The following is a 288,358-nucleotide window of genomic DNA, read 5'->3' on the forward strand; positions in this document are numbered from 1 at the left end:
CTTAAGTTTTTGCCAAACTGGGTTGCCTGGATCCTGTGCTTATGCCCTGCGTTCCCGCTTGTTCGGCTAGGGCATAAAGGGAGCACCTCTGCGATTGTTACAGCCAGGTCATCCGTACATGTACCTCATACGGGTGAAGCTGAAAGCTAGCGTTCTTAAGGGAATAATTGGTCGGCGGACAAACGACGAACTGCCTTCGTTGCAATATAAACTATCAAAATACAAAGACTCATGTGATTCTTTTGCATCACGACTCAGTCATGCATAAATAAATGCATGCTGACCCAGGGAGAGGAACCCTTAACGGAACTATTCTCTATGCAAGATGTTTCTTACATTAAAAAGTAATATAACATAACTCTCCAAATATAGTTTGTCTGTTCAAGCACTATGGCCGGATTGCCTGGTTTCCGAACATACTTGGTGTTTTCCAGAGGTATAGTATTTGTAAGCACTCCACCCTTGGGTTTCGGAGGTCGAAGCGGAAGGTCTGCCATGACAATCTTTTACAATTCGGCCGGAGATAAGTTTGATGATAAAATGTATTGTTACATGAAATCACACACCTACTCTTTATCTATGTCATCTATCAGGCTATCTAGTTTACAGTCCTGCTGTGAAAATTTGGCGGCTATCTTTACTTGGTCGTACACCAAGCTAACCAGAATTTCTTGTCCGTCTGGTCCCCAAGGTCTGACCCGGGCCATATGATTCGGATCAAGTCCGGTATACCGCGTTTTCACCATGACCCAGGCTTCTCGTGCACCTTCTCGGCATGCTGATGCCTTCCATAGCTCAAAACAAAGATGAGCTCCCATGAATAAATTCGCGAGCTCCCCCATCATTCCTGGAGGAGAATCAGATGGCCATAAAGCCTTAGCCATGTTCCTCATTGCTTTCCGAGCTCACTCGTGCACTTTGGATAGCTCTTGCAGCAAGTCGCCTTGAAATCCGGACACTTCTCCCTCAGGCCGCCCAGTTAACAAACCTACAGGAACAACTTTCCATCAGGGGATCTTATGAAATTTAGGTTCAAGGACATACTAAATATGTTGCCTTTCAGCTTTCTGTTCTCCTTCAAGGCATCCGACAGTTGGGCTCTTACGTCCTTTAGCTCTTCGGCTTGCTTGATGTTGGCATCTTGTAGTTTGTTCTTCTCGTTAATGGTTCGTGTTAATACACGTTAACCAGCGGCTTCTTGCCCTTCGGCATGCTATTTGTCCGCCTCAGCAGCCTTTAGCCTCTCCTCCAACTGATTTGCCGATCCTGCTGCTGAAAACAAAACAATGCATATTCAACAATCATTGTTAGCACAGAATCATATTTTCCGGACACTGTTGTGCTTACCATCCGGTGCCTTCTTGAATTTCTTCAAATTTTCCCGTTCGGCGGTGACAACAGTTAGCTTGGTCCGACATTCTTCAAGCTCCTTGGACAACGTGTTATTTTTCGCCATGAGTGCCTGATAATATAAACAACCCTTAAATCAGTTGGGCCAACTACTTCAAGTCTCGGGGGCTACTGGTACATGGTTATTGAATCCACACAAAGTTCTTACCTGCATATCCTTTGGAAGCTGGTGAGTGGCTCTGGCAAGTCCATCCCGAGCAGCTCGGATATATGCATCCGCAGAGTTGAGGGCATTGAACGCCTCTTTGGTAAAACTTGGGTCGTGCATGGCCTATTTCCACCGCCGATGATTCATTGCGCTCTCCACTTCGGAATTGGTGACGGACACATTATCTGAATCCTCTTGGAGATGACAATCCTACAATTTGCCCGTATCAACCCTAGTCCTTATGGCAGGGTCCGGGGCCGGATTGGTCGATGCATGGCCGGCAAGGTCCCCGGATATAGTTCGACGTATGCTCTTCCTAAAAAATGGCCTAGCAGAAAACATCACAATTCAGTCTATTCACCGAATACATGTTAAAAACTATACCTCTTTGGTGAAGGTGGGGGCTCGGTAGTATCACCGTTTGCCCTTCTTTTCAAAGACTCGCCCTGCGTGGGCACCGCCTTCTTAGAAGACACCTTTGATACAGCTCGGCGAGACGAGCGCCGCCCCTTCGGAGCATGAGACAGTGTAGTGGGTGAAGCGCAACAGGAAAACTCTTTTGGAGGAGATGTCTCCTGGGTACTTACATGAGAGGGGGGAGAAGGCCGGGGTAATCGGCTATAATGGCCACTTCTGTGTCATCGTAGCTCGCCTAATAGAAGACCCCCTCCTTAAGTTCTTTGAATATATCCGGATCTTCTTCATTCTGGGATCCAGGTCTCGAACATGGTCCTTTGGTTGTGGAGCGGGGCTGTAGACCCCCTCGACGACCTTTCTCCATTCCTATTAAAAGTAGCTGGATTAAATTTGACTAACATAAATCTGGAAAAAGGTTGAGTATGGCCAATAATTAAAAAACTCACCCAGTCGATGGGGTTATACATGGAAAAACCTTCCCGACATTTCAAGCGAGTGAAGTCTTCCTTCTCCCCTTTGTAAAGGTTAGCTAGGATGGTGGCCAGGGCGGCAAAATTGTCTGGACCCTTGCGTAGACAACGGGACGCGTCGTCCTCCCCGTTGTAATTCCACATAGGAAAGCCTCTAGATTGGAGCGGCTGAACGCATCGCGTTATTGAAATCACCATTACCTTGATTATAGACAGCCCGGAGTTGGCAAGTACTCTGATCTTGCTCGCCAGCCTCTCGACCTCCGCACTGTCTCCTTGCTCGAGGCTTCGGGGATGCTAGCTAGCGCGCTTCTTTAAAGGAGCGCTGGAGAATTCGGGAAGACCGCGCCGGATTGGGTCCGGAAGAACGACGTCTTCGATATAAAACCATTCCTAGGGCCACTCTTCGGATGCGTTCTTCGGAGTACCGGACAGGTATCCTGTCCCGGCTAGGCGCCATACTTCAGCGCCACCCACCTTGAATATAGATCCCTTTTGGGAGCGGGGGACGAGGCAGAAATATTTCCGCATAGCTCAAAATGAGCCTCACAACCTAGGAGCAGCTCACAAAGAGCAACGAATCCCGCGATGTGCAGGATGGAGCCTGGCGTCAGATTGTGCAGTTGGAGACCATAATACTCCAGGAGACCTCTGAGGAAAGGATGGATAGGAAATCCTACGCCTCTCAAAAGGAAGGAAACGAAGCACACCCGCTCCTCTTTAGAAGGATTGGGGAAATTCTCCGCCAGGGCTTCGTCATTGATGGAAGTTAATCCAGCCCGAACGGAGACTAGATCCGCGGGAGGAAGATATCCATGCGTCTGAAGTTTATTCAGATGGGCGCGGGATACCGAGCAGCTTTCCCAGTCGCCTTTTTGAGGGCCGAGGGGGCGTGAGGATGATCTAGGAGCGCCGACCATGTTTGGAAAATTTCCTATGGCGAGTTCTAAGGATTTCTGCATGGTGGGGAATGGCATCGAAGATCTAATCTCCATAAATAGACGCCTTCCCTGCGTGGTTGAGGGGTTATTTGTAAAAGAAGCACCTAGACCGTTCACATTCATCCGGCATGTGGAAGCCGAGGCGACGGTGGCAAAGAATCAATATTTAATGTGGACCCAAATTATCATCAAATCCGAAGTGTAATGGAGAACTCGCCTTGCAAAACCGAAGACATAAAGTCGGATACTACGTCGTCATTGAAGGCAACTTCGGGTGCTACTGAGGGAGTCCTGGATAAGGGGGTCCTCGGGCGTCCGGCTATGTGATGTGGGCCGGACTGATGGGCCGTGAAGATACAAGATAAAAGACTTTCCCCCGTGTCCGGATGAGACTCTCCGTTGCGTGGACGGCAAGCTTGGCGGCCAGACGTGTAGTTTCCTTTCCCTGTAAACCGACTCTGTACAATCCTAGCCTCCCTCCGGTGTCTATATAAACCAAAGGGTTTAGTCCGTAGAGACAATCACAAATCATAAAGACTAGACATCTAGGGTTTAGCCATTACGATCTCGAGGTAGATCAACTCTTGTAACCCCTATACTCATCAAAGTCAATCAAGCAGGAAGTAAGGTATTACCTCCATTAAGAGGGCCCGAACCTGGATAAATATCATGTCCCCCGTCTCTTGTTACCTTCGATCTGCAGACGCACAGTTCGGGACCCCCTACCCGAGATCAGCTGGTTTTGACACCGACAGCGGCCTCGGTGGATCCGGCAATGTCGTCCTCGTCGCCGGTCTCGCCGAAGACCGCCTCGCCCGCCTCGTCGCACTCCTTGTAGGCGGCCGCCGGTTTCGCCGCCTGCTGGCAGTGCCGCTAGTGGGCGAGGCGGAGCGGTAGGAGTCGAGCAGCGCCACCTGCTCCGCCAAGTCCGCGCTCGGCGCGATCGCCTTGCCGGCCAAGAGCTGCCCCTCTGCCTGTAGATGCTCATGCAGGAGTTGGTGGTTGTAGGCGGCGTTGGCCTGCACCTCTCGGAACTGCTCTTCCCGCACCATATCCTTGTAATGGGCATGTGCCTCGTCGATGGTCATGGTGCAATGCACTGGCAAGGATGGCGCGGAGGAGGAGGGTGCCGCCAGCTCATCGGCAGCCGCGTCCTCCGTTGGGACGTCGTCGTCCTCCGGCTGCCTGCCAGCAGTAATGACGGCCATCTCCTTCTTCTGTCGGCGTCTGCCCGTCCCAGAGAGTTTTGGCGGGGAAAGAATCCATGGTCAAAGTGGTGCGGAGAGGGACCGATGACGGATGACAGCGGCTATGGTCGAGGCAACAATTTATATAGCAATGGTGGGTAGCAGAGGGACGAACGTGTTCCGCCGGAGTAGCCGCTTCGACAACCGCGTGTAATGTGGGTGGCAGATGGACAGACGGGCGGCCGTCGTGTCGTTTAAATGCCGAGCGGTCACCTACACCGGAAAGCGGCGCGGACGGCAATCTCTCGGCTAGCGCACCGCTTCAATGCCAGTATCAGTGAACGGTCGCGTCTGTTCGGGCCGGACATGAATATGGGCAGTGACGCTCTGAAGCGGCGCTGGCAGTTTTGACCGGAAAACGCGTGCGGGCGAGGGAGATGGTCCGACGCCCGTAAAATCCCTCACGTTTATCTCCAATTTGTGAAAGAAAGTATGTTCGGACTACATCGGAAAACCACTTGAATGTATTCCGCAATCTGGACTGATGCATATGGTATGAGGTTGGAGATGCCCTTACCCCGGAACCAAGAAATAAATAAGCATTGTCACCTAAAAAGGACAAGAATTATTGACTCTGATTCATTTCAAGGGAAGCAAACGAAATGAAGTCATTTTGCTTCGAAACAAAGCCACGTTGCACAAAATGAAATCTCTTGTTTGTTTGATCCTTTTCCAAGATTAATGCAAGGCACGGTCACGCTCCTCTTGGAACTACCCTTGCATGCGCACCAGGAAACGTGGCCATGCAACATCCGACCGTTGACACCTGGGAACTCTTTGTCGTCGAGGCCTGCATGCAGCATGATTCATCTCCTACGTGTGCGCAATGCCGCTGGCCGCATGTCGACGCCCCATGGAGAGCGAGCATAAACAAGTGGTAGGAATATCAGGGAAAAGTTTGATTTGCCTCCTTTAAACAAAGTTTGCTGGTAGGAAAACGATACGTGCATGTCTGATCACCCAACTCTGTCTGATGCGTGCACCCAAAGACGCATCATTCGTACACCACACGAGATATGAAGCACGATTCGGATCCGGATGGGGCCGCGTCCTTCCGGTAAAGCTTTTCGTCCTTTCCCCCAGCCAAAGGTGAAAAGGTACTGTGACAAAGCGACGAGATGCGCAGCGAGGTTCGCGTTCATGTGTCCGGATTTTCTTTTGTCAAACTTCAAGCAGGAACTGTTATTCCGGTGTGCACATCTCGCACCCCGAACTGTGCCACGACCTTGCCGACGCCGGACGGTGGGGTAAAAGGGGAGTGTGTGTGGATAAGATCGCAGGATTCTCACCCCACGCGGCCACGCGGTTGTACTGTCTTCACGAGACGTGTTTTTGCAGTCCTGAACATTCGTACTGCCCCATGCTCAACTTTTCTCCTTTTTCTCTTTTCTTTTATGGTCTCCACACGTACTCGTCGTTATTAGGCACACCTGCTGCGATCTGCAAAGACAGCAGCGCAAACGCCATGATTGTGTCCCCGATCGACCTCCAGACGGAGATTAGAGCAACTCCAACCCGCCCATCTATTTCGTACGCATATGTCTGTTTAGATCAAAATGAACACAAAAGTTGGTTTAACGCGCTAATCCAAACAAACATGTGTTTGCTTTTCGTTTGCCGGGTGATTCATTCCTTTCTTAAATTTGGGTTTCATTTACGTCCGCGCGGATACGAAACGGACCCTCGCGACGCGCGCCTACACCTTTCCTGACCCGCCAGTCGGTGACACAGCGACCACCATTTCCCCAAAACACTCCCGTCCGCTTGTCATGGACGACGCGCCGACCCTCGATGCCGCCACCGACCTCGTCTCTCTCGCCTTGTCCAACCTCGCCTTCATCGCCTCTGCCAAAGGCAAGCCTCGCGCGCCCTGCAAGACCGCGGCGCCGCCCAAGAAGAAGCAGCTGACGCCCGAGGAATAGGCCGTGTAGTCGGCCGAGAGGAAGGGCCGGAGGCACGCGCAGGACGCAAAGATCGAATCAGCGGCCATCGCAGCCCTCTCCACCGCCGCACAACAGGAGGAAACCAATGCCCGAGTCGCCGCGACAACGAAGAAGGCCCTGTTCTACCTAGGGTTAAACCCTGGCCGGCACGGGCTCATTGGCATTTCCTCAGATGGTGATGCCAAAGTCGTCGTGCGCGCCTGCCACGCAACCGATTCTCGGTTTTCATGTCTATCCGCAAGCCTCCCGCTTCTCCGGGGAATGCTCGCTAGAGGCGAGTGTGGTGGCGCCGTCCACGCCCGCGCTCATGTCCATCGACCTCAATACCAACGCCACGCCGGTGGCCGATGCATTATCCTCCGATGGGGCGAGGAAACGCCCGCGGGAGATACCTGCCGACATGCTTTCCGGCGCTCGCAACCTGTTCGACAGAAATGCCAGCGGCCGGTGACGATGAAACGACCAATTGTTTCATTATCGAGAACATCATCTTCAAAGGCAGTGTGCGGGAGGGGGGGAGGGGGGACTCCGCTGGTGGTGCCGGCGCGCTGCCTTTGATCCCGAGGAGACCCAAAGCCAAGACGGCCGAATGCCATTCATGCCTGCCACCTATGATCTAGCTGGCATGGACGACACCTCCATGCAAGATCAGGTCGGCATGGGCAGCACCTTCCCGCTCGACCACAAATTTCTGGAGAGACTACGGCCTTGAGGAAGAAGATGAAGTGGACATTGACGAGGAGCTTTTGTTCGAGGACGTGCTCGCCAACAAAGTCGGCGCAAACAAGAAGCGCAAAAGCAAGCGAAGGAAGGCATACATGCCGTTCGAGGACAAACTCCTTTGTGAGTGTTGGACGGACATTGGGCATGACCCCAAGGTCGGCGCCGAATAAAAGGCGTCAACCTTTTGGCTTCGTGTTCATCGTGAGTACCATGAACACAAGAAGTTTGTGCCATATCAAATGGAGAGCAAGCGTGGTGGGTGTCTCTCTCGAAGCGATGGAGGGTGATACAACAAGAGTTCAACAAGTTTTGTGCCATCCTTGAGACAAACAAGGCACGTCCCATGAGCGGCATCGGCATGAAAGATATGGTGTAGATACGCCCCTCCTCATATCTGATTCTGTTATGCTTGCATGTTAGCCCATATGCTTGCATGTTGTTCATTTGTAGGCATTCCAAATTTTGAAGGTGTTCAAGGACCAACATGAGGGAAGGTCCTTCAACCTCTCCGATTGTTGGATGGTCATCAACAGGGAGGAGAAGTTCAAGACGCAATATGTGGCCGCCAAGGCGCGTGGGGGGAGGGGGAGCCGCTACAAGAAGGAGGACAAGCAAGATGCGGCGTCGATTGTCTTGCATGCCACTTTGGAGGGCATGATGACCAAGAAGAACACAAAGGACGAGAAGCGCCGGCAAAACAAGAAAGAGCAAATGAATGTCTTCATGGAGATCCAAAGGAGGAAACTTGAGCTCGAAGTCGAGAAGCAAGCCAAGATGCTTGACATGGAGGCGGAGAAGCAAGCCAAGATGCTCGAGATCGAGGCTGTCAATGCCAAGACCAAGGTAAAAGAAGTGGCGCTCGCTAGCATGATGACGACGGTGAAGATCATGAAGATGGACTTGGACACCGTGTCGCCGAAGAAGAGGCCATGGTTTGAGAAGATGTAGGTCGACATGTTCAAGTTCAACAACGAGTGATCTATGGTGAAGAGCGCCATCTTTTTTTTGTATACTGGCAAGTGTGTTGGCATGATCATGGTCGAGATGGCGTGATCGAACTCCCATTTTCTTTTTTGTGTGCTGGCATGTGCGCCGACCGTTGACAAGTGCACTATCATGAATTGTGTGGTAGTTTTTTTTAGGCTGGCATTGTATGGCGGCCGTTGACATGACGCTGACATGAACTATGGGATGATGACATGGCCACTCGCATGATTTGTGGCCGCGGACCTTTTAAAATTTATACGCGAACATGAAATGGATTGCAAGAATTGGATGCACAGCCCAATCAAACTAAAACGGAACGAATGTCGAACGAGCGACCGATCCAAACAGATAAAAGACAGATAAAGCATCTCTTGTTTGAGTTAACATGTTGGAATTGCTCTTGTTAACTTCAAATACATGTTCGGCGGCCATCACAGAGTCATCCAGGAAACGGGCAAAGTGGCCTTCGGTGGAGTGCCGGATTGCAGGAAAGTAAGCTACTTCTCTCACGACTAAACTATAGTCCCGATTTCTTTTAACACTGGTTTCTCCAAAATTAGTATATTTTGTGAAAAATACCGTCAATGGCAGACCAAGATCATGAAATTGATGTTTCTAGCGGTACCAGCATGTGGTGCCAAAGAATCTATCATAAATTTCCGTGTCCTTTTGTGTACAAAGTAAGAAATAATTGTGTTGTGTAATACTCCCTCCATTCCGTGTGCATAAGGACATTTTCAACGGAAATACCCTAAATCGAAATGTATACCCATTGTCCGAAATGTCAAATGTCAATCACTTGCGATCGTCAGCACCAGCCGATGAGTATCCGTCATGATGGCGCGGCAACTTTGGTTCTCCATCCAATAGTTGACGTTTTTCATCTAACAAGGGTCCTCATAGACGGTGGTAGACTGATAGTAGCTTCAACATTATATCTGCTGACACCGTCGACAAGATGCGCACCGACCCGTCCCAAATAAAGCCCAGTACTTGTGAGCATTTTTTAAACATGTCCAGATACTTCTCATGAATCCAAATTTGGATCATTCTCAACATAAAACAATTTTCTCAAAGCTCGGTGTTGGACATCCGCTAGAAAGGGCTGGATTGGTAAGGTTTCTTTTCTAAAGAAACAAAAAAAATGTCCTTGCCGACTGATTTTTTAGTTCAATCACACATTATCTTATCAATTTCCCCAAAACAGGTCCACATCCCTTGCCCAGTGCAAGGAAGAGGACCAACCAATTGGTTCCTTGTTGCAAATTTCATCGATATGAGCTTCGACTTTCTCAATCTTGAGAGAGATTTAGACCAAACGCCAATTTCAGTTGTAGTATACAATTTCAGCTGCATCATGATGGAGTTGTCCGGCGTCGTGGTGGCATCAACGGCAGGTCAGACAAGGTCGATGGATTAGTTACTCCTATAGAGATGGACCGGTGGAAAATGGTGGTGGCAGCCTCTGAGAGTGCGTCGGTCCGGTACGGGACCCAGCCCCGATGTGTGGTTGGGCTGGGGCATGCGACTTTAGATGTTAGGGTTTGATGCGGTGTCTGTTTGGTATTAGGCCCGGATATTCAGCACATCTCCATCAATGAGATAGGAGTAGCAACAGGTATTGCCTAAATGATGGATTCAGGCTGACTAACGTATTACTTTGTATGGTCTCTGTGAATAATTAATAAAATGGCCACATGCATATCAATTAAGATTTATATTAATCTTTGAGTTGTAGATTACTTTGTATGCTGCATACAAACAAGGAAGATTAACATGATACAATGAGATGTAAAACTCATTTCTTCCTTGTTTACCCATGTTAATCTTCAGCTAGATGTGCAAGCTTTACGAGAGAAATTTGTGTTCCAATGGCTGACAAACAAGTACAACAGAATAAAACTACCATTTGTCAAGGATTTCCTAGATAAACATGTAAGTGTGTTATGCATTCATTTTTCTTCCTAATTTATCTTCGGGAAACTCCCATTCTTCTAGCTTTGTCACTTATGCATTCACTCCTCTTTCTAAAATTTTGTAAATCATAATCAGTTATGCTCGAATAAGTTCTACTCATCTAGCTTTCACACTTATAGTGATCCATTTTTCTGTTTCCAGATGGTTGCAGGGTCTGGACGAGTTGGAGTAATTGGAAACTATAGTATGGGAGTTCATCATGGCAAGTCAAAGAAGAACTTAAAGAAATACATCACTACCCAGTAACACGGATACTGGACTAAGTATGCAAGTTGTAGAAAAAATTGAGAACTTAGAAGGCATCAGTTTGTCTATAACTTCTATTGATATTGGAGTTTTTGAGTGAATGCTTTCTATCCGGTAAAAACAATTTGAAGTGACTAGCCGGAAACTAGTACAATTTTTTTGTACTTGTTCATTACAATTTATGCACCGTGAATGCTGACTATCATGCAAAAATGCTTATTATCTAGTATATTTTTTCTGCCTCTTTCATTGAAATATTTAGATTCATTTTTATGGTGAGAACAATTTTTTTTCTTGAGTTGTACAACAAAATAAGAAAACTTATAATTTGATATGCACAATTTACCGAGGAGTGTGTACATTTTTCCCCCAAAACATTTTTCTTGAGGAATATGTACATTTTCAAGTGGGAAAGACAAAAATGTATCCAAAGAAAATGTAGTGCTAGTTGAATGTATCAACCAGAAGTAAACGCAAAGAATGAAGAAAAAAAATGTATCCAAAGAATTTGTACCAACCAGAAGGAAATGTATCCACAAAAATTTGTTCTGCTAGTTCAATGTGTCCAAAAGAAAGAAGAAAAATAAATTTCAGTAGAAGGAACGAACCAGTTTATACCAACCAGGAGAAACGAAAGGAGAAGCAAAGGAGAAACTAGAATAAGCACGCACCAGAATTTGAAAAGGGGCAACGACGCGGGCGCCAACTGAACCGGCCCAGTTGCACGATGTCTAAAGTAAGAGTACCTCTCTTTTTTTTTGAGGGGGGAGTAAGAGTACCTCTTGTATCGCATTCAACGAGGTATTGGTGCGTACGTAGCCAAATAGCGACCAAACACGTACCCCCAGCTTAGGGTGGGCGTTCGGTTCCCCCGAATCGTTCGGTTTGGTACTTCAGTGTTTTAGATTTTTCGATTCCCAGAAAGTATGCACCGATCGGTCCATAGGAATGAATGAAACCGAGATTCCAGTGCCTTGATATCAGTTCGGCATTCGGTTTTTGACCGAACAGATCGGACAGCCGGGTCCTGGCCGCCTAGGGTAGTGTCGCGCTGGGTTGTGTTAGGCTTGCCGGATGGGATACATGCATTAATTAAAGGAAAAGGTCCGTTTTAAACACTGAACTCGTAGAGGTTGGCCGAAACGAACCCTCAAATCAAAATCCTTGTGGATTGCATCCTGAACTATGCAATCTCGGTCTAAATTAAGAGACATCCTATCTGCCGCATTCTGCGGCAGATTAGAGGGGCTTCGCACAGGGGGTGCTTCGTTTGGGCCAGCCCACGAAGGAGCAGCAACTGACGTAAAATACAACGCAAAAAACTGAGGACAGTTGGAGAATCAAACTCAAGACCTCCCGTTCAGTACTCGTGTGCGCTAGCCATTGCACCACTAAACGTTCTTTGCAAAATGTTAAGCAGCAAACACTATAAGAACATAATCCACGACAGATCTAAACTTTTTTAGAAGTTCAAACACAGTTCATTCTTTTTTTTTGCAGGAAAAACGCAGTTCGTTTTCAAAACCTGTACCTTTTTTTGAACGCGGTCAATTCCAGAAATAGACAATAATTATTTTAAATGTTGAACATTTTTTGACCTGTGAACAATTTTTTGAAAAACAGCAAAGTTTTTTTGTAATGTTGAACAAATTTTGAAAAACAAGAACATTTCATAAAATTGTAAATGAAAAATAGAAAAGGCGATCATTTTTTGAAACTTGGAACAAAATTTGAAGAAAGCGCACATATTTTTGGATTTGTGAACAATTTTTGAGAAAGGGAACAATTTTTGTAACTCTGAACAAAATTTGGCAATGCGAACATTATTTCGAATTGTGAACATTTTTTGAAAATGCGAACAAGATTTGAAACTCGAACATTTTTTGAATTAATTTAAAAAACATTTCAAATGTGAACAAAATTTTGAAAATCTGAACAAACAAACAAAAAAATCATGAACATTTTTCGAAATTGTGAACAAATTTTGTAAATTTGAACACTATTTCAGAAATATGAACAATTTTTGACAAAAAGAACATTTTTTAAAATTGTGAACCATATTTGAACTTTTCGAAAAGCTCATAAAGAAAAAGTAAAAAAATATTAAAGAAGAAAAACAAAGAAAACGAGTTTTGCGGTTCATCTCGCGAGACAAAACCACTCAAATGGGAAGCGGCGACTACTTGCCGCAATAAGCGGTGAATAGGAAATGGCGGCTGCTACAAATCAGCCGATGATTTGTTACAGAATTAAGCCGCCTAGCCAACCGTCTGATGTGACGGATACTGACCATGCGATCACAACAAACGGAGTCAACGTCTTCCTCCTTTGTTCTTTCGTCCACCACACACAACATCTAGTATTTGCAGTTCTGCACCCGTTTGTGACCTCACAGCACGTTGGCGACCTCGCGGCACTGGAGCCGCCGGCGACCGTTCCATCGCAGCACCGGGGAGCCATTCGGGTGCTACTCAAATGGCAATGCCGAGCGCGACCAAAAAAGCTTCAGCGCCGCTTTGATGGCAGCACCATGCGGCACTCCATTGCAGCCCCAACGGCACTCCATTGCAATCTCAGGCATCGCTCCCTTGCAACCGCGACAACCTTCAACGACCCCCGACGTGATTCCTTGCAGCTCCGGCACGCTTCAATGCAGCTCCGACATGCTTCAATGAAGCTCCGGCATGCTTCATTGCAGCTCCAGCGTCGCTTCAATGACTCACGCGGTGCTCCATTGCAGCCTCCATCGGCGCTCCATTGCAGCCTCCATTGGCGCTCCATTGCAACCCGGTGCACTTCCCTGCAGCACCACCTGCAGCGCTCATCGTGTCGGCAGCACCACGAGCGCGTCGGGCCAGACATCGCTTTGCAGCACCATGAAGCGTCGCCGCCCCCATGCGAGATCCACGGCCAGCTGGTGCTGCAAGGCCGGTCGCGAACATGCCTGCTGCAAGGGGTCATCCATCTATGCGTCGGGGGCGCCGCCGAGTCCCGATCTCGCACGCTGGTGCGCTGGTTGGGCAGCAGCCAAGCACATCTCGCACACCGGTGCGCTGGTTAGGCAGCAGCCGAGCCCCAATCTCGCACGCCGGTGGCTTGGAGCGGTGGCCAGCGCCTTGCCTTGCAGCCTCAGAGCGGCTTGCAACGACGGTTTGGGTGAGGCTTGCAACAGTGTCCTCTTTCGTCCGTGGAGGTGGATGGCCTGGGAATGGGGAAGGAGAAATGAAAGGAAGAAGACGACTCGGCCGAGAAAGAGAGGAGGATAAGATGAATGGGGCGGTGGGTGGGTCCCGCCAAGGACGTGTGTCACGCGAGGGACGGCGTGCGCGAGTGATACGTCTCCAACGTATCTGAAAGGATCGATATGGTTGACTAGAGGGGGGTGAATAGGCAACTACCAATTTTTAACTTTTCTTTACCAAATTAAACTTTGCATCAAAGTAGGTTGTCTAGATGTGCAACTAGGTGAGCAACCTATATGATGCAATAACAACAAGCATACAAGGAAGCAAGAGAAGTAACACTAAAGAGCTTGCACAAGTAAAGGTAAGAGATAACCAACAGTGGATCCGGTGAAGACGAGGATGTGTTACCGAAGTTCCTTCCTTTTGAGGGGAAGTACGTCTCCGTTAGAGCGGTGTGGAGGCACAATGCTCCCCAAGAAGCCACTAGGGCCACCGTATTCTCCTCACGCCCTCACACAATGCAAGATGCCATGATTCCACTATTGGTGCCCTTGAAGGCGGCAACCGGACCTTTACAAACAAGGTTGGGGCAATCTCCACAACTTAATCGGAGACTCCCAACAATACCACGAAGCTTCACCACAATGGACTATGGCTCCGTGGTGACCTCAACCGTCTAGGGTGCTCAAACACCCAAGAGTAACAAGATCCGCTAGGGATGAGTGGGGGAATCGAAAATCCCTTGGTGGAAGTGTAGATCGGGGCCTTCTCAACCACTCCCGAGCAAATCAACAAGTTTGATTGGCTAGAGAGATAGATCGGGTGAAAATGGAGCTTGGAGCATTAATGGAGCTTGAGAATTAATGGGGCTTGAGGGGGAAGAGGTAAGTCAATGGAGAAGAAGGGGACCCCCTTTTATAGTGGGGGCAACAATCCAACCGTTGCCCCACCAACCAGCCCCGCACAGGGCGGTAGTACCGCTAAGAGGGGGCGGTACTACCGCTGAGCCAGCGGTACTGCCACTCCAGCTAGCGGTACTGCCGCGCAGAGGAGAGCAGTAGGGATCTGGACCCAGCGCGGTACTACCGCGGTGGTAAGGGCGGTACTACCGCTCTGAAACGGTACTACCGCCTCTACTGCCGCAACTAGTGCCGCAAAACCCGACACGAGAAAAAGAGCCCTCGAGTCGAGGCGGTAGGAGCCAGACAGCCCAGCGGTAGTACAGCTGCGGGGTCACCGGCGGTACTACCGCTGCGGAGCGGTACTGCCACTTGTGACCCTTCGGTGGTACTACCGCTGGTAGTGCGGTACTACCGCTGGGACACAGACAAGAGAGAGGGAAGATCTCTCCGTCGAGGCTGAGGACGAGGCGGTGGTGCCAGGCAGGCCAGCGGTAGTACTGCTGTGGAGTCACCGGCGGTACTACCGCTGCGGAGCGGTACTGCTGCTTGTGACTCCTCAACGGTACTACCGCTGGGTTGCGCGGTATTACCGCCGGAACCCAGACAGGACACAAAAGGAGAAGAGATCTCTCCAACGAAGTGGAAGAGCTTTGAGGGAGAGAAGTGTTGGGGAACGTAGTAATTTCAAAAAAATTCCTACGCACACGCAAGATCATGGTGATGCATAGCAACGAGAGGGAAGAGTGTTGTCCACGTACCCTCGTAGACCGAAAGCGGAAGCGTTATAACAACGCGGTTGATGTAGTCATACGTCTTCACGGCCCGACCGATCAAGCACCAAAACTACGGTACCTCCGAGTTTTAGCACACGTTCAGCTCGATGACGATCCCCGGACTCTGATCCAGCAAAGTGTCGGAGAAGAGTTTCGTCAGCACGACGGCGTGGTGACGATCTTGATGTTCTACCGTCGCAGGGCTTCGCCTAAGCACCACTACAATATTATCGAGGATTATGGTGGAGGGGGGCACCGCACACGGCTAAGAGATCTCAAGGATCAATTGTTGTGTCTAGAGGTGCCCCCTGCCCCCGTATATAAAGGAGCAAGGGGGAGGGGCGGCCGGCCATGATGAGGCGCGCCAGGTAGGAGTCCTACTCCTACCCGGAGTAGGACTCCCTCCTTTTCCTTGTCCAAGTAGGAGAGGGGGAAGGAAGGGAGAGAGGAGAGGAAGGAAAGGGGGGGTGCCACCCCTCCCTCCTTGTCCAATTCGGACTAGGGGGAGAGGGGGCGCGCGGCCTACCCTGGCCGCCCCTCCTCTTCTCCACTTTAGGCCCATGAGGCCCATTAACCCCCCGGTACTCCGGTTTTATCCGAAACTTCCCCAGAACACTTCCAGTGTCCGAATATAGCCGTCCAATATATCAATCTTTATGTCTCGACCATTTCTAGACTCCTCGTCATGTCCCCGATCTCATCCAGGACTCCGAACTCCTTCGGTACATCAAAACTCATAAACTCATAATATAACTGTCATCGAAACCTTAAGCGTGCGGACCCTACGGGTTCGAGAACAATGTAGACATGACCGAGACACGTCTCCGGTCAATAACCAATAGCGGAACCTGGATGCTCATATTGGCTCCCACATATTCTACGAAGATCTTTATCGGTCAGACCGCATAACAACATACGTTGTTCCCTTTGTCATCGATATGTTACTTGCCCGAGATTCGATCGTTGGTATCTCAATACCTAGTTCAATCTCGTTACCGGCAAGTCTCTTTACTCGTTTCGTAATACATCATGTCGCAACTAACTCATTAGTTGCAATGCTTGCAAGGCTTATGTGATGTGCATTACCGAGAGGGCCCAGAGATACCTCTCCGACAATCGGAGTGACAAATCCTAATCTCAAAATACGCCAACCCAACATGTACCTTTGGAGACACCTGTAGAGCTCCTTTATAATCACCCAGTTACTTTGTGACGTTTGGTAGCACACAAAGTGTTCCTCCGGCAAACGGGAGTTGCATAATCTCATAGTCATAGGAACATGTATAAGTCATGAAGAAAGCAATAGCAACATACTAAACGATCGGGTGCTAAGCTAATGGAATGGGTCATGTCAATCACATCATTCTCCTAATGATGTGATCCCGTTAATCAAATGACAACACATGTATATGGTTAAGAAACATAACCATCTTTGATTAATGAGCTAGTCAAGTAGAGGCATACTAATGACGTTAGTTTTTCTATGTATTCACACAAGTATTATGTTTCCGGATAATACAATTCTAGCATGAATAATAAACATTTATCATGATATAAGGACATAAAATAATAACATTATTATTGCCTCTAGGGCATATTTCCTTCAAGAAGTTGATGTGTACGTGTTGATTCCACCCAAGCAGTACCCCAGCGGACCCCCTCTTGATAGAGCGGTGCCCTCTACGCAACTAGTCCACCGAAAGAGAAACGAAAGAGCTACACCGTCTTGAATGACACTCCAAAGGGAAGAAAACGTCTCGTGCCAAGGATGAATCTGTGAACTACTCAAAGCACATGATCAGTCCGCAAACATGTTGTCATCAATCACCAAAACTACATCGAGATAGATATGCCTCAACAATCTCCCCCTTTTTGGTGGAATGATGACAACTAGGGATGTAACACCCCGGATGTGATTTTCCTAATATGTAATCCAACTCTTGCCGTTTCCGGAGTTAAGTTATTTTACTTTCTCGGGTTCGGGTTTTTGTCTCCATGTGTTGTTGTCGTTGTCATGCATCTCATATCATGTCATCATGTGCATTGCATTTGCATACGTGTTCGTCTCATGCATTCGAGCATTTTCCCCGTTGTCCGTTTTGCATTCCGGCGCTCCGTTCTCCTCCGGTGGTCATTTCTACCTTTCTTTCGTGTGTGGGGATTAAAAATTTCCGGTTTGGACAGAGACTTGCCAAGCGGCCTTGGTTTACTGCCGGTAGACCGCCTGTCAAGTTTCGTACCATTTGGACTTCGTTTGATGCTCCGACGGTTAACCGAGGGACCGAGAAGGCCTCGTGTGTGTTGCAGCCCAACACCCCTTCATTTTGGCCCAAAACCCACCAAAATCCTCTCCATCATCTAGAGCGTTCGATCACGATCGCGTGGCCAAAAACCCCACCTCATTTGGACTCTCCTAACTCCCTCTATGGCTATATATACCTCCCCCATTCGAAATCCCGGATCCTCTCCCCCTAACCCTAAATTTTCGCTCGCGCCGCCGCCGGACATGTCCGCCTCCGCGCCGGACACCGCCCCGAGCCAGTGAGCAGCCGCCACGTGGCAGCGCTGGCCACCTCCCACCGCGCGGCCCGGCGAGCCCGCCGTGGGCCCTCTCGGCCCGTTCCCTCCGCGCCGCCCGAGCCGCCTCTTCTTCCGCCCGGCGCCACCGCCCCTCCTCGCCGGCGGCCGCCGCCCCGCCGTGCCGCACCGCGGCGCCGGCCACCGCCCGACGCCGGCCGGACCTCGCCGTCGCGCGCCCGCGCCGCGGGAGCCGAGCCCCGCCGCCGTCTGCACCTCCTCCGCCCCAGCAAGTCCGACTCCGGCCACTCCAGCGGCCAACTTCGTCTCCGGCGAGCTCGAGGACGAACCTCGAGAAGCGTGCAAATCGGGCCAGATCTGGATCCAGTTCATCTCGCGGTTGACTTTTTGCCCCGAAACCCTAATTATTTTGCTATGTTCGTCGTGCCGTAACTCCGCATCCGTAGCTCCGTTTTGGGCATTTAGCATATCAAAATGTTCGTCTCAGAGAGCACATCATTTCATCTCATTGCATCATTTTCATTTGAGTTCATCTTGATGCCCGAAATGCTTTTAGAAGAATGCTATTTGAGTTAATTGTCAGATCTGCTGCTCCAATTAGATATTTGTCATTTTTGCCATGATTATTGTGTGCATGATATGCCCCTGAGCTCTACATGAGTTTTGTTATATGTTTTGCCATCTATCCAGAGGTGTAACCCATGTATTTTTTGTGATGTGTGTGGTGACTAGCACAAGTTTGCAAAGTGGTGCATTCGTTAATGCTGATTTCAGGGACTTAGCAATTCCACTAAGTCCTTGATCTGTTTATCTCAATATGCCATATGTTCATGTTGTTTCCTAGTGATCCGTGCCTCTTTTGAGGATGATCAGCAAGGATGTTTTGTTAATCTTGTAGTACTCTATCTATCCATGTCTTTGTTTTCAATTATGGAGCACCCTAGCTTGAGTCAATCAAGCTCTACTTTTGCTATTTCATGAATCTGGGCAGATTGTCTACTTGTTAGCGATTTTGCCGAGGATGTTGTAGTTGATCCGTGCATGCTATGCTATTGTTCTTGCCATGTCTAGCTTGTATAATGTGTATTCTTGATGGGTGTATGCTTAGATTGTCATGACTTGCTCTGTAGTGAGTGCATCGAGCTCGTAAACATGCCTACTTGATATCTGTTTTGCATGCTCCAGTTTTTCACTAAGTCTGAGAACTGATTATGTTTTTGCCATGTTCACATGCTTGCAATTGTATTTTCTGACCCCTTTCGGCTCAAGGTCACTAAGGGACTTTTGTTAAGCTCTTTTGAGTAGCTCCATGCCATGCTTTACTTTGCCATGTTCAGGTCTTGTAGCATATAGTTTTCATGCTCCAAAGTGTGCTACCTGATCTGAAATTCCAGACAAGTGTTAATTTCACTAAGTCTGAAATCTGTTTACCAAATGCATTTTTGCCATGCTTGTTTGAACCTGTTAATGGATGAATTGGCCGTAGCTCAGTGTTCATCTTTTGTTAAGAATCATGAATGGATCCCTGCCATGTATTTTGTTGTCATGTTTGAGTGCTGTAGCATGTTCATCTTGTTGCATTTAGATTGCTACTTGCTGTATATTGCAGACCGGTGCCATATTTGAATTGCTTACCATTTCCAAACCGTGAGTCCGATTCCGGCGTTCTTTATATCGTTTTCAAACGATTTCATCTCACATTTCCAGTGGCACACTTGGATTTCCAAGTTGAGGCCATGTTCATTCATTCCTTGTCAAATCTTGCATATGCATCACATATCGCATCCCGCATAACATACCATGTTTGCATCATGTTGTTTGAGCTTTGCACGTGGTTGATTGTGTCCTTGTTGCTTGTTTGTCTTGTTTGGGTAGAGCCGGGAGACGAGTTCGCTAACGAGGAGCCTGTTGAGTTTGCTTTCGAGGATCCAGTCAACTCTGACAACTTTGCAGGCAAGATGATCATACCCTCGAAATCACTACTATCTTTGCTTTGCTAGATGCTCGCTCTTTTGCTATGCCTATGCTACGATGCCTACCACTTGCTGTTCATGCCTCCTAAATTGCCATGCCAAACCTCTAACCCACCATGTCCTAGCAAACCGTTGATTGGCTATGTTACCGCTTTGCTCAGCCCCTCTTATAGCGTTGCTAGTTGCAGGTGAAGATTGAAGGTCGTTCCTTGTTGGAACATTATTCACTTGTTGGGATATCATTATATTGCCTTGTTATCTTAATGCATCTATATACTTGGTAAAGGGTGGAAGGCTCGGCCTCTCGCCTAGTGTTTTGTTCCACTCTTGCCGCCCTAGTTTCCGTCATATCGGTGTTATGTTCCCGGATTTTGCGTTCCTTACGCGGTTGGGTTATAATGGGAACCCCTTGATAGTTCGCCTTGATTAAAGCTTCTCCAGCAATGCCCAACCTTGGTTTTACCATTTGCCACCTAGCCTATTTTTCCCTTGGGTTTCCGGAGCCCGAGGGTCATCTTATTTTAAACCCCCCCGAGCCAGTGCTCCTCTGAGTGTTGGTCCGAACTAGAGTCCTGTGCAGCGCCCCCTCGGGGAAACCCGAGGTTTGGTTTTAGTTGTATGGAGCTCTCATCTGAGTGTGCCCTGAGAACGAGATATGTGCAGCTCCTATCGGGATTTGTCGGCACATTTGGGCGGTGTTGCTGGATTTGTTTTAACTTGTCGAAGTGTCTTGTAGAACCGGGATACCGAGTCTGATCGAAATGTCTCGGGAGGAGGTCTATTCCTTCGTTGACCGTGAGAGCTTGTCATGGGCTAAGTTGGGACTCCCCTGCAGGGATTTGAACTTTAGAAAGTCGTGCCCATGGTTATGGGCAGATGGGAATTTGTTAATGTCCGGTTGTAGATAACTTGAACCTTAACTTAATTAAAATGAATCAACTGTGTGAGTTACCGTGATGGTCTCTTCTCGGCAGAGTCCGGGAAGCGAACACGGTGTTGGAGTAATGCTTGTCGCGGGTTATTCTCTAGTTATTCGTTCGCGCTTTGCCTTCTCTTCTCGCTCTTTTTTGCGAACAGGTTAGCCACCATATATGCTAGTCGCTTGCTGCAGCTCCACATATTACCTTGCCTTACATATAAGCTTAAATAGTCTTGATCGCGAGGGTGCGAGATTGCTGAGTCCCTGTGGCTCACAGATTACTTCCAAACCAGATGCGGGGCCTGATGACTCCGTTCCATATGACGCGCTTGAGCTCAAGTGGGAGTTCGACGAGGACTCACGCCGTTACTATGTGTCTTTCCCTGATGATCAGTAGTGGTGCCCAGTTGGGGCGATCGGGACCGTGTCGCATGTTGGGTTGGTCTTTTATTTTGGCACCGTAGTCGGGCCATGATTGTTTGGATGATGTAATGTTATTTATGTACTTTGATTGACGTGGCGAGTGTAAGCCAACTATGTATCTCCCCTTTATTATCTATATTACATGGGATGTTGTGAAGATTGCCTAACTTGCGACATTGCTTTCAATGCGGTTATGCCTCTAAGTCGTGCCTCGACACGTAGGAGATATAGCCGCATCGAGGGTGTTACAAGGGATTTGCATAAGGAAAAGATATAAAAGTAAGAAAACTAAGAACTATAAAACATAGACGGGCTCCCCCTGAATGTGTGCACCTGGATAGAGGAGCATTTAGAAAGCAAGACACACACTCCGGATCAACACTCCCCCTATATTTTATAGTCCAACAATTCTAAGCACATGATATATGAGAGAAGAGTATAAAACAGGACAAGCATGCAACTCATAATATACTACAGTACTGAATAGACATAAGTAATAAGGTAGCGATAGAGAGCATATGTCTCACACCATATGTCTAGAACTTAGGACTCACAGGCACCAAACCAAACCAAACAAAGACAATGAGAGAACACACAAGAAAACACAAGACGACACAACGACACACTCGAAGCACGACAACAACACAAATCCCTACACTCTCTCCCCCTTTGACATCGAGACACCAAAAGGACAAAGAGCGACGCTACGACTCCAGGTGATGGCAAGCTGAGGATCTCGAACATCACATCTCAGCGTGATCGTCTGCATCTCCGTCGTTGGTTGGAAACTGCTCGGCGTTGGAGTCGGTCCAAGGGCAATGCTGATGAATCCATTCCTCCTCTTCAGTGATATGTCCCTCAGAACCACTGGCAACTGTCGCTCCCAGGTGACGCATGAACTCCTTGTGGCGCACCCTGGCATGCTTCTCCGCCACATGAGTCTTGTACTAACCATGAGACTCCATGCAGAAAAGCTTCTTCATCTTGCGTTTAAGCTTCTTCGCCCACGAAGGTTCTGCACTAGAGGGCCCAAAGTCCTCCTCGTGATCATTAGTGGCAGCCCCACACTCGGTCTCCATGGCAGCAGCAGCAGACGGACCCCCGGGTTTAGGCGCTAGGGTGCCCCAAGTGTCCTTCTTCCTGAGACGCTTGATCTCATGGGAAACCAAGTCTCCAGTTTCTAGCATCACTCTGGGATAGATCTGTGCCCAGGCCCTCTCAATGAGCCTTATGATAAATGGACCATATATCGGGCACTTGCGCTCATAAACGGCAGAGAGAAGTTCAGACCACATAACATGAGAAATATCCAGGCTCTCTCCAGTGTTTGCTTCCTTCTCATGCTGACAGAAAAGAAGCATGTCCACGAGATATGAGTGGACCATATCCAGATTCCCGATGCGAGGGAAGAGAGTCTCACAGAAGACACGATGAAGAATGTCCAGATACGTAGACAGCTCATAGGTTTCCTTCTTAGTCACCGGGTGAACCTTCACAGTGCAGTAGGGCCAAAGGGCTTGCTTGTGAGTGGATGTAGTATTGCGGTGAGGGCGGAAACCTACTGAAGTCTCAAGCCCACGATCTTCCACATCAAGTAACTCCATGAAGGCCTTCCACTTGACGGAAAGCAACTTGCCATTGGTCATCCAAGTCAGAGTCCTGTCGGCATCCGTTCCAAGATGAACGGTAGCAAAGAATTGAGCCACCAAATCTGCATCGAAATCCTTGTTGAACTGCATGATCCTGAGAATGTTCAGCTGAGTGCACATCTGAAGGGCTTCGCCAAAGTACTCAGGGTCCTTCTCCATGGCATCAGTGTCGATGGAGCGAACATCAACATATAGATTCTTCTCGGTCTTGATCACATCAAAATAGATGGCAAACTGAAATCGGTTCCAGAACGGGCGGTTGACCAAAGTGGGATCTTGGTCCACCTCATAGGGATTGCGGTGACACCTTTCCCAAAACTCCTTGGCAGTCATCTCAGTCACAGTCTTTCCTTTTGGCTTGTTGGCGGATCTCTTCGACTGCTGAGGAGGAGGAGGAGCACTTGCGGATGCACCTGCTGGTGGCGGTTGGGTGCTAGAGGAACCACCGGCTGGCTCAGAGGTGCGGTAGCGCTTTGACGTTGCACGCCCGGGGTTGATACGACGAGCTTGATGCTCAGGATGTTCATCACCTGGAGCCAAACACAAGAACACGCAAAACAACCAGAAAGAACGAGCATAAGCCAACAAACACAACAAAAGGATCAAGGTAAGGCAGGAACATGATGGAACTTGGCAGGCAGCGGTAGTACCGTGACATGCCCGCGGCAGTACCGCCCAAGCGGTAGTACCGCTCCAAAGAGAGCGGTAGTACGACTCGAGGTCAAGCGGTAGTACCACTCCAACGAGAGCGGTAGTACCGCTCGAGACGGGGAAACAGCGGTTTCCTACTGCCGTGGTCAGATCCGGCACTACCGGACTGCCAAATTCAAAAATATTCATACCAAACTCTAATCTAGATAGTCTAGTTGCCTTCTCCAACCTACTCATGCCTAGATTTAGCCAAAAATCTAGAGATGCAACCACCATTGCCCCTAAGAAGCAAGGTCTGAAAACGAGACAAAAGGAGAGAAGGAACGGGGGCAATACCGACATCCATGGCAAGAGAACGAGGTGGGGATCGACTCCACTGAAGGAAATGGAGAGGGACGCCCCGGAGACAAAGATCCGCCGGAGCCCTCCCGCGGCGTGGCAAGGCTGGAGAGAGGAAGAGGAACGAGGGGGCAAAGTGAATGGGTATGGGGGAGAAGAAACCTCCCCCTGCCCCGATATAACCCCCTGGTCCCGTCCCTCAGCGGTAGTACCGCGCTGGGGGGCGGTAGTACCACCTATAAGCGGTAGTACCGCGCACCACCAGCGGTAGTACCGCCCAGCATGCCACGACAACCAAACAACATGGCTTAGCTCAAAAAAAAGGCAAGAAAAGAGAGCACACCAGCAAACGGCCAAGACACACCTCTTCAAGAGAGGGCGGTGGCAGAGGCCACCTATGTTTGAGTCAAGAGGTACGGTGCCGCGAAGATTTTCACCTTGGGCCCATGACCAAAACTCGTCTTTGAAACACAAGTACCATCAACAATGGCTAAAGTGAAAGACTTGATCAATTTATGCATAATGGGGGAGAAAGAGTTCATTTAGAGAATAACACTCCCCCTATGTCCATGCCTACACCTAAACTAGACAACAAATTGAGCATGGTGGGGTGTGCAAGGGTTCAAGCCACAATGCTCGAATCAATGATATTTAGCTCATGCCTTAACTCGTGAAATCTTGCTTCATCCAAGGGCTTCGTGAAAATATCTGCAAGGTTATCATGAGTGTTGACATAGTTGAGCTCGATCTCTCCTCGCCTAATGTGATCCCGGATGAAGTGATACCGAATCTCAATATGCTTCGTCTTTAAGTGTTGCACCGGGTTGAGAGAGATCTTGATGGCACTTTCATTGTCACACCAAAGAGGCACTTTGTCACAAGTGACACCGTAATCCTTTAAAGTTTGCCTCATCCATAGGAGTTGTGCACAACAACTACCGGATGCTACATACTCCGCTTCGGTGGACGAGAGAGACACACAACTTTGCTTTTTCGAAGACCAACTTACCAAAGAGCAACCAAGGAATTGGCACCCTCCGGAAATGGACTTCCTATCCACTTTGTCTCCTGCCCAATCGGAATCCGAGTACCCTACAAGCTTGAAGTTTGATCCTCTTGGGTACCATAAGCCAAAGTTTGGGGTATGAGCCAAATATCAAAAGATTTGTTTGACCGCCACATAGTGACTTTCCTTAGGTGCGGCTTGAAACCGTGCACAAATTCCCACACTCAACATGATATCCGGTCTAGATGCACAAAGGTAAAGCAAGGATCCAATCATGGAGCGATATACCTTTTGATCCACCACTTTACCATTGGGATCTATGTCAAGTTGGCACTTGGTGGGCATTGGAGTGGAAGCCGGCTTGACGTCACTTAGCTTGAATCTCTTGAGCATGTCTTGAGTGTATTTGGCTTGATTGATGAAGGTTCCTTCTCTTCTTTGCTTCACTTCGAACCCTAGAAAGAACTTCAACTTTCCCATGGAAGACATCTCGAACTTTGAGGTCATGAGAGCGGAAAATTCCTCATTGAAAGCTTTGTTAGGTGAACCAAAGATAATATCATCAACATATAATTGGCACACAAACAACTCCCCTTTGACCTTCTTAGTAAAAAGAGTGGGGGTCGATTAGCCCAACTTCAAAACCACGGTCTTGTAACAACTCGGTAAGGTGGTCATACCACGCACGTGGGGCTTGTTTAAGGCCATAGAGTGCCTTATCGAGTTGATACACATGATCGGAAAAGTAGGGATCCTCGAACCCGGGGGGTTGCTTGACGTAAACCAATTCATTAATAGGACCATTAAGAAAAGCACTCTTCACATCCATTTGTTGTAACTTAAAGTTATGATGAGAAGCATATGCAATCAACATGCGAATGGATTCAAGACGAGCAACGGGAGCAAAGGTTTCACCGTAGTCGATACCCTCGACTTGGGAGTAGCCTTGTGCTACCAAACGAGCCTTGTTGCGAATGATAATCACATGGGCATCTTGCTTGTTCTTAAATATCCACTTGGTTCCAATGACATTGTGGTTCCCCGTCGGTCTTGGCACCAATCTCCACAGTTTGTTGCGCTCGAAGTTGTTGAGTTCTTCATGCATGGCATTGAGCCAATCCGGATCTTCTAGCGCCTCATAGACCTTGTGGGGTTCGACACAAGAGACAAACGCGTGATGCTCACAATAGTTTGCTAATTGTCTATGAGTGCTTACCCCCTTTCTTAAGCTTCCAAGCACATTCGTCATGAGATGATCCTTGGTGGAGAGCTTGGAAGCAACCTTGGTGGCACGACGCTCCAAATCCTCCTCGGGGGTGAGACGAGGAGTGGTCACTTGATCATCTTGAGCATCGTCTTGAGCTTGTTCTTGTTCTTGAACTTGCTCGGAGGAGAGAACTTGACCTTGGGAATCACTTGATGTGTCAACACTATCTTGAGCATGATCTTGCCCTTGGTCATGTTCTTGAGGACGAGGGCCTTCATGTTGTTCTTCGGAAGCGTCTGTGCCTTGGGTTGGTGATGGCTCCACTTGAGTGAAGCATTGTCCTTATCCTTCGGCCACAAGGGGTTCCTCAATGGGTAGGATAAAACCAACACCCATTCTTCTTATGGCTTGAGGAGGAATTTCATCACCTACATCACAAGTGCCATTTTGCTCCACTTGGGAGCCGTTATTCTCATCAAACTCTACGTTACATGTCTCCTCAATAAGTCCCGTGGATTTACTGAGGACACGGTAAGCATGAGAGTTTGTAGCATAACCAACAAATATGCCCTCATAAGCTCTATCCTCAAATTTAGACAACCGAACACCTTTCTTGAGAATGAAACACTTACACCCGAACACCCGAAAGTACTTGAGGTTGGGCTTGTTACCGATGAGTATCTCATATGGAGTCTTGTTCAAGCCCTTGCGGAGGTAGAGCCGATTGGATGCATGACACGCGGTGTTGATGGCTTCGGCCCAAAAGTTGTACGGAGACTTGAACTCCGCCATCATGGTCCTTACCGCATCCATCAACGTTCGGTTCTTCCTCTCCGCAACACCGTTTTGTTAAGGGGTGTAAGGTGTGGAATATTGATGCTTGATCCCTTCATCACTAAGAAACTCATCCAAGGTGTAGTTCTTGAACTCGGTGCCGTTGTCACTTCTTATTGTCAAGATCTTTGCATTGTGTTGACGTTGTGCTTCATTTGCAAAGTCAATGACGGTTTGTTGGGTCTCGCTCTTCCTCTCGAAGAAATACACCCACGTGTATCTTGAGTAGTCATCCACAATCACCAAGCAATACTTCCTACCTCCAAGACTATTGAAGGATGGAGGCCCAAAGAGATCCATGTGAAGGAGCTCCAAAGGCCTCTTTGAGTAAATGATAGTCGTGGGAGGGTGAGCCTTCTCATGTAGCTTTCCTTCGATACAAGCACTGCAAGCACGATCTTTAGCAAAACTAACATTCGTTAGTCCACGGACATGGTCCCCCTTGAGAAGACTTTGCAAAGATCTCATATTGACATGGGCTAGACGGCGATGCCAAAGCCATCCCACATCAACTTTAGCCATTAGGCATGTCGCGGTCTTAGTGGGTCGCTCTAAAAAGTTAATCACATATAGACCGTTCTTGACATGACCAACAAAGGCTACTTTAAGAGTCTTGCTCCACAAGAGGGCCACGGTATCGATATCAAATAAAGTGACAAAGCCCATGATTGCAAGTTGACGAACGGAAGGTAAATTGTATGCAAGGGACTCAACAAGCATGACCTTCTCGATCGTGAGATCATGAGAGATGACCACCATGCCAAGTCCCAATACCTTAGAGGATGAGGCGTCACCCCACTCGACATTGGTGGGCATAGATGGAATCTTGTGCACATCCACCACCAAGTCCTTGCTTCCGGTCATATGATTTGTAGCTCCGCTATCGAGCAACCATGATCCCCCCACCGGAAGCAAACACCTACAAGAGATTAATGCTTGGTTTTAGGTACCCATTTTGTAATGGGTCCTTTGATGTTAGTAACAAGGGTCTTTGGAACCCAAATAGACCATTCAATGTATTCATGAGGAGAACCAACGAATTTGGCATAGACATGCCCATCACTAGCACGGCATAACACATAAGAAGGATTAAAGTCGCCGGCTTTGATGCGAGGAGTGGCATTGCCCTTTTTGACAACGCCACCCTTCTCATTGTTCTTCTTCTTCTCCTCGGAGGCACTCTCTCCCTCCTTCACAAAGGTTTACATGAGAGGAGGAGGTCGTTTGGTCTTGTCATTCTTCTTCTTGTTCTTGGAGTCGGGCACGTACCCAACCCCTTCCTTGGCCACAACTCCCTTTTGGTTGATCAAGAGGTCGTTGAGGTTCTTCTTGACTTGTATGCAAGTCGCAAGACCTCTCTCAAGTTGCCCCTTTAGCTTAGCGTTCTCCTCAACGAGATGCACATGCTCACAACACGGGTTAGTAGCATTTGCATTATCAATTAACATCATACGAGGAAAAGTGGCCTTTTCCTTGGTTAGCTTTACTTGAAGTTGATCATGAGACTCTTTGAGGCTAGCATGAGCACCCTTCAAGACCTTGTGAGCCTTGTCAAGTAGATCAAACTCCTCTTTGAGTCTAGCAAGATCAACCTCAAGTTCGGCCTTCTCGGAGTTTAGCACATGAGAAACAATGAGGACATGATCATAATCTTTCTTTAACTTAGCATGATCAACGTTGTGTGACTCCTCAAGAGCCAAACGAAGACCACGCTCTTCCTCAAGAGCATTGGAAAGATCCGAAATCTCATCAGCATAGTCACGACTATGCCCTTCCATCTTAGCGATGGTGTCTTCGTGAGCCTCGATCATGTCATTGGTTCACCAAGTTTTTCCAAGAGAGCAACAAAGTGCTTCTTGGATTTCCCCTTAAGGTTGCCCATAAAGGCCTCAAACTCATTTGCCTCCACATTCGCTCCCTCAAATTCATTAATGTTATCCGTCGGAGAAGGATGATTAATGATGGTAGTTTTGATGTTGGGGGTTACCTTGTTGGTGGCTTTAGCCATGAGGCATTTGGCGGTGATGCTCTCATTGGGTGAGTTGAAGAGGGACACCCGTGGAGTCATCGCAATGGCAACGGAGGCCATGGCAACCGACTCATCGTCTTCATCATCGTTGTCATCCTCATTGTACTCTTCTTGTACCACCAATGCCTTGGGAGGAGTCTTCTTGGTGAAGTTGCTCTTGTTGGGGAACGATTTGGCCTTGTCCTTTCGGATGAGCTTGCCACCATTGTCTTCCCTCTTCTCATACGGGCACTCCGCAACAAGATGACTCACGTTGCCACAATTGTAGCAAGTCCTTACACGTTGCTTGCTCTTCATGCCACTTGAGTTGTTCTTGTTAAAGTTTGGCCTCGAGTTTTTCTTGCTCCAAAATTGCCTTGAAGCGAGTGCCATGTGTTCATGATATGCATACTTCGTATCCTCGGGGTTGCTCTCCTCTTCTTCCTCTTCTTCTTCTTCAATGGAGAGCTTGGCCTTCAATGCAAGGTTGGGCTTCTTTGCCCTTTGAGAACGAAGCACCGCATTGTCGGCGGTCTTGTCCAAAATGTTCATGGCCACAAACTCATCCAACACTTCGCTTGAGGTCAAATGTGGAAGTCCGGTCTTTGACGAATGACGGAGGACATGGCCTTGTGGTAGGGCATCATTGCCTTGAGGAATTTGCGCTTGATCCAATTGTCATCCGTGTTCTTGCTCCCGTGATCTCGGAGTGAGACCGCGAGTTTGGTTACCCTCCGATAAAGCTCACGAGGTTCTTCATCTTCTTTCATTGCAAACTCATCTGCCTCATCTTGCACCACTTCATAGTTGGAGCGTTGAATGCTTGCGCTTCCCCGGTAGAGGGAGACAACACAAATCCATGCGTCTTTGGCCAAGGCAAAGGGCCGAAGATGAGGTAGGTCTTCGGGTGGGATTGCATCTTGAATGATGAAGAGAGCATTCTCATTGAATTGATTATCTGTGGCTTCTCGAGGAGTGAAGTTGCTTGGATCATGCGGATAGAAACCTTCTTCAATGATTCTCCAAAGGTTAGTGTTCACATGATTTAAATGACGTTTAAAGCGGTAAACCCAAGAATCAAAGTCCTCATTTTTCACAATCTTAGGGGGAGGACCGGCATGATTCAAATGAGTGGAAGGAACCGGTCCACCATAAACAAGTGGTGGTTCCACATGAGCAAAGATGCCGGTGCCATTTTTACCACTAGAAGAAGGAGCCTTTTCACTACTAGCTTCCCCCTTGTCGGAGATAGCATCCGTCACCTTGTCGGTGGGGTCACCCACTTTCAACGGTGCGGTGGATAGTTTAAGCCCCTCAAGAAATTTAGTAAACATGCTTTCAACCTCGGTCATGTTGGAGGTTTTCAATGTCTCCAAGGCCACATTGAACTCCTCACGAGAGACCGAGGTTCCGCCATCGCCCGTAGACGAGGTCGGATTCACACCAGAGTGTTCCTCCACACCGTCTACGGTATCAACCATACTCTTTGGACGGTAAAGTCCTTAATAAAGAGACAAGGCTCTGATACCAATTGAAAGGATCGATATGGTTGACTAGAGGGGGGGTGAATAGGCAACTACCAATTTTTAACTTTTCTTTACCAAATTAAACTTTGCATCAAAGTAGGTTGTCTAGATGTGCAACTAGGTGAGCAACCTATATGATGCAATAACAACAAGCATACAAGCAAGCAAGAGAAGTAACACTAAAGAGTTTGCACAAGTAAAGATAAGAGATAACCAAGAGTGGATCCGGTGAAGATGAGGATGTCTTACCGAAGTTCCTTCCTTTTGAGGGGAAGTACGTCTCCGTTAGAGCGGTGTGGAGGCACAATGCTCCCCAAGAAGCCACTAGGGCCACCGTATTCTCCTCACGCCCTCACACAATGCGAGATGCCGTGATTCCACTATTGGTGCCCTTCAAGGCGGCAACCGAACCTTTACAAACAAGGTTGGGGCAATCTTCACAACTTAATCGGAGGCTCCCAACAATACCATGAAGCTTCACCACAATGAACTATGGCTCCGTGGTGACCTCAACCGTCTAGGGTGCTCAAACACCCAAGAGTAACAAGATCCGCTAGGGATGAGTGGGGGAATCGAAAATCCCTTGGTGGAAGTTAGATCGGGGCCTTCTCAACCACTCCCGAGCAACTCAACAAGTTTGATTGACTAGAGAGATAGATCGGGCGAAAATGGAGCTTGGAGCATTAATGGAGCTTGAGCATTAATGGGGCTTGAGGGGGAAGAGGTAAGTCAATGGGGAAGAAGGGGACCCCCTTTTATAGTGGGGGCAACAATCCAACCGTTGCCCCACCAACCAGCCCCGCACAGGGCGGTAGTACCGCTAAGGGGGGGGGCGGTACTACCGCTGAGCCAGCGGTACTGCCGCTCCAGCTAGCGGTACTGCCGCGCAGAGAAGAGCAGCAGGGATCTGGACCCAGCGCGGTACTACCGCGGTGGTAAGGGCGGTATTACCGCTCCGAAACGGTACTACCGCCTCTACTGCCGCAACTAGTGCCGCAAAAACCGACACGAGAAAAAGAACCCTCGAGTCGAGGCGGTAGGAGCCAGACAGCCCAGCGGTAGTACAGCTGCGGGGTCACCGGCGGTACTACCGCTGCGGAGCGGTATTGCCGCTTGTGACCCTTCGGCGGTACTACCGCTGGGACACAGACAAGAGAGAGAGAGAGAGAGAGATCTCCGTCGAGGCTGAGGACGAGGCGGTGGTGCCAGGCGGGCCAGCGGTAGTACTGTTGTGGAGTCACCGGCGGTACTACCGCTGCGGAGCGGTACTGCCGCTTGTGACTCCTCAACGGTACTACCGCTGGGTTGCGCGGTACTACCGCTGGAACCCAGACAGGACACAAAAGGAGAAGAGATCTCCCCAACAAAGTGGAAGAGCTCTGAGGGAGAGAAGCTGATGTGTACGTGTTGATTCCACCCAAGCAGTACCCCAGCGGACCCCCTCTTGATAGAACGGTGCCCTCTACGCAACTAGTCCACCGAAAAAGAAACGAAAGAGCTACACCGTCTTGAATGACACTCTGAAGGGAAGAAAACGTCTCTTGCCAAGGATGAATCTGTGAACTACTCAAAGCACATGATTAGTCCGCAAACATGTTGTCATCAATCACCAAAACTATATCGAGAGAGATATGCCTCAACAGTATCTATAATTTTTGATTGTTACATGCTATTATATTATCAACCTTGAATGTTTTATATGCATTTATATGCTATTTTATATAATTTTTGGGACTAATCTATTAACCTAGAGCCCAGTGCCAGTTTCTGTTTTTTCCTTATTTTAGAGTATCGCAGAAAAGGAAAATCAAACGGAGTCCAATTGACCTGAAACTTCACGGAACTTATTTTTGGATCGGAAGCAACCCAGAAGACTTGGAGTGTACGAAAGGGAAGCAACGAGGAAGCCACGAGGCAGGGGGCGCGCCCTCCACCCTCGTGGGCCCCTCGTGGCTCCCCTCACGTATTTCTTCCACCTATATATATATATATAATGATACTATTCATCACCCAAGGTGCAGAATAAGTTATTCTTCACCCAAGGTAATCTTATGATCACTTCATAATTAAATTACATTTGAAATTCAAATAGTTACATTCCTATTGATTCACTACGTAGAATTTGGTATAAGAAAATAAAAATATAGATCATAAGACAAAAAAATTTGCAGTTTAGGTACATTTTACACTATGTTTTTATGTTTATAATTTTACATAACATAAAAAATTACGGCAATTATATATTTTCTTACGGTCTCTTTTTATGTCAGAAATAAGACAAAACTGACGGAACATAAAATTACGATGCATTGATGAAATACAGGGGGTGAAGAATAACTATTCCTCACCCAGGGTGACGAATAGTCAATCCCTATATATATATATATATATATATATATATATATATATATATATATATATATATATCCTAAAACGACCAGGGAGCACAATAGATCGGGAGTTCCGCCGCCAGAAGGCTCCGTAGCCACCGAAAGCCAATTTGTACCCATTCCAGCACCCTGCCGGAGGGGGAATCCCCCTCCGGTGACCATCTTCATCATCCCGGTGCTCTCCATGACGAGGAGAGAGTTGACGCATCTAGTTAACGCACCTAGCTGCTCCTGTGCGAAGCCGCACCTAGTTGACGCAGAATGCGTCACATAGGAGTTCCCCGCCATATAGGCGCTCCGACAAATGTCAACCAGGATTTGTCTAGCTGGTGGGCCAAGGAGCACCTGTCCTCCGTGCTGGGCCAGCCCATTTATTTTTTTGTTTGCTCAAAAAAATTTGTATTTATTTTTCGGTCGCTCTTTGCGACAGAATTGCGGATGTACGCACAGGAGAGCTTCTATTGGAGGCTCACAGGAGTCCAAACATAATAACATTACGTGAGCGAGACACCAGGCAGCAACTATGTATCCTGCCTATGTGATGTACAACACCTATTGCTCAAAAAAACTTGTGATGTACAACACCGGGGGATAATAAAAAAAGGAAAAAGGAAGCAAACAGACATAGTTATAGTTATGATTTGTGGCCTGCGCCTGCAGTACAGGTTAAGTCGACAGCCAGGATCGTCACGTGAGTTGTGGACGCGAATCAATGGTAATTACATGGGCACGGGTGCTTTGGTCAATTCGGTGGTCCAAGCGTGCACACCGAAATCACCGAAGAAATTTTGGTTTCTCACAATCGCTAACTGAGCACAGTACCAAATCAATCGACTTCGGTCATTTCGGCTTCAATTCAGGTTAATTTGGTTCAGTGGTTCGGTTTTCGGGTTATATGCCCACCCTAACCCCCAGCTATCCGCTACATACACTTGGGTGGCCCAACTAACCCATTTAAAGTGAACCTCCCCAGACCGGTTTTCACTCTTTCACTTTTTATTTTCACTTTCATTTGTTGAATTTCATTTTTTACTTTATTTTTTTCAAGTTTGAGTTTTATCTTTCAATTCATGAATACTTTTTGAAATCACGGACATTATTTTGCTACGACCAATATGTTTTTTAAATACTAAACATTTTTAAATTTCGAGAAAACAATAGAAATTTTCGAACATATTTCATATCATGATAATTTTCCAAATCCGCAAATACTTTTTTAACTCATGAAGTTTATTTGAATTTGCATTTTTTTGAATCAAAAATCATTTTTGAAATTTTGGAACAATGTTTAAAATTTATGAACATTTTTTCAATAACACTTTTTTAATGCACGAATTTTTTATTCAGAGAAAAATTAAGCGATGATTTATTGAAATTTCTGAATTATTTATGAAATTCTCAAACATTTATTAATAATTTCTGACCATTATTTGAATTCACGCACATTTACTCAAATTCATGAATATGTTTTGAAATATGCAAACATTTTTGCAAAATTATCACCATTTTTTTATTTCCAGAACATTTCTTTAAAGTTGTTAACATTTCTTTAAAATTATCACCATTATCACAAGCATTTTTTAATCCCGGAACATTTTTTGAATTCACTTTATTTCAAAATTAATAAATTTTATGAAATCCCGAATCATTTTAAAGTAGAAAAAAAAACAAAGAAAACAGGGGCAAGGTCAAAGGGCGCGTGGGTGGGGGGGGGGATAGGATTTTTTTAGGGGAAAAAGAATAGGAGTTTTTTTTTTGAGAAACAAAGAATAGGACGTAAACTCTATTGAATGCGCATTGCGTCATGTAGTCCTTGTTTTCTACAAGAGCCGGTATGATGGGCTGGCCCATGTAAGATATTGTTCGTTCAATACATCCTGGTTATTTCGTCTCTTCGCTAAAAAATGGTTATTTTATCTGTTTTTTTTCATGTTCTTTGTTGGTATATTTTAGTTTTTCCTTTTCTTTTATTTAAAAACTTTTTTTGTTGGATTTTTATAAAAATGCTTGTGCTTTCATGGAAATTTTTCGTAAGTTTAAAAAATCTTTGCCTTCCGCAAAAATGTTCAAACATTTTCAAAAAATATTCATGTTTTCAAAAGGTTTTGGAAAATTGGAAAATGTTCGTATTTATAAAATTATACAATTTTAAAAACATTTGCACTTTAGAAAAATTCATGTTTATGAGGAATGGTTGCAAATTTGAAAACAAATTGACGATTTCTGAAAAATGTTTGTAAATTAGGAAAATGTTCATATTTTCATAAAATTTTCGAAATTTTGTATAAAAGTTATCATATTTTTTTGAAATGCTGGTGCTTTAATTTTTCCAGATTTGTAAAATGTGTTTGTGTTTAAAAAAATCATTTTTTTCTGAAAAACGTCTGTGCTTTCAGAAAATGTTCGCAAATAGATAAAAACTAATTCACAAAATCTTCACACCTTTTGAACATAATAATTCTTGATCTTTCAAAAACTAAATGAAATTCATAAGTTACTAAAACAACGAATGTGCGGGACGCCGACACTTCTACACTTAATGTGTCATATAGGATGTTCTAAAATAGGAAGCGCCCAAACCAATATTCATTGGCCCTCTTCCTTCCATGACCCAGTTTGACAAAACTATGAGATGGAAATCCGAAAAACAACCCATCTTTGTTGTAATTGCTCCCAGAAAATGCATGCTCCACTTGGATGACGTATATAATGAAACACTTGTTAACTAATCAGTTCATATATTTCTGAATAACATCTTCTTCTATGTGTAGCCAATACTATCACATGTCGCCGTTGTTAGAGTTTGTGAGTAAAAAATATACTGCAACATGGATGGACAAATTACGGGCGGTGCCCCTTATGCAATCGAGCTCCTGAGACGGTTGCAGACCTTATTTTGCAATGTCGCTACTCCATTCAACTTTGGCGCATGGTAAAAGATTGGCTTGGAATGCACCTTCTTGAGCTCTCCACATAGAGCAACTTCAGTGACGTTTAACCTTGATGGAATCATCTTCTCCATCATGCCCATGATAGCCACAAAAGCCGCGGGCTCTCTTACCATGTTAGTTTGGTGGGAGATCTGGAACGAGAGAAATTCACGTGTTTTCACCAACAACAAAGCATCAACTTGCGTCATTGTCCTATCAAGAATTTGAAACGCAGCCAACCGTTGGGTCTTCGCGGGGGCTAAGCATTTGGATATTTGTATGTCGGGAAAGTAGGCTTTTGTATGATAGGGTTACAATCTTGAGACAAGAGTGTCTCACAGAAAAGATGACCTGAATGCATCCATACTGTAGCACATGCTTCAGTACGGCTGTAGTTTGCCAATTTATGTGTTACTTATTTTGATACCTACTAACTTTCCGAGAAACAAACTCTTTAACTTTCATGAGAGATTTAATCTCAGAAGCTAGATGACCGCCAACCTGAAAAGAGTCTCGCCCAAGAGGATGGGCAACACAGTCGATGAATCTGCTTGAACAATGACGGACCCATCCGTATGCTTAATGGCCAGTCTTTTGCCAATTTTTTTAAAGCATACACAACGTTGTCACATGTGTTTTACTACCATTGCCTCAAAAAAAAGTGTTTTACTACCAAGTCCTAGTACTTGTTTATTTTCACCAACCACGTCTCTAATGTATTTTGCACTCCTAGTACCTAAGTTTGGAACAAAGCACCTATAAAAAAGGTATGAACTAGCCATCACCGCCACAAAAGCAGCCACTATATGGTATCCCTTGATTCTGGAGGCATGGGTTCGGTATAAGCGTGCTCAATCTCCCCACCATCATTTACATAAAATTACTTTATAACTGAAAGGCCAGCGATCAATCATGAATTAGCGGATAATAATCAAAGCTCTTGCTACTAGTACTCCCTCAATTCTAAAATATAGTGCGCCCACGCTTTCTGAGGTCTAACTTGACCATAAATTTAACCAACAAGACCAACTGTGGTGGGAGAAAAAATTATATAATTGAAAACTTCTTTCGAATACGAATTCACTGATATAATTTTCGCTCCCGCCGCAATCGGTCTTGGTATTTAAATTTACGGTCAAAGTTGAAGCACGTGGATAGAGGAAGCACTACATTATGGAATAGAGGGAGTACAAGATAACATAACATATTCACGCAACTTGCCCTAGGTAGCGTCAAAATAGCTGCACTCGGGTCCTTCCGACCTGCTTCTTTGTTTCCCTGCCGCCTGCATGGGCTCACGAACGGCAGTGCGCTGGACGAATTCTAGTCGTCGCCAGAACCCGCGCGGCCGCCACGGCAGCAATTCCCCGTCACTCCGATGGCTCCCCAATGGTTAAAAACGTACGTAGCGTATGGTCAGCATGAGCACCGGCTCCTAATCTAATCAATCAATGGAGCGCCGTGACAGGGAAGTGGGAACGGAGGCCTCCCTCAGGTGGCCCGTTTCCGATTAACAAGCGTTATCCGGCGAGAAAATTTGGCTCCGGCCAGTGGCGAGGGGATACGTGAGAGGCCGTCTCGCGCGAGCTGCCACAAGGGGAAAACGGCTGGGCGATGCGAGGTGGAAGACGGAATATACTTCTGAATCTTTCGTTAAACTACTATCCGAGGTCTTTTGGTTGCCTTGCCGTCTTACCGTGAGATTCAGAGAGTTTGAGGAATGTTGTGCCTTATCTGCATGCATGGGGAATAAAGCACGAGCCGGTATGATACCATTGTTTTCAACCTTTGTTTCAGGACATAGATGGGGTGGGTGGTCAATGCGCTCTACTTACTTCATTACTTGCGTGTGCGGCATGGAAAATTTTACCTGTGGATAAGCATCTCCGCCTTAGGAAAATATAAATAGCATGGCACTAGCAGATGACTAGATGTACATGGTGCTATGGAAAGTAACAACCAGGTAGTAAAAGCTAATAGTAATCTACACACACGAGACATGGCCAAGGGCTTCGTTTATTCCTTTCAATTATTAATATTTCTCTCAAGGAAGGACTCTGCCGGCTGGTAAAAGCAAAAGTTAAAACACTCGATGTACTACTGTACATTTCAAAGCAGAATAGTAGTACTCCGCCAATTAAGTCGGGAAAACTACAGAGCCGTAGAAAACCACCACACCCAGATCCACCAATCCAGCTAAAGCTCAACATGCGTGAGGTCCTGCCAGCGCCTTGACTTTTTGTTGAACCATCATCCATCCGTCCGTCTTATCGTGATTCTTGACGATGGATCTGCTACAGTGAATCAATAATTAGAGCTGTCCTCTGGCTGTGGCTCCAGGGGACCTGCACTGCACTGAAGTGCACCCATCCATCCATTAATTGATCCCACTCCGAGCCGCCAAATGGGCCATTTTTTGTTTGATCCGTGACATGGATGTTCCTGGACTTGTTGATGTGCATGGCAATATCAGGATGCCTTGGTGGCCGGACAAGATTCTACATGGACAAAAAGCCTCTTGGCCAATCTGAAGAAAACTTCAGCCGGATGAAAAGGCTGTCACCCACCCGCTACCTGAACTGAAAGCTAAACGCCATCCACAACTTGCCTGCTTTTGGCCAATTATTAAATGCCCGGGTTCCATATTCTTCTCTCGTCCGTCCTTTATGTGTTTTTCTGGCTATTTCCCCTTCTTCTGAATGGACTAATTATGTTCTTGGAGCAGGTGTTCCTACTTGTGATTTTCTCGTCCCTTTCTTTACTTCTTTTTTCTTGAATTCGACAATCTTCTCGTGTATGGCTGAACATTTCTGCATACAGACCCTTGAGTACAATAGTAAAACATGATAAGATGAATTAATGGTTCCATTAAAGAATCTATTTTCGCTGTTTTACATCTTTGTTCCAGACTTTCAGTCCGTCGATCTCAGTCTGATCAAGCCCTTCCTAGCACGGTCGTAAGCTTCAAGTACATGATTGTACTGCATGCCTAGGAGACAAAAATATTGTGTACACACTACAAACCATATCTACTAGTATGATCCATGGACCTAGCTACTCGTTCGATACACACACCTGACGCAAGTAAAAGTACAATCCCTTTTCCTATATATATTGACCAATAATTTGTCTAATTTAGACCTATCTTGTGCAATAGACCCCCATAATTGTTCTTCAAATCACCAGTTCGCCGGTCGTATATAATTCAAACTAATGGGGTTCAAGTAGTATAGTGTGTATCCACCGTCAGTTCATCCGATCCCCATGTTAGAAACGGAGCAGCGTCTGATGGCCCTGGCCTAGTGACGACCCCTGCAAGGTGTTGTTGCCTGTTTGGAACGTTGTTGCACCCAAGCAAGAAGTGTTGGGCTTCTTGCCCGTCACCGCCGCCGCTGGCTGGCTCGTCGACCCGTTACGGTCACCGTCCTCCGACGGCCTCTTGCGCTTCCCGGCGGCACCCTCGCCTCCCACCGACGTTGAGGCTGACGAATCCATCTGCCCCAGCTGCGGCATGCCGTTCACATGGAATTGGCTCATGATGGGGTGACCGAGAAGGGCGGCGTGCTGATCGTGCCGCGCCATCAGCGCGTGTCCGCTGTCCTCGAAGAGCTGCGCCAGCGAGTACTCGTTGAGCAACTCCGATATGGACGGGATCTTGGGCATCCTCTGTGTGCCGCCGGCCGCGGCCTGCAGCGGATAGCCGCCGGCGCCGCCTTGCATGATCATGCCGGCGCTCGACATGGGGTAGGCGGCAGCGCCAGAAGGCTCGTCAAGCTCGTGGTCGGACAGCGGTGGCACCGCCATCGGCGATGCTTGGCTGGTCTTCTTGTAGATCCGGCACAGCACCCAGTCATCCAGCTGCATACATATATGCCAAGACGGATCGCACGTAGTATTAATTTTAGTTAAAGAAAAAATCTAGAAATAAATGAATAAAGCTTTCAATCAAGCAGGCGAAAGGTGAATCAGTCATTAACACGCGTATGCATCAATCAGGCCTATCATTGTCGGATCTATTGACTTCGCGCAACCATGCCAAGTATGCCTAAAGAACATTTCTTTAAACGAGACACGCACATTAAAGCTAGCAGCTCTTGCGTCCACTGGCAAGCCACTGCACAACCCGATTCCATTTTGGCAAAATCTGACATGCCGACGACACGAACCCGTACGCCCTCCCAGAAAAATCGCTGTGCAAGTGCGCGGGCAGGTGCGTGCATATCGTTCGGTGCCACACATGCGACTACCATGACACGAATTGACAGACATATAAGATCTACTCCTATATGTGGTTTTATACTCCATACTAGGGTTTTGGGTGTTCAGTTCAGTTGATTTAATTTGTTTATATGTTTGATTGATTGCTGTACCGTACGTGCTGGCGACTTACCCTCATGGAGGCGTTGCGGAACTTCATGGGGCGGTAGGTGTTGGCGGCGTGCGCGTCGGCGGCGGCCAGGCGGTATTCGTGCATGATCCAGTTGGTCTTGATGCCCTTGGGCGGGCGGCCCTTGTAGAAGACGAGGGCCTTCTTGACGCCGACGCTCTCGCCGGTGGCGCTGCAGCGGATGGGCTTGTCGGTGCCGGTGGCCTTCCAGTAGCCGGAGCCCGCGGCGCGGTTCGGCCGGACACCGTTGGGGTACTTACGGTCCCTCGGCGTGAAGAAGTACCACTCCCTGTCCCCGTAGCTAGCCTTGGCTGGAATTAATTAACCCCCAAAATTAAAGAAACAAGAGAAATAACAGACGATTATTGAGATGAGAGTGAAGCTAGCGCAAGTGGGAATCAAATGAATGGATCATCAGCATGCATGAATCATGATCTGTTGGTGCAGAGGTACTAACATGGCAGGGCCCATGGGTCGAACTTGTAGATATCAACGTCGGCGATGATGGAGACGGGGCAGGGCGATTCGGCGGCGCGGTTGCGGAGGTAGTGGAGGATGAGCTCCTCGTCCGTCGGGTGGAACCGGAAGCCCGGCGGCAGCATGGCCGGGTCGGACATGATCATCGCCACGCCACGCGCGCTCGATGACAAAAACCCTAGCTAGCTAGCTAGCTAGATAACTTCGACTGCTAACCAGGCTTGGAAGAAGATCTGGTAGCTAGAGGGAGCTAGCGATAGATGAGCAGAGCTTGTAGGTATGAGAAATGAGGAGCTCGAACTTTTGGAGACGAGAGGGGAGGGGCCGCTTATATGGTTGCGGAATTTTGTCCTCTTGTGCGCGTGACGCTTGGCCATGGCCCGGCCAGGAGGGAGGGAGGGAGGGCTTCTCTGTGGTTTCGTCGGGAAGGGGCCGGGTGTGTGGTTATCGTTGATTCGTTATTCCTCACGTCCGGCGTGATGGCGCCGGGGATTGGGCATGGACATGGGCCGCCATGACGTCGGCCGGTGAAACTCGCTGGCGCACGCACGTGTTGCCTGCTGAGCGATGGATTTGGGCCGAATCTCCCGCCCGATCCACCCGACACAACGGAATCCCACACCGTTTTTTTTTTGAAGTTTTCGGATCCCACACCGTTGTTGCAGAGTAATAACACGGCTTATATAGTTTAAAAAATAATAATAACACGGCTTATATTCATTCAGCCAAAAAATGATAGGAAACTCTGTTATTCTTTTTTGACATAAATGAATCGTTCCTTGGGTTTTTTGCCAAGGATGCATGAGTCAGGGTGTAGAGACTACGGACTAACATATAGGCAACTTCAGCTAGATTAACAGGGATAGAACAAAAAGGAAGGTATGCAATATGTTGACAAATTTGTGGGTCTAGTAGCAAGGCCAGATTTAGTTCGACACTACAGTGAGATGGTGCCGAAACAGGTTATGAGGGTAGGATTTGTTTGTTTGGGCTTTTTCTGGCTAAGGAAGGCATATGCTACAGACAAGAAATTGGACCCGTAGTAGGGTTAGTCTGGCAAAAGAAAGAAATCGTAGCGGTACCATATGCAGCTTCAACCTGTATTAGCTTTGTCTTGTATATGAATTGTGCTTGCTACTATTCTTGTGCATATTACCTAGTATGATATCGATGTGGTGGACCCATTATGCTAAACAGGCTATTTGAACTATTCTTTTCTTGCCAGGGAAATAAGTTTGAACTATATGTTGGAAATATGGGCAATTTATTAAATGATTTTTTTACATCATTTAACAAATGATTTAATCCCACCCTTGCCTTGTGAGGGAGTCCTGAACTAAGGGGTCCTCGAGCGTCCGGCCTGTTAGCCATGGGCCGGACTGATGGGTTGTGAGGATACGAAGACCGAAGACTGCGCCCGTGTCCGGATGGGACTCTCCTTGGCGATCAAATAAATAGATTCCTTTCTTTGTAACCGACCTTATGTAACCCTAGATCCTCTCGATGTCTATATAAACCAGAGGACTTAGTCCGGAGGAGGGACAATCATTACCATAATCATAGCCAGGTTAGACTCTTAGGGTTTAGCCATTACGATCTCGCGGTAGATCAACTCTTGTAATACTCATATTCATCAAGATCAATCAAGCAGGACGTAGGGTATTACCTCCATAGAGAGGGCCCGAATCTGGGTAAAACATTGTGTCCCTCGTCTCCTGTTACCATCGATCCTAGACGCATAGTTCAGGACCCCCTACCCGAGATCCGCCGGTTTTGACACCGACATTGGTGCTTTCATTGAGAGTTCCACTGTGATGTTGACGACAGGATCGATGGCTCGCCTTGTTCTCAAGGACAATATCACCGCCGGAGGAGCACTGGCCCCGGGCCAAACCCTCCGGCTGGGTGGCTTTACCATGACCGTCTGTTCGGTTGTTGAGCCGACGATGACCTCCCGGGTCATCTAAAATCCCCTTCGTATCGACTCCGAACACTCCAAGCAGATGGATCCAGCAGAGCTTTCGTCTTTAAACGAGCTCCTAGATCGCATCGCCGCCCTGGGGCCGCCACATACTACGATCGAATTGGGCTTAAACCCGATCAGGGAGAAACCAAATCTCCACCGATCACCCACCAGATAGCGATAGTCGAGGAGCGAGGCGACAACTCTTCATCCATACTAAGGACGGACTATGTCCGGATCTCCGGCTTCGAAGAGCCGGATACCCACCTGCGAGGAGATGCATCCTGCCCTCCGAACATAGAATTGGACGACGGGCCTAAGAAATCAGTGGATATCCCAGAGCCTGATCTGTTAAGTCCGGAAGTCCTTCAGACTCCGGATCCAAAGTTGGGCCAGGGTTCAGATTTAAAACCACCCACCCACCCAAATATAAGCGCTCTCATGAGTATACAACAGCAGTCTCAGGAAACGGTCCACCACTTCCGGGCCAGATTCCTTCTTGTCAAAGACAAGATTAAAGATTGCCGCGACGAGGAAGCGATCTCAGCGTTCCGCAACAATTGCATGGACGAAGGAATCCTCAACGCCATCAACCGTGGTCGCATACTACAGTTCGCTGACTTGGCAACTATCGTACAGAAGTACAGCGTAATGGAAAGCGCTTGGAAAACTTAGGCAGCCCGTTGGGAACCATCGGTCCCCACTCAATCCCTCATTCAAGCAAAGAGGGCGCGCCGTTGTAACACGCCAGGTCCAATAGTAAAGAAATATAAGTCCAGTATGAGGCGCAGAACCGTTCTGGAAGGATGGCTCGATGGGCCATGCAAAATACACGCAACACCGGATAACATACCAACACATAGCCTTAGAGCATGTTGGATACTCCGGCAAGTGGCCAAGAGCAGCGAGGATATCCTCACCAAGAATACCCCAGAACAACACCCCCCAGAAGACGACGACCCCAAAGTACTGACGGTCTTCAAGACATTCGCCTCAAACAATAGGCGCAAAAGGGCACTTCGCGAACTCGCCGAAGTCTGTCAAATAGCAGCAATAAACCCTTGGAACGACACGGCTATAACTTTCAATGCCGGTGACGAACCAAAATACAGGACAGTCCGAGCACCAACCGTCTTGGTCCTCAGTCCAATTGTGGATGGCTTTCGGCTCACCAAGGTTCTCATGGACGGCGGCAGCGGACTAAACCTCATCTACGAAGATACACTCCACAAAATGGAAATAGACAGGAGCCACATCGAGCAAAGTAGCACGACCTTCCGAGGAATCATTCCTAGCCGGGAGGCACGATGTGCGGGGAAAATAACACTCGACGTGGTATTTGGCACGCCGGAGAATTATCGGTCAGAAGAAATAACCTTCCAAGTGGCCCCTTTCAACAGTGAATATCACGCCCTCACTACTAGGAAAAAGGTTTTTAACGACCATATATGTGGTCGTTAAAAGTCGCATTGTTGTCATTAAAGGTCAATAACGACCACAATATGCTGGTCGTAGCAGGCTCCATCGTTAAAACTAATTTTCCGGTCGTTATTCTTATAACGACGAGATAGTGTGTGGTCGTCATCCCTAAGGCAATAACAACCACAATTATAGTATTAGCGAGCACTTTTGTCATCGCTAATAATTTTATATCATTTCCATTCAACCACCTATAGAATCCTTAGTAGCATCCAACGCTTAAATGTTATCCGCATTAATTAGGAAGCAAAAGAATCTCAAGATTGAAAGGGTCATAGCCTCTTTTATTAGTAAAAGTAAGATCAACTAACAAAATTCGACATACAAATCTGGAATTAAAACGACATTTAAGACATTTGAGTCAAAAACACTCCTTACATGACCAATGTACTTCTCATATCTAATTTGGAAATGGAAAAACTAGAAAATATATTCTTTATTAATCTTCAATCGAGGGGCGCCATCATTGGTTGAATGGATATAATTCTTCATCGGCGACTAATACCTCCTCATGCTTCTTTATACCAAGGTGCTCCATCATTCCTACAAAATGTTGAGTAAGTTATAAAAGTCAGTTCACATAAATAAATCGGCACAATAGCGGCCGATAAAATCAGTATATGAGAGTAACTTACTTGAGCATGTTGGCTTTTATGAGGAGCCTGGTAGACCTCTAAGAATTGTCAGAAATTGGCACAAAATACAGGACATAAGACGAAATATCTGGCCACTTAGTTACAAATCGATATTTGTTGCAAGTAAAAACTAAAAGAAAGTACTTGCATATGCCCTGAGTGACAAAATAGAACATAACTAGAAGGCATTAATGGTTATAGGCCCAGAGAGCATCAATATATAATATGAATGATCATAATGGAATTCAAATGCAAACATCCGTGGCTCTTATTAAAATCAGACAGGAGCACCGACCACCGGGAGCAACTGCAAACACAAGATACAATAAAACAAGAAACCACTGTGGTGCCAAAAACATTTTTTGCCGAAGATAATTAAAGTGCACAAAGAGTATGTTGGAAATAATGATGGCGTGTGTTGTGTTGTATCCGGGTTGTACGCAGAACAAATACCTAGTATACTAGGATTAAAACTTGCAACCAAGTAGGTTAGCCTGTGGTTGTCCTAGCTGCTATATATACGCATGCATACCCTTTTGTAAACATTGAACAACAACGAGAAATAAAAGAAAAGAATCAGGCCCAATACAAGGCAATACGCCCAGTTTTTTGCATATACATGCGTATTAATACGTTTCCAGCCGTGAGGACCGATCAACGCAAAGATCAATTAGGTGCTGTGTACGTGTGTGTTGCTTCAGGCTTGAATGAATTATCTAGATACTAGCTTTGGTACTGCGTGTTGCTTCGGCCAGTTTGGGACAGGAATCAAACTGCTTGTTCTCTTTTACAAAATCCTCACATATGAACAATCAATTTCCATGTACAAATAAATATAATCTATTGACTAATTATTATACAGGCTAAATCATACCTCACGCATTGGCATGATTGCTGCAGAAGACAAATACCATCTTCTCTGAACTTAAAGTTCAGAATGAACTTAATACATTTTTCGAGACCAGCAAAAACTGTGATCTCAAATGGATTTTTCTGACCGTAGTATTCAAACCTGTAGAAATAAAAGAAACCAAATCAACACTATACTTATTGGAACTGATTCAAGAACAACTAGACCTATGCAAAATCATCTTCTCTGTACAAAACAACTTAAGCAATTAGTATCTTCCTAAAATACCTTAATTGGAGAAAGGTCATCTAAGAAAAACATGTCAGGAAGAGCTTGCTTGACCACTCTCACTAATTCTCTTCTTTCACAAATAAATCTGCATCAAGGAATAAGAGAATCTTCACGGTCAGGTGTTCCTTGGTGTTGTGGCGACGCATGCGTCTCCTCCTCCCCGCTCAGATCCTACTCCCACGGGAAAAACAATCGGTCCCTGCCGCCGCCGCCTCTCTATCCTCCTCACCCCAACAATGCGTGGAAGGCCGGTCTAGGGTTAGCCCGTACCTCTCCTGCTCGGCTTCCTCCCGATGGCCGTGGATGTGGAGGACATGGATGTGTTGTATCTTGGGAGATGGGTGGACGAGGGTCATAACCGAAGGCGGAGGCCATGCTCATGGTGGCGGATCGGGTGGAAGAGGAAACGAGAGAGAAGCGGCTGGCAATGTGGGAGATGAAACGAAGGAGAGGGAGTCAGATTAGGAAGGTAAGGATATTAAAGGAGGAGGAGATTGGGTCAATGACGACAACACCCATGGGCTTAAAAAAGAGTAATTCGGTGTTTGTTACATGTAGCTTTTCTCTGAGGGGGTTGTTACACGATAGTTGGTAGCCTTAGCCTGATCTCCACCATGCGAGGTTCGCTTAGTTTTCTTTTCTCTGAGGGGGTTGTTACACGATAGTTGGTAGCCTTAGCCTGATCTCCACCATGCGAGGTTCGCTTAGTTTTCTAACGACCAAGAGTTTCTTCCTCTCGTCGTTAATAATAGTTTTTCTAGTAGTGCCTCTTGGGGCAAGAGGCATTTACACGCTTCCAAGATGTACCTCATTACGGGTACATGAAGCTTAAGATGCCCGGGCCTAATGGCATAATCACTCTCGCCAGTGATCCGGACATAGCACTCCGCGCCAAAAATAAAACTGCATCCCTGGCCCTTGAGGCATTATCTGAAGCCCTCGCGGCCGAAGAATTAACCGCACTGCGCTCCACGGTGGACAGAGATGATGTATTCTTAGACAAACGCCCCAAATCCACCTCCTTCAAGTGAGCGAAAGAAATAGTCAAATTCCAGGTCCACCCAACGGACCCCAAGAAGACAACATCTATTAGGGCACAACTAGACCCAATGGTCGATGCCATGCTACGTGATTTTCTTCGCGAAAATTGGGATACATTCGCCGGCACCCCTCTGACATGCCAGGAATCCCTCAACATATTAAAGGGATACAAACCGGTCAAACAAACACTGTGGCGCTTTTCCGAACCCAAATGTCAAGACATGGGAGAGGAGCTAGCCAAGCTAATCGAGACCGGATTCATTAGAGAAATAACACCGTCGTCCCTATTCCGGATACCATCATATCAAAATGAAGGAATCCGACCAAGCTGCAATAGCATTCATCACCCCATATGGGACATTCTGCTTCAACACCATGCCCTTCGGGCTCAGGAACGCCGGCGCCACCTACCACGCATGATCCAAACATGCCTGGAGAAACAGATTGGAAAGACAGTTGAAGCCTATGTGGACGACATCGTGATCAAGACAAGGCACGTCGAAACACTAATAGACGACGTACGTCTCACATTTGACAACCTCCGCGCATATGACATTAAGCTCAATCCGGAAAAGTGTGTTTTTGGCGTCCCCGCAGGAAAGCTGCTGGGCTTCATAGTCTCCAACAGAGGAATTGAAGCAAATCCAACCAAAATCCGAGCTCTGTCACAATTGGCTACGCCAATAGACCTTAAAAAAGTCCAAAAACTTGCGGGTTGCATGGCAGCTCTAAGCCGCTTTATCTCCAGATTGGGAGAAAAGGCACTGCCACTCTATCACCTTCTACGGCGAACCGATCACTTTGAGTGGACGGACGCGGCAACAGCCGGACTGGAAGAAATAAAAACGCATCTAGCGAGCAACCCAATCCTGGCCGCGCCAAATGTCGGCGAACCCATGTTGCTATACATATCGGCAACACATCAAGTGGTGAGCGCCGTGCTAGTCATTGAACGAGAACAGGCCGGACACAAATTCCCGCTTCAGAAACCAGTATACTACGTATCCACTATCCTTACACCATGCAAATCCCGGTACCCCCATTATCAAAAGATAGCATACACGGTCTTCGTGGCATCCCGAAAGCTACGACACTACTTCCAGGAGTGTTCGATCACGGTGGCTTCCGAAGTACCACTCAACGACATAATAAACAACCGCGATGCCACGAGCCAGATTGCCAAATGGGCCATTGAGCTCCTTCCATTTGATATTACATACAAACCACGTCGAGCTATTAAATCCCAAGTACCGGCTGACTTCATCGCCGAATTGACAGAGGCCGAACTCCCTAAAGAGTATGACACATATTCGAATTGGGTTATGTATTTCGATGGCTCCAAAATGCTGGCAGGGCTAGGAGCGAGCGTCGGTTTAACGTCCCCCACTGGAGAAGTCGTTCAGTACGTACTCCAAATACTATGCACAGACTCCAACAACGCAGCCGAATACGAGGCCTTATTGCATGGTCTTCGGATGGCTGTCTCCATGGGCATACAGCGCCTGGAAGTGCGCGGGGACTCAAACCTTGCAATATCTAAAATAAATGGAGACTTCGATGCCAAAGATCCGAAGATGACAACTTATCATAATGCCGTCCTCAAAATGTCGGCTCGGTTCGAGGGGCTCGAGTTCCATCACGTGGCCCGAGAAAGTAATCAAGCGGCGGACGGTCTTGCTCGTATCGGTGCCAAGCGCGACCCCGTCCCACCCAATATCTTTCTGGAAAGGCTTTTTAAGCCATCTGTGGTGTGGCAGGGGGAGAGTAGTAACACTAGTCCGGATCCAAACACAACCCTAGATTCCGAACCCACCAATATCATCGGAGGCTCAGCCATCGAAATAACACCGTCGGCCCATCTCATTATGGCAGTTATTGCCCCATGGACCGAACCCTTCCTGGCCTACCTTAATAGGAAGGAACTTCCTGAGGATCAGAATGAGGCCTGCCGCATTGACCGGCGTTCGAAGGCCTACAAGGTTCACGATGGAGAGCTCTATAAGAAAAGCGCTACCGGAGTCCTTCAAAGATGTATCTCCGAGGACGAGGGGCGGCAGCTCTTGGCTGAGATTCATGCCGGTCTCGGCGGGCACCACACCGCAGCTCAGGCCTTGTTAGCAAGGCCTTCCGTACAGGGTTTTATTGGCCGACGGCCCGAGCAGATGCACAGGACCTTGTCCAACGTTGCGTCGGATGCCAACTCTTCGCTAACCAAAGTCATATGCCCCCACCGCCCTACAAACAATCCCCATCACTTGGCCTTTTGCGGTCTGGGGACTAGATATGGTTGGACCCCTTAAAGGAGGAAGCCATAAGAAAAAATATCTGCTAGTCATGGTGGATAAATTCACTAAGTGGATAGAGGCCAAACCAGTTAAAACGGCCGAGTCCGGGCCGGTGATAGAATTCATATCCGGCGTTGTACACCGTTATGGTGTTCCACACAACATCATCACTGATAACAGCTCCAACTTCACAGCTGACGGAGTGAAAGCCTGGTGCGCTAATCTGAGCATCAAGCTTGATTACGCCTCTGTCTATCATCCACATACAAACGGTCAAGTCGAACAAGCCAATGATCTTATTATGAGTGGCATCAAGCCTAGACTAGTGCGGTCTTTGAAAGGATCAGACAAGCACTGGGTTGAGGAGCTTGACTCCGTACTCTAGGGGCTGCGGACCACGCCCAATCGCACTACCGGATACACACCATTCTTCATGGTGTACGACGCAAAGGCAGTGTTACCCTGCGACATTATTCATGACTCACCTCGAGTGCGCATGTACGAAGAGAGAGAGGCCGAGCTTGATCGGCAGGACGGCTTGGATGCCCTGGAGGAGGAGCGCGACGTCACAAAAGCACGTTATGCATTTTATCAACAGCAGGCTCACAGGTATCAAAGCAGAGAAGTGCGGGCCAAGACTTATAATGTTGGCGAACTTGTTCTACGCCTGCCGGAGAAGAAAAAGGACAAGCTCAAGCCCAAGTGGGAGGGTCCCTTCATCATTGACGAAGTTCTCACCGGAGGAGCGTACCGCTTGCATGATGCGTCAGACAATCGCTTAGAGCCGAACCCCTGGAACGTGGCCAGACTCTGACGATTCTATGCCTAGCGCCGAATCATGTGTTCGTCTCCTTCTTCCCATCGTTTCCATTATTGTTTCTCTCTTTTCGTTTTTGCTCTTTAGCTTTAAAGCTTTCGTGCGGCTAGACCGTACACCCCTGACGCATATATCTTCAAATATGTACGTCCATTACACCTGGGTGCTTCTTGGACAAAAGCTTGCTATTATTATTTTCCGAGCATTAAGCTCATTACATATGCGTTTTCTCCCATATGTACCTTTTCTGCGCCATTATATGCATCGATATGACTTAAGTTTTGGCCAAGCTGGGTTGCCTGGCTCCTATGCGCATGCCCTACATTCCCGTTAGTTCGGCTAGGGCATAAAGGGAGCACCTCTGCGATTGTTACTGCCGGGTCATCCGAATGTGTACCTCAGACTAGGTGAAGCCGAAAGCTAGCGTTCTTAAGGGAATATTCGGTCAGTGGATTAAAGATGCTTTTTCATATTCACTCCATTGTGAACCCCCAGAAGTTACTTATACTGCGATTTTCTCAATCACAGTTCGGACATGCACACGAAACGCATGCACACCTAGGGAAAGGAACCCTTAACGGAACTATTCTCTCTGGAAGATGTTTCTTACATAATGTAATATAACATAACTAGCCGAATACAAATTGTCTGTTCAAGAAACTATGACCCCTACGCCTGTTTTCCACGCATACCCCGGTCTATTCGGCCGCACTGGTATTCGGAAACACTCCGCACCTTCGGGTCCCAAGGTTGAAGCGAAAAGGTCTGCCATGATAATCGTTTTACATTTCAGCTAGGATTTACATATATCACGGAAAGTACATAGTCACTTAGACTCATAAATTTCCTCCTCTATACCATCCAACATGATGTCTAACTTACAATCCTGTTGGGAATATTTTGCAGCTACTGCTACTTGGTCATATACCAAATTAACGGGCACTTCTTTCCCATCGGACCCTACAGGTCCGACCCGGGCCATGTGATACGGATCAAGCTTGGTATACCATGTTTTCACCATGGCCCAGGCCTCTCGTGCACCCTCCCGGCATGCCGATATTTTTCATAATCGGATACATCGCCGTGCTCCCTTGAATAGCTCTACAAGCTCCTCCATATTTCCTGGAGGGGAGGCGGATGGCCATAAGGCCTTAGCAACACTCCCCATTGCCTTCCGAGCTTGCTCATGCATTTGCGACAGCCTTTGCAGCAGATCATCCGATAATCCGGACATCTCCTCTTCGGGATGGCCTGTCAGCATACCTGCAAACATAACTTTGTCAGTACCTTTCTTCTCTGAACTATTATAAGGTAAGTTCGGCCACATACTGAATATGCCTCCGCGCAGCCTTTTATTCTCCTTCATGGATTCGGCCAGTTGGTCCCGTACATCTTTCAGTTCCTCGCCCAGCTGGATGTTGGAATCCTGGAGTTTTTTTCTCTCCTCTCTGACTCGGGTCAGAACGCGCTCGCCTGCGGCATGTAGTCTCTTCGCCTCTTTCTCGCTCGTTTGAGCGGCCTTCAGTTCCTCAATTTGGTCTGACGACCCTGTTATGAGACAAGCAACAGTATTAGCACAGCTGTTATATAATCATTGTTTCTTGATGGAGGGAAATATTACCAGGAGACGCCTTCTTGGATTTCTCCAGTTTGGCACGGGCAGCAGCTAGCTACGTCTGACACTTTTCTAGCTCTTGGGCTAGCAGATCGTTCTTCTCCGTAAGAACCTGGTTATACAACGATACTCAAATCAATTGTAACAACTGCTTCAAGTCTCGGGGCTACTGGCATATGGTTATCATATTCGTACAAAGTAAACTTACCCGCACATCTTTTAAATGCTGCTTTGTGGCTCTGTTAAGCCCATCTCGAGCAACTCGGATGTATGCATTAGCCGAGCTGAAGGCGTTAAATGCCTCTTTTGAAAAATCGGGGTCTTGTAAAACGGCCCCACGGCGCCGATGATTCATGGCGCTCTCCACTTCCGAGTTGGTGACGGATACATCATCCAAATCCTCGGCTGGAGGACAGTCCGGCGTCACACCCGCATCAGCCCCTGTCTTTACGTCAGGATCTGGATCCTGGCTGCGGGAAGTATGACCGGCCGGACCCCCGGATATAGTCCGGCACATCTTTTTCCTGATATAGGATAAAGGGAAAGGTCACAGTTGGACGTGACCGCCAAGGTGCATATTTGCAAATCCATACGTCTTTGATGAAGGCTCGGCCGTATCTTCGTTTGCCTTCCTCTTCGAAGGCTTGCCCGGTGTGGGGGGCGCTCTATTCGGAGATGCCCCCGGGGCAGCATGGCGCGCCGAACGCCTCCCCTTTTGAGCACAGGACAGTGTGGTGGGTGAGGAAGAATGAGAAAACTCTCTTGGACAAGGTATCTCCGAATTACTTACATGCGAGGCGGGAAGGAGACCGGGGTAATCGGCGATGATGGGTACATCCGTACCGTCATAGCTCGTCTGATAGAATATTCCATCCTCGAGCTCCATAAATATGTCTGGAGCTTCTTCATATCCGGGGTCAAGATCCCGGTTGCGATTCTATGACTGCTGATAACCCACAAGTATAGGGGATTGCAACCGTTTTCGAGGGTAGTGTATTCAACCCAAATTTATTGATTCGACACAAGGGGAGCCAAAGAATATTCTCAAGTATTAGCAGCTGAGTTGTCAATTCAACCACACCTGGAAACTTAATATCTGGAGCAAAGTGTTTAGTAGCAAAGTAATATGATAGTAGTGGTAGCGGTAGCAAAAGGTAACGATAGCAAAAGTAATGTTTTTGGTGTTTTGTAGTGATGATAGCAATAGCAACAGAAAAGTAAATAAGCGAAGAACAGTATATGGAAAGCTCGTAGGCAATGGGTTGGTGATGGAGAACTATGCCGGATGAGGTTCATCATGTAACAATCATAACATAGGGTGACACAGAAATAGCTCCAATTCATCAATGTAATGTAGGCATGTATTCCGAATATAGTCATACGTGCTTATGGAAAAGAACTTGCATGACATCTTTTGTCCTACCCTCCCGTGGCAGCGGGGTCCTAATGGAAACTAAGGGATATTAAGGCCTCCTTTTAATAGAGTACTGGAACAAAGCATTAGCACATAGTGAATACATGAACTCCTCAAAGTATGGTCATCACCGGTAAGTATCCCGATTATTGTCACTTCGGGGTTAACGGATCATAACACATAATAGGTGACTATAGACTTGCAAGATAGGATCAAGAACTCTCATATATTGATGAAAACATAATAGGTTCAGATCTGAAATCATGGCACTCGGGCCCTAGTGACAAGCATTAAGCATAGCAAAGTCATAGCAACATCAATCTCAGAACATAGTGGATACTAGGGATCAAACCCTAACAAAACTAACTCGATTACATGATAGATCTCATCCAACCCATCACCGTCCAGCAAGCCTATGATGGAATTACTCACACACGGCGGTGAGGATCATGAAATTGGTGACGGAGGATGATTGATGATGACGATGGCGATGGATTCCCCTCTCCGGAGCCCCGAATGGACTCCAGATCAGCCCTCCCGAGAGGTTTTAGGGATTGGCGGCGGCTCCGTATCGTAAAACATGATGATTTCTTCTCTCTGATTTTTTTCTTCCTGAAACCAAATATATAGAGTTGGAGTTGAGGTCGGAGGAGCTCCAGGGGGCCCACGAGGTAGGTGGGCACGCCCTATGGGGGCAGGCGCGCCCCCACCCTCGTGGACAGGTGGTGGGCCCCCTGGTCTTCATCTTTTGCAAGGATTTTTTATTATTTCCGAATAGATGTTCCGTGAAGTTTCAGGTCATTCCGAGAACTTTTGTTTCTGCACATAAATAACACCATGGCAATTCTGCTGAAAACAGCGTCAGTCCGGGTTAGTTCCATTCAAATCATGCAAGTTAGAGTCCAAAACAAGGGCAAAAGTGTTTGGAAAAGTAGATACGACGGAGACATATCAGCTGCCGGGCAGGGTCATGGATCCCCTCGACAACATTTCGCCATTCCTGTTATGGGCGGATAAGATACTACCTGCCAAGAATGATTCTGACACAGGAGTAGAATAGTGGAGTTAGAGCTTACCCAGCTAGGAGGATTGTACATGGGAAATCCGTCTTGATATTGGAGACGGGTGAACTCCTCCTTCTCCCCTTTATACAGTTCGGCCAATATTTTGGCCAGAGCAGCGGGGGTCTTTGGGCCCTTCCGACCGTAGCATGAGGCGTCATATTCCCTATTATAATGCCACATGGGCAGCCCTCTGTATTCGGGCGGCTGGACCCCCCGCGCTATAGAGATCGCCATTACCTCGACTATTGACAATCCAGACTGGGCAAGCATCTTAATCTTGCCCAGCAGCAGGCCGATCTCTGCACTATCCTCTTCCTCAAGGCTCCGAGGACGCCAGCTATGGCGTTTCTTCAACGGAGCACTTGAAAACTCGGGGAGGCCCATACGGACGGGGTCGGGAAGAGCAACGTCGTTGATATATAACCATTCGGAAGGCCACTCTTCGGAAGCTTTCTTCGGCGTGCCAGACAGGTATCCGGTCCCAGCGATGCGCCACACTTCGGCTCCTCCCACTTCAAAAATTGACCACCTTGATTACGAGGGACGAGGCAGAACAGTCTTCTCCGTAAATCGAAATAGGCCTCGCAGCCCAGGAATAGCTCGCATAGAGCAACATAACCCGCAATATGAAGGATAGAGGCGGGAGTGATACTGTGCAGCTGGAGGCCGTAATACTCCAGCAAACCTCGGAGGAAGGGATGGATCGAAATCTGACACCTCTTAACAAGAAGGGGACAAAGCATACTCGTTCTCCCTTGGATGGATTGGGGAAGTTCTCCGCTTGAGCCCCGCCATTGAAGGACGTCATCCCTGCTCGTACGGGGACCAAATCCGGGGGGGGGGGGAGAAAGCCCTGTGTTTGCAGCTTCACCAGCTGACTGTGAGAAATTGAACATCTCTCCCAATCCCCCTTTTCGGAGTTGTGGGGACGAGAGGAAGAGCTGGGAGCGCTAGCCATGTTGGGGTGGTTCTGCTCTGCAAGCTTTGAGGGTTTCTTCCATGAGATTTGGAGGGGATCTGAGATCTATTCTCTTTAAATAGGCACCTTCTGGTGCGGTCAAGGTGGTATATGCAAAAATACCCCGACCTCTCGCATTCGCTCGACACATGGAAACTGAAGTTGTTGACGCGCAAAAGCCGAGGGGTACAACATTAAATGGAAGGCCGAACACACTACTTGGAAGTCATCAGTGGAGGAACCCGCCTTGCAATGCCGAAGACAATCTATGCGCCGAACACCTTGTCATTGAAGACTGGTTCGGGGGCTACTGAGGGAATCCTGGACTAAGGGGTCCTCGGGCGTCCGACCTGTTAGTCATGGGTCGAACTGATGGGCTGTGAAGATACGAAGACTGAAGACTGCGCCCGTGTCCGGATGGGACTCTCCTTGGCGTGGAAGGCAAGCTTGGCGATCAAATAAGTAGATTCCTTTCTTTGTAACCGACCTTATGTAAACCTAGATCCTCTAGGTGTCTATATAAACCAGAGGACTTAGTCCGAAGGAGGGACAATCATTACCATAATCATAGCCAGGTTAGACTCTTAGGGTTTAGCCATTACGATCTCGTGGTAGATCAACTCTTGTAATACTCATATTCATCAAGATCAATCAAGCAGGACGTAGGGTATTACCTCCATAGAGAGGGCCCGAACCTGGGTAAAACATTGTGTCCCCCGGCTCATGTTACCATCAATCCTAGACGCACAGTTCGGGACCCCCTATCCGAGATCCGCCGGTTTTGACACCGACACCTTGCATGAATGAGCTAAATGGGACCTCTAGGATTTATTAGGAATTCTGAGAATGGTTATTGGGCTGGCCCAAAATAGACCAAATTCCAACACTATAGAGTGCAAACGTGCGACGTGCGAGGAATGAGCTCAAGTGATAAGCCATAAATCTTGAAGACGAATCTGGATATCTTTCCTTATTTTGATAGGAACTATGTCAATGATTAATGCACTGCAGATCTTACGATCTACTGGATGTCGTGAAGAGGGTAGAAGGAAGGAAGGTTCCCGTGGAAACCTCAATGGCGATGAAGGTGACACGATGCTTTTACGCAGGGCCAAGCCCCTAGATGGGTAAAACATATGTCCTGCCTACTAAGCTTTATTAATCAAAATGTGAATTACAATTGTGTATGTGAGATCTACGGGGAGCTAGGTTATGGGACTTGCCTCCGAAGATAGTCGCCCTATGATGGAAGTCCAGCCGCCCCTTGTAAAGGTAGACGAAAGCTGGTAATAAGGCAACTATCGTTGTCGGATACAATACGATCGGTGATCATATTGTTACAAGGAATGTATCTTCCCAAGCTTAATCCATGCTCGTCCTCGAGCATGAACATGACAAAAGAAATATTTTTATTTGTGAATGCTACCTTAACATGAATATGATTATCTAATTCAGTCTCATGAAAGTTTAACTCAAAAGAAATGTGATTCAAAGCAATTATCTTTAGTTGATAACAAGCAAATAACATTAAAACATATAGATAAACAAGCTCTTTCTTTTCATGAATCAATGCGTCAAATCAATGTTTCCATTACCAAAGTTTTAGAGAAAATGTCAGTACTATGTACGAACTTAGCATTATTCAATCTTCATCTTATAGTGACAATATTATCATAAATCGGCCTCAAGACCGATGTAGTACACAACTACGCAACCCTTCTGCATTATCCACTTGATACTCATGCAATACATGAGCGTGGGTCTAGACCTTAGCACTTAATGAAAAACAAGTGAATAGTGATGGGGTTAATGAGAAGTAAAAAAGGAAGATAGTCTTACATCAATGCAACTGATCATTAGGCAATGGAGAGTCCTTATAATCGATGTTAATGTAAGGAGTAGGGATTGCCATGCAACGGATGCACTAGAGCTAAGAATGTACAAAAGCTCTCCTATGGATTAGTGGAGTGTGCATCCAACTTGCTTGCTCGTGAAGACCTAGAGCATTTGAGGAAGCTCATCAATGGAATATACATGCCAAGTTCTATAACGTGAAGTCCCTATTAGTATATGAAACATGAAGCACATAAAGCACTCTATAAATGTATTAGTGATACTTGCTAAAACTAGGTGCTACTTCAAACTATAAGTGTATACTAGAAAAAATAGTAGCGTTGATCCCTCTATTATCTCTCACTCCCTTTCTCTCTCTAAGGATGATGCCATAACAAGACAAAGCTAGACTCCTCCTTACTCTCTTGTAAGAGTGGTAGGGTAAACCCCAAGTGTAAGGGTGAAGTAACCTAGCAATAAGTATTTTCCGTCGATTGAGAATCAAGGTTTATCGAACCAGTAGGAATTTCATCTGCAACTAAAGTCCTCGGTACCTGCACACCAAACACAAAACAGTCTTGCACCCAACGTTTGAAGAAGGTTGTCAATATTCTTGTCCTACTAGTTATAAGGATAAATTGTATGGTTTGGTAGGAATTTATATAGGACAAAATAATAAAACGGAACATCAACGAAAGTAAATAGTAACAATGCATATGAAATTAAAGAAGATAGACCTAGGGAGCCATAGTTTCACGAGAAACATCTCTCCAAGCAAGATAAATGTGTTGTGGTGAACAAATTATAGTTGGGAAGGAATTGAACTTCAATATTTATATCTATGACTTTGATCATTCATGTCATAGCCTTGCATAGGCATCACGCCTGTGATATGTAGACCGTTATGCAACTGAATGTACAACTAGTACTCCACCTAAATGTCGCTATTCAGAGTGCATCTTGAGGTCTTAAGTTCATACAAATAGAATACTGCAATAAGCATGATGACATAATATAGATAGTAAAACTATCACCCAAGTGTGATAAAGAAACCATCGTTTTATCCTTAGTAGCAACAATACAATATGTGCTTGTTCCCTTTCTGTCACTGGGATGGATCACCACAAGATTGAACGCATTACCGTACACAACTCCCTCTAAAGAACTACCTATTAAACTTGGCCAAAGTAGACAAATAGATCGGAGAGCATATATGACTACTTAATTATGCAGCAAAATAATTTCAAAAGATTCAATACGATTCAATGAACAATCTAATCATAAAGTGTTAATTCATCATATCCCAACAAACATAACATGGAATTACATCATATGTATCCTGATCATGTGAGGTAGCTCACAGAAACTTTGTATTGGATCACAGGGGAGAGAGGATGTCAAGTATCTACTGCTATGGACCAACACTGGTACATCAACGTGCTATACAAATGATTTTTAACCCCTTTCTGCAGCGGCGTTTGGAACCGTCGTCAAGTGAGAATGGGTGATAGGGGGGGTCCTTCCCACACGACCCAAGAACCGTCGGGGATAGGCCCTCCTGGCTCATTGGCTGGGGCAAAATGAGCTCAGGTGCGATCTGGTGGGGCATCGAAACCCAATTGTTTCCGTTCGGATGTACATCCCACACGGTGAATCCTAGAAAATCATTTCCGTTCGTATGCATATCACACACAGTTCTTTGTGTGGAAACGTTTGTGCAAGGTGGCCTAACGCAAACAGTTCGCTGTCGGAAGCTGTGTGTGATTGTTAGTGGATCGAGCACCCTACTTTCTAGAAACCGTGCGGGTTGTTTGAGTTCATCGCCCACGGTGTTGTCTGAGTAACTGTTTGCAATAGAAAACCCCAATAAGCAGGGTAATTAGCCTATTATTGATAATCCATGTACTAATCAAATTTACATTTCTTATAAAACACACCAGATATTTCATATCCGTATAACGGCAACCATGATTTCATAATCGAATTACATCAGAAAGCTTTGGCACTCAGTTACGCCATTACACAACAACACCAAGTTTCACATGCAACATCAAAAACCTTTGGAATGTAGCATCATACACGGTAAATAGACAGATAAATCTCATCTGGGAAACTACAGAAGCGAAAGGCAAATATTGAGCCTTCAGTGATGTTGAATGTCCTTACAAATTTAGGCCAGTGGCTATGGATAATTGCCCGCCCAATCTTCCTCCTCTTCAGCAAGACTTCAATATTGTACTGTGGGTGTTGAATGAATACCTTCCTCACCTCTTGACCATGCAGGTGGTTTGAGAGGTAATCATCAATGAACTGCTTTGAAAGGTACTGAAAACAAAGATATGCATAAATCGCTGTTATAAATTTTGAAATGGCGCAAGGGGTAAAACAATGTAAAAGAGTTAGTACCATCCTATAGTTGACTAATGTATTCTTCATTGTGCAAAAACGATCTTGCTGTTATTCGTCGCAAGTTTCTTCATCCTAACAATCTTTCTAAGTTTCTTGACTTGACTGATATTCATGGACATCTCATTTCCCCATATGCAAAATGGGTCGAACAGTGGGTCTAAGCCTCTGACAGCAGGACCTACATGTGCAAGACCAAATTGTAAGAAACCTAAATATTAGAACGATTCCTGCAACTGCACAATAATGTCCTTTTAGCCAAAGGACCATGCTTGAACAAATCTCGATGGTAAATCGCAGTGTCTCCCATTGTTTCCCTGCAACACACATAAGGAAGATCTTGATCAGGTTAACTAAGAGTTGCCATACTATCAGTAAAATATGTATTGAGTACAACCAAATTCGATTGGTGACACATGCATAACAATACAAAATTGTACCTATAGCAAATGAAAATCAAATTGCAGAATTGAACCAAACAGTTAAATGGACAACAGACCAAATGAACCAAAATAGTTAACTGAGCACGACATTGCAGAATAGAAACATGTACTAGAAGATAAGATAGTTAACAAACCAAAGAATGCTTGAGAACAGTACTACGAAATGTAGCAATTATTGGACCAAAGTGTTAACCGAACATTACATTTTAGAGGACCAAACTGTTAACTAAACATCAGATTGCATATTAACATTACAGAGGACAAATCACTAGAAGGCACTGGTGGTGGCCTCGAGAAAACAACACGAATTGTATTTTAAAGTAGACAACCGCGTGGCGGTGTCGACGGTGGCCTTGAAGACGAGGCGCTCCTCCAAGATCTGGCGGTCAGCACACATGGCAGCCATTGCGACCTCGTGCGCGTGTGCGGCCACATGCTACTGAGATTCATGTTATACTGCGTGTAAAATGGATGTGGGCGGTGCTTAATTGGAGGAGGGGGACAGTGATTTCGGCGGAAGGTGTAGCATCGTCGGTCCGGGCATGTTGGACGGGAAAGGAGGAGGATGGTGTGGGTGGGGTGTGGATTACCTGACCATATGGACGAGGCCGCGTAGGAAGAAGAGGGATCGGCAGCAAGGAAGCCGCGCAGCGAGAAGAAGGGTCGTCGGCGATGAGGCGTCGCTGAAAGAAGAAGGGTCGCCGGCGAGGAGGCGGCGCTGCAAGAAGAAGGGTAGCCGGCGAGGAGGCGGAGCTGCAAGAAAAAGGGTTGTCGGCGAGGAAGCTGAGCTGCCAGTAAGGAGCAGTGAAGGTTTGAACTTGGAAAGCAAGGAGAAATAGTGGAAATGTGGCTTTTGGTGGGAGGGAGCGGCCGGGAGATAGATATCTCCACGGTGGAAAAAAAGAATTCGGTCAGTGACGCGAGAAACTGGCGCGCAAGTGTGGTTCAAGCGGGGGCGGTGGACTGTAGACGACAAAGTTTCCCGCGTAAGCCAGCCAGGAGAGTGCGCCAAGATATTTTATATCGCATCCCACACGATTCTTTTTAGTAAACTGTTTGTGATATACCTGATTTTTTCATTATGTTTTGAAAGACAAAATGGTGTTACAGAGGGAAAGGATGGTGTTTGAATTGCTACAACATTTACGTACAGTGAAAATGCAACTAGTACATGAGTGTCGTGTTTAAATTTGGAATTATTTCGGGTTCGTTTGGCATTTTTATGCATTAATTGAGTTTCTGGACATTTAATGTGCATAATTCAAATTTCAACTATAAGCACATGCTCCAGTGCACCAAAGTTTGTTCAAAATCACATGTGTGTCTTTGGGTGAATTTATAGGTCCCATGCAAGAAATGGGAATGAAATTTAAACATCTAGGCGTCGTGGCTCAGCCGGAAAGAATGAGAAACTTGGTTTTTTAATTCTTGTAAATCCAAAACACGCCTGAAAATCATGAAACTTGGCATGGTGTCAATACATGGCACCAACATGCTGTGGTAATTTTTTTGACCGAATTGGAACAAGCTTCGGTGTTAGCTTCTTGCAAACCGGAGCTTCCCTCAAGAAGGCTCGTGGTTCCAAAAGGGAACATGCCACCTCCGTGTGCGAAATGACATACGTACACTACCTTCTCCCGCCTTAATTTTTTTTACACAAGCAGATTAGACCAAATAGAAGTATCATGCTAATTTTTGGAATTATTCCAGGTTTGTTTGGCCTTTTTTATACATTAATTGAGTTTCTAGGCACTTAATGTGCATAATTCAAATTTGAAATACAAGCACATGCTCCAGTGCACCAAAGTTGGTTGAAAAATCACATGTGTGTCCTTGGGGTGAATTTCTAGGTCCCATGCAAGAAATGAGAATGAAATTCAAACATCTGGGCGTCGTGCCTCAGCCGTAAAGATTGAGAAACTTGGTTTTTTAATTCCTGTAAATCCAAAACACGCCTGAAAATCATGAAACTTGGCCTGGTGTCATGACATGACACCAACATGCTGCGGTAATTTTTTTTTGGCCGAATTGGGACAAGCTTTGGCATAAGCTTCTTGCAAACCGGAGCTTCATTTAAGATGGCTCATGGTTCCGAGAGGGAACGTGCCACCTCCATGTGTGAAACAATATACGCACACTGCCTTCTCCCGCCTTAGTTTTTTTACACACGCGAATTAGATAAAATAGAAGTATCATGCTAAATTTTGGAATTATTCCAGGTTCGTTTGGCCTTTTTTATACATTAATTGAGTTTTTGGGCATTTAATGTGCATAATTAAAATTTAAACTATAAACACATGCTCCAGTGCACCAAACTTGGTTAAAAAATCACATGTGTGTCCTTGGGGTGAATTTCTAGGTCACATGCAAGAAATATGAATGAAATTCAAACATCTGGGCATCGTGCCTCGACCGTAAAGATTGAGAAACTTGGTTTTTTAATTCGTGTAAATCCAAAACACGGCTGAAAATCATGAAACTTGGCATGGTGTCATGACATGGCACCAACATGCTGCGGAATTTTTTTGGCCGAATTGGAGAAGCTTTGGTGGAAGCTTCTTGCAAACCGGAGCTTCCCTCAAGAAAGCTCGTGGTTCCGAGAGGGAACGTGTCACCTCCGTGTGCGAAATGACATACGTACACTGCCTTCTCCCGCCTTAATTTTCTTACACAGGCATATTAGACCAAATAGAAGTATCGTGCTAAATTTTGGAATTATTCCGGTTTCGTTTGGCCTTTTTTATACATTAATTGAGTTTCTGGGCATTTAATGTGCATAATTCAAATTTGAACTACAAGCATATGCTCCAGTGCACCAAAGTTGGTTGAAAAATCACATGTGTGTCCTTTGGTGAATTTCTAGGTCCCATGCAAGAAATGAGAATGAAATTCAAACATTTGGGCGTCGTGGCTCGGCCGAAAAGATTGAGAAACTTGGTTTTTAATTCCTGTAAATCCAAAACACGCCTAAAAATCATGAAACTTGGCATGGTGTCATGACATGGCACAAACATCTTGTTGTAATTTTTCTGTCCGATTTGCGAAGGCGCACACATTAACAATCAACAAAGTCATTTTGAAACAAGTGTTGTCACGTTACAAATCGGAAACACAAGTATTATTGAAACCGTGGGCATTCTACTTACTAATTACATGCCACCACGCGTCCCTTTTTTAATTGGCTAGGAGGTGCCGTGCGGGGTAGCTATTTGGGTATGGGAGGTGTGCGATCAGACCCCTATGCGTGCTCATCAGGAGGAGAGCCCTTTGACCTCTACCCGCCGTGCACCTCCCTCCCAACGTCTCCATTAATGGCGCCCGAGCCCCTGTTCTACGGCGTGGCTATATGTCTCACTGGACTGAGATTTAAGAGAGAAAAATGAAAATCTGAAAAGAAAGTTTTGCACGGATCTTGATGTAAGATCCAACGGACCTATATAACATCGACTGCGACTTATGGCAAGCATGGTGAATATAAGGACGATGATAGTGGATAATAATTTTCTTACATATTTAGGAACATAATTAAAAAAAGCCACTTGTGGCAACGCCCGAAATACACAAGGGCCAAAGAAGAAGGAAGACAACAATCTGGCTCGCTGATCTCTACTTTCTTGATGCATTGCTGCAGTCCACGAGAACTAGTCTCCGCGGCGAGCGGCGATGAGCTCTTTCTTGTCCTCAAGATGCTGCTTGAGAGCATCCACGAATTCCTCCACCAGCCTTCTGTGCTGGATGTGCAGCATGGCATTCTCGTCCATAAGTTTCTCGATGATGACGCCAGTCCTCTTCAACAAGGCAGTGGTCTCATCCTACTGCTCTCCACTTCTGACGATCTTTTCCCTCAGCAGGTCGCGCTCGGCCAGGAGCTTCACATTGCTCTCATTTAGTTGCCGGATGACGCCGGTAGCCTGTTCAAAAGAGGCTTTCATGTCGTCCTGCAACCTCGCCCAGCCGGAGATCTAATCCATCTAGCTATGGACGATTGCATGCATGCGCCTGTAAGAGTCCTCGCCTGCCCCGAGACATTTTCCCAGGCCGCCGCAGTGCGGGAGGACATCTCTGCTGCATTCGCGGCATGGTGGGACATCTCTTTTACTTCCGCGGCCCGGCCGGACTAGTCTGCTGCATCAACGGCGCGACGGGACCTCTGTGCTGCTTCGGCGGCATGGCGGGAGCTCTGTGCTACTACGGCCGCGCGGCGGGACATGCCGGCTGCGTTCATGGCGATGCGGGAGATCTCTCATGCTTCCGCTTCCATGCTCGCATCTCCCTGGTGGCAATCTCTCGACCCAGAACTCACGCTGACCATGGCAGACACAAGGGAACGATGATGAATGACTTGTTGATTTTTGTGGATGAGGAGTTGAGGAGCAATGTGCAGTCATCTTGGAGTAGTAGTATTTATAACTGAGTACTAATGCGCTCCTAAGTGGGAAACCGTTTAGGGTTTGATCGGTGTGAATAGGTTTGCAATTTGGAATGTGACAGGACGCAGACTCAAAATTTACTGACGGTTATAAGTGCAGCACTATTCTTGGAAGGCGTAACGTGGGCACGTATGCCTTCTCGGCCGCGTACGTGGCGTTTGCCCCATAGGGTGCACCGCAATAGGCAATGTCAGCACACATCTTGTTCCAACAACCGTGCGCGCTCGTTACTACCATCGTGCATGCTTCTTTTAAGTAGAATGTGTGGGCTTGTCTAGCGCACACACGGTGATCTATCTAACTATTTCAGTTTGTTGTGGCTAATCACAAACAGTCATCCGTGTGAAGTGTATGCCATCAATCGTAGACACTTTGATCTGGCTAACCCGTTGCTGTTCTGTTGCCTAATCGCAAACAGTTAATCCTTCTGAAGCGTACGCCCTCAATTGCCACACCTTTATCTAGCTGTCTGTTTTTATTGTTCCTCCTCATCACAAATAGTTCATTCGAGTGAACCATATGTTGTATATCGCACACACCTTCTCTGGCTGCCCGTTTCTTTTGTCCCACCTCATCGCAAACAGTTCATTGAACTGAACCGCATGCCATGCAACGCACGCGCAACTAAAATCTGAACCGTGTTTGATGGCTCTGCCATCGCAAACGTTTTGCACCTTTTTTGACGATTCTTTTACACCACCGTTTGCGATTACTGCATCGCACACAGTTTCGTCGAAGGGTCTCTGATCATAGTGTTGCGTTAGCAGCATCCTGTAGTAGTGCAAGGTCCTATGGGAACTACTCACACATGGTCATGCTGGCAACAAGGTTGATGAAAATGGCTCCGATGATGGAATCCCCGTCTGGTAGGGTGTCGAATTAGGCATCGAGAATGGATCTCCCAGAGATAGGAACTTGCAGCGGCAAAAAAAATCACGAAAAAAAGTTACTGAGGGTCGGTGTAACATCCCAAAATTCTAAATTTTGGAATGTTATAATAAATAGATAGATTGATTGTTTGTTTGATTGTTGTGTGATTGATTGAGTGAAATTCGAAACTTTTTGAAAGTTAAATGAGAGGGAATAAAAGGACTTTCCCAAACTTTCACCTTTTTGCATTTTGATCTCGGTGAATTCAAATTCTTTTCAAATACAAAACCATCGAGAGAAGAGGATATGACTTCTTCCATTTAATTAAATGAAAAGGGGTTTTTGAAAAGATTTGAACTTTATTTGGAAATATTTTCCAATTCAGAAACTTCAAGCAACTCAATGATTTTCATGAGAGAAGATAAAATGACTTCTTCAAAATATATGGAATACGAGTTGGAAGTTTAAAAGGATCAAATTTAAAGTCCGTTTGAAATTATTTTCAATTTGGAGTTATTTGGGTTCTATTCAAATTATTTTTTCTCCAAAAATAAAATAAATGGAAAATAGGGTAAAATGATTCCCTACATCAGAAAATTGGAGAGAAATAATTTTGAAATCATTTTGGTATTACTAAAATGATTTTATTGGGTTTTATTGTAGAAGTAGCACTGTTTGAATTATTTGAATTTTTGTGAATTTTATTTGGCACTAGAGAAATGTTCATCTTGTAGAAAATCTTTTTCTGAAATTTTTGATATATTATATGCCTATATAATATTTTTATTTATTTTGGTTTTGTTATTTTTTGTTGTCTGGAAAATAATGTTTTTTTTAAACTTTCTCCTCCGCCGCCGAACTGGGCCGGACCAACAGGCCGCGGCCCAGCCAGCCAGCAAAGCCGGCCCACCTCCTTGTCTCCGTCCCCGAGTGGGACTCCGCTTGGGAGTCCGTCACCGCCATGGCGCGCCGCCACGCCGACCTCAACGTCCGTGCCGAGGCCGGGCTCTCTGCCCCCTCCTGCAAGTCGCCTCCCTCCGCCCTTATATACTCCGCCCGGCCCCGTTTTCCCTCCTCGCATCGCTGCCGCAGCCACGCCTCGCTTGCCACCGCCGCCGCTCGCTGCAGCTTTGCGCCGCCGCAGCCGCGCCCCGCCGCAGCCGCGCCCCACCTAGCCCCGCGCCGCCCCGCGTAGCTGCCGCCGTCCGCTGCCTTGCCCCGACGCCGGAGCTCGCCGCACTCGCCGGAACCGCCGCGCCGCCATGCCTCGCTGCCGCCGGAGTTGACCGCCGACGCCAGTCCGATCCGCCCAATCCATGAACCGCTGTGAAACGGTAATAAAACCGCCCGGTTCGCCGTTTTTAGGGTTTCGGTTTCCATTCAAAAACCCGTTTTTTATTTAGTTAATTTACTTAGCGTACGTTCATCAGATTAGATTCGGTAGCGCACAATTTTCGTTCTATAATTTTCTGTAACGAACATTTGTTAGATAGATTTATTCTTTTTCTTTTTTATTTTCGGCTAGGGACCCGTTTGTGAATTTCTTCTTACAGTTTAGTCCATGATCTTTAATCGGACACTACTTTTTACCCGTTTGTCCAAATCCAACGAAACCAATGCACACTTCCTCGTTATGATCTCCTCTATCCAATAATCCAACTCAAAAATGTTTTTGAAAGTTTAAAATTTGAATTAGACCAGATTTGAATTCAAACTTCGTTTGATCATAACTTGAGTTTCGTAACTCCGATTTGGTTGATTCTTTTTGCAAATTGAAGCTCTTGACCTAAACTTTATGATAAGGCCAAATTCACATAATTTTGGTACTGTTAGAAATTGTGTTATGTTGCAAGAGTTATTTTCTGGGTTTTGATGTTTTCCGAATCGTCTTCTTCGTTCTTTCCGATCTTTTGAGTGATTGCTTATGTGTGGTTACTATTGCTTGCTCACGATAGATTGAACGGTGTGTGACGAGTAGAAATATCAAGAGTTGTGAGTGCGAATCATCTTCATCAACATTGTAGGCAAGTTCACGCTTTGATCATATCCCTTTCACACCCAGTTTTATGCATTAGTTTCAACCCTCAAACATTGCATGGTTAGGAATTGGTAACATGTGGGTATTGGGAAGTAGTTGATGAGGTAGGAACCTATTGCCCTGCATTCAAACCCTGGGAGTTACTTTTACATTATGCTCATATTGCTATGCTATGCTCGTAGACGTGGATTGGTTTGAGAGAATTCATGACAGATGTGAGAGTTATTATTTAATGGTTAACTTAAGGTGGCTACTTTAATACACATCTGGGTGGATTGGTTGGGGCGCCCTGGAGCACCCAGTGGTTTGCCCGGGCACCTGGAGAACCCAGTATTTGCCCAAGGGGATCCCGGAGGACCCGTGTGTTCACCCTATGCAATGCCACCCAGGCTCAAAGGGATCATAAGATTGTTCACGCTAGAAACTTTCGTGTGCAGCCACAAGATATTATGGGCTCTAGCATAGTGGAGTAAGTTGCGTGAAGCTCCCGAAGAGGTGGATCAGCAGGTAGTGGGATGTAGGTTTGGTATGGTCTGCCCGGAGTAAGGAGTTAATGCTTCTGAAAAATTGTGTCTCGTTCATCCGTTTCTCAAACATCCTGTAGTGCGAGAAATCCAACGGAGGAGATCGAGTCTTGTGGGGAAAAGTGTGCAAACCTCTACAGAGTGTACAAACTAATCATGGTTAGCCGTGTCACCGGTTATGGACATCTTGAGTATCTGGTTCTTGGATTATCATATTGATCTCATCACGTTACTTAAATAATTTGTTGGGTTATTGATGTTAATTTGGGATTGAGTTGGAGGAACCTTCTCGATATTTTCAACCAACTTTGTAGTTAAATAAACTATATTCCTTTACAGTAGGGAAAATTGGCTTTTCGCAAAAACATTATAACCATAGAGCTTTTCCACCAGCCAAATATGCATGTAGTGATAGCTATTATTCATCATTATCCTATGGTGTGAATTTGCCAGTACATTCCATGTACTGACCCTCTGTGGCTACAACGTCTCATGTTGCAAGACTTCTTACGACGAGTAAGTGATACGTTAGGGTTGCGATTTCTACACTCAACTTTGCCGTTGGTGTTGATGGGAATCCACAACCTTGCTGTTACTTCCGCTATTTGGATTGAAATAATAGTATTTACGTTATACATGTGATTTACCTCTGTTATAAATCCTCGAGTACTGTGTGTGTCAGCATACCGATCCAGGGATGACACTTAAGCACAGAGACTTGACCGTCTGAGGTCGGGTCGCTACAAGATGGTATCAGAGCACATGCTGACTGTAGGACGTGACCCCTAGAAATTGGCATGCCCATAGGAAAGATTTTCTCTACAACTTCATTTTCAAAAGATCTTTTACCTCTCCTCTCTTCTGAGCTTATTCAAATATTCCCTTTAGTGAGACCATACCCCTTTCCCCTTTTGACCACACGAAGATTCGACTGATGAGACCACTCCAAGAAGTACAAGATATCGGACAACTAAGACCACTTTGGAATGAAGAGGATTTTACCATACATTATGATAATGGAAACTACAACGGTTGAAGTTCCGAAGACTAGGGGAATTTGAAGGCCCTGTAGAATTTCTAGATTTGTATGACCTAGGAAGGCACCCCTTATGGAACTTGGCAGACTATGGAAGCTGTCAATACTCGAGATCAAGGTGTATCGAAGAAAGACCGGAACATGGAGCATGAGAACTCAAAGTTTTGTCAAGAAAACCCTAAGGTAGGAGATATCAACTATGGAAGATAGCTCATGGAAATGGCAAGAGCAGAAACACGGCTATCCATGATTTTAACGCCCACTTGTGCTATTGCCGCCGTGCAAAGTTAAGCATGCATTTCTTCGGAAGGATTGGATGGTAGAAGGCTGATGGAGCATCTATCAGCAAAAGATTAAGTTTTAACCTTAGCCGGTGTATCACCAGGATCTGGAGTAGTACATCAAGAATTTTAAGATGGAGCTCCAGGAAGCCGTATTAGACAAGGAAGCATTTCGTGAAGACCTCAGGAACCAGAAGCTGAAAGTAGCCAAGCTGGAGGAGCTACAACCTCGAGATACCAGAGATTTGTCAGGAACTGAAGGACAGTAGGACCATGGTTCATGCCAAGGATGTTGAAACCCAGAAGTTTGGAACACAACCCCAGAATATTGAAGGACGTCATGAGAGACTTCGCATCGACAGAGATGATCTGCAAAAGAACTTGAGAAGGACAAGCACAGTCGGAAGTAGCCATCAGAGACATGAACAAGACTTGAGGAGTTTAATGACTTTGAAGATTTATTAATCTTTAGAAGACCAAACCCCTGTTATATACCTACGTTAGACGCGACGATTGTGAGCTGTCATTTGTTTGATGTTTTTCCGACAGCCATAATAAAAATCTGTCTCTTCAAAACTATTGTTTGTATTGTGTGCATCCCCCTTTGTCTCTCTCATCTCACCCAAACCCATGGACCCAATAGAGGACGAATGGAGATGAACTCATGTTTCCCTGGACCGATGAGTCAATTGGAGATGGGCCGATGGATTCAGAACATGGAGAATCATATGAAGAATAACCCTATAGTTGGAAAGTATATGACCCAACATGCTCTTCAGTGCTTTGAAAGAGGTGCTGCTACTTGGTGGAGGGTGTACCAAACCATCAATGGATGGCAGGGAGTAACCACTTGGAAAGAATTTAAGTTGACTCTGCAAAGATCTCATCTTGTGTCCCAGAAGTTGAAGCCTTATGGAAAGGATATAAAGAAATCTGGTGCATGCAAGATTTCTGGAGAAATAGGACACACCCATAAAGAACACAAGGATGAATGCCCTAATTGTGAAGGAAGTCACCCAGTTGAAGAATGCCCAACTAGGTAGATTACTTGTTTCTTGTGTGAAGGGACTACCCACTATCCTGCACAATGTCACATTTACACCGTGGTTCAAAGAACCGTACAACAGAAGAAAGAAGTAAAGAAAGGAGCCCTTATGGAAATTTTAGAAGAACCCGTGATGAAGGAAGATGTCGGGGACACACCCAAAGAAGACCCAATTAAACCCTGCACCAAGTCATGCTATTCATGTGGAGAAGAAGGACACATCTCCTAGAATTGTCTGAATGGAGATCTAGTAGAATTCCCGACAGAGGAAGTAGAATATGACCCACAGGAAATAGAAGCCCTGATTGGAATGGAAAGGTCCAGGATGAGAAGTAGATTGGATTTCAGGAAGGACCTGAGTCATATCACTTATTACAGGTGCAAGGAGTCAGGGCACTACCTCAGCAGTTGCCCAAAAAGGAAGCCAATGACCCAAGGAGGCTATATAATCACAAGGAAACCTCGGGAGTTGTCAGAAGTAATATGTTTTCGTTGTAATGAAGCATGGCACTTTGCCAGGGATTGTCCCAAGGAGAAGGAGACTTGTGATAATTAGTTGTGTCTGTGAGAAGTAATGTAGCAGTAGTAGAAGTAGTGGGAACAACTCTTTTGTATCAAGGTGTTGAGTTGAGACATGTAATGGAAAAGGGAGAGATTGTAATAATTTGAGAATCAATAAAGTTAGTATCATGGATACTATTTGGATTTTATGAGTTGTTACTCTATGAAGAAGGATTTTGACCGTTTTCAAGGATATGAGAAATATGGTCTATGGATGAGTTTGTGTATTTTAAGGGTGGTAGTACCCTGCGAGGACAATTGACCCCTGAATAAGATAATGATGTTCCACGGAGTGGCCTTTGGACAAAGTAAGTACGAGTTTTATCTCGATATGCGGGATACCCCAAGAATATGAAGAGATGAAGTATTATTGGCTATAAAGGAGGTATGATGTTGGAAATATAGAGAAATTGTAACTCCATGATGAGTCTGAGTAATCACGTCTTGGTTTGGTGCCAATAGAAGGAAGAGAGACAGTACAATTGGAAGGATTTAAGAATGTCAGGAAGCTGGGTGTTTGGAAAATAATCAGTTGCCCCTAGGATGAGCTCAAGGATTACAAGTAATGAGATGGGCCATAACCCACAGGCCCCAGGACCTGCCAAGGAGCAAGCACACTCTTGCTGAAGGAAAAACCCTGGAAGAAGTTACGTTTATCGGCAGACGATCTTATAGAGTAACGCAAAACCTGAGAGTTGTGAAGAATGATAGATGTTTGTTTGGCTTGCAGAATCAATGGATTTATCCGAACTTAGTTCATTGACAAGAGAAATTCTGCAATGTTTGTGAGGATGACCGAGAGTTAGAACGCGAGATTCGCTAAACTATATACATGGTAATGATTCGGGTGCGGGATGGATTGATCACCATACCGACTTACTCTTATTATTCGCCTTGCTATATGGGATGGTAAATCTGAGTGACTTACCTATAGTAGAGAGACGACGATCAAAACCTTGTTTAAACCTTAGAATGGCATATCAATTTTTCCCTTGTACAAGGCAGCTTTTGCCAACCGTAGGTTATACGGTGAGGTTCAGCGCAGACCCATTTCCTGCAGGAGAAACCATAAATGGTTGACCACCATGAGATATCGATAGTTGTTTAGTATTGGCGTCAGACCCGTCAGCTAAGAAGACCCAGTCATAGAAGAACCTTACCTAGATGAAAGACAGCAGAATTGAGGAAAAGGTTATGCCACTAGCGAAAGAGCCCAGATAAGGAATTATCCTGAAGATCTGAGAAGACCGACACTGTTAACAATATGGATGAAGTATATTAGTTTTGATGGAACCGTAACCATGCTTCTAAGGGTGGAAGCACTCCAGACCCCCTCCTGCGACAATTGATGGATTTTGAGGAGACCCCCGAACCTAACCTATTTCTTTCTAGCCTCTCCGAATCTCGAGGACGAGATTCATTTTAAGGGTGGTAGGTTCGTAACATCTCAAAATTCTAAATTTTGGAATGTTATAATAAATAGATAGATTGATTATTTGTTTGATTGTTGTGTGATTGATTGAGTGAAATTCGAAACTTTTTGAAAGTTAAATGAGAGGGAATAAAAGGACTTTCCCAAACTTTCACCTTTTTGCATTTTGATGTCGGTGAATTCAAAATCTTTTCAAATACAAAACCCTCGAGAGAAGATGATATGACTTCTTCCATTTAATTAAATGAAAAGGTTTTTTTGAAAAGATTTGAATTTTATTTGGAAATATTTTCCAATTTAGAAACTTCAAGCAACTCAATGATTTTAATGAGAGAAGATAAAATGACTTCTTCAAAATATATGGAATATGAGTTGGAAGTTTAAAGGGATCAAATTTAAAGTCCGTTTGAAATTATTTTCAATTTGGAGTTATTTGGGTTTTATTCAAATTATTTTTCTCCAAAACTAAAATAAATGGAAAATAGGGTAAAATGATTCCCTACATCAGAAAATTGGAGAGAAATAATTTTGAAATCATTTTGGTATTACTAAAATGATTTTATTGGGCTTTATTGTAGAAGTAGCACTATTTGAATTTTTTGAATTTTTGTGAATTTTATTTGGCACTAGAGAAATGTTCATCTTATAGAAAATCTTTTTCTGAAATTTTTGATATATTATATGCCTATATAATATTTTTATTTATTTTGGTTTTGTTATTTTTTGTTGTCTGGAAAATAATGTTTTTTTTAACTTTCTCCTCCGCCGCCGAACTGGGCTGGCCCAACAGGCCGCGGCCCAGCCAGCCAGCCCAGCCGGCCCACCTCCCGTCTCCGTCCTTGAGCGGGACTCCGCTTGGGAGTCCGTCACCGCCACGGCGCGCCGCCACGCCGACCTCAGCGTCTGTGCTGAGGCCGGGCTCTCTGCCCCCTCCCGCAAGTCGCCTCCCTCCGCCCTTATATACTCCGCCCGGCCCCGTTTCCCCTCCTCGCATCGCTGCCACAGCCGCGCCTCGCCTGCCACCGCCGCCGCTCGCCGCTGCTTTGCACCGCCGTAGCCGCGCCCCACCTAGCCCCGCGCCGCCCCGCGTAGCTGCCGCCTTCGCCCATCGCCGCCGTCCGCTGCCTCGCCCCGACGCCGGAGCTCGCCGCACTCGCTGGAACCGCCGCGCCGCCACGCCTCGCTGCCGCCGGAGTTGACCGCCGACGCCGGTCCGATCCGCCCAATCCATGAACCGCTGTGAACCGGTAATAAAACCTCCCGGTTCGCCGTTTTTAGGGTTTCGGTTTCCATTTAAAACCCCGTTTTTTATTTAGTTAATTTACTTAGCATACGTTCGTCAGATTAGATTCGGTAGCGCACAATTTTCGTTCTGTAAGTTTCTGTAATGAACGTTTGTTAGATTTATTCTTTTTCTTTTTTATTTTCGGCTAGGGACCCGTTTGTGAATTTCTTCTTACAGTTTAGTCCATGATCTTCAATCGGACACTACTTTTTACCCGTTTGTCCAAATCCAACGAAACCAACGCACACTTCTTCGTTATGATCTCCTCTATTCAATAATCCAACTCAAAAATGTTTTTGGAAGTTTAAAATTTGAATTAGACCAGATTTGAATTCAAACTTCGTTTGATCATAACTTGAGTTTCGTAACTCCGATTTGGTTGATTCTTTTTGCAAATTGAAGCTCTTGACCTAAACTTTCTGATAAAGCCAAATTCACATAATTTTGGTACTGTTAGAAATTGTGTTATGTTGCAAGAGTTATTTTCTTGGTTTTGATGTTTTCCGAATCGTCTTCTTCGTTCTTTCCGATCTTTTGAGTGATTGCTTATGTGTGGTTACTATTGCTTGCTCACGATAGATTGAACGGAGTGTGACGAGTAGAAATATCAAGAGTTATGAGTGCAAATCATCTTCGTCAACATTGCAGGCAAGTTCACACTTTGATCATATCCCTTTCATACCCGGTTTTTATGCATTAGTTTCAACCCTCAAACATTGCATGGTTAGGAATTGATAACATGTGGGTATCGGGAAGTAGTTGATGAGGTAGGAACCTATTGCCCTGCATTCAAACCCTGGGAGTTACTTTTATGTTATGCTCATATTGCTATGCTATGCTCGTAGACGTGGATTGGTTTGAGAGAATTCATGGCAGATGTGAGAGTTATTATTTAATGGTTAACTTAAGGTGGCTACTTTAATACACATCTGGGTGGATTGGTTGGGGCACCCTGGAGCACCCAGTGGTTTGCGTGTGCACTTGGAGAACCCAGTGTTTGCCCAAGGGGATCCCGGAGGACCCGTGTGATCACCCTATGGAATGCCACCCAGGCTCAAAGGGATCATAAGATTGTTCATGCTAGAAACTTCCGTGTGCAGCCACAAGCTATTATGGGCTCTAGCATAGTGGAGTAAGTTGCGTGAAGCTCCCGAAGAGGTGGATCAGCAGGTAGTGGGATGTAGGTTTGGTATGGTCTGCCCGGAGTAAGGAGTTAATGCTTTTGAAAAACTGTGTCTCGTTCATCTGTTTCTGAAACACCCTGTAGTGCGAGAAATCCAACGGAGGAGATTGAGTCTTGTGGGGAAAAGTGCGCAAACCTCTGCAGAGTGTACAAACTAATCATGGTTAGCCGTGTCCCCGGTTATGGACATCTTGAGTATCTGGTTCTTGGATTATCATATTGATCTCATCACGTTACTTAAATAATTTGTTGGGTTATTGATGTTAATTTGGGATTGAGTTGGAGGAACCTTCTCAATATTTTCAACCAACTTTGTAGTTAAATAAATTATATTACTTTGCAGTAGGGAAAAATTGGCTTTTCGCAAAAGCATTATAACCATAGAGCTTTTCCACCAGCCAAATATGCATGTAGTGATAGCTATTATTCATCATTATCCTATGGTGTGAATTCGCCAGTACATTCAATGTACTGACCCTCTGTGGCTGCAACGTCTCATGTTGCAGGACTTCTTACGACGAGTAAGTGATACGTTAGGATTGCGATTTCTACACTCAACTTTGCCGTTGGTGTTGATGGGAATCCACAACCTTGTTGTTACTTCCGCTATTTGGATTGAGGTAATAGTATTTACGTTATTTTATACATGTGATTTACCTCTGTTATAAATCCTCGAGTATTGTGTGTGTCAGCATACCGATCCAGGGATGACACTTAAGCACAGAGACTTGACCGTCTGAGGTCGGGTCGCTATAGTCGGGAATAGCATGTTGCACTTTTTTAAATGGATATATGAAATTATGACATGACAACTGACATAGTAAACTTTATTTTGTAACCAATCGTTACAGTTCACATGATCAATGTGCTGTCATCAAGATACTTGCAGAACAAAATGTCTGCGCATTGTAAACCTATTGGGCTCACCTTACATGTGTGACCGATGAACATCCTCACACATGAACAACATGAACAATCACCTATGCTGGCACCTCCCCGCATGCAAAGCATGATCTCAAAGTATGAAGTGACATCCAAAACGTAAACTTGAATTTGTAACCACTCGTTACACTTCACATGATCAACCTGCTTTCTCCAAGATACTTGCATAAACAAAATGTTTGTGCATTGCAAACCTATTGGGCTCACCTTACATATGAGATGAACATCCTCGCACATGAGCAACATGAACAAAAACCTATGTCATCACATTCACACATGCAAGGTAGGATCTCAAAGTATGAAGTGACACCGACATCAAAACATGATCAACTTGCTTTCTCTAAGATACTTGCACAAATAAAGTGTTTGTGCATTGCAAACCTCAGCTTGCTTGCAGACTGACATCCCCTAGTGTGATGTACACAATGAATTCTTTTTTTGAAATCCTCCCTACTAAGTGGTATGCATCATGAATAAAAAGTATGGAGTGTGTTTGGATTCATACTTCCTCAAATCTTTCGGATGGTAGAACCTTGCCACATGCAAAGTAGGATATCAAAGTATGACGTGACAACCGGCACCTGGAATTTGAACTAGTAAACGTTGCGCCACTTCACATGATGAACGTGCTTTCTTCAAGTTATATACACTACAAAATGATTGTGCATTTCTAACTTGTTGGTCTCACCTTAAACAAGTGAGAAACTTGGTACTACTCTACGTCAACACATTATGTGAGGAACATGTTGTCACACGAACATACCTCGGATTTATTCTTTCTTCCCTACTAAGCGTTTCCTCAAACATTACCTTCTCTGCACTCATTTTTGAACGCCCCGCACGCCCACCTAACCCCAACCCTCCTCACATTAACACCGCCTCTTTTTTCCACACTAACCACACCCCTTCTAATAAAACGAGCCGCCTCCTCCTATACCTCCCTCTTCCTCTCTCTCTCTCTCTATCTCTCTCTCTCCCCCTCTCTCTCTCTATCTCTCTCTCTCCCTCTCTCTCTCTCTCTCTCTCTTCGCCTCTAGATTGTCCCTCCCAGCCGGTGGATATCGCTAGCTATGGCCAGAAAATCATGCGGTGAGGGAGGCACTCAAGAGGGATGATGTTTGGCTTGGCCCCATCGGCTATACTGGTGAAACTACCCCAAGATCTCACCCTAATTGATGAGTTCTATTTGCGGTGTTGTTTTTTATGAATAATAAAAAAGTTAGGGTTCTTATTCTCGTTAACACTAAATGTCATTCTAGATATGATCCTTAGAGTACTTCTTCCTCTGATTCATTCGGCATGCTCTCTCAAGATGCTTTTATTCTCAACTAATCCATGTTGACAATATACCGATTGCTAGTTCATTTCCTCAATCTTAGAACATTTACGTGCATGTTTCATAATTTTGGAACGCCCCATAAAACTAACCCCAAACCTCCCCAATCATGCCTCTTATTTCAACACCAGCCTCCTCCCCCTCCATGAAAGAAGACGTCGCCTCCTATCTCCCCCTCTTCGCCTATAGATCTCATCCACTCCCGGCCAGTAGTTCTTGCCTCGCCACCACAAATCATTCGATTACCACGGAGGTGCACCCGACCGACGCCATTCCGCTCGGGCCCATCCACTCACATGGTATATCTGCCCCATTATCTCAATCCTAACCGGCATGCGCATGTACTTACTTTTTATGTGAAAGCTGTTGTTGCTTTTATCTTTCCCCAATAATAAAGCACGGATTGACTCCGTGGGTTCACCGTCACAATACGCTTCTTCCCATGAATTTATGCTTTCAGTTTGAATTTAAAACATATACACGAGGTGGTACTAAAAAACTATTTCGTTCGCTGGTGACAATTGTTTCCGAGTGTAGTCGATGTTGGGCTGGAGCCAGGCGAGTCTGCTCGGTCAGATGGGCCAACTCTCACCGATAGCTCGTCCGCCCCACACAAGCCATTTGGACACGAACGATGAAACTTCATGTAGAGTCGCTACCAAATTACATAATCCCACCTCGCTTCTCTCAAAAAAACATAATCCCACCTCGCTTTTTATAGCAAATTCTACCGATTTTTATATGTCCACGAGTTGCCTCATGACAGTAGAGAGTGACACAGATATCAACGAGAGAGACGTGAGAGAGGGAGGTGACCATCATGCCGAGTGGCGAGCGAGGGAGCTCTCCGGAGCAGAGGTGGATGAGCTTCGACAAGTGGAGGGAAGGCAATGGAGGCGTCGGAGTTGGAGGCGCAACGGGCTTGGCAGAGAGAGCCGGTCGGACAAGGGAGCTCGGGGAGGAATGGTGGGACCACAATGGCGGGCCGCAGGCAGGCGAGCGGAAGACCAGAGGGATCACCGGAGAAGGACGCATGCGCCGACGCGGTCGTGTGTGAGGCGGCCGGCTACAGGAGGCGCTCGGGCAGTGGCAACGCGCATGGTGGTCCGGCGAGATGACAAGCAACATGACCAACCCAGGCTGGTGATACGTCTCCAACGTATCTATAATTTTTGATTGTTCCATGCTGTTATATTCTCAATCTTGGATGTTTTATAATCATTTTATAGTCATTTTATATCCTTTTTTGGTACTAACCTATTGACATAGTGCCAAGTGCCAGTTGCTGTTTTTGCATGTTTTTTACATTGCAGGAAATCAATACCAAATAGAGTCCAAATGCAACCAAACTTTACAGAGATTATTTATGGACCAGAAGATACCTAATGGGCCAAGGCAGCGCCTAGGGGGTGCTCCGAGGGGAGCACAACCCACCAGGGTGCGCCTGGAGGCCCAGGTGCGCCCTGGTGGGTTGTGCTCACCTCAGGTGCCCCCCGGACCACCTCTTTGCTCTATAAATACCCCAATATTCCAGAAATCCTAGGGGAGTCGACGAAAATCAATTCTAGCCATCGCAGAGTCCAGAACCACCAGATCCAATCTAGACACCATCACGGAGGGGTTCACCACTTCCATTGGTGCCTCTCCGATGATGCGTGAGTAGTTTTTTGTAGACCTTCAAGTTCGTAGTTAGTAGCTAGATGGCTTCCTCTCTCTCATTTGATTCTCAATACAATGGTCTCTTGGAGATCCATATGATGTAACTCTTTTTTGCGGTGTGTTTGTTGGGATCGGATGAACTTTGAGTTTATGAGCAGATCTATCTTTTTATATCTATGAAAGTTATTTGAGTTTCTTTGATCCCTTATATGCATGATTGCTTATAGCCTCGTATTTCTTCTCTGATATTTGGGTTTTATTTGGCCAACTTAATCTATTTATCTTGCAATGGGAAGAGGTGCTTTGTAGTGGGTTCGATCATATGGTGCTTGATCTCAGCGATAGAAGGGGAACCGACATGTATGTATCGTTGCTACTAAGGATAAAATGATGGGGTCTATCTCTACATAGATAGATCTTGTCTACATCATGTTATCGTTCTTATTGCATTACTCTGTTTCTCCATGAACTTAATACACTAGATGCATGCTGGATAGCGGTCGATTGTGGAGTAATAGTAGTAGATGCAGGCAGGAGTCGGTCTACTAATCTTGGATGTGATGCCTATATAATGATCATTGCCTGGATATTGTCATGATTATGTGAAGTTCTATCAATTACCCATCAGTAATTTGTTTACCCACCGTTTGCTATTTTTCTCGAGAGAAGCCACTAGTGAAACCTACGGCCCCCGGGTCACTTTCTCATTTTATCTGCCTTTGCAATTTACTTTTCCGTTGCTTTTATTTTTCAGATCTACTAAACCAAAAATACAAAAATACCTTGCTATGTTTTATTCTTATTTATTTTATTTGGCGTTCGATCTATCAATCTACTACAATTTTATCTCATATCCGTTTGCCTATCTTGAGGCGCTGCTACCCGAAAGGGATAGATAACCCCTTTTACACGTCGGGTTGCGAGTATTTGTTATTTGTGTGCAGGTGTTGTTTACGTTGTGTTTCTTGGTTCTCCTACTAGTTCGATAACCTTGGTTTCATATCTGAGGGAAATAGCTACCGCCGCTATGCTGCATCATCTCTTCCTCATTGGGGAAATACCGACGTAGCATCAAGCGACATCAAAAGGAATTTCTGGCGCCATTGCCAGGGAGGATCTTCAACATATACCAGGTTCCTAATCACAAATCTCATCTCCTCGCAATTTATATTATTTGCCATTTTCCTCTCGTTTTCCTCTCCCCCACTTCACAAAAATTCACCGTTTTTATTCGCCCCTCTTTTTTGTTCATCGTTTTCTTGCCGGATCCGTTTTTGTGTGCAATCTTGTTTGCCATTATTATCGTCATGTATAGTTCTTCCTCTATTGCGTGCACTCCCGAGAACGAGGTTCTCAACTTTAAACAAAGGGGAGGAGAAAATTTAAAAGATGTTTTGTATAGGATTTGCAATGCTCATAATAGATCTATCCGTAAGCAATCTACCGTTGTTCTTATTCGTTTTTTTATGTGGGCATCACCACTTGGTATAGATTCGTCCTTGATACGATTAGCGGTGGAAATTTCTTGACGTGTCCCTCTCTTGATGCTTTTAATGCTACAAGAAATTTAGTAGGCTCACCACCCCTTATGATTAATGAAACAACTTTGACTCTTGAGCATGTTATGGAAAGATTAGATGCTATTGAAAAGAAAATGCTTACTGAAGAACATATTGAAAACTTGGATAAAAAGATGCATAATTTTGCTACTAAGATTGGGTCAAAACTGGGAGAAGTTTTTAAGTTGTTAAAGGAAAAGGGGACCATAATTCATGAAAGAATTGAAGAAAGTCCGTCTCGGATTGATAAACTAGAAGAAATCTTTAGTAATTTGAGCACGGCTTTTGCTTTCGCTAAAACTATTGAAAAAACCCCCGTAAAGATTGGCAAGATTACTCAAGTTACTAAAAACAAGGGTGCAACTTCTAGTAATAGTAAAGAGGATCTTAAGATGATTGGCATTCACCCGGATTTTGTTGAAGTTATAAGAGATCCCTTTGGCAACAATGAATTCTTTAAAATTGTTCCTAGGAGTATTGTCATTGAAAATCTTTATGCTAAATCTTTGAAGAATTCTAAGTGTTCGATTGAATATTTGAACAAGGATGACAAAACTTAGATCCTTGCTTTATGCCTAGCTAAGGCTGTGAAACTATAGCACTTGTTGGGAGGCAACCCAGTGAATAAAATTTATTTTTGCTTTTTGCTTTCTGTTCTTGAGTGTTAGCACAATTATGCTACTATTATGATTGTGTTTTTATGTTTTAATTAGTGTTTGTGCCAAGTAAAGCCTTTAGGATCTTCTTGGGTGATAGTTGTTTGATTTTGTTGAAAAAAACAGAAACTTTTGCGCTCGCGGAAATAATTTTCATTTTTAACCAGGGAGCGATAAAATACCTATTCCTTTTGAAGTAGATTAATATACAAATTTCCCAGGTCGTCCTAATTTTTCAGAGTTTTTGGAGTTACAGAAGTATTTGAAACATCCAGATTGCTACAGACTGTTCTGTTTTTGACAGATTCTGTTTTCTTTGCATTGTGTGCTTGTTTTGATGGCTCTATGGTTTTCTTTGATGAGTTTTTGCCATAGAAAAGTTGGAATACAGTAGATATAATGCAAGAACAAAATATGAATTGGTTTACTACAACACTTATAGTAGTGATTTGTTTTCTTATACTAACGGATCTCATGAAGGCTTTTGTTGAGTTTTGCGTGATTGAAGTTTTCAAGTTTTGGGTTATCTTACGATGGATGAAGGAATAAGGAGTAAGAAGAGCCTAAGCTTGGGGATGCCCCGCCATCCCAAGCTATTATCCAAAAGAGAGCAAGAAACTAAGCTTTGGGATGCCCCCTAGTGGCATCCCCTCTTTCTTCTAACGACCATCGGTATTTTACTCGAAGCTATATTTTTATTCGTCACATGCTATGTGTTTTGCTTGGAGTGTCTTGTATGATATGAGTCTTTGCTTGTTTTATTCTGTGTTTTAAGTCTTGATTCCTTGCTGGACACATCTATTTGAGAGAGCCAAAATTATGTCATGACTTGTTAGAATTGCTCTCTATCACTACAAAAAAATACACTTCCATGATGATACGTGTTTGTCACAGTAGGTCGTGTTTTTTGTCATGCATGTACATCTATGACGATTTTATGACAGAATCAAGATAGTCATACCTGTGCTGTCGTAGAAGTGTTCCATGACATTATCAAAATTATCATCACGGAAGTGTCCACTTCCATGACGATAAATCGCGCGTCACAGAAGTGCTTTCGTCAAGGGTGACCGACACGTGGCATCCACCATAATGGAACGCCGTTAAGCTATCGGGTCGGATTTTGGATCCGATAACCCGTTAACAGCCCTGACCAATGGGAAATTTCCACATGTAAAATTCTGATTGGCCAAAGGAAACACGTGTTGCCTCACCGTTGGGACAGATGTCATCCACTCATTGGACAGGAGGCGCCTATGATAGGTCGACACGTGGCACGGCCCAACAGTGGCCCATTCCGGTGAAAAAGGCCGGCCCAGTAAAAATTAGTAGGCCGACCCATATAAGGCCTACTTGTGTCAGGTCCATTTAAGCCCACGGCCCATACGTGATGTGCCAATTCGGCCCGTCAATGGCCCGTTAAAGATTTGACACCATTGCAGCCCATCGTCACTTCGAGCCCGTTAACAGCCCGCTATATATTTGGGCTCAATATTGGCCCGATGAGATTTCGGCCTATTAACGGCCGATTTAATGGATGGGCCAATTTTCAGGATGTACATCTTTCGGCCTTTTAGCGACCCATTTAAATGTTGGGCTAATTTCCGGCCCGGTGTGTCTTTCAGCCTGTTGACGGCCCATAAATCTGATGGGCCATTTGTAGTCGGACCTGAGTTTTGGCCTTTTAGCGGCCCATTTAAGTGTTGGGCCAATTTCTGGCCCGGTGTCACTTTTAGCCTGTTGACGGCCCATAAATCAGTTGGGCCATTTATAGTCGGACCTGAGTTTTGGCCTTTTAGCGACCCATTTAAGTGTCGGGCCAATTCCCGGCCCTGTGTGCCTTTCAGCCTATTAATGGACCATAAATGAGTTGGGCCATTTGTAGTCGGACCTTAGTTTTGGCCTTTTAACGGCCCATGCCCTTCATGGTCCAATACCAGCCCAGTTTCTCTTTCGGCCTGCTAAAGGCCCACAACACAGTTGGGCCGTTTACAATACGACCTGACTTTCGGCCTCTTAGCGGCCCATGCTCTTCATGGTCCAGTACAAGCCCGCTGTCTCTTTCGGCCTGTAAAAGGCCTACAGTATAGTTGGGCCATATGTAGCCCAAACTTTGTAACGGCCTGTTAACGACCCAGGAGGTAAGAGGGCCGACCATTAACTTTCGGCCTAGTAACGGCCCATTAACTTAATGGTCCCACTAAAGTTCGTTCATGTCTTTAGGCCAAATTAGATAATTTGAGCCCATTACGATGAGCAATTATGCACAGGACCAAAACCGATCAAGCAAAGGTACGACATACAGGGAATAACATTGCACATCCAGCATATATGACAGGAAATTACATCCACTGGGCAATCAAAGATTGATGCCAGTGCAAATAAATGAGCAGAACCTAACCATCTTCAACATCACAATCTGCAACCTCAGCACCGATGACGCCCATAAGCATGTGGGCAAGTTCTTGCTGCTTTGCTACACTGTCTCTGAAAACATTGATCAGTTGTTGTGTCGCACGAATCTGCACCTCTGATTCATCCACCATTTCCATCATTGCTTCAGCCATTAATTGGTTCACAAACATACATTTATTCCGTTGCATTCGGGACAGAGGATACTGAACAGATTCAGATGGCGATTTTGGCAGGCTTGTATTATTGATAGTGGAGAGTGTCTCGACCACTGCATCATAACATAAATTAGGACGAGAACCAAACAGATTAATCATGAGTTATTGCCATATTACCTGGCCTAGATTTACTGGAAAGAAACAATGGGGTTGCCTTGCTGTTTTCAGAGTTTGTCTTCTTATCTTCAGCAGCCTGCACAAAATTAACACACTAGCATTGTTATCATTGGCCAAGTCAGATAATAGGAAAGCAACATTGACACAACAAACGTTTGGGCAACTAGCCTACACCAAATTAACACAATATGGCACAACTATCATCAGCCAGGTAAGGTAATACGAAAGCAACATTGACACAATGAATGAATGGGCAAGCAGAGAAGCACTACAATTCAGTAATGTGCGTGATATGAGATAGTACATTCATACAGCTTAGTATGCAAAACTACCAGGCATTTTCCCTTACAAAAATCAACATTGGCGCCTTTAACATTTTGCTACAACTAATTTTAGATCAGATAAAGGTTAGATTCACGCCATTAACAAAATACATGCCAATGTAAAAATATAGTGATATACAACAGGTACTTACATCAGCATTGGAGCACAGAGAATTCCCGCAAGATATTTTCCTCGAATACGATCCCAATGGAGGAAGTCTTGTATCATTTAACCTTATTTTCTAAAAGAGAGATGGGTAAGAAACATGTAGAAAATATGATCAGAATGCTATAAAATTTCATGATGCGAGGATACGCACACGCTTCTTAGAATGGAGTTGACATTCTCTTGCTGGACTAGAGCGGACTAGTTCTTTGGCCACTAGAATCTACTTATTATCAGTGGGAGTTGGGTTTCTCTGTGCTGGAGCAGTATCTATGAAAAATGGAGTTGGTTTATTATCTCCTGGCGTTTGGATCTTTTGCAAAGACCTGGTTTGTAACCCTTCAGATTCTAACATAGCCGTCTTCCCCTTGCATGCCTTATATAGAAGAATGATGCTTCAATTATAAAACATGCTACAACAGAGATGGAATAGGTACTGAAGAATAGAAAGGAATGACATATTGACATGTATTCCCTCCATCTGGAAATAAATGGATGGGTCTAGGCGTATTTCAGTTCTAGATACATCCAGTTTTATCCATTTCTGCGACATGTAATCCGGACGGAGGGAGTATGATGTAAGAGCTAGGGATACAACAGGACAACACAGTAAAAAAAACACTGAAAAACCCACTGCTGAACCAAAGTATTCAAACCCACTGATATGAGATAGTACACTCATGTAGCTCAGGATGCAAAACTACCAGGCAGTTTTCCTTGCAAAAATCAACATTGTGGCCTTTAATCATACATTTTGCTACAACTAAATTTAGATCAGATAAAGGTTGGATTCATGCCGACTAACAAAATACATGCTGATGTAAAAATATAGTGATATACAACAGGTACTTACATCTACATTGGAGCACAGAGAATTCTTGCAAGAATCTTTCCTCATAAATGATACCATTGCAGAAATGCTTCTATCTGTTAAGCTTATTTTCTAAAAGAGAGATGGGTAAGAAACATGTAGAAAATATGATCAACATGCTATAAAATTTCATGATGCAAGGATACACACACGCTTCTTAGAATTGAGTTGACATATTTTTGCTGGACTGGAGCGGACTAGTTCTTTGGCCACTGGAATCTGCTTATTATCAGTAGGAGTTGGGTTTCTCTGTGCTAGAGCAGTATCTATAAAACTGGAGTTGGTTTATTATCTCCTGACATTTGGATCTTTTACAAAGGCCTTGTTTGTAACCCTTCAGATTCTAACATAGTCGTCTTCCCCTTGCATGCCTTGTATAGAAGAATGGTGCTTTAATTATAAAACATGTGACAACAGAGAGATGGAATAGGTACTGAAGAATAGAAAGGCATGACATATTGACATGTATTCCCTCCATCCAAAAAAATGGATGGGTCTAGGCGTATTTCAGTTCTAGATACATCCTTTTTATCCATTTCGGCAACATGTAATCCGGACGGAGGGAGTATGGTGTAAGAGCTAGGGATACGACAGGACAACACAGCAAAAAAAACACTAGTTGAATGTAAAACTGTATGCTAGCGGAATACATACAGAAATAACTAAGGCAACATACACATGTATGATTGGGAAAATAAGATGGCATTGCAACAGAGCACTGGAACAACACTTCAATGTAAAAAGACATGGTATGGTAGACAGATCTAGTACATACTGATGAATAACAATGCATAAGATATTCAGAAGCATGATGTCCAAATTAAGCAGATGGCATTGCGATAGAGTAGAATGATAGTACTTGAATTTGAAAACATGTTATCATGAATGGAATAGGTACTGAAAAACAGGAAGGCATGACATATTTACATGCATGATCAGCATGCTAAGCACATGGCATTGCAACAGAGTAGATACACTCCAGGACATTATATGCATGTTGTACCCATATCATAGGCCAAGATAGAGCAAGGACCTTGTGGGGTGAAGAGGATTCATCATCTTTCTGCAAGTCTTCTGAAGAACTGCCTTTACATGTTCCATCATATTGGGTATCATTGACATCAAGTTTATTGGCCTTTACATTGCTTCATGAGGTTCTTGTGGATATATCAGTGTGTGCAATTATATCTGACATGCATGGAAGACAACTAGTAGTTAGATTTATGTAATGAGTGCCTGTAGGAGACGACATAAATAGTAGGACTGGGGTTAACTAGCAGCAACAGGTCTCATAAACTAAAGGGAGAACATAGATGAAAGCTACAGAATATGTATCGTTTGTACTCAAGATTAACTAGATGGCACACAAAAGTATTAAAGAATAACATAGGTAATACTAGAAGTGGTATAATACTATAATCACCAGCCTGTGGGATAGCATTGGCTGATGGATGATAACTATGGAACATCGTTACCTAAAGAACAAGTATCTTAGCTGAACTATGGAACAACGTTAACTCGTAAACAAGACCCGCAAGAGATCAGTATGAATATACAGTGAAATGTGATGATCTATTTTCCATGCTTAGATGAATAACAAAGCCATAAATGTTGCACACAAGTAAGATGAGGGTACAACCTATCTGGCTGCCATCCATAGGAGTGAGCATCATGTGCTGACTTGTCGATGGCCCTGCAGTTGTTGTGGCTGTCCATGTCAGGCATGCATATTCGATGCATGGAACTGTTGAGTGGGGACTATAGCTCCCTTCTGGTGTATGCTTCCCTTGTTGGAGCAGCTGCGGTGAGTCGGAAGACGGTGTGTCTAAAGATGCAGATAACGCATAATGCTAAGAACGACATATCTCTTTGATCCGAAGAAATACACTAAGAGATCAACAGCAAGGTACGAGAGTGGTCACATGTCTGTTGACTGAAGACTAAATTGGGGTCACACGATTTTATTTTATTTTGGTACTGTCCGATCTACGCCGGATGGCTGGCCGTCTTGTGCCTCCCGGCTGACACTGTTCGGAATCTTCCCCGAAGAGCCAGCGACCAACGGCAGAGCAGCCTGCCTCCGCCGTCCGTGGCCCCATCCAAAACCCCGCTCCCCGCCCCACCGCACTGCCGTGGTTGCGCCGCCCCCGGGCCAATCCACAAAGACTCCCCGTCATCTAGATCCGGCGGCGGTAGTACCTTCAACCCACGCAACTGTAAAAGATAGCCATCTAAGTGCTGCTTCCGCGGCGAACTTGCGGCCCCGCACCCTTACGTTAGACACCAGCCAACCGACAGCCTAGGAGCTCCGCCGCCTCGAGGGGTGCTGCTTCCCATTGGGAATCGATTGGCCCAGAATAAAAATTCAGACAACTAACGCCTAAATAAAGTGATTTGAGATGAGGGTGCGACCTATCTGGCGACATGGTGAAGTAGGCAGGTCCAGCTGCCGAGTCGGTGAGGCCGGCGCGGTTGCGGTGGCGACCGGCGGCAGGGAAAGAGCGATGTCGCGACGGTCGACGGCTACGCGGAAGCAGCACCAGGACTCTGGACGGATCCGAAGTTGGGGCCGCTCCGGCGCCGTGAACAACGGTAGGGGTGAATCGGCTTCGGTATGGTTCACGCGGCCGTCGTCGAGGCAGCACCAGTAGCACGGAGTAAGAGGCACATGACCCAGTGCACGATGGCAAATGGACAGCGTCTCCGGCATTAGGGAGGAGGGCAGTTGTGAAATTGGTGCGGTGGGGGGCGCCATGGAGGTGGGGCTGAGGTTTCGCGGTTCGGGAGAAGGGAGCTTCCCGAGGAGAAGGTGATTTGGCGCCCACGAGGTATGAATGGGGGCGGGCGGGGGGGGGGGGGGGATTGGGAGGGGAGTGGAACCATGTCTTACGAACGCATTTGTCTGAAATGTGAGGGGGAGTTACAGTTCTACCCTTGCCTATAGGCTTCCCGGCTTGGGTCTGTGTACTGAGGGTCGGGGATAGTAGAGTAACTTTGCTTCTCCCCAAATAGTGGGCGGGAGCGATTTCGGGCGAGGAGGGCGTGTTTTGAACTATAGTGGGCGCGAGCGATTTCGGGCGGGGAGAGCGTGTTTTGCCGACCATAGTTTATGAATTATTCGACACATGCCATTTCGGCTGAGGAGAAGGCGCGCTTGGATGAAGTTACGAACTTACCCTCGATGTACAATGGGCCAATTGATGCGTGTCCCACATAGGACGGTAATTTCGCGTCTCCCATTTATTTGCTCGGGCGAATTCCACCGAGCAGAGAGGATGTTTAACGGTTCGTTCAAATTTTGGGAGAACGAGCATCCACGTCTACCTTACCAAGTCGATTCGGATCAAATTTTGAAATATTAGCTTGCCACTTCTTTTTTAGATGGAGAGATGATGCTCGGGAGTAATGTGTTTTTACATGCTCGTTGCTAGCGATTTACTATATGACAAATAGTTGACCCACTCAAAAACGCGAATCAAACCCAAAATGAAATATCTCGATTCAATGAAATAGCTCGTTCAGTAGGACAAAATAGTGAACTAAATCCAAAATTGAACACCTCAATCGAGTAGCATGTTGTACAGTATTATAGTACTTCATGAACATGTTGAAAGTCAAATTAATGAACTTGTTTGATATACGCATATATCCGTTCATGTGTGGATTGCAGAAAACATGTTCTCCAATTTAAATATTTGAATGCAAGTTTATATCGAAACATGGTTTATATCAGTCTTTGATGCATAAAACGTGACCTTCCCCTCTCCCGGACTCCTGTTCTCTCTCTCTCTCTCTCTCTCTCTCTCTCTCTCTCGCCAACAATCTTCAATTCTGTCGCACGCATCCGACACAAAAACCTTGTTGGTCCCTCTCCCTTTCTCTCCATCTCTCTCTCTTTGTGTGTGTGTGTGTGGGGGGGGGGTCTTTCTAGTTCGCATGCATATATACACCATCTATAGGTGTCGGTGTACTAGAGTAGGGGTACCCTAGTATCCCGAACTTGTGCACGGGCAGTCGCAGCATCCCAGCGGAAAGGCTTGCCGGGTGACCGCCAAGACCCTCCGCGGCTACTTTGGAGACCATTCAAGGACAAAGTACTCAAAACAAGGCCCCGGCAAGAGGAGCTTGCCGGGAAGGCAAACCAAGGCCCCGGCAAGAGGAGCTTGCCGGGAAGGCTATCAAAAGCACCTCGAGACCCCGGCAAGAGGAGCTTGCCGGGAAGTCCACTCGAGGCATTTCAAGGAGCTTGCCGCGGCGCGCTACGCGTCCCGGCAAGACCCGGTGAGCGACAAGCTCCCGGACGCAACGAGACGACGACCGCGGCGAAGAGTTTGCCGCGGGAACCGCCTCTCCGAGCCCGCGCTCCAGCACACCCGCCCACGTGTCGCTCTCCCGAGCACACGTGGCGGGAGGCCGTGCAGCTAGGGGCGCGTGGTGGCGAGCAGGCGCTGACAAGATAACCATCGTGGCAAATGGTGGCGTCCCTAGCGGTCCCTCTCGGTACTGTTTAGGCGACACAGACGGGCATTTAATGCCCTTGTCCCCTGCCGTCAGGGTTAGGTTCGATAACACTGTAGCGGGTAGCTGTGCCTACTACAGCACCTAGCTGTGCCTATCCTCGGCACCCTTTCCATTTTTGCCCTTGGCCCCCGTTGCTCTATGTCGGTAACCCCTTGAGTATAAAAGGAGGCCCGTGTGCAACGTAGAGGGGGGTCGGCCATTTTGAGAGCCTTCGGGGGGGACGCCATCCCAACACCCACGCTCGGTCTCGCTAGTCGCCGGTGTGTACTGTAGCACCCCGCGCTCCCGAGCTAGAGATCAATACCAAACCACAAAGCAGGAGTAGGGTTTTACGCATCCGTGCGGCCCGAACCTGGGTAAATCGCTCGCGTGCTTCGCCTCGATTTGCCCTTCGCGCGACCAACCGCCCGCGTGTTTCGCCTCGATCTGCTCTTTGCGCGACCTCCGCCCCCCGCCGAACCAAAAGGGACCCGGTCCGCCGGTCCCATAGGTGTCCGTGGATTAGAAACCCCGGCATCTCTGGCGCGCCAGGGAGGGGGCGTCGAAGTTGTGTGAACCAGATCCGGCGTTCTCGCGGGCTAGATCTTCATCATCTTCATCAACATGCCCCCGAAGAAGAAGGTTTCAGAGGCAGCTGCTCCGTCCGTGCCGAGCCAGCCACCGCCGGGGCAAACGGTTGGTGAGGCAGGCGCCGGCGGAAGGGCACGCGTCGATGAGGGAGCTCGCGGTGCTGCCGGGTCCAAGGACAAGGCTGCGCTGCCCATCGGCGGCGTAGCCGGCTCCCACAACGACCGGGCACACTCCAAGACCTCGGCGTCCGTGCATGCACCGCGCCCGTCTCAGGAGGCGCGGGACCGACAGCGTCATGGTACTCACGGTGCCATGCGCTCGCTAGACCAAGACCGAGCTGGTGGGTCTCAGAGCGCTCAAGACCACCATGCACGTCAACAAGCCGGCGCGAGCGACACACGGTCGCCTGGACGGGATGCTGCTCCTTCTAACGTGGTTAGAAGTCCGAGCATATCCCGCTCCTCGCACCGTTCGCTACCGCCGCCCGCCACCACAGGCGAAGCTTTGGCGCGAGCTCAGCTGCTCCTAGACTACCCTCCAGCGGCGAACAAGATCGACGACTGGAGGGCCACTATCTAGAGTCTCATCGGCTTCGCCAACGGCGACACTCCTCGGCAGCCGGGCACATCGCAGCCGCAGCGAGTCAGCCATGCGCGAGCCGGTGGCGACGAGGCTGGCGAGGGTACGACCACCGTGCACTCTCCGCCCCGAAGGCCAAGATCGCCGACTCGCCGGATCCACCTCGACAGCGACTCCACCGCGTCGTCAGATCCGCGAGCTCGTCGCGATCAGCGCCAAGTTCTTCAAGAGCGACAGCGGGAAGACACTCGTACTCGCATCGAGCGCCGGAGGGAAGCGCGGCGTCAATCAGACCAGCGCGCTGGGCCCTCTGTTGACATGCATGCGCCAGGGGAACCCGGTGACTTGCCGTACACGGTAGGTTGCCCTGCGTTCACTCGTGAGCTGCGGCAAGTCCAGTGGCCCAGTACGAAGAACTTCAAGCCAGATGTACCGGAGAAGTACGACGGCAAGTTGCATCCGTCGGAGTTCCTCAGCATCTACACCATCGCGGTGCAGGCTGCTGGGGGACGGGACAACAAGATCCTTGCCAACTACTTCCCGCTGGTGCTTAAGCCCAACGTCAGGTCCTGGCTCATGCACTTGCCGGACAACTCCGTATCCTCCTGGGCAGACTTGTGCCATCAGTTTGTTGGCGCCTTCACAGGCGGCCACAAACCCCATGGCCAAGAGAGTGATCTACATCTGCTCGTCAAGAAGGAAGGAGAGCCCCTGCACCAGTATATCCAGAGGTTCAGCCGCGTACACCACAACATCCCAAATATCCACCCTGCCGCGGTAATCAGCGCGTTCCATCAGAACGTGCGTAACCGCAGGATGCGGGAGGAGATGGCGATGTGCAAGATTCGGGACGTCAGCGAGCTATATGCCCTGGCCGACAGGTGTGCGCGCGCTGAGGAAGGGAGGAAATTCCCCGGGGAAAGCACTGGAGCAGAGGGATCTGACAGTGAGGATGCTGCCCCGGCAAAGAAAGGCCGGCGGCGCAACAGGAAGAAGAGAGGCAAAGAGGTGTTGGTCGTTGAGCAGTCCGGCGATGAAGGTGACGCCAAGAAGGCTGCGGTTGGTAGCTCCGGCAAGGAAGTTGCCGCGTGCACCAACTGCCAGGCTGTGGCGGTCGCCGACAAGCGGGACGGCTCCGGCAAGCAATATTGCAAGATTCACCGCACCAAGGGCCATGACCTCCAAAGCTGCAAGAAGGTCGAGCAGCTCGTCCAGCAACAGAAGGCCGAGTACGAGCGGCGCGACAAGGAGAGAGCCCAAGGGTGCGCCGAGAAATCTGGCCAGAAGCGCACCGGCCAAGAAGGACGCCGCGGCAAGGCCAAGCAGCGGCAAGGAGACAGACCTCCCCGCGGCCGCGACAACAATGAAGACGACGACAACGACGAAAGCATGGATGATGTTGAGACCAGTGAGCAGGAGTTTCAGAAAGCCACAGAGGTCTTGTGCGTTGACGGTGGTGCTTCTCTGCATACTTCGCACCGCCAACTCAAACAGTGGGTGCGGGAAGTCAATGCAGCAGAACCACCCATCGAATCGCGCAAGCTTCTGAAGTGGTCCAACACGCCTATCATCTTTGACATTGAGGACCACCCTGACCGCACAACTGCAGTCGGGTGTTTGCCGATGTTGGTATCACCAACTATCCGCAACCTCAAGGTCACCAAGATGCTAGTTGATGGCGGGGCCGGCTTGAGCCTGATCTCCTCCGTTGTACTCCAGAAACTCCAAATCCCTGACAGCGAGCTCGAAGAGACCGGCACGTTCCAAGGAATCAACCCGGGAAGGAGCAAGCCGAAGGGAAATGTCACGCTGCCGGTAACATTTGGCAGCGAGCTGAACTTCAGGACTGAGAGGGTCACATTTGACGTTGCCGATATTCCATTGCCTTACAATGGAATACTTGGCCGTCCAGCACTCGCCAAGTTCATGGCGGCCTCTCACTACGCGTATAACATGCTGAAGATGCCAGGCCCGATGAGCGTCATTTCTTTCCCTGGCGACAGGAAGGATGCTCTCATCTGTGCCGACAAGATCTACCGGGAAGCAGCAGCCACGGCAGATCGTGATCAACTTGCCGCTGAAGCTCCCGGGGGGAAGAAGACCAAGTCCGGCAAGAGTTCTGGTGCCCACTCCGGCAAGCGCACCTCTTTGGAGTGCTGCGCCGCCGTTGAGGACGCACCATCGAGCTCCACCAGCAAGACCAAGCCCGGCAAGAGCTCTGATGCCCACTCCGGCAAGTGCACCTCTTCGGAGTGCTGCGCTGCCGTCGAGGACGCACCATCGAGCTCCACCGGCAAGTGCAAGAAGACGATGGCAGCTCCGCCAGAGACGAAGAGGGTATCCGCCAAGGTGGACGGCGCTGGTGGTTCCTTCACCATCAGTGCCACGCTTGACCCTAAATAGGAAAGCGCGCTCGTTACTTTCCTGCGGGCGAATATCGACGTGTTTGCATGGCAGCCGTCTGACATCCCCGGTGTTCCCAGGAAAGTGATTGAGCACCACCTTGCCGTTTGTCCCCATGCGCGGCCCGTCAAGCAGAAAGTCAGGAAGCAGGCGCTGGAGCGCCAAGAGTTCATTGCAGGGGAGATCAAGAAACTGGAAGCAGCAGGCCTCGTCAGAGGAGTGCTCCATCCCACGTGGTTGGCCAATCCTGTAGTCGTGCGCAAGGCAAACGGGAAATGGAGGCTTTGTATCGATTTCACCGATGTTAACAAAGCTTGTCCCAAAGACCCATTTCCTTTGCCGCGCATTGACCAGATTGTTGACTCCACGGCCGGATGTGATTTGCTTTCGTTTCTTGACGCATACTCAGGATATCATCAGATCTTCATGGCAGAAGAGGATGAGGAGAAGACCGCATTTATTACTCCATGTGGCACGTACTGTTTCGTACGGATGCCTTTCGGATTAAAAAATGCTGGTTCAACATTTGCAAGAGTAGTCCATATTGCTCTTGAGCCACAAATACACAGAAATGTGGAAGCCTACATGGATGATATAGTGGTCAAGAGCAAGGACAGAGCAACCCTGATTCAAGATCTAGACGAGACCTTTGCAAATCTGCGCGAGATCAGCCTCAAGCTCAACCCAGAGAAGTGCGTGTTTGGAGTTCCCTCCGGCAAGCTTCTCGGGTTCTTCGTGTCTCAGCGGGGAATTGAAGCCAATCCCGACAAGATCAAGGCCATCGAGCAGATTGAGGCACCAAGGCGCGTCAAGGATGTACAGAAACTTGCCGGTTGCGTGGCTGCTCTCAGCAGGTTTATCTCTCGGTCGGCTGAGCGCGCCCTGCCGTTTTTCAAACTATTGAAAAAGGCAGGTCCAATGAAATGGACTCCGGAAGCGGAGGCTGCGCTGCAAGACCTGAAGAGATACCTGTCCTCCCCTCCAATACTTGTCGCACCTAAGCCACAAGAGAAGTTGCTGCTGTACATAGCGGCAACCAATCAAGTGGTTAGTGCTGCGCTAGTAGCAGAGAGGGAGGCAGATGATGAGCCAGCAACCGCGGCAAGCGCATCCGGCGACAAGCAGGGGGCTCCCCCGACAAGCTCTGGTCCCGACAAAGATGGATCTATGCAGATGCACGAGGAGACACGGAAGAGAATGGTGCAGCGCCCAGTTTACTTTGTCAGTTCCCTCCTGCAGGGGGCTAGGTCCAGGTATTCTGGCGTGCAGAAATTGCTTTTCGGCCTTCTCATGGCCTCGAGAAAGCTGCGCCATTACTTCCAAGCACATGAGATCACAGTCGTCACTCGCTTTCCGCTGAAGAGGATACTACAGAATCCCGAAGCGACAGGCAGGATTGTTGAGTGGGCACTGGAACTGTCAAGCTTTGGCCTCAAGTTTGAAAGCACTTCAACTATCCAGAGCCGAGCATTGGCAGAATTCATAGCAAACTGGACGCCAACACCAGATGAAGAAATTCCAGAGACGAGCATCCCCGACAAGGAAGCAAGCAAAGAGTGGCTGATGTACTTTGATGGAGCCTTTTCGCTGCAAGGCGCCGACGCTGGTGTGCTGCTTATCGCACCCACCGGAGAGCACCTCAAGTACATAGTCCAGATGCACTTTCCCAAGGAGCAAGCAACAAACAATACTGCAGAGTATGAGGGATTGCTTGCCGGTCTCCGGATCGCGGCAGACCTTGGGATCAAGAAGCTCATTGTCAGGGGTGACTCACAGCTTGTCGTCCGCCAAGTAAACAAGAATTATCAGATTCCGTTGATGGAAGCTTACGTTGACGAAGTGAGAAAGCTGGAAGAGCGCTTTGACGGCCTGCAAATGGAGCACGTTCCAAGAACTCAGAATGCCATTGCAGATGGCCTGTCAAAGTGCGCCGCACTTAAGTTACCTGTGGAACCAGGGACCTTTGTGCTCAAGCTGACTCAACCGTCCGTAACACCATCAACTGGACAGAGCAAGAAGAGGAAGTTGATTCTTGGTGACCATCTGCCGGCAGAGCTTCCCGAAGCCGCCGCCAAGAAGGTCCCTAAGATCAACGTCGAAGGCACTGAGGAGCACTCTGCTCCGGAAAGCCTTAGGGCTTGTTCCATTGACGCAGAAGCTCCTGGCAAGCTTGTCGCGGAACGTCACGCTCCGGCAGAGACGCAGCTTCTCGCCGTAGAAGCGGACGTTCCCGCGGTAGCTGAGACCAACACCAAGAGCGCTGAGGAGCAAGATGCTCCGGCAAGCCCCAGGGTTTGTTCCGTTGAAGCAGAAGCTCCCGACAAGCTTGTCGGGGAACGTCAAGCTCCGGCAGAGACACAACTTCTCGCTGTAGAAGCGGATGTTCCCGCAGCAGCGGATTTGCCTTTAGTCCTTGTTGTCGAGCCACAGGCTTCAACATGGGCGCAGCAGATTGTCCATTTCCTTCAGACAGGAGGACTTCCCGAAGAGCCAGAAGACGCAGCAGATTGTCCATTTCCTTCAGACAGGAGGACTTCTCGCTGTAGAAGCGGATGTTCCCGCAGCAGCGGATTTGCCTTTAGTCCTTGTTGTCGAGCCACAGGCTCCAACATGGGCGCAGCAGATTGTCCATTTCCTTCAGACAGGAGGACTTCCCGAAGAGCCAGAAGAAGCCGAAAGAGTAGCCCGGCAGTCAAGTATGTACCAGTTCGTCGACAAGACACTGTACAGAAGAAGATTCAACGGTGTGAAATTGAGGTGTATTCCCCGGGAAGACGGACAAAAGCTATTGGCAGAGATACATGGAGGCATATGTGGACACCACATTGGCGCAAGAGCACTTGTCGGCAAAGCATTCCGGCAAGGTTTCTTCTGGCCAACAGCCCTCCAGGATGCAACTGCACAAGTAACCAAGTGTGAAGCGTGCCAGTTCCATTCCAAGTAGATACACCAGCCAGCTCAAGATCTCCAGACGATCCCTTTATCCTGGCCATTTTCGGTCTGGGGGCTCGACATCCTCGGCCCCTTTCCCCGAGCTGTCGGGGGCTTTGAGTACTTGTACGTTGCAATCGACAAGTTCACAAAGTGGCCGGAAGTGGAACCAGTGAGGAAGGTGACCGCACAGTCAGCCGTCAAGTTCTTCAGGTCGATTGTTTGCCGCTTCGGGATCCCTAACCGGATAATCACCGACAACGGCACACAATTCACGAGCCACGCCTTCATACAGTACGTCCAAGATCTCAGCGCCAAGGTCTGCTTCGCTTCTGTAGCTCACCCAAGGAGCAACGGTCAAGCGGAGAGGGCGAACGCTGAAGTACTGCGCGGGCTCAAGACCAGGACTTTCGACAGGCTGCGCGAGTGCGGAAGAAACTGGATCGAGGAGCTACCGGTGGTTCTTTGGTCGATCAGAACGACGCCAAATCGAGCCACTGGACAGACACCCTTTGCTCTAGTCTATGGAGCAGAGGCAGTTACCCCCACGGAACTCGTATACGGGTCACCTCGAGTGCTCGCTTACGATGAGCTTGAGCAAGAGCGGCTGCGGCAAGATGACGTGCTACTCCTTGAGGAAGATCGTCTCCAGGCTGCTGTGCGAGCTGCTCGCTACCAGCAAGCTCTGCGCCGCTACCATAGCCGCAGAGTCAATGCCAGGAGTCTCGAGGAAGGCGACCTTGTTCTTCGGCGCGTTCAGTCGGCCAAGAATTCCAACAAGTTGACGCCGAAGTGGGAAGGCCCTTACCGGGTGAAGCGAGTCACAAGGCCTGGCGCTGTCCGCCTTGAGACCGAAGATGGCGTACCAGTGAGCAACTCCTGGAACATCGAGCATCTTCGTAAGTTTTACCCGTAAGGCGCGGTTGTCGGGCCCTTCCCGGCAACCACCTTTCTGTACAAGTCTTGCCGCTGCTGCATGTAATCCTTTGTACAGAGCCAGGCGCAGACCCTGAGCACCAGTAAATGAAGCGCTGATCACCCCGGGGTTATAGCATGCATGCTAGGTTGAGTCTCGTACTTGGTTAGGGTCTATAGTGCCTAACAGCGCCTAACCCCTAGCTTAGAGGTCGAGTGTCCGTCCCTTTGCTTTTCCTTCGTTCGTAGGGCTCGCAGATCCTGGCCAGACCGCTTGAGGACGAAAAGGAGAAGAAGGGCGCGCCGGCACCTGAGCCCCGGCAAGCCAGTGTTGCCGGGGGCTGTGGGTACCAAGATTCGTCCCCGGCAAGCCAGAATTGCCGGGGACTGCGATATCAGATAAGTTTTTCGTCCCTCATCATGCATCCTTTTATGGACTGGGGAATGTGAAACTGCGTTTCTTCCCGAAAACTGCCGTGCTCCCCCGACTCTAGGCCCCGGAGCGCGTTCCCAGGACCAAGTTTGGTCGTAGTCGCGGCAGCAAAGGGATGAAACGAGGAGGCCGCGCCCACCTCGTTCCCGCCTCCGTCAAAGGCGTGAGAAAGGTCGAGCGGCGTGGGAAGGCGGCAGGGCCTGTTGCCGGGTGAAGAAATGTCTGTCCGATGGATACCAAGGATTCGCTCCTTGGCGTGGGTTCAACCCGCGAGACAAATAACCCGGCAAACATCCCCCTTTCATTAAAAAACATCCCACTCAGGTACAGTCCAAAGAGGATGAAAAACATGAATGAGAGGATTACAAGTTTTAGATGCAGCTAAGGCCCGAGGGCTTACAAATTAAAAAGATAAGGTGCCCGTAATCCCTTTCCTGTCCCTCTCTTCAGGAGGTAGGTCAAGGAGGCGAAAAGGGGAAAAGGGGCGCCTAGGCGAGCTACAGGTGCCAGAAGACACCAAGAGAACATCCCGGGGAGGCCGACCGAGGGCTTGACGGTGATGGCGACGCCGGAAGCGGGGCTCGAAGGCGGGGCGGTAGGACGTCAGCACGCTGTCGAGGGCACCACGCCCTCGTACTCTGACCTGACGGCCTTGTCGCCAGCCCTCTTCCCCTTCCGCAGCCTCCCTACGCCAGCCGCCCAAGGAGACGCCCCCGGGGAGTTCAAGGAGCCGGCGACACGGATGATGGGGTCGCCGGTGCCGCGCGGAGCGGCGCCCGACACCTAGCCGGACCCGCCATCCCGCCGCCCGTTACCCTCATCATCGCTGTCGCTCTCCTCCTCGTCGCTATCGCTCGAGGAGGAGCCTTCACTATCGGAGGAGCTGTCCATGCAGCACTTCGCCCGAGTGCCGAAGCACCCGAAGACCTTGACGGAGAGGAGATCGCCCTCCATCAACTTGAAATGGAGGGTGAGCCCCCCCGTCAGGCTGTGGATACGTGCGAACGTCTTCCACCCTCGATCAAGATACATCACATTAGGGGCTGGGAATGCAACGCGGACCCGCGTGCCGCTGATCCCACAGCCCCTCATGTGCAGCCTCAGTGTCTCGGGCGGGTCCAACTCCATCGCGCTCGCAAACAGAGCTGGAAGCCAGAGGCGACGACGAGGCGCCCGGTGCAGCCTGACGAAGAACTCGCAAGGGTCGTCCCCTATATGGACCGCCATGGGGAGGGGAGCCGCCGCCGGAGGCGGAGCTGGCGCGCCGCCCCGTCCGCCTCTTCCCCGAGCGCCTCGACCTCGTCCTCGACCTCGTCCACGACCTCGCCCCCTCCCTCTTCCCCTTGTGGCTGGCTCTGCCACCACGGGTGCAGGAGAGGAAGGGGTGCGCTGTCTAGCGGCAACCCTCGCCGCCACAGATGAAGGGCCAGGATTCCCCTTCTCCATGGCGGATGAGAGAAAGGGGAGCAGAAGCTGAAGAAAGGAGGAGATGGGAGAGTGCGGGCTTCCGTGCTCCCCTCCCGCTCTTTATAAAGGAGCGAGGTGGGGGCTCGGCCGCCCCGCTCGGCGAATCAAGGCACGAGGAGGGCAGGGAGTCGGGCCCGACCCGCTGCCTCTGCTCGCGACGGCCCAGTTCCCCACTTCCACCGTCCGTGACTCCAAGTGCATGGGAGCCGCGTGGCAGGGATGCAGAACCAAGGCGACGGATGAGGCGGCCTCGAAAAGCCGCGCACCGGCCCCGTCCAGTAAATGTGCCACGCCCCCACGCCTACCTCCGTTTAAGGAGGAGGGCGTGAACCACCCCCTTCATCATGGCCTGACGCATGCTCGCGGGGCTTAGCCCCGCACACGCCGCCCACGTCACCCACGACGCCGCGTTTGATGCGCGCCGTCCTGGGCGTGCGCGGTGGAAGCGGAGAGGTCTGCGGCGTGACCTAGGCCGCGCGTGCCCGTGCACTGTTTTGGGCCTGGCCCAACAGCGCTCGGCACCGTGTCTGGCCCAGGCCCGGGGGCTCCTGTCGGTGTACTAGAGTAGGGGTACCCTAGTATCCCGAACTTGTGCACGGGCAGTCGCAGCATCCCCGCGGCAAGGCTTGCCAGGTGACTGCCAAGACCCTCCGTGGCTACTTTGGAGACCATTCAAGGACAAAGTACTCAAAACAAGGCCCCGACAAGAGGAGCTTGCCGGGAAGGCAAACCAAGGCCCCGGCAAGAGGAGCTTGCCGGGAAGGCTATCAAAAGCACCTCGAGACCCCGGCAAGAGGAGCTTGCCGGGAAGTCCACTCGAGGCATTTCAAGGAGCTTGCCACGGCGCGCTACGCGTCCCGGCAAGACCCGGTGAGCGACAAGCTCCCGGACGCAACAAGACGACGACCGCGGCGAAGAGTTTGCCGCGGGAACCGCCTCTCCGAGCCCGCGCTCCAGCACACCCGCCCACGTGTCGCTCTCTCGAGCACACGTGGCGGGAGGCCGTGCAGCTAGGGGCGCGTGGTGGCGAGCAGGCGCTGACAAGATAACCATCGTGGCAAACGGTGGCGTCCCTAGCGGTCCCTCTCGGTACTGTTTAGGCGACACAGACGGGCATTTAATGCCCTTGTCCCCTGCCGTCAGGGTTAGGTTCGATAACACTGTAGCGGGTAGCTGTGCCTACTATAGCACCTAGCTGTGCCTATCCTCGGCACCCTTTCCATTTTTGCCCTTGGCCCCCGTTGCTCTATGTCGGTAACCCCTTGAGTATAAAAGGAGGCCCGTGTGCAACGTAGAGGGGGGTCGGCCATTTTGAGAGCCTTCGGGGGGGACGCCATCCCAACACCCACGCTCGGTCTCGCTAGTCGCCGGTGTGTACTGTAGCACCCCGCGCTCCCGAGCTAGAGATCAATACCAAACCACAAAGCAGGAGTAGGGTTTTACGCATCCGTGCGGCCCGAACCTGGGTAAATCGCTCGCGTGCTTCGCCTCGATTTGCCCTTCGCGCGACCAACCGCCCGCGTGTTTCGCCTCGATCTGCTCTTTGCGCGACCTCCGCCCCCTGCCGAACCAAAAGGGACCCGGTCCGCCGGTCCCATAGGTGTCCGTGGATCAGAAACCCCGGCAATAGGTCTCACTCGCACACTATCTATGATACTCTAGCTAGTCCAAGCTAGATATCTTGGGTGCACTCATCGTACGCACACAAATTCCTTAGCTCTTTGCCCGTAACTCTCTCACGCACCACTATGTCGTCTCAGAGCTCTTTCCCCCTCTCTCAAACTTTCCATCCACCTGGGTCACACATACACATGCATATCTCACTCGCACTTGATAGGCCCATCTAAAACTCTATCTCTCCCCCTCGTTCTCTCTCCATCTCACACGCGCACACACACAATCTCATGCCCAGCTAGCCAAGTATGATGGTCTCTCACTCAATTGTAGGCACACACAGTCCCCCCTATATGTATATGACTAGCTAATCTTAGTCTCCATCACAAACATGTGCATGGTCTATCTCGATTTCTCTCAGGGCATCTTTCTATCACGCACACACTCCCTCGATCTCCCACCCATATAGTCCCCTCACGATCTCGACGGGATCTCTCTATCACAAACACACCCTCTCTCCCTCCCCATGCGTCCATGCCATCCATGTGTCCCTCTCAACCTTTGTTCCTTGTTGGCCAGACCTCTATTGGACATGTGCTATAGGGGTGTCTCTCTCCTTTGCAAACAATCACACACTAGCTATCTTTGTGTATCTCCTCGCCTCGCTTTTCCATCTCGGAGATGCATGTGTGATATGTTCGCATAACAAACAAAAAAACACGCACTCTCTCTAATTTATCGTTTGTTGTCACTTTCTCTTTCACACACATACTCTTTTTGCACACTTACTCATTCTCCTTCACACACACTTGATCTGTCTCGACTGAGGCACTCTCCTCGGTCCATAGCATATAGATTTATTGAAAAGTCAAACATCACAAAGTTTGACCATGTACGTGGAGAAAAAGAATTACATCTAGTACGGCAAACATATACCATTAGATTCACCATGAGATGTAGTTTTGTATGATGTATCTTTGGTATTGTAGATATAAATAACATTTGCGTAAACTTGATCAAAGTTTCCAAAGTTTGGCTTCTAAAAAATTTACATGCACTGCATTATCGAGGGGATGGAATATCTCTTTCCCCCTCTCAGCTATCTGACGCACCACTCAGCCTTATCGGGGCTCCTCTATCTCTCTCAAACTTTATTGGTCAGTTTGGTTCGTGACCTGACCCTCATGCTTTGATGGCCGGTACTGCCTGGTGTGGACGTGAGATGTAAAATATTTCTGCCTGGCCAGGCTTGTGTGGTGCTGAAGCGTTTGGTTCATGCCTGGGCCAGGCAAAGCATCAATTTCCCATCAATCAATCCATGCATCAATTATTTAATGCTAATATCCATCCATGTTGCTGTTAGCCTCGTGGCCACACGATCAGGCATGGCCAAGCGTTCGAAATCGGTCGCCTGGGCCAGGCTACTTGCAGTGTCTGGAGTTCAGCCAGGCTAATTAAAGTGCAAGGGAACCCAGGCCAGGCGGGCTTTCTTTTTCACAGGGTAGCAACCAAACAAGCATGCATGAAATCCAGCCACAACCCTAGGCCAGGAAAAAGATGCTCAGGACGCAAGCCAAACTGGCCTTATATCTCCCTGGTTCACACATACACATGTCTCGCTCGCGCTATACATATAGACCCATCCAACACTCTCCGCCCTTGTTCTCTCTCCATGTGACACGCACCCCCCTAAGTACCATAATCCCTCACTCCATCATAGGCGCAAGCACTCCCCCTCCTAAGTATGATTATCTCTTACTAGCCATCAGGAACACACGTATTGTCTCCTTCCATCCATACGTCTATCTCGATATCTCTCGGGGCATCTTCTATCACGCACACACCTTGTCACTCGATCTCCCACCCATGTAGTCCCATCACGATCTCCAGGGGATCTCTCTATGAAAAACATACACTCTCTCCTCCCCATGTTTGGATTTTCTCTGTACGTCTCTCTCGACCTCTATCCCTTGTTTGTCAGACCCCTCTTGGCCACGTGCTAGGGGTCTTGCTCTCTCGGTTCCAAATGACCACACACTATCTCCGCACCTTGCCTCCGTTGTCGAAGATGCATGTGTGATATGTTTGCATAAGACACACACGCTTTTTCTCTACTTTTATCGTGTGTTGTCCATGTCTCTTTCACACATGCACACACACTTTGTTCACTCTCTCTCTCTCTCTAGTTAGGGACTCTGTCACGTCCATAAGCATATGGATGTTTTGAAAAGTCAAACCTCAGAAAAGTTTGACCAGGTATATGTGGAGAAAAACATTTACATCTGGAATGATCATTAGATTCATCACAACATGTACTTACTTCATACTATCATTTATCTTTGGTATTGTAGATATAAGTAATTTCTTTATAAACTTGGTCAAAGTTTCAAAAGTTTGACTTAAAAAAATGTTGGAACTACATTATCGAATGGAGGGAGTAGCTCTTTCTCTCTCTGCTATCTCTCACGGGCCTCCCCTCTCACTCGAACTCTCTATACCGACGGATTATACGCTCACTGTGTCAGCGTATAGCTCCGTATATTGTTTAGTTGACCGGTCAACCAATCCACATGCTGCCTTGTCAGCTCGTGTTCTGTATCTTCGTGTGCTGGCCCATGTGGCAGTGGGTGAAGTAAACAAAGTTGAAACCACTCGGGGTAGCACCCCGCACGCTAGTAAATTGAGGGCACATTGAGGACAAACTTCTTGCGCGCGAAGGACGCACTCGTGCACAATTCACCACTGCGCGGCGGCATGCACACAAGGATGCACTCGCGCACACCCAGCACACAACACACATCAGCACACGTGTACACCGGCGTCGCCGCCGGTTGAGATGGACGGCGAGGCAGCCAACAAGCGGAGGCGGCTCGAGCCAAAACCGCATCCGGTGAGCCTGCACTTCATCAGCAGCCTTCCTGACGACATGCTACTCATCATCATCGGCCTCCTCCCCACAAAATCTGCCGTGCGGACCGCCCTGCTCTCCCGGCGGTGGCGCCCCCTCTGGCGCTGCGTCCCCCTCAACCTCACCGTCGACAGCTGCCTCTGTGACGGCGATTGCAAACGCATGGCCGCAGTCTCCAAGATCCTTTCATCGCACCCTGGGCCAGCCAGACGCCTTGACAGCCGCATGTTCAGTACCAACTACAAGGTCCAACCGAAGTTCGACGAGTGGTTCTTATCCCCCGCCCTAGATCAGCTCAAGGAGCTCAGCTTTGAAGCTGGACGATGTCGCTCTCTGCCGCCGTCCTCGCTCTGCCTCACGCCAACTCTGCGCTGCGCCAGCTTCAGCTCCTGCTATCTTCCCCAGATTAATGCCGCACCCGCCCTTATTCTCCCTCAACTCAAGCAGCTCGACCTCTTCGACATTGTCATCTCGAAGAAGGCTATGGAGCACCTGCTCCGCAGCTGTACTGCGCTCGAGTACCTTCGTCTTGAGCAGATCCATGGGTTCATTAGCCTCCACATCGCCTCGACGAATCTCCGATGGATTTATGTGTCTTGCTGGCCCCGCAACAAGTCATCAATTGGGAAGAGATCACTCCAGCTGTTCCACGTTATGGTCATTGAGAATGCGCCTTTCCTTGACAGATTGCTTGTACCGGATCTAGAAGGTCCAACAAAAATCAGGGTCATTGACGTGCCGAAATTGACAGCGTTGGTGTACTCGTCTGCCAAATTCTCCGAACTCTTTATTGGATCCGTAATCGTTCAGGTACATCACTCATCTTCTTCTCCGTCTTCTTGAAATTCACATTTTTTAATTTCTTATTGATGTATTTACGACCGTCTTCCAGAAAATGATTCCCACAAGCTTGACCCAGTCCATGCGCACAGTGAAGATCTTAGCACTAAAATCTATCGGCCCCAATCTGGATCAAGTTGTTGGATTCCTTACATGCTTTCCGTGCACGGAGAAGCTACTCATCGAGGTGAAACTTCTTTCCTATAAGTAAACGGTAATCACAATGTAGCTAATTTTTTTTCGTAATTTTCCCAAATGATGAAGACAAGTGTAGTGTTCAAAACTGCATCTACGCACTACACCGAAAGAAATGTTTTTAGTATTTTTTCTCACGTGATCACCTGCATCGTTTTTATGCTGTACTACTATAGTAGCCTAGGCTAGTCATAGTGGAAAGTAACTTAGACTACTCCAGTAACTCTATGGTTACCCTAAGAGCAAGTACTACTCCGTCCTGGTTTACTCTTCCAATCTTGTATTATCAAAATTTAACCATAGATTTAACTGAAAAAATGTTAATGCATGTCACTAAGAACTATATCGTTGGATTCGTATTTGAACATAATTTCAAATGGTGTAATTTTTAGTGACATGCATTGGCATTTTCTTAGGTAAATCTATGGTCAAAATTTTATACTAAATACGAGGTAGTATTCTCTCCGTCCCAAAATTCTTGTCTTACATTTGTTTAGATACGGATGTATCTAACACTAAAATGTAACTAGATACATCCGTATTTAGACAAATTTAAGACAAGAATTTTAGGACGAAGGGAGTATAAAAGTGGGCTATGTAGGCCAAAACATGTGCCAAATTCACTTGTGATGCATTTGGCATCGATGCCCCTCCATTGATCACCTGGTGCCCCAATCTGGATCACCTACTTTGCTCCGGTGCCAAATTAACTCACGCAATGAAAAAACACTGCGTGGGAGAGAGAGAGAGGACTGAGGCAATAAAAAACACTTGTTTGGGAGAGTGAGAGGCTGGTGTAGTTGGTTTGATTGATTTGTTTATACATGTGGGTCTGTGTGCACAGCGGTGCCAACTCTCTCACATCGCGAGAGCAGTGCCAAAATCTTTTGATTTGACATCGATGCGTATTATGTGGCATACTTTTGCGAAATATGGCATCGGCCACATAGTGGAAGGCAACAAATGCCCAAGCTCTTCACGTGCTCCTAGTTAAATGAGAGGAAACAGAAAGAGAGAGAGAGAGTGAAAAAATATCACTAGCCAGCCAACCCTATCGTATGAGCGAATGATATTGGTACCTCTTGATGACACGTCAATCTTATGCAGCCAGCTGCTCTAATATGTTATCTTCCTTTGCAGATAAAAAAAGACCTGAAAGTGAAAAATGTGCTGCACTATAACAATCTCATCGAATGCCTTGATCTTCATCTTACAGAAATTGATTTGATCGACTACTGAGGCAGCACATCTGAGATTGAATTGGCCAGGTTCTTTGTTCTGGAGGCAAGTGTGCTCAAGGTAATGAGGTTTGGCGTTCTCTGGCGCAACAATGAATGGCGTGCTGATCACCGCAAGCGTCTAAGCCTAAATGACAAAGTCTCAACAGAAGATGAATTTGTTTTTGAAACATCAAGTGGCCAGAGACTCGAAAACTTATTTTCCCATTAGTGACTTGTCAGGGCGGTGGATTTTAGTTTGTACGATAATGCTGCATCCACCTAAAGTAACGAAAGTTCTTACGTAAACTTCCTAGTAATTCCCTCTTCATAGGTGCAGCATTACTCCTAACATTTGTAATATCAGTTTGAAACTTGTAATATTGCCGTGTCCTATTCCTGCGTTTTCAAAATCCTGCGAATCAAACAGGTCCTGAGTTGGTGATGATGTTGTGCCTCCCATCTTTCACCAATAGCCGTCAGATCTAGATCTGACGCATACAAACCAAGCTTCTCCGTTTTTGCAAAAAGATGCCCACACTTGTTCCCTATTTACAAACAACTCCTTGTCTCTCACAATCAGCCTTATCTCCTCCCCACCACATCTAGAAGGCCGTGGAAAAATCTGGCGCGATGGCCGCTGCCGGAGCCGTCCACCCCCAATCTTGGTGTTCCGTGCAATGCACGGGCATCTACGCATGGGAAATTATGTCGAACAGGGCTAGTTGTAAGCAGGCTAGCTCTACAGCCATGATGATAGTGACTACAGACGGTGAGGCTGACTATGGTATGCCGAACACGGCGCCTATACTCAGGTGTCATCTCCGGTGCAGGGTCTTGTCACTTCACTGTGAGGAGCAGCACATAATAATTTGACCAACGGGTAGTACAGTACTAGTACTCCTACTACTACATTGGTAGTACTAGTACTAGTACTAGTAGCACCACCGTCTGGATTTAGGTGTACTACCACGTCCATTTGGATTTTAGTATTTGACTAGCAATATCTAGTAATGCATGTCACAAAAAATGTACTACTCCCTCTGTAAATAAATACATGGTGTTTTATTCCTATCAGTGAGAGAACTTAATGTTTTTTTGCTAACTAGAGTACTAATAGGATTACATGCAATGAACTAAACACTGCATGTCATGTTTGGTAGTCTCAAGTCGTTGAAAGCATGCACGACCCACATCTCTCATTGGTTGATATGTCATGAAATAAGAAACAAGGAGGGAGTTAATGCATCATGCCTAAGTATTTTGGGATTATTTGGTTTTCGTAAGGTGACTTACACAACATTTTTGTTTACATGCATTAACATTTTATTAGTTAAATCAAAGGTCAAAACTTGGCGCAAAATGCAAAGGGGACCAATAAACCAGTAAACATCAAACTTCTCTCGTTTGGCCCCAACTAGAGGTCCGGTGAGATGATTATACTGCACCGGCACGGAGGGGGACGCAACTTCATTGACTTATGGCAACTGCCTTTGGGTGAATGACACATGGGCCCAGGGGGTGGCTGGCCCACCTATCATACAGCCAAAGGCAGGTGCAGTAGAGGGATGAGGAGTAGTACGAAATCCTACGCACCTACGCACGCTAACCAAGGGCAAGAGTGATCACTCGAATCGCAAGATCAGTTGACTAGAAGCTAAGCTAGACCCATGGAGGCGATGAGCGCTAGCATCAGCCAGCTGTGCCAGATGGTCCACGACGCCGGCCTGTGGCCGGCACCAAGGAACGTCTCCAGGTAGTATTGCTTGAGGCCACCAGGGCGAGGGGCCGCTTGGACGACAGCTTCGTCTCCTTGTTCGACGAGGTCCTCGTCGGTTTCCTCGACAAGTTCACTATCGTCAAGAAGCTTGCGGATGACTTTGACGTAAGCCTCCAGCCAACGCGCCCAGGCTCTGCGATGCCCGCCACCCTCAACGGCCACTATGGTGACAACTTCTTTGACGCACTGGTGGCCCTGCGACTGCCCGCCGTCGCGCCGGAGAATGTCCACCTCGAGGTCGCGCTCATCGCGCAGCGCCTGGCGCAGCAAGACACCATCGACATAATCACCCACGTCTACGCGCAAATCGTCCACAAGGACTACTACATGCAAGAGGAGGACGATAGGACGCTGGCCTTCTTGGACCACAGGGCAACCTTGGACGACACTGTTCAGAAGCACGTTGAGCTCACCGCCAACGCCGCTGCTCCTCACACGTCGGTTGGTGACCCGGCGCACTAGGGCGTGAGGATGTCATTGATGGATCCATATGTATTTTTATCTTTCCGTCAAATCCATGTAGTAGTATATGATACTACAGTAATTATCTTACCTTTCGCATCAACTTCATAATTTTCGTGCGTACTCCATGCATGAACGGCGCCAGAACCAAACTTCTCATTACTCTAGGCAAAATCGTTATTTTCTATCTATCGGTCGTGCCATGGTGCAGAACCAAATTTTACAAGTTACGAGTTCAAAAGGAAAAGCCTGCCATGTTCACGTCGCACCCCCACACGGTTGGTCCGGCACGCCGCTCAAGCGGGAATGCGTGCGGTGTTGCATTTTCACTTACAAGTGGGACCGTAGTTGAGAAAACTGACTATCGGCAAACCCCCACCCTGCCCACCACGCGATGGCTGAGAAAACAGGAGGGAGAAGAGATGGCTGTAGCACGGACTCCAAGAAAATTGGTGTCGGATGGGACTCATGTGGGTGGCGTGTGCCGTACTGCTAGACGTGAATGCTAGTTATGGCCCATGCCACCCCACTATATCGAGCCTATATCGAGGTACGTACAACAAATTTCCTGCCGTCTGTGCTCAGCCCTCCTCTATCTCTCTTCTCAGCCAGCCAGTGGATGTGCGGAGCCCATTGTCTGTTTGCTCGCATGCGGCCCCACATGTCAGTGAAAATGCAAGAGGACCCACTGAACCTGCACATCTTTCACCTCGACGTGCTGGTGATGAAAAACAAATCCAATAAAGATCTTCGGTGGCCACTTTTGGAGTTACTCAAGAGTAGTAAGATTCTATTTACAGTTTAACCCAAGATGCACATCTCGTGGCTTCAACTACCACTCTATTTTCTTTCATGACACGACCTGGATGCTGGATGTCCCACGTGTCGGAAAAAGGAGGAAGAACCCGACCAAATCTTCGGTTGTGCTCTCGGATTAGACTAGTTGTGCTAACTTAAAATTTTTATTGTGTACTCCCTCTGTTCCAAAATACTTGACTTCCATTTGTCCAAAAATGGATGTACCTATATACTAAAACATGTCTAGATACATATATATTTTGACAAATATAAGGCATGTATTGTGCAATGGAGGGAGTAGAATGGGTGCAAGTTTTTGTATTGGGAAGAAGAGTACATCCATATATTGATAAAGTGCAATTTAGTAGATGTTCTATCACTTTTAGCTAGCACAGAGGCTAGAGATGAGATTAGTGCACTTGTTGATACTCCTACTAGAATAGAGGCTAGACATGAGACTAGATGCGAGGAAGCAACGTCTACTTCTTTACACTCGAAGAAGAAAGAAGCATGCAAGATCGAGCCTCCGCAGATCAACAATGAATGCATCGAGAAGGCACTAATCCAACTTACAGGAGTAGTAAAATGTATTCTTGTGGTTCTTGTTTTCTTTGGTCTTGCTTTTCTAGTCAAAATTATCGTTGGAGTTCGTGCAAAATGAAGGTCTGTTTGGGGTCGTGCATTGGAGTTGGCCTTACAAGTGGGACCGCAGTTAAGGAAACCGACTATCGGCAAACCCCCACCTTGCCCTCCGCGCAATGGCTGAAGTTAGAGAAACGACGAGGTTGAAGAGATTGCTCTAGCACGGACTCCAAGAAATAATATGGTGTCAGATGGATGTCGTGGTGGTGGCATGTGCCGTACTCCTGGACGTGAATGCTTGTTCTGGCCCATGCCACCCTACTACTCCTACTACTTACTCCTACTATATAGTACTAGTATCGAGGATTCGAGGTGCTGGTTATGTACATCGAACACATTAACATATGGCTACAGTAAAAACACCCGCCCGACGCGCGAAGCATGTGAAGCTAGTACAAATAGTGTACTACTATTGTTGATTGGCCTCATCCGATAACCTGTTGCAATGCACGTACAACTATGTATTCGGAAAATATTTTTTTGCCTCATCGCACCACTCACTCAGAGAAGCGACTCGAAAGCCATTCATAAATACTATCACAGGCATATCATTTTATTACATACAACAGGTCATCAACCCACATCGACAACGAGGATACATTATAAATACTAAAGTTTTCACCACACAAAAATAACAAGCAATGAAATGAACTTCAACTCAACCATTCCTCGGCGTTGGAAATGCTTGCTTTGAACCACAAGTGATTCTCTGGGACAGGCCACCGATTGTCGATCTGGAAACCAACGCAGGACTGATCATCCAGGCTGAAGCGGCTTACATTATCAGTACCAGGGTAGGGAACCACCCAAATGTATGAGGTATAGACACAGTTGCTTCTCATAAATGGTACTAGTAACATTGTGTCAACAGCAGTTGGATCGCCTTTCACCATCATCGGATAGTTTTGTCCAAGGAAGAGCGAGTTTTCTCCAAGACTATCAATTCTGTACCAGGGAGAAGGAGTTGGCGCTAGCACACTAGTATCCATCCCGAATACCATACAATGGGTGTTGGAATAGGTCCGGAGAGTGCGACCATGGGAGACTACACCTACTTCCTTAGCAGTAACATCATCAGTGGGCTGTATACACACAAGAAGAGGTGATCCATCGGAATTAGTTTCCAGGCGCCACAGAGTATATGGGCGCTGCTCGTCCTCATGCTTGTGATCATCACCATCGTCATCTCCCCCTTGGTTATAAATTTTTTCAAGTATAGGTGGTGGGATGTTCACAGAAACTTGGAAACACAAGAAGAAGGTTAATTAGTAAAGGGAAACTTGCTAACCCGCATGCATGTGGATGAAACAATTATAATTACGGTGGAAGACAAATGTACCGAAACTACGAGGATCCCATGCAAAAACAATGCCACGAGTGGTGGCAGCAAACACAAGGCCCTCGTATTGAATTGCATCACAGTACTCATCCGTGTACAGAAACTGATTTTTGAGCAATATCCATCGAGTCGAACCACCAAGGACGGCAACAAGCTTGTTGAAGATAGCAACAACTTGATAGTTGTTGTAATTCCAAGAGCGGGTGGGAACTCGACAAATTGCTATCTTCCGTAGAAGACAGTCACCATGGTCGTATTTGAACGTGCGTACAATACTGGTGTGCTCAACCTCTGGGCAGTCTGCTGAGACTTTTGGAAATGGAACCCGGTCACGAGTGCACACATTCACAAGTTCCCACTCGCAGTTGGACCCAATGTAAACAACCCAATCTCCATTTGTGCCCGCCCAAGCCTTGCCCTCAAGCGATGGCATCTTAACATCATACATATCATTATCAACCGGCATCAACTGGCACAGGGCGAGGCCTCCGTCGTGCCGGCGCCAGTCATTAGGGTCACGGCGAAGAAGATAGGGGAGATCAAACCGCTCCTTGACTCTTGGGTTCTTTGTAATGATGTTATTAGTTGAGTCGAGAATGGGCTTGAACGAACCTGCCATGCTAGCCGAGGTGATGACATCGCACCGATCAATGAGTTCCTCCACCACGTCATCTTTCAGATCGGGGCAAGAATAACGGGGTCGTTTCCGGCCCGTTCCCTCCATGAAGAAGACGATCGAACAATGGCAGAAGAAAGGGTGAAGGGCTGAAGGAAAATGGAGGAGGGAGAGGAAGAGCATGCGACATCAGTTCCAAATCGAGAGGGAAAGGCGAAGAGTCAGTGGACGGTTGCGAGTTTGCCACGGTTCACGAAGAGGCGCCCGGCCTACACGCCCGTTCGGAAATACTCATACTACTCGCCGTCGTCTCACTGATATGTTGGAACGGGACCACATGTCAACGAAACATGGTGTGTAATTTCTCGTGCAAAATGCGATCTGGCCGCGTTGGCCCGAGGTGCCGCATTAGTTATCGACCTTTATTTTTTTTAATGGCGTGCCCATCAGTTTTGAAGCACGACTAACTGGTACTATACGCAGAGAAAATATAAACTACTCTACCACTACTCCACCTCCAGTACTAGTAGTATAAAAAAGATATATAGGCTGGAGCTTGAGCGCTTTCTTGCTAAGGGCTGCCCACTTGCTTCTCACACTACCACCCTCTCTCCAGATCTAAAAAAGACGGCCCCTCTCTCCCTCCTCACCGGTGGTCACAGATCCGCCGGGGAAGAAAAGGACATGCAGCATTGACCCACTCGTCATCGGCGAGCGAGGTCACGCACTGACGACAAGGTCGTCCTCTCAAACCTAGCGCCCGCGGGGGATGGCCTCCGCCCCCAAGCTCACTGCCGTAGTGTGTGCGGAGGACGACGACCATGAGCGAAGCCACTTCCCGCCGACCCTTAGGTATGCTACCTCTTTTCGAACCATAACCTTGTTCTATTGCCCCATCTGCCACATCATTGCATATGGATCTTTTTCCACTCCACCATCTTCCCAATTTGCTATCCTCTGCTCTGCTGGCCACGCAGATGAAAACCATAATTTGCACCATTAAAGGAAACCCTACTTCATGCAGACTAATCCATGTCTGGGTTGAATAAGGAAAGGAAGGGAGACTGTACTATCCAAGAGAGTAGGCATCGAACCCGCATCTAGGTTGAAAAGGGGAAAATTAGTAGCTAAGGAACGAGTCTCGTGTCTCTTGGTTGAAGAAGGGTAGAAAGGCATGACAATGCAATAGAGAATGACCAGGTCGATCGGTTTGTTGTCCTCGCATAGGAAAAAGGTGGCTAAAGAGAACAAAAATGGGACGTAATCCACATATGATGCCTGGATATTTGTTGCTCTGGGCAACCATACCTCCCTCACCACTTTACGTCCGTGGAGGTACATCGTACTGGTGCGCCCACGGTCCGAATGGGCCTCCCATGCTCTTATTGCCACTTTTTTTGCTGTTAGTATAACGCCAGCAGTCAAGTCAAGCAATGCTACTGCTAAAGTGATGCCACATTTAACTAATGCCGCTCTCAGTCTAATGCCACCGATAAATTTAAGCAATGCCATTTAATGTCACTAGATTATTTCAGGGTTAGCTGTTGATTGTGGATGTATTAAAGATTTTTCAGCTAAGGCATTCTAATGCTGTTGCACAGCCAGTATACCAACGATGAAACTTGTTACTACCTTCAGATTTTTGCACTGTTAATGCTTATAGATTACATACCTCACTTTCATGAGATAAGTTAATCTTTTTGTACAGTGTCACCAAAATGCCAAGGCGCTGATGTCATTTTATTTTGGTTAAACTGCACAGACAATTATGAAGACAAGAGGAAAGGTCAAGAGTGGGCACCTCCTCCTCCGGCTGTTCTCTTGATTCGTTCGATCAAGTTTTTATGTTTGATCGATTATCAAGGTTGGGATAGCAATTTTTAAGGTCCCCCGAGTTCGAAATGATATTTACCTTGGAGGTACATGGTTTGCAATTTTTTATACTGTCATTAGTTAATAATGCTAGTTACCTTCAGACTTTTGTATTTGGTTTAATGCTCATGCACAACTAGTATACCAATGCTGAAACTTGTTACCTTTACATTTTGTATTGTTAATTCTTATAGAAACCTTCCAGTGCTAGAGTTTAGTGAAATCTGTTCAGTAAAACCATTATACTGTACCCTGTAATAAACTAACTACTCTACTGTTGCACTAGCCACTGGATTAGTGTATATTTGTAGTATTCGGATGGTATTGCATTAGCGTATGGACATAAATAAAGTGTGGCAAGCTTTCCCAGATATGTGCTCAAGAAAACTACTACCTGTTTTTCTAAATACTAGACGTTTGGGTACTTTAAATTGAACCACGAAAACGCCTTATATTAAGGAACAAAGGGTGTAGAGTTCACTCAAATTATCCCGGTAAAGCTAGTCACACCTTTGTTAAAATTAATGTTCATTATGTTATCGGAGGAGGTCTGTATGTTTGTCTCTAATGCCTGTCGACTACATACCTGACATCATGATGTAATGTTAAGTCATTTCCTTTTGTATAGTGTCACTGAATTGTCCAGGCGGTGATGGCATTTTATTTTAGTAGAACTGCACAAAATTTGCTTAAAAGAAGAGGAAAGGTCAGGAATGGCTCAGTTTTCAGAAAAAACTATGTATGCCTTCCTGACATCAGCCGCTGTTGCTTTATTTATTCCTTCAAACAGGTGGTTAGAAACAGTCTTGCTAACTTTTCCCATTAAGAAATTGGAATGCTTATATTTGTGAGTCTATCCTTCAACTAGTGCCACTTTTAGAGTAATCACACTTTCAATATCTATGCAAACAAGGATGCTCGATTTTAGTGGAACTACACAAAAAGTCCAACTCGTTCAACATTAGGAGCATGTTTTTCCAAACCTTTATATCCAATTGGTGGCACTATGAGCTGTTCATTACGAAGGTACATGGTTTGCTACTATCTTGCTACTCTTTTTGTACTGTCATTAGATAGTAATACTAGTGGTTTGCATGTGAATTTATTGGCAGGGTGGACCTACATTGGAGGTGTAGGACATGATTCAATGATCGGATGCTCAATTTCGGTTGTATCAATTTCACCTCTTCCATCACTGGGAACATGGATATCCTTGGTCTGATGAAGAATAGGCGCTATATTTCTGCTCTGAACCAGCAAATTAATTCTGTATGAAATTGTCCAGTGCAAAACATAACTGTATCAGATTGTCCAGTGCAGAACATGACAGATGCTAAGCGGAAGAGACGTGTTTAAACCGAAAATACAAGGTGTGGCATATGTTTACTAGCTGCTTGATATTTGTGGAGACAGAGATGTCTGCCCATTGCTATTTGGCAAACAAACAAAGTGTCCGCAATTTTGGTTGAACTGCACAAGAGAATAGTATAGTCACTACATGCAGTGCCATTTGAAAATAGACACAGAAAGATTGGATAGTCACTTCATGGACTGCAGAAAATTAGTACTGTACTATTTATTGGCCAACACTAGGTGCTTCATTGCTTTGGTCTGATTATACAATGGGCATCATTTTGCCTAAGTTAAAGTTTGTATTCCGAAAATAGTCTCGCGGTGTGATCGAGAGAAGACCAAATCATATTGCAGTGGATGTTCCTCCATCATGTGTGGTTCATTCGCATGGTTCCAGCTGTTGGTGAAACCACTTACGTTTGCAAGAGGAATTGTAGACTTCACAAACAAATTTGTCTTTCAGTCTGTACTGAATGTTGGCCAAGAGAAGCATCCATGTTAGTAGGAAGAACAAATGTTTTTTCTAGATCTTTGCTTTTGGAGCTACATATTTGTATATGATCTGTGAATCATTGAGATGCATTAACATGTTGATCTTATGTATGGGAATCGTACTAGTTAGTTTTAGTTGCGACGCAAGATCCGAAGTGGCTGATCTTTGCTTTTGGAGCTACATATTTGTATATGATCTGTGAATCATTGAGATGCATTAACAATTACTTATTTCTGTTTGCTCAGTGTTTACAAGTTACTGATCGATCACTAGCTAGCCTACAAATGCGCTCCTGGCAGTTTTATTTGCGACGCAAGATGTGAAGTGGCAGTTTTTTGAATAAAAATGCCTACCTCTGAAGAAACTGACAAGCTACACTATCGATCCAACACGGATAAAAATGACTACCTCTGAAGAAGTTTAAGCCTAATTAATTCCGTGAGCAAAGCATCAAGACCAAGGCATGGTAATAATTAACGGCATGCATAAGTTTAAGCCTAATTAATTCTAGCGATTTAAGTGGCTGCTTGCGTGCCCTCGGTTGCGACTCGTTGCATGCTGCTTCGCGTACTGCCTGCGAGCGATTCTGAGTGCCTGCATGCAGCCGTCCGTAATTAAGGCAGCTAACTGATGCGAAAAAAGATACGCTTTAATTGTTGCGGGCTTTTTAAATCCATGGAATCATTATTGACAAGGAGGGAGATGATTTGAGTGCACTCGTTTGACTGCCATGCCGGCGTGCGACCCAGACGGGACGGGACGGCACAGTCATAATTTCAGTTTCTCTAGTTTTTCATGGCAAGTTGGCGCGCTAAGCCATTATGCATTGAATTCCGATGACCATCGCACTACCTTCCGCCTATAAGTACTGCTTCCCGGCCTTCTCTGGTGCCACCGTGACCCAACTCACCATATCCTGATAAGCCCCCACCGGCCCGACGTCGCTCGCCACGTCCGCCATGCCCCCGCCCGTCCGTGGTAGGCGACACCGGAGGCGGTCTCCGCCGGAACTAGTGTTTGGGTTTTCACCAGAAGGCAGACGGAGGGAGGAGGCATTCTATCTGTCTTTAGATGGTAATGCGGAGATCGAGGAGTTGTTGGAGCGTGACCACATGGCAGAGGAGCAGGAGTTGTTGGAGCGCGACCGCCTGGCGGAGGAGCAGCGTATGGCCGATTTGCGCTGCCAGCGGGACATGGAGCAGCAGCGCATCGATGCTCTGAGTCGCGAGCAGAGCGCCCGCAACTGGGTCGACTACGTGGAGGCCGGCGCCCGGCAAATAGCCCTGGAGGCTGTCGGGCACGCACACGTTCGCGACGCCGATTTTTACTACCAGCTCGTCAAGTGGGTTTCCTGCTTGGAAGCCGAAGCTTCGGTGGACCACGCCGGCATGGAAAGGGCCAACGCGCGCGAGCAACGCACCCTATCGCACCTCTTGCAAGTCGGACTTGAGGCGCACGATGCCGGTGCCGGCGTTTAGCGTGTACCATAGATGGCGGCTGACATCGTCTAGTTAGCTAAGAGTAAGTTAGTACTTGTACACTACTAGAGTATTAGTGGGAGTAGATAGTTAACTTGGCTATGATGGTTGTCAACGTGGAAGTTCAGTACTCTATATGTGGATCAGACCTGTTACTTTGCTCTGAATGTTGAACTTTCCGTTTGAATGTATGGAATGGGCTGTTATTTTTTTAAATGGGTTGTATTTGTCCTCCACGGGTTTAGAGGCTGACTTGTGGGCCAAGCAAGTTGACGCGTACACAATCAGGAGATGATTGTACGTGGAGAGGATGACAGCAGGGACCCGCCAAGGTCATGGCAGTACGCAAGCAAGTGTCTTCTTATTTCAAGCCAATAAAAAGGCTCCTCCTAGTGGATTTCTGACATCTGGGTCCCATGCCATTGTCAACGTAGTCAATAAACGAGAGAATTGCACAATGAGCGGCTGACACCAGGGACCCAGCAGCTCGCACAGTTATTTTTGTTTTGGGTTAATTTGATAAATGCCACCCCAAATCTGGTGTATCCGAGAAATGCCACTGCAATTTCCAAACTTCGAAAAATGCCATTTCATGCCATTTCTAGTGGCATTTTTCGAAGTCTGGAGTGGTGTTTTTCAAAGTTTGCAAACTGCAGTGGCGTTTTCCAAAGTTTGCAAAAAATTGCAGTGGCATTTTTCAAAGTTTGGAAATTGCAGTGGCATTTTTATGAATCACCATAATTGGAGTGGCATTTATCTAATTTGTTTTTGAGACGGAAGCAGGGTGTCAACTGGGCTGTGCGGGACACTCTGGCCTGTCTAGACAGCCTTTTCTTTTATGTTTACCACAGACCAGCCCAGTAGTTTTTTTTTCTTTCTGAAAATGGCTAACCCAGTTTTTTTGTGATTTGTCAAGTAAGTCGCTTTATCAGGCCTGTTGGGCTGCAAATCTTTCAAGACGAGGAGAGCTTCATTCGGCTGGCCGAGAAAATGGCCTATCAGTAATGAGAAATGGGCTGTACATTTTTAAAACACATCAAACCGGCAATTAGTTTCAAATATCTTTTTTTTCATTTCGAGATTTTAAATTGCATTGATTTTTATGCGTGGACAATTTATTGGATTTTATATTGATATACATTTATTTTTAAAATCAGTCTGAATGTGACTCGAAATTTCGGGATTAAAAACAGTTCAGACCGCACCGACATATGCAAAATTTCGTATAATTTTTTAACCGTGGCCACAATATGGGCTGTAATGCTAACAAAAAGAATATGGGCTCCAAAAAAACCGTAAGAATTAGCAAATGGGTTGTAAATTATTTGAAATAATGGCAGATGGGCTGTATGTTGTTTTCCACAGATTTGAGGCTTTCCACAGATGGCATGTATACTGTTGGATGTCCATCCAACGGCCGTTGTGCTTCTTCAATCTCCGCTCTTCCTGCTCCAGCCGCTCAAACAAGCGCCGGCGGGACTGCCTGCTCCCTCCTCCCCACGGACGGCTGTGCTGCCGCACAGGCCTCACCGCCCCACCGTACTCCCATCGCTGGCCTAGCCATCCCTCTACTCACCCACACCTGCTGTTATTCTCCGGCGACGGTAGACGAACCAGTAAACCCTCGTACAGTCGTACTCCCCTCCGCGTGGGAAAGAAAAACAACTGCCGAGTCTTCCCTGCCTCCGTGTCGTTCCCTTCCTAGGCCTCGCCGTCGTCCACCGCCCTGGTGCTCTCGGCGTGGCGTGGTCAATGACCGACATGCATCTGAAGTGGACTGTATGTGAAGAGGCTGACAGCTGGGTCCATGGCCGCACGCAAGGAAATGCCTCCTTATTACGCGCAAAATAAATATTCCTCCACCTGACATCTGGGACCCACCGAAAGGGCCTTTGTATTTCGCAAAAAAAACGTTACCGCCGCTGACATATCGGACCCACCAGCTATATCTTCGCACGCAAGGAAGTGCCTCCTTATTACGCACAAAAAATGAATACTCCCCCTGCTAGCTAGGACCCAATATAGTGGGCCTACTAAGTTGACGGGGACGAAGGGCTTTGTCAACTTAGTCAATATGCACAATTCTAGCTCGACTGACCGTACGATGTCCATCCAACGGCCATAGTGTTTCTTCAACCTCTGGTCTTCTTGCTCTAGCCGCCCAAAGTAGCGCCGGTCATGTCGCCTGCTCCTGCCTCCTGTGGCCGGCTGTGCTGCCGCGGAGGCCTCACCGCCCCCATACTACTCCCACCGCTGGCCAGGCTATCCCTCCAATCCACTCACCCACACCCTCTGTTATTCTGCGGCGACGGCAGCGCAGCCGAACCAGTGAACCCTCGTACTCCTCTCCGCGTGGGCATCCACTGCCACGTCTTCCCCGGCTCCGCGTCGTCCCCTTCCTAGGCCTCGCCATCGTCCACCGCCGTGGTGCTCTCGGCGTGGCGTGGCCAATGTGGTCAACGGCCGAATTCCATCGGAAGAATACTGTACGTGGAGAGGCTGACAGCTGGGTCCACAGCAGCTGCAAGGTAGTGCCTCCTTATTACGCGGAATATAATTATTCCTCCACCTGACAGCAGGGACCAACCGGACGCCCACCAGTATTTCATGAAAAAAACGTTTGCCCCTGACTGCTGGGACCCACCCGAGGGCCACCGTATTTCACGAAAAAAACGTTCCCCCTGCTGTCAGCTCGGACCCACCGGAAGTGCCTCCTTATTACGCACAAAAAAATGAATGCCCCCTGCTAGCTGGGACCCAATTTGGTGGGAGGCTGACTTGTGGGCCTACTAAGTTGACGGGGACGGAGGGCTTTGTCAACTTAGTCAATATAAACGATTCTAGGTCCAGTGACCGTACGATGTCCATCCAACGGCCGCAGTACTTCTTCAACCTATGGTCTTCTTGCTCCAGCCGCCCAAAGCAGCGCCGGTCGTGCCGCATGCTCTTGCCTCCCGTGGCCGGCTGTGCTGCCACGGAGGCCTCACCGCCCCTACTATTCCCGCCACTGGCTAGGCCCTACGGCGATGGCAGCCTCACACCACAGCCGAACCAGCGAACCCTCGTACTCCTCTCCGCGCGGGCTTCCACTGCCGCGTCTTCCCCGGCTCCCCGTCGTCCCTTTCCTAGGCCTCGCCGTCATCCACCGCCCTGGTGCTCTCGGTGCGGCGTGGTCAACGTGGTCAAGGAATGACTTCCATCGGACGTGGACTGTACGTGGAGAGGCTGACAGCTGGGTCCACGGCCGCAGCAAGGAAGTGCCTCCTTATTACATGGAAAATAATGATTCCTCCACCTGACAGCTGGGACCCACTGGACGGGCCATTGTATTTCGTGAAAAAAACGTTTCCCCTTGACTGCTGGGACCCACCAGCTACATCTTCGCACGCAAGGAAGTGCGTCCGGGGAAAAAAGCGATTCACCCCCCTGACTGCTGGGACCCACCAGCTACATCTTCGCAGGCAAGGAAGTGCCTGACAGTTGGGACCCACCTGGTCGAAGCGTACCTAGCGTTGTCATTCTGGTCGCGAACGTGTACGTACATATATACTAGTGGATGTAGAGGCGCGCACGTGTCGTAGTAGAGGCGCATACGTGTCGTAGTAGAGGCGCGCACATAGCATGTACACGTACGTATAGCGGCCAGGGTGCAAGAAAGAAAATGCGGCCACATATGTGTACATACGGGCGGGGTCTCGAACGCCTACTCGCGCATATGTACAGCCAGGGCTCGTGTACATGGCTGGGTCGGAACGGAGAAACATCGTCGTCGTCGTGTTCATGGGGAGGCAACAGAATCGTGTTCATCGGGAGGCAACGAAATGCGTGGGAGCCAACCGGCTGGGTCAGAACGGAATGTGTGGTCGTGTTAATCGGGAGGGCTTGGACGGAACAGGCGATGGAAACGAGGCCTGGTGTACCGCACAACGGAGGAAACATACCTCCTATGTTTGGAACGGGGTCCTGTTGATCGGGAGGGGTCTGGCGTACCGCAAAATGGAGGAAACAGACCTCCTACTGCCGAAACGGGGGTCCTGTTGATCGGGAGGGGTGTGGCGTATCGCAAAACGGAGGAAACGGACCTTCTACGGTCGAAACGGGGGTCCTGTTGATCGAGAGGGGCGTGGCATACCGCAAAACGGATGAAACAGGCCTCCTACGGTCGAAACGGGGGTCCTGTTCATCAGGAGGGGTGTGGCGTATCGCAAAACGGGACTCCGCGGGATACTGTTCATCTCCACCGTCGACCTCCTCCAGCCTCCACGTGCTACCGTCGACCTCCTCCAGCCTCCACGGGCTCCTGTTCATCCAGCATCTACCGCGCGCTACTCCACCGGCTACTGTTCAACCACCCCTCCACGGGCACCCCTCCACCGTCTACTGTTCATCCAACCCTCCACACCACGGGGTCCTGTTCAACCACCCCTCCATGGGCACCCCTCCACCTTCTACTGTTCATCCAGCCTTCCACCACACACGGGGTCCTGTTCATCCAGAGGCAACGCCACCGCTCACTGTTCATCCAAACCCCCCGCAACGCTCACTGTTCATCCCAGAGGCAGCATCGATCGGCTTCAGTTAGCAGCAGTAGCGAAGGAATCGCTCGATCGGGTTCAGTTAACAGCCATCGATCGATCGCTTGGGTTCAGTAATGCGTAGCCTGCAGTGCAATCGCTCGGGTTCAGTTAGAGCCCAACGCCTCGCTCGGGTTCAGTTAGAGCCAACGCCTCGCACACACGCGCGTACGTGTACGAGAGAAATGCGCATCGCTCGGCCCCCGACCTCCCATCGTAATCGGGAACTCCTCGAAATTTTCCTCCCCCTCGCTTCTACCACGGTTTTTTCCGTCATGGACGGCCCAAAGAATGTCATGCAGATGCGTCTCCGGCCCGCCCAGGACGAAAAGCCCATTTTCTGTCATGATTTTTTGTCATAGAAGTAGGAGCCCACCACATCTATGATGATACCGGGTTTTGTCACAATTATCGTCATAGAAGTGTCATATGTATGACATAAATTTTTTTCGTTCGGCCCAAAATGTCACGAATGTGTCTTTTTTGTAGTGTATGCTTCACTTAAATTTTTATGAGCTATGGACTTTCTCTAGTGCTTCACTTATATATTTTTGAGCACGGTGTTCTTTAGTATTTTTGAAGAAATGCTCTCTTGCTTCACTTAGATTTATTTGAGAGTTATTAAAATATTCAAGATTCTCTCTTGCTTCACTTAAATTAATTTGAGAGAAAGAAATATTATTCTCCTGATCTTCACTTATATTTGTTTGAGCTTATCAAAAGCAACACATGAAAATTAGTTCCAAAATGATAGATATCCAAGAAGGATATAATAAAAACTTTCATGAAGATCATTGGACAAATAAACTTGATTCTTAGTAATAGTTTTGAGATATGATGATGTGATATGTGAGTCATGTTGATGAGTAATTATGCTTTAGTAAGAATACCGGTGTTAAGGTTTGTGATTCCCCATGCAAGCATGAAAGTCAACAATTATGCAATGAAATTATATCCTTCTTGTGGTGCATTATTTGGTGTTAATTATTCTTAATGCTCGCTTATGAGATTATTCGTTTCTTGGTTGGTCGCTTCTCAATCTTTTGCTAGCCTTCATTTTGCACTAAGTATGATCACTACTGGTGCATCCAAAAACATTTAAAGCAGTTTTGCCACATGAGTCCACAATATCTGCCTATATGCGGTATTCTTTTGCCGTTCTAAGGAAATTTGTATGTGCCATCTCTAATTTTCAAAATGAACTTCTCTTTTGTGTGTTTGTTCCGCTCACGGAGCGGTGAGGGGTGGCTAATATTTTTCATGCTAGATGTGTTATTCTCACGATGAGTGTTTATACACTTGTCATTGCACGAGAGTAAGGCAAAGGTATTAGGGTTGCCCAGTCCCGAAATGAAAAATGAATTTACTTTATGTTGTCAAATAATAAATTCCTTGGAAAGTGTTGGTATGGAAGGCACCTGTGGATACGGTTAGCCATGGAAACAGAAAGTATGGTGGAAAAAGGAATAAACTTTATTTTCTGTTTGGGAACCGCCTATGATGTATCTAGCATGGAAAGTGTTGGGAACTCTAAGTCGTTTTCGTTGGTGGGAAGGACACACCTCCCAAAATGTTTTTATCTCTAAGTTTTTCAATTTGAGCTCTGGCACCTATACAAATCCCTACTTCCCTCTGCGAAGGGCCTTTCTTTTACTTTATGTAATTTTTATTTTTGAATTTGAGTCTCCATCTTCTCTTATAAAGCACCAACTAGGAGGCACTATGATCGTACTTGAGCATTGGGTGTAGTTAATATGCGAGTGTGTTTCATGAGTGGATCAATGATTGAGCATGATGGGCTAGGGATAGCTTATTTTAGCATTGATATTTTGAAAGACGTGGTTTCTTGTTGATATGCTTGAGTATTTAAGTGTTCATGCCAAAACTAAACTATTGCTTTGAACAATATAAAAGTCCAAATGTCCATGCTATAAAGAAAATAATATGATATGACATGTTAGGCAGCATTCCACATCAAAAATTCTGTTTTTATCACTTACCTGCTCGAGGACGAGTATGAGTTAAGCTTGGGGATGCCAATACATCTCCAATGTATCTATAATTTTTGATTATTCCATGCTGTTATATTATCAATCTTGGATGTTTTATAATCATTTTATATCATTTTTTGGTAAACCTATTCACATAGTGCCAAGTGCCGGTTGATGTTTTTTGCATGTTTTTTACATCGCAGGAAATCAATACCAAACGAAGTCCAAATGCAATGAAACTTTACGAATATTTTTTATGGACCAGAAAACACCTAATGGGCCAAGGCAGCGCCTGGGGTGCACTGAGGGGAGCACAACCCACCAGGGCTTGCCTGGAGGCCTAGGCGCGCCCTGGTGGGTTGTGCCCACCTCGGGTTCCCCCCGGACTGCCTCTTTGCTCTGTAAATACCCCAATATTCTAGAAGCCCTAGGGGAGTCGACGAAAATCAATTACAGCCACCGCGGAGTCTAGAACCACCAAATCCAATCTAGACACCATCGCGAAGGGGTTCACCACTTCCATTGGTGCCTCTCCGATGATGCGTGAGTAGTTCTTTGTAGACCTTCAGGTCCGTAGTTAGTAGCTAGATGGCTTCCTCTCTCTCGTTTGATTCTCAATACAATGGTCTCTTAGAGATCCATGTGATGTAACTCTTTGTAAGTGCATCTAGTGCCATCCCTAGTTGGTTTTGGAGTATTGACGACAAACTTGGTTGAGGGACTAATGTGTTTGTGAGAATTGCAGGATAACACAGGTAGTAGTCCCTTATTGTTTCGGTTTACCTACCAGAGATGACCCCTAAAAATGTGTGAAGACTATTGAAGACAATAGTGGTTTGTGAAGACATTCACAGTGAAGTTTATGACGTGAGAAGACATTCATGTGAAGACTATGGAGTGCGAAGACATAGTTGTTTCATAGTTTCCTTTTCTTCTTTGTTGAGTCATAGGAACCACCTTACTGTTAAGTGGGGTCCAAGTGAACAAAGTCAGAGTGACTGAAGTGATGCTCAACCAAAATCCTATGTCTTCGAGCAAAGACAATGAGAGCAAATCTTATCCAGAGCTGGATGAGTCAGCTTTACTTGTAGCCCAAGTCAAGCTGCCGCGTGTGTTTGAAATCCGACCGTTAGACACGTGTCAGTTCCTTAGTGACCCAGGATCATTTCGGACAAATCAGGCCAGGTTGCCTTCTGGCTATAAATAGCCCACCTCTACACCATAAATTGGTGGTTGCTCAAAGTTAGTGCACGACTTTTGTCGTTTGAGAGCAACCCACCTCCGAAGCATTTGAGAGGGAAATCCTTGCGAGGACAAAGCCCAAAACACCCAGAGGCAAAGAGTGTTAGGCATCGCTGAAGTCTTTCTGTTCGCGTGACCTGAATACTTATTACACTTGAGGACTGTGAATCCTCTAGCCAGTTAGGCGTTGCATTCTGAGCATCCAAGAGCCATTGTGGATCGCCAGTGAACGAAGTCTGTGAAGGTTTAGAAGTCTACCTTGAAGACTTACCAGAGTGATTGGGCGAGGACTGGGTGTCCTTATCTCAAGGGGAATAAGGTGAAAACGCGGTCTTCTAAGTTAAATCTCAGCCTCCCTAACGAGACGTACAATTGTCACAGCAACTGGAACTGGTCTACCAAATCCTTGTCTTCACCAAGCTACTGGTTCTATCCTTCACTTCCCTTTACTTTATAGTTTGTCTTCATGAAGTCATTGCCTACTTGTGTGATCTGATTGACTTCACTGAGTGAAGACTATTTACTGTTGGCTTCATACTGTCTTCCATCCTGATCCATACTACCTAGCTGCTGATAGTCTTCGTGCTTTCACTTCATTGATTACTTGACTATGGCTTGTCTAGCGTAGTCTACCTTCCGCTGCATATCAATAGGTTCTTTTCTACTGTTTGTCTTCAAAGACCTCGTGTTTTGAAGACTTTCATAAAAATCGCCTATTCACCCCCTCTAGTCGATAACTAGCACTTTCAATTGGTATCAGAGCAAGGTGCTCCCTAGTTCTGTGTGATTCGGTTTAACCACCTGGAGTTTTAGCTATGTCGACTACAGGGATAATCAAGGTCACCGCTGCGTGCCCAGTCTTCGATGGCACTGATTACCCCTACTGGAAGAATAAGATGCGTATGCATCTTGAAGTCATTGATGTTGACCTCTGGTATGTTGTCAAGAATGGTGTTCCCAAGGTCGGTGAAGGTGTCACCGCTGCTGATATCAAGAGGTTCATTCAACTGGATTCGACTGCCAAGAATGTCATTTGTGGTCATCTGACCAAAGGACAATATGGTCATGTGAGTGCAGTGGAAACTGTGAAGCTGGTCTGGGACTGGCTCTCCAAGGTCAATGAAGGCGTTTCAACTCAGAGAGATTCAAGGATTGATGTTCTTCGCAACCTCTTCAACCGCTTCAAGATAAATGACAATGAGAATGTCCAGCTCACATTTGATTGCCTCACTGATATCACAAATGAGCTTCGCACACTTGGTGCCACTGAGATCACCAAGCACGAAATCGTCAAGAAGCTCCTGAGATCACTTGACAGCTCATTCGACACCCTGGCCCTGATGATTCAAGAACGTCCAAACTTCAAAAATCTTGATCCGTCCGACATACATGAGAGGCTCAACACACATGTGTTCCAGCTATCTGAGAAGAGATACTTCTATGGCCCCAACTATGGCCGAACCCGGGCTTTGAAGGCAAAGGTTGTGTCCTCATTTGAAGAAGAATCTGACTGCAGTTCTGGGGATCCTGAAGACATTGGAAAGGAGCTAGCTATGCTCGTGAATAAGTTCTAGAAGTTCTCCAAGAAGAAAGGTTTCAGAAAGTCTTCAAGATCCAACTCAAGAAATGATGAAGCTTCCACTGGTGACCACAAGAAGAGAACATGCCACAAATGCAAGAAACCTGGTCACTACATCTCTGAGTGTCCTCAGTGGGACAATGAGACCAAGCATAAGAAGAATAGTAAGGAATATGATTCTGATGACAAGAAGAAGAATAAATCCTCAAAGTCTTCTTCAAAGTATTCATCAAAGTCTTCATCACACAAGAAGAGCTCATGAAGCAAGGATCGTTCGTTTGTTGGCAAGGAGATGGATTCAGAGGAGGAGTCTGCTTCTGAGGAGGTGGAGGTGGAGTCTGAGGGGGAGTCCGATTCAGGCATGGCAAGCCTGGCTCTAGCTTTAGCTTATGTCGCCAAGTCCATCTTCAACATCGAAGACAATGGCCTCGTCGCCGGCTCTGATGCTGATGATGAGGATGACTCTGCTCCTACCTACTGCTTCATGGCACGTGGTGCCAAGGTAAACTCACGCGATGCTTACTTTCAAACATCCAGTGAAGATGACTCTGAATGTGAATCTAAACCTAGCTACAAAACACTTGCTAAAATTGCAATGGAACAACAAAATGCTATGGAACATATTCAAAAGTTGCTAGACAAAAGCGATGACCCATTGGACGCGGAAATGACTCAAACTCAGTCCTTAATTGAAGACATTTAAAATCTTCACGTTAAGTATGAAGAACTTGAAAGTCATCATGAAACGCTACTCATGAGAAGCTTTCCTATGATTATCTTCAAAGGAAGGAAGAACTTGAGAACCTGAGAGCGTCTCGTGAAGATCTTCAAAAGGAGAATGAGTCACTTCACGCTCAACAGATCAGTATCGCTCACGAAGACTTTGAGCCACCATGTTTAAAATGTCTTGAGCGTGATAATGTTGTCTCAGTTGCTGAATGCTCTACTGTTGCTACTGTTGCTATATCTTCAACTGCTGATGTGGTAACTAACCCCTCTTCTGAGGATACCACTACTATTGCTGATGAGAATGCTAGGTTGAAGACATTGCTTGAAACAGGGATGTACAAAAGCCTCAAAGGGCATCAGACACTATGTGATGTCCTCAAGAAACAGATTCTGAACGAAAACCCTAGGAAAGAGGGTGTTGTGTTCGAGAGGAAAATGAACACTGATGGTTCATACTGGAAGCCTCAGTAGTACCCCAAAACCACATGGGTTGCTGCAAAGGGACCTTCAGTGGACCCATCTACCTTATCTAGCTTCACTTGTGCTAACCCGATTATCATTGATGAATCCTTTGATGCAAACTATAAACTGTTTAAGAATCAGAATAGCGAAGTGTTTGCCAGGTATATTGGTACTAACTGTAGGAATGGACCACCTTTGAAGAAGATCTGGGTGCCCAAAAGTTGTCTTGAGAAGCTTCCTATGAATGTCATCATGACACCACCTGGGAAGAAGACAAACCCCAGACCAAAGGCTTCATATGGTCCAAAGGCTTCATATAGACAGAGGAGTCATCAGAGTCAGCCTAACGCCAATGGTTTGCAGGGAAACCATACTCAGACTTATGAATATGAGAGTGTTTCATCAAACCGCTATGTTCATAAGACCAAGAACTTTTCTGCTTATTCTTATGAGTATTATTCACCTCCTGCAAGGCTATTTTCTATGGCTCCAAAGCCAAAGTTCTCACATGCTGCACTTAGACTCATTGCTTCTAATCCACCCGTGAAGATGTGGGTGGTTAAGAAAAATTAACTCTCTTTTGCAAGGAAAGGTCTCCAGCCGGAAATCAAAGGCTTCTAATGCTTATGCTGGGGACCTAAAACATCTTGTGGGATGCAAGATAAAATGCCAGAATGGTCTTACTATGTATTTCGTCCCAGGATTTCTTGACAAACATCCTATCTACCCTAACAAGGATCTGAACTTTGATAATATGCTTGTTCATCAAATGTTTATGCTTCACATTTCCCTTGGTGAAGCCTATCCCCCAAATTGCACTGTAGGGTACAACACCAAAGGCTTCAGAGTGGATTATGGACAGTGGATGCACCAACCACATGACTGGTGATCGAAGTCTTCTTATGGATTCAACCCTACGTCTGTCTGACAAAAGTCACATCACATTTGCTCACACCGGTAAAAGCAAGGTATTGGTCCTAGGTAGAGTTGCAATCTCAAAGGATCAACACATGGATAAAGTGATGCTTGTTGAATCCCTTGGTTTCAACTTAATATATGTCTCAATTCTTTGTGAACATGATTGTGATATTTGGAAAATATCATTGACTTGTGCTTATGGAACCTGACAAATCTGTAGTCTTTGAAGGATATCGAAAAGACGATCTGTATATGGTAGATTTCTCCGTAGGACCACAGTTGGTTGTATTTCTTCTAGCAAAAGCTTCAGAGAGCTGGCTCTGGCATCGGAGGCTAGGGCATGTAGGCATGAGGAACTGACACACTCTCGTAAAGAAGAAGCATGTCATAGGCATCAAGGGCGTCAAGTTCAAGAAGGATCATCTATGCAGTGCCTGCTAAGCTGGAAAGATGACTCGGGCCAAGCATCCCTCGAAGACAATCATGATGACGACACGTCCCTTCGAGCTGCTTCACATGGACTTATTCGGCCCTACTCAGTACTCTACCCTTACTACCACTGCTTGCCTCTATGGTTTCGTCATTATTGATGATTACTCAAGATATACATGGGTGCACATAATTCTCTACAAGACTGAAGTGCAGGATGTCTTCAGACGATTCGCCAATCGTGCCATGACCAACTATGGCATCAAGATCAAGCACATTAGAAGTGACAACGGCACTGAATTCAAGAACACCAGCCTCGACACTTATCTTGATACATTGGGCATCACACATGAGTTCTTAGATCCATACACACGTCAACAGAATGACATCATGGAGCGCAAGAACAGAACCCTCATTGAGATGGCACGGGCGATGCTTGATGAGTACAATACTCCAAGGAAGTTCTGGCCTGAAGCTATTGATACTGCATGCCACATCATCAACCGTGTTTATCTTCACAAGTTCCTAAAGAAGACATCATATGAGCTCCTGACTGGTAAGAAGCCAAACGTCACCTATTTCAGAGTCTTTGGTGCTAGGTGCTAGATCAAGGATCCACATCACACTTCAAAATTTGCACCGAAATCACATGAAGTTTTTATGTTTGGCTACGGGAAGGACTCGCACTCCTACAGAGTCTTCAACCTCTTTCATTAAAAGTGGTTGTAACTACGGATGTGCGGTTCGATGGGACTAACGGTTCACAAAGAGAGCACCTACCAAATGTGCTAGATGAAGCTACACCAAGTGAATCTATCAACCTATGTTACTAGAGAAATCATACCTTTAGAGGCACATGCTGATGAGGAAATCATCATTTCTGCACCTAATCAGCCTAAAGACTCTGCTAAGCCTGAAGCTAATGCTGAAAATGAAGACAATGATCAACAAGGGCAAAATCTTCGTCCAGTTCATCCTAGTGTTGCAAATGAAGTACAAATTGAGAAGATAATTGATAGCATCAATGCACCTGGTCCACTCACTCGTTCAAGAGCAACACAACTAGCAAATTTCTGTGGGCACTTTGCATTTGTCTCTATATCTGAACCCAATAAAGTTGATGAAGCCTTTATGGAACCTAAGTGGATTCAAGCTATGCAAGAAAAGCTTCAGCAGTTCGAGCTTAACAATGTATGGGAGCTTGTAAAGCGTCCAGATCCTCGTAAGCACCATATCATCGCCACAAAATGGATCTATCGCAACAAACAAGATGAGCATGGTCAAGTTGTCAGAAACAAGGCTCGTCTCATTGCTCAAGGTTACACACAAGTTGAAGGGATTGACTTCGATGAAACATTTTCCCCTGTGGCTAGGCTTGAAGCCATTCGCATACTGCTAGCCTATGCCAACCACAACAACATTCTTCTTTACCAAATGGATGTAAAGAGTGCCTTTCTCAACGGCAAAATTGAAGAAGAAGTGTATGTTGCACAACCACCTGGTTTTGAAGACCCAAAGCATCCTAACATAGTATACAAGCTCAACAAGGCACTCTTACTTGCTTATGCTAACCATCATGATATCATCTTATATCAAATGGATGTGAAAAGTGCATTCCTCAATGGTAAGCTTGAGGAAGAAGTATATGTTGCTCAACCCCCAGGTTTTGAAGATCCAAAGCATCCTGACAAAGTCTTCAGACTCAATAAGGCCCTCTATGGCCTCAAGCAGGCCCCACAGGCGTGGTATGATACTTTGAAGGAATTCCTCGTGAAGAAAGGCTTCAAACCCGGTTCACTTGACCCAACTCTTTTCACTAAATCTTATGATGGTGAATTGTTTGTGTGCCAAATTTATGTTGATGATATCATTTTTGGCTGTACCGACCAACGTTACAGTGATGAATTTACCTATATGATGAGTGAAGAATATCAAATGTCTATGATGGGAGAATTGAAATTCTTCTTAGGTCTTCAGATTCGTCAATGGCGTAATGGCATATTCATATCTCAGGAGAAATACCTCAAGGATGTACTGAGGAAACTCGGCATGCAAGATTGCAAAGGAGTCAAAATCCCTATGCCCTCAAATGGCCATCTATGCACTGATGAAAATGGTACTGACTTCGATCAAAAGGTGTACCGCTCCATGATTGGTTCTTTATTGTACTTATGTGCATCTAGGCCAGATATTATGCTTAGTGTTTGCATGTGTGCCCGATTTCAAGCTACAACGAAGGAATCACACCATAAGGCTGTGAAGCATATTCTTCAATATCTAGCTCACACACTAACACTTGGATTATGGTACCCCAAGGGCTCGGTTTTTGATATTATTGAATATTCAGACTCTGACTATGCTGGTGATCGTGTGGACCGCAAGTCAACATCTGGCACATGCCATTTCCTCGGACGATCCTTGGTCTGTTGGTCCTCGAAGAAACAGAACTGTGTATCACTGTCTACTGCTGAAGCTGAGTACATTGCTGCTGGTTCTTGCTATGCTCAACTGCTATGGATGAAGCAAACTCTCAAGGACTATGGCGTCAACGTGAAGAATGTGCCACTCTACTGTGACAATGAGAGTGCCATCAAGATTGCCCATAACCCAGTTCAGCACTTGAAGACAAAGCACATTCAGATTCGTCATCATTTTCTTCGTGATCATGTGTTGAAGGGAGACATCTCTATTGAGCATGTGAAGACTGAAGAACAGCTAGCCGATATCTTCACTAAGACCTTGGATGAGAAGAGATTTAGCAATAAGTGAATGTCCTCTACAACATTCACTTATTGCTATTTCTTCAAGTTGCTTGTTCTGCTAATTGAATGTGATCGGACCCTTTCCCCCTCTATGCTTAACTCAACCTAGTCTATTCACAAATTCTTCATGTGCATTCTATTTGAAACTCGTTCAAAATCTTCACTGTGTCCTTGTCAGTTGAAGAAATTGTGAACGGAACTTTAAACTTATCTTATCTGAATTTTCGGCCTTTGCCACTCAAACCGTTACACCTTCCATGATAATACTGATCCTTTTCACCCACGATCGCACACGATCGTCACCTCTCAGTACGTGGGTGACACATGTTGTGCGAATGAGAAGGGTCAGGGGCACGTTCGTCGTATTTCCTCGGGCGAGCAGTTTTTCACTTCGGCTATAAATACCCCTCTCCCTTCCTCACTTTGTTTTTACTCTGCTCGACCTCACTCCCTCGCTCGAGCTCTCAAACCCTAGCACCGCCGCTACTTCCATCGTTGCCGGTGAGGAAGAGTTTCACTGCCTCGACCTCGTCGCTGCCGTACTCACGCCGGACGCGGATTTCTTCACTCCGCTGCCGCCGTAGCTGTCTTCCTCAGCCAAGTTAGGGCGTGGAAGATCTGAACCGTCAAGCTTCAAATCTACACTTCCCAGTTCGTCGTGTTCTTCATCCGGGGTAATTAAAAGTTACTTTGACTACCGTTGTTGATTTGGATGTTTTTCTCCAAATCTTGAAAAGGTGTTTTCTTCAAATCTTCACACACTGGACACCTTCCATAACATCTATTCTTGATCTGTTTCTCTAAGCAAATTTTTGTTCAAGATTCCTCAATTGTGTGGATTTTCAAATATGTACAACTATGGAACCTAAGTCAAAGAATGCTTAGTGAAATTCCTCAAGATTCATCTGGTCATATTCCTCAAACTTGTTCTTATTGCAAAACCTTTTGAGAACGCATATGACCTCTCCAAAATTCCTCGCAACTATACTTTGTTCACAGGTACACATGTCCGCTGCTGAATCACTAGGTTCTCATCAACTTAACTCATTTGCAGCATTCCTCGAAGAAAAGTTGCATACCTCTTCAAAGAACTCAATCGTTCAAAACCCTCAGCTAAAGAAAATGGCAGATGGCAAGAAGCCACAGAAGGGAGGAAAGAGGCCTGAGGTCAACACTGCGTTTGAAATCCCTGAGGATATTTACAAGGATTATTGCACTCCTGATGAGGCCACACATGGAAAGGAAACCAAGAATGAGCGCAAAGTGCGCATCCAAAGGATAGAGAGGAGATGGGCATGGGAATGGAGAGAGTACAGATATGTTACTCCCATGTATATGAAGAAATTTGCTCTTAATCCTTCATGCCCAAAACCCCCATCGGCATTTGGCCAAGAAGCTGATCCCACCAGCCTCAAGCGTGGTGAGGATTATCCTGATGAATGGGCCAAGCTAGCCAGAGTAGCTAAGGAAGCAGTGAGGAAATTTAATGAAGACTCTACTGCTGCTGCTGCCACTGCTGAGACCTCTGCAAGCAAGCCAAAGAAGGCCATGCCAAAGAAGCCTCCTCATAAGCCAAGTGCTTAAACCCCAATGCCCTCACGACCAAGTTCCTCAGCAATGCCCTCACAGCCAGATTATTCAAAGCCCTCACGGCAAATTCCTCAAGCCGCACCAGCTCCTCCAAAGTCCTCAGTGTCGTGGTTATAAGTCTGACATTAGAATGGGGGTAGGTATGTAGAGGCAAGATCCTAGCTATGGAGGAGTTGTACACACAAGTTTTACGAGTTCAGGCCCTTCTCAGAGGAAGTAACAGCCCTACGTCTCGGAGCTCGGAGGCAGTCGACTGGATTATATGCGTGTGAGTTACAGGGGGTGCGAACCCTTGTGCCTGTGTAGGGGGGTGGCTTATATAGAGTGTGCCAGGACCCCGGCCAGCCCACGTCACAGAGGGTTTAAGGTACATTGAAGAGAGAATGTTACTGGTAACGCCCGCACTAAAGTGCTATAAATGATAATTAAGCCTATAAGTAAATGCTCGACCGTTGCTCATGCAGAGTGGCTTTAGATCTTCTGTCCATCAAGTGACTTTTGCGACGGTCGAGTGACATTGATTCTTCCGAGTGGAACGTCTCTAGTCGAGTGGATGATGGTACCCTTTGGATGATCCTGGCTTTAGGGTGCTGTCCTAGGGGAGGATGTCTAGGTCAGGTCTATGACCCTACCCTAGGTACGTAGCTTCATCATTAGCCCCCGAATGGTTCAGGGTTCGAGTGAAGAAGGAGTTGATAATACCTCCGATTCAGCTTTTGTGCTTTGAGAATGTCTCGCCCAGAGGCCGAATGAACTTTCATGATGGCTTCAACTGCTTGTTCAGTCGCCTTGATCCATTCTTGGTTTTGTCGAGTGAACTTTCTTTGTTAAGTTTCGAGTGTTGATATGGGAAAAATCTTCCGTCTGACGGGTTGTTCTGCCGTCTGCGGATTTCACGGGATTTGAATTTTGGGAAGCGCGCCGGGCGGAGGAGGCCGCAGTAATTGGGACGGATTAGGCAGGCCGCGTCGATCTCCACGCCACCTTTTTTTCCACGTATCGCGCGCGCGACTGTTGCGGGATTTGATAAGATTGTCCGGGCCTACAAGTCAGTCACTCGGAAGCGACCTTATATAAGGCGCCAGACCGGGGCCTTTGAACAGTGCGCCCCCATTCTTCTTCCTCCTCCTCAGATTCCTCCACTGCGCCTGCTTCTGCTCTCGGCGTCGTCGCCCCGCTCGAACTCGACCCACTGCCATGGGGAAGGAGAAGACGGTGGCGTTGGAGCGTGCGAAGAAAGTGACGGCAAAGGCGAAAGGGAAGAAGACCAGCCGGGGCAGATGTTTGTCGAGGTCCGGCCTGCCGCCTGGCTGGATCCAGGGCGACTGGATCCACTCGACAATCAGTCAAGATGACATTGATGACCTGGTTGAGGGGGGACTGATCCCCCACGAATCGGCGCGGCCTCCGGGGAACGAGACCGAACCGCAGCCACAGGAGGGTGAGTGCGTCCTCCTCGCCACTCATGTCGACCGCGGGTTTTCTTTGCCTCCCCACCCTTTCTTTCGCGGTTTCTTGAACTTCTTTGGGGCTCAACTCCACCACTTTTCTCCAAACACCATCGTGTACCTTGCTTCTTATGTGTCTATGTGCGAAAATTTCTTGGGTTGCCGACCGCACTGGGGTCTCTTCAAGCACATATTCACATGTCGCTCCCAGACGGTCAAGAAGGCCAACCCGAGTGATGAGAGGACGCACGTGATACAAATGTGTGGGGGTCTTGGAATCCAAATGAGGAACAAGAGCACCTTCCCAGCTATGATCCTACCTGACTCGGTCCGGGGCTGGCAGTCGACCTGGTTTTACTGCAAGGACCAGCCGACCCTGGGTCAGTCGACTGGACTTCCCCCCTTTTCCATGGCTCGAGTCGAGAAGCCCTCCTCCTTGAGAGTGATCCCGGAAGAGAAGGCGCAGGTGAAGGTGTTGGTCGAGCGGGTCGTCCAACTTGTCCGCGACGGAGTGACTGGTATGGACCTGCTGGAGGTATTCCTTAGTCGACGCATCCAACCACTCCAAGCTCGTGACCATCCGATGTGGATGTACTCGGGACTCGAGGATTCCACTCGGATCCACCCGGAGGATGTTAGTGAGGACACAGTGGAGATGTGGCTGAGAGGTATTACCTGCAACAAGGATAATCCCCGGGGGTCCAGGAGGGTGGTTCCATTCGACCATTCGCGCCAGCCGGAATAGGTACGATTCTGCATTGTCGAGTGTCTTCTTGATTTACTATGTAACATCTTGCTGACAGTTGACTGTCTTTCTTTTGTTCATTGTCTTTTCAGTCTCTTATTGATATGTACTCGATGCCCAATGGAGTGCAGGAGCAAAATGTCGAGGAAGGGGTGAGCGGGGGCGAGAGTGGTGAGTGGCACTCGGATGCAGAGGAGGATGAGGAGAGCGACGACCCGAGTGACGAAGAAGAGGTCGACTCGCCTCCTCGCAGAGAAAGGAGGTCCGAGCATGTTCACGACCTGGCAAACACCCCTGACCTGGTGGCCGCACCGACTGGGTAGTCTTCAAAGCGCCCTCGGACGTCTTCTCCGGTGCCGACTGAGAAGGGACCGAAACAACTCAAGACTGCGCCGCCTCTTGCGCCGAAACTATTGAAGGCCACATCCTCCAAACCGCCGAAGGCTTTGCCTAGAATCAAAGTGACCATTCCCACCATCTCCAGGTAATCATCTGACCCAATCTTTTGGTCGACTCGAGCAACAGAACATAACCGATTGAAAGTTGACATTTGCAGTGCTGCTACCTCTGGAACTTCTTCCCGCCAATACCGAGACGAGGAAATGGAAGACGCGGTTACCTCCAACCCAGGTAAAATTCTCGTGATCTTGTTCTTGATTATTTGGTCGATCAAATTCTGGTGATTCACTTGCGGTCGACTGATTTATTTGCAGCCCCACCCAACATTATCGAGCTTCCGGATGATGATGAAGATGTGGCCCCGAGGCCCAGAAAGAACAAAAAAGTAGCGGCCGGCAAGACATCTCAGTCGGGACTGACGACGGAACCAACTGTCCAACAACCTGAAGATGCAGGCGGGGCCTCTTTGACTTTTGTTGTCCCATTGTCGAGTGAGCGCCCTGCACCGTCGATTGTACCAGTGTTTCCTTCAGCCGCCCAACCCCATGCCTCGGAGCTCCAGGCTGCCGCATCTGGGCGGTCTGCCCCTTTCTTCACCAACTATCATGTTCCGGAAAGCCAGTCAGACGCCGCTGCGGAGGCTATCCGTCAGGCTAACATCATGATGGAGCGGATGAAGACGGTGCACGAGAACAGCCAGGCTGCTTACGATGCCAGCGCGGCTCTTCGGGCCAATGTCCAGGTAAGTTGGCTTTTGACTGACCTTGTTCTATTAGGATATGCTACCTGAAATATTTTCTTTCGTACAATCTCTTATTGTTTCCGTCGAATCTGTACACCCACTGGGTGTTTTGTTGTCTTTAGTATTTGCGCTCTTGCACTCGGCCTGGGCGAGTGGGATCTGAACTGGTGGGGGCACGCTAAGTGCACCCACTGGGTGTAGTCCCCGAGACCGCAGTCGACTGCGGGCAGTCGACTTGGATCTGAGTACTTTTCACTTTCCTTTCTTCCACTCGACCCAGGTGGACCGGCCGAGTGGGATCTGAACCAGTGGGGGCACTTCAAGTGCACCCACTGGGTGTAGTCCCCGAGACCGCGGTCGACTGCTGGCAGTCGGCCGGGGTCTGAATAGTTCTTCTCTCTCTCTCTCTCTCTCTTACTCGACCCGGGCGGACCGGTCGAGTGGGGTCTGAATCAGTGGGGTCACGCAAAGTGCACCCGCTGAGTGTAGTCCCCGAGACCACGGTCGACTGCGGCAGTCGGTTGGGGTATGAGTAAACTTTTAAGTTTTATCCACTCAGAAGTAAATAATCTTTGATCTTGTCGATTGACATGTCTTTTACCTTCTACAGAAATCTTGTACTCTCATTTCTAAGTTCGCCGAATTTAAGGAGAAGCAGAGGCAACTCAACCTCGACTTGGAGTTGGCCCAACAAAAGTTGAAGAAAGCTCAAAATGAAGCTGCTGGTATGGAACGTAACTGCCTGTCGACTGTTCACGTCAATCGTCCTTTAAAATATTTCTTTGATCTCTTGTTTGATCCGATTGCTTATTTGTAGAGAAAATGAGGTTGGCTCTGGAGAAGAAGGACCTGGACCTTGCAGCTGCGCAGAAGGAAGCTCAAGATAAGACTTCCCTTGTAGACCAGAAGCTGGCTTCGGTCGGAGTGCTGGAAGAAGAAGTAAGCAAGCTGAAGTCCTCTCTCACTGAATCCAACCGAGAGGTAACTCGTCTGAAGAAGGATAAGATGGATCTGAATGAGAAGCTGGAGTCCGCGGCTCGTAAGAGAAATGACGTGGAAGCCTATCTGAGAACTCTTGCCAAGAAGCTCTATCTTATGCTGGAAGGTACTCCTTTTAATAGGACTACTTTACTACTTGCAAGTTAATCCTGTCCAGTCGACTCACTAACTCTTTGATTGCAGAATTCTGCCAAAACTTTGACGAGGAAACTAGACGGATCGAGACGGGTTTAGACCCTATCATTTCTCTAGTTGGCGACGAGGCTGCCATGAATGTGCTTCGACTGGAATCCCGTGTTGCCAATGTCACAAGTAACCTCGCTCGTCTAAAGGTGGCAGTTTCACGGATCGACTCATCACTCTGGCCAAGGGCGACGCTTCAAAATGACCTCGAGTCTCTGATGGATTGCCTCAACAAGGTCCCTGGTCGAGTGCAAGAATGGAAGAAGTCCTTTGCCCGGTGTGGTGCTGACGTGGCGTTGTCCTTGGTAAGAGTCCACTGCAAGGAAGCCCGCGAAGATAAGCTAGCGGCGATCAAGGTCGCCAACACCAAAATACACGATTTCCAGTCCTTCATGGAGACTTTCATAGCCGCCGCCACTCGGATTGCAGATGGAATCGACTTGGACGAATTCGTTGAACCTGCCAGCCCTCCTCCTGCTGAATGAACAAACTTTGAGATTTAAACTTGCCTTAAATTTGCCTCGGGATGCCGAGTGGTTCCTGTAACCATTAAAATCCTTCGGGCTTGATGCTCGAATACTTTTGATCCGTCGCCTGGAGTTTTTAGGATCTATCTGAACTTGTCTTATTTCTGAATATGTTCGTATTTGCCTTCGCGTGGAATTTTCACTTTGGGATGTAGCCCTAAAGTGGAGAGTCCAATCGATCTGCGCCTTGTCGTCCCTGCAGGCAGGGATGGGGCGCACATTGTATTTGTGGCGTAGCTCAGAGAAGAAGTCCGCGGTCGACCTGCACCTCGTTGTCCTTGCGGATGGGGATGGAGCGTACGTTGTACTTGTGGCGTAGCTCGTAGTAGAAGGCCGCGGTCGACCTGCACCTCGTCGTCCTTGCGGATGGGGATGGAGTGGACGTTGTACTTGTGGCGTAGCTCGGAGTAGAAGGCCGCGGCCGACCTGCACCTCGTCGTCCTTGCGGACAGGGACGTAGCGTACATTGTACTTGTGGTGCAGCTCCTAAGGGGAAGGTTGCAGTCGACCTGTACCTCGTCGTCCTTGCAGATAGGGACATATTTTAAACCTTAGGCGAATACTGGACCGCAGCTAAGCCTCCGAGTGGGAGGGTTGATCACCACTCAGTAGGATTTTTTTTAAACTTAGGCGAGTATTGGACTGCAGCTAAGCCTCCGAGTGGGAGGGTTGCTCACCACTCGGTAGGATTTTTTAAACTTAGGCGAGTACTGGACTGCAGCTAAGCCTCCGAGTGGGAGGGTTGCTCACCACTCGGTAGGATTTTTTAAACTTAGGTGAGTACTGGACTGCAGCTAATCCCCCGAGTGGGAGGGTTGCTCACCACTCGGTAGGATTTTATAAACTTAGGCAAGTACTGGACTGCAACTAAGCCCCTGAGTAGGAGGGTTGCTCACCACTCGGTCAGACTTTTTAAACTTAGGCGAGTACTGGACTGCAGCTAAGCCTCCGAGTGGGAGGGTTGCTCACCACTCGGTAGTATTTTTTAAACTTAGGCGAGTACTGGACTGCAGCTAAGCCCCCGAGTGGGAGGGTTGCTCACCACTCGGTAGGATTTTTTAAACTTAGGCGAGTACTGGACTGCAGCTAAGCCCCCGAGTGGGAGGGTTGCTCACCACTCGGTAGGATTTTTTAAACTTAGGCGAGTACTGGACTGCAGATAAGCCCCCGAGTGGGAGGGTTGCTCACCACTCAGTAGGATTTTTTAAACTTAGGCGAGTACTGGACTGCAGCTAACCCCCCAAGTGGGAGGGTTGCTCACCACTCGGTAGGATTTTTTAAACTTCGGCGAGTACTGGACTGCAGCTAAGCCCCCGAGTGGGAGGATTGCTCACCACTTGGTAGGATTTTACAAACTTAGGGGAGTACTGGACTGCAGCTAAGCCCCGAGTGAAAGGCTTGCTCACCACTCGGTAGGATTTTTTAACCTTAGGCGAGTACTGGAGTGCAGCTAAGCCCCCGAGTGAGAGGCTTGCTCACCACTCGGTAGGATTTTCTTTTGAACTTAGGCGAAACGGATTCGCAGCTAAGTCTCTGAGTGGGAGGCTTGCTCACCACTCGGTAGGATTTTCTTTTGAACTTAGGCGAAACGGATTCGCAGCTAAGTCACCCACTGGGGGATTTCAGACGCAAATAAAAGCAACAACAATCGTTTAAGAGGACTATAAAGGTCTTGTCTTTGATAAACAAATTACAAAGGTATTTCTTATTACATTTTATTCGAACGAGTACTTAAGTATAAAAGGGGCGGAGCAGCTCCGCATTCCAAGCCCGTGGCTCGTCCTTCTTATGCTCGACATCGTAAAGGTGGTATGCTCCATTGTGGAGCACTCTGGTGACAATGAAGGGACCTTCCCAAGCCGGGGCGAGCTTGTGTGGTTTCTGCTGATCCACTCAAAGAACCAAGTTACCCTCTTGAAAGGCTCGACCCTTCACGTGTCTAGCGTGGAATCGACGCAAGTCTTGCTAATAAATGGTCAACCGGATCAAGGCCATCTCTCTTTCCTCCTCTAGGAGGTCGACTGCGTCTTGCCGAGCTTGTTCTGCTTCATCTTCAGAGAAGAGCTCAACTCGTGGTGCATTATGAAGCAAGTCACTCGGTAGAACAGCTTCAGCCCCATAGACCAAGAAGAATGGAGTTCGGCCAGTCGACCGATTGGGAGTTGTCCTCAATCCCCTGAGAACTGATGGAAGTTCATCAACCCAGGCGCCCGCTGCGTGCTTGAGATCTCGCATCAGTCGGGGTTTCAGTCCTTTGAGAATCAGGCCATTTGCTCTTTCTGCTTGTCCATTCGACTGGGGATGGGCGACTAAAGCATAGTCGACTCGTGTGCCTTGTGAGGCGCAGAAGGTTCAGAACTCATCAGAATCGAAGTTCGATCCGTTGTCAGTGATGATGCTGTGCGGAACTCCATATCTGAATATCAACTCTCTGATGAAGCTGACAACAGTATTAGCTTCAAGATTCTTAATAGGCTTGGCTTCGATCCATTTGGTAAACTTGTCGACTGCTACAAGCACGTGAGTGAAGCCACTCCTACCAGTCCTCAGTGGACCAACCATGTCCAATCCCCAAACAGCAAAGGGCCAGACGAGTGGAATGGTCTGCAGGGCTGATGCAGGTTTGTGCGACATATTGGAGTAGAACTGGCAGCCTTCACATCTGTCGACTATATCTTTCGCCATTTCATTTGCTCGTGGCTAATAAAATCTAGCTCGGTATGCTTTAGCCACAATGGTCCGAGAGGACGCATGGTGACCACAGGTCCCCGAATGGATGTCGTGGAGGATCACTCGGCCTTCTTCTGGTGTTATGCATTTCTGCCTGACCCCAGTTGCACTTTCTCTGAACAGTTGTCCTCTTATTACAGTAAAGGCCTTGGATCGACGTACGATCTGTCGAGCCTCTTCTTCATCCTCTGGGAGCTCTTTCCTAAGGATATATGCAATGTATGGCACTATCCAGTCGGGAGTGATGACCAACACCTCCATGATCAAGTCGACCACGACTGGGACCTCGACTTCAGTCGGATCTGTGGCACTCTTAGGTTGCGGGGGCTCTTCAGCGAAGGGATCTTCTTGAACTGAAGGTGCATGAATATGCTCCAGGAATACATTACTGGGAATAGCTTCTCTCTTAGAGCCTATATTTGCTAAATCATCTGCTGCTTGATTTTTCAGTCGGGGTACATGATGGAGCTCTAACCCCTCAAACTTCTTTTCCAACTTCCTCACCGAGTTGCAGTAACCAGTCATGGCTGGGCTTCTGACGTCCCACTCCTTCATCACTTGATTGACTACCAAATCTGAATCACCATAGACCATCAGGCGATGGACGCCGAGTGAGATGGCCATACGCGACCCATACAAGAGTGCTTCATATTCTGCTTCGTTATTGGAGGAATCAAAGTGAATCTGGAGAACATATCTGAGCTTGTCTCCTCAGGGGGATATCAGTACCACCCCAGCACCGGAACCATTCAGCATCTTGGAACCCTCAAAGAACATGGTCCAGTGCTCCGAGTGAACTTGAGTCGGCAGTTGTTGTTCAATCCACTCGGCGAGGAAATCTGCTATTCCTTGAGACTTGATAGCTTTCTTTGCCTCGAACTTGATATCTAAGGGAAGGAGTTCAATCGCCCACTTTGCCACTCGACCAGTTGCATCTCTGTTGTTCAGAATCTCTGATAATGGAGCGTCGCTGACGACTGTAATGGAGTGATCAGAGAAGTAATGTGCAACCTTCTTCGTGGTCATATAAATCCCATAAACAAGCTTCTGATAATGTGGATATCTTTGCTTTGATGGAGTCAAAACTTCAGAGACATAGTATACTGGGCGCTAAACTTTGTAGGCTTTTCCTTCGTCTTCCCGCTCGACCGTAAGTACTGTACTAACGACTTGTCCAGTGACTGCAATGTAAAGCGGTAAAGGCTCTTTGCTAATTGGAGCAGCAAGCACCGGCTGGGTGGAAAGCAGGGCTTTAAGCTCTGCAAATGCTGCATCAGCTTCAGGAGTCCACTCGAACTTATCTGACTTCTTCATCAGTCGGTAAAGAGGCAGTGTCTTTTCACCGAGGCGAGAAATGAATCGACTTAGGGCGGCCAAACAACCAGTAAGCTTCTGGACATCATGCACATGCACAGGGCGTTTCATCTGGAGTATGGCACCCACTTTCTCTAGGTTAGCGTCGATCCCTCGTTGAAAACGAGAAAACTGAGTAATTTTCCGCCTAGAACTCCAAACATGCACTTTGATGGATTAAGCTTGATATCATACCTTCTGAGGTTGGCAAAGGTTTCAGAAAGGTCAGCCAGTAGGTCAGAACCTTTACGCGACTTGACCACAATGTCATCCATGTATGCTTCCACGTTCCGACTGATCTGAGTGAGCAAGCACTTCTGAATCATCCGCATGAATGTGGCTCCAGCGTTCTTCAAATCGAATGGCATAGTGACATAACAGAAGCACCCAAATGGGGTGATGAAAGCTGTTTTTATCTCATCGGGTCCATACAGACGGATCTGATGATACCCGGAATAAGCGTCCAAAAAGGACAAACGCTCACACCCCGCAGTCGAGTCGACTATTTGGACGATGCGAGGGAGAGGAAAGTGATCTTTCAGGCAGGCCCGATTGATATGTTTGAAGTCGATGCACATGCGAAGTGAGTCGTCCTTCTTCGGGACCATGACAACATTAGCTAACCACTCGGAGTGGTAAATCGCTCGGATAAACTCAGCTGCCAGAAGACGAGCCACTTCTTCACCGATTGCCTTCCTCTTCTGTACGGCGGACCATCAAAGATGTTCTTTGACTGGTTTCACCTTTGGGTCGACTCGTAAACGATGCTCAGCCAGTCCCCTGGGAACACCTGGCATGTCAGAAGGTTTCCATGCAAAGATGTCCCAATTCTCACGGAGGAACTGGATGAGCGCTTCTTCCTATTTGGAGTCGAGTGTTGTTGAAATGTGAGTCGGAGCAGCATTGGGATCCGTTGGATGAATATGAATCGGCTTCGTTTCACCAGACGACTGGAATGCTGAATCTGTGGCAGGCTCCTTAGCTCGCAACAAATCACTCGGATCTGCATTTTTTTGATACTCCTGCAACTCCACTACTGCCATCTGTGCATCGACGATCTTTCAGCCTTTCTGGAAGCACTCTTCTGCTTTCTTTCGACTGCCAGTGATAGTGATCACCCCTTTAGGACCAGACATCTTCAATTTGAGGTACACGTAATATGGTCGGGCCATAAAACATGCATAAGCTGGCCTGCCTAGAATAGCATGATAAGCACTATGGAAATCCACAACTTCAAATGTCAACTTTTCTTTGCGGTAATTCTTGGAATCACCGAAAACTACATCAAGGGCGATCTGGCCGAGTGACGCAGCCTTCTTGCCAGGAATAACTCCATGGAAACTCATATTACTTTCACTGAGTCTGGACATCGGAATGCCCATTCCTTTCAACGTCTCTGCATATAGTATATTCAGACCACTTCCACCATCCATTAGAACCTTAGTCAATCGAGTGCCTTCAACTACTGGGTCGACCACCAGCGCTTGCCTCCCAGGGGTGGCTATGCGTGCTGGGTGATCGGACTGGTCGAATCTAATGGCAGTGTGAGACCACTTCAAATAACTGGGCGTCACCGGAGCGACCATGTTCACTTCTCTGTTGATGACTTTCAGTCGACTCTTACTCTCAACATCAGCGAAAATCATCAGAGTGGAATTGACATGGGGGTAACCATCATCGTCTTCCTCCTCATCCTCAACTTTGTCCACTTCCTTCTCCTTTTCCTTGGGATGTTTCTCTCGGAATTGTTGGATTAGGAGTCAACATTGTCGAGTGGTATGCTTCGGGTAAATGAAATTACCCTCTTCATCTTTCTTGGTGTGAATGTGGCATGGTAAATCTAGCACATCATTTCCATCTTGATCTTGTACTTTCTTGGGGTTCCATGACCCTTTGGGTTTTGATAACCCACAAGTATAGGGGATTAATTGTAGCCTCTTTTGATAAGTAAGAGTGTCGAACCCAACGAGGAGCTAAAGGTAGAACAAATATTCCCTCAAGTTCTATCGCCCACCGATAGAACTCTACGCACGCTTGACGTTTGCTTTACCTAGAACAAGTAGACACTAGAAGTACTTTGTAGGTGTTTTTGGCTAGGCTAGCAAGAAAGTAAAGAGCATGAAAATAAAACCAGGGGCTGTTTAGATGAAGACACAACTAAATTAGTTTTAGTAAAGAGCTTTTGTCAACAAGAATGTTATTTGTCCCTAGGCAATCAATAACTAGACCGGTAATCATTATTGCAATTTTATTTGAGGGAGAGGCATAAGCTAACATACTTTCTCTACTTGGATCATATGCACTTATGATTGGAACTCTAGCAAGCATCCACAACTACTAAAGATTCATTAAGGTAAAACCCAACCATAGCATTAAAGTATCAAGTCCTCTTTATCCCATACGCAAACAACCTACTTACTCGGGTATGTGCTTCTGTCACTCACGCCACCCACCATAAGCAAATCATAAGCATATTGCAAATCCTACATCAGGAATCCCTCACGCTTGCGCGACACGAAGAGCACCATAGGACAACACCAATAATAAAACATGCAACTCAAAATAATCACAATCATCAAATAGCCATTAGGACAAAACAGATCTACTCGAACATCATAGGATAGCCATACATCATTGGGAAATAATATATAGCATTGAGCACCATGTTTAAGTAGAGATTACAGCGGGTAAGAGAGAAGTTACACCGCTGCATAGAGGGGGGAAGAGTTGGTGATGATGGCAGTGAAGTTGTTGGTGAAGATGGCGGTGATGGTGATGGCCCCGGCAGCGCTCCGGCGCCACCGGAAGCAAGGGGGAGAGGGCGCCCTTCTTCTTCTTCTTCCTTGACCTCCTCCCTAGATGGGAGAAGGGTTTCCCCTCTAGTCCTTGGCTCCCATGGCATGGGAGGGGCGCCCCTCCGAGATTGGATCTATCTCTCTGTCTCTCTCTATTTCTGCATTCTGTTCTCGCTCTGTTTCACCGTTTCATGTATATATGGAGATCCGTAACTCTGATTGTCCTGAAACCTTCGCCGTGATTTTTTTCTGAATATTAGCTTTCTTGCGGCAAAAGAAGAGCGTCAACCGCCTTACGGTGGGCTCACGAGGGTAGAGGGCGCGCCCTAAGGGGGGGCGCCCCCTGCCTCGTGACCACCTCGGGCACTGGTGTGCGTTGATTTTCCTTCCGAATTTTCCATATTTTCCAAAAATAAGCTCCATTCGTTTTTATCCCGTTTGGACTCCGTTTGATATGGGTATTCTGCGAAACTAAAAAACATGCAACAGACAGGAACTGGCACTAGGCGCTGGATCAATATGTTAGTCCCAAAAATAATATAAAAAGTTGCCAAAAAGTATATGAAAGTTGAATAATATTGGCATGGAACAATCAAAAATTATAGATACGACGGAGACGTATCAGCATCCCCAAGCTTAATTCCTGCTCGTCCTCGAGTAGGTAAATGATAAAAAAGATAATTTTTGATGTGGAATGCTACCTAGCATAATCTTCATCATATGTCTAATCATGGCATGAATATTAACACACGAGTGATTCAAAGCAATAATCTATCCTTTGACATAAAAATAATAATACTTCAAGCATACCAGCCAAGCAATTATGTCTTATTGAAATAACATAGCCAAAGAAAACTCATCCCTACAAAATCATATAGTCTGGCTATGCTCCATCTTCACCACACAAAGCATTCACATCATGCACAACCCCGATGACAAGCCAAGCAATTGTTTCATACTTTTGACGTTCTCAAACCTTTTCAAGTTTCACGCAATACATGAGCGTGAGCCATGGACATAGCACTATAGGTGGAATAGAATATGATGATGGGGGTTATGTGGAGAAGACAAAAAAAGGAAGAAAGTCTCACATCAACTAGGCATATCAACGGACTATGGAGATGCCCATTAATAGATATCAATGTGAGGAGTAGGGATTGCCATGCAACGGATGCAATAGAGCTATAAGTATATGAAAGCTCAAACTGAAACTAAGTGGGTGTGCATCCACCTTGCTTGCTCATGAAGACCTAGGGCATTTGAGGAAGCCCATCGTTGGAATATACAAGCCAAGTTCTATAATGAAAATTCCCACTACTATATGAAAGTGATAACTCAAGAGACTCTCTATATGAAGAACATGGTGCTACTTTGAAGCACAAGTGTGGAAAAAGGATAGTAACATTGCCCCTTCTCTCTTTTTCTTTTTGTTTTCTCTTTTTCTCTTTTTTGTTTTTTTTCGTCCGGAGTCTCATCCCGACTTGTGGGGGAATCATAGTCTCCATCATCCTTTCCTCACTGGGGCAATGTCCTAATAATGATGATCATCACACTTTTATTTACTTACAACTCAATATTACAACTCAATATCTAGAACAAAGATATGACTCTATATGAATGCCTCCAGCGGTGTACCGGGATGTGCAATGATCTAGAGTAGCAATGACATCAAAAAACGGGCAAGCCATGAAAACATCATGCTAGCTATCTTATGATCATGCAAAGCAATATGACGATAAATGCTCAAGTCATGTATATGATGATGATGGAAGTTGCATGGCAATTTATCTCGGAATGGCTATGGAAATGCCATGATAGGTAGGTATGGTGGCTGTTTTGAGGAAGATATAATGAGGCTTATGTGTGACAGAGCATATCATATCACGGGGTTTGGATGCACCGGCGAAGTTTGCACCAACTCTCGAGGTGAGAAAGGGCAATGCACGGTACCGAAAAGGCTAGCAATGATGGAAGGGTGAGAGTGCGTATAATCCATGGACTCAACATTAGTCATAAAGAACTCACATACTTATTGCAAAAATCTATTAGTCATCAAAACAAAGTACTACGCGCATGCTCCTAGGGGGATAGATTGGTAGGAAAATACCATCGCTCGTCCCCGACTGCCACTCATAAGGAAGACAATCAATAAACACCTCATGCTCCGACTTCGTTACATAACGGTTCACCATACGTGCATGCTACGGGACTTGCAAACCTCAGCACAAGTATTTCTCAATTTCACAATTACTCGACTAGCATGACTCTAATATCACCGCCTTTATATCGCAAAACTATTGCAAGGAATCAAACATATCATATTCAGCGATCTACAAGTTTATGTAGGATTTTCTGACTAACCATGTGAATGACCAGTTCCTGTCATCTCTCTAAATAGATATAAGTGAAGCAAGAGAGTTTAATTATTTCTAAAAAAGATATGCCCATGCTCTAACAAATATAAGTGAAGCAAAAGAGCATTCTACAAATGGCGGTTGTCTAAGTGAAGGGAAACATGCAATCCAAACTTCAAATGATATAAGTGAAGCACATGAAGCATTCTATAAAGCCATACTCAAAAGATATAAGTGAAGTGTAAAGAGAATTATATAAATCAACCAAGGACCATATCATACCAGCATGGTGCATAAAAAAAATAAAAACTTAAATGCAAAAGACGCTCCAAGACTTGCACATATCGCATGAACGAAACGAATCCGGAAACATACCGATACTTGTTGAAGAAAGAGGGGATGCCTCCCCAGCATCCCCAAGCTTAGACGCTTGAGTCTCCTTGAATATTTACTTGGGGTGCCTCGGGCATCCCCAAGCTTGAGTTCTTGCCTCTCTTCCTTCTTCTCACATGAAAACCTTCTCGATCATCGAACACTTCATCCACACAAAACTTTAACAGAAAACTCGGTACGATCCGTTAGTATAATAAAGCAAATCACTACTCTAGGTACTGTTGCAAACCAATTCATATTTTGTTTTTGCATTGTGTCTACTGTAATATAACTTTTTCATGGCTTAATCCACTGATATAAATTGATAGTTTCATCAAAACAAGCAAACTATGCATCAAAAACAGAATCTGTCTAAAACAGAACTGTCTGTAATAATCTGAACATTCACCATACTTCTGATACTTGAAAAATTCTGCCAAAATTAGTAAAAATAAACAATTTTTACAGAAAGATAGTGCAAAAAGAATCAGAACCATTTGATGTTCCAGTAAAAAAATTAAAAATCGCGCACTACAGGCAAAGTTTCTGTCCTGCACCGCACAAACCAACAAGCATTGTAAACATCCTAAAGGCAAACCTTGGCATATTATTTTTATAATACAATGGAATTGTCAAGGGGATAATTGTTTTTGTTGAAAAGTTTCTTTAATCAAGATTCAAAAAGTTACCGTGAGCATGAACAAAGTTCAAGGAGCTCTCCCACTTCAACAATGCTTGTCTTTCTCACTTTCGCTTTTCTTTTTGAAAAAGTTTTGGGTTACCCTCTTTATTTTTCTTGTTTTTAAACTATACGAAAGCACTAAACAGAAATAAATGACTCTCTAAAACTTCTGGGTTGTCTCCCTGGCAGCGCTTTCTTTAAAGCCATTAAGCTAGGCATATAGTGCTCAAGTAGTGAATCCACCCGGATCCCAAGGTATATCAAAGCCAATTTTAATTAGCAATGATTTGTAATTTAGTAATGAGCACAAAGAAACATATATCAAGCAATGACGAAGTCTAACTCTCTTCCTATGCATCGGCATGTCATAAAAGAACAATTCATGCACACAAAGTAAAGGCCAATGCATAGTATAAACAGTTTCTTGCAATTTTATCGTGTTGGAAATATAGAGAGGTGGAGATATAGTTCCTCTCTCATAATAATTGCAAGTAGGAGCAGAAAGCACATGCATATTACGTCTATCAAAATCATCATGTGCAACGGTAAAAGGCAACCCATCAATATAATCCTTAATAAAAGCAAACTTCTCCGATATAGTGTAATTGTGAGAATTCAAAAAGATAATAGGACTATCATGCGTGGGTACAATAGAAACAATTTCATGTTTAACATAAGGAACTATAGCAAGTTCATCTCCATAAGCATAACTCATATTGGCATCTTGGCCACAAGCATAGCAAGCATCATCAAAAAGGGATATTTCAAGTGAATCAACGGGATCAAAACAGTCATCATAGCAATCATCCTTCGGTGAGCACGAAGGGAAATTAAACAATATATGAGTTGGAGGGTTACTCTCATTAGAAGGTGGGCACGGGTAGCTAATCCGCTCTTCCTCCTTTTGTTCTTCGCTCTCCTCATCATCTTTTTCATCCAATGAGCTCACAGTTTCATCAATTTCTTCTTCCATAGACTCCTGCAAAATATTAGTCTTTTCTTGGACAACGGAGTAGTCCTCAATATATGGTTCAACATAGGGATTAGAAGCATAATTATCATAGCAATATTTAAGTATCGCAAAATTTTCAGATTTGTGAAAAGTAGCATCACACTTTTCAATCAAAGAAGCAATTTCATAAGCACCCTTAAAAGCAACAAATTCTTCAATTTGTTGAACATCATAGTAACTATAAACACCTTTAGCATACGAAGATACGATTCCATTATCACTAAACTCACATTGGTAGGGAAGGTGTTTCTTAGGGTTTTCAGAACAACAAGTAAAATCATAATAATAACATAAATTCCAAGCATAGCATTGCATAGTATTAATCTGATGTTGTAAAAGTTTCCCTTTTTGAGATATACGGTGTCACAAATAACAAGCATGCGCATCTAAAGATTTGCCCTCAACTAAGCTAGTTGGGGTTTCAGAACGAGCACATAGGGATCAAAGATGATCCAAGTAATAAGCTTCAGGAGTGTGATAGATTTTGATTGGTTCTTCAACCATTGGTTCAGTAGGTACAACTAATTTTTTTGGTATTCTGCGTTTCCTACCCATAACTAAAGATAGGAAACAACTAAGAATAGCAAATAAAAATTACTTAGTGATAAAGCAAACAAGCACACACGAGAATATTCACCCTGTTGGGGAACGTAGTAATTTCAAAAAAAATTCCTATGCACACACAAGATCATGGTGATGCATAGCAACGAGAGGGGAGAGTGTTATCTACGTACCCTCGTAGACCGGCAACGGAAGCGTTGACAAAACATAGAGGAAGTAGTTGTACGTCTTCCCGATCCGACCGATCCAAGTACCGAATGTACGGCACCTCCGAGTTCTGCACACGTTCAACTCGGTGACGTCCCTCGAGCTCCGATCCAGCAAAGTGTTGAGGGAGAGTTTCGTCAGCACTACAACGTGATGATGGTGATGATGTTCTACCGACGCAGGGCTTCGCCTAAGCACCGCTATGATATGACCGAGGTGGAATATGGTGGAAGGGGGCACCGCACACGGCTAAGGAACGATCACGAAGATCAACTTGTGTGTCATGGGGTGCCCCCTTTCCCCCGTATATAAAGGAGGGAGAGGGGGAGGTGCGGCCGGCCCAAGGGGTGCGCCTGGAGGAGTCCTACTCCCACCGGGAGTAGGACTCCCCCCTCTTGCCTTGTTGGAAAAGGAAGGGGGAAGGGAGAAAGAGGAAAGGGGGGCGCCGCCCCCCCCTTTCCTTGTCCTATTCGGACTAGGGGGGAGGGGGCGCGCGGCCTGCCCTGGCCGGCCCTCCTCTTCTCCCTTAGGGCCCATGTAGGCCCAATAACCCCTGGGGGGGGGGGGTTCCGGTAACCCCCCCGGTACTCCCGTAAAATCCCGATTTCACCCGGAACGTTTCCGATATCCAAATATAGGCTTCCAATATATCAATCTTTATGTCTCGACCATTTCGAGACTTGTCGGGGATATACCCCGCGGCGTAAACCGGCTGGAAGTATAACCCGGCCGAACTAGGCATTTCATTAGTAAACCGCCAGAGGATTGGCGGTTTACATGTCTGGCGGTTTACGTGTCTGGCGGTTCACTGGTATGATGATTCACGAGCCTGAAGACTCAATGGTGACCCGGCGCGTGTTCCAGATGGATGACAAGGCCCAAGGCCCAACATGCCAGTTTATATCATGGTGGGCCGGTTTAAGAGGAAAGGCATGAGGAACATTTATCTTACAAGGAGTTAAGACCTGGACTTGTATCCGGTTTGTATTAGAGATAGACTAGTCCTAATCCTAATAGGACTCTACATGTAACCCGCCCCTCCAACATATATAAGGAGGGGCAGGGCTCCCCAAAAGAAAAAAGATTGACAAGTTCCACAAGTTGGACAAGTTAGGTTTAGACAATAGCTCTCGAGATAGAGCACTCTTGTAACCGTGATCATCATCATCAATATCAATGAAGCAGGATGTAGGCTTTTACCTCCACCGTGAGGGGCCGAACCTGGGTAAAACATTGCATCTCTCGTCCCGTTCAACCCCTCTCAAGCTGCCACATAGATGTGTTGGCCTCGCGACTAAGTCCTGACACTAAGGACATCTGCCGTGACAATTCCACGACAGTTGGCGCCCACCGTGGGGCTTGCGCACGGTGGTGTTGAGTTCTTGGAGGGATTTTTTCTAGGGTTCGAGAAGTTCGTAATTTTTTGGATGGCGCAAGATCCGGTATGAAAGGATTTTGCATCAAATCTAAGCCTTGTCAGTTGCGATCAAGAAAACATTATCTACTTCGAGTCAGACAGGCGGATTGGATCAGCCGCTGCAAGATCGATCTAGTCTACAGCGAAGACAAATCGGATCCGCGCGTGCAATTGTCCATAGAGGTTCTGCTAATCCCCCATCAGATCGGCGTATGGATCGAAAAAAGAATCGTTTAGCCCAAACCAGCTATTTTTAGTCTTCCTTTGCTACATGAAGAGGCAAATCTCTTAAAAGCACAAATTCCCAGGCCCATCATGACCTCCGAATTGATATCACGTGAAATCCATGGAGTACAAGTCAAAAGTCTTTATGCTCAGCTGCTATGCAACGTGGGGAGCGGACGCGATTTTTTTCCAAAGATGGCCACGATGCAGGAAAGAATACGGAGCAATTTCAAAAAAAAAGAGGACCCGGAAACGGAGTCGTCCATGACCCGGACTCGTTCATTGACCGCGCCCGCGCCCTCGCTTCGAGGCGCCCGCTTCCGCCACTGTTCTGACCAAAAGCCGGCGACCATCATCGCTCCATCTCCACGGCTCCACCGCCAGCCGCCGTTGTCGCCTCAGCTCGCCTCTGCCACCTCCTGGCCTCGCGCTCCAATCGCTGCTTCGACCGTGCCCAATTCCAATCGCCGCGGCCTTACCTCACCTCCACCTACGCCGCCAGCCGCCTCCGTTACCCGCCTCAACTGCAGCGGGGAGAGCCGCCGGCCGCTCTCTGCCTCTGGCCGTCGTTCCTCCGCCTTGAGCCGCCTATCTTCGTCGCCCTGAGCTGGCTGCTCGACCCGTCAAGTCGCCGCTACTCTGCGGCGCAGCACGCCTAGCCGCTCCCGTCTCTCGGCCAACCGACATTCAAGCACGCGACGAGGCGTACCCGGCGTGCGCTTGATACCGCTGCATTTCACCTCGCTTGAGGGCTATTGGTCCGAGGTCTAGGGTGAAGAATCCTACAGTATATTACCTAATACTAGTACTTTTTGCTCTGATCAAAGAGGAACTCTGAAGAAAACCCACAGTACGCCACAGAGCAGCTTCTTAAGTGGTGAAACGCTGCTGGATGGCATGCTGAAATCTGAAGATAAAAGTTGGATTGCATTTCATCGAGGGTATACGGGCTGCAATCCTATCAACAGAAGTACGCAACAGCCAAACTCCTTTCAGTTCAGAGGAATTAAGTCAAGATATGCATGGTGGTAGTGCTGGGATTCAGCTAACGGAAAACAGCTCCCGGTCATGATTCTGGAAATATTATACACATATGGATTTATTGGGTGCAGTGAAGAGGTTTCCTTCAAGTCGACAGGCTCACCTTTTGCTGATACCCTGTGTGTGCTTATATGTGCACAGCCGTCCGGCTCGCCTCTGCTGTTACCTGCCACTGTTGAACCGCCGGACGCGGTCGTCACCGCAACCTTTCCACCATGGACAAACTGCCGTGCTCCACCTCGCTGGGCGCTTCCCTGAGCCGCCCACCTCTGCAGTCTTCCCTTGCTCTCTGAGCGTTGAGCTGTCGGGGCCGCGATAAGCTGCCACCGTGATTGCCACTGTTTTCGCTGCCGTGTTGAACCGCCAGGTGCTATCTTTTCTATATATTGTTAGCATATATTAAATTGTTTGAGAATAGTTACTCTGTCTTTCAATATATTTTATGCAGGACAAAGTGCATTACAAAAGTGGCATCGTACCATGGATAGGAGGCTCGTGCCGGTTTAAATGTTGTGGCCAATTCTTGCGCCTGCGCCGGTTTAAATGTCGTGGCCAACTCTCGCGCCTGCACCAACTACCGCTGTCGCGCCCGAATCGTCAGTCCGCACCAGCTTACAAATGTCGCGGCTGACTTTCCCATCCGCACCGACTTACAAATGTCGCGGCCGACTCACCCGTCCGCACCGGCTTACAAATGATGCGGCCGACTCATCTATCTATGCCGCCTCTGATGCTGCAATCGTCTTGACCGTTTGTCTCTTGCGGCCTGGTCTACATCAACACACCGGGCCGCACCTGTCTGCATGAGCTGTTTATTGAGGATAAAGCAAGTCCCAGCTTGGGTAGCTAGGTTTTCTTTCAAATTGGAGGCAAATTATCATCAACCGTTGTTTTCACTAGGTGGTTCAATGGGCAGGCGCGCAAGTCGCCGCCACTACAGTTTGGTTAACTTTAAATCACCAGTTGGAAGGAACCATTGGCCGAGTTGCTGACACAACTCATACGGGATCATTTATAACCCGCCGCAGTCACCTCAACTTTGTGCGGATTCACATCGTGCTATCAACACCAATGATAATACAACTAATGCCGGTTTATATCACGGTCAAAAATGGAGAATCTCAAGCCAACTCCTTGAGTCACCTTGAGACTCGGGGGCTATGATGACATGACTCAGCAAATCTTGCCAGTTTCAAGCAAATTTAAGGACCCAGGACGATGGAGGGAAAAGATAACGCGGTCCCGGAGGCTACTATTATGTGGATGAAAATTTAAAGGATGTCAGAAAATTTCCGGCTTAGAAAGTATATAACAGTTACAAAATCCCGGCTTAATGAAGAAGTTCCGGGTCATCAGAAAGGATTCCGATTTAAAATCCAGTTCAAGGGAAGTCAGTCTAACTGAAGCTCTCAAATCCGGTTTACGAATTTCCGGTTCAAAAAGGAATTAACTTCTCGCAAGTTCGAGTTTAAAGGCCGTCAAAAAATTTCCGGCTGAAAATGAAGATTCCGGTTTCAAATCCGGTTCAAGGGAAATCTATTCTCCCACAAAGCTCTGAAGCTCTCAAATCCGGTTCAAAATCCGGCCCAAGGCCGTCAGAAAATTTCCGGCTGAAAATGATGATTCTGGTTTAAAATCCGGTTCAAGGGAAAGATGTCTCCCACAAAGCTTTGAAGCTCTCAATATCCGGTTCAAGATCCTGGTTCAAGAAGAATTTATCTCTTGCAAAAAGTTAAAAATTGCCAAAGAGGACCTGCTGCCATCATGCGCGGTTCAAACATGGGTATCCCGCCTTACTGGCCTGACATATTATTGATCACATGGGGGCTTCCGCTTCATAAAGCAGGGTCTCTGTTCTTTTACATCGTGCGTGGTTACACGGAGCTGTTCTGTCTTAAAGAGGCCTCTGGTTTACCCTTGAAAATTTTATAAACATCACTTGGGGGCTTGGTCGTGTCCGAACCAATGCAACACCTTTTGATAGGCGAAAGCCACCAGATCACTTGGGGACATGGTCAAGTCTGAACCAGTCACGCCTCTTGATCGGCCTAAGGCCATAGAATCACTTGGGGGCTTGGTCGAACCCGAACCATTGCCACGCCTCTTGATCGGCATAATGCCACGGTTTCATTTGGGGACCTGGCTGAGTTGAACCATAGCTACACCATTGGGGAGCTTGGTCATGTCCGACCATGGTAACACCATCTGATCGGCTCAATAAGCCTCTTTTTGCAAATGGTTTTATCATTGCCTTTGCTTCAATATTTTCCTTGATAACTGTTTCTATTATTTTTGTTGCGTTTTTAAACCAATAAAGTTTTAAACCGGTTCAAACTGTCAATTACAAATTGACGGAACACGGTCAAATCTTAATCTGGAGACTATCTGCCTGGTTTGATTTTCTGTTACCATCCTATTATGTAGTAAACCGGTGTTTATCACAACCCGGCACGGTTTTATCATAAACCAGCACAATATGGAAGGAGTTATCAGTACTCAAGATTTGGGTTATCACCCTTACTACAAAAAGTTGGTAAAACCAACAATGTGATTCAATGTCACAGGTATGATATATTTCATATTTGATTATTCTTAAGTGCAGCCTTGGTTATAAACCCGGGTTATATGTTGGGCATTATGACCCGTCCGGCGGTAAACCACCAGGACATTTTAAACTTGTTGTATGCAGAAACAGGTTTGTTAAACCAGCCTGGCTTTGGACTATAAGTCGCCAGTATATATATATTTGGATTGCGCCATTGGAATCATGCGCTTATAAATCATTGGGTTATATTATTCAAATAGCCAAGTTTGGCTGAATTTTCATTATGATATTGAATGAATAAGGTTTTCACCGGATTATATTATCTTGAATAGCCAACATGGCTGGATTTTTATGGTTATTAATAACCGGTATTATTGAGTTTTCAAAGTCGCTATAGCGCAATGTCTACTATTTTATCAAAGGATATGATTTATTCTACAATGGAAGGAATAGTCCTGAGTCGCTGCAGGCTTACAACCCGGCACTTGGGGGCTACATTATTCAAATCGAGATTACATACAAGTCTCATGTCGCTGCAAGCATGCATCATGACACTTGGGGGCTAATGCCAAGTAATTTTTAGTCTTATTGAAGACCCGACTCATCATATTATAATGAGCCGGCCCTTGGGGGCTACCAATTGCTCCCGTCAACAATTCAAGCCCTACGATGGAAGCTACATTATAAGATGTTATTTTCATTGAAGTATATATCAAGTCCCGGTTCAGTATTATCTTACTAAGCCGGCCCTTGGGGGCTACACATCACTGCTAAAATCTACATAATTATATTTACAAAGTTCCTGCTCATTATTGGATAATGACCCAGCCTTGGGGGTTACACTGATTGAAGTTTTTATAAGCAATTACAAGTCCCAGGTTGCTGCAAGCATGACAACCCGGCACTTGGGGGCTACATATATGGAGTATTCAGTTTATATGATTGAGATGAACAAACCGGATTTATTCAAAGGTTGAAACACTTATTGGAGCAAGTCTTAAATTATCACTATTCTCCTCTTAAGACTTGGGGGCAACAGGTATTATGCATATAAAGGAGGAATATCTTCATTTTATCAGTTTTGAGCAAATCAGGAAGATCAATTACATGACCCGGTGTCAACAACAATTATGACCCGGTGCCATCAATATTTATAAACCGGCCATTTTGGTAATATTAAACCGGCAAGTTTTACATCTTCAAACCGGCTGAATATCAGATAAGTATTTTCAGACCCATATTTCTTAAACCGGTGCTTTGGGAGCTGAGTCAAAGGAGTTATTCTTCACAATATTTCTCTGTGACAAACCAATATCGGCAAATTGATTATGAAGCTGGTCTGTTGACCCGGACTTCCCAGAAGGAGGAAATAACAAGGACTTAAGGGTGATCAGGTACCGGTTTACAAAAATTCTTAACCCGGAGCATAACCTGTCAAATTTGTTCTTGTGTTTATTTTGCAGCATAAGTTTACCATGAATAAATCCAAGCTAAACTTGGGGGCTAATGTCGGGGATATACCCCGCGGCGTAAACCGGCTGGAAGTATAACCCGGCCGAACTAGGCGTTTCATTGGTAAATCGGCAGAGGATTGGCAGTTTACGTGATTGGCGGTTTACATGTCTGGCGGTTTACGTGTCTGGCGGTTCACTGGTATGACGATTCACGAGCCTGAAGACTCATTGGTGACCTGGGCGTGTTCCAGATGGATGACAAGGCCCAAGGCCCAACATACCGGTTTATATCATGGTGGGCCGGTTTAAGAGGAAAGGCATGAGGAACATTTATCTTACAAGGAGTTAAGACATGGACTTGTATCCGGTTTGTATTAGAGATAGACTAGTCCTAATCCTAATAGGACTCTACATGTAACCCGCCCCTCCAACATATATAAGGAGGGGCAGGGCTCCCCAAAAGAAAAAAGATTGACAAGTTCCACAAGTTGGACAAGTTAGGTTTAGAAAATAGCTCTCGAGATAGAGCACTCTTGTAACCGTGACCATCATCATCAATATCAATGAAGAAGGATGTAGGCTTTTACCTCCACCATGAGGGGCCGAACCTGGGTAAAACATTGCGTCTCTCGTCCCGTTCAACCCCTCTCAAGCTGCCACATAGATGTGTTGGCCTCGCGACTAAGTCCTGACACTAAGGACATCTGCCATGACAATTCCACGACAAGACTCCTCGTCATGTCCGTGATCACATCCGGGACATCGAATAACCTTCGGTATATCAAAACACAAAAACCATAATTACGATCGTCACCGAACTTTAAGCGTGCGGACCCTACGGGTTTGAGAACTATGTAGACATGACCGAGACATGTCTCCGGTCAATAACCAATAGCGGAACCTGGATGCTCATATTGGCTCCTACATATTCTACGAAGATCTTTATCGGTCAGACCGCATAACAATATACGTTGTTCCCTTTGTCATCGGTATGTTACTTTCCCGAGATTCGATCGTCGGTATCTCAATACCTAGTTCAATCTCGTTACCGGCAAGTCTCTTTACTCGTTCCATAATACATCATCCCGCAACTAACTTATTAGTTGCAGTGCTTGCAAGGCTTGAGTGATGTGCATTACCGAGAGGGCCCAGAGATACCTCTCCGACAATCGGAGTGACAAATCCTAATCTTGAAAGACGCCAATGTAACGTCCTCGATGCGGCTATATCTCCCACATGTTGAAGCACGACTTAGAGGCATAACCGCATTGAAAGCAATGTCGCAAGTGAGGTAATCTTCACACAACCCATGTAATACATAAGGGAAAGATACATAGTTGGCTTACAATCGCCACTTCACACAATTACATGAATAAAACATTACATCATCCAAATACACTCATGGTCCGACTACGGAACCAAAATAAAAGAAGAACCCCAAAAGCGACAAAGGTCCCCGATCGACCCCAACTGGGCTCCACTATTGATCAACTAGAACGAAACAACACAAAGGACAAGATCTTCATTGAGCTCCTCCTTGAGCTTGGTTGCGTCACCTGCTCTGTAACATCGGCACCTGCAAACTGGTTTTGGAAGTATCTGTGAGCCACAGGGACTCAGCAATCTCGCACCCTCGCGATCAAGACTATTTAAGCTTATGGGTAAGGTAAAAGGTATGAGGTGGAGCTGCAGCAAGCGACTAGCATATATGGTGGCTAACATACGCAAATGGGAGCGAGAAGAGAAGGCAAAGCACGTTCGAGAAAGTAATGATCAAGAAGTGATCCTAAACAACCTACGTCAAGCATAACTCCAACACCGTGTTCACTTCCCGGACTCCGCCGGAAAGAGACCATCACGGTAACACACGCTGTTGATTCATTTTAATTAAGGTCAAGTTTAGGTTTTCTACAACCGGACGTTAACAAATTCCCATCTGCCCATAACCGTGGGCACAGCTTTCGAAAGTTCAAATCCCTGCAGGGGTGTCCCAACTTAGCCCATCACAAGCTCTCACGGTCAACGAAGGAATAGTCCTCCTCCCGAGACATTCCGATCAGACTCGGTATCCCGGTTCTACAAGACATTTCGACAGGGTAAAACTAAACCAGCAACACCGCCCGAATGTGCCGACAAATCCCGATAGGAGCTGCACATATCTCTTTCTCAGGGCACACTCAGGTTGTCCTAGGTATGGGTAGGCCAGCCCAGAGTTGCCCCTGGTGGTCACCGGTAGCTGACATGTTGGACCAACACTCAGAGGAGCACTGGCCCGGGGGGGGGGGTGAACTAATGATGACCCTCAGGAGCGCGACTCCCAAGGGAAAAGAAAAGGCTAGGTGGCAAATGGTAAAACCAATGTTGGGCATTGCTGGAAGAGCTTTACTTAAGGCGAACTATCAAGGGGTTCCCATTATTACCCAACCGCGTAAGGAACGCAAAATCCGGGAACATAACACCGATATGACGGAAACTAGGGCGGCAAGAGTGGAACAAAACACCAGGCATAAGGCCGAGCCTTCCACCCTTTACCAAGTATATAGATGCATTAAGTTAATAAGATATATAGTGATATATCCCAACAAGTAAACATGGTCCAACAAGGAACAACAAGTCCAATCTTCACCTGCAACTAACAACGCTATAAGAGGGGCTGAGCAAAGCAGTAACATAGCCAAACAACGGTTTGCTAGGACAAGGTGGGTTAGAGGCTTGGTTCAACAATATGGGAGGCATGGTAAGCAAGTGGTAGGTATCGCAGCATAGGCATAGCAAAAGAGCGAGCATCTAGCAAAGCAAAGATAGTAGTGATTTCGAGGGTATGATCATCTTGCCTCAAATCCCGCAAGGAAGAAGAACGAGTCCATGAAGAAGACAAACGGACGTAGACGAACGGTTCCTCACAACGTGACGTTATCGGAACCAACCCGAAGAAACAACACCGGAAAGGAGCAAACAACATAGTAAACAACCACCACATAGACATGGCATGATGCGCAAACAAGTATGATGCATGTCCGGTTTAAAGAGGGCATGGCATGGCAAAGTGCAACAACCAAAACTACAAATTAAGTGGAGCTCAATATGCAACGAGTTGCATATTGACGGAGCACCACATCAACTATTTAGTTCGATCTCGTTTATGTACCCAACAATATTAAATGTTGTTAAACATGGCAAGAGGGTGAAGCAAAAGAAAACTACCCATCTAGTCAAGTTTAAATGAGGCCGGAAACAACGAACAACATTTCCAGAAACTCCTCATGAGCATACTTTGGTTATGGTACTGTTCTGCCCTAAATCAAATTTTATAGTTGTTAAACATGCAAAGTGATGCCACCATGTTAAACTAGGAAAAATTCTACCCCATTTACCTATAAAGATTATTTAATTCGGAGCTACGGTTGAATAGTTATGAATTAAATCATTTTAGCATGGCATAGGGGCAAATTTAAACAAACATCATTTTAGACATTTTAAACATGGATGAAAGTGACATATAATTAAACTAGACAAAATTCTGAGCAAGTTTCATATATAAATCATTTTAATCCGATGCACGAATTGTGAGTTATTCTATGCCTGAACATGAGGGTCTTTTCTGTAAAACTGCAGTCTCAGGATAAATGGCTAAAACGCAGGTCTGAAAAAAAACAGGAACTGGGCCGAATCTGGCCCGAACTAGGCTGCACAGGAGCAAACAGGAGGTGGGCTTCCTCACGTTGGGCTTTAGGGAACCGGGCCTTGGCGTCTTGGTGTTGGGCCGGCCTTGGCGCTGGACGGACGTGGGCCGGCTGGGTCAACGGGCACCATCGAGCGCCTCCCAGCCCGAAGCTAGGGACGAGGCGCAGCTATACCCGGCCGCCGGCGACGTTGGGCAAGGAGGCGCAAGGTTTGACGTCGGGGAGGAGCAGAGGAGGCCCCTGAGGTGCGGATCCGGACGGGATCCGTCCGTTTCCGGCCGCGATGGTGAAGATCCGGCGACGGCGATCTCGGCTCGCGTTCATCCATGGCGGCGGTGGCTCCTGTAGAACGGGAGAGAGGGAGACGTGAGAGGAGGGAGGAGAAGGAGATAGACAGGGAAGTAAGAGCGGGGCGGCGGGGTCCGGCCTGGTACTCGTCGGCAGGAGCAAGTACGGCGAGGTCCGCGGGGTGACGGGGCAGAGCGGCGGAGGAGCTCGGATCGGGATCTCCCTCTCCCGATCTGGAGCTCGGGGAGCAGGGGCGGCGCGGTGCGGGCCTCAGAGCCCAGATCGGGGCCCGGGCGGGCCTAGAGCGGGCCTGGCGGCGCGGGGCGATAGGAGCGGGGCAGGGAGGCCACGTGGCATGCCCTGGATGGCCAGATGCGGTGGTTGCAGCGGCGCAGGCCAATGGGGGCTCGCCAAGTGGCGCTGGTGAGGTGGCTGGCGCCGGATTTGGAGGGAAAGGCGGCTGGTGGCACGGAATTTGAGGAGGGAGGCGGCAGGGAGGTAGGGGAAGGGCTAGGCTGCCCAAATTTGGAAGGGGGGTTGTCCATATATAGGCAGGGATGGCTAGGGTTAGGGGTTTTCATCCATTTTCGGACCCTTGGATCACGATCGGACGGCTCCAGGAACGAGGAGGAGTAGTATGGGCCTAGGTGGGCTGTGTAGATGGGCTAGAGAGGGAAGAGAGGGGAAACCCGGCAACAGTTTTCGGAGACCGAAAACGTCCGACGTTAGACCGACTATATTGTCGCTATAGTTTAACGGTTGGGCTATCAAACGAACTCTGAATGCGATGAAACTTGACAGGCGGTCTATCTACACTATAATAAGACCGCACGCCAACTTTCAACCCATTCCGAGAACATTTTTCCCGCCACTTATAAAATGCTATTTCGGACATGCCGCGGGCGCGTGCAAGTGTGTCTGGGCTCAGAACGGACAATGGAGAGAACGAGGAGGCCGGGACGCATGCAAGTTTTAAAACTTGACGATGCAATGCACATGATGACATGATAAGATGCAACACGCAAGCAAATGACATGGCAACGACAGCGAATAACTGGAAGACACCTGGCACATCGGTCTCGGGTGTCACAACACTCCACCAGTACGAGAGGATCTCGTCCCGATATCTAGAATGGCACCGGAGGGAAAATCGGAAGAGAAAGAGAAGAGGTAAAACTAAGTTGCTTCTTTGACAAAAGAGTGAGACCAAAGAACCTTGAAAAGGTTAAGCCATTTCGAGAAAAAATAACGGAGATGACAAATTTGAAAACACTCCGTTAGAAAAGAGGGACAAAGAACATCGCGAAAAACCTTGAGGTTGAAGGGCAAGATGTATATTGAAACCACTCCGGTTAAAACAAGATAGAGAAGGATTAAGAATGATATAATTTGAGCAGCACTCCGTCTGAGAAGGGAGGCAAAACTTGGCAGAATGGGAAAAATTCGAAAAGCAGGCACGACACTCCGGTTAAAAGGATAGGCATGAAAAGAACATGATCTTTGACAAAACGAGATGATGGGTGAAAATAACAACATTGCAATGCCTCCGGAACGAAAGAATAGAAGATATATAATAGAAATAGGAGAATGGAGAAGAAAATGCCAACTTCTGGCACAAAAGAGTTTGAAAAGGCATCTTTAGGAGAAGGGTCGAACGGAGTTGTTGGAACACCAACAACGAAAAGAATACGCTTGATATGGTCTTATGGAATACATCTCAATTAAGAGGTGACAACCTGCCACTCGCGGGAAAAGAATTGGATTGGTATGAACAAATTGGCGAGAAAGATATTTCCACCGGGAGGATAAAGAAGATCTTGGATCATTTATAAGCACCATAATTAGCAACAATCCTTAGGGAAAGTTTTAGGTGAAATATAACCCAAGATAACTCAATTGACGAGATTGATGGATTTAAAATATCTCATCCTGGACAACATGTGAATCATGAAACATGAACTCAAATGATCAAGAATGACATAATACCACCTCTATTGATACGGAAGGAAGAATTGCACTCCGGATTACAAGATGAAGCAAACTTGAGTTCCTTAGAAAAGAATCTCGATGAACACCTCGAGAAGGAATTACATCCTATGTGAACCATCATGTAGCCTCCATAAAGAACTCGAGTAATAAAAGAATGATCAAACAAAATGAAGGATGAAAAGAATAAGGTTGAAGCCTTGCAATGATTAGATGGATCTCCGTGGTGATATCATTGCGAGAGGTAGGAACTCCGGGAAAATAGAAGATGAAACAATTGAAATCAGGAATTTGATAAGCCTCCGGAATAGGAAATTAATCATTTGGATGAAACAAGAATAAGAATTACATTATGCTTATCCTTCACCAATTAAATTAATGACAATCAATGGATTTGACACATTACTTATTCTTGTAGAAAGGATTAAGATAGATATGGAGCAAACTTGGGAAGGTCTTCTATGAACCATCGGTAGGATTGAAATAACGAATAAATTGATATGATAACGAAGGAAGAGAAAACTCTTGAACGAACCACCGGTAAAATTGAAAACGAACGAAGTAAAAGGGGTGAATCACCGGTAAGAATTAGCAAATGAATGAAGATACACGAGAGAGTTTAGATCCATGAGAACAAAGGAATCACGACTGATTAGAGATCACTTGAACGATGCACCGGTAAGATTTGGAGAACCATAGCTGAAAGCCGAGAATGAATACTTCTGAGATAATGGGCTCCGGATAAAACAAACTGAAATACTCTTGAAATGCTCCGGATAGGTGAAAGAATACTCACGATCAAAACAATTACGAGAGGATGGCAACAAGCTAGAATCACGAATCTTTGAGAGAACGGATAAGATTGAAGAGAAACTCTTCTTCAGTCTTCAAGTGTTGAGAATGACAAAGAGAAACACCACCATGAATTGTTTAGACACTCTGGAAGAATCAAAACGAAGAGGTTGAGCCAACGATGAAAGAATCTAACTGACTTGGAGAAAGGCATTTGATTGATGATAAATCATTCTTACGTCAAACTTTAAAAGATTTGAGAATAGCTCCGTAAAATTAGAAGAGTCAGGTAAGATCCTGGAAAAAGACCTGTGGGTTAGGGCCCACTGAAAAGAAACACCGTTGAACGATTTAAGAGAGAAAGCACCGGTTGAATTAAATGGTTTGAATAAGATAATATTCTCGAAAGATCTTGAAAGAATGAGAATAAACACTAACATCCTCTGAGATATCTTGAGCACTCCGGAAAAATTGAATAGTGAGAAGTGGAAGATTAAGAGGTGCACCGGCATGAGAAAGCATTGAAACAAGGAAAGGATGTGATCAACACCAAAGCTAGATTTGAATCCACCGGAGAAGAAAACGAGTGAAGAGTGCCAGACTTGAGGCTCCGTTAGAATCTTCATGAGAATCACCGGGTAAGAACATGAAGGAAAAGAATGGAGAGACTTCACAAGAATAAAATGGATACCTGATGAAGAAATCTGAGTCCTTGAAGAAACAAAGGGAGGGAGGGTGGGAAAACAAAGGCAACTTGGAGACGGATGAAACAAACACCGTTGAGATGAACTGATAATTGATCTTGCGGAAGTTGAAATGATCGAATCCACTTGAAGAGAAGCACACCAGTTGAAAAGGATTGACATGACAGTCTCGATTATCATGAAGGTTTAGTATTCACATAGGAGTATGAGAACACCATTTGGGGAAGGTATGGAATCAACACTTGACATTGAAGCAACTCGAATACCACAACTCAAAACAAAACAAAGGATTGGCTTGCAAAATAAGCCGGAACAAACATATGATAGAGATTTCGTCCGAAGTTTTCGTGGTGGGGCCTACACGGGCTCGATCGTACAGCACCATCATGTACAAGGCAATGCACATGACATACGAAGCGTCCCCGAGTCAGCATAGCCAAGGACTCTTTAAGACACAACGAGACCACTGTAAAACCGACCGTGAATAGGCGGACCACTAGACGTCGAACCCCAATTTCATATCGTACATCTGTCGGAAAGATATCCTAAGAGCTACTTGAATTCCCACCTATGAAACTCCCGAACCTTTCCGGTTATGCAATCAGGTGTTGGGGATACAGGGGAAGCATAATATCTCACCCAAAACTAGCAAATCCTACATCCGGCTGTATCCATCCTTCAACACATAACCAAGAAACCTTCAGAAATCATCTACCTCAACCTTCAAAAAGCATCCGTTATACAAGTTATGGCGATACTCCCGAACTCCCGCCCCAGTACTGGGTGGCGTCGAGGTTATCTCACCAACGAACTGCATAAAAGAGATTTTCGATGTCGGCGTACTAAACTCAGGTATTCCAGAACTGCAACGATAAAATTGTGACAACAACACCTCGGAGCTCAACTCCCCGGGACACTTCCACAAAACCCCTGACAGGAGGCACCAAGACAATGTTCTCGTCATAAAACCATCGGAACGATTCCAAGATACCCGCGTGATCCTAAAATTTTTTTTAGTGAAATTTTAGAAGAGAAGAGTCAAAACTCTACGCCAGGATGCCTTACCAGAGCGATGAGGAGACTGGGAAGTAAAAAGAATTCCTAAACTCTCCGATATATAATTCCTAAATGACTAAAAACATTTTTCTAGACACAACTCGGCCGCTAATAACGATCAAGCAATGGGGCTCCTAAGGTCGGGGAAGGCTCTGATACCAACTTGTAACGCCCTCGATGCGGCTATATCTCCCACGTGTCGAAGCACGACTTAGAGGCATAACCGCATTGAAAGCAATGTCGCAAGTGAGGTAATCTTCACACAACCCATGTAATACATAAGGGAAAGATACATAGTTGGCTTACAATCGCCACTTCACACAATTACATGAATAAATCATTACATCATCCAAATACACTCATGGTCCGACTACGGAACCAAAATAAAAGAAGATCCCCAAAAGCGACAAAGGTCCCCGATCGACCCCAACTGGGCTCCACTACTGATCAACTAGAACGAAACAACACAAAGGACAAGATCTTCATCGAGCTCCTCCTTGAGCTTGGTTGCGTCACCTGCTCTTTAACATCGGCACCTGCAAACTGGTTTTGGAAGTATCTGTGAGCCACAGGGACTCAGCAATCTCGCACCCTCGCGATCAAGACTATTTAAGCTTATGGGTAAGGTAAAAGGTATGAGGTGGAGCTGCAGCAAGCGACTAGCATATATGGTGGCTAACATACGCAAATGAGAGCGAGAAGTGAAGGCAAAGCACGTTTGAGAAAGTAATGATCAAGAAGTGATCCTAAACAACCTACGTCAAGCATAACTCCAACACTGTGTTCACTTCCGAGACTCCGCCGGAAAGAGACCATCATGGTAACACACGCTGTTGATTCATTTTAATTAAGGTCAAGTTTAGGTTTTCTACAACCGGACGTTAACAAATTCCCATCTGCCCATAACCGCGGGCATGGCTTTCGAAGTTCAAATCCCTGCAGGGGTGTCCCAACTTAGCCCATCACAAGCTCTCACGGTCAACGAAGGAATAGACCTCCTCCCGAGACATTCCAATCAGACTTGGTATCCCGGTTCTACAAGACATTTCGACAGGGTAAAACTAAACCAGCAACACCGCCCAAATGTGCCGACAAATCCCGATAGGAGCTGCACATATCTCTTTCTCAGGGCACACTCAGATTGTCCTAGGTACGGGTAGGCCAGCCCAAAGTTGCCCCTGGTGGTCACCGGCAGCTGACAGGTTGGACCAACACTCAGAGGAGCACTGGCCCGGGGGGGGGGGGTAAAATAATGATGACCCTCAGGAGCGTGACTCCCAAGGGAAAAGAAAAGGCTAGGTGGCAAATGGTAAAACCAATGTTGGGCATTGCTGGAAGAGCTTTACTTAAGGCAAACTGTCAAGGGGTTCCCATTATTACCCAACCGCGTAAGGAACACAAAATCCGGGAACATAACACCGATATGACGGAAACTAGGGCGGCAAGAGTGGAACAAAACACCAGGCATAAGGCCGAGCCTTCCACCCTTTACCAAGTATATAGATGCATTAAGTTAATAAGATATATAGTGATATCCCAACAAGTAAACATGGTCCAACAAGGAACAACAACTCCAATCTTCACCTGCAACTAACAACGCTATAAGAGGGGCTGAGCAAAGCAGTAACATAGCCAAACAACGGTTTGCTAGGACAAGGTGGGTTAGAGGCTTGGTTCAACAATATGGGAGGCATGGTAAGCAAGTGGTAGGTATCGCAGCATAGGCATAGCAAAAGAGTGAGCATCTAGCAAAGCAAAGATAGTAGTGATTTCGGGGGTATGATCATCTTGCCTGAAATCCCGCAAGGAAGAAGAACGAGTCCATGAAGAAGACAAACGGACGTAGACGAACGGTTCCTCACAACGCGACGTTATCGGAACCAACCCGAAGAAACAACACCGGAAAGGAACAAACAACATAGTAAACAACCACCACATAGACATGGCATGATGCGCAAACAAGTATGATGCATGTCCGGTTTAAAGAGGGCATGGCATGGCAAAGTGCAACAACCAAAACTACAAATTAAGTGGAGCTCAATATGCAACGAGTTGCATATTGACGGAGCACCACATCAACTATTTAGTTCGATCTTGTTTATGTACCCAACAATATTAAATGTTGTTAAACATGGCAAGAGGGTGAAGCAAAAGAAAACTACCCATCTAGTCAAGTTTAAATGAGGCCGGAAGCAACGAACAACATTTCCGGAAACTCCTCATGAGCATACTTTGGTTATGGTACTGTTCTGCCCTAAATCAAATTTTATAGTTGTTAAACATGCAAAGTGATGCCACCATGTTAAACTAGGCAAAATTCTACCCCATTTACCTATAAAGATTATTTAATTTGGAGCTACGGTTGAATAGTTATGAATTAAATCATTTTAGCATGGCATAGGGGCAAATTTAAACAAACATCATTTTAGACATTTTAAACATGGATAAAACTGACATATTATTAAACTAGACAAAATTCTGAGCAAGTTTCATATATAAATCATTTTAATCCGATGCACGAATTGTGAGTTATTATATGCCTGAACATGAGGGTCTTTTCTGTAAAACTGCAGTCTCAGGATAAATGGCTAAAACGCAGGTCTGAAAAAAAAAACAGGAACTGGGCCGAATCTGGCCCGAACTAGGCTGCACAGGAGCAAACAGGAGGTGGGCTTCCTCACGTTGGGCTTTAGGGAACCGGGCCTTGGCGTCTTGGTGTTGGGCCGGCCTTGGTGCTGGACGGACGTGGGCCGGCTGGGTCAACGGGCACCATCGAGCGCCTCCCAGCCCGAAGCTAGGGACGAGGCGCAGCTATACCCGGCCGCCGGCGACGTTGGGCAAGGTGGCGCAAGGCTTGACGTCGGGGAGGAGCAGAGGAGGCCCCTGAGGTGCGGATCCGGACGGGATCCGTCCGTTTCCGGCCGCGGTGGTGAAGATCTGACGACGGCGAGCTCGGCTCGCGTTCATCCATGGCGGCGGTGGCTCCTGTAGAACGGGAGAGAGGGAGACGTGAGAGGAGGGAGGAGAAGGAGATAGACAGGGAAGTAAGAGCGGGGCGGCGGGGTCCGTCCTGGTACTCGTCGGCAGGAGCAAGTCCGGCGAGGTCCGCGGGGTGACGGGGCAGAGCGGCGGAGGTGCTCGGATCGGGATCTCCCTCTCCTGATCTGGAGCTCGGGGAGCAGGGGCGGCGCGGTGCGGGCCTCAGAGCCCAGATCGGGGCTCGGACGGGCCTGGAGCGGGCCTGGCGGCGCGGGGCGATAGGAGCGGGACAGGGAGGCCATGTGGCACGCCCTGGATGGCCAGATGCGGTGGTTGCAGCGGCGCATGCCAATGGGGGCTCGCCAAGTGGCGCTGGTGAGGTGGCTGGCGCCGGATTTGGAGGGGAAAGGCGGCTGGTGGCACGGAATTTGAGGAGGGAGGCGGCAGGGAGGTAGGGGAAGGGCTAGGCTGCCCAAATTTGGAAGGGGGTTGTCCATATATAGGCAGGGATGGCTAGGGTTAGGGGTTTTCATTCGTTTTCGGACCCTCGAATCATGATCGGATGGCTCCAGGCACGAGGAGGAGTAGTCTGGGCCTAGGTGGGCTGTGTAGATGGGCTAGAGAGGAAAGAGAGGGAAAACCCGGCAACAGTTTTCGGAGACCGAAAACGTCCGACGTTAGACCGACTATATTGTCGCTATAGTTTAACAGTTGGGCTATCAAACGAACTCTGAATGCGATGAAACTTGACAGGCGGTCTATCTACACTATAATAAGACCGCACGCCAACTTTCAACCCATTCCGAGAACATTTTTCCGGCCACTTATAAAATGCTATTTCGGACATGCCGCGGGCGCGTGCAAGTGTGTCTGGGCTCAGAACGGACAACGGAGAGAACGAGGAGGCCGGGACGCATGCAAGTTTTAAAACATGATGATGCAATGCACATGATGACATGATAAGATGCAACATGCAAGCAAATGACATGGCAACGACAGCGAATAACTGGAAGACACCTGGCACATCGGTCTCGGGGCGTCATAGCCAACCCAACAAATACCTTCGGAGACACCTGTAGAGCACCTTTATAATCACCCAGTTACGTTGTGACGTTTGGTAGCACACAAAGTGTTCCTCCGGTAAACAGGAGTTGCATAATCTCATAGTCACAGGAACATATATAAGTTATGAAGAAAGCAATAGCAAAAAACTAAACGGTCAAGTGCTAAGCTAATGGAATGGGTCAAGTCAATCACATCATTCTCCTAATGATGTGATCCCGTTAACCAAATGACAACTCATGTCTATGGTTCGGAAACATAGCCATGTTTGATCAACGAGCTAGTCAAGTAGAGGCATACTAGTGACACTCTGTTTGTCTATGTATTCACACATGTATTATGTTTCCGGTTTAATACAATTCTAGCATGAATAATAAACATTTATCATGATACAAGGAAATAAATAATAACTTTATTATTGCCTCTAGGGCATATTTCCTTCACACCCCGCGCTATTGCTCCCCGGCAACGGCGCCAGAAAAAGGTCTTGATAACCCACAAGTATAGGGGGTCAATTGTAGCCTCTTTCGATAAGTAAGAGTGTCGAACCCAACGAGGAGCTAAAGGTAGAACATATATTCCCTCAAGTTCTATCGCCCACCGATACAACTCTACGCACGCTTGACGTTTGCTTTACCTAGAACAAGTATGAAACTAGAAGTACTTTGTAGGTGTTTTTGGCTAGGCTAGCAAGAAAGTAAAGAGCACGAAAATAAAACTAGGGGCTGTTTAGATGAAGACACAACTAAATTAGTTTTAGTAAAGAGCTTTTGTCAACAAGAAGGTTATTTGTCCCTAGGCAATCGATAACTAGACCGGTAATCATTATTGTAATTTTATTTGAGGGAGAGGCATAAGCTAACATACTTTCTCTACTTGGATCATATGCACTTATGATTGGAACTCTAGCAAGCATCCGCAACTACTAAAGATTCATTAAGGTAAAACCCAACCATAGCATTAAAGTATCAAGTCCTCTTTATCCCATACGCAAACAACCTACTTACTCGGGTCTGTGCTTCTGTCACTCACGCCACCCACCATAAGCAAATCATAAGCATATTGCAAACCCTACAGCGGGAATCCCTCACGCTTGCACGACACGGAGAGCACCATAGGACAACACCAATAATAAAACATGCAACTCAAACCAATCACGATCATTAAATAGCCATTAGGACAAAACAAATCTACTCGAACATCATAGGATAGCCATACATCATTGGGAAATAATATATAGCATTGAGCACCATGTTTAAGTAGAGATTACAGCGGGTAAGAGAGAGGTTACACCGCTGCATAGAGGGGGGAAGAGTTGGTGATGATGGCGGTGAAGTTGTTGGTGAAGATGGCGGTGATGGTGATGGCCCCGGCAGCGCTCCGGCGCCACTGGAAGCAAGCGGGAGAGGGCCCCCTTCTTCTTCTTCTTCCTTGACCTCCTCCCTAGATGGGAGAAGGGTTTCCCCTCTGGTCCTTGGCTCCCATGGCGTGGGAGGGGCGAGAGCCCCTCCAAGATTGGATCTATCTCTCTGTCTCTCTCTGTTTCTGCGTTTTGTTCTCGCTCTGTTTCACCGTTTCGTGTATATATGGAGATCTGTAACTCCGATTGGCCTGAAACCTTCGCCGTGATTTTTTCCCGAATATTAGCTTTCTTGCAGCAAAATAAGAGCGTCAACCGCCTTACGGTGGGCTCACGAAGGGAGGGGCGCGCCCTAAGGGGGGGGGGCGCCCCCCTGCCTCGTGACCACCTCGGGCACTGGTTCGCGTTGATTTTCCTTCCGAATTTTCCATATTTTCCAAAAATAAGCTCCTTCCGTTTTTATCCCGTTTGGACTCCGTTTGATATGGGTATTCTGTGAAACTAAAAACATGCAACAGACAGGAACATGCACTGGGCACTGGATCAATATGTTAGTCCCAAAAATAATATAAAAGTTGTCAAAAAGTATATAAAAGTTGAATAATATTGGCATGGAACAATAAAAAATTATAGATACGACGGAGACGTATCAGGTTTCCCTTTGAACTTTCCCTGTGTCATGGCTAAGGCTTCACTAGGAGCGGCTAGCTCAGCTTTGCGCTTCTGCTTCCGACTAGAGTTCCCTCCTCCGGTTTCGTGGGCGACTGTTTTGTACTTGCCACTCTGGAGTCGGTCTTCTTCTTCACCATTGGCGTACTTGGTGGCAATCTCCATCATCCGAGTCAGAGTCATATCTCTTGTCTGACCGAATTTCAGGTTCAACTCCCGATACTTAACGCCTTCTTTGAAGGCACAAATTGCCTGGTGATCCGACACATTCTCCACCGTGTGGTGCAACGTGATCCATCTCTCGATATAATCTCTCAAAGTTTCATTCGGTTTTTGTACGCAGCACTGCAATTCCGTCAGCCCTGCTGGCTGTTTGCAAGTACCTTCAAATGTTCTGACAAATACTCGGGCAAGATCTTCCCAAGTATAAATACTAGCAGGCGCTAACTGATTCAGCCACGCTCTGGCTGAGCCCTCCAACATCAAAGGAAGGTGCTTCATGGCCACTTCATCGTTGCCACCACCAATCTGTACAGCCACTCGATAATCCTCAAGTCAAATGTCAGGCTTGGACTCGCCAGTGAACTTACTGACTCCAGTCGCCAACCTGAAGTTGGGAGGGATCACCGCAGCCCTGATGGCTCTGCTGAAGCACTCTGGACCTGAGACATGTACTCTGCTGCTGGTTGGGAAATCTCTGTCGTGACCCTATCTGTGAGCTCTGTTTCTGTCGACCATACCCTGAACGAGAATAGATCTCGCATCAAAGCCCGGCTCCCTGGGGTCGACTGGAATCCTTCGCCCACCATTGTGAGGACGTTTGTCATCATGCTGCCGAGGCACGTATGACCCACTCCTTGGGGGAGGCATGGGCACTCGACGACGATCATCGTGATCGAGTCGGTGACCATACTGCTCGCGGTTTCTGTACTGATCTCGCCGGTCCTCACGTCCTTCACGCCTCGGGGCCGATCTCGGGTTGTGAGCCGATTGGACTGTGTCTGCAACCATGGATCTGCTATGGATTCTATTCCGCGACTGAGATACTACTGTATTCTGCTCTCCTGCCGCACAGAGCAAAGCCCGGATCTGCACCAGACCTCGACCAGCTTCTGACTGGGAAGGTTGGATTGACTCCGCTATTCGGGCCGCAGCTGCGAGATTCTGGATCGGAGTTCGGTATACCTGAGTCGGAGGCGGAAAAAGTTGGCGTCGACTGGACTCGGGGATACGCTGCCAAGCACGCTCGTCGAGTGCGCGCTGGAGGTTCTCCAGTCGAGTGCGCTCAGCCAAGTTGGCCAGGCGTGCCTCCTCCAAGGCCTAGGCCTCAGGGGTTTCTCCAATGATAGGAGTGTGAAGCGCATCCATGTTCTAGCGGCGAAGTTCTTCCCTTCGCTATGAAGAGAGGGGTTTGGGGTGGTACTCTTCATGAACACGCGACGGATCGCCGCCCCCGTCGCCTCCGTCTCCACGAGTGAAGCCAGGAGGACTGCGTGGTCCATTGACCATCAAAACTTCTGCCATGGGGTCGCTGCTGTCGCACTCGGATGCAATCTCTACGGAGCCAGTCGAACAGGTTGTAGAGAGTTTCGTCGGGCTCGATTGTCGTGACTTGGGGGGTGGCCGACTGGCGAGCCACCGCATGCCTCACCCACCGCTGAAGCCTCGATTGACCGGAATGCTTGCTCCGGTGGGCTGCAGGGAGGGAGGTCAGTACAGGAGCCGACCGATACTGAGTCGACGACTGCCGTAGGAGGACGCCACGGACGCACACGCGAAAGTGCATTGCCCCACGGATGGGGAGTGCCTCGACGTCAAGCGGCGCTTCTTGGAGCCAAGTGGAGTCATCGGCGACGAATACGAGCGCACCGAGACAGATCTCGTGGCCCTCGGCCAAACCTCCGCCCGAAACCATGTTGATGGGAATCAGAAAAATCGCAACTTCTCCAACAAGTCGCTAAGACACTTGCCCCACGGTGGGCGCCAACTGTCGTGGTTCTAAGTCTGGCAGTAGAATGGGGTTAGGGATGTAGAGGCAAGATCCTAGCTATGGAGGAGTTGTACACGCAAGTTTTATGAGTTCAGGCCCTTCTCGGAGGAAGTAATAGCCCTATGTCTCGGAGCCTGGAGACAGTCGACTGGATTATATGCGTGTGAGTTACAGGGGGTGCGAACCCTTGTGCCTGTGGAGGGGGGTGGCTTATATAGAGTGTGCCAGGACCTCGGCCAGCCCACGTCATAGAGGGTTTAAGGTACATTGAAGAGAGAATGTTACTGGTAACACCCGCACTAAAGTGCTATAAATGACAATTAAGCCTATAAGTAAATGCTCGACCTTTGCTCATGCAGAGTGGCTTTAGCTCTTCTGTCCGTCGAGTGACTTCTGCGACGGTCGAGTGACATTGATTCTTCCGAGTGGAACGTCTCTGGTCGAGTGGATGATGGTACCCTTTGGATGATCCTGGCTTTAGGGTGTTGTCCTAGGGGAGGATCTCTAGGTCAGGTCTATGACCCTACCCTAGGTACGTAGCTTCATCACTCAGCTCCTCCGTTAAAATCCTCAGCACCTGCGCATCTTGCCTTGTGCCAATGGACAACATGCATCTCCATTGCCTCAGGAGCTTCTGCTAGTTCTTCAGTTGTACGAAATTCATCAACTGGCCCCTCTCTGCTGAAGACAACGGCCACTGCTATACGAGGCTCTCGAACGAGTCCTCACAAGAAGCAGGTCGCCTTTCAAGTATTGTCCGAAGATGACGAAGCTGATGATGAAGAACTCACTGAAATCATCAGAGATAGGCAACACAGGGCCGCTAGAGCCAAAGGCAGCAATGTGCCATTGATGCTAGATCCGAAGTTGATCCTAGACTTCATTGACTTATGGAACAAGGACCCCAAGACACCTCTTCCTGAGCTGAACCTCACTCCTGGTCAAAGTCATGTACTGACTCACTTCATTGATGAAGAAAAATGGAAATTTGAACAGGGAAGGAGGGTGAAGAAAGGGCAGTACAAGAAAGAGTGCTTTCTGAAGCAAAACGTTCTGAAGCTTTCACCTGAAGAACTTGTTGCTCTTCAATCTGAGATCAAGAAACTGAGTGATGAATTTAATTGCTACTATGCTGACTAGCTTGGAGCCAAAGTTAGATTTGTAAAGATAACTGAACAGTTCACTTCCAATGTTGCAGCCCCAACGCAACAAGAAAATCCTCAGGCTGAAGCATCTGCTCAGCCTACTGAAGAAAATGCCAACACCGCTGATGATACTCAGGCTGATGAAGAAAATGCTAGTACCAGGGCTGATGACTGCATTCCAGCCGCTAAAGATGTTGCCAGGGCAACCACTAGTGTTGCGCCTGAAGAAAATGAAGAAGTCAGGGCAACTGCATCAGTTGTGCCTGAAGTTCTTGAACCAAATTCCTCTGCTCCTCCTGTGCCTACACCATCTCCGATCCTTCCATCTGCATCAGATGTGAAGAAGACCAAGGCTGCAGAGCGAGCAGCTGTGAAGAAAAGGAAGGCATCAACTGCATCAGATTCTTCAGCTCCGAAGAAGATGAAGCCACTAACCAACTCGTTTGAAAATCCAATTGATGTTGTTCCTGTCTCATTCATGCCATCAAAGGACCTTGTTCCTTTTGATGAATAATACGTGCTCGCAAGCGGATCCGATGAAGACATTCCTTCTGCTGCTTCTTTAGAGTAGTTCGATGAAGAAATTGAAGCGGATGCAATCCCTTCAACCCCAATAGTTTCATCGCCCATGCCTCACTTTACTGCTGAAGAGGCCAGCATTGAAGAAATGAATGAAGAAGAGGATGTGGACATTGGGTGCACAACTCCAGTGTTGAACGACGACTTTTGGGAAAGTCAGCACCCCAATTCTCCTCTGTTCACACCCCTACAACAAATTCCTCAGTCCCCTGTCACTACTGAAGTACAAATGGAATTTGAAGAACCTCATGCCACATCGTCTGTCCATGAAGAGATTCCAGCCACTAGTGCTGAAGAAAATGTTAATGAAGAATTGAAGACCCAGGCTGCTACTGAAGAAGAACCTAACATTCCTCAGCCTGTGGATCCTGAGGTTGCGATTCCTGAGGTGGTGATGCAATTGACCAATACCCCTCAGCCCAAGCCAAAGGATTCCTTCTCGAAGAAGCAGAAATTCAAGGCCGATGACTTCTTCGGCGAGCATGTATTCTTCACGGACTACAATCCTTATGACTTTGCTCGTCTTAGGAGGAAGCGCTTCTGGACTGCCAGCCATGCCAATTTCTATTCTTCACTGCTCTTCAACAAGGATAAAGTCTTCTACCACGAGCATATTCCTCACGTGGACATGGAATCACTGCCTTGCTTCTATCCTGTCCTCAGTGTGCTTCATGACGCAGGCCTCCTCAACTTTTGCTCTAACATTGTTGATTGGAATGAAGAGCTTATTCTTCAGTTCTACGCTACACTGCACATCACAAGTGATGCTAATGATATCAACACTTGGGTATTGGACTAGATGACCGACAACACTCACTATAAGGCACCGGCCTCTGAATTACTTCACGCCCTGCCCATCAGTCCACCCCTTGAAGGAGCTTGTTGCCTGTACCAGAAGCCTGAACTTACTCCCATTACATGCAAGTACTAATGAAGCCTATGAAGCCCGGTCAAGCCCCAAGGACAAAATTCCTCGTGAAGGAATTGCTATATGTGCCCAGAACAGTCTATCGCATTCTAACAAGGACAATGAGTCCTATCAAAGGCCACGACTCGTCTGATGAGGAAATTGTTGGCATCATGAAGAATCTGCTATTCAACATCATACATGGCATTCCTGTCAATTATCATGATTTCTTCATGAGGACTCTGGCCAATGTTGCACTCTCTCCGTTTGAGTTGAAGCCTTATATTCCCTGGATTATGAAATTCCTCAGAACAAGGTCTTCACTAAACTACAAGGCTGATTTTCAGAATCACCTCAGCTACCTGCCCCCAATTGAAGTTGTCAAGCAGACATATTCCTCAGCTGATGAAAAGGGGAAGGCACCTACTGTCATTGATGAAGGCATTCATCCATTGGATGGTCAGTTTCGCAAAGCTGCATCTTATTCCACCAAAGATGACTCTGCCACTCATGATTCTGCTCCAAATGCATCCAAGCCAAATCCTCAAGCCTCAGCTCCCAGGGTCATGACTGATCGTGAGCTACTTCTTAGTCTTCACCAGAAGGTGGATCTAAACCATAAATGGGTTAAGCATCAGTTTGGTTTCTCTTCTTCACAACATGACTGCTACACATAATGCAGTGAAGAAAAACCATTACTACCTCCATGAAGTTTTCGGTCGCACCTGGGCTATCTTATCACATGTGTATGGTGAAAAAGATCTGAAGCAAATGGGTCTCAAGAAGGACTTTGACTGGTCTGCACCTCCAGCGAAGAAATTCAAGAAGGTCAAAGTTCCTTCCTTGGTGGCCAGCTCATATTCTTCATCCCGCGACACTGATGTGTATGATGATTTGGACGACACTGCGGCAGGCCCTACAACAACAAACGACCCTAACAACACTGGCGCTTCTCCATCAACATGACATTCCTTAGGGGCATTAGTCCTCATTTTCGATCCTTTTGGTCATTCGATGACAAAGGGGGAGAAATTTGAGTTAGTCTTCCAGCGGGTCTACGTATATGGGTGTTTTTTTCTAAGTTACAACTCTCATTCTTTTGAAGACTTTGCTAGATCGAGTTGTAAACTTAAACTCTATGGTGGTCTGATACTTTTGCTGAGTTTTTCTGCATGCTTATTCCTCATTAAAGTTAATGCACGCATGCTGAATTACATCAGTCGCCATATTTCATCATGCATTTCAAATTCTTCATATTATATGTTAAATGCGTGTATGAATTATAAGATATAGAGGGAGATCTCCATGATTCTACTCTTCAAAGTGTGCATTGCTTCAAAAGCAAATTCCTCACTATGCGCATCTTCAGGGGGAGTTCTTCTATATCTTGCAATCAAATTCCTCAAGATCAGTATTTACACTTCACATGTTTATCCCCGTTGAAAACTTAACCTATTGTCATCAATCACCAAAAAGGGGGAGATTGTAAGTGCATCTAGTGCCCCTTAGTGATTTTGGTGTATTGAATACTTATAGGTTAAGGGACTGATGCGTTTGTGAGTGTACACAGGTCTATAAGTCTATGAGGAGTTTGATATTTACAGAGAAAGTCGGCCCCTAAAAATGAAGTTCTTCAACTGAAGACTTTGGATTTCTGAAGACTTTTGAAGACTTTGAAAGTGAAGAAATTGGTGTGATCCTGAAGACTTGGTATTCATTCGAGGAACATGAAGCATGAAGACTTTTGTTTTCGCACTTTCATTTTCTCTTTCTTGAGTCATAGGAAACACCGTACTGTTAAAGGGGGTCGAGGAAATACTAAGGAAAAATTTCCAAGTGATGCTCAACTCAAATCCTACACCTACCAATCCCTTCGAGTGAATCCATTGGAAATCTCATACTGATCAGCCAATTTCTTCAGTGATAGAGACGAAGTTCTTCTGGTCTCTGAGGAATTTGTTCTGACTGAGGAGTTAGGAATTCGCTAGTGTGGATTGCCAAGACAGTGAGGAACATGATAGCCCCGAGGAATTTGTTAGTCAAATTTCCGACTATTGCTGTGCTACGCGCCAGCTGTCCCAAAATATCCTTCCACCTAACGATCATATCATTGAAGGGCATTTATGTCGTATCATGTTGGGCTGCTCCCTAGGCTATAAATAGCCACCCCCTAAAACCACTAGATGGTTGGCTGCTCCGAGAGAAACTGACACTTGTCATTTGAGAGCATCCCATCCTCCAAAGACTTTGAGTGAAAATCATCAAGTGAGGAAAACCCAAAACCCAAACACCTACAAACCCCAAGTGATTGAGCATCACTGAAGAGATTGATCCTGCGTGGATCCAACGCTTGTTACCTTTAAAGACTGTGCATCTTCCAGACGGTTAGGCGTCATGGTCTAGAGCATCCAAGAGGAAATTGTGGATTGCCGAGTGACCGAGTCTGTGAAGGTTTGGAAGTCACCTCAAGACTTACCACGAGTGATTGGGCGAGGTTTGTGTGACCTTAGCTCAAGGGGAATACGGTGAGGACTGAGTGTCCTGAGCTACGTGTTCAGGACTGGGTGTCCGGGACTGTGTGTCCTTAGGTTTAAATACCTAGCCACCCTAACCAGACGTACAACTGGCACAACAGTTGGAACTGGTCTACCAAATCATTGTCTTCACCAAGCTACCTGGTTCCATTTCCTCAACCCTTCCATTTCCTCATCTCTGTGTTGTGTGCTTGTTCATATCTGTTTGAAGACTTTGATTGAAGACTTTCTCTGTTTCCTCAGCTCAATTTCTCTAGTCTGTTTGTCTTCATTCTGTTTATCATGTGTTTACGCTTTCTCTACTCTGTGCTTGTTTGCATTTCATCATGAAGACCATGCTCATGCATTGTTATGTTTACTTCTGAGTACTTATTCCGCTGCAAGTAGTTCTTCTCTTAGGAATTTCCTCACCCTGAAATTCCTCAGTGAAGAATTCATAAAAATCGCCTATTCACCCCCCTCTAGTCAACTTAACGCACTTTCAGACTTCAAGGTTTATATTTGCAATGTTAATTTCGTCTTTTTATGATATATATAGCTATGTCTTCGAACTTGCCATTTTCTGAACTAAGTGCATGTGATCGGACCCTAACCCCTTCTGTGCTTCTTCCTCAAATTCTGTCTATCTAGTCATATGCATTCTGTTGAAATGTGTCAAATGTCTTCACTGCGTCCTTGTCAGCTGGAGATACAGAGACACACATTTAAAACTGCTTTTAATGCTATATCTCTTTTGCCTGAATACCGGAGAAGCCGGAACGACCACCCGACAAACCAGGCGTGCGTGGGAACATGGAACAACTCTCAATGAGTTGCATGCATGCCATGTGTCCAACAGATGTGAACCGCCAGGGGCACATGCGTAATTATGCTGCGCAACCCTTTACCCTATAAGTACACATCCACACGCGGTCATTATCTCATCTTCCACCTCGCCACTTCTCTCAAACCCTAGTGCCACCGCTAGCTCGCGTCAACGCCGGAGATGAAGCGCTTAGCTGCCGGGACCTCTTCGACGCCATCCTCGCGCCGGCCGTGGACCTCGTCTTCTTCACCGCCGCCGTAGGTGTCTTCTGACGCCAAGTTAGGGCGCAGGAGATTGGATTGCTCAGCCTCCCTTCTACCTTGTCTAGTAGTTCATTTGGGGTAAATAAATCTCACTTTTTACAGTCTTTTTGATCTGTCATGTCCATCCACTTCAACCAAAAGTGGTTTCTACACTTCCAAATCTGGATCTGCCTCTTTCTGAATCTCATATATTGCAAAGTATATTCACCTATGCTTCATAACTAGTTAGATTCATCACTTGTACTTATTCATGTATTCGTACAAATCTGGAACCAACTCACTTCCAATAAGTGAATGTCTTCGTACTATGAGGTCAATGCCTTCAAACTGATTTATCTTCAAAATCTTCTAAGAATGCATATGACCTCTTCCCCTTCCCTCGCATCTCTAATCCTGTCACATGTACATGTTCGTGGGAGAATCCCTTGGTTCTCATAGCCTGCATTCATTTGCAGAATTCTTATAGCATCATATTCACTCCCCTGAAGCCAGTTCTTGCTTAACAAGTAGACGGAGGCCTTTCACTGTTTTGAAGCCTATATGTCTGAATATCATGGCCACTGAGTAATCTACTAGGAAGGGTGGCAGACAGCGCCGTGGAAATACTACTCTAGATATGCCTCCGGATTTGCATGAACTGTACAAGACTGATCCGAAGGAGAGCTACAATCAGCGCAAGACCCGGATTCAATGGATCCGAAGATATTGGGCAGAACAGTTGTTCAAGTACAACTTCATCACTGCTGAATATGCTGAGAAGAACGCCATCAAGCACCCGTGGGGCGATATTCTCTACAAGAATCTGCAACCCAAGTCCAAGCCTGAAGCTATTGCCCAAGGCTTCTATCCTTACATGGCCAGAGGACCGCAACCTGAAAATGTTGACCCATCATCTTTGTTATGGTGTCATGATGACAATCTCTTCAAGCGCAACTACCAGTTCGCAAAGGAATCAACTGCCAATAACAGAAAGGAGCTCAGACTCAACTTCAACCCCAGTCCATTTGCTCCAATACAGGATGGCTCACGTGAAGCCAATCCCAATGTCATTGGCCCATTCACTAGCTTCGATGGGCTCCTCTCTCACATTGCTGCTCAGAGGGCCACCGTGGATCACTCTGCTGATGATACAGACTCTAAAGATGTTCCTGCACCACCAAAGCAGAAGAAGAAGTCAAAAGCTTTAAAGCCCTCTGATGCACCAACCACTTCAACTGTGAAGCCATTGAAGGATGCACCTCCTGAACCCAGTGTGCAGTCTGAAGACTTGTCTCGTGTCTCCAAGAGGACCAAGAAGACCAAGAAGCCCAAGAAGTCTTCAGGGCATGACCTGACTCCGGCTGCCGTTCTGTGCAATGAGGAAGACACCATTGATCTATCAAGTGATGAAGATCTTGGTGATGAAGCTCTAGAGATGCTGATCAAGAGCAAGCAAGAGGCGAAGATCTTCAATGATCTGCCCCTCTTTGATGTTGATATTTTGAACAACTTCATCGATGAATGGTTTGACGACCAGAGCGTCAGTATTGATGACCTGCAGCTGCCCGTGGACATCAGTGTCACATTTCATGGATCCATTGCAAATGAATTGTCCTTAGCTCAGAAAATCGTCGAGCTCAAGAACAAGATTGATCCTGAGAAGGCGCATTTCAAGAAGCACATGGCCAAGCTCAATGTGGCTGATGTAAATTTTTTCAAGAAGATGTTGCATGATCTCAAGGCTGAATTCCACAAGAAGTGTGAAGAAGCCAAAGGCTCATGCGAGCGCATGAAGTACTATGCGCACAAATGTGTTCAAACGCATAATGAAGCTGAGAAGCGAAAGGCTCTTGGGCATCCTGGCATCGATCCTAGGATGGCTGCCACGCTAAAGAAGAAGTCTGCTGAAGCCCAACCTGAAGCTCAACGGCAGGAATGACCAAGCATAGTCTTCTCTGCCAGCATGACTGGCTCGAAGCCAAAGTTCCCCTCAGCAGCTTCAGAAATGAAGAAGACAAGGCAAGTCGAGGCCGAACCAGGAAGAGGAAGCTCAAGGACACCTCTAATCATGCTCCCTCCAAGAAGAAATTGAAGCCAAAGGCTTCAAAGTCTTCAAAGAAAGAGCGTGCTCCTGCCCCAGAGCCCCTCATAGTTGAACCTATCTCAGTTGCTCTTCCTGCTTCAACCAACCAAGAACGTCGCCTTGTGATTCATGAGCCTGCTTTCACAGAGGCTCCAGAGAGTGAAGAACTTCCAGTTGTTGACCCCAATGCAGCTAAAGACATTGGTCATGAAGACAATGTGCATGACAATGAAGTCCTTCCTCAGCTCGAGCCCCAGTCAGTATCATCTCCTGCTCCCACGAGCAGTGAACTTATTAGCATTGGTCGTCCATTGACGCCAATTGCTCAAGATGACTCATGGGCCGAGCGCCAACAACAAGACACCCCAGTGCAGGACGAGACACCACGTACTCCCCCTGCTGAAGTTACTTCTTCGGTACTTGATGATGAAGATTACATGGAACAGGCCACTCCTTCTCCAAAGGCGTCGCCAACGTTTCGCAGGCTTCGCCAGGGCCTTAGGACACAGGTCTCCATGTCAAGCATTCCATAAGAAGAAGAGCAACACACTAGCTCAATAGCATGTCAAGTGTTTCCTGAAGCCACTCCTTCTGCGACTGCCTTTGAGTCTGAAGCTAAGTCTGCTGAAGACATTCTGGCTGCATCAGCCGAAGAAGAAAGAGAAGCCACACCCTTGCCAGTGATCCAGTCATTCTTGAAGAGAATGTGATCATGCTCGACCCTCCTATCGTTGGATAGATGGAGGTTGAAAACACTGAGGCTGCCACCAACAACGCCACTGAAGCCAATGACTCTGTTATGGCAAACGATAATGTGGAGCCTGAAGCCAATGTGAATGCTAACACCACTGTGACACCAATCACCTCTGATGGCGTCGTTCCTCCTCCAGGGCCACATACTATGGAACGTGCGTTCAATCATGGCGAATTGGTGACTGTCAGATTGTCAATTATGGTTCCACCCACTGCTCCCGGGCCACAGTACGATTATCATGTGGAGAAGAGGCCTCAAGTTCAGAAGCCAAAGTCGCGTCTACCAAGGCTTCCAAGTGATGTCACAACCCAGGGTTCATTTTAAGGAAATATGCGCTAGATGCAATAATAAAGTTGTTATTTATATTTCCTTATATCATGATAAATGTTTATTATTCATGATAGAATTGTATTAACCGGAAACTTAGTACATGTGTGAATACATAGACAAACAGAGTGTCCCTAGTATGCCTCTACTTGACTAGCTCATTAATCAAAGATGGTTAAGTTTCCTGACCATATACATGTGTTGTCATTTGATGAATGGGATCACATCATTAGGGAATGATGTGATGAACAGGATCCGTCCGTTAGCTTAGCATTATGATCGTTTAGTTTTATTGCTATTATTTTCTTCATGACTTATACATGTTCCTCGAACTATGAGATTATGCAACTCCCGAATACCGGAGGAACACCTTGCGTGCTATCAAACGTCACAACATAACTGGGTAATTATAAAGATGCTCTACAGGTATCTCCGATGGTGTTTGTTGAGTTGGCATAGATCAAGATTAGGATTTGTCACTCCGTGTATCGGAGAGGTATCTCTGGGCCATCTCGGTAATGCACATCACTATAAGCCTTGCAAGCAATGTGACTAATGAGTTAGTTACGGGATGACGCATTATGGAACGAGTAAAGAGACTTACTGGTAACAAGATTGAACTAGGTATGATGATACTGACGATCGAATCTCGGGCAATTAACATACCGATGACAAAGGGAACAATGTATGTTGTTATGCGGTTTGACCGATAGAGATCTTCGTAGAATATGTAGGAGCCAATATGAGCATCTAGGTTCTGCTATTGGTTATTGACCGGAGATGTGTCTCGGTCATGTCTACATAGTTCTCGAACCCATAGGGTCCACACGCTTAACATTCGATGACAATTTGTATTATGAGTTATGTCATTTGATGACCGAAGTTTGTTCGGAGTCCCGGATGAGATCACGAACATGATGAGGAGTCTCGAAATGGTTGGGAGGTAAAGATTCATATATTGTAAGGATATATTCAGACATCGGAAAGGTTCCGAGTGATTCGGGTATTTTTTGGAGTACCGAGGAGTTACGGGAAATCACCGGGAGAAGTAATGGGCCTTATTGGGCCATACGGGAAAAGAGGAGGCATGCCAAGGGGAGGTGGCGCATGCCCCCATGGATCCGAATTGGCGTAGGGGAAGGGGGCGGCGCCCCCCTTGCCTTTTCCTACTCCCTCTCTCTTTTCCTCTTTCCTTCTCTCCTACTCCGAAAAGTAAAGGGATTCCTACTAGGACTTGGAAGTCCTAGTAGGACTCCATACTGTTGGTGTGTCCCTAGGAGGGCCGGCCTCTCTCCCTCCCTCCTTTATATACGTGGGCAGGGGGCACCCTAAAGGCACACCAAGTCTTTTCTTAGCCGTGTGCGGTGCTCCCCTCCACTATTACACACCTCGGTCATATCGTCGTAGTGCTTAGGCAAAGCCCTGCGTCGGTAACATCATCATCACTGTTGCCACGCCGTCGTGCTGACAAAACTCTCCCTCATCATCAAGTGGATCAAGAGCTCGAGGGACGTCATCATGCTGAACATGTGCTGAACACGGAGGTGCCGTACATTCGGTACTTGGATCGGTTGGATCGCGAAGACGTTCGACTAAATCAACCACGTTACTAAAGGTTTTTGCTTTCGGTCTATGAGGGTACGTGGACACACTCTCCCCTCTCGTTGCTATGCATGTCCTAGATTGATCTTGCATGATCATAGGAATTTTTTTGAAATTGCATGCTACGTTCCCCAACAGTGGCATCCGAGCCAGGTCTATGCGTATATGTTATATGCATGAGTAGAACACAATGAGTTGTGGGCGATAATAGTCATACTGCTTACCAGCAACGTCTTACTTTGATTTGGCGGTATTGTTGGATGAAGTGGCCCGGACCGACATTACATGACCGCATTCATGAGACCGGTTCTACCGACGTGCTTTTCACGCAGGTGGCTGGTGGGTGTCTGTTTCTCCAACTTTAGTTGAATCAAGTTTGACTACGCCCGTTCCTTGTTGAAGGTTAAAACAACACACTTGACAAAAAATCGTTGTGGTTTTGATGCGTAGGTAAGAATGGTTCTTGCTAGAAGCACGTTGTCGTGGTTCTAAGTCTGACAGTAGAAAGCGGATACGTAGGAGGAGGCAAGATCCTAGCTACGATGACATTGTGCATGCAAGATTTACGAGTTCAGGCCCTTCTCGGAGGAAGTAACAACCCTACGTCTCGGTGCCCTGAGGCGGTCGACTGGATTATGCGTGAAGTTACAGGGGGTGCGAACCCTTGTGCCAGAGGAGGGGGTGGCTTATATAGAGTGCGCTAGGATCCCAGCCGTCCCACGTTACACATGGTTCAATGTACATTAAGGCGAGATGTTACTGGTAACGCCAGCAATAAAGACATATAAATCATCATGAACACTACGGAGTGAACGCCTGACCGTTGCCATCCTGAGTGATTTTAGATCTTTTGTACTCCGAGTGGTTTCTTGTTTGGTCAAGTGATGATATACTGGTCGAATGGAATTGGGTTATCCAAGTAGAATTGTTGGTCGAGTGGGTTGCACTCCGAGGTGATTCCAGTCGGTGAAAACTGTTGTGTCTTGAATGCCATTGATCTTAGGGTAGTTACCTTGGGGAGGGCATCTAGGTCAGGCCTATTACCCTACCCTAAGTACATGTCCTTGTCATTATCCCCCGAATGGATCGAGGTCCGAGGGTAGAAGAGGTTGAAGATGGTTCCGACTCAGTTCTCATGCTTCGAGGGCATCGTACCTGCATTGGTGAACCACGCTGGACCTTCAACTTTATTTTCAATCGTCTTGATCCATTCAGAATTTTGTCGAGTGAATTTTATCCTGGAATGCTTTGAGTGTTGGAGTAGAGCGAAATCTTCGGCGTGACTGATTGCGCTGCCATTCCTGGATCTCACGGGATTCGAAATTTGGGGAAGCGCATGAGATGGAGAGCGCTGTAGTAATCGGGACGGATTAGGCATGGGCGCCTCGATTTCCATGCTGCCTTTTTCGCCATGTACCGAGCATGCGACTATTGTGGGATTTGATAGGATCTCTCAGGCCCGCATGTCAGTCACTCGAAAACGGGCAAATAAAAGGCTCCGCGTCCGGTGCGCCTGCACAGCGTATCCTATTCTCCTTCTCCTTCCTATGTTTCTTCATCTCATCCTCCGCCCCTCTCGACACCTCCGCACCACCCGTGAGCAGTCCGCGGCGACGGGGAAGGACAAGAAGGCGGCTCTGGAGCGTGCCAAGAAGGCGACGACGGCAGGGAAACCGAAGGGCAAGAAGACGAGTCAGGGGATCTTCCTCGAGGTCCGGCTTGCCGCCCGGCTGGATCCAGGGCGACTGGATTTGCTCCACGATTCAGCTGGAGGATATGGAGGATCTGGCCACATGTGGCTTTATTGCCCATTTCCTGGAGGCTTCCTGGAAATGAGACCAAGCCACAGCAGCAGGAGGGTGAGTGTTTCCTCCTTGTGACTCATGTTGACCGCGGTTTCTCTCTGCCTCCCCATCCTTTCTTTTGGGATTTTCAGAACTTCTTTGGAGCCCAACTTCATCACTTTTCCCCCAACACCATCACGTACCTTGCTACATTCGTTTCCATGTGTGAAAATTTCTTGGGCTGTCGACCGCATTGGGATATCTTCAAACACATCTTCACTTGTCGCTCCCAGTCTGTGAAAAAGCTAATCTGAATGACGAGAAGACTCATGTGATCCAGATGTGTGGAGGTCTAGGTATTCAGATGAGAAACAAAATTGCTTTTCCAGCCGTGATCCTTCCCGAGTCAGTCAGAGGGTGGCAGTCGACCTGGTTCTACTACAAGGACCAACCGACTCCTGGTCAGTTGACTGGTCTCCCTCCCTTCTCCATGGAACGAGTCCAACATCCCACTTCTTTTAAAGTAACTCCAGCAGAGAGAGCAGAGGAGAACATGCTGATGGAGCGAGTAGTCCAATTGGTTCGAGACGGCGTTACCGGCATGGACTTGCTGGAAGTGTTTCTCAGTCGACGCATTCAACCACTCCAGGCCCGCAATCATCCTATGTGGATGTACTCGGGCATTGAGGACACCACTCGGATCCACCCGGAGGAGGTCACTGAAGAGACGATGGAGCTGTGGTTGCAGGGCATCACTGGGAACAAAGATAACCCCAGGGGGTCCAGAAGGGTCCAACCATTCTGCGCTGGCCATGAACCTGAAAAGGTCTGTCCTTTACTGTCGAGTGCTTTTTCATTCTGATTTTCAACTGTCTTCGTGTCGACTGACGTCTATGTTATTCTTTGCCTTTCAGGTTTACACTGATACGTACTCAATGCCCAATGGAGAGCAGGACCAGGAGGGAGAGGCGAGTGGTACGTCTTGAGGTTGCGTTGGTTTTCCCCGAAGAGGAAGGGATGATGCAGCAGAGTAGCATAAGTATTTCCCTCAGTTTTTGAGAACCAAGGTATCAATCGAGTAGGAGGCCACGCTCAAGTCCCTCGTACCTGCACAAAATGGTAGCTACTCGCAACCTACGCGATTAGGGTTGTCAATCCCTTCACGGTCACTTACGAGAGTGAGAACTGATAGATATAATATTTTTGGTATTTTTGGTATAAAGATGCAAAGTAAAAGGTAAAAGCAAAGTAAAAAAGCAAAGCAAGATTAAAGTGACGGAGATTGATATGATGAGAATAGACCCGGGGGCCATAGGTTTCACTAGTGGCTTCTCTCAAGAGAATAAGTATTCTACGGTGGGTGAACAAATTACTGTTGAGCAATTGACAGAATTGAGCATAGTTATGAGAATATCTATGCATGATCATGTATATAGGCATCACGTCCGTGACAAGTAGATCGAAACGATTCTGCATCTACTACTATTACTCCACTCATAGACCGCTATCCAGCATGCATCTAGAGTATTAAGTTAAAAACAGAGTAACGCCTTAAGCAAGATGACATGATGTAGAGAGATAAATTCATGCAATATGAAATAAACCCCATCTTGTTATCCTCGATGGCAACGATACAATACGTGCCTTGCTGCCCCTTTTGTCACTAGGTAAGGACACCGCAAGATCGAACCCAAAGCTAAGCACTTCTCCCATGGCAAGAACTACCAATCTAGTTGGCCAAACCAAACGGATAATTCGAAGAGACTTGCAAAGATAACCAATCATACATAAAAGAATTCAGAGAAGATTCAAATATTATTCATAGATAGACTTGATCATAAACCCACAATTCATCGGTCTCAACAAACACACCGTAAAAAGAACATTGCATCGAATAGATCTCCACAAGAGAGGGGGAGAACTTTGTATTGAGATTCAATGAGAGAGAAGAAGCCATCTAGCTACTAACTATGGACCCGAAGGTCTGAGGTAAACTACTTACATTTCATCGGAGAGGCTAGGATGATGTAGAAGCCCTCCTTGATGACGGCCCTCTTCCAGCGGAGCTTCGGAACAAGCCCCAAGATGGGATCTCGTGGATACAGAAAGTTGCGGCGGTGGAATTAGGTTTTTGGCTCCTGTTCTGATCGTTTGGGGGTACGTGTGTATATATGGGAGGAAGAAGTACGCCAGAGGAGCACCGAGGGGCCCACGAGGCAGGGGGGCGCGCCCCCCACCCTCGTGACCGCCTCTTTTGTTCCTTGGAGCAGGGTCCAAGTCTCCTGGATCACGTTCGGTGAGAAAATCACGTTCCCGAAGGTTTTATTCCGTTTGGACTCCGTTTGATATCCCGTTTCTTCGAAACACTGAAATAGGCAAAAAAACAGCAATTTTGGGCTGGGCCTCTGGTAAATAGGTTAGTCCCAAAAATAATATAAAAGTGGAAAATAAAGCCCAATATAGTCCAAAACAGTAGATAATATAGCATGGAGCAATCAAAAATTATAGATACGTTGGAGACGTATCAGGCATCCCCAAGCTTAATTCCTGCTCGTCCTCGAGTAGGTAAATGATAAAAAGAGAATTTTTGATGCGGAGTGCTACTTGGCATAATTTCAATGCAAATCTTCTTAATTGTGGTATGAATATTGAGATTAGAAATATTCAAGACAAAAGTTTATATTGACATAAAAAATAATAATACTTCAAGCATACTAATAAAGCAATTATGTCTTCTCAAAATAACATGGCCAAAGAAAGTTATCCCTACAAAATCATATAGTCTGGCTATGCTCTATCTTCACCACACAAAATATTTAAATCATGCACAACCCCGATGACAAGCCAAGCAATTGTTTCATACTCTAACTTTTTCAAAACCTTTTCAATCTTCACGCAATACATGAGCGTGAGCCATGGATATAGCACTATAGGTGGAATAGAATGGTGGTTGTGGAGAAGACAAAAAGGAGAAGATAGTCTCACATCAACTAGGCATATCAACGGGCTATGGAGATGCCCATCAATATATATAAATGTGAGTGAGTAGGGATTGCCATGCAACGAATGCACTAGAGCTATAAGTATATGAAAGCTCAAAAAGAAACTAAGTGGGTGTGCATCCAACTTGCTTGCTCATGAAGACGTAGGGCAATTTGAGGAAGCCCATCATTGGAATATACAAGCCAAGTTCTATAATGAAAAATTCCCACTAGTATATGAAAGTGATAACATGAGAGACTCTCTACTATGAAGATCATGGTGCTACTTTGAAGCACAAGTGTGGTAAAAGGATAGTAACATTGTCCCTTCTCTCTTTTTCTCTCATTTTTTTATTTGGGCCTTTTCTCTTTTTTATGGCCTCTTTTTATTTGGGCTTCTTTGGCCTCTCTTTTTTATTTATTGTATTTTTCATCCGGAGTCTCATCCCGACTTATGGGGGAATCGTAGTCTCCATCATTCTTTGCTCACTGGGACAATGCTCTAATAATGATGATCATCACACTTTTATTTTTCTTACAACTCAATACTTAGAACAAAATATGACTCTATATGAATGCCTCTGGCGGTGTACCAGGATATGCAATATGACAATGATGGAGTGTGTCATGATAAACGGAACGGTGGAAAGTTGCATGGCAATATATCTCGGAATGGCTATGGAGATGCCATAATAGGTAGGTATGGTGGCTGTTTTGAGGAAGGTATATGGTAGGTGTATGATACCGGCAAAAGGTGTGTGGTATTAGAGAGGCTAGCAAAAGGTGGAAGGGTGAGAGTGCGTATAATCCATGGACTCAAAATTAGTCATAAAGAACTCATATACTTATTGCAAAAATCTAGAAGTTATCAAAGCAAAGTATTACGCGCATGCTCCTAGGGGGATAGATTGGTAGGAAAAGACCATCGCTCGTCCCCGACCGCCACTCATAAGGAAGACAATCAATAAATAAATCATGCTCCGACTTCATCACATAATGGTTCACCATACGTGGATGCTACGGGAATCACAAACTTTAACACAAGTGTTCTTTAGATTCACAACTACTCAACTAGCACGACTTTAATATTATCACCTCCATATCTCAAAACAATTATCAAGATTCAATCTTTTCTTAGTATTCAACACACTCAAAAGAAAGTTTCACAAATCTTGAATACCAAGCATATTATTATTAAGAAAATTACCATGCTATTAAGAGACTCTCAAAATAATTTAAGTGAAGCATGAGAGATCAATAGTTTCTTTAAAACAAATCCACCACCGTGCTCTAAAAGATCTAAGTGAAGCACATAGAGCAAAATTATAACGCTCAAAAGATATATGTGAAGCACCTAGAGAAAAATTAACTAGCTCAGAAGATATAAGTGAAGCACATAGAGCAAAACTACTTAGCTCAAAAGATATAAGTGAAGCACACAGAGCAAAACTACTTAGCTCAAAACATATAAGTGAAGCACATAGAGTATTCTATCAAATTTTAATTCATGTATGGCTCTCTCAAAAGGTGTGTACAGCAAGGATGATTGTGGCATACTAAGACACAAATAATACAAGACGCTCCAAGCAAAACACATATCATGTTGGTGAATAAAAATATAGCTCCAAGTAAATTACCGATGGAAGTGGACGAAAGAGGGGATGCCTTCCAGGGCATCCCCAAGCTTTGACTTCTTGGTGTCCTTGTATTATCTTGGGGGTTCCATGGGCATACCCAAGATTAGGCTCTTGCCACTCCTTGTTCCATGATCCATCAAAATAATTCACCCAAAACTTGAAAACTTCACAACACAAAACTCAAAATAGAAAACTCGTGAGCTCCGTTAGCGAAAGAAAACAAAATACCACTTCAAGGTACTGTAATGAACTCATTATTTATTTATATTGGTGTTAAACCTACTGTATTCCAACTTCTCTATGGATTATAAACTATTTTACTAGCCATAGATTCATCAAAATAAGCAAACAACACACGAAAAACAGAATCTGTCAAAAACAGAACAGTCTGTAGTAATCTGTAGCTAGCGCAAGATCTGGAACCCCAAAAATTCTAAAATAAATTTCTGGACGTGAGGAATTTATCTATTAATCATCTTCGAAAATAATTAACTAAATATCACTCTCCAAATAAAAATTACAGCAGTTCTCGTGAGCGCTAAAGTTTCTGTTTTTTACAGCAAGTTCAACAAGACTTTCCCCAAGTCTTCCCAACGGTTCTACTTGGCACAAACACTAATTAAACACAAAAAACACAACCAAAACAGAGTCTAAATAATTTATTTATTACTAAACAGGAGCAAAAAGCAAGGAATAAAATAAAATTGGGTTTCCTCCCAACAAGCGCTATCGTTTAACGCCCCTAGCTAGGCATAAAAGTGAGGATAGATCTAGGTATTGCCATCATTGGTAGGCAATCCATAAGTGGCTCTCATGATAGTTTCATATGGTAATTTTATTTTCTTTCTTGTAAAGTGTTCCATGCCCTTTTTAATGGAAATTTAAATCTAATATTCCCATCCTTCATATCAATTATCGCACCAACCGTTCTAAGGAAAGGTCTACCAAGAATAATAGGGCAAGAAGGATTGCAATCTACATCAAGAAAAATGAAATCTACGGGCAAATAATTCCTATTTGCAACACTAAGAACATCATTAATCCTTCCCATAGGTTTCTTAATAGTGGAATCCGCAAGATGCAAGTTTAGAGAGCAATCATCAAAATTACGGAAATCTAGCAAATCACACAGTCTTGGGAATAGTAGAGACACTAGCACCCAAATCACACAAAGCATAAAACTCATGATCTTTAATTTTAATTTTAATAGTTGGTTCCCACTCATCATAGCGTTTTCTAGGGATAGAAACTTTCAACTCAAGTTTTTCTTCATAAGATTGCATCAAGGCATCAACAATATGTTCGGTGAAGGCTTTATTTTGACTATAAGCATGTGGAGAATTTAGCAAGGATTGCAACAAGGAAATAAAATCAATTAAAGAGCAACTTTCATAATTAAATTCCTTGAAATCCAATATAGTGGGTTTAGCAACATCTAGATTTTTATTTCTTTCAATTCCACTTTCATCAATTTCATCATTAAGATCTAAATACTCCGAATTTTTAGAACGCCTTCTAGGTAAAGGAAGATCATATTCAGTTTCATCAAGATTCATATTGCAAAACAAAGATTTAATAGGGGACACATCAATAACTTTTATATCTTCATCTTGATTTTCATAGGAATTGGAGGAACATGCTTTAATAAAGGAATCTTTGGAAGCATGCATCCTAGCGGTTCTTTCCTTGCACTCATCAATGGAAATTCTCATGGCTTTGAGAGACTCATTGATATCATGCTTAGGAGGAATAGATCTAAGCTTTAAAGAATCAACCTCAAGAGAAATTCTATCAACGTTTCTAGCCAAATCATCAACTTTAAGCAATTTCTCTTCAAGCAAAGAATTAAAATTCTTTTGTGAATTCATAAACTCTTTAAAACTATTCTCAAATTCAGAGGGCATCTTATTATAATTTCCATAAGAGTTGTTGTAGGAATTCCCATAATTATTAGAAGGATTACTAGGATATGGCCTAGGATTAAAATTCCCTCTATAAGCGTTGTTACCAAAATTATTCCTACCAACAAAATTCACATCCATAGATTCATTGTTATTCTCAATCAAAGTAGACAAAGGCATATCATTAGGATCAGAAGAAACACTCTTAGTAGCAAATAATTTCATAAGTTCATCCATCTTTCCACTCAACACATTGATTTCTTCTATCGCATGCACTTTTTTATTAGAAGATCTTTCAGTATGCCATTGAGAATAATTAACCATAATATTATCTAGGAGTTTAGTAGCATCTCCTAAAGTGATTTCCATAAAAGTGCCTCCCGCGGCCGAATCTAAAAGATTTCTAGAAGCAAAATTCAATCCGGCATAAAAATTTTGTATGATCATCCACAAATTCAAACATGAGTAGGGCAATTACGTATCATTAATTTCATTCTCTCCCAAGCTTGTGCAACATGTTCATGATCAAGTTGCTTAAAATTGATAATATCGTTTCTAAGAGAGGTGATCTTAGCGGGAGGAAAATACTTAGAGATAAAAGCATCTTTGCACTTGTTCCATGAATCAATACTATTCTTAGGTAAAGACGAAAACCAAGCTTTAGCACGATCTCTAAGCGAAAAAGGAAATAGCTTCAATTTAACGACATCATTATCGACATCTTTTTTCTTTTGCATATCACATAAATCAACGAAGCTATTCAGATGAGTAGCGGCATCTTCACTAGGAAGGCCGGCGAATTGATCTTTCATAACAAGATTCAGCAAAGCAGTATTAATTTCACAAGATTCAGCATCGGTAAGAGGAGCAATCAGAGTGCTAATGAAATCATTATTATTGGTATTGGTGAAGTCACACAATTTAGTAGTATCTTGAGCCATCGCGACAAACAAGCAATCTAACACACGGGCAAACAAAAAGCAAGCGGGCAAAAGAGGCAAATAGAGAGGGAGGATAGAGAGAGAGAGAGGGTGAATAAAATGGCAAGGGTGAATTGGGGGAAGAGGAAAACGAGAGGAAAATGGCAAATAATGTAATGCGAGAGATAGGGATTGTGATAGGTACTTGGTATGTTGACTTTTTGCGTAGACTCCCCGGCAACAGCACCAGAAATCCTTCTTGCTACATCTTGAGCTTGCGTTGGTTTTCCCCGAAGAGGAAGGGATGATGCAGCAGAGTAGCGTAAGTATTTCCCTCAGTTTTTGAGAACCAAGGTATCAATCCAGTAGGAGGCCACGCTCAAGTCCCTCGTACTTGCACAAAACGATAGCTACTCGGAACCAACGCGATTAGGGGTTGTCAATCCCTTCACAGTCACTTACGAGAGTGAGATCTGATAGATATAATATTTTTGGTATAAAGATGCAAAGTAAAAAGTAAAAGCAAAGTAAAAAGCAAAGCAAGATTAAAGTGATGGAGATTGATATGATGAGAATAGACCCGGGGCCATAGGTTTCACTAGTGGCTTCTCTCAAGAGCATAAGTATTCTACGGTGGGTGAACAAATTACTATTGAGAAATTGATAGAATTGAGCATAGTTATGAGAATATCTAGGTGAGGGAGTCCTGGATTAGGGGGTGTCCGGGTAGCTGGACTATACCTTCAGCCGGACTCCAGGACTATGAAGATACAAGATTGAAGACTTCTTCCCGTGTCCGGATGGGACTTTCCTTGGCGTAGAAGGCAAGCTTGGCGATGCGGATATTTAGATCTCCTACCATTGTAACCGACTTTGTGTAACCCTAAACCTCTCCGGTGTCTATATAAACCGGAGGGTTTTAGTCCGTAGGACAACTTCATCATACAACAATCATACCATAGGCTAGCTTTTAGGGTTTAGCCTCCTTGATCTCGTGGTAGATCTACTCTTGTACTACCCATATCATAAATATTAATCAAGCAGGACGTAGGGTTTTACCTCCATCAAGAGGGCCCGAACCTGGGTAAAACATCGTGTTCCTTGCCTCCTGTTACCATCCGGCCTAGACGCACAGTTCGGGACCCCCTACCCGAGATCCGCCGGTTTTGACACCAACATTGGTGTTTTCATTGAGAGTTCCTCTGTGCCGTCGCAATCAGGAAGGATGCCTCTTCCCGTCTTTAAAGACGGCGCCGTTACTAAGGGAGCCTTGGCTGTCGGCCAAACTCTCCGGCTAGGCGGTTTTTTCATGACCTCCTGTTCGGCCGTTGCGCGACGGTGACCTCTCGGGTCATCAAAAGCAATCTTCACGTCAGCTCGGAACTCGTCGAGCAGTTAGATCCAATGGAGCTCTCTTCCGTAAATGAGCTCTTGGATCGCATCGCCGCCTTGGGGGTCACTACGGATTATGACCGGGTTGGGCTTAAACCCGATCTAAGAGAAATTAATTCTCCCCAAGTCACCCATCACGTTGCCGTGGTAGAGGCACAGTGCGGCGACTCTTCATCTATCTTAAGGACTAGCTACGTCCGGATTCCTGATCCCTCCAAGCCGGATACCCGCGGAGGGGAGGATGTAACTCAAGACCTGAACTTAGAATCAGGCAACGGGCTAGATTCACTGGACAACATCCAAGAATCCAAACTTCAGAGTTCGGAAACTCCTTGGCCTCTGAGTCTTAGATTGGGTGAAGTTCCGGATTTGATTCCACCCACCCACCCGAACATAAGTGATCTATCCCAAATCAGGCAAAAGCCCGAAGAAACAGTACATCATTACTTGGCAAGGTTCCTCCTGGTTATGAACAGGATAAAGGACTGCCGCGAGGAAGACGCAATCTCAATCTTTTGCAATAATTGCATGGACAAGGGAATCCTCAACGCCACAGGTCGTCGTAATATTACACGCTTCTCTGACTTGGCATCCATAGTACAAAAGTACTGTGCGATGGAAAGCGCTCGGAAAACCGAAACTAAATTTTGGGACAATCCGGCCCTGAATAGAAACCTCGTCCGAAATAAAAGGGTGCATCATCATCAGACACCCGGGTTAAAAACCAAAAACCCAAAACCCTCTACAGGGTATGGAACCGTACTAGAGGGATGGCTTAATGGACCCTGTAAAATTCATAGTACAGAGGACGCCACATCAACTCATAGCCTTAGAGCATGTTGGATACTCTGGCAGGTGGCCAAAAGGGGCGAAGATCTCCTAATTCCGGAGGCCGCAGAAAACCACCTCAGGGACTCCAGTATAGTCTTAATAGTCTTCGAGACTTTCGCATCAAATAATATGCAAAAAAGAACACTCTGCAGCCTCGCCGAAGTCTATCAAGTAGCAACAATAAACCCATGGAGTGACATGGCTATTACTTTTAATGCCAGTGATGAACCTAAAAACCGAACAGCTCGAGCACCAGCCGCATTGGTACTCAGTCCTATAGTGGACGGCTTTCGCCTCACCAAGGTAGTCATGGACGGAGGCAGCGGATTGAACCTCATTTATGAGGAAACCCTTCAAAAAATGGAAATAGACTGGAACCGCATTGAGCGAAGCAGCACAACCTTTAGTAGAATAATCCCAAGTCGGGAAGCGCGCTGTGCAGGAAAAATCACACTAGATGTGGTGTTTGGCACGCCGGATAATTATAGGTCTGAAGAGGTCACATTCCAAGTGGCCCCGTTCAGTAGCGGATACCACGCTCTGCTGGGGAGGGAAGCGTTTACAATCTTCCAAGCAATACCCCATCATGGGTACATGAAGCTCAAGATGCCTGGGCTGAACGGAATCATCACTCTCGCTAGTGATCCGGACATAGCACTCCGCGCTGAAAACAAGACAGCCGCATTGGCCCTTGAGGCACTGTCCGAAGCCCTAGCGGTTGAGGAACTGACTACGCTGCACTCCACGATAAACGGGACGATGTGATACTCGATAAAAGATCCAAGTCCACCTCCTTTAAACCAGCGGATGAAATAGTCAAATTCCAGGTCCATCCAACGAACCCCAATAAAACAGCTTCCATCGGGGCACGATTAAACCCCGATGTAGATGCCGCACTGCGAGAATTCCTATGGGAGAACTGGGACATTTTTGCCTGGCACCCTTCAGACATGCCAGGAATCCCATGCAGGCTGGCCGAACACAGCTTAAATATCCTAAAAGGATTCAAACCTGTCAAACAAGCCCTTCGGCATTTCTCTGAGCCCAAGAGACAGGCAATGGGAGAGGAGCTAGCCAAACTATTGGAGGCCGGATTCATCAGAGATATAAAACATCCAGACTGGCTAGCAAACTTGGTGATGGTACCAAAGAAGGACAAATCCTGGCGCCTGTGCATTGACTTTAAAGACCTTAACAAGGCTTGCCCAAAGGATCCTTTCCCCCTCCCCCGCATCGATCAAATTATCAACGCCACTGCAGGACACGATCCGTTGTGCTTCCTCGATGCATACTCCGGTTACCATCAAATCAAGATGGCTGAGTCAGACCAAGCCGCAACGGCATTCATCACCCCATACGGCCCATTCTGCTTCAACACAATGCCTTTCAGGCTCAAAAACGCCGACGCAACATATCAGCGCATGATTCAGACATGTCTGGCAAACCAGATCGGCAAAACAGTAGAGGCATACGTGGATGATGTGGTCGTAAAAACAAGACATGTCAAATCTCTAGTAGACGACTTGAGGCTTACATTTGACAACCTCCGAGCATATGACATCAAGCTAAATCCGGAAAAATGTGTTTTCGGCGTTCCAGCCGGAAAGCTCTTGGGCTTCATTGTATCCGGTAGAGTAATCGAAGCAAATCCAACCAAGATCCGAGCTTTGTCACAATTGGATATCCCAAAGGACCTCAAACAAATACAAAAATTAACCGGATGCGTGGCGGCTGTAAGCCGCTTTATCTCCCGGTTGGGAGAAAAGGCGCTACCCCTCTATCGCCTCCTTCGGTGCACCGAACACTTCGAGTGGACGGATGCCGCCACGGCCAGACTCGAGGAAATAAAAGCCATATTGGCAACAAACCCCGTCCTGGCCGCGCCAAACATCGGCGAACCAATGCTATTGTACATTGCAGCAACCCATCAAGTTGTCAGCGCAGTACTCGTCGTCGAGCGGGAAACAGACGGACACAAATTCCCCCTTCAAAAGCCGGTTTACTATGTGTCCACTGTCCTCACCCCATGCAAATCACGGTACCCACATTATCAAAAGATTGCATATGCGGTATTCATGGCATCCCGGAAGCTACGACACTACTTTCAAGAGTGTTCAATCACAGTAGCATCGGAAGTACCACTCAACGATATTATAAACAACCGTGACGCAACGGGCCGGATTGCAAAATGGGCCATCGAGCTCCTCCCGTTCGACATAACTTATAGGCCACGGCGAGCTATCAAGTCACAAGTTTTGGCCGACTTCGTCGCAGAATGGACGAAGGCCGAACTCCCTAAAGAGTACGGCACATATTCAAACTGGATCATGCACTTCGACGGTTCCAAAATGTTGGCCGGACTAGGGGCCGGCGTCGTTTTGACGTCCCCCATAGGAGACACAGTTCAATATGTACTCCAGATTATGTACACGGACTCCAACAATGCAGCCGAATATGAGGCCCTTTTACATGGTCTCCGGATGGCAGTATCCGTGGGCATTCAACGCCTAGAGGTGCGCGGGGATTCGAACCTCGCGATATCCCAAATAAATGGAGACTTTGATGCCAAGGATCCAAAAATGGCAGCTTACCGCAACGCCGTCCTCAAAATGTCAGCTCGATTTGAGGGGCTAGAATTTCACCATATAGCCCGAGAAAACAATCAGGCGGCAGACGTCCTGGCACGCATCGGCGCAAAACGCGATGCGGTCCCCCCAACATCTTCCTGGAAAGGCTGTTCAAGCCATCTGTAGTATGGGAAGGGGAACATGGCAATATTAGCCCGGACCCAACCGCACTCTCCGACGCCGAACAATCTGACATAATCGGAGGCTCTGCCTATGAAATCACAACCTCAGCCCACGTACTAATGGCCGTTATCGCCCTGTGGACAGAACCATTCCTAGCCTACCTTACTAGGCAGGAACTCCTAGAGGACCAAAACGAGGCACGCTGTATAGTGCGGCGATCTAAAGCCTATAAAGTCCATGAGGAAGAACTTTATAAGAAAAGCACTACCGGAGTCCTTCAAAGGTGCATCTCCAAAGAGGAAGGGCAGAACCTGCTAGCTGAAATTCATGCCGGACTCGGTGGCCATCACGCCGCAGCTCGGTCCCTTGTAAGCAAGGCTTTCCGTACATGCTTTTATTGGCCGACGGCCCGGGTGGACGCTCAGGACTTGGTCCAACGATGTGCCGGTTGCCAGCTTTTTCCAAACCAAAGCCATATGCCACCCACCGCCCTCCAAACTATCCCCATCACTTGGCCTTTCGCGGTCTGGGGGCTTGACATGGTGGGACCCCTTAAAGGCGGAACCCAGAAGAAAAAATACTTACTGGTCATGGTGGATAAGTTCACCAAATGGATAGAAGCCAAGGCTGTTAAGACAGACGAATCCGGACCTGTGATAGAATTTATATCCGGGGTCGTACACCGTTATGGCGTCCCCCACAGCATCATCACCGATAACGGCACAAACTTTACGGCCAATGAGGTAAAACTCTGGTGCAAAAACATGGCATCAAGCTCGATTATGCTTCCGTCTATCACCCACAAACTAACGGTCAGGTTGAACGTGCAAATGGTCTCATCATGAGCGGCATCAAACCCAGATTTGTGCGGTCCCTCAAGGAATCTAACATGCACTTGGTAGAGGAGCTCGACTCCGTACTCTGGGGGCTGCGGACCACGCCGAATCGCACCACCGGATACACACCATTTTTTATGGTGTACGGCGTAGAGGCAGTCTTGCCCTGCGACATAATTCATGACTCACCTCGAGTGCACAAGTACGAAGAAAGGGAAGCCGAGCTCGATCGGCAGGACGGTTTGGACGCCTTAGAGGAGGAGCGTGACGTGGCAAAAGCCCGTTCCGCATTCTATCAATAGCAGGCTCGAAGATATCAAAGCAGAGAAGTGCGGGCTAAAAACTACAACGTTGGCGAATTAGTTCTACGCCTGCCGGACAAGAAAAAGGACAAGCTGAACCCAAGTGGGAAGGTCCCTTCATAATCGACCAAGTCCTGACTGGTGGAGCATACCGCCTGCGAGATGCGTCGAATAACCGACTCGAGCCGAACCCATGGAACGTAGCCCGTCTCCGAAGATTCTACGCCTAGCGCCGGACTCTGTGTTTGTCTCCTTCCTTTGTCCATTTTTTACATTTTCTGTCTTACATTTCTCTTCTTCCCCTCTTTTCTTTTATAGCCCTTAAAGGCTCCTCAAGTGACGTGCTACTCGCGCTCATTAAACCTGGGGGCTTCTTTAACAGAAGCTTATTTATACGGGCTTCACGCCCACCACATGTGTCAAACTTCCACATGTACCTTTTCTTCACCATTATATGCATCGATATGACTTAAGTTTTGGCCAAGCTGGGTTGCCTGGCTCCTGTGCTTACCCCTACGTTCCCGATTGTTCGGCTAGGTGGTAAAGGGAGCACCTCTGCGATTGTTACTGCCGGATCAGCCGGATGTGTACCTCAGACTGGGTGAAGCCGAAAGCTAGCGTTCTTAAGAGAATATTCGGTCGGTGAACTAAAAGATGACCTTTTTTACTTATTTATATATATGCCCCCAGATGATTTTCCTGCGTCTGCAGTCCGTACATGCACTTTAGGGCATGCCTCCCAGAGAAAGGAACCCCTAACGGAACTATTCTCTCTGGAAGATGTTTCTTACTAACCATGTAATATAACATAACTAGTTGGGCACTTGTCTGATAAAGCACTAATGACCCCTACTGTAACACCCCGGATGTGATTTACCCAATATGTACTCCAACTCTTGCCGTTTCCGGCCTTAAGTTATTTTATTTCTCGGGTTCGGGTTTCTGTCTCCGCGTGTTGTTGTCGTTGTCATGCATCTCATATCATGTCATCATGTGCATTGCATTTGCATACGTGTTCATCTCATGCATCTGAGCATTTTCCCCGTTGTCCGTTTTGCATTCCGGCGCTTCGTTCTCCTCCGGTGGTCATTTCTACCTTTATTTCGTGTGTGGGGATTAAACATTTCCGGATTGGACCGAGACTTGCCAAGCGGCCTTGGTTTACTACCGGTAGACCGCCTGTCAAGTTTCGTACCATTTGGACTTCGTTTGATACTCCAACGGTTAACCGAGGGACCAAAAAGGCCTCGTGTGTGTTGCAGCCCAACACCCCTCCAATTTGGCCCAAAACCCTCTTCAACATCTATAGCGTTCGATCACGATCGCGTGGCCGAAAACCGCACCTCATTTGGACTCTCCTAGCTCCCTCTATGCCTATATATAGACCCCTCTTTCCAAATCTCGGATCCCCTCCCCGAAACCCCAAAAAAATCCCAGATCCGCCAGCCGGAGTTGTCCGGCCCGCGCCGGACAACGTCCGCCGGCAACCGCAACCAACCGGGAGGCGCCACGTGCCGCCGCCGCGCTCCCACCGCCGCCGGCCCGCTCGGGCCCGAGGCCGGCCCCCACGGCCCGCCTCTCCGCCGCCGCCGCCCGCGGGAGACCGCGCCCCCGTCGCCGTCTTCCTCCCGTCCGGCGCCGCCGCCTGCCATCTCCGACTACCCAGAGCTCCGCCGCCCTGCCGCGCAAGGCCGCGCCTCTGGCCGCCCCTCGCCGCCGACACCAGCTGCGCCGCCCCGTGCCCGAACCTCCTCCGGCGAACCTCCCCGTAGCCCCGGCATCCTCTTCCTCCGGCGATCCTCGACGTGTCCGGCGAGCTCAGATCTGGCCTCGGTTCGCGCGCCGCGAGGAACCCTAGATCTAGCGGTTGACTTTCCCCCCTCTCTACTAGTTTTTTTGCAAACTTCATCATGCTATATCTCCGCATCCGTAGCTCCGTTTTTGGCATATAGCATATCAAAATGTTCGTCTCAAAGAGTACATCATTTCATCTCATTGCATCATTTTCATTTGAGTTCATCTTGATGCCCGAAATGCTGTTAGAAGAGTGCTACTTGAGATATTTGTCAGATCTGCTGCTCCATTTAGATATTTGTCATTTTTGCCATGATTATTGTGTGCATGTTATGCCCATGAGCTCTACATATGTTTTGTTAAGGGTTTTGCCATCTTTCCAGAGGTGCAACCCATGTATTTTTGTGATGTGTGTGGTGACTAGCACAAGCTTGCCAAGTGAGGCATTTGCTAATGCTGATTTCAGGGACTTAGCATTTCCACAAAGTCCTTGAGCTGTTTATCTCATATGGCCATATGTTCATGTTGTTTCCTAGTGATTCGTGCCTCTTTTGAGGATGATCAGTAAGGATGTTTTGTTAATCTTGTAGTGCTCTATCCATCCATGTCTTTGTTTGCAATTATGGAGCACCCTCGCTTGAGTCAATCGAGCTCTACTTTTGTCATTTCGTGAATCTGGGCAGATTATCTACTTGTTAGCGATTTTGCCGATGATGTTGTAGTTGATCTGTGCATGCTATGCCATTGTTCTTGCCATGTCTAGCTTGTATTTTGTGTATTCTTGATGGGTGTATGCCTATCTCGTCATGACTTGCTTTGTAGTGAGTGCATCGAGCTCGTAAACATGCCTACTTGATATCTGTTTCAGCATGCTCCAGTTTTCACCAAGTCTGAGAACTGATTATGTTTTTGCCATGTTCACATGCCTGCAAATGTATTTTCTGATCCCTTTTGGCTCAAGGTCACTAAGGGACTTTTGTTAAGCTCTTTGAGTAGCTCCATACCATGCTTTACTTTGCCATGTTAAGGTCCTGTAGCATATTGTTTTCATGCTCCGAAGAGTGCTATTTGATCTGAAATTCCAGACAAGTGTTAATTTCACAAAGTCTGAAATCTGTTTACCAAATGCATTTTTGCCATGCTTGTTTGAACCTGTTATTGGATGAATTGGCTGTATCTCAGTGCTAGACTTTTGTTAAGCATCATGGATGGATTCCTGCCATGTATTTTGTTGCCATGTTTGGGTACTGTAGCATGTTCATCTTGTTGCATTTAGATGACTACTTGCTGTAAATCGCAGACCGGTGTCATATTTGAATTGCTTGCCATTTTCAAACCGTAACTCCGATTCCGGCGTTCTTTATATCGTTTTCAAGCGATTTCATCTCATCTTTACAGTGGCTCTCTTGGATTTCCAAGTTGAGGTCAGGTTCATGCATTCCTTGTCAAATCTTGCATATGCATCCCGCATAGCATACCATCCTTGCATCATATTGTTTGAACTTTGCACGTGGTTGATTGTGTTCCGTTTGCTTGTTTGTCTTGTTTGGGTAGAGCCGGGAGACGAGCTCGCTAACGAGGAGCCCGTTGAGTTTGCTTTCGAGGATCCAGTCAATTCTGAGAACTTTGCAGGCAAGATGATCATACCCTCGAAATCACTACTATCTTTGCTTTGCTAGATGCTCGCTCTTTTGCTATGCCATGCTACGATGCCTAACACTTGCTTTCAAGCCTCCCAAATTGCCATGTCAAACCTCTAACCCACCATGTCCTAGCAAACCGTTGATTGGCTATGTTACCGCGTTGCTCAGCCCCTCTTATAGCGTTGCTAGTTGCAGGTGAAGATTGGAGGCCGTTCCTTGTTGGAACATTATTTACTTGTTGGGATATCATTATATTGCCATGTTATCTTAATGCATCTATATACTGGGTAAAGGGTGGAAGGCTCGGCCTCTCGCCTAGTGTTTTGTTCCACTCTTGCCGCCCTAGTTTGCGTCATATCGGTGTTATGTTCCCGGATTTTTGCGTTCCTTACGCGGTTGGGTTATAATGGGAACCCCTTGACAGTCCGCCTTGAATAAAACTCCTCCAGCAATGCCCAACCTTGGTTTTACCATTTGCCCCCCTAGCCTTTTCCCTTGGGTTTCACGGACTCAAGGGTCATCTTATTTTAAACCCCCGGGCCAGTGCTCCTCTGAGCGTTGGTCCAACCTAGAGCACCATGCGGGGCCGTCCCTTGGCAACTTGGGTTACGTTGGCTCCCGTACGCTTAGCTTATCCGGTGTGCCCTGAGAACGAGATATGTGCAGGTCCTATCGGGATTTGTCGGCACAACGGGTGGTGTTGCTGGACTTGTTTTACCATTGTCGGAGTTGTCTTGAAAAACCGGGATACCGAGTCTGATCGGAACGTCTCGGGAGGAGGTCTATTCCTTCATTGACCGTGAGCGCTTGTCATGGGCTAAATTGGGACTCCCCTGCAGGGGTTTGAAACTTTCAAAAGCCGTGCCCGCGGTTATGGGCAGATGGGAATTTGTTAATGTCCGGTTGTAGATAACTTGAAACTTAATTTAATTAAAATGAATCAACAATGTGAGTTACCGTGATGGTCTCTTCTCGGCGGAGTCCGGGAAGTGAACACGGTGTTGGAGTAATGCTTGCGCAGGTTGTTCTCTAGTTTCTCGTTCGCGCTTTGCCTCCTCTTCTCGCTCTCTTTTGCGAACAGGATAGCCACCATATATGCTAGTCGCTTGCTGCAGCTCCACATATTTTTACCTTGCCTTACCTATAAGCTTAAATAGTCTTGATCGCGAGGGTGCGAGATTGCTAAGTCCCTGTGGCTCACAGATTACTTCCAAACCAGATGCAGGGCCTGATGTTTCCGCTCCAGATGACGCGCTTGAGCTCAAGTGAGAGTTCGACGAGGAATCTCAACGATACTACGTGTCTTTCCCTGATGGTCAGTAGTGGTGCCCAGTTGGGGGTGATCGGGACCGTGTCGCATTTTGGGTTATCTTTTGTTTTGGCGCCGTAGTCGGGCCATGAGTGTTTGAATGTTGTAATGCTATTTATGTACTTTGTGTGACGTGGCGAGTGTAAGCCAACTATGTATCTCCCCTTTATTATTTATATTACATGGGATGTTGTGATGATTGCCTAACTTGCGACATTGCTTTCAATGCGGTTATGTCTCTAAGTCGTGCCTCGACACGTGGGAGCTATAGCCGCATCGAGGGCGTTACAAGTTGGTAATCATAGCCTTCCCCGACCTTAGGAGCCCCATTGCTTGATCGTTTTTAGCAGCCGAGTTGTGTCTAGAAAAATGTTTTGAGTCATTTAGGAATTATATATCGGAGAGTTTAGGAATTCTTTTTACTTCCCAGTCTCCTCATCGCTCTGGTAAGGCATCCCGACGTAGAGTTTTGACTCTTCTCTTCTCAAATTTCACTAAAAAAAAATTTAGGATCACGCGGGTATCTTGGAATCGTTCCGATGATTTTATGACGAGAACATTGTCTTGGTGCCTCTTGTCAGGGGTTTTGTGGAAGTGTCCCGGGGAGTTGAGCTCTGAGGTGTTGTCATCATAATTTTATCGTTGCAGTTCTGGAATACCTGAGTTTAGTACGCCGACATCGAAAATCTCTTTTATGTAGTTCGTTGGTGAGATAGCCTCGACGCCACCCAGTACTGGGGCAGGAGTTCGGTAGTATCGCCATAACTTGTATAACAGATGCTTTTCGAAGGTTGAGGTAGATGGTTTCCGAAGTTTTTCTCGGTTATGTGTTGAAGGATGGATATAGCTGGATGTAGGATTTGCTAGTTTGGGTGAGATATTATGCTTCCCCTGTATCCCCAACACCTGATTGCATAATCGGAAAGGTTCGGGAGTTTCATAGGTGGGAATTCTTGTAGCTCTAGTTCTTCTTCCACGGATATTTGGTTTGAGATTGGGATTTCTTACCGAGTATTCGTTCTTGATCTGTACCTTGTTGATTTATTTCTCTACCTAAATTCTAAGTGGCTTCTCAATTTATGGATATGTGACCATTTCAAGAGGAATGCATTCGTTCATTTTGTTCGGATGTGAAGACTATATGTTGCAATTTTCATTCCGTTTGATTCAGCTTCATTTTATCTGTCAATGTGCTAACGGTGGTCAACCTCTTCAGGATGGCTCCCGCTAAGAGCACCAATCAGAATCAGAATTAGGATCCGCCACCACCTCCACCTCCTCCGGAGGCATGGCAAGCTGTGATGGCCGCAACCAATGCAAACACACAATTGATCATGCAAATTCTTCAAGAGCGCAATCAAGGAAACCAAGGGAACCAAGGCAACAATCAGAATCACTTTGCTACACTCAACCAGTTCCTTGCTAACGGGCCAAAAACTTTCAGCAATTGTGTTAAGGCAACTGATGCTGACGATTGGCCCGTGGATCTGTGCAAGCATTTCGAGTGCAGCAACGTCAGGCCTGAGGACTTCGTCAAGTTCGCTTCCTTCCAACTCAAAGATCAAGCTGCAGAATGGTTCCAGCAGTATAAGGATTCCAGAGGTGGACGTGTGATTACCTGGGATGAATTCCGTCAAGACTTCAAAGCTCATCACATCCCTCAGAGCGTGGTTGAAAGCAAGCGTGAAGAATTCTGCAACCTGAAGCAAGGCTCTTTGTCTATCTATGACTACAACAAGTTGTTCCAGAAGCTCGCCCGCTTTGCTAAGCAGGACGTCCCTGATGAGAAGAGCATGATATACTAGTTCAGGGGTGGTCTCAGAGAAGAAATCCAGCTAGCTCTTGTTCTCTTTGAGCCCTTGAGGTACGATGAGTTCTACAACATGGCATTGAAGCAAGAGGCTGCTCAACTGAGGTGTGATGCTTCCAAGAAGCGAGTCAGAGATGCTACTCCTTCTTCCTCTACTCAAGTGGCCAAGCAGCAGAAGTATTGGCTTCCTCCTCCTCCATTCCGTCAGCCGTATCAGCAGAAGAGCAAAGGTGGCAGTGGATCTTCCCACCCACCCAACCCTGGCTTTCAGAACAAGACTTCGTCTCAAGCTCCAAGATCGAGTGCTCCGTATCACCGTCCGCTTTCAGAGGTCACGTGCAACAAGTGCCAACAGAAGGGTCACTATGCCAACAAATGCTTCAATCAGAGGCGTCTTCCTCCTCCTCCTCCTATGAGATCGGCAAGTACAGCTATGGTCAAGCATAACCGCAAGCACGCCAAGGTTAACATGGTGAATGCAGCTCAGGCAGAGGACTCGCCAGATGTTATCATGGGTAACTTTCCAGTTAACTCTTTTCCCGCAAAAGTTCTTTTTGACACTGGTGCATCGCATTGTTTCATGTCAAGATCTTTTGTTTCCAAGCATGACTTCATTTCGCAAATGTTGGGCAAACCTATGGGAGTGGTTTCTCCGGCTAAGTCTATGAGGGCTACTTCAATAGTCCCGGATGTTTCTATCATGTTGGGTGACTTCAAGTTTCTGGCTTCCCCAATGGTTCTTGGTAACTCGGATATTGATCTTATTCTCGGGATGGATTGGCTTTCTAAGCACAAGGCTCAGCTTGATTGTGCAGCTAGGCAGATTCAATTGACTCATTCGTCTGAGGATGTAATTGTCTTTTCCGCGAATGACGATACCATCCGTATATTTTCTCTCAATGAGAAGGGTGAAGTGGATGCTATCTCGCAAATTCCACTCATTGGCGAATATCAAGACGTCTTCCCAGAAGAGCTTCCAGGAATGCCTCCGCACCGGCCAGTCGAATTCGTTATTGATCTTGAGCCTGGCACGGAACCAGTGTGCAAGCGTCCTTACAAGCTCGGACCTTAAGAGTTGAAGGAGCTGAAGAAGCAACTCGATATTCAAGAGAGAATAGGTCTCATCCGGCCTAGTTCTTCTCCATGGGGTTGTGGTGTTCTTTTTGTGAAGAAGAAGGATGAAACGGACCGACTTTGTGTTGATTACCGTCCATTGAACAAGAAGACCATCAAGAACAAATACCCACTTCCCAACATCAACGAGCTGTTCGAACAACTCAAAGGTGCCCAAGTATTCTCTAAGCTTGATCTCCGTATGGGTTATCATCAGATTCGAATCCGTGAGCAAGATATTCCCAAGATGGCTTTCAGGACAAGCTATGGTTCATATGAATACACTGTCATGTCTTTTGGCCTCGTCAACGCTCCTCCGACGTTCTCTCGCATGATGAACTTCATCTTGAACGCCTACACCAATGACTTCGTTTTGGTCTATCTCGACGACATTCTGGTTTTCTCGAAGAACAAGGAAGATCATGCCAAGCACTTGCGTTTGGTTCTCGATAAGCTGAGGGAACACAAGTTCTACGCCAAGTTCTCCAAGTGCGAATTTTGGCTCGATGAGGTTCTTTATCTTGGTCATATCATCTCTGCCAAGGGCATTGCGGTGAATCCTGAGAAGGTGTCAGCAATTGTGAATTGGGAACCTCCTCAGAATGTGAAGCAACTCCGTAGCTTCCTTGGTATCGCAAGCTATTGTCGAAGATTCGTTGAAAACTTTTCTAAGATCGCGAAGCCTCTCTCTAATCTTCTCCAGAAGCACGTCAAGTACGTTTGGTCTCCGGAGTGTGACATTGCTTTCAACACTTTGAAAGAGAAATTGGTCACCGCTCCAGTTCTGACTCCGCCTGATGAACCCAAGCCGTACGAGGTCTTTTGTGATGCCTCTCTCCAAGGTCTTGGCGCAGTATTGATGCAAGAGAAGAAAGTTGTTGCTTATACCTCTCGCCAGTTGAAGCCCAATGAGAAGAACTACCCCACTCATGATCTCGAGTTGGCGGCAGTTTTGCATGCTCTTTTGACTTGGAGACTGTAAGTGCATCTAGTGCCACCCCTAGTTGGTTTTGGAGTATTGACGACAAACCTAGTTGAGGGACTAATGTGTTTGTGAGAATTGCAGGATAACACAGGTAGAAGTCCCTCACTGATTCGGTTTTACTACCAGAGATGACCCCTAAAACTGTATGAAGACATTGAAGTCAAAGGTGGTATATGAAGATATTCACATTGAAGACTATGACAAGAGAAGACACTATATGAAGCCTATGGAGCTCGAAGACTTAGATCTTTCGTAGTTCTTTTTATTTTGTGTTGAGTCATAGGAACCACCGTACTGTTAAGTGGGGTCCAAGAGAACCAGTCAGAATGACTGAAGTGATGCCTAAACCAAAAACCTATGTCTTCGAGTGAAGACTATGAGAGCGAATCTTGTCCAGAGTCGGACAAGTCAGCTTTGCTTGTAGCCCAAGTAAAGTTGCCGTGTGAGTTTGAAATCTGACCGTTGGAACACGTGTCAGTTCCTTAGTGACCCAGGGTCATTTCGGACAAATCAGGTCGGGTTGCCAAGTGGCTATAAATAGCCCACCCCCTACAACCATAAACGGTTGGCTGCTCAGATTGAAAGCACGGCTTTTGTCGTTTGAGAGCAACCCACCTCGAAGCCTTTGAGAGAGAATTCCTTGCGAGGATAAAGCCCTAACCACCAGAGCCAGAGAGAATTGGGCATCACTTAAGTCTTCTTGTCTATGTGATCTGAAGACTTATTACACTTGAGGACTGTGCATCCTCCAGCCGGTTAGGCGTTGCGTTCTGAGCTTCCAAGAGACATTGTGGATTGCCAGTGAACGAAGTCTGTGAAGGTTTGGGAGTCTACCTTGAAGACTTACCAGAGTGATTGGGCGAGGTCTATGTGACCTTAGCTCATGGAGAATATGGTGAGGACTGGGTGTCCTGAGCTGCGTGTTCAGGACTGGGTGTCCGGGACTGTGTTTCCTAAGGTTTAAATACCTAGCCGCTCCAACCAGACGTACAGTTGTCACAGCAACTGGAACTGGTTCAACAAATCATTGTCTTCAACGAGTCACTGGTTTCATCTTCACTTCACTTTACTTACTGTTACTCCTTGTGAAGTCATTGTATGTTTGCTCTATCATTTGTCTTCACTGAGTGACTGCGTGTTCTGTTTGGCTTCACAATATCTTCCTACCTGATCCTTACTACCTAGCTACTATTAGTCTTTGTGCTTTCACTTCATTGAATACTTGACTATGGTTTGCCTAGTGTAGTCTACCTTCCGCTGCTTGGTAACAGGTTTAATGTTATCGTTTGTCTTCAAAACTTCTATGTTCTGAAGACTTTCATAAAAATCGCCTATTCACCCCCCTCTAGTCGATATAACGCACTTTCAATTGGTATCAGAGCAAGGTGCTCCCTTGTTCTGTGTGATTCGGTTTAACCACCTGGAGTTTTAGCTATGTCGACTGCAGGGATAATTAAAGTCTCCGCTGCATGCCCCGTCTTCGATAGAACTGAATATCCCTACTGGAAGAATAAGATGTGCATGCATCTTGAAGCCATTGATGTCGACCTATGGTATGTCGTCGAGAACGGCGTTCCCAAGGCTGGAGAAGGTGTCACTGCTGCTGATGTCAAGAAATTCGTTCAACTGGACTCTATTGCCAAGAATATCATCTGTGGTCATCTGACCAAAGGACAGTATGGCCGTGTGAGTGCTTTGAAGACATCCAAGCTGGTCTGGGACTGGCTCTCCAAGGTCAATGAAGGCATCTCAACCCAGAGAGATCAGAGAATCAGTGTCCTTCGCAACCTCTTCAACCGCTTCAAGCGAAATGACAATGAGAATGTCCAGCACACATTTGACTGACTCACTGACATCACAAATGAGCTTCAAGCCCTCGGCGCCACTGAGATTACCAAACACGAAGTCGTCAAGACGCTGCTGAGATCACTTGATAGTTCGTTTGACATCCTGGCCCTGATGATTCAAGAACGTCCTGATTTCAAGACACTCGATCCATCTGACATACTTGAGAGGCTCAACACACATGAGTTTCAGCTTTCAGAGAAAAGAGATATCTACGGTCCAAACTATGGGCGAACTCGTGCCTTGAAGGCAAAAGCTGTCTCCTCATCTGAAGAAGAATCTGACAGCAGTTCTGATGATCCTGAAGACATTGGAAGGGAACTTGCTATGCTTGTCAAGAAGTTCCAAAAATTCACCAAGAAGAAAGGCTTCAGAAAGTCTTCCCGGTCAAGTTCAAGGAATGATGAAGCTCCTGCTCATGACTACAAGAAGAAAACATGTCACAAGTGCAAGAAAATTGGCCACTTCATCTCTGAGTGTCAACAGTGGGACAATGAGAACAAAAAGAAGAAGAAGAGCAAGGAATATGACTCTGACGACAAGAAGAAGAAGAAGAAATACTCAAAGTCTTCCTCAAAGTCTTCATCACACAAGAAGAGCTCATCTGGCAAGGCACGTGCGTTTGTTGGCAAGGAAATGGATTCAGAGGAGGAGTCTGCTTCTGAGGAGGCGGAGGTGGAGTCTGAGGAGGAATCTGACTCAGGCATCGCAAGTCTGGCTACAGCATACATTGCCAAGTCCATCTTCAACACTGAAGACAATGACTTCATCACCGACACCGATGCAAATGACAAGGACTACTCCGCTTCTACCTACTGCTTCATGGCACGCGGTGCCAAGGTAAACACACGCACTACTCACTATCAAACATCTAGTGATGATGACTCTGATTGTGGTTCAAAACCTAGCTACAAAACACTTGCTAAAATTGCAACTAAACAACAGAAAGCTATGGAACATATTCAAAAACTGTTAGATAGAAGCGATGATTTGTTAGGTGCTGAAATGACTCGATCTGAATCCTTAATTGAAGACATAAAAAATCTTCACGTTAAGTATCAGGAACTTGAAAGTCGTCATGAAACTCTCTCAACAACTCATGAAAAGCTTTCCTATGATTATCTTCAAAGGAAGCAAGATATTGAGAAATTGAGAGCGGTTCATGAAGATCTTCAAACGGAAAACAAGTCACTTCGCGCCAAACAGATCAGTCCCGCTCAGGAAGGATTTGAACCACCATGTCTTAAATGCATTGAGCGTGATAATGCTATTTCTGTTGCTGAATGTTCTACTGCTACTTCTGTTGCAATATCTTCAACTGTTGATGTGGTAACTAACCCCTCTGCTGAGGATACCACCGCTATTGCTGATGAGAATGCTAGGTTGAAATATTGCTTGAAACAGGGATGTACAAAAGTCTTAAAGGGCATCAGACGCTATGTGGTGTCCTGAAAAAGCAGATTCTGAACCGAAACCCTAGGAAAGAGGGTGTAGGGTTCATAAGGAAAATGAATGCAGATGGCTCTTACTGGAAACCTAAGCAGTACCCCAAAACCATGTGGGTTGCTGCAAAGGAACCTTTAGTAGATCCATCCAATCTATCTGGCTTCACTTGTGCTAACCCCATTATCATTGATGAATCCTTTGATGCAAAGTATATACTATTTAAGAATCAGAATGGTGAAGTATTTGCCAGGTACATTGGTACTAACTGCAGGAATGGACCGCCTATGAAGAAGATCTGGGTTCCGAAAAGGTGTCTGGAGAGTCTTCCTGTGAATGTCATCATGACACCTCACGTGAAGAAGACAAACCTCAGACCAAAGGCTTCATACGATCCAAAGGCTTCATACAGACAGAGGACTCACCTGAGTCGCACTAACGCAAACATTTTGCAGGGAAACCACACTCAGGCATATGAATATGAGAGTGGTTCATCAAACCGCCATGTTCATAAGACCAAGAACTATTCTGCTTATTCTTATGAGTACTATTGTCCGCCTGCAAGACTGTTTGCTAGGGCTTCAAATCCAAAATTCTCAGATGCTGCACTTAGACTAATTGCTTCTAAGCCACCCTTGAAGATGTGGGTGGCTAAGAAAGCTTAACTCTCTTTTGCAGGGAAAGGTCTCCAGCAGAAAACCAAAATCGTCTGACGCCATTGCTGGGGACCTTAAACATCTTGTAGGGCGCAAGATCAAATGCCCAAATGGTCTTACTATGTACTTCATACCTGAATCGCTTGCTACTCTCCCTATTAGTCCTAAACTGGATCTAAGCTTTCATAACCCACTGGTTCGTCAAATGTTTTTGCTTCACAATGCTCTTGGTGAAGCCTATCCCCCTAACTACACTGTAGGGTACGACACCAGCGTCTTCAGAATGGATTATTGACAATGGGTGTACAAATCACATGACTGGCAAAAGAAGTCTACTTATGGACTCAACCTTACGTCCAACCGACAAGAGCCACATCACATTTGCTGACACTGGTAAAAGTAAGGTATTGGGTCTAGGTAGAGTTGCAATCTCAAGGGATCAACACATGGATAAAGTCATGCTTGTTGAATCCCTTGGCTTCAACTTAATGTCTGTCTTAATGCTTTGCGATTTGAACATGATCGTAATGTTTGGAAAATATCGTTGCCTTGTACTAATGGAATCTGGCAAGTCTCTAGTGTTTGAAGGGTATCGAAAAGATGATTTGTACGTGGTAGATTTCTCAGCAGGGCCACAGCTTGCAGTATGTCTTCTAGCAAAGGCTTCAGAATGCTGGCTCTGGCATCGGAGGCTTGGACATGCTGGCATGAGGAACCTTCACACCCTTGCGAAGAAGAAGCATGTCATAGGCATCGAGGGTATCAAGTTCAAGAAAGACCACTTATGCGGTGCCTATGAAGCAAGGAAGATGACGAGGGCCAAACATCCCTCGAAGACAATCATGACCACTACTCGACCCTTCGAACTGCTTCACATGGATCTTTTCGGTCCCACTCATTACTCAACTCTAACTACTACTTCTTGCCTCTATGGCTTCGTTATTGTTGATGATTATTCTAGATATACTTGGGTGCACACAATCCTTTACAAGACTGAAGTGCAGGATGTCTTCAGACGCTTCGCCAATCGAGCTATGAACAATTTTGGCGCCAGGATAAAGCACATCAGAAGTGACAATGGCACTGAATTCAAGAACACTGGCCTTGATACATATCTTGATACATTGGGCATCACACATGAATTCTCAGCCCCGTACACGCCACAGCAGAATGGCGTCGTCGAACGCAAGAACAGAACACTAATTGAGATGGCCAGAACGATGCTAGATGAATACAAGACACCAAGAAAATTCTGGCCCGAAGCCATTGATACTGCATGCCATACAATCAATCGTGTTTATCTTCACAAGCTACTGAACAAGACATCTTATGAGCTCCTTACTGGCAAGAAGCCAAATGTCAGTTACTTCAGAGTATTTGGCGCAAGGTGCTGGATCAAGGACCCACATCACACCTCAAAATTTGCACCAAAAGCACATGAGGGTTTTATGCTTGGATATGGAAAGGATTCGCACTCCTACAGAGTCTTCAATCTTTTTCATTACAAAGTGGTTGAAACAGTGGATGTGCTGTTCGATGAGACCAACGGTTCACAAAGAGAGCAGCTGCCAAATGTGCTAGATGAAGTTCCATCTAGTGAATCAATCAAGCTAATGGGAACTGGAGAAATTATACCTTCTGAAGCTCATCCTGAAGAAGAAATTATCATTTCAGCACCTGATCAACATGAAGACAATGCTCAGCCTGAAGACATTCCTTCCAACAACGATAATGAACAGCAAGAGCAAAGTCTTCGCCCTGTACATCCTCGCGTTGCCAATGAAGTGCAGATTGAAAGAATAATTGATAGCATCAATGCACCTGGTCCACTCACTCGTTCAAGGGAAACTCAGCTAGCAAATTTCTGTGGGCACTACGCATTCGTCTCAATAGTAGAACCCAAGAAAGTTGAAGAAGCCTTCATGGAACCTGAATGGATTCAAGCTATGCAAGAAGAGCTTCAACAGTTTGAGCTGAATAATGTATGGGAACTGGTTAAGCGTCCTGATCCACGGAAGCACAATATAATAGGCACCAAATGGATATACTGCAACAAGCAAGATGAGCATGGTCAAGTTGTCAGAAACAAAGCTCGTCTCGTTGCTCAAGGATATACTCAAGTGGAAGGCATTGACTTCGATGAAACATTTGCTCCTGTGGCTAGACTTGAAGCCATATGCATACTGCTGGCCTATGCAAATCATCATAACATACGTCTATATCAAATGGATGTGAAGAGTGCCTTTCTCAATGGCAAGATTGAAGAAGAAGTGTATGTTGCACAACCGCCTGGCTTTGAAGATCCAAAACATCCTGACATGGTATACAAGCTCAACAAGGCACTGTATGGCCTCAAACAAGCCCCTCGGGCCTAGTATGACACACTCAAATACTTCCTGAAGAGCAAAGGCTTCATACCTGGTTCTCTAGACCCCACTCTTTTCACGAAGACATATGATGGTGAATTGTTTGTGTGCCAAATATATGGGGACGACATTATCTTCGGCTGCACCAATCAGAAGTACAGTGAAGAGTTTGGATATATGATGCAAGAGCAATATCAGATGTCTATGATGGGAGAGCTAAAGTTCTTCCTCGGTCTTCAAATATGACAACAACGCAATGGCATCTTCATATCTCAAGAGAAGTATCTCAAAGATTGCCTGAAGAAGTTCGGTATGCAAGACTGCAAAGGCTTCACAACACCAATGCCAGCCAAACATCATCTGGGTCCTGACGACAATGGTAAAGAGTTCGATCAAAAGGTATACCGCTCCATGATTGGTTCTTTACTTTATCTATGTGCATCTAGGCCAGATATTATGCTTAGTGTTTGCATGTGTGCTTGATTTCAAGCGGCACCAAAGGAGTTGCATCACTTAGCTGTGAAGCGAATTCTTCGATATTTGGCTCACACCCCAACTCTAGGATTATGGTATCCAAAGGGCTCAGAGTTTGATCTGGTTGGATTCTTGGATGCTGATTATGCTGGTGACAAAGTTGATCGCAAGTCTACATCAGGCACATGTCACTTTCTGGGACGATCACTTGTATGTTGGTCTTCAAAGAAGCAGAACTGTGTATCTCTCTCCACTGCTGAATCTGAATACATTGCTGGATCTTGCTGCGCTCAGCTTCTGTGGATGAAGCAAACACTCAAGGACTATGGCATTCATCTGAAGCAAGTGCCACTTTACTGCGACAACGAAAGCGCCATCAAGATTGCCAACAACCCAGTTCAGCACTCGAAGACAAAGCACATTGAAATTCGTCTTCACTTTCTCAGAGATAATTTTGTGAAGGAAGACATTGATATCATACACGTCAACACTGAAGAGCAATTGGCAGATATCTTCACCAAGCCCTTGGATGAGAAGAGGTTTTGCAAGTTACGGTGTGAGCTAAATATCTTGGAATCCTCAAATGTCCTGTGATCAGGCACACATCCTAACCCTTATGCATATTGATGACTTAGATGTGCAACACACAAAGTAAAGTATATCTTCAATCAATGAAGACATACATTCTAAGTTGAAGATCAGGCACACTTCATTGACGAGTGGTTTGACATGCCAAACATCAGCTTTGAAGATCTGCAGCTACCCATTGGCCTCAGTGTCGCCTTCCAAGGCGCCATTGCTTCAGAACTTGCTATTGCCCAGCGCATTGTTGAACTGAAGCAGAAGATTGACTATGAAAAGGCTCAGTTCAAGAAGCATATGGCCAAGCTCAGCGTGCAAGAAGTGAAGAACTTCAAGACAATGATGCACGAGCTCACGGAAGCCTTTGTGAAGAAGCATGCAGAAGCTCAGGGTTCGCGTGAGCGCATGAAAACTCTGGCTAACAGATGTGTGCAAGCCTATAATGAGGCTGAGAAGCGCAAGGCGCTTGGGCGTCCTGGCATCGACCCCAGGATGGCCGCAAAGAAGAAGAAGCCTGCTACGGCTGAACCTGATGCACCAAGGCAAGAAGCAGTTCCGATTGTCTTCCCAACTAGACTGACTGGCTCGAAGCCAAAAAGTCGGTCAACAGCTTCAGAGCTCAAGAAGACAAGGACTGCTGAGGCTGAAGCCAGGAAGAGGAAACACTCTGAAGCCTCTCCTACTGCCCCCTCCAAGAAGAAGAGGAAGACCAAGAAAGCTTGGGCTGCTTCCACAGAGCCCTTGATAGTTGAACCCATTTCTATGGTTCATCCTGACGTAGAACGTCAACTAACAGTTCATGAGCCTGCTTCCACAGAGGCTCCTGAAGCTGAGGACATTCCAGCAGCTGATCCCATCGCTGCTGAAGACATTGATCATCATGACAATGTAGAAGATGATGCAGTCCTTCCTTAGTTTGAAAATAGCAAACTCATCAGCATTGGTCGTCCACTGACGCCAATTGCACAGGATGCTTCATGGGCGGATCGCCCACAAGAGGAAGAAGACTATGAGGCCCAGCCCACTCCAACTCCACAGGCGTCGTCTGCGCTCCGCAGTCTTCGCAAAGGTCCAAGGCCTCAAGTCTCTACTGAAGACATTCCGGCTGCAACAGCCACAGAAGAAGAAGTACCACAAGATCCCACTCCCCTGTTCCACCAAGAAGCAGTTCTCCAGGAGAATGTGCTTGTGACCGACCCTCCAGCTAGTCAAGTGGAGGATGAAAATCATGAGGCTGCCACAACCACCAATGAAGCTAATGTGGAGCCCTCCCCAGCAAAAGCTTCAGAAGACAGCGAAGCCACTGATCCCGCCACTTCTATTCCCGAGTCTGCTGCCGGTCCCCAATTCAACTATCATGTTGAGCACAAACCTCAGGTCCAGAAGCCAATTCCAAGACTGCCAAGGTTTCCAGGTCCTGCATCAGCACCTGGCTCCTTCAACATCAATGGCTTCAGGGCAGACAACACGTTCTTCAATAGCTCCAGGAACCCCTACTCAAGGGAAAGGATATCATTTGATCGGTTCTGGAGCTATCCTCAGCGAAGCTATTACTCTTGCATTCTTTACAACCAAGGTCGCATCTTCCCACACAAGCGCCTTGACATTGAAGCTATAGCTGGTCTGCCCTGTCTAGAAGAAGCGTTGGATTGCTTCAAGCAAGTGGGTCTGCTGCAGTTTGTTACTGATGAAGAGCATTGGAATGAAGAGCTGCTGCTACAATTCTATGCCACACTTCACATCAAAGGGTACAGCAGAGATCCGAAGACTTGGGTCCTGGAGTGGGTGACTGGCAACGTTCATCACGAAGCCAATGCATTTGACATCATTGAGCTCACTGGCTTGCCCACTCCTGGCGATCTCTTCGAGCAAGGCTGTCAGCTGCATGCTGAAGCTATTGAGAGCATCTTTCAGCAGCCAGAACCTGATATGAGTCAAATGCTCAGCATGATGAAGCCATTGCCCCAAGATGCTGCTTATCCCACAGAGTTCTTCTTTGAAGACCTTGAGTACCTGCATAGAACCATCTATCACATCATCAGGCGAACTCTCTGGCCTATCAAAGGGCACTCTCCAAATGCCAAGCTTCAGGGTGCAATGAAGACTTTGGTCTTCTATATACTTCATGGCAAATGCTTCAATGCACATGACTTCTTCATACGCCAACTTGCTGCATCAGGCATTGATCTGTTTGGTTTGAAGTTCTACGCCCCTTGGGTCATGCGGCTGATCAAGCTACACTCCGCCATCTCGTATCAGCCCTCAGCCCGCAACCATCGGATCTTCTTGCCTGACGTGGACATGTCTACTGAAGCCATATATTCTGAGCCTGCCAAGCAACCTCTAAGTCTTCAGAATGCAGACCATCAGAGTTTTACTCAGAATGTTGAAGGCGTTGAAGCAGTTTCTCGGGTGTATCCTTTGGCTGGCACTACACGTGCACCACACCCTACTTCCACTGAAGCCACTAACAGTGCCACTGCTCCAAGACCCAAGAAGCGCACTCGTGTTCTCAATGACCGAGAGCTTCTTGTGGCTCTACATCAGAAATAGGATAGGCATCATGACTGGCTGAAGCGTTAGATGAAAAGCCTCTTGGTGGATGTTAATCGCACTCGAAATCTTGCCACCAAGAATGCTTTCGTTGCCCATGAAACCTGTCGCCGCACATGGAAAGGGCTCATGATGATGTGTTCTGAAGCTGATCTTCAAGAGGATGGCTTCTCTGAGAGATTCAAGTTTGACTCCACACCTCCTCGAAGGGCTGTGCTGCTAGGAACTCCATCCCTTGAAGACTCTGAGTTCTCTTCCTCTGCTGCCACAGTGACTGCCAGAATTATTAAGGAAGAAGACGATGCTACTTCACCGCCACCTCCTTCAGCACCTCCAAGCTCTTCTGCACCGCCAAACAACACCAACAACCCTGCTACTTCACCTACTCCTCATGGGAACGAGTAGAGGCTCTATGTCTTCAAACCTTTTTGGTCATTACTGACTAAAGGGGGAGAAGCATATGAGATTGATAGTCTTCAAGCGGGTCCATATGGGCGGGTGCTTTATATTTTGCTTCGTGCTTACATCTCTCATTTTTTCCACATTTGGTTCTTATGAGTTGTAACACTTAAACTAGATGGTCGTCTGCTACTTATTGGCCACCTTGTTTTGCGAAGATAAATTCCGCATGTGCGACGATAAATTCCACACTTAGCTCATTCTGCAGACGTCCATTTTCCATTATGCATGTCATTATCTTCATATACTTTCACATGCATAGTGGATTGTCATCATAAGTTGAAGTGGATCTCCACAAGTACAACCTGCCATGTGCATTTGCATTCCAAAAGCAAATTAACTTATATGCACATCTTCAGGGGGAGCCCTTGCAACTTATGAAGACAATTCCTTATACTTTACAATTTCACAGATTATATTCCCCGTTGAAAACTTCAACTAGTTTGTCATCAATCACCAAAAAGGGGGAGATTGTAAGTGCATCTAGTGCCACCCCTAGTTGGTTTTGGAGTATTGACGACAAACCTAGTTGAGGGACTAATGTGTTTGTGAGAATTGCAGGATAACACAGGTAGAAGTCCCTCACTGATTCGGTTTTACTACCAGAGATGACCCCTAAAACTGTATGAAGACATTGAAGTCAAAGGTGGTATATGAAGATATTCACATTGAAGACTATGACAAGAGAAGACACTATATGAAGCCTATGGAGCTCGAAGACTTAGATCTTTCGTAGTTCTTTTTCTTTTGTGTTGAGTCATAGGAACCACCGTACTGTTAAGTGGGGTCCAAGAGAACCAGTCAGAATGACTGAAGTGATGCCTAAACCAAAAACCTATGTCTTCGAGTGAAGACTATGAGAGCGAATCTTGTCCAGAGTCGGACAAGTCAGCTTTGCTTGTAGCCCAAGTAAAGTTGCCGTGTGAGTTTGAAATCTGACCGTTGGAACACGTGTCAGTTCCTTAGTGACCTAGGGTCATTTCGGACAAATCAGGTCGGGTTGCCAAGTGGCTATAAATAGCCCACCCCCTACAACCATAAACGGTTGGCTGCTCAGATTGAAAGCACGGCTTTTGTCGTTTGAGAGCAACCCACCTCGAAGCCTTTGAGAGAGAATTCCTTGCGAGGATAAAGCCCTAACCACCAGAGCCAGAGAGAATTGGGCATCACTTAAGTCTTCTTGTCTATGTGATCTGAAGACTTATTACACTTGAGGACTGTGCATCCTCCAGCCGGTTAGGCGTTGCGTTCTGAGCTTCCAAGAGACATTGTGGATTGCCAGTGAACGAAGTCTGTGAAGGTTTGGGAGTCTACCTTGAAGACTTACCAGAGTGATTGGGCGAGGTCTATGTGACCTTAGCTCAAGGAGAATATGGTGAGGACTGGGTGTCCTGAGCTGCGTGTTCAGGACTGGGTGTCCGGGACTGTGTGTCCTAAGGTTTAAATACCTAGCCGCTCCAACCAGACGTACAGTTGTCACAGCAACTAGAACTGGTTCAACAAATCATTGTCTTCAACGAGTCACTGGTTTCATCTTCACTTCACTTTACTTACTGTTACTCCTTGTGAAGTCATTGTATGTTTGCTCTATCATTTGTCTTCACTGAGTGACTGCGTGTTCTGTTTGGCTTCACAATATCTTCCTACCTGATCCTTACTACCTAGCTACTATTAGTCTTTGTGCTTTCACTTCATTGAATACTTGACTATGGTTTGCCTAGTGTAGTCTACCTTCCGCTGCTTGGTAACAGGTTTAATTTTATCGTTTGTCTTCAAAACTTCTATGTTCTGAAGACTTTCATAAAAATCGCCTATTCACCCCCCTCTAGTCGATATAACGCACTTTCAGAGACATCTCTTATTGTGAAGAAAAGTGGACATTTTCACTGATCACAAGAGTCTCAAGTACATCTTCACTCAGCCTAATCTCAACCTCAGGCAAACTCGATGGGTCGAAATGATTCAAGAGTATAATCCGAGTATCGAGTATACTCCATGCAAGGCCAATGTGATTGCTGACGCATTGAGCAGGAAGGCTTATTGCAAGAGTCTGATTCTCAAGCCTTATCAACCCGAGCTTTGTGAAGCTTTCCGGAAGCTTAATCTACAAGTTGTTCCACTAGGTTTCCTCGCCAACCTTCAAGTCTCTCCCACCTTAGAAGACCAGATTCGCCAAGCTCAGCTTCTTGATGCTATGGTGAAGAATGTGAAGATTGGGATTGCCAAGAGTCAACCCAAGTACAAGTGCTACCACCTTGATGACAAGGATACTCTCTTCTTCGAGGATCGTATTGTTGTGCCCAAAGGCGATCTTCGTAAAGTGATCATGAACGAGGCTCACAATTCTCTCCTCTCCATCCACCCTGGGAGCACGAAGATGTATCAGGACCTCAAGCAGGCTTATTGGTGGACTCGAATGAAGCGCGAGATTGCTCAATCCATGAATGAATGTGATGTCTGTTGGAAATATGCCCTAGAGGCAATAATAAAAGCATTATTATTATATTTCCTTGTTCATGATAATTGTCTTTATTCATGCTATAATTGTGTTATCTGGAAATCGTAATACATGTGTGAATAACAGACACCAACATGTCCCTAGTAAGCCTCTAGTTGACTAGCTCGTTGATCAACAGATAGTCATGGTTTCCTGACTATGGACATTGGATGTCATTGATAACGAGATCACATCATTAGGAGAATGATGTGATGGACAAGACCCAATCCTAAACATAGCACAAGATCGTATAGTTCGTTTGCTAGAGTTTTCTAATGTCAAAGTATCTTTTCCTTAGACCATGAGATCGTGTAACTCCCGGATACCGTAGGAGTGCTTTGGGTATACCAAACGTCACAACGTAACTGGGTGACTATAAAGGTAGACTACGGGTATCTCCGAAAGTGTCTGTTGGGTTGACATGGATCAAGACTGGGATTTGTCACTCCGTATGACGGAGAGGTATCTCTGGGCCCACTCGGTAATGCATCATCATAATGAGCTCAAAGTGACCAAGTGTCTGGTCACGGGATCATGCATTACGGTACGAGTAAAGTGACTTGCCGGTAACGAGATTGAACGAGGTATTGGGATACCGACGATCGAATCTCAGGCAAGTAACATATCGATTGACAAAGGGAATTGCATACGGGGTTGATTGAATCCTCGACATCGTGGTTCATCCGATGAGATCATCGTGGAGAATGTGGGAGCCAACATGGGTATCCAGATCCCGCTGTTGGTTATTGACCGGAGAGTCGTCTCGGTCATGTCTGCTTGTCTCCTGAACCCGTAGGGTCTACACACTTAAGGTTCGGTGACGCTAGGGTTGTGAAGATATGTATATGCAGTAACCCGAATGTTGTTCGGGGTCCCGGATGAGATCCCGGACGTCACGAGGAGTTTCAGAATGGTCCGGAGGTAAAGAATTATATATAGGAAGTGCTGTTTCGGCCATCGGGACAAGTTTCGGGGTCACCACCGGAAGGGTCCCGGGGGTCCACCGGGTGGGGCCACCTATCCCGGAGGGCCCCATGGGTTGAAGTGGGAGGGAACCCAGCCCATAGTGGGCTGGGGCGCCACCCCCCTAGGGCCCATGCGGCTAGGGTTGAGGGGAAACCCTAAAGGGGGGGCGCCCCCTTGCTTGGGGGGCAAGCCCCCCACCCTAGGCCGCCGTCCCCCCTAGTAGATTCCATCTACTAGGGCCGCCGCCCCCCCTAGCACCCCTATATATAGTGGGGGAGAGGAGGGACTTCATACCCCAGCCCCTGGCGCCTCCCTCTCTCCCCGTTACGTCTCTCTCGCGTAGTATAGGCGAAGCCCTGCTACTGTGACGCCCTGCATCCACCACCACGCCGTCGTGCTGCTGGATCTTCATCAACCTCTCCTTCCCCCTTGCTGGATCAAGAAGGAGGAGACGTCTCTCGTCCCGTACGTGTGTTGAACGCGGAGGTGCCGTCCGTTCGGCGCTTGGTCATCGGTGATTTGAATCACGTCGTGTTCGACTACATCATCACCGTTCTTTGAATGCTTCCATGCGCGATCTACAAAGGTATGTAGATGCATCCGATGACTCGTTGCTAGATGAACTCCTAGATGGATCTTGGTGAAACGAGTAGGAAAATTTTTGTTTTCTGCAACGTTCCCCAACAGTGGTATCAGAGCTAGGTCTATGCGTAGTTCTTCTTGCGCGAGTAGAACACAATTTTTTGTGGGCGTAGATTTGTCAACTTTCTTGCCGCTACTAGTCTTTTCTTGCTTCAGCGGTATTGTGGGATGAAGCGGCCCGGACCAACCTTACACGTACGCTTACGTGAGACCGGTTCCACCGACTAACATGCACTAGTTGCATAAGGTGGCTGGCGGGTGTCTGTCTCTCCCACTTTAGTTGGAGCGGATTCGATGAACAGGGTCCTTATGAAGGGTAAATAGAAGTTGACAAATCACGTTGTGGCTTTAACATAGGTAAGAAGACGTTCTTGCTAGAACCATAATTCAGCCACGTAAAACTTGCAACAACAATTAGAGGACGTCTAACTTGTTTTTGCAGCAAGTGGTTTGTGATATGATATGGCCAAAGTTGTGATGAATGATGAATGATCTATATGTGATGTATGAGATGTTCATGCTATTGTAATAGGAATCATGACTTGCATGTCGATGAGTATGACAACCGGCAGGAGCCATAGGAGTTGTCTTTATTCTTTTATATGACCTGCGTGTCATTGAGAAACGCCATGTAAATTACTTTACTTTATTGCTAAACGCGTTAGCCATAGTAGTAGAAGTAATAGTTGGCGAGAAACTTCATGGATACACGATGATGGAGATCATGATGATGGAGATCATGGTGTCAAGCTGGTGACAAGATGATCATGGAGCCCCAAGATGGAGATCAAAGGAGCTATGTGATATTGGCCATATCATGTCACGTTTATTATTTGATTGCATGTGATGTTTACCATGTTTTGCATCTTGTTTACTTAGAACAACGGTAGTAAATAAGATGATCCCTCATAATAATTTCAAGAAGTGTTCCCCCTAACTGTGCACCGTTGCGACAGTTCGCTGTTTCAAAACACCACGTGATGATCGGGTGTTTTATTCAGACGTTCACATACAACGGGTGTAAGACAGATTTACACATGCAAACACTTAGGTTGACTTGACGAGCCTAGCATGTACAGACATGGCCTCAGAACACAGAAGACCGAAAGGTCAAGCATGAGTCGTATAGAAGATACGATCAACATGAAGATGTTCACCGATGTTGACTAGTCCGTCTCACGTGATGATCGGACACGGCCTAGTTAACTCGGATCATGTAATACTTAGATGACTAGAGGGATGTCTAATCTAAGTGGGAGTTCATTAATATTTTGATTAGATGAACTTAATTATCATGAACTTAGTCTAAAATATTTTACAATATGTCTTGTAGATCAAATGGCCAACGCAGTCCTCAACTTCAACGCGTTCCTAGAGAAAACCAAGCTGAAAGACGATGGCAGCAACTATACAAACTGGGTTCGGAACCTGAGGATCATCCTCATAGCTGCCAAGAAAGACTATGTCCTACAAGCACCGCTAGGTGATCCACCCGTCCCACAGAACCAAGATGTTATGAACGCTTGGCAGACACGTGTTGACAACTACTCCCTCGTTCAGTGCGGCATGCTTTACAGCTTAGAGCCGGGGCTCCAAAAACGTTTTGAGAGACATGGAGCATATGAGATGTTCGAAGAGCTGAAAATGGTTTTTCAAGCTCATGCCCGGATCGAGAGATATGAAGTCTCCGATAAAGTCTTTAGCTGTAAGATGGAGGAAAATAGTTCTATCAGTGAGCACATACTCACTATGTCTGGGTTACATAACCGCTTGTCTCAGCTGGTAGTTAATCTCCCGAATGATGCGGTCATTGACAGAATCCTCCAGTCGCTTCCACCGAGCTACAAGAGCTTTGTGATGAACTTCAACATGCAGGGGATGCAAAAGACCATTCCTGAGTTGTTCTCAATGCTGAAATCAGCGGAGGTAGAAGTCAAGAAGGAACATCAAGTGTTGATGGTCAATAAAACCACTAAGTTCAAGAAGGGCAAGGGTAAAAAGAACTTCAAGAAGGACGGCAAGGAAGTTGCCGCGCCCGGCAAGCAAGCTGCCGGGAAGAAGCCAAAGAATGGACCCAAGCCCGAGACTGAGTGCTTTTATTGCAAGGGAAGCGGTCACTGGAAGCAGAACTGCCCTAAATACTTAGCAGACAAGAAGGCCGACAAAACAAAAGGTATATGTGATATACATGTAATTGATGTGTACCTTACTAGTGTCCGTAGTAGCTCCTGGGTATTTGATACCGGTGCAGAGTCTCACATTTGTAACTCAAAGCAGGGGCTACGGAATAAGCGGAAACTGGCAAAGGACGAGGTGACGATGCGCGTCGGGAATGGTTCCAAGGTCAATGTGATCGCCGTCGGCACGCTACCTCTACATCTACCTTCGGGATTAGTTTTAAACCTTAATAATTGTTATTTAGTGCCAGCTTTGAGCATGAACATTGTATCGGGATCTCGTTTAATTCGAGATGGATACTCATTTAAATCCGAGAATAATGGTTGTTCTATTTATATGAGAGATATGTTTTATGGTCATGCTCCTATGGTGAATGGTTTATTCTTTATGAATCTCGAACGTGATGCTACACATGTTCATAATGTGAGTACCAAAAGATGTAAGGTTGATAATGATAGTCCCACATACTTGTGGCACTGCCGCCTTGGTCACATAGGTGTCAAACGCATGAAGAAGCTCCATGCAGATGGACTTTTAGAGTCTCTTGATTATGAATCATTTGACACGTGCGAACCATGCCTTATGGGTAAAATGACCAAGACTCCGTTCTCAGGAACAATGGAGCGAGCAACCAACTTATTGGAAATCATACATACTGATGTGTGCGGTCCAATGAGTGTTGAGGCTCGCGGTGGCTATCGTTATGTTCTCACGCTCACTGATGATTTAAGTAGATATGGGTATATCTACTTAATGAAACACAAGTCTGAAACCTTTGAAAAGTTCAAGGAATTTCAGAGTGAGGTTGAGAATCAATGTGACAGGAAAATCAAGTTTCTACGATCAGATCATGGAGGAGAATACTTGAGTCACGAGTTTGGCACACACTTAAGAAAATGTGGAATAGTTTCACAACTCACGCCGCCTGGAACACCTCAGCGTAACGGTGTGTCCGAACGTCGTAATCGCACTCTATTAGATATGGTGCGATCTATGATGTCTCTTACCGATTTACCGCTATCTTTTTGGGGCTATGCTTTAGAGACTGCTGCATTCACTTTAAATAGGGCTCCATCGAAATCTGTTGAGACGACACCGTATGAATTATGGTTTGGGAAGAAACCTAAGCTGTCGTTTCTAAAAGTTTGGGGATGTGATGCTTATGTCAGGAAACTTCAACCTGAAAAGCTCGAACCCAAGTCGGAAAAATACGTCTTCATAGGATACCCAAAAGAAACTATTGGGTACACCTTCTACCTCAGATGCGAAGGCAAGATCTTTGTTGCCAAGAATGGGTCCTTTCTAGAGAAAGAGTTTCTCTCGAAAGAAGTAAGTGGGAGGAAAGTGGAGCTTGATGAAGTATTACCTCTTAAACCGGAAAATGGCGCAACTCAAGAAAATGTTCCTGAGGTGCCTGCACCGACTAGAGAGGAAGTTAATGATAATGATCAAGATACTTCTGATCAAGCTCCTACTGAAATTCGAAGGTCCACAAGGACACGTTCCGCACCAGAGTGGTACGGCAACCCTGTCTTGGAAATAATGTTGTTAGACAACGGTGAACCTTCGAACTATGAAGAAGCGATGGCGGGCCCGGATTCCGACAAATGGCTAGAAGCCATGAAATCCGAGATAGGATCCATGTATGAAAATGAAGTATGGACTTTGACTAACTTCCCCGTTGAACGGCGAGCCATAGAAAATAAATGGATCTTTAAGAAGAAGACAGACGCGGATGGTAATGTGACCATCTATAAAGCTCGACTTGTCGCTAAGGGTTATCGACAAGTTCAAGGGGTTGACTACGATGAGACTTTCTCACCGGTAGCGAAGCTAAAGTCCGTCCGAATCATGTTAGCAATTGCCGCATTCTACGATTATGAGATATGGCAAATGGACATCAAAACGACATTCCTTAATGGTTTCCTTAAGGAAGAATTGTATATGATGCAACCGGAAGGTTTTGTCGATCCTAAGAATGCTGACAAGGTGTGCAAGCTCCAACGCTCGATTTATGGGCTGGTGCAAGCATCTCGGAGTTGGAACATTCGCTTTGATGAGATGATCAAAGCGTTTGGGTTTACACAGACTTATGGAGAAGCCTGCGTTTACAAGAAAGTGAGTGGGAGCTCTGTAGCATTTCTCATATTATATGTAGATGACATACTATTGATGGGAAATAATATAGAACTCTTGGACAGCATCAAGGCCTACTTGAATAAGAGTTTTTCAATGAAGGACCTTGGAGAAGCTGCTTATATATTAGGCATCAAAATCTATAGAGATAGATCGAGACGCCTCATAGGTCTTTCACAAAGCACATACCTTGATAAGATATTGAAGAAGTTCAATATGGATCAATCTAAGACGGGGTTCTTGCCTGTGTTACAAGGTATGAAATTGAGCTCAGCTCAATGTCCGACCACGGCAGAAGATATAGAAGAGATGAGCGTCATACCCTATGCATCAGCCATAGGTTCTATTATGTATGCCATGCTGTGTACCAGACCTGATGTAAACCTTGCCGTAAGTTTGGTAGGAAGGTACCAAAGTAATCCCGGCAAGGAACACTGGACAGCGGTCAAGAATATCCTGAAGTACCTGAAAAGGACTAAGGAAATGTTTCTCGTTTATGGAGGTGACGAAGAGCTCGTCGTAAAGGGTTACGTCGACGCTAGCTTCGACACAGATCTGGATGACTCTAAGTCACAAACCGGATACGTGTATATTTTGAATGGTGGGGCAGTAAGCAGGTGCAGTTGCAAGCAAAGCGTCGTGGCGGGATCTACATGTGAAGCGGAGTACATGGCAGCCTCGGAGGCAGCACATGAAGCAATATGGGTGAAGGAGTTCATCACCGACCTAGGAGTCATACCCAATGCGTCGGGGCCGATCAAGCTCTTCTGTGACAACACTGGAGCTATTGCTCTTGCCAAGGAACCCAGGTTTCACAAGAAGACAAGGCACATCAAGCGTCGCTTCAACTCCATTCGTGAAAATGTTCAAGATGGAGACATAGAGATTTGTAAAGTACATACGGACCTGAATGTAGAAGATCCGTTGACTAAACCTCTCCCTAGAGCAAAACATGGTCAACACCAGAATTCCATGGGTGTTCGATTCATCACAATGTAACTAGATTATTGACTCTAGTGCAAGTGGGAGACTGTTGGAAATATGCCCTAGAGGCAATAATAAAAGCATTATTATTATATTTCCTTGTTCATGATAATTGTCTTAATTCATGCTATAATTGTGTTATCTGGAAATCGTAATACATGTGTGAATAACAGACACCAACATGTCCCTAGTAAGCCTCTAGTTGACTAGCTCGTTGATCAACAGATAGTCATGGTTTCCTGACTATGGACATTGGATGTCATTGATAACGAGATCACATCATTAGGAGAATGATGTGATGGACAAGACCCAATCCTAAACATAGCACAAGATCGTATAGTTCGTTTGCTAGAGTTTTCTAATGTCAAAGTATCTTTTCCTTAGACCATGAGATCGTGTAACTCCCGGATACCGTAGGAGTGCTTTGGGTATACCAAACGTCACAACGTAACTGGGTGACTATAAAGGTAGACTACGGGTATCTCCGAAAGTGTCTGTTGGGTTGACATGGATCAAGACTGGGATTTGTCACTCTGTATGACGGAGAGGTATCGCTGGGCCCACTCGGTAATGCATCATCATAATGAGCTCAAAGTGACCAAGTGTCTGGTCACGGGATCATGCATTACGGTACGAGTAAAATGACTTGCCGGTAACGAGATTGAACGAGGTATTGGGATACCGACGATCGAATCTCGGGCAAGTAACATATCGATTGACAAAGGGAATTGCATACGGGGTTGATTGAATCCTCGACATCGTGGTTCATCCGATGAGATCATCGTGGAGCATGTGGGAGCCAACATGGGTATCTAGATCCCGCTGTTGGTTATTGACCGGAGAGTCGTCTCGGTCATGTCTGCTTGTCTCCCGAACCCGTAGGGTCTACACACTTAAGGTTCGGTGACACTAGGGTTGTGAAGATATGTATATGCAGTAACCCGAATGTTGTTCGGGGTCCCGGATGAGATCCCGGACGTCACGAGGAGTTCCGGAATGGTCCGGAGGTAAAGAATTATATATAGGAAGTGCTGTTTCGGCCATCGGGACAAGTTTCGGGGTCACCGTTATTGTACCGGGACCACCGGAAGGGTCCCGGGGGTCCACCGGGTGGGGCCACCTATCCTGGAGGGCCCCATGGGCTGAAGTGGGAGGGAACCCAGCCCATAGTGGGCTGGGGCGCCACCCCCTAGGGCCCATGCAGCTAGGGTTGAGGGGAAACCCTAAAGGGGGGGCGCCCCCTTGCTTGGGGGGCAAGCCCCCCACCCTAGGCCGCCGCCCCCCCTAGCACCCCTATATATAGTGGGGGAGAGGAGGGACTTCATACCCCAGCCCCTGGCGCCTCCCTCTCTCCCCGTTATGTCTCTCTCGCGTAGTATAGGCGTAGCCCTGCTACTGTGACGCCCTGCATCCACCACCACGCCGTCGTGCTGCTGGATGTTCATCAACCTCTCCTTCCCCCTTGCTGGATCAAGAAGGAGGAGACGTCTCTCGTCCCGTATGTGTGTTGAACGCGGAGGTGCCGTCCGTTCGGTGCTTGGTCATCGGTGATTCGAATCACGTCGTGTTCGACTACATCATCACCGTCCTTTGAACGCTTCCGTGTGCGATCTACAAAGGTATGTAGATGCATCCGATGACTCATTGCTAGATGAACTCCTAGATGGATCTTGGTGAAACGAGTAGGAAAATTTTTGTTTTCTGCAACGTTCCCCAACAATGTCTGCAGAAGAGTGAAGGCAGAACACCAAAGGCCAGCGGGTCTCCTCCAACCTCTTGCCATTCCAGAATGGAAGTTTGACCACATTGAAATGGACTTCGTGACTTGGTTTCCAAAGTCCAAGCGTGGCAATGATGCTATATTCGTTGTCATCGACAAACTCACCAAAGTGGATCACTTTCTGCCTATCAAAGAGTCTATCACCGCAGCTCAATTGGCGGAACTCTATACCTCTCGGATTGTCTCTCTGCACGGTATTCCTCAAGTGATATCTTCAGACCGTGGCAACATCTTTACCTCCAAGTTTTGGGATTCTTTTCAGAAGGCCCTGGGCACCAACATCCGCTTCAGTACAGCTTTCCATTCTCAAACTAGCAGTCAAGTCGAGCGTGTCAATCAGATTCTTGAAGATATGCTCAGGGCTTGTGTGATCTCCTTCGGCATGAAGTGGGAGGATTGTCTTCCTTATGCTGAATTCTCCTACAATAACAGTTTTCAAGCAAGTTCGGGCAAGGCCTCATTTGAAATTCTGTATGGCAGGAAGTGTCGTACCCCTCTCAACTGGTCTGAAACCGGTGAACGTCAGCTGTTGGGTAATGACTTAATCACAGAGGCAGAGGAAATTTGCAAAGTCATTCGAGATAACCTCAAAGCAGCCCAATCCCACCAGAAGAGTTACTATGATAGTAAGCACTGTGATTTGGCTTTCGAGATCGGGGATCATGTTTACCTCCGCGTCTCTCCTATGAAAGGTACTCGTCGCTTCGGTATCAAAGGGAAACTTGCCCCTAGATACGTGGGACCTTTCAAGATTGTCAGCAAGAGAGGCGATCTCGCCTATCAACTCGAGCTTCCTTCAAACTTTGCAAATGTTCATGACGTGTTCCATGTCTCTCAGCTCTGAAAGTGCTTCAAGACTCCTGATCGCACCGTCAACTCCGAGGACATTGAGCTCCAAGAAGATCTCTCCTATCGTGAGCACCCAGTTGCTATTCTTGAAGAGACTGAACGCAAGACTCGCAAGAAGTCAATCAAATTCCTCAAAGTCAAGTGGTCACACCATTCCGACCATGTAGCTACCCGGGAACGCGAGGATCACCTCCGTTCTGAGTACCCGGCGTTCTTTCAGTCCTAGATCTCGGGACGAGATCCTTTCGTAGTGGTGGAGTGTTGTAACACCCCGGATGTGATTTACCCAATATGTACTCCAACTCTTGCCGTTTCCGGCCTTAAGTTATTTTATTTCTCGGGTTCGGGTTTTTGTCTCCGTGTGTTGTTGTTGTTGTCATGCATCTCATATCATGTCATCATGTGCATTGCATTTGCATACGTGTTCATCTCATGCATCTGAGCATTTTCCCCGTTGTCCGTTTTGCATTCCGGCGCTTCGTTCTCCTCCGGTGGTCATTTCTACCTTTCTTTCGTGTGTGGGGATTAAACATTTCCGGATTGGACCGAGACTTGCCAAGCAGCCTTGGTTTACTACCGGTAGACCGTCTGTCAAGTTTCGTACCATTTGGACTTCGTTTGATACTCCAACGGTTAACCGAGGGACCAAAAAGGCCTTGTGTGTGTTGCAGCCCAACACCCCTCCAATTTGGCCCAAAACCCACCAAAACCCTCTTCATCATCTAGAGCGTTCGATCACGATCGCGTGGCCAAAAACCGCACCTCATTTGGACTCTCATAGCTCCCTCTATGCCTATATATAGACCCCTCTTTCCAAATCTCGGATCCCCTCCCCGAAACCCTAAAAAAATCCCAGATCCGCCACACCGGACGTGTCCGGCCCGCGCCGGACAACGTCCGCCGGCAACCGCAACCAACCGGGAGGCGCCACATGTCGCCGCCGCGCTCCCACCGCCGCCGGCCCGCTCGGGCCCGAGGCCGGCCCCCGCGGCCCGCCTCTCCGCTGCCGCCGCCCGCGGGAGACCCGCCCCCGCCGCCGTCCTCCTCCCGTCCGGCTCCGCCGTCCGCCATCTCCGGCTGCCCGGAGCTCCGCCGCCCCGCCGCAAGGCCGCGCCTTCGGCCGCCCCTCGCCACCGATGCCAGCCACGCCGCCCCGCGCCCGAATCTCCTCCGGCGAGCCTCCCCGCAGCCCCGGCGTCCTCTTCCTCCAGCGATCCTCGACGTCTCCGGTGAGAGCTTCGGTGAGCTAAGATCTGGCCTCGGTTCGCGCGCCGCGAGGAACCCTAGATCTAGCGGTTGACTTTCCCCCCTCTCTACTAGTTTTTTTGCAAACTTCATCATGCTATATCTCCGCATCCGTAGCTCCGTTTTTGGCATATAGCATATCAAAATGTTCGTCTCAGAGAGTACATCATTTCATCTCATTGCATCATTTTCATTTGAGTTCATCTTGATGCCCGAAATGCTGTTAGAAGAGTGCTACTTGAGATATTTGTCAGATCTGCTGCTCCATTTAGATATTTGTCATTTTTGCCATGATTATTGTGTGCATGTTATGCCCATGAGCTCTACATATGTTTTGTTAAGGGTTTTGCCATCTTTCCAGAGGTGCAACCCATGTATTTTTCTGATGTGTGTGGTGACTAGCACAAGCTTGCCAAGTGAGGCATTTGCTAATGCTGATTTCAGGGACTTAGCATTTCCACTAAGTCCTTGAGCTGTTTATCTCATATGGCCATATGTTCATGTTGTTTCCTAGTGATCCGTGCCTCTTTTGAGGATGATTAGTAAGGATGTTTTGTTAATCTTGTAGTGCTCTATCCATCCATGTCTTTGTTTGCAATTATGGAGCACCCTAGCTTGAGTCAATCGAGCTCTACTTTTGTCATTTCGTGAATCTGGGCAGATTGTCTACTTGTTAGCGATTTTGCCGATGATGTTGTAGTTGATCCGTGCATGCTATGCCATTGTTCTTGCCATGTCTAGCTTGTATTTTGTGTATTCTTGATGGGTGTATGCCTATCTCGTCATGACTTGCTCTGTAGTGAGTCCATCGAGCTTGTAAACATGCCTACTTGATATCTGTTTCAGCATGCTCCAGTTTTCACCAAGTCTGAGAACTGATTATGTTTTTGCCATGTTCACATGCTTGCAAATGTATTTTCTGATCCCTTTTGGCTCAAGGTCACTAAGGGACTTTTGTTAAGCTCTTCGAGTAGCTCCATACCATGCTTTACTTTGTTAATGTCCTGTAGCATATTGTTTTCATGCTCCGAAGAGTGCTATCTGATCTGAAATTCCAGACAAGTGTTAATTTCACTAAGTCTGAAATCTGTTTACCAAATGCATTTTTGCCATGCTTGTTTGAACCTGTTATTGGATGAATTGGCTGTATCTCAGTGCTAGACTTTTGTTAAGAATCATGAATGGATTCCTACCATGTATTTTGTTGCCATGTTTGGGTGCTGTAGCATGTTCATCTTGTTGCATTTAGATGACTACTTGCTGTAAATCGCAGACCGGTGTCATATTTGAATTGCTTGCCATTTTCAAACTGTAACTCCGATTCCGGCGTTCTTTATATCGTTTTCAAGCGATTTCATCTCATCTTTCCAGTGGCACACTTGGATTTCCAAGTTGAGGCCAGGTTCATGCACTCCTTGTCAAATCTTGCATATGCATCCTGCATGGCATACCATCCTTGCATCATATTGTTTGAGCTTTGCACGTGGTTGATTGTGTTCCGTTTGCTTGTTTGTCTTGTTTGGGTAGAGCCGGGAGACGAGCTCGCTAACGAGGATCCTGTTGAGTTTGCTTTCGAGGATCCAGTCAACTCTGACAACTTTGTAGGCAAGATGATCATACCCTCAAAATCACTACTATCTTTGCTTTGCTAGATGCTCGCTCTTTTGCTATGCCATGCTACGATGCCTAACACTTGCTTTCAAGCCTCCCAAATTTCCATGTCAAACCTCTAACCCACCATGTCCTAGCAAACCGTTGATTGGCTATGTTACCGCGTTGCTCAGCGCCTCTTATAGCGTTGCTAGTTGCAGGTGAAGATTGGAGGCCGTTCCTTGTTGGAATATTATTTACTTGTTGGGATATCATTATATTGCCATGTTGTCTTAATGCATCTATATACTGGGTAAAGGGTGGAAGGCTCGGCCTCTCGCCTAGTGTTTTGTTCCACTCTTGCCGCCCTAGTTTCCGTCATAACGGTGTTATGTTCCTGGATTTTTGCGTTCCTTACGCGGTTGGGTTATAATGGGAACCCCTTGACAGTCCGCCTTGAATAAAACTCCTCCAGCAATGCCCAACCTTGGTTTTACCATTTGCCCCCTAGCCTTTTCCCTTGGGTTTCGCGGACTCAAGGGTCATCTTATTTTAAACCCCCGGGCCAGTGCTCTCTGAGCGTTGGTCCAACCTAGAGCACCATGCGGGGCCGTCCCTTGGCAACTTGGGTTACGTTTGCTCCCGTACGCTTAGCTTATCCAGTGTGCCCTGAGAACGAGATATGTGCAGCTCCTATCGGGATTTGTCGGCACAGCGGGTGGTGTTGCTGGACTTGTTTTACCATTGTCGGAGTTGTCTTGAAGAACCGGGATACCGAGTCTGATCGGAACGTCTCGGGAGGAGGTCTATTCCTTCGTTGACCGTGAGAGCTTGTCATGGGCTAAGTTGGGACTCCCCTGCAGGGATTTGAAACTTTCAAAAGTTGTGCCCGCGGTTGTGGGCAGATGGGAATTTGTTAATGTCCGGTTGTAGATAACTTGAACCTTAATTTAATTAAAATGAATCAACAGTGTGAGTTACCATGATGGTCTCTTCTCGGCGGAGTCCGGGAAGTGAACACGGTGTTGGAGTAATGCTTGCACAGGTTGTTCTCTAGTTTCTCGTTCGCGCTTTGCCTCCTCTTCTCGCTCTCTTTTGCGAACAGGATAGCCACCATATATGCTAGTCGCTTGCTGCAGCTCCACATATTTTTACCTTGCCTTACCTATAAGCTTAAATAGTCTTGATCGCGAGGGTGCGAGATTGCTAAGTCCCTGTGGCTCACAGATTACTTCCAAACCAGATGCAGGGCCTGATGTTTCCGCTCCAGATGACGCGCTTGAGCTCAAGTGGGAGTTCGACGAGGACTCTCAACGATACTATGTGTCTTTCCCTGATGGTCAGTAGTGGTGCCCAGTTGGGGGTGATCAGGACCATGTCTCATGTTGGGTTATCTTTTATTTTGGCGCCGTAGTCGGGCCATGAGTGTTTGAATGTTGTAATGCTATTTATGTACTTTGTGGGACGTGGCGAGTGTAAGCCAACTATGTATCTCCCCTTTATTATTTATATTACATGGGATGTTGTGATGATTGCCTAACTTGCGACATTGCTTTCAATGCGGTTATGTCTCTAAGTCGTGCCTCGACACGTGGGAGCTATAGCCGCATCGAGGGCGTTACACCTACGCCTGGTCTCCATGCATACCCCGGTTCTTACATAACCGGTAGGGTATTCGGACACACTCCGGACCGTCAGGTCCTGAGGTTGAAGCGAAAATGTCGGCAACGACAAACGATCTACCGGCTAGAAGGCATTACACATGTCAATTAAAAATTACATAGTCACTCTGACTGATTGTATTCCTCTTCAATACCATCTAACAGGCTGTCTAACTTACAGTCCTGCTGGGAATACTTTGCGGCCAATTCTACTTGGTCGTACACTAAGCTTACAGGGATCTCCTTCCTGTCAGGCCCCACAGGTCCGACATCGGCCATGTGGTTTGGGTCAGACTTCATGTACCGCGTCTTCACCATGGCCCAGGCCTCCCTAGCGCCTTGTCGGCAGGCCGATATCTTCCACAACCGGAAGCGCTGCCGAGCTCCCTTAAGCTTCTTCGAAAGCTCTCCAAGGCCCTCGGGCATGGAGTGGGAAGGCCATAAGGCTTGGGAAACGCCTCGCATCGCCTGCCGAACTCGCTCGTGCAGTTGCAAGAGCTCGGGAAGAAGGTCACCCGTAGAACTGGGCATCTCCTCTGCAGGACGACCCGTTAGCATACCTACAGACATTACTCTGTTAGTCGACTTCCTCGCCGAACTCTTTTCTTTCAAAGATTCGCTTAAGCACTTACTAAATATGCCGCGTCGAAGCCGCTGATTCTCCTTAGTAGAGTCCGACAGCTGGCCACAAACATCTTTAAGTTCAACATCCAGCTTGGTGTTGGCATCCTGAAGATCATTCTTCTCCCGCCTCACCCTTGTCAACATACTCTCACCGGCCTTTAGCCGGCGCAAGAGTTGTTGCCTCTCCGGATCTAGTCCGGCGCCATCTGCAATATGATTTGTCAGATTTACACCCACGCCGCACTTCGCAAGATACTAATCTTTCAAAGTGTATCTTACCAGAGGGGGTCTCTTTGGGCTCCCCTGCCGCGGCTAGTGCGGCCTCCAGTTGGGCTTTGCACTCTTCCAGCTCCTGGGACAGTACGGTATTCTTCTCTCTAAGAACCTGCATAACAAATGATCCTTCAATCAGTTACCCTAACTGTTTCAAGTCTCGGGGGCTACTGGTATATATATATATTTACCAAAATTTTCTTACTCGTATGTCTTTTACATATTGCTACGTGGCTCTGGCTAAACCATTTTGAGCGGCACGGAGATACGCATCTCCCGAATTGAAGGCATCTAATGCCTCTTGGGAGAAACAAGCGTCGCAAAGAACTGTCCGACGACACCTGTGGTTCATGGCACTCTCCACCTCGGAATTGGTGGCAGACAGCCTGTCCGCATCCTCTGTCGGAGGAGCGTCCGGTGCACGCCTTGTGTTCGCTTCCGCTTCCGGGCCAGGCGTTGGAGCCTGGCTGGTGGAGGCGCGATTGGCAACCTCTCCGGATGTCCGGCGATGTCTCTTCATCCTGAAGACAGCACGAACGTTAATATGCCCTGAAGGAATAACACCAGGGAAAAAGAGGGTGCGCTATACCTTTGCGCTGGCGTCTCAATCCGGACTACATTCCTTTTTACCCCACGGGGCCCTGCGGCCCCTCGTTGGCTAGCTGCCGCAGGTCCGGCCTCCCGCCTCGGAAACCTCCCCTTCAAAACATGGTCGTTGTCAGGAAAACTGAAATGCGTGAGAATGGATTCCTTCTCAAGGGGATGAGACTCCGCTCTCTGTTACCTGGGAGGTCGGGATTAACCCTGGGTAATTAGCCGTAATGGCCACCAAGGTATTGTCCTTGCTTAGCTGATGAAACACCCCGTCAATCAGCTCCACCGATATGTCCGGATCCTCTTCGGAGTCCGGATCGAGGGACCGTTCTGGATCCTCGGGCTGTGGGGGACGGCTGTTTATATCCTTTACTTCCTGACGCAGTTCGTGCGTTGAAATCGGAAGACTACATATTTAATCATGGGAATATAAAACGGATGGGCAAGCACAATTGTCCACTTACCCAACTCGGAGGGTTGTACATAGAAAATCCACCCTGCGGGTTGACGCGGAGGAATTCCTTCTCTTCTCCCTTGTACAAAGAGGATAAGATCTTTACTAGAGCGGCAGCTGAGGCTGGCCCCTTACGACCATAACAGGTGGCGTCATCCTCCCCGTTAAAATCCCACATGGGGTGGCCTCTATATTGAAGCGGCTGCACCCCCCGCATAATGCATGCGGCCATGACTTCAATCATGGTTAATCTGGAATGAGCCAATAGTCTTATCCGACCCATCAGGTGAAGGACGTCCCTGTCGCCTTCTCTCTGAGAGCTCCGCGGACGCCAGCTTAGGCGTTTCTTTAAGGGAGTACTGTTGAATTCGGGGAGACCGGCCCGAATCGGATCCGGCATGGGGACATCATCTATATAAAACCATTCCGAAGGCCAGTCCTCGGACGCCTTCTTTGGGGTTTCGGATAGATATCCCGTCCCAGCGATACGCCACACTTCGGCTCCGCCCACTTGATATATAGACCCCTCTTGAGAGCGGGGCACCAGGCAGAATAACCTCTTCCACAGCGCGAAATGAGCCTCAACACCCAAGAATAGCTCGCAAAGGGCGACGAAGCCCGCGATATGCAATATAGAGGCGGGCGTGAGATTGTGCGGCTGGAGGCCGTAGAACTCCAGAAGCCCACGAAGAAATGGATGAATCGGAAATCCAAGTCCTCTTATTAGATAAGGGACGAGGCACACCCGGTCTCCTTTGGAGGGATTGGGGGTGCTCTCCGCTTGCTCTCCGCCATTATAGGTGACGAGTCCGACTCGGACCGGGGCCATATAGGCCTGAGGGAGAAATCCCTTGGCCTGAAGCGACACTAGCTCGTTGTGCGGGATGGAGCACCTCTCCCAGTCTCCAGGTTTAGGACTGGAAGGGCGAGAGGAGGAGCTGCGACGGCTGGCCATGTTGGAATGGACCTTTGCTGGAGGCGCTCTGATGATTACTCGCGGAGAGCAGAAGGTGTGGTTTGGATCTGAATCCCCATCCCATTAAATAGGCGGCTTGTTTATGCGGCTAGGGGTGTGAATGTAAAAACACCCTGACTTTTCGCATTCGTTTAACACGTGGAAGACGGCCAATATTGGGCGTGGAAGCCAAGGTGCGCTACATTACGAAAATTGGACATTATTCAGCAGGTACACGAAATTTGGAGAAGAACCCGCCTTGCAATGCCGAAGACAATCTGCGCGCCGGACTCGTCGTCATTGAAGCCTGGTTCGGGGGCTACTGAGGAATCCTGGATTAGGGGGTGTCCGGGTAGCCGGACTATACCTTCAGCCGGACTCCAGGACTATGAAGATACAAGATTGAAGACTTCGTCCCATGTCCGGATGGGACTTTCCTTGGCGTGGAAGGCAAGCTTGGCGATGCGGATATTTAGATCTCCTACCATTGTATCCGACTTTGTGTAACCCTAACCCTCTCCGGTGTCTATATAAACCGGAGGGTTTTAGTCCGTAGGACAACTTCATCATACAACAATCATACCATAGGCTAGCTTTTAGGGTTTAGCCTCCTTGATCTCGTGGTAGATCTACTCTTGTACTACCCATATCATCAATATTAATCAAGCAGGACGTAGGGTTTTACCTCCATCAAGAGGGCCCGAACCTGGGTAAAACATCATGTTCCTTGCCTCCTGTTACCATCCGGCCTAGACGCACAGTTCGGGACCCCCTACCCGAGATCCGCCGGTTTTTACACCGACACTAGGCATGATCATGTATATAGGCATCACGTCCGTGACAAGTAGATCGAAACGATTATGCATCTACTACTGTTACTCCACTCATCGACCACTATCCAGCATGCATCTAGAGTATTAAGTCAAAAATAGAGTAACGCCTTAAGCAAGATGACATGATGTAGAGAGATAAATTCATGCAATATGAAATAAACCCCATCTTGTTATCCTCGATGGCAACGAAACAATACGTGCCTTGCTGCCCCTACTTTCACTGGGAAAGGACACCGCAAGATTGAACCCAAAGCTAAGCACTTCTCCCATTGCAAGAAAGATCAATCTAGTAGGCCAAACCAAACTGATTATTCGAAGAGACTTGCAAAGATAACCAATCATACATCAAAGAATTTAGAGAAGATTCAAATATTGTTCGTAGATAGACTTGATCATAAACCCACAATTCATTGGTCTCAACAAACACACCGCAAAAATAAGATTACATCGAATAGATCTCCACAAGAGAGGGGGAGAACATTGTATTGAGATCCAAAAAGAGAGAAGAAGCCATCTAGCTACTAACTATGGACCCGTAGGTCTGAGGTAAACTACTCACACTTCATCGGAGGGGCTATGATGTTGATGTAGAAGCCCTCCGTGATCGAAGCCCCCTCCGGCGGAGCTCCGGAACAGGCCCCGAGATGGGATCTCATGGATACAGAAAGTTGCGGCGGTGGAATTAGGTTTTTGGCTCCTGTTCTGATCGTTTGGGGGTACGTTTGTATATATCGGAGGAAGAAGTACGCCGGAGGAGCACCGAGGGGCCCATGAGGCAGGGGGCGCGCCCTAGGGGGCGCCCCCACCCTCGTGACCGCCTCTTTTGTTCCTTGGAGCAGGGTCCAAGTCTCCTGGATCACGTTCGGTGAGAAAATCACGTTCCCGAAGGGTTTATTCCGTTTGGACTCCGTTTGATATTCCGTTTCTTCGAAACACTGAAATAGGCAAAAAACAACAATTCTGGGCTAGGCCTCCGGTTAATAGGTTAGTCCCAAAAATAATATAAAAGTGGAAAATAAAGCCCAATATAGTCCAAAACAGTAGATAATATAGCATGGAGCAATCAAAAATTATAGATACGTTGGAGACGTATCAGCGAGTGGGGGCGAAAGTGGCGATTGGAGATCCGATGATGAGGACGAGGAGGAGAGTGAGGACTCAAGCGATGGTGAGGAGGTCAACTCTCCACCCCATACTGAAAGGCGTTCCAAGCAGACTCACGACCCCGCGAGTATCCCCGGCAAGGCAGTTGCTCAGACCTCGAAGCGCACTCGGACTTCCTCCCCCGTTCCGACTGAGAAGGCGCCGAAGCAACCCAAGATTGTGGCTCCCAAGCCCCGAAAGACCCTGCCCAAGATCAAGATCGACATTCCTATCACCTCCGGGCAAGTGTCTTTTTTATCCTTTTATTCAAGAACTTCTTCAGTATTCGTCGACTCGCTTTCTTGCTTGACCGAGTGAGTTTGGGGACTTGTAGTGCTGCTACTTTTGGGACTTCCGTGGATATTTACAGGAATGAGGATGATGCGGAGATGGAAGATGCGGCCACCTCCAGAGCAGGTGTGACTCTGCCATCTTGCATCCACTTTGTCAATTGATTTGGAGGTCGACTGATATATTATGGTCGAATCTTTTGCAGCGCCACAACATGTGATTGAACTTCCAGACGACGATGAAGATGTGCCTCTGAGGCCTATGGGAAGGAGAAGCAGGAGCTTGGGCAGGAAAGCACCGACCGGCAAGATAGCTTAGACGACAACAGTGCCCGAACCGGTGATCCAGCAAACTGGAGACCTCAATCGGGCCTCTGTCAACCTGTGTCGAGTGAACGTCCATCAGCGTCGACTACCCAAGATCCTGCTTCATCTGTTCAACTCCATACTTCAGACCCTCAGATTGCTGCAACTGTTCCACCGTCTCTGCTGTTCGTCACCCATCATGTCCCGAAGGACCAGGCGAGCGGTGCTAGAAGCTATACGCCAAGCAGGCCTGATGATGGAGCGAATGAAGACGGTGTGTGAGACCAGCCAAGCTGCCTATGACGCTAGTGCAACTCTCCAAGCCAACGTCCAGGTTAGTTGATTTTTGACTGATCTTCTAACTTGATACTTGAAAACTGCTGCTTTCTTATTCGTAAGATGTCCGTGGATGAACGTTTTCAAACTTTTTCAAACTTCATATGCACCTGTTCATCTAGTGGGTGTATTGTTTTCTTTTACAATCTTCTTCACTTGAGGCGGTGTCGAGTGAACTTTCGAATCAGTGGGGGCACGCAGAGTGCACCCACTGGGTTTAGTCCCCGAGACCATCGTCGAATGTTTGATTCGGCAGGGGTATTAGATCTTTGCTGATAACAAATCCACTCGGTCTCGAACTGATCCTGTCGAGTGAACTCTTAAACAAGTGGGGGCACGCCAAGTGCGCCCATTGGGTGTAGTCCCCGAGACCACGGTCGATTACGAGCAGTCGGCGGTGGTCTGAGATCCAATATTTTTTGGGCGACTGGACTGATCAAGTCGAGTACCGAACCAAACCAGTGGGGGCACACCAAGTGCACCCACTAGGTGTAATCCCCGAGACTACTGTTGAATGTTTGATTCCGCAGTAGTCTTAGAACTCTTTTTGTCATAATATCCTGAATTTGTACTTCATCACTCAGGAGCAAATAATCTTTGATTCTGTCAACTGATGTATCTTATATACTGTCTTCAGAAATCCTGTGAACTTACATCCCAATTTGCCAAATTCGAGAGGAAGCAGATCCAGCTCAATCTTGACTTGGAATTGGCCAAGCAGAGGTTGTAGAACGCCAAGGACGAAACAACTGGTATGGAAGGTAAATACTTGCCGACTGTGAGATTGGACTGTCTCCCGAGTCATCTTCCCGTTCTTCTTTCTGAATCGAGTGTTGTTTATTATTTTTTAGAGAAAATGAGGCAGGCTCTGGCATAGAAGGATCTTGATCTTGTAGCAGCATAGAAGGAGGCTCAAGAGAAGACAACACTTGCCGACGAGAAGTTGGCTTCAGTCAGGACGTTAGAGGAAGATAACGCCAAGGTGAAGACTGTTCTTGCCGAAGCAAACAAGGAAGTGACACATCTGAAGAAGGACAAGGTAGCCCTGAACGACAAGATTGAAGATCTCTCTCGGAAGAGGAATGAGCTGGAGGCTTATCTGGGGAGGGGGGGGGCTCGCCAAGAAGTTATTCCTCATGCTTGAAGGTATTTCCTCCTGGTCGACTGGTTTCTCTTGACAGTTGTTGGTTCCTCAGACGGTTCTTTGACTCATTATTTTGTTGTGATGTGCAGAGTTTTGCCAAAACTTTGAAGAAGAGACTGGACGGATCGAAATGAACTTGGACCCCATCAAATCTCCTGTTAAGGATGAAGCTGCCCTGAACGTGCTCCGACTGGAATCTCGTCTTGCCAGCGTCGTGGATTATCTGGCCCGACTGAAGGTTGCTGTTTCCCGAGTCGACGCGGCGCTCTGGCCGAAGGAGATGTTCCAGAATGAACTCCAGTCTCTGATGACTCGACTCAATGAGATCCCCAGCCGAGTGCAACCATGGAAGAAGTCCTCCGCCCGATGTGGTGCTGATGTGGCTCTGTGTCTGGTTCGTGTCCACTGCAAAGAGGACAAGGAAGAGAAGCTGGCAGCGCTCAAGGTCGCCAACACCAAACATCGCCAGTTCCAGTCCTTCATGGAGACCTTCATTGAGGCAGCCACTCGCATCGTAGACGGAATTGACATGGATGAGTTCGTCGAGCTAGCTAGTCCTCCCCTAGAGGAGTGAACAAACTTTAAGCCTTAATTCGATTTGCCTCGGAATGCCGAGTGATTTTGTAACCATTAAAACTCCTTCGGGCCGGATGCCCGAGCACTTTTATCTGCGGTTCTGAACCCTGCGAGATTTATCTAAACTTTGTTTTTCTCTGAATATATTTGTCTTCACCTTTGCTGCTTTTGAATCGCTTGACTTCGAGTGAAACTTGATTCTTCAGTCGGAATGGTCACTGACATTGTGATGCAGCTCTGTCGAGTGGGTCATGGACAAGGGCACTTGGTGTTGTCCACGACCTGCACTTCGTCGTCCCTGCAGATCGGAATGGAGCGGACATTGTACTTGTGGTGTAGCTCCGTCGAGTGGGTCATGGACAAGAGCACTAGGTGTTGTGCATGACCTGCACCTCATCGTCCTTGCAGATCGGGATGGAGCGAACGTTGTACTGGTGGCGCAGCTCCGTCGAGTGAGTCATGTACAAGAGCACAAGGTGATGTGCATGACCTGCACCTCGTCGTCCTTGCAGATCGGGATGGAGCGAACATTGTACTGGTGGCGCAGCTCTGTCGAGTGGGTCATGGACAAAAGCACTAGGTGTTGTGCATGACCTATACCTCGTCGTCCTTGTCGATCGGGATGGGGCGGACGTTGTACTTGTGGCACAGCTCTGTTGAGTGTTCATGGACAAGAACACTAGGTGCTGTGCACGACCTGCACCTCGTCGTCCTTGCGAATCGGGATGGTTTTTGACTTAGGCGAGTACGTGACTGCAGCTAAGCCTCCGAGTGGGAGGATTGCTCTCCACTCGGTAGGATTTTTAGAAACTTAGGCGAGTACATGGCTACAGCTAAGACTCCGAGTGGGAGGATTGCTCTCCACTTCGTAGGATTTTTAGAAACTTAGGCGAGTACAGGACTGCAGCTAAGCCCCTGAGTGGGAGGATTTTTAGAAACTTAAGCGAGTACATGACTGCAGCTAAGCCTCCGAGTAGGAGGATTTCTCTCCACTCGGTAGGATTTTAGAAACTTAGGCGAGTACGTGACTGCAGCTAAGCCCCCGAGTGGGAGGATTGCTCTCCACTCGGTAGGATTTTAGAAACTTAGGCGAGTACGGGACTACAGCTAAGCCCCCGAGTGGGAGGATTGCTCTCCACTCGGTAGGATTTTAGAAACTTAGGCGAGTACGTGACTGCAGCTAAGCCCCCGAGTGGGAGGATTGCTCTCCACTCGGTAGGATTTTAGAAACTTTGGTGAGTACGGGACTGCAGCTAAGCCCCCGAGTGGGAAGATTGCTCTCCACTCGGTAGGATTTTCAAAACTTAGGCGAATAAGGTTCATGGCTAAGCCACCCACTGGGGGATTTGAACACACAACTTGACAGGATAACAGTCATTAAAGCACCCCAAAAATCTTGTCTTTGATAAGCAAAATGAACGATTCTTATTACAACTCGCCGACCCGAGTGCTTAAGTGTTAAAATGGCGAAGCAGATCCGCGTTCCAAGCGCGTGGCTCGACCTTCTTGTGTTCCACATTATAAAGGTGATAAGCTCCGTTGTGGAGCACCTTGGTGATGATGAAGGGACCTTCCCAAGAAGGAGCAAGCTTGTGAGGCCGTTGCTGATCCACTTGGAGCACCAGGTCTCCTTCCTGAAATGCTCAACCTCTCACGTTTCTGGCCTGGAATCGATGGAGGTCTTGCTGATAAATGGTCGACCGTGTCGGATTTCAGGTTCCGGCAGACCCTTAAGGTTCGAACTCTCAGGTGCGCACGGAGATCTTTCCCCTACCGACTCACGCTTCTATGGCTCGCAAGAAATCTAGGCTAGAAAGAACAACACACAAGGGACACGAGGTTTATACTGGTTCTGGCCACCGATGTGGTGTAATACCCTACTCCAGTGTGTGGTGTAGTGGATTGCCTCAGGGGCTGATGATGAACAATACAGGGGAAGAACGGCCTCGCGAGAGGTGTTCTTGAGCTGGTGCAGTGTGTTCTACTTGGTCCGAACCTTTCTCTCTTTCTTTCTCTCTGGACCTCTCTCTTCTTCTTTCTCCTCCCTCCCTCTCTTCTTTTTGGGGGCTAGTCCTATTTATAGAGGCCCTGGTCCTCTTCCCAAAAAATGAGCGGGAAGGGCGCCAACAATTGGCCATTTTGAAGGGGAACATCTAGTACAAGTTATCCTGACCAAAGGTGGTCTTCGGCTGCCAAAAGCACTGGTGATGACGCCATCTTGGGCTCCACGGTGACCTTCGTCCTGCCGCTCTACTGGTCTTGGTCTCGTTGCACCGGAATGGTAACCTTTGCCCGATGCCTTGGCCTGTGCTTGCTCCCTTTGCACCGAAGGGGAAACAAGGACACTGCGCAGGCCGGCGCCCGCCTAGCACCCGCCTAATCTCGATCGTCATGGCTTGCGTGATGGGCTCCTCGTGAGGCACCCCTGCCTTGATCTCTCCACCTCCTCGCGAGCCTGCCTAATGAGGCTGCTCCTGAGGAAGCCTCCTGTCATCCGCCTCGCAAGGCTTGGCCCCTTGCGAGCGTCTTGAGCTTGAGCTGATGAGGCTGGGCCGCAGTGGGCCCCCACTTGAGCCACGCCACAGGCCGCAGGCAGGCAAGTTTGGGGACCCCCGTTCCCAGAACACCGACAGTAGCCCCCGGGCCCAAGGCGCGCTCGGGCTTGGCTTAGCAGAGAAGCTAAGGGGCAAGCGCGAAGCGCCGCGGGACCCAATAGCCTGTGGCCTTGGGGCCGCGTGGCGATTGATTGGACGTGGGCGTTTGCGCTTCCCCACGACGCCTCGGCAACCGCACGTCTTGTCAAGTCCCTGCATGCAGAGAAATGGGTCATGATTACCTGCGATCATGGTGGCCGGCGGTTGGCCTTCTCCGGCTATAAATACAGGGCCGCGTGAGCCTCGTTAGCTTATCCCTTCCTGCTACTCCTTTCCTTCTCCTTCCTCGTCCTTGATTCTCCTTACGCCAATGGCACCAATCCACCAGTTTTCTGCAGAAGATAAAGGAAAGGCCCCTCGAGAAGGTCCTGACCCTCTTCTGCCGATGAAACGGCTAGTCCCCTGCCGCCGAGATGAGGGTGCTTGGCAGGGGGCGCCGAGGCCCTGGTACGAGCGACCGCTGCCTGGGTTTCCACTGCCCTTGTACGCCCGAATCAAGGGCCCTGGGGAAGAGGGTGTCGAGCGACACCGACAGTGCCGCCGCCGACGCTGGCGAGTCACGGCGGTGTGCGTAGTTCCTCCTGGAGTCCACGCTGAGGGCTCCTCCTGTTAGCTTGTGCTTCACGCCGCCATGCCCCCAAGCTCTTGGATCCGCCTTCCTCCCTCCTTCGCCTTCGAGATGCCACCGAGCGGGTCTCTGGAGCTCTGGTTGCAGCACGCCGACTGCAGCACTCTCGCGACCGGAGCGGAGGTCGCGGTCGTCTCTTCCGGCAAGGTCTATATGACCCGGGGCTGGGGTGAGATCGCCCGGGTCTGCCGCACGGAGGGGGCCCTCGTAATTCATCTTTAATTCGATGGCGCCTCCCTGATGTTCTTCAAGGTCTTCGATGCTGAAGGACGCCGGTTGGAGTGCTGCCCCAAGGAAAGCGGCAGGGGCATCAGACTGGCGAGGACCTGGCCTGCCCATCGGCCCTCCAGCAGCTCTTCAGGCGGCAGCGGAGGAGCTGGGGAATCCAGCGGCTCCCCCGAGCTTCTCGTGACTCCGGAGACGAGCGATGACAGCTACGAGCCTCCGAGCTTGCGCCGTGCTCGGAGTAGGGCAACTGCATCGGGCCGCCGACACCACTGATCTGGGTGGGGTTGGCGCCGGCGCCGGGCAGTCCACTGTTGATGATGGCGTCGCTTGCGGAGGCGCGGGCAATTAGCATTCCTTAGGATTAGCACCTCTTGTTCCCTGCGAGGAATCAAAGCAACACCCCGCGGGGGTATGTAAGGCGCCTGCCATGTCTTTTGCGAACATTATATCCCCAATATGAATCGATGCAAGATGCTTGTCCTGTCCCGGCTCGGCTCCCCCTTTCTATCCTCGCGAGGACTTAGCGCTCTACGCTGACATGTCCCAGTCCCCAGGCAGGCTTCAGCCGTCGCTGGTATGCCAGGTTGCGATGCCGTGGTCAAGGCCAGGAGGTGAGCGGCCCGAGGTCCGGTAAGAGCCCCCGAGTCGCGATGCTCGGGAGGTCCCCTTTAGCGCTCGAGCAGCCCTCACTGGGCGAGAAAGGAAGGCAACGTCACCGTGACAGAGCTGCACTAGGTGAGGATTTGGTGTTGCGTTGGTCCAACTCCTGTAAGGGCGTGACTTATCTTTTGAGTTTGGGGTAGTCCTTCGACGGGGCGCCCGGCCCGAGCGGCGGTAGCTGACGTGCTGCTGGGTTAGGTCCTCGCGAGCTTCTTCCCACTTCCCCACATTTTCCTTAATGCTCTACATCCTCAGGTCCCGGCCCTCGAGCGAGCTCAGCTGCCACTAGTATGACAGGTCGTGATGCCGTGGGTCAAGGCCAGGGGGTGAGGGCTGGAGAGCCAGTAGGAGCCCATGAGTCGCGATGCTCAGGCGCCCCCCTTTTAACGTGCAAGCGGTCCGTGCTGGAGAGAGGGAGAGATAGCCCGCGACGTCCCCAATGTTGCTCCTGGAGCGGGTCCTGCATACCAATCACAAGGAGAGACAAGACCTGTCGCTACGGTTGCCAGCCAACCATTGGTCGCTCCGAGGGAGTGATTGGGGCACTGAGGGCCTAGTGAGGTGGCACCTTGCGGGGCTGCCGCGGCCAGAGGTCGACCACTCAGATTTATCGGCGTTGCAGGGGTGGACCCATACGCAAACGTCGTGCCAGAGCGAGCGGCTCCATGGGTAGGTGTCAATCGAGCAGGCGATTAGGTCAGGTATGTTAAGTACGAAGGAGCAGATTCATTTCAAGTAGATGTAGGAAAAGCCAACGCCGTTGGGCCAGGCCCGAGCAGTTTGGGGATCATGCAGCCCTAGGGGCGCCCCCAACAAGGTAAGTAAAGTGTGTAAGTAAAACGGATACGTGCCGCAGGGACGGACCCATGCGACCTGGGAACGACGCGGCCCTGTGGGCTCTCCCAGCTAAAAATGGAACTTGAAAGATGTCACCTGATGCCATTGAAGATGAAGCGATGCCGCAGAAGTGGGCGACGCGCGGTGAAGACGTCGACCCTCATGAGCCCCCAGGACCAGGAGCCTCGGGAGGCTCCGGGGGCACGGGTAGGTCTTCGAGGGCCATCTCCACCTCCGCCAGGACCTCACAATGCCTGACCTCCTGAGCCTCCAGAATGCTCCTCAGCAGGCGCTGATGAGCGATGACCATGTTCGGCAGGCCGAAAGGCATGCGAGCATAGCTGTGAGGTGGACCCTCGCAACGCCCCACGCGCGAGGGCTCGAGGCGCTCCTGAGACGCGGCTTGGTTGAGCCCTGGCCCATCAATGCAGACGCGCAGCCCACCATCCTCGCCTGGATGTGGGGCCACGGCGGGCAAGCGGTGGCTGCCGCGCATGACTATCGACTCCTGTAGCTCCTGGGTGTTTCCTGCGATGAACTCCTGAGGGTTTGGTCTTCCTTGCCTCGTACCTTCCAGAGGGAAACATGCCTGGAAACACCCCTCCAAGTGGTGCCCGAGCGCCTCCCTCGTGACCTTGGCAAAGTCGGTGGCTATCCAAGAAAGAGCCCCCGAGCCCTGCCTGAGGAGGGCGCCGGGCACGCTTTCCTATGCGACAGAGGGTGGCGCTCCCTGAACGGGCAAGAATCCTGACGCAACGCCTCTGAAGGCGCCTTCCTCCTTATGGCTTGGGCCAGGCGAAACATTCTTCTTCTTAAGGGTCACCTCGGGAAGTCTTCTGCTCCTGTGATCTAGGTCTTCGATTGCTGCGGCTTGGAACGCACGCTCAAGTGAACACACCGCGTCCCTTTCCTCAAAGGGTACGGTGATGACTCCTCCGCTTCCTGGCATCTTGAGGATATTGTAGCCATGGTGAGTCACTGCCATGAACTTGGCTAGGGCTGGGTACCCGAGGATGGCGTTGTGTGGCAGGCGAATGTGGGCGACGTCAAAGTCAATGAGCTTGGTGCGGTAGTTGTTGCGCTTCCCGAAGGTGACTGGCAGGCGAACTTGCCCTATCGGAACGGTGGAACCATCAGTGACTCCTGAGAAAGGCCTAGTCGGCTGGAGCTGATCATACAACACTTGGAGATTGTCGAATGTCTCGACGGACAGGACGTTGAGTCCTGCTCCACCATCCACAAGGGTCCTGGTGACCTGCACATTGCTGATGACTGGGGAGCAAAGCATCGGGAGAACTCCGGCCGTTGCCACGCACTTGAGCTGATCCGCTGAGCTGAACGTGATGGCGCACACAGACCACCTGAGAGGGCGCATGGCCTCAAGCTTGGGGAGGACTGCATTCACCTCGCGAGCAAACTGCTTGAAGATGTGCTGTGATGCTGGGGCCTGGGCGCCACCCAAGATGCAAGTGATTGCGCACGGCTCCTGGAAGCCCCCAGCCCCCTCGTCTTGATGTTGATCTTCGTTCCTTCTTGGTGGTGGCGGTAGAGGAGGGAGGTCTGCGTTGCCATGTGGGCGATCCTCACGAGGCTGATCCCTCCAGCCTCCCTTGCGAGGCTGGTCCTGCCAGCGATCCTCGCGAGGTCGGTCACGCCACCCTTGGCAAGGGCCACGGTCTTCCCAACGTCCTCCACCTCTTCCTCCTCGGCCATAGCCCCTGTGATTGCGCTCTGGGCGTCGGCCGATACGCCCATCTCGCACGGCCCTGAGCTCTTGGCATTCGTTGGTGTTGTGGGTGTGGAGGTCGTGGTACACGCAGTATCGGCTGCCCTTGGATGACTCAGGCTGATCCCTGCCTCGCTTGGTGTCTGGCTCCGCTGCGAGCATGGCAGCTCCCTTACGTTTCACGTCCTCGGCCTTGGGCTTTTTCTCTTCTGGGTCAGCAGCCAGGAGCTCGAGGAGGGAGAGGCGTCCTTCCTCAGCCCTGGCGCACTTGGTCACCAAGTTGAACAGCTCCACGGATGTGCACAGGTCTTCATGGATTGCCAGCTCCTCCTTCGTCTTGATGTCGTGCACGCCGTCGGAGAAGGCTGAGATAATGGCTTCCTCAGTCACCCTGGGGATCCGGAGGTGAGCGTTGTTGAAGCATTGGATGTATTTCTGCAGGGTTTCCCCTGGCTGTTGCTTGATGCGGTGAAGGTCGCTTATGGCCGGGGGCCGGTCGCGAGTGCCCTGGAAGTTGGTGATGAAGCGAGTGCGCATCTCGTCCCAGGAGGAGATCATGCTGGGAGCCAGGTTCAGGAGGCAGGTGCGGGCGCCGTCCTTGAGCGCCATGGGAAACCAGTTCGCCATGACCTTTTTGTCTCCATTGGCAGCTTTGATGCCCAGCTCGTAGAGCTACAGGAATTCTGCGGGGTCCGCCGTGCCATCATAGCGAGGGGGCAGATCAGGCTTGAACTTGCCTGACCAGGTGACGCCACGTAGCTCGGGGATGAAGGCGCGGCAGCCTGCTATGGCCACCGGCGCCCTTTGCTGGTGCTGGGCCTGCTCCTGGTGATTACCACGCACCGCCGCTTGGAGCAGCGCGGGGTCTCGGCATGGAGGCGCAGGGACGCGATCTTGGCGCGCCAGTGCTGGGAGCGCGCGAGCACCTTCTTGGGTACAAGGGATCTCTTGGCAGCTCCCTTCTTGCCGCGCAGGCGCCGGACGTGGAGGGTCTCGCCCTGGGGCTACGCGCCTTGGAGCCAGGGCGCCTTCTTGGGGAGGAGGTGGCGGAGGCGCCTCCTGATCCTCGCCCCCTCCGCGGAATGGAGGGTGAGGCAGCGAGAGGGACGGCAAAGGAGAGCCCCCTGCAGCGCTGACAAGCTCGGTGATGCGGGCGAGCCAGTCCTCATAGAGGTCGTCGACGGGGCGGTAGTGCAGGAGCTCTCTTGCTAGGAGCAGCGCGGCGTGCGCATCCGTGGGGGCGCGACGGGCGTGGGACGACGAACCGGCTGGAGTCAGTGACGGGGTTGCAGTGCGGCCCTCCCGCCGCACCGAAGGATGCTGGGACGAGGCCTGCTGCTCGTTCCTCGACGGGCCGGTGGCGGCATTGGCAGCAGGCGACGGATAACGACGAGGGCGTCCGTCGACGGGCACCGTCTGGGCGATGCGGGTGGCGAGAGTAGCCCGGCGCTCGGCGCGAGCCCGACGAGCGTCACCCATGGACACGATGGAAGATCACACGCGAACAGCAGAAGAAAGATTCCGGCGTACCCCTACCTGGCGCGCCAAATGTCGGATTTCGGGTTCCGGCAGACCCTTAAGGTTCGAACTCTAGGGTGCGCATGGAGATCTTTCCCCTACCGACTCACGCTTCTATGGATCGCAAGAAATCTAGGCTAGAAAGAGGAACACACAAGGGACATGAGGTTTATACTAGTTCGGGCCACCGATGTGGTGTAATACCCTACTCCAGTGTGTGGTGTAGTGGATTGCCTCAGGGGCTGATGATGAACAATACAGGGGAAGAATAGCCTCGCGAGACGTGTTCTTGAGCTGGTGCAGTGTGTTCTACTTGCTCCGGACCTTTCTCTCTTTCTTTCTCTTCTCTCTTTCTTTCTCTCTAGACCTATCTCTTCTTCTTTCTCCTCCCTCCCTCTCTTCTTTTTGGGGGCTAGTCCTATTTCTAGAGGCCCTGGTCCTCTTCCCAAAAAATGAGTGGGAAGGCCGCCAACAATTGGCCATTTTGAAGGGGAACATCTATTACAAGTTATCCTGACCAAAGGTGGTCTTCGGCTACCAAAAGCACTGGTGATGACGCCGTCTTGGGCTCCACAGTGACCTCCGTCCTGCCGCTCTGCTGGTCTTGGTCTCCTTGCACCGGAATGGTAACCTTTGCCCGATGCCTTGGTTTGTGCTTGCTCCCTTTGCATCGAAGCAGAAACAAGGACACTGCGCAGGCCGGCGCCCGCCTAATCTCGATCGTCATGGCTTGCGTCACGGGCTCCTCGCGAGGCACCCCTGCCTTGATCTCTCCGCCTCCTCGCGAGCCTACTTGATGAGGCTTCTCCTGAGGAAGACTCCGGTCGTCTGCCCCACAAGGCTTGGCCCCTTGCGAGGGTCTTGAGCTTGAGCTGATGAGGCTGGGCCGCACTGGGCCCCCACTCAAGCCACGCCGCAGGCCGCAGGCATGCAAGTCTGGGGACCCCCGTTCCCAGAATGCCGACAGACCGGATCAAGGGCATCTCTCTCTCTTCTTCAAGGAGGTCAACAGCATCTTGCCAAGCTTGCTCTGCTTCAGCTTCTGAGAAAAGTTCTACTCGGGGCGCGTTGTGAAGCAAATTTCTAGGCAGCACATCTTCAGCCCCATAAACCATGAAGAAGGGATTCTGACCAGTCGACCGATTTGGTGTTGTTCTCAACCCCCAAAGGATGGAAGGCAACTCATCTACCCAAGCTCCAGCTGCATGCTTGAGGTCACGCATCAACCGGTGTTTCAGCCCTTGGAGGATCAAACCATTTGCTCTCTCTGCCTGTCCATTCGACTGCGGATGCGCGACAGACGCGTAGTCGACCTGAGTTCCTTGGAGGCGCAGAATGGTCTGAACTCATCAGAATCAAAGTTGGAGCCATTATCCGTGATAATACTGTGAGGGACTCCATATCTGAACATCGGCTCTCTGATGAAACTGATAGCAGTGCTTGAATCAAGACTCTTGATAGGCTTGGCTTTGATCCATTTAGTGAACTTGTCAACTGCTACAAGCAAATGAGTGAAACCACTTTTGCTGGTCCTCAGGGGTCCAACCATATCCAATCCCCAAACAGCAAATGGCCAGACGAGTGGAATGGTCTTCAAGGCTGAAGCGGGCTTGTGGGACATGTTGGAGTAGAACTGGCAGCCCTCACACTTGTCAACTATTTCCTTTGCCATTTCATTTGCACGTGGCTAGTAAAAACCTGCTCAGTATGCTTTGGCTATGATTGTCCGAGAGGACGCATGGTGACCACAGGTCCCCTAGTGGATATCATTGAGAATCATTCGACCTTCTTCTGGTGTAATGCATCGTTGAGCAACTCCGGTCACACTCTCTCTGTACAGTCGTCCACCAATTATGGTGAAGGATTTGGATCGACGGATGATCTGACGGGCCTCATCCTCATCCTCTGGGAGCTCTTTTCTGAGTATGTATGCAACGTATGGCTCCATCCAATCAGGGGTGATGACCAAAACCTCCATGATCAGGTCGACCACGGCTAGAATTTCAACTTCAGTCGAGTCGGTGGAACTTTTTGGTTGTGGGGGCTCTGTCGGTGTTCTTGGAACGGGGGTCCCCAGATTTGCCTTCCTGTGGCCCATGGCGTGGCTCCACCAGCAGCCCTGCACGGCCCATCTTCACTAGCAAACACTCAAGACCCTTGCAAGGGGCCAAGCCTCTTGAGGTGGACGACACAAGACCTCCTCGGGGGCAGCTTCACCAGGCAGGCTCGCGAGGGGCGGAGAGATCAAGGTAGGTGACACCTCGCGAGGTTTCTGTGACGCAAGCCATGACGACTAGAGCCAGGCGGGCACCAGCGCGCAGTGTCCTCGTTTCCTCTTTGGTGCTAAAGAGGCAAGCGCAGGCGAGGAGTCCCGAGGCATCAGGCAAAGGTTTCCATATCGGTGCAACAAGACCAAGACCAGCAGGACGGCAGGACAGAGGTCACCGTGGAGCCCAAGACGACGTCACCACCTGAGCCTTTGGCAAGCGAAGACCACCTTTAGTCAGGATAACTTGTACTAGTTGTCTCCCTTCAAATTTGTCCGTTGTGGGATCCCTTCCCGCTCAATATTTGGGAAGAGGACCAGGGCCTCTATAAATAGGACTAGCCACCACCGTAGGAGGCAGCTCATATTGGATCGGTTCCAGATCATCCTCAACTACTCAAGCTCACCAAGCACAACAACACCTCTCCTCAGGAGGCTATTCTTCCCTTGTAACTGTTCATCCTCAGCCCAAGAGGCAATCCACCACACCACACTGGAGTAGGGTATTACACCTCATCGGTGGCCCGAACCAGTATAAACTCTTGTGTCTCTTATTCTTTCGGTCCGTCGAGCTAGGCCGTGAGATCATGATGTGCGCTAGCTAGAGAGGTGGGAGAGATCTTCGTTCGCACCCCAGTGTTCAAACCTCAAGGGTTTTTCCGGAACCCGAAATCTGACAGGCTCTTCTAAGAAAGGATCATCTTGAACTGACGAAATGTGGAGATGTTCCAAAAACACATTGCTGGGGATAGACTCGTGCTTGGAGCCTATGTTCACTAGATCATCAGCTACTTGATTCTTGACTCGGGGTACCTGGTGGAGCTCTAACCCCTCAAACTTCTTTTCCAACTTCCTCGCTGCATTTCAATAGCCAGTCATAGCTGGGCTCCTGATATCCCATTCCTTCATCACTTGATTGACTACCAAATCTGATTCTCCATAAACCATTAGGCGACGGACGCCGAGTGAAATGGCCATACGCAACCCGTACAGAAGTGCCTCATATTCAGCCTCATTGTTGGAGGAATCAAAGTGAATCTGGAGAACATAACTGAGCTTGTCACCTCGCGGGGATACCAGGACCACACCAGCACCAGAACCATTCAGCATCTTGGACCCGTCAAAGAACATAGTCTAATGGTCCGAGCGAACCTGAGTCGGTTGCTGCTGCTCACTCCACTTGGCAAGGAAATCTGCTATTGCTTGGGACTTGATTGCTTTCTTTGCCTCAAACTTGATATCTAACAGAAGGAGTTCAATCGCCCATTTTGCCACTTGACCAGTTGCATCTATGTTGTTCAGAATTTCTGATAATGGAGCATCACTAACAACTGAAACCGAGTGATTTGAGAAATATTGTGCAACTTTATTTGTCGTCAGATAAATTCCATAAACCAACTTCTGATAATGAGGATATCTCTGCTTGGATGCAGTTAAGACTTCAGAAATATAATACACTGGGCGCTGAACTTTGAAGGCTTTGCCTTCTTCTTCCCGCTCGACCGTGAGCACCGTACTGACAACTTGTCCAATGGCTGTGATATAAAGCAGTAAAGGCTCTTTACTGGTTGGAGCAGCAAGCACCGGCTGGGTGAAAATCGGGGTTTTGAGCTCTGCAAACGTTGTGTCAGCTTCAGGAGTCCACTCAAACTTGTCAGACTTCTTCATCAGTCGATAAAGAGGCACCGAGACGAGAAATGAATCGGCTCAATGTGGCCAGGCAACCAATAAGCTTTTGGACATCATGCACATGCACAGGGCATTTCATTCGGAGAATTGCACCAACTTTTTCTGGGTTTGCATCGATCCCTCCTTCAGAAACAAGAAAGCCGAGTAACTTCCCTCCTGGGACTCTGAATGTGCACTTTGATGGATTGAGCTTGATATCATACCTTCCTAGATTGGCAAAGGTTTCGGCGAGGTCAGTCAGCAGGTCGGGACCTTTACGTGACTTGACCATGATGTCATCCATGTATGCTTCCACATTCCGACTGATTTGAGTGAGCAGGCACTTCTGAATCATGCACGTGAATGTGGCACTAGCATTCTTGAGACCAAAGGGCATGGTAACATAGCAAAAGCACCCGAATGGGGTGATAAAAGCTGTTTTTATTTCATCAGGACCATACAGTCGGATCTGATGGTACCCGGAATAAGCGTCCAGAAAGGACAAACGCTCGCATCCCGCAGTCGAGTCAACAATTTGATCGATCCGGGGCAGAGGGAAATGATCTTTTGGGCAGGCCCGATTGATATGCTTGAATTCGATGCACATGTGAAGTGAATCATCCTTCTTGGGGACCATGATAACATTGGAGAGCCACTAGAAGTGGTAAATCTCGCGGATGAACTCAGCTGGCAGAAGCTGAGCCACCTCCTCACCAATTGCTTTCCTCTCCTCCACGGCGGACCAGGGAGATGCTCTGGGACGGCTGGATTGACTCTGCTATGCGGGCTGCAACAGTAAGATTCTGAATTGGAGTACGGTATACCTGATGTTCGGGGGGAAACAATTGCCGCTGTCATTGACTGGATTCAGGGACCAGCCATCGAGCGCGATCGTCGAGTGAACACTGAAGGTTCTCCAGTCGCGCGTGCTCAGCCAATGTGGCCAGACATGCGGTCTCCAAGGCTCGAGCCTTAGAGGTTTCCCCAACGATGGGAGTGTGAAGTGCCGCCATATTGAGACAATGCAGCTCCTCTCGCTACTGCGAAGTAAGGGCTTGAGGACGATATTGTTCGTGAACATGCGACGGATCACCGCCGCCGTCGCTGTGGCGGAAACAAGGCGGGCTCCATGGCGTGTCAACCATCAGGACTTCTGCCACAGGGTCACTGCTGTCACACTTGGACAGGGTCTCAACGGAGCCAGTCGAACAACCCGTAGAGAGATTCGTCGGGCTCGATTGCCACGACTTGAGGGGTGGCCGACCAGCGAGCCACCGCATGCTTGATCCACCGTTGAAGCCGCGATCGACCGGATCGCTTGCGGCGATGAGCAGTGAAGAGCGAAGAGGTTGCGGGAGCTAACCGATACTGGGTGGACAGCTGCCGCAGAAGGATGCCGCGGGCGCACGCCCGAAAGTGGGTCGCTCCACGGACGGGGAGCACCTCGACGTCGAGGGGAGCTTCTTGAAGCCAAGCGGAGTCGTCGGCGATGAAAACGAGCGCACCGAGACGGATCTCGCGGCCCTCAGCCAAACCTCCGCCGGAAACCATGATGATGGGAATCAGAAGAATCGCAACCTCATCGGAAGTCGCTAAGACACCTGCCCCACGGTGGGCACCAACTGTCGTGGTTCCAAGTCTGACAGTAGAAAGGGGGGTACGTAGGAGGAAGCAAGATCCTAGATATGATGAGGTTGTGCATGCAAGATTTATGAGTTCAGGCCCTTCTCGGAAGAAGTAACAACCCTACGTCTCGGTGCCCTGAGGCGGTCGACTGGATTATGCATGAAGTTATAGGGGGTGTGAACCCTTGTGCTAGAGGAGGGGGTGACTTATATAGTGTGCGCCAGGACCCCAACCGTCCCACGTTACACAGGGTTCAATGTACATTAAGGTGAGACGTTACTGGTAACGCCAGCAATAAAGACTTATAAATGATCATTAACACTACGGAGTGAACGCCTGACCATTTCCATCCTGAGTGACTTTAGATCTTCTGTACTCCGAGTGGTTTCTTGTTCGGTCGAGTGATGATATACTGGTCGAATGGAATTGGGTTATCCGAGTGGAATTGTTGGTCGAGCGGGTTGCACTCTGAGGTGATTCCAGTCGGTGAAAACTGTTGTGTCTTCAATGCCATTGATCTTAGGGTATTTACCTTGGGGAGGGCGTCTAGGTCAGGCCTATTACCCTACCCTAGGTACATGTCCTCGTCACCCATAGCAGCAATGTAAAACTTCCAACAACAAAGTAGAGGCCATCTAACTTGTTTTTGCAGGGCATGTTGTGATGTGATATGGTCAAGACGTGATGAGATATAAATATTTGTATGAGATGACCATGTTTTGTAAAAGTTATCGGCAACTGGCAGGAGCCTTATGGTTGTCGCTTTATTATATGAAATGCAATTTCCATGTAATTGCTTTACTTTATCACTAAGTGGTAGCGATAGTCGTAGAAGCAATAGTTGGCGAGACAACAACGATGCTACGATGGAGATCAAGGTGTCAAGCCGGTGATGATGGTGATCATGACGGGTCTTTGGAGATGGAGATCAAAGGCACAAGATGATGATGGCCATATCATATCACTTGTTTTGATTGCATGTGTTCTTTATATTTTATGCATCTTATTTTGCTTAGTATGGCGGTTGCATTATAAGATGACCCCTCACTAAATTTCAAGGTATAAGTGTTCTCCTTGAGTATGCACCGTTGCTACAGTTCGTCGTGCCGAGACACCACGTAATGATCGGGTGTGATAAGATCTACGTTCACATACAACTGGTGCAAGCCAGTTTTGCACATGCAGAATACTCGGGTTAAACTTGACGAGCCTAGCATATGCAAATATGGCCTCGGAACACTGAGACCGAAAGGTCTAACGTGAATCATATAGTAGATATGATCAACATAGTGATGTTCACCATTGAAAACTACTCCATCTCACATGATGATAGGACATGGTTTAGTTGATATGGATAACGTGATCATTTAGATGACTAGAGGGATGTCTATATAAGTGGGAGTTCTTAAGTAATATGATTAATTGAACTTTAATTTATCATGAACTTAGTCCTGGTAGTATTTGCATATCTATTTTGTAGATCAATAGCTTGCGATGTAGCTCCCCGTTTATTTTTGATATGTTCCTAGAGAAAAATAAGTTGAAATCTGTTAGTAGCAATGATGCGGACTAGCTCCGTGATCTGAGGATTATCCTCATTGCTGCACAGAATTATTATGTCCTTGATGCACTGTTAGGTGACGGACCTATTGCAGGAGCAGATGTAGACGTTATGAACGTTTGACAAAGCTCGGTATGATGACTACTTGATAGTTTAGTGCACCATGCTTTACGGCTTAGAACCGGGACTTGAAAAATGTTTTGAATGCCACAGAGCATACAAGATGTTCCAAGAGCTGAAATTGGTATTTTAGACTCATGCCCGAGTCAAGAGGTATGAGACCTCAGACAAGTATTTTGCCTACAAGATGGAGGAGAATAGCTGAACCAGTGAGCATGTGCTCAGAATGTCTGAGTACTACAATCGCTTGAATCAAGTGAGATGACAGAGTTCTCTAGTCACTATAACCAAGTTACTGGAACTTCGTGATGAACTATAATATGCAAGGGATGACGAAAACAATTCCCCAAGCTCTTCGCGATGCTGAAATTGGCGAAGGTGGAAATCAAGAAAAGCATCAAGTGTTGATGGTTGACAAGACCACTAGTTTCAAGTAAAAGGGCAAGGGAAAGAAAGGGAACTTCAAGAATAATGGCAAGCAAGTTACCACTCCCATGAAGAAGCCCAAAACTTGACCCAAGCCTGAAACTGAGTGCTTCTACTGTAAAGGAAATGGTCACTGGAAGCGGAACTGCCCCAAATACTTAGCGGATAAGAAGGATGGCAAAGTGAACAAAAGTATATATGATATACATGTTATTGATGTGTACTTTACTAGTGTTCATAGTAGCCCCTGGGTATTTGATACTGGTTCAGTTGCTATGATTAGTAACTCGAAACAGGAGTTGCAAAATGAACAGAGACTAGTTAAGGGCGAGGTGACGATGTGTGTTGGAAGTGATTCCAAGGTTGATAAGATCACCATCGCACACTCCCTCTATCTTCAGGATTAGTGTTGGACCTAAATAAATATTATTTGGTGTTTGTGTTGAGCATGAATATGATTGGATCATGTTTATTGCGATACGGTTATTCATTTAAGTTAGAGCATAATTGTTGTTCTGTTTACATGAATAAAACCTTCTATGGTCATACACCCAATGTAAATGGTTTATTGAATCTCAATCGTAGTGATACACATATTCATAATATTGATGCCAAAAGACGCAAAGTTGATAATGATAGTGCAACATATTTGTGGCACTGCCGTTTTGATCATATTGGTGTAAAGTGCATGAAGAAACTCCATGCAGATGGGCTTTTGGAATCACTTGATTATGAATCATTTGATACTTGCGAACCATGCCTCATGGGAAAGATGACTAAAACTCCGTTCTCCGGAACAATGGAGCGAGCCACGAACTTATTGGAAATAATACATAGCGATGCATGCGGTCCGATGAGTGTTGAGGCTCATGGGGGGTATCATTATTTTCTAACCTTCACAGTTGATTTGAGCAGATATAGGTATATCTACTTAATAAAACACAAGTCTGAATCATTTTGAAAAGTTCAAAGAATTTCAGAGTGAAGTGGGGAATTATCGTAACAAGAAAATAAAGTTTCCGCGATCTGATCACAAAGGCAAATATTTTAGTTATGAGTTTTGGCCTACATTTAAAACAATGTGGAATGTTTTCACAACGCATGCCACCTGGAACACCACAGCGTAATGGTGTGTCCGAACGTCATAACTGTACTATATTGGATATGGTGCGACCTATGATGTCTCTTACCGATTTACCACTATCGTTTTGGGGTTATGCATTAGAGACAGATGCATTCACGTTAAATAGGGAACCATCTAAATCTGTTGAGATGACACCATATGAACTGTGGTTTGGCAAGAAACCCGAGTTGTCATTTCTTAAAGTTTGGGGCTGTGATGCTTATGTGAATACCCAAAGCTTCAACCTGATTAGCTCGAACCCAAATCGGAGAAATGTGTCTTCATAGAATACCCAAAGGAAACTGTTGGGTACACCTTCTATCACAGATCTGAAGGCAAGATATTCGTTGCTAAGAATCGATCCTTTCTAGAGAAGGACTTTCTCTCGAAAGAAGTGAGTGGGAGGAAAGTAGAACTTGATGAGGTAATTGTACCTGCTCCCTTATTGGAAAGTAGTTCATCATAGAAATTAGTTCCAGTGATTCCTACACCAATTAGTGAGGAAGGTAATGATGATGATCATGAAACTTCGGATAAAATTACTACTGAACCTCGTAGGTCAACCAGAGTAAGATCCGCACCAGAGTGGTACGGTAATCCTGTTCTAGAGGTCATGTTACTTGACCATGACGAACCTATGAACTATGAGGAAGCGATGATGAACCCAGATTCCTCGAAATGGCTTAAGGCCATGAAATCTGAGATGGGATCCATGTATGAGAACAAAGTGTGGACTTTGGTTGACCTGCCCGATGATCGGGAAGGCATAGAGAATAAATGGATCTTTAATAAGAATACTGACACTGACGGTAATATTACTGTCTACAAAGCTCGAATTGTCACAAAAAAAGTTTACGACAAGTTCAAGGTGTTGACTACGATAAGATTTTCTCACTCGTAGCGATGGTTAAGTCTGTCCGAATCATGCTAGCAATTGCCACATTTTATGAAATCTGGCAAATGGATGTCAAAACTACATTCCTTAATGGATTTCTTAAAGAAGAGTTGTATATGATGCAACAAGAAGGTTTTGTCAATCCTAAATGTGCTAACAAAGTGTGCAAGCTCCAACGATCCATCTATGGACTGGTGCAAGCATCTCGGAGTTGGAATATACGCTTTGTTAAGGAGATCAAAGCATATGGTTTTTTACATACTTTTGGTGAAGCCTGTATTTACAAGAAAGTGAGTGGGAGCACTACAACCTTTCTGATAAGTATATATGAATGTCACATTGTTGATCAGAAATGATGTATAATTTTCTAGAAAGCATAAAGGAGTGTTTGAAAGGAGTTTTTCAAAGAAAGACCTCGGTGAACCTGCTTACATATTGAGCATCAAGATCTATAGATATAGTTCAAGACGCTTGATAAGTTTTTTCAATGAGTACATACCTTGACAAGTTTTTGAAGTAGTTCAAAATGGAACAGTAAAAGAAGGAGTTCTTGTCTGTGTTGCAAGGTGTGAAGTTGAGTAAAGACTCAAAACCTGACCACAACAGAAAATAGAAAGAGAATGAAAAGTCATTCCCTATGCCTCAGTCACAGGTTTTATAATTATGCTATGTTGTGTACCAGACCTATTTTGTACCTCACCATGAGTTTGGAAAGAGGATACAATAGTGATCCAGGAGTGGATCACTGGACAGTGCTCAAAATTATCCTTAGTGGAATAAGGACATGTTTCTCGATTATGGAGGTGACAAAAAGTTCGTCGTAAAGGGTTACGTCGATCCAAGCTTTGACACTGATCCGGATGACTCTAAGTCTCAATCTGGATACACATTGAAAGTGGGATCAATTAGCTAGAGTAGCTCCGTGCAGAGCATTGTAGACGAATAAAATTTGCAAAATACATACGGCTCTGAATGTGGCAGATCCATTGACTAAACTTCTCTCACAAGCAAAACATGATCACACCTTAGTACTCTTTGGGTGTTAATCACATAGCGATGTAAACTAGATTGTTGACTCTATTCAACCCTTTGGGTGTTATCCACATGGAGATGTGAACTAATCACATAAAGATGTGAATTATCGGTGTTAAATCACATGACGATGTGAACTAGATTATTGACTCTAGTGCAAGTGGGAGACTGAAGGAAATATGCCCTAGAGGCAATAATAAAGTTGTTATTTATATTTCCATATATCATGATAAATGCTTATTATTCATGCTAGAATTGTATTAACCGGAAACTTAGTACATGTGTGAATACATAGACAAACAGAGTGTCCCTAGTATGCCTCTACTTGACTAGCTCATTAATGGAAGATGGTTAAGTTTCCTGACCATAGACATGTGTTGTCATTTGATGAACGGGATCACATCATTAGAGAATGATGTGATGGACAAGACCCATCCGTTAGCTTAGCATTATGATAGTTTAGTTTTATTGCTTTTGCTTTCTTCATGACTTATACATGTTCCTCGGACTATAAGATTATGCAATTCCCGAATACCAGAGGAACACCTTGTGTGCTATCAAACGTCACAACGTAACTGGGTGATTATAAAGATGCTCTATAGGTGTCTCCGATGGTGTTTGTTGAGTTGGCATAGATCAAGATTAGGATTTGTCACTCCGTGTATCGGAGAGGTATCTCTGGGCCCTCTCGGTAATGCACATCACTATAAGCCTTGCAAGCAATGTGAATAATGAGTTAGTTACGGGATGGTGCATTACGGAACGAGTAAAGAGACTTGCCGGTAACGAGATTGAACTAGGTATGATGATACCGACGATCGAATCTCGGGCAAGTAACATACCGATGAGAAAGGGAACAACGTATGTTGTTATGCGGTTTGACCGATAAACAGGTTCGTAGAATATGTAGGAGCCAATATGAGCATCTAGGTTCCGCTATTGGTTATTGACCGAAGATGTTTCTCGGTCATGTCTACATAGTTCTCGAACCCGTAGGGTCCGCACGCTTAACGTTCAATGACGATTTGTATTATGAGTTATGTGATTTGATGACCGAAGTTTGTTCGGAGTCCCAAATGAGATCATGGACATGACTAGGAGTCTCGAAATGGTCGAGAGATAAAGATTCATATATTGGAGGGCTATATTCAGACATCGGAAAGGTTCTGAGTGATTCAGGTATTTTCTGGAGTACCGGGGAGTTACGGGAATTCCCCGGGAGAAGTAATGGGCCTTATTGGGCCATATGGGAAAAGAGGAGGTAGGCCAAGGGGAGGTGGCACGCCCCCCCCCCCCATGGGTCCGAATTGGACTAGGGGAAGGGGGCGGCGCCCCCTTGCCTTTTCTTACTCCCTCTCTCTTTTCCTCTTTCCTTTTCTCGTACTCCGAAAAGTAAAGGGATTCCTACTAGGACTTGGATGTCCTAGTAGGACTCCATACTCTTGGCCGCCCCTAGCAGGGCCGGCCTCTCTCCCTCCCTCCTTTATATACGTGGGCAGGGGGCACCCCAAAGGCAGACCAAGTCTTCTCTTAGTCGTGTGCGGTGCTCCCCTCCATAGTTACACACCTCGGTCATATTGTCGTAGTGCTTAGGCGAAGCCCTGCGTCGGTAACATCATCATCACCGTCGCCATGCCATCGTGCTGAGGAACACTCCGTCATCCTCAACTGGATCAAGAGCTCGAGGGACGTCATCATGCTGAACGTGTGCTGAACACGGAGGTGTCGTACGTTAGGTACTTGGATCGGCTGGATCGCGAAGACGTTGGACTACATCAACCATGTTACTAAATGCTTCCGCTTTCGGTCTACGAGGGTACGTGGACACACTCTCCCCTCTCGTTGCTATGCATCTCCTAGATGGATCTTGCGTGATCGTAGGATTTTTTTTTGAAATTGCGTGCTACGCTCCCAAACATCATTTAGCATGCTCAACTTCAGAGAGCACAATACTTTCTTTGACAGCGCCAAGAACCCGTACACGAAGCCCAAGATCACCTCTGACAGATTTTGGAGCCATCTGCAGCGAAGCTATAGCTCTCGCATCATGTAAAACCAAGACCGGATTTTTCCACACAGGCATCTGGATTGTGATGCTATGGCGGGGCTGCCATGTCTTGAAGAAGCCCTTGACTGCTTTAGGGATGTTGGTCTTCTGCCCTACATGACTGACAAGGAGCATTGGAACGAAGAGCTTCTGCTGCAGTTCTATGCTACTCTCCATATTCGAGGCTACAATAGGGATCCAAGGACTTGGATCCTTTAGTGGATGACAGATGATGTACATCACGAAGCCAAAGCTCAAGATATCATCGAGCTTACTTCCCTACCCACTCTAGGTGAGTTATATGAACCTAGTTGTCAGCTTCATCAGAATGAGCTGCAGAGCATTTTTTAGAAGCCTGAGCCAAATATGAGCCAAATGCTTAGCATGATGAAGCCATTGCCACAAGATGCTGAATACCCAAAGGAGTTCTTTGTCAAGGACCTCGAGTACTTGCCACACACAGTATACCATATTCTGAGGCGTACTCTTTGGCCCATCAAAGGAAATTCTTCTGAAGCTAAACTTGGAGGCGCCATGAAGACTTTGGTATTCTACATCATCAATGGCATTAGATTCAATACTAAGGATTTCTTCATTCGACAACTTGCTGCTTCTGGGATTGATCTGTTTGGCCTGAAATTCTATGCTCCATGGGTGATGCGCTTGATTAAAGCTTCATTCCACCATTGACTATCAGCCTTCAACGCGCAACCGTATTGTCTTTCTGCCTGAAGTTGATATGTCTATTGAAGCCATCTACCCCGAGCCTGCCAAGAAGCCACTCCACCTTCAGAATGCAGAATTTCAGAGCTTCACGCAGCCCATTGAAGGGATTCATGTATCCAATGCTACAACTCCTGCATATCCTCTGGTTGGCAACCTGCGCATACCACATCGAGCCAATACTGAAGCCACTACAAGCACCATAGCTCAAAGGCCTCAGAAGCGTCCTCGTGTCCTCAATGACCGTGAGCTTCTAGTGGCTTTACATCAAAAGCAGGATAGGCATCATGACTGGCTAAAGCGTCAGATGCAGAGTCTGTTGGTGGATGTCAATCAAATTCGCAACTTGGCCACCAAGAACTCATTTGTTGCACATGAAGCCTGTAGGCGGTCCTGGAAGAGCCTCGCAATGCTATGTTCTGAAGATGATCTATGCGCAGATGGCTTCACAAAGAACTTCAAGTTTGACTCTAGGCCTCCTCAAAATGCAAGCTGGCATCGCACTCCCTCTATCAAAGATTCTGAGCATTCATCTTCGGCTGCAACTGTTGTTGCCAGAGTCGTCGATGAAGAAGACGACGCCGCTTCACCAACCTTAACTGCACTGCATCATGATACTGCGCCAGGCCCGTCTGCACCACCAAACTCCAACGTTGACCCCGCTCCATCTTCTACTCCTGCTGGGAACGAGTAGATACTCTATGTCTTCAAACCTTTTTCATCATTACTGACAAAAGGGGGAGAAGCATATGAGTTGATAGTCTTCAAGTGAGTCCCTATGGGTGGTTGCATTATTTTTGCTAAAGTTCTTACAACTCTCGTTTTCAAACTATTTGGCTTTTGAGTTGTAACATTTAAACTAGATGGTTGTCTGCTACCTTTTACTGTTACTTTGTGATGCGATGAAAAATTCCGCATGAAGTCGTTCTGCAGATGCCCATTTTTCATTGTGCGTGTCATTATCTTCGTTATTATTATATATGCATGATGAATTGTCCTCGTAAGTTGAAGAGGATCTCCACAATGTAAAACATGCCATGTGCATTTGCATTCAAAAGTAAACTATGTATATGCATATCTTTAGGGGGAGCCTTTTGCTACTTATGAAGACAATGAGGCAGGGGGCGCGCCCAGGGGGTGGGGGGTGGGCGCGCCCTGGACCCTCGCAGCCAGGTGCTTGCTCCCCCTGCTGTGTTCTTAGTGCCAGATATTCTCAAATATTCTAGAAAAAAACATATTTAAATTTCAGGCATTTGGAGAACTTCTATTTTGAGGTATTTTTTATTGCAAGGATAATTCAGGAAACAGACAGAAATACTATTTTTGCTTTATCTAATATAAATAACAGAGAGTAAAAAGAGAGTACATAGAGTTGTGTTTTCTAAATTCATCCATCCCATGCTCATCAAAAGGAATCCACTAACAAGGTTGATCAGGTCTTGTTAACAAACTCATTTCGAATTGCATGAAACCAGAGAATTTTCGAATAACACTAGGTTACCTCAACGGGGATATGCATGTCCCCAACAATAAGAATATCATATTTCTTCTTGACAGTAGGAAGAGGAAATTCAAAACCTCCAATAGTAATTGTTGAAAATTTTCCAATAGAGTTAATACTATGGACTTGAGTTTGTTTCCTCGGAAAGTGTACCGTATGCTCATTACCATTAACATGAAAAGCGACATTGCTGTTGGTGCAATCAATAACAGCCCCTGCAGTATTCAAAAAGGGTCTTCCAAGAATAATAGACATACTATCGTCCTCGGGAATATCAAGAATAACAAAGTCCGTTATAATAGTAACGTTTGCAAACACAATAGGCACATCCTCACAAATACCGACAGGTATAGCAATTGATTTATCAGCCATTTGCAAAGATATTTCAGTAGGTGTCAACTTATTCAAATCAAGTCTACGATATATATAGAGAGGCACAAAACTAACACCGGCTCCAAGATCACATAAAGCAGTTTTAACATAGTTTCTTTTAATGGAGCATGGTATAGTTGGTACTCATGGATCTCCAAGTTTCTTTGGTATTCCACCCTTAAAAGTATAATTAGCAAGCATGGTGGAAATTTCAGCTTCCGGGATCTTTCTTTTATTAGTAACAATTTCCTTCATATATTTAGCATAAGGATTCATTTTAAGCATATCAGTCAAACGCATACGCAAAAAGATAGGTCTAATCATTTCAGCAAAGCGCTCAAAATCCTCACCATCCTTTTCTTGGATGGTTTAGGAGGAAAAGGCATGGGTTTCTGAACCCATGGTTCTCTTTCTTTACCATGCTTCCTAGCAACAAAGTCTCTGTTATCACAACGTTGATTCTTTGATTGTGGGTTATCAAGATCAACAGCAGGTTCAATCTCTACATCATTGTCATTACTAGGTTGAGCATCAACATGAACATCATCATTAACATTACCACTAGGTTCATGTTCATTACTAGATTGTGTTTTAGCATCAGAAATAGAAATATCATTGGGATTCTCAGGTGTGTCTACAACAGGTTCACTAGAAGCATGCAAAGTCCTATCATTTTTCTTTTTCTTCCTCTTAGAAGGACTAGGTGCATCAACATTAGTTCTCTGAGAATCTTGCTCAATTCTCTTAGGATGGCCCTCAGGATACAAAGGTTCCCGAGTCACTTTACCTCCTCTAGTTGCAACTCTAACAGCAAAGTCATTATTTTTACTATTCAATTCATTGAGCAAATCATTCTGAGCTTTAAGTACTTGTTCTACTTGAGTGGTAACCATAGAAGCATGTTTAATAATAAGTTTAAGTTCACCTTTAACATTAGCCATATAATCACTCAAGTGTTCAATCATATAAGCATTATGTTTCAACTGTCTACCAACATAAGCATTAAAATTTTCTTGTTTAACAATAAAATTATCAAACTCATCTAAGCATTGGCTAGCAGACTTATTACAAGGAATATCACCTTCATCAAATCTATAGAGAGAATTTACCTTTAATACCTGTGTCGGGTTATCGAGACCATGTGTTTCTTCAACAGGCGGTAAATTAAGACCATGTATTTCTTCATCAGGAGGTAAATTCTTAACATCTTCAGCTTGTATACCTTTTTCTTTCATAGATTTCTTTGCCTCTTACATATCTTCAGGACTGAGAAATAGAATGACCCTTTTCTTCGGAGTTGGCTTAGGAGTTGGTTCAGGAAGTGTCCAACTATTTTCATTGGTCAACATATTATTCAATAGAATTTCAGCTTGATCAACAGTTCTTTCCTTGAAAACACAAGCAGCACAACTATCTAGGTAATCTCTGGAAGCATCGGTTAGTCCATTATAAAAGATATCAAGTATTTCATTCTTCTTGAGAGGATGATTAGGCAAAGCATTAAGTAGTCGGAGAAGCCTCCCCCAAGATTGTGGGAGACTCTCTTGTTCCATTTGCACAAAATTATATGTCTCCCTTAAAGCAGCTTGTTTCTCATGAGAGGGGAAATATTTAGCAGAGAAGTAGTAAATCATATCCTGGGGACTACACACACAACCAGGATCAAGAGAATTAAACCATATCTTAGCATCACCCATTAATGAGAACGGAAATATTTTAAGGATATAGTAGTAGTGAGTTTTCTCATCATTAGTGAACAGGGTGGCTATATCATTTAATTTAGTAAGATGTGCCACGACAGTTTCAGATTCATAGCCATAGAAAGGATCAAATTCAACCAAAGTAATTATATCAGGATCAACAGAGAAATCATAATCCTTATCAGTAATAAAGATAGGTGAAGTAGCATAAGCAAGATCATATTTCATTCTAGCATTCAGAGTTTTTTTCTTTAAGCTTAGCTAATAGTTTCTTAAGATCACTTCTATCATTGCAGGCAAGAAAGTCTCTAGCAGTTTCTTTATCCACAACATAACCCTCAGGAACAACAGGCAATTCATATCTAGGGGGAGAATCTTCATCATCATTTTCATCAATATTATCAGTTTCAATAATTTCATTCTCCCTAGCCCTAGCAAGTTGTTCATCAAAAAATTTACCTAGTGGCACAGTATTATCAAGCATAGAAGTAGTTTCATCATAAGTATCATGCGAAGCAGAAGTGGCATCATCAATAACATGCGACATATCAGAATTAATAGCAGAAGCAGGTTTAGGTGTCGTAAGCTTACTCAAAACAGAAGGTGAATCAAGTGCAGAGCTAGATGGCAGTTCCTTACCTCCCCTCGTACTTGAGGGAAAAATCTTGGTTCTTTGATCTTTCAAGTTCTTCATAATGATAAGCAGATATAAATCCCAAGTGACTCAAAGAATAGAGCTATGCTCCCCGGCAACGGCGGCAGAAAATGTTCTTGATAACCCACAAGTATAGGGGATCGCAACAGTCTTCGAGGGTAGAGTATTCAACCCAAATTTATTGATTCGACACAAGGGGAGACAAAGAATATTCTCAAGTAATAGCAGCAGAGTTGTCAATTCAACCACACCTGGAAACTTAATATCTGCATCAAGGTATTTAGTAGCAAAGTAATATGATAGTAGTGGTAATGGTGGCAAAAGGTAACAGTAGCAAAAGTAATATTTTTGGGTTTTATAGTGATGGTAATAGTAGCAGCGGAAAAGTAAATAAGCGAAGAACAATATATGGGAAAGCTCGTAGGCATTGGATCGGTGATGGAGAATTATGCCGGATGCAATTGATCATGTAACAGTCATAACCTAGGGTGACACAGAACTAGCTCCAGTTCATCAATGTAATGTACGCATGTATTCCGAATATAGTCATACATGCTTATGGAAAGGAACTTGCATGACATCTTTTGTCCTACCCTCCCGTGGCAGTGGGGTCCTATTGGAAACTAAGGGATATTAAGGCCTCCTTTTAATAGAGTACCGGACCAAAGCATTAACACATAGTGAATACATGAACTCCTCAAACAACGGTCATCACTCGGAGTGGTCCCGATTATTGTCTCTTCGGGGTTGCCGCATCATCACACATAATAGTTGACTATAGACTTGCAAGATAGGATCAAGAACTGTCATATATTGATGAAAACATAATAGGTTCAGATCTGAAATCATGGCACTCGGGCCCTAGTGACAAGCATTAAGCATAGCAAAGTCATAGCAACATCAATCTCAGAACATAGTGGATACTAGGGATCAAACCCTAACAAAACTAACTCGATTATATGATAATTCTCATCCAACCCATCACCGTCCAGCAAGACCACGATGGAATTACTCACACACGGCGGTGAGCATCATGAAATTGGTGATGGAGGAAGGTTGATGATGATGATGGCGACGGATTCCCCTCTCTGGAGCCCCGAACGGACTCCAGATCAGCCCTCCCGAGAGAGTTTAGGGCTTGGCGGCGGCTCCGTATCGTAAAATGTGATGAATCCTTCTCTCTGATTTTTTTTCTCCCCGAAAGTGAATATATGGAGTCAGGGTTGAAGTCGGTGGAGCGTCAGGGGGCCCACGAGGCAGGGGGCGCGCCCAGGGGGGTAGGGCGCGCCCCACCCTCGTGGACAGGTGGTGGGCCCCTTTACATGGATCTTTATTCCAGTATTTTTTATATATTCCAAAATAATTCTCTGTTGATATTCTGGTCATTCCAAGAACTTTTATTTCTGCACAAAAATAACACCATGGAAATTCTGCTGAAAACAACGTCAGTCTGGGTTAGTTCCATTCAAATCATGCAAGTTAAAGTCCAAAACAAGGGCAAAAGTGTTTGGAAAAGTAGATACGACGGAGACGTATCAACTCCCCCAAGCTTAAACCTTTGCTTGTCCTCAAGCAATTCAGTTGATAAACTGAAAGTGATAAATAAAAACTTTTACAAACTCTGTTTGCTCTTGTTGTTGTAAATATGTAAAGCCAACATTCAGGTTTTCAACAAAGATTATGAACTAACAATATTCACAATAACACTTAGGTCTCATGTTTACTCATATCAATGACATAATCAACTAGCGAGCAATAATAGTAAATCTCGGATGACAAGACTTTCTCAAAACAATCATGATATGATATGACAAGATGGTATCTCGCTAGCCCTTTCTGAGACCGCAAAACATAAATGCAGAGCACCTTTAAAGGTCAAGGACTGACTAGACATTGTAATTCATGGTAAAAGAGATCCAATCAAGTCATACTCAATGTAAACTAACAGTAATGGATGCAAATGACAGCGGTGCTCTCCAACTGGTGCTTTTTAATAAGAGGATGATGACTCAACATAAAAGTAAATAGATAGGCCCTTTGCGGAGGGAAGCAGGGATTTGTAGAGGTGCCAGAGCTCGGTTTTGAAATAGGTATGAATAATATTTTGAGCGATATACTTTCATTATCAACATAACAACCGAGAGATCTTGATATCTTCCATGCTACACACATTATAGGCGGTTCCCAAACAGAATGGTAAAGTTTATACTCCCCCTCCACCAACAAGCATCAATCCATGGCTTGCTCGAAACAACAAGTGCCTCCAACTAACAAGAGTCCCGGGGGAGTTTTGTTTGTAGTTATTTTTATTTGATTTGCATAAAGCATGGGACAGGGCATCCCGGTGACCAGCCATGTTCTCGTGAGTGAGGAGCGGAGTCCACTCCTCTTGAGAATAACCCGCCTAGCATGGAAGATACAGACAACCCTAGTTGATACATGAGCTATTCGAGCATACAAAACAGAATGTTTATTTGAAGGTTTATAGTTTGGCACATACAAATCTACTTGGAACGGCAGGTAGATGCCGTATATAGGTAGGTATGGTGGACTCATATGTAACAACTTTGGGGTTTATGGAGTTGGATGCACAAGCAGTATTCCCGCTTAGTACAAGTGAAGGCTAGAAAAAGACTGGGAAGCGACCAGCTAGAGAGCGACAACAGTCATGCACATGCATTAAAATTAATCAACACCAAATGCAAGCATGAGTAGGATATAATGCACCATGAAGATAAGTATCGTAGAGGCTATGTTGATTTTGTTTCAACTGCATGTGTGAACATGTGCCAAGTCAAGCCACTCGAATCATTCAAAAGAGGATACCACCCTATCATACCACATCACAACCATTTTAATAGCATGTTGGCATGCAAGGTAAACCATTATAAGCTCCTAGCTAATTAAGCATGGCATAAGCAACTACAATCTCTAATTGTCATTGCAAATATGTTTATTCATAATAGGCTGAATCAGGAATGATGAACTAATCATATTTACAAAAACAAGAGAGGTCGAGTTCATACTAGCTTTTCTCATCTCAATAAGTTCAACATATAATCATCATTATTGCCTTCCACATGCACGACCGAATAGTGTGGATAATAATAATAGTGCTCGTGCATTGGACTAAGCTGGAATCTGTAAGCATTCAATTCAAGAGAGAAGACAAGGTAATATGAGATCTTTGTTAGATCAACAATAATGCATATGAGAGCCACTCAACATTTTCATTATGGTCTTCTCCTATCGACCCCCAAAGAAGAAGAAAAGAAATAAAACTATTTACACGGGAAAGCTCCCAACAAGCAAAAGAAGAACGAGAAATCTTTTTGGGTGTTCTTTTTAATTACTGCTACTACAGGCATGGAAAGTAAACTAACTAAAATCTACAACTATTTTTTTTGGTTTTCTAAGGTTTATCAAACACACAAGAAGAAAGATAAAAAGGAAATAAAATAGCATGGACAGTGAAAAAGTATGAGCACCGGCAACTAGCATGAGTGTGTGAACATAAATGTAATGTCGTTGAGAAATACGTACTCCCCCAAGATTAGGCTTTTGGCCTAAGTTGGTCTATGGCCACGGCTGGCCTGGCGGATATCCAAAGTTGTACCTGGGGTCGTACTGAGATGCAGCGGCAATTGCCTGATGAGCTGCAGCTTGGAGGCGAGCTGTCTCCGCCCTCCTCTCGTACTCGGTCGCCTCCTCCCTGGTTATAACATATCTCCCTTTTGCCTGAAAGTCAAAGAAAGTAGGAGCAGGGAGAGCGACGTGATAGGTGCGTCGTCTGTCAAAGATTAGTCGATACTGGAGGAACTGATCGTTCCTCACAACAAACTGATGACGAACCATAGCATCATAATCTAGATAAGAAGGAGGCAACTCAATATCATGTCCACGTATGGGTATCTCAAGAAAGTTAGCTATACGGGTTGCATAAATTCCACCAAAGAAATCTCCATGCACACGATTATTATGCAACCTACGTGCAACGATAGCCCCCAAGTTGTATTGTTTATCTCCTAAAACAGCGCTTCTGTGAACGCTAAGATCAGGCACACACATGTGACATGCTTCATCTTTACCATTAATACATCTACCTATGAAGAGAGCAAAATAATGTATAGCAGGAAAATGAATGCTCCCTATGGTAGCTTGCGTCACATCCCTAGATTCCCCCACTGTAATACTAGCAAGAAAATCTCTAAATTTAGATTTGCGTGGTTCACTTACATCACCCCATTGAGGGAGTTTACAAGCAGTGTTAAAATCGTCTAAGTCCATGGTATAAGATTTATCATAAAGATCAAACAGGACAGTTTGAGAATTGTGTGATGATGAGAATTTAAACCTTCTCACAAATGAATCAATTAAATAGAGGTATTGACGGCACTTATCTGCCTCGAAGCTCGCAAGATCAGCATTACGCACATAAGCTTAAAATTCCTCATTGATTCCCGCTCGAACCATGAAGTCCTCTGACGGCCATTCACAGGGCCGCACTTCAGCATCCCTTGGTGGTTCCTCGTCCGCATCTCGTATTGCGAGTCTGGGTCCTTGCTTCCTTGAAGAACCACCTTGGTACATTTTCCTAAACATATTTCTTCCTCTGAAAAATTTCTGAAATTTTTAGTAACTTCAAAAATAAAAGTGAACCAAACTCAACAATATTGATAGCAACTACTCCTACAAGTGCCTAGGGGCTACATCATGCATTAAAACTACTTTTGAACATATAATTTGACATGCAATCTCAAGAACAGGGTCACCTAAGCAGCAAAAATTTGCAATGAATAAAGCACTAGAACAAAAACTAATTGGACCATTGGAGGAGTCCCATACCAAAGAACAATCCCCCAAAGCAGTTTTGTGAATGGAGCTTTGAGCAAGGAGATCGAAAATGGCAGCAAGATAAGCAAGAACTTGGGTTTGAGCTGGTTGGTGATTTTTGTGGGAGGAAGAAGGAGTGTGTGGTAGCTGGAATAAGTAGAGGGGAGCCACCGTGGGCCCATGAGGCAAGGGGCGCGCCCAGGGGGGTGGGCGCGCCCTGGACCGTCACGGCCAGGTGCTTGCTCCCCTGCTGTGTTCTCAATGCCAGATATTCTCAAATATTCTACAAAAAAACATATTTAAATTTCAGGGCATTTGGAGAACTTCTATTTTCGGGGTATTTTTTATTGCAAGGATAATTCAGGAAACAGATAGAAAATACTATTTTTTGCTTTATTTAATATAAATAACAGAGAGTAAAAAGAGAGTACAGAGAGTTGTGTTTTCTAAATTCATCCATCTCATGCTCATCAAAACGAATCCACTAACAAGGTTGATGAGGTCTTGTTAACAAACTCATTTCGAATTGCATGAAACCGGAGAATTTTTGAATAACACTAGGTTACCTCAACGGGGTATGCATGTCCCCAACAATAAGAATATCATATTTCTTCTTGATAGTAGGAAGAGGAAATTCAAAACCTCCAATAGTAATTGTTGAAATTTTTCCAATAAAATTGATACTGTGGACTTGAGGTTGTTTCCTCGGAAAGTGTACCGTATGCTCATTACCATTAACATGAAAAGTGACATTGCCATTGGTGCAATCAATAACAGCCCCTACAGTACTCAAAAAGGGTCTTCCAAGAATAATAGACATACTATCATCCTCAGGAATATCAAGAATAACAAAGTCCATTAAAATAGTAACGTTTGCAACCACAACAGGCACATCCTCACAAATACTGACAGGTATAGCTGTTGATTTATCAGCCATTTGCAAAGATATTTCAGTAGGTGTCAACTTATTCAAATCAAGTCTATGATATAGAGAGAGAGGCACAACACTAACACCGGCTCCAAGATCACATAAAGCAGTTTTAACATAGTTTCTTTTAATGGAGCATGGTATAGTTGGTACTCCTGGATCTCCAAGTTTCTTTGGTATTCCACCCTTAAAAGTATAATTAGCAAGCATGGTGGAAATTTCAGCTTCCGGGATCTTTCTTTTATTAGTAACAATTTCCTTCATATATTTAGCATAAGGATTCATTTTAAGCATATCAGTCAAACGCATACGCAAAAAGATAGGTCTAACCATTTCAGCAAAGCGCTCAAAATCCTCATCATCCTTTTTCTTGGATGGCTTAGGAGGAAAAGGCATGGGTTTCTGAACCCATGGTTCTCTTTCTTTACCGTGCTTCCTAGCAACAAACTCTCTCTTATCATTACGTTGATTCTTTGATTGTGGGTTATCAAGATCAACAGCAGGTTCAATCTCTACATCATTGTCATTACTAGGTTGAGCATCAACATGAACATCATCATTAACATTATCACTAGGTTCATGTTCATTACCAAATTGTGTTTCAGCATCAGAAATAGAAATATCATTGGGATTCTCAGGTGTGTCTACAACAGGTTCACTAGAAGCATGCAAAGTCTTATAATTCTTCTTTTTCTTCCTCTTAGAAGGACTAGGTGCATCAACATTAGTTCTTTGAGAATCTTGCTCAATTCTCTTAGGATGGCCCTCAGGATACAAAGGTTCCCGAGTCACTTTACCTCCTCTAGTTGCAACTCTAACAGCAAAGTCATTATTTTTACTATTCAATTCATTGAGCAAATCATTATGAGCTTTAAGTACTTGTTCTACTTGAGTGGTAACCATAGAAGCATGTTTAATAATGAGTTTAAGTTCACCTTTAAAATTAGCCATATAATGACTCAAGTGTTCAATCATATAAGAATTATGTTTCAACTGTCTACCAACATAAGCATTAAAATTTTCTTGTTTAACAATAAAATTATCAAACTCATCTAAGCATTGGCTAGCAGACTTATTACGAGGAACATCACCTTCATCAAATCTATAGAGAGACTTTACCTTTACAACCTATGTCGGGTTATTGAGACCATGTGTTTCTTCAACGGGCGGTAAATTAAGACCATGTATTTCTTCAACTAGAGGTAAATTCTTAACATCTTCATCTTTTATACCTTTTTCTTTCATAGATTTCTTTGCCTCTTGCATATCTTTAGGACTGAGAAATAGAATGACCCGTTTCTTCGGAGTTGGCTTAGGAGTTGGTTCAGGAAGTGTCCAATTATTTTCATTGGTCAACATATTATTCAATAGAATTTCAGCTTGATCAACAGTTCTTTCCCTAAAAACACAACCAGCACAACTATCCAGGTAATCTCTGGAAGCATCGGTTAGTCCATTATAAAAGATATCAAGTATTTCATTCTTCTTGAGAGGATGATCAGGCAAAGCATTAAGTAATTGGAGAAGCCTCCCCCAAGCTTGTGGGAGACTCTCTTCTTCAATTTGCACAAAATTATATATCTCCCTTAAAGCAGCTTGTTTCTTATGAGCGGGGAAATATTTAGCAGAGAAGTAGTAAATCATATCCTGGGGACTATGCACACAACCAGGATCAAGAGAATTAAAACATATCTTAGCATCACCCTTTAATGAGAACGGAAATATTTTAAGGATATAGTAGTAGCGAGTTTTCTCATCATTAGTGAACTGGGTGGCTATATCATTTAATTTAGAAAGATGTGCCATGACAGTTTCAGATTCATAGCCATAGAAAGGATCAAATTCAACCAAAGTAATTATACCAGGATCAACAAAGAAATCATAATCCTTATCAGTAATAAAGATAGGTGAAGTAGCATAAGCAGGATCATATTTCATTGTAGCATTCAGAGTTTGTTCTTTAAGCTTAGCTAATAGTTTCTTAAGATCACTTCTATCATTGCAGGCAAGAAAGTCTCTAGCAGTTTCTTCATCCATAACATAACCCTCAGGAACAACAGGCAATTCATATCTAGGGGGAGAATCTTCATCATCACTTTCAGCAATATTATCAGTTTCAATAATTTCATTCTGCCTAGCCCTAGCAAGTTGTTCATCAAGAAATTCACCTAGTGGCACAGTATTATCAAGCATAGAAGTAGTTTCATCGTAAGTATCATGCGAAGCAGAAGTGGCATCATCAATAACATGCGACATATCAGAATAAATAGCAGAAGCAGGTTTAGGTGTCGCAAGCTTACTCAAAATAGAAGGTGAATCAAGTGTAGAGCTAGATGGCAGTTCCTTACCTCCCCTCGTAGTTGAGGGAAAAATCTTGGTTCTTTGATCTTTCAACTTCTTCATAATGATAAGCAGATATAAATCTCAAGTGACTCAAAGAATAGAGCTATGCTCCCCGGCAACGGCGCCAAAAAATGTTCTTGATAACCAACAAGTATAGGGGATCACAACAATTTTCGAGGGTAGAGTATTCAACCCAAATTTATTGATTCGACACAAGGGGAGCCATAGAATATTCTTGTAGCGACCAGACCTCAAACAGTCTGATCTCTGTGCTCCGGTGTCATCCCTGGATCAGTAATGCTGACACCACAGAGTACTCGGAGGATTTATAGCAGAGTAGCAATCACACACTTATTACATCGAGTGTCTCAAAAGAGAACTTATTACAATAAATATGGCTTAAGGCCATCTAGTGACGATAACAACGGAAGGCTTGGAAGATAAGTGAGTCCATCAACTCCAACGGCATCACTTAGTATAGAACCACGACCTAAAGACTCCTTAGTCATCGTCTGAAAAGTCTGCAACATTAACGTTGCAGCCCGAAAACGGGTCAGCACATGGAATATGCTGGCAAGGTAATACATAGAGAATAATGGAATGCAACAACTATACTATATGCATATTTGGCTGGTGGAAAGCTCTATGGTTATAGTTTTTGCGTAAAGCCAATTTTTCCCTACTTGAAAGGAATAAAATTAATTACTATCATCGTGGTTGTTAAACATTGAGAATGGTTGACAGCATTCTCAATCCCAATTAAGTAACATCATTAAAAACCATCAAAATTAACTTAGAGTAACATGTTGAGATTCACATGATAATCCAGGTACTAGATACTCAAGATGTCCATAACCGGGGACACGGCTAATCATGATTAGTTTATACACTCTGCAGAGGTTTGCGCACTTTTCCCCACAAGACTCGATCGCCTCCGCTTGGTTTCTCGCACTACAGGGTGTTTGAGAAGACGGATGACCGAGACACAGTCTTTCAGAAGCGCTAGCACCTTACATGTGGGTAGACCGGTACACCTACTTTCCCCTACATCTGCTAGTCTACCCGTAAGAGTTCGCATGACTTAGTCAACTATGCCAGAGCCCATATTGGCTTGTGGCTGCACACGGAAGTTTCTAGTATGAATAATCTCATGATCCCTTTGAGCCTGGGTGGCGGTCCAAAGAAAACAGGCAAGTCCTGGTAACCCCAGGTGCCTCAATCCACCCAGATGTGTGTTAGGTTGCCACCTTAGATAAACCCTTAATTATCAATCTCACATCTGTCATGGATATCACTCACCCATTCCACGTCTACTGGCATAGCATGGCATAATGAGCAAACGTAGAAGTAACTCCCAAAGGTTTGATAAGAAACAGGTAATAGGTACTACCTCATCTACTTCCCATCCCACAGTTTAATTAGATCCTAATCATGCAATGTGTGAGGATTGATCTAATGCAATAAAACTGGGTTGTAGAAAAGGTATGATCAAAGTGTTACTTACCTTGCTGATGATCCGCGTAACCTAGAGATTCGACGTAACAGGAGGCGCACTCCGGGTATTCTATCGCAGACAAACAACAAGCATACAATAAGTACTCATCTAATGCACAGGTAAAACTTCAAACAGAAGATCTAACCAGAAAGTTCAACTTAAGAACCCTGGTTGGCAAAAAGAATCAAATCGAACGAAGCAAAAGAAATCAAACGGCGAAAGAAAACAACTTCGTTCTAGTAATATGGATCTAGGGCAAATTTTACAGTAGCAAAAACTTGTTTAAGTTGATTATTCGGAAAGAGGGTTTCGAGACGAAACTCCAGGCACTTGAATCGCCTGATTCCGATAAACGAGCGAAAAGTTATACTAAAACGAAAATCGGATCAGAAATCGCGATCAGAAAATAACCGCGGAAAATCCGACGAAAAAGAAAAAACGACAAACAGAATTTTTTTAAAAAAAAAACAGCACGGAAAACGAGGCGGCGGCGAACCTCGAAAGGCGCGCGCTCCGGCGGCGGCGGGGCTGGGAGGCGGCGGCGGCTAGGGTTTCGGCTGGGTTGGGGCTCTCGGCCGGGCCTCGGGCGCTATATAAAGGCCCCGGGCCAGGGAGTCCTGGCCGAGTACGGCCCGAAGTCGGTTTCCGTTTTTTTAATATATATTCCGCTCGGAAGAAAAATAAAAAGAAATACTAAACGGACTCCAAAAATCACGAAATAAATTTTGCCGGGTTTCTAAAATCAAGCCCGATAAAGTGAACATTTATCTGGGCCCAAACTACAACTTTGAAAAACGTGCGTTTTTCCTAAATTCAAATAAAAATACCGAAAAACTCCGAAATAAATCTTATTTGATTTTTTTATTAAATCTTCAATATTTCTATATTTTGGCAAAGTCATTTTATTCCCGCCCTCATATTTTTGTAATAGAAATAATTGAGGATAAAATAAATAAAATCAAATGATCCTGTTTACATAATTTGAGAAAACTCAAATATGTAAATAACGAAATCCCCAACTCTCTCCGTGGGTCCTTGAGTTGCTTAGGATTTTCTAGGATTAAAACCAAAAGCAAAATAAAATATGATATGCCTGATGACCTAATGTATAACATTCCAAATTGAAAATTTGGGATGTTACAAACCTACCCCCCTTAAGATGAATCTCGCCCTCGAGATTCGGGTTGGCTAGAAAATAGGTGAGGGTGGTCCTTGAGCAAATCTTCCTCTCGCTCCCAGGTGGCTTCATCCTCCGTGTGGTGGCTCCACTGAACTTTGCAAAACTTGATAACCTTGCTACGAGTAAGTCGGTTGGCAAACTCGAGGATCTTGACTGGTTTCTCCTCATAGGTCAAATTGTTATCCAACTGAATTGCTTCTATTGGTACTGTGTCTCTCAAAGGTATGTCAGCCATCTCCGCGTGACACTTCTTCAACTGAGAAACATGGAACACATCATGCACTCCGGCCAATCCTTCTGGCAATTCCAGCTTGTAGGCCACTTCTCCCATACGCTCCAAAACTCGATATGGTCCTACAAATCGTGGCGCTAACTTCCCCTTAACTCCAAAACGCTTAATCCCTCGAAGTGGGGATACTCAAAGATAAGCTCTATCTCCAACTTCGTAAACGGTCTCCTTGCGTTTAGAATCTGCGTAGCTCTTCTGCCTGGACTGGGCTACCTTGAGCCTATCGCGAATAAACTTCACCTTCTGTTCAGACTCTTTAATCAAATCTGGTCCAAACAACTGGCGGTCTCCAACTTCGTCCGATGACAACGGTGTCCTGCACCTCCTTCCGTACAAAGCTTCGAAAGGTGCCATCTTCAAACTGGTCTGATAGCTATTATTGTAAGAAAACTCTGCATACGACAAATTATCGTCCCAACTAGATCCATAATCTAGCGCACAAGCTCTCAGCATATCTTCCAAAATCTGATTGACTCTCTCGGTCTGTCCATCTGTCTGCGGGTGAAAAGCTGTACTAAATTCTAACCTGGTACCTAAAGTCTCATGCAACTGTTTCCAGAATTTTGAGGTAAACTGGGTTCCTCTATCCGATACGATGCTCCTCGGAACTCCATGCAAACATACGATCCTGGTCATGTATATCTTTGCCAACTTAGCACTGGTGTAAGTGGTCTTTACTGGGATGAAATGTGCTACCTTCGTCAATCGATCAACTACAACCCAAATCGAGTCATAGCCTGAACGAGTCCTTGGCAATCCCGTGATAAAATCCATACCTATCTTATCCCACTTCCATTCGGGTATCGGCAATGGTTGCAACAATCCTGCTGGCTTCTGATGTTCTGCCTTTACTCTCTGACATACATCACAAACTGCTACATACTCCGCAATATCCCTTTTCATTCCGGTCCACCAGAAAATATCCTTCAAATCCAAATACATCTTGGTATTTCCTGGGTGAAACGAATACGGTGAGTCATGTGCCTCTTGCAGAATCAACTTTCTGATCTTCGGGTCATTGGGCACGTAAACACGGTCTTCAAACCATAGGGTGTCGTGCTCATCCTCACGAAATCCTTTAGCTTTTCCTTTGCTCAGCTTCTCCTTTATAGCGGCAATCTCTTTGTCAGTTTTCTGAGCTTCTCTGATTCTATCCATCAAAATTGACTGAATCTCCATTGCTGCTACATAGCCTCTCGGAACTATTTCCACACATAGTTCACGAAGATTTTCTGTTAACTCCTTGGGTATTTCTCCTGTCATTAACGTATTGACATGGCTCTTGCGGCTTAATGCATCAGCTACTACATTAGCCTTTCCGGGATGATAATGCAATTTCATATCATAATCCTTGATAAGCTCCAACCATCTCCTTTGTCTGAGGTTCAACTACTTCTGCGTGAAAATGTACTTCAAACTCTTATGATCCGTGTACACCTCACAATGATTCCCAATGAGGAAATGTTTCCATGTCTTCAGTGCATGCACTACGGCTGCTAACTCCAAATCATGCGTAGCATAATTCAATTCATGGGGCTTCAGTTGTCGTGAAGCATACAAAACAACTCTTCCTTCCTGCATAAGCACTGCTCCAAGTCCTCGACGTGAAGCGTCGCAATACACCTCATAATCCTTGGTTTGATCTGGCAAAATCAACACTGGTGAGGTAACCAAACGTTTCTTCAGCTCCTGGAAACTCGCCTCACACTCCTCAGTCCATTTGAACTTAGTATCCTTCTTCAACAACCCCATCATAGGCTTTGCAATCTTTGAGAAATTCTCAATAAATCTCCGGTAGTATCCTGCGAGTCCAAGAAAACTTCAGATCTCTCCAACTGTTGTTGGTGTTTCCCACTTGGTCACGGTTTCGACTTTAGCGGAATCTACAGCTATACCTTCTCCAGATATAACGTGTCCGAGGAATCCTACTTCCTTCAACCAAAACTCACATTTGCTGAATTTGGCATATAACTGATGTTCTCTGAGCTTTCCAAGTACCAAACGCAAATGCTCCTTATGCTCCTCTTCATCCTTCGAATAAACCAGGATATCATCAATGAACACTACGACGAACTTATCCAAAAACTCCATAAACACTTTGTTCATCATGTTCATAAAATAGGCAGGCGCATTAGTCAGTCCAAATGACATAACGGTATACTCATACAGCCCATATCTGGTGGTAAAAGTTGTCTTAGGTATATCCTGTTCTCGAATCTTCAACTGGTGGTATCCTGATCGCAAATCGATCTTGGAAAACACTTTAGCTCCTTGCAATCGATCAAACAGATCGTTGATCATTGGTAGTGGGTACTTGTTCTTGATTGTTACTTCATTCAATCCTCGATAATCAACAACCATCCTTAACGATCCATCCTTCTTCTCCACTAGAAGTACTGGTGATCCCCAAGGCGAAGAACTTGGGCGAATATATCCCTTATCCAGTAACTCCTTAATCTTCTTCTTAATTTCCACCAAATCTTTTGCTGGCATCCTATATGGTCTCTTCGATATTGGCCCAGTGCCTGGCAAAAGCTCAATCAAAAACTCAATGTCTCTATCCGGTGGCATGCCTGGCAACTCTTTGGGAAATACATCTGGAAAATCCTTTACCACTGGTACTTCCTCCTGCACAACTCCTGATAAGGAATTTACTTGTGTCCGGTTTGGCGCATGCCGGGATACATACTTGATCCTTCTTCCTTCTGGCGTTGTGAGCAAAATTGTCTTACTGGCGCAATCGATGTTTCCTCCATAAATCGACAGCCAATCCATACCAAGTATCACATCCAGACCTTGGGATTCCAAAATAATTAAATCCGTTAGGAAAACATGCCTTCCTATACTTAATGGCACTTGAAAACATCCTTGTCTGGCCATGTAATCCGCTCCTGGTGAGCTTACTAGCATAGGTGTTTTAAGAATCCTAGTGGGCAGACTATACTTTTCCACGAATCCCCTTGATATGTATGAATGCGATGCACCAGTATCAAAAAGAACGAGTGCAGTAAATGACTTAACCAAAAACTTACCTATTACTGCATCGGGCTGAGCTTCAACCTCCTCCACATTAACGTGGTTCACCTGTCCCCTATTGAAAGGGTTCGGCTTCTTTCCAGAACTTCCATTGCCGTTTTGTCCTTCAGGACAGTCATTTGCATAATGTCCTGACTTTGAACACTTATAGCAAGTGACGTGGCTCAAATCCTTCTTGGCTGGGGTTGATGGGGTGCTGCGGTTCTGTCCATTACTTCATCCATTCCCATTACCATTCTTGGTGCCATTGTGATTGTGCGAGCTACCTACTCCATGGGTATGCTGAAAATGTCCTCCTGGTCTAGGGGTAAAACGAGGCTTCTGCTGAGCTCCTGAATTATACTTTCCTTGTCCATACTTCCTCTTGTGGTTCTCAATTTGCTGCTGCTTCCCTTCAATCATAAGAGCACGATCTACCAACTCCTGGTAGTTGTTGAAGGTGGCTACCATCAACTGCATACTCAACTCATCATTCAGTCTTTCTAGGAATTTCTCCTGCTTAGCTGCATCCGTAGCAACGTCATCTGGGGCATAACGTGCTAGCTTACTAAACTCCTCCACATACTGGCCAACTGTCCGTCCTCCTTGGCGCAAGTTACGAAACTCACGCTTCTTCATGGCCATTGCTCCTGCTGAAACATGGGCGGTACAAAAAGCCTGCTGAAACTGGTCCCATGTGACAGTGTCGATTGGGAAGGTGGCTGTGAAATTCTCCCACCAAGATGCTGCGGGTCCTTCTAACTGATGTGCGGCAAACTTCACCTTCTCCACATCTGTGCATCCTGCTGTGGTCAACTCCCTAGATATCTTGCGGAGCCAATCATCTGCTACTATCGGCTCGGTGCTACTGGAAAACACCGGCGGATTCAGCCTAAGAAAACGGGCTAAGTGGTCAACAGGTGGTGGTGGTGGTGGGTTGTTGTTTTTGTTCCCTTGATTCTGATTCTGAACTAGCAACTGCATCAAGGTGTTCTGCTGCTGGATCAACTGGGTGAGCTCCGGCGGAAAGGCAAATCCGGGGTCACGTCTCGGAGGCATCTGAGGGTTTAGAAAAGATGAGATATAAGAATAGAGGGGGTCTAAAGGGAAAACACTACCCATATGCACATGAGGCAAAAGCACACAATTCACTTCAATCAATCAAACAAGACATACAATCGATCTAACTATCGCAAAAGTGCTCGGACTACTATATTTAGATGGTGGGCTACTACTACTGATGAGGTGGTCTACTAGAAATATTCTACGGTTGTAGATTCCATGATATCTGCTCCTGCTTCATCAACATAGACATCATCGCTACTATCTTGTTCCGAGTCGGTGCCGTCGATGATGATGTAGTCTTCTGGGCTAATCTCCTTGGGTTCTGCATCTTCATCTACTGGTGTTGGGCCTCCCATAAATATTCCAATCTTCTATGTTAGGTCGGCATTCTTATCCACCAATACTTCAATTTCTTCTTCATAACCTTCGCGTGTAGCCTTGAGTTCTTCCTCCAGTTCCATGATTCTAGTCTTAGCCTTCTTCAGATCTATCATGTCGGCGCACATCTGATTCTCCTGTCGTCGAATGTGCTGGTTTAACTCCTGAATAAAAGCTGCAATTGATCTATCCTTCCTGGTGCTAATCATCTCCCAGTGTTCATCTCGGCGCCCACAAATCTGGTAGATAGTATCCTTAAGATCCTTGCGGTAGACTTCTCCAATGCGTCCCATGGCGATGTGAGCTGCCATACTCTTTCCTAGACTCCAAGTTGGTGCATCAAAAGAAAACTCTATGGGCTCAGTGACTGGCATGAACGTCCTTCCTGGAACATGAACTTGAATCATCCAGCACTCTTCTTCAGGTAAAGTGGCGTTGTAGGTTCCCGTGAAGCTTGGTATTCCTATGTTCAGGTATCTAGTGACTTCCTTCATGTGGCGTCCAAAGGGTGTGTCTTCATCTGGTTGGGTGAACTTGTTCCTTGCATCCGCCATCCTAAAGAGTAGAAAAGATGAGAAGTCAGAAGAGAAGAGAGTGATCTAGGTCTTTAGCTTAGTGGTCGTGTCCTACAGTCAGCGTGTGCTCTGATACCATCTCTGTAGCGACCAGACCTTAAACAGTCTGATCTCTGTGCTTCGGTGTCATAACTGGATCAGTAATGCTGACACCACACAGTACTCACAGGATTTATAGCAGAGTAGCAATCACACACTTATTACATCGAGTATCTCAAAAGAGAACTTATTACAATAAATATGGCTTAAGGCCATCTAGTGACGATAACAGCGGAAGTCTTGGAAGATAAGTGAGTCCATCAACTCCAACGGCATCACTGAGTATAGAACCACGACCTAAAGACTCCTTAATCATCGTCTGAAAAGTCTGCAACATTAACGTTGCAGCCCGAAAATGGGTCAGCACATGGAATATGCTGGCAAGGTAACACATAGAGAATAATGGAATGCAACAACTATACTATATGCATATTTGGCTGGTGGAAAGCTCTATGGTTACAGTTTTTGCGTAAAGCCAATTTTTCCCTACTTGAAAGGAATAAAATTAATTACTATCATGGTGGTTGTTAAACATTGAGAATGGTTGACAACATTCTCAATCCCAATTAAGTAACATCATTAAAACCCATCAAAATTAACTTAGAGTAACATGTTGAGATTCACATGATAATCCAGGTACTAGATACTCAAGATGTCCATAACCGGGGACACGGCTAATCATGATTAGTTTATACACTCTGCAGAGGTTTGCGCACTTTTCCCCACAAGACTCGATCGCCTCCGTTTGGTTTCTCGCACTATAGGGTGTTTGAGAAGACGGATGACCGAGACACAGTCTTTCAGAAGCGCTAGCACCTTACATGTGGGTAGACCGATACACCTACTTTCCCCTACATCTGCTAGTCTACCCGTAAGAGTTCGCACGACTTAGTCAACTATGCCAAAGCCCATATTGGCTTGTGGCTGCACACGGAAGTTTCTAGTATGAATAATCTCATTATCCCTTTGAGTCTGGGTGGCGGTCCAAAGAAAACAGCCAAGTCCTGGTAACCCCAGGTGCCTCAATCCACCCAGATGTGTGTTAGGTTGCCACCTTAGATAAACCCTTAATTATCAATCTCACATCTGTCATGGATATCACTCACCCAATCCACGTCTACTGGCATAGCATGGCATAATGAGCAAACGTAGAAGTAACTCCCAAAGGTTTGATAAGAAACAGGTAATAGGTACTACCTCATCTACTTCCCATCCCACAGTTTAATTAGATCCTAATCATGCAATGTGTGAGGATTGATCTAATGCAATAAAACTGGGTTGTAGAAAAGGTATGATCAAAGTGTTACTTGCTTTGCTGATGATCCGCGTAACCTAGAGATTCGACGTAACAGGCGGCGCACTCCGGGTATTCTATCACAGACAAACAACAAGCATACAATAAGTACTCATCTAATGCACAGGTAAAACTTCAAATAGAAGATCTAACCAGAAAGTTCAACTTAAGAACCCTGGTTGGCAAAAAGAATCAAATCGAATGAAGCAAAAGAAATCAAACGGCGAAAGAAAACAACTTCGTTCTAGTAATCTGGATCTAGGGAAAATTTTACAGTAGCAAAAACTTGTTTAAGTTGATTATTCGGAAAGAGGGTTTCGAGACGAAACTCCAGGCACTTGAATCGCCTGATTCCGATAAACGAGCGAAAAGTTATACTAAAACGAAAATCGGATCAGAAATCGCGATCAGAAAATAACCGCGGAAAATCCAACGAAAAAGAAAAAAAACGACAAACAGAATTTAAAAAAAAAACAGCACGGAAAACGAGGCGGCGGCGAACCTCGAAAGGCGCGCGCTCCGGCGGCGGCGGCGGCGGGGCTGGGAGGCGGCGGCGGCTAGGGTTTCGGCTGGGCTGGGCTCTCGACCGGGCCTCGGGCGCTATATAAAGGCCCCGGGCCAGGGAGTCCTGGCCGTGTACGGCCCGAAGTCGGTTTCCGTTTTTTTATATATATTCCGCTCGGAAGAAAAATAAAAAGAAATACTAAACGGACTCCAAAAATCACGAAATAAATTTTGCCGAGTTTCTAAAATCAAGCCCGATAAAGTGAACATTTATCTAGGCCCAAACTACAACTTTGAAAAACGTGCATTTTTCCTAAATTCAAATAAAAATACCGAAAAACTCCGAAATAAATCTTATTTGATTTTTTTATTAAATCTTCAATATTTCTATATTTTGGGAAAGTCATTTTATTCCCGCCCTCATATTTTTGTAATAGAAATAATTGAGGATAAAATAAATAAAATCAAATGATCCTGTTTACATAATTTGAGAATACTCAAATATGTAAATAACGAAATTCCCAACTCTCTCCGTGGGTCCTTGAGTTGCTTAGGATTTTCTAGGATCAAAATCAAAAGCAAAATAAAATATGATATGCATGATGACCTAATGTATAACATTCCAAATTGAAAATTTGGGATGTTACAATTCTCAACTATTAGCAGCTGAGTTGTCAATTCAACCACACCTGGAAACTTAATATCTGCAGCAAGGTATTTAGTAGCAAAGTAATATGATAGTAGTGGTAACGGTGGCAAAAGGTAACGGTAGCAAAAGTAATATTTTTGGGTTTTATAGTGATGGTAACAGTAGCAGCGGAAAAGTAAATAAGCGAAGAACAATATATGGAAAGCCCGTAGGCATTGGATCGGTGATAAAGAATTATGCCGGATGCAATTGATCATGTAACAGTCATAACCTAGGGTGACACAGAACTAGCTCCAGTTCATCAATGTAATGTAGGCATGTTTTCCGAATATAGTCATACATGCTTATGGAAAAGAACTTGCATGACATCTTTTGTCCTACCCTCCCGTGGCAACGGGGTCCTATTGGAAACTAAGGGTTATTAAGGCCTCCTTTTAATAGAGTACAGACCAAAGCATCAACACATAGTGAATACATGAACTCCTCAAACTACGGTCATCACTGGGAGTGGTCGCGATTATTGTCACTTCAGGGTTGCCGGATCATAACACATAATAGGTGACTATAGACTTGCAAGATAGGATCAAGAACTGTCATATATTGATGAAAACATAATAAGTTAAGATCTGAAATCATGGCACTCGGGCCCTAGTGACAAGCATTAAGCATAGCAAAGTCATAACAACATCAATCTCATAACATAATGGATACTAGGTATCAAACCCTAACAAAACTAACTCGATTACATGATAAATCTCATCGAATCCATCATCGTCTAGCAATCCTACGATGGAATTACTCACACATGACGGTGAGCATCATGAAATTGGTGATGGAGGAAGGTTGATGCTGACGATGGTGATGGATTCCCCTCTTCGGAGCCCCGAACGGACTCCAGATCAGCCCTCTCGAGAGAGTTTAGGGCTTGGTGGCAGCTCCGTATCGTAAAACTCAATGCATCCTTCTCTCTGATTTTTTGTCCCCGAAAGTGAATATATGGAGTCAGGGTTGACGTCGGTGGAGCGTCAGGAGGCCCACGAGGCAGGGGGCGCGCCCAGGGGGGGTAGGACGTGCCCCCACCCTCGTGGACTGGTGGTGGGCCCCCTGACATGGATCTTTCTTCCAGTATTTTTTATATATTCCAAAATAATTCTCTGTTGATTTTCTGGTCATTCCGAGAACTTCTATTTCTGCACAAAAATAACACCATGGGAATTCCGCTGAAAACAACGTCAGTCCGGGTTAGTTCCATTCAAATCATGCAAGTTAGAGTCCAAAACAAGGGCAAAAGTGTTTGGAAAAGTAGTTACGACAGAGACGTATCAGGCTTGTCTAGTGTAGTCTACGTTCTGCTGCATATCAATAGGTTCATTTCTACTGTTTGTCTTCAAAGACCTCGTGTTTTGAAGACTTCCATAAAAATCGCCTATTCACCCCCCCTCTAGTCGATAACTAGCACTTTCACTCTTTTCCATGGTGTGTTTGTTGGGATCGGGTGAACTTTGAGTTTATGATCGGATCTATCTTTTTATATCCATGAAAGTTATTGAGTTTCTTTGATCTCTTATATGCATGATTGCTTATAGCCTCGTATTTCTTCTCCGATATTTGGGTTTTGTTTGGCCAACTTGATCTATTATCTTGCAATGGGAAGAGGTGCTTTGTAGTGGGTTCGATCT

The 288,358-nt window shown here is 46.6% G+C and overlaps 1 protein-coding gene and 2 long non-coding RNA genes across 3 annotated transcripts; all 3 read right to left on the reverse strand.

The window, feature by feature from the left end:
• Window positions 1–414: 414 nt before the first annotated feature.
• LOC147976009 (uncharacterized) lies at window positions 415–2,336 on the reverse strand. Its single transcript, XR_015602107.1, has 4 exons — window positions 1,559–2,336; window positions 1,348–1,462; window positions 1,106–1,272; window positions 415–988 (listed from the first exon to the last, which is right to left on the reverse strand). It is a non-coding gene; the product is annotated as an uncharacterized LOC147976009 (long non-coding RNA).
• A 36,263-nt stretch (window positions 2,337–38,599) lies between these two features.
• On the reverse strand, window positions 38,600–40,948 carry LOC125528493 (NAC domain-containing protein 58-like). The gene is made up of 3 exons (XM_048681230.2): window positions 40,607–40,948; window positions 40,153–40,460; window positions 38,600–39,620 (listed from the first exon to the last, which is right to left on the reverse strand). Exons 1-3 carry the CDS (start codon window positions 40,770–40,772, stop codon window positions 39,030–39,032), a joined length of 1,065 nt encoding a protein of 354 aa, XP_048537187.1. The 5' UTR covers window positions 40,773–40,948; the 3' UTR covers window positions 38,600–39,029.
• A 3,409-nt stretch (window positions 40,949–44,357) lies between these two features.
• Window positions 44,358–46,285, reverse strand: LOC147976010 (uncharacterized). The gene is made up of 3 exons (XR_015602108.1): window positions 45,842–46,285; window positions 44,704–45,715; window positions 44,358–44,611 (listed from the first exon to the last, which is right to left on the reverse strand). It is a non-coding gene; the product is annotated as an uncharacterized LOC147976010 (long non-coding RNA).
• Window positions 46,286–288,358: the final 242,073 nt, after the last annotated feature.

The sequence above is a fragment of the Triticum urartu genome, chromosome 4A (genome assembly GCF_056163025.1).
Source record: "Triticum urartu cultivar PI428250 chromosome 4A, HENAU_Tu73, whole genome shotgun sequence".
Taxonomy (NCBI): Eukaryota; Viridiplantae; Streptophyta; class Magnoliopsida; order Poales; family Poaceae; genus Triticum; species Triticum urartu.

What these genes read in the sequence shown, in the direction of transcription:
- LOC125528493 (XM_048681230.2), bottom strand. Translation starts at nt 40,772, where the DNA reads ATGATCATGTCCGACCCGGCCATGCTGCCGCCGGGCTTCCGGTTCCAC. An exon ending in CGACCCATGGGCCCTGCCAT is followed by an intron (nt 40,461 to 40,606) that starts GTTAGTACCTCT and finishes AATTAATTCCAG; the next exon opens with CCAAGGCTAGCTACGGGGAC. An exon ending in TCCGCAACGCCTCCATGAGG is followed by an intron (nt 39,621 to 40,152) that starts GTAAGTCGCCAG and finishes ATATGTATGCAG; the next exon opens with CTGGATGACTGGGTGCTGTG.